Genomic DNA, 288,358 nt, shown 5'->3' with positions numbered 1-288,358 from the left:
CAGAAATAATCAAAACACAAAATGGGATTCAAACATAGACTAGAGATGTGATCCGGGAACCGGATTACAACAATATACACTTAAAGACATAAAGTTGTGTTTTAGGTGATTAAGTATATTATTTTTTGATTTGATTGGGCGGTTTAGCTCGGTTGGTAGAGCGGCTGTGCCAGCAACTTGAGGGTTGCAGGTTCGATTCCCGCTTCCGCCATCCTAGTCACTGCCGTTGTGTCCTTGGGCAAGACACTTTACCCACCTGCTCCCAGTGCCACCCACACTGGTTTGAATGTAACTTAGATATTGGGTTTCACTATGTAAAGCGCTTTGAGTCACTAGAGAAAAAGCGCTATATAAATATGATTCACTTCACTTGATTTGATGTATTTTTATTTCAAATATGCAAAAAAACAAGAGCAAGCCTGATCCAATACAGCAATTATAACAAAATGAAAACAATGGAGAACAAAAAAAAGAAGAAAAAAACCCCCACAAAATGAGCAATTCTTTTATTTTTATTTTTTCCATATTTGATAAGGAGAAGTTTATGGTGCTTTAATCCCACTCCTTTTCTTTAAATCATAAATTACTCTGAGCTAGAACTACCTGTTCACTCTATGTACAAACTTATTAACTAGTATATACATAAATTATAAATATATACATACCTCATACTTGCCAACCCTCCCGATTTTCCCGGGAGACTCCTGAATTTTAGTGCTACTCCCGTGGCAACCTTTCTCCCGAATTTCTCCCGATTTCCACCCGGACAACAATATTGGGTGCGTACCTTAAAGGCACAGCCTTTAGTGTCCTGTCTCATCTAAAAAGGAGACTATTATATATATCTCCGTTATCCATAGGTTGATCTATAACCCATAAAGTAGGCAGGCATGGAGCTATTTCTTAGCGTGTGTTTATTCCAGCAATTACGTTAATACACTGACACACAACATCCGGATTCCCATAATGCATTGCTTCAAAACTACGGCAAGTAGTAATGTCCAAAAACATAACAGAGACGAAGCAGAAGAACGAAGAAGAGACATGGCGACGACGAGAAAGAAATAAGAAGTACGCTTGCAAGTTCCAAAATGATTGGAAAAAATAATTTCAGTTCATCCAGGACTGCTCGAAGGGGAAGTGGTATGCTCCCTGCAGATTTTTTAGATCAGACTTCAGTGAACACAGTGGCCGAACAGGTATACTCATCCATGAACGGACTATATATATATATATATATATATATATATATATATATATATACATATATATATATATATATATATATATATATATATATTAGGGCTGGGCAACGATTAAAAATGTTAATCGAAGTTAATCGCACTATTTCTCCGATTAATCGCGATTAACTGCATTGTATACGCAAAGCCCAATAATGAATTCAAAAGTAGTGTGTAGTGCACCTTTATTGGAATATTCTCCCACATGAACAAAAGCGCCAAAACATTTGTTGTGCAAACACAATTTAAATCAGTCCTTGTTAAACAGTAGCAGTTAAATAGCATATTTTATGAAAATCAACTCCAAAAATGTAAATACAAACATTTAAGCTTATTGCCACTGCCAGGGTATTTAAGTTATCCTGTTTGTTATGGAAAATAAATATAATCTACATACAAATCTCTGAGCCACAATCATAACATCTGAACAGGCAATTTCTGAGGTAACAGCAGGAACATTTTTTTTATCAGGGATCTTATGTTTAAAACACCTATATTATAGGTAGTGGGCTGTTTTAGGGAATTTTTGATCAAATTATCCGTAGTAGCAATATTAATAATGTTGTGTTTATTCTGCGTAGTGCACTTAAAATAATTATGACCATAACTAGGAATTGATATGATGGGAATTTTGCTGGGTGCTTTGATAAACTGAACGCATCATATACATGGTACTATATTGTGATGTTATGAGCCTGGGAAAAAAAGAACTACCCTACCCAGCATGCAACAGGAGTGACGAGCATGCGCGGTAGCCCGGTATAGGTTGTGGCGCCATGACGGCATCTTGTATGTTGTGATATGCACGCTCTGAAAGGAAACGTTAAGAACTCAGCCAACACTCCTGGTCTGCATTATTCATAAATAGAAAGACAACACAAATACTCCGCTGCTTCACAGGCCGCTGGATGTAGCCGGCAAGTATTCCCATTCTAGCTAGCCGGTCTAGCAAGCACGCCTCATTCAGTCCAAAACGGCCCGATCCATCCACATCCAGAATTGTCTGGCGGTCGTAAGTGATCCCGGAGTGACCACGCTGTAAGCCAGCCATGAAATTTGCAGAATTGTCCGGTATTTTTGCCAAATGTTCCATCTTTACCAAGAGCCCCTCGACACCGAAGCCCATCCGGGCGACGTCATTTTGTTAAGAAAAGGCGTTAACAAAATAAAAGCATGTAAACAACATACGCAAATGTGCGATAAAATAATTGTCGGCGTTAATAGATTGATGAGTTAACTCGTAATTAACGCATTGATTTGCCCACCCCTAATATATATATATATATATATATATATATATATATATATATATATATATATATATATATATATATATACATATATATATTAGGGCTGTGAATCTTTTGGTGTCCCACGATTCGATTCAATATCGATTCTTGGGGTCACGATTCGATAATATATCGATTTTTTCGATTCGATTCGATTATCAATTCAAAAACGATATTTTTCCGATTCATAACGATTCTGTATTCATTCAATACATAGGATTTCAGCAGGATCTACCCCAGTCTGCTGACATGCTAGCAGATTAGTTGATTTTAAAAAAAAAAGCTTTTATAATTGTAAAGGACAATGTTTTATCAACTGATTGCAATAATGTAAATTTGTTTTAACTATTAAACGAACCAAAAATATGACTTATTTTATCTTTGTGAAAACATTGGACACAGTGTGTTGTCAAGCTTATGAGATGCGATGCAAGTGTAAGCCACTGTGACACTATTGTTCTTTTTTATTATTTTTATAAATGTCTAATGATAATGTCAGTGAGGGATTTTTAATCACTGCTATGCTGAAATTCTAATTAATATTGATACTGTTGTTGATAATATTCATTTTTGTTTCATTACTTTTGGTTTGTTCTGTGTCGTGTTTGTGTCTCCTCTCAATTGCTCTGTTTATTGCAGTTCTGAGTGTTGCTGGGTCAGGTTTGGTTTTGGAATTGGATTGCATTGTTATGTTATTGCTGTATAGTGGTTTGTTGGATTGATTAAAAAAAATAGAATTAAATAAAAAAAAATCGACTTTTTAAAAGTGAGAATCGATTCCGAATCGCACAACGTAAACGATTCGATTTGTATTCGAATCGATTTTCCCCACACCCCTAATATATATATTTATGTATATACACACACACACACACACACACACACATCTCCCGAGTTCGGAGGTCTCAAGGTTGGCAAGTATGACATATATATATATGCACACTACACACATACAACCACACCATTTCCGCTAGTGATCATGCTTTTTCTCAATACATTTCGATTTTTGCCTCTTTTTTCCGACATGTTTACTGTTGTTTTTTTTAAGATAGAAATGTCCTGACATAAACATGTGGACAATGCTGAAGAAACAAGTCCATGTCAGAAAACCAACAGATTTAGCTGAACTGCACCAATTTTGTCAAGAGGAGTGGTCAAAAATTCAAGCAGAAACGTGTGGATGGCAACCAAAAGCGCCTTATTGCAGTGAAACTTGCCAAGGGACATGTAACCAAATATTAACATTGCTGTATGTATACTTTTGACCCAGCAGATTTGGTCACATTCTCAGTAGACCCATAATAAATTCCTAAAAGAACCAAACTTCATGAATATTTTTTGTGACAAACAAGTATGTGCTTAAATAACTCTATCACAAAAAAAAAGGGTTGTATAAATTATTGGAAACTCAAGACAGCCATGACATTATGTTCTTTACAAGTGTGTGTAAAGTTTTGACCATGACTGTACGTCTAACATGTTTGGTATTTCCTTAAAATACAGTTATCCAGGTGTTTGGAATGCAATTCAACACATAATAATGTGCATGTTTCTTTTGCTAAACTCACTTTTTAATTTAATAAACACAGAAAAGTGAAAGAAACAGGCAAAATGGAAACAATAAAATAGACTTTAAAATAGGGCAGTGGTTCTCAAATGGGGGTACGCGTACCCCTGGAGGTACGTGAAGGTATGCCAAGGGGTACGTGACATTTTTTTTAAATATTCTAAAAATAGCAACAATTCAAAAATCCTTTATAAATATATTTATTGGCTAATACTTCAACAAAATATGAAAGTAAGTTCATAAACTGTGAAAAGAAATGCCACAATGCAATATTCAGTGTTGACAGCTAGATTTTTTGTGGACATGTTCCATAAATATTGATGTTAAAAGTTTCTTTTTTTGTCAAGAAATGTTTAGAATGAAGTTCATGAATCCAGATGTATCTCTATTACAATCCCTAAAGAGGGCACTTTAAGTTGATGATTACTTCTATGTGTAGAAATCTTCATTTATAACTGAATCACTTGTTTATTTATCCACAATTTTTTTGTTATTTTTTATATATTTTTTTCCAAATAGTTCAAGAAAGACCACTACAAATGAGCAATATTTTGCACTGTTATACAATTTAATAAATCAGAAACTGATGACAAAGTGCTGGATTTTACTTCTTTATCCATTTTTTCCAACCAAAAATGCTTTGCTCTGATTAGGGGGTACTTGAATTTAAAAAAAATGTTCACAGGGGGTACATCACTGAAAAAAGGTTGAGAACCACTGAAATAGGGCATTGAATACATAAACGAATCACTGGATAAATACGTGAGTGTTAGTGCGTTTTAAAAACTAACAAATACATGATTTACAAAACTGTACGCACATCTGTTCCCATTTGTCTCCCTGCATCATATCCCACCCTCAGTGTGCCCACAAACGGTCATGAAAAACCCCGCCAAAATGCTCTGGTACTCGTAAACTGAGACTGTTGTAAGTCCTGTAGATTGGGCGACACAGCCATATTTTTGTGGTGATAATGCTTGGATATTCTATTACTGTCGATTGTCCGACAGGGCAGAAACTGATCTTTTCAAAAATGTGGTTACTTTTAAAAGGTGGAGGTGAAATAATAGGAACACCAGCGTGTGTCTTCTAATGGTTTTTCGAGGGCATGAACTGTCACGCAGCAGGAATCCCGAACAGCCTTCACTCTCTTAAACTTGGATATAAGGGATCTTGTATGCTCCTTAGAAGTCTGTCCTTTTTACTGCAGAAATATTGAGCACTATGCAATGAAGGTGACCCCAAAGAGCAGAGACATAGGTTGGAATGCAAGTAAAAAAGGTATATTTAATAACTGAACATGAAAAGCTAGTGCAGCTAGAGAGTGCACAAAAACATAACACTTGTGAGGTAGCAACAGACACAAAACAACACAGTGAAAATCTACGGAACTTATACAGCTCCTAAGTGCACCACAAAGAACAGGATAATGGCATCTTCACTGGCAACCAGGACCAGGTGTGTCCTGATAGCCAATCAGGGACAGGTGAGAGAAATGGCAGGAAATACAAGACAAACAGGCAGTGGAAACAAGAAAATAAATCCTGGAAGGTAAATAACCCCAAAAACTATCATAGAACATCATGACTAAGGACGGGTGTTGTAACTGGAACTCGATACCAGTACCAACGTATTGTCCTTTTGTGTGTGTTAACACATTTTATGTGTGTTAACAAATGTTAATTGTTAGATTTTTTTCATGTAACACTTAAAAATGAGCTAATTATGACAACTGTGTTTTCCAGTTGTATCTGGTTTGAGTTTCATTTGCAATGCAGTAAGATGGCAGTACTGTATAGGCCAGGATTCTAGCGGGAACTCTCATTCAACCCTTCTTCGATTACGCTTGCACCTCCTGGTACCCCAGCACCTCCAAAACCCTCAAATCTAGACTCCAAACATCCCAGAATAAGCTAATCCGGTTACTTTTAGACCTCCACCCCAGATCACACCTCAATCCAACCCACTTTTCCAAAGTGGGCTGGCTCAGGGTGGAGGACAGAGTAAAACAACTTGCACTGAGCCTAGTCTATAAAATCCGCTACACCTCCTTGATACCGAATTACATGTCAAACTACTTCCTTAACGTAAATGACCGCCATAACCACAACACCAGGGGGAGCTCCACAAACCACGTTAAACCCAGATTTCGATCCAACAAAGGTCTTAACTCATTCTCTTTCTATGTCACATCAATGTGGAATGCACTCCCAACAGGTGTAAAAGTAAGTGCATCTCTATATTCCTTCAAAACCGCTCTAAAACAACACCTCCAGGCAACTTCAACACTTTACTAACACCCTCCTCCATTCACATCCCATCTCCCCGGATTATAAACAACTCAAATGTACTTCTAATGTATATACTTGTTCTTATGCTATGTGAACTCACTATGTTCTCTGCTGGCTGTACATATCCTACTAAATAAGACCTACACTGCTTCAATGTCCACATTTCTCTGTTGATGCAATTGTTGATGACTGAAGTTCTGATATCAACCAAAGCTCCTCATCCCACCCCCCGGATTGTAAATAATGTAAATAATTCAATGTACATACTATGATGATTAACTTGTGTGATGACTGTATTATGTTGATAGTATATATTTGTACCATGAATTGATTAACGTGGACCCCGACTTAAACAAGTTGAAAAACTTATTCGGGTGTTACCATTTAGTGGTCAATTGTGCGGAATATGTACTGTACTGTGCAATCTACTAATAAAAGTATCAATCAATCAATCAAAGGGGTGCCCATTTCGTCGATCGCGAGCTACCAATCGACCGCGGGGGGGTGTGTCAGTCGATGTCCAGCCACGCTTTTAAAAAAAATAGACCTAAAAATTAGGGATCATCAATCTTCACCAAGACGTCACTTAAATGACATTCACGGTACCGGAGGGTCTTGTGAGATGACGCTGGCTGCTGCAAGATAATTATTATGAAAAATGACCGAGAGGAAGGCGAGAAACACTTTTTATTTCAACAGACTTTCGCGCCGTCCCTTCCGTCAAAACTCTAAAGGCCGACTGCACATTTCCTATCTTCACAATAAAAGCCCTGCTTCATGCTGCCTGCGCTAACTAAATACAGAGTCTCGGAAAACTGGCGTGCACAAGCGATCCCTCAGAAAGCTGGCGTGTACATCGCTTGTGCACGCCAGTTTTCCGAGACTCTGTATTTAGTTAGCGCAGGCAGCATGAAGCAGGGCTTTTATTGTGAAGATAGGAAATGTGCAGTCGGCCTTTAGAGTTTTGACGGAAGGGACGGCGCGAAAGTCTGTTGAAATAAAGTGTTTCTCGCCTTCCTCTCTGTCATTTTTTCATAATAATGAACTGGCAGCAGCCAGCGTCATCTCACAAGACCCTCGGGTGCCGTGAATGTCAATCAAGCAAGCTACGGAATTTGCCGCCAATGTTTTTCTTGTAAAGTGTATGGAAGCTGGATGAATAAGATGCCAAAAACCAACCACTTTCATGTGGTATTGTACAGAAAGGACACCTTTTTTCTTCCTCCATTTGAAAATGTGGGCGTTATCATCATTACTGTCTGATTCCAATCAATGCAAGTCATCAGAATCAGGTAATACACCAACTTATATTCTTGTCTTCGTGAAAGAAAGACATCTATATGTGTTACACATGCTTTTATTATCATTAAACACATTTAACTTGTTTACAAAAATGTCTCTTTCATAAATATCCATCCATCCATCCATCCATCCATCCATCCATCATCTTCCGCTTATCCGAGGTCGGGTCGCGGGGGCAGCAGCCTAAGCAGGGAAGCCCAGACTTCCCTATCTCCAGCCACTTCGTCTAGCTCTTCCCGGGGGATCCCGAGGCGTTCCCTGGCCAGCCGGGAGACATAGTCTTCCCAACGTGTCCTGGGTCTTCCCCGTGGCCTCCTACCAGCTGGACATGCCCTAAACACATCCCTAGGGAGGCGTTCGGGTGGCATCCTGACCAGATGCCCGAACCACTTCATCTGGCTCCTCTCGATGTGGAGGAGCAGCGGCTTTACGTTGAGCTCCTCCCGGATGGCAGAGCTTCTCACCCTATCTCTAAGGGAGAGCCCCGCCACCCGGCGGAGGAAACTCATTTCGGCCGCTTGTACCCGTGATCTTATCCTTTCGGTCATGACCCAAAGCTCATGACCATAGGTGAGGATGGGAACGTAGATCGACCGGTAAATTGAGAGCTTTGCCTTCCGGCTCAGCTCCTTCTTCACCACAACGGATCGGTACAACGTCCGCATTACTGAAGACGCCGCACCGATCCGCCTGTCGATCTCACGATCCACTCTTCCCCCACTCGTGAACAAGACTCCTAGGTACTTGAACTCCTCCACTTGGGGCAGGGTCTCCTCCCCAACCCGGAGATGGCACTCCACCTCTTTCATAAATAAATAAATAAATATAAATGATATATATAAATGAGGTAGATCCCCTTGAGTTGGTCAATTGAAAAGTAGCTCGCCTGCAGAAAAAGTGTGGGCACCCCTGGTATAGGCTATTCATGGTAGCTTTTTCCAAGAAGCTGGATGTGTAATGTTGTGCCCTACAATGTGTTTGTACTGTAAGTATAGAGCTTATTACACACCAGCTTTTTTTTATTGTTTAATTCATCATAGTTGTAGTTTTCATTACCAAATTTGAAGGCATTAAAATCGTAAACTTGCCACTGCTAAAAGTATGCCTGTCTATAGAAAATCCAATGTAAATTAGCATCAAACTAGCACAAGTGGAGCCTTACTTACGTGCAAGTGTTTTCCATCAAGCATAGTTGCTTTGTTGGTGTTGAAAAGTGCAACATTACTTGGAGGCAGTTTGATTGAGTCCATTCCAAGTTGTGCTTGAGTGATTGTTTCTATGAGCCGGTGTTTAGTCTGCAACTGGACGTGACGCCACGGGCAACAAGACGTATCACAATATGGAACATTTCAGATGATTATTACCACGTTAATTATATATCAGTACCATAAAATGTTAATAACTTTAAAACTGTAACGACACAAACAAAAATGATTGATTAACGTGGACCCCGACTTCAACAAGTTGAAAAACTTATTGGGGTGTTACCATTTAGTGGTCAATTGTACGGAATATGTACTGAACTGTGCAATCTACTAATAAAAGTATCAATCAATCAATCAATGCTGCACAAACGGGACAAGTTTGGGGAGATTTAGACAAGGTGAGGGGGCCAACTTCACACAGATCACTGTTACAACTCCACTTATGTGGCCCACCAGTACCTGTAACACAATCCATACAGTACCATGTGGTACAAAATGCAATGAAACATGTTAGATATGTAATTATGCACATAATCGCAACTTTTGAGTTATATTTGAACTATACTTTACATCTGCCCACATATCTCCACCATGCCATCTGTGTCTCCAGACTATTTGCATGAAATGAGTCAGTTTCTTTTTCTCCGTGCACATTTTCTGCCATTATATTCAAATTGCAAACATCCAAAAACTCTGAAAAAAATTGTCTAAGCCTTATTCTGATGTGTGTTTGTGAGTATCTGGCAGTTATAAATTAGGCCCCAGGAGAGCAAAAATTCTGAGAATAAATCTATGTATATTTTAAATGAACTATGAAGACCGCAGGGCAAGACCTCAGGATAAAGGTGGGGGAAACCACACATTTACGGACACAATTAAGCATATCCTCTTTTAAAATGTAAGTATTGAGCAAGATTATACTCAGACTCTAATGTTTCCTCTACCAGTGCCTTAGGGACGCATCCCACATAATCCATGATATGTATATTTCTTTATTAATGCCTCAAATGGCATTAATATTTAGTTTTTATTTTAAGATGAATAATTATTTGTATACCTCTCAAAAGGGTCTTACTATGATTTTTTTTTTCCAACATTTAAAAGAATAGAATAGAATAAAACAGAATGGACTTTATTGTCATTATATTTGCATTTAACAAGATTAAATGCTCCAATTTAAGGTGCGGTAGTGGGAACAAATATGGGGTAAAATAAAAAACGCAAGACGTAATAAAGGCAATAACTAACAATTGAAATAAACAGACTACTATCCAATAAAAATAATAATCAATATTGTACAATATACAAAACACTATAGAAATACAAAATACTGTACAATATACAGAACAAGACAAACATTTTCTTGTGGTGTTTCTACGCTGCTGATCCGCCTCCGCTTGAGATGGTTTCCTGTGGACGGGACTCTCGCTGCTGTCTTGGATCCGCTTGAACTGAACTCTCGCGGTTAATAAGATCTGAATCGCTCTGTGGAGAGGCGGAGCCAACGGGCCGACGGCAGGGCAGGGCACACTGCCCTGCCCAAGATTGCGGCAAGGAGGTGGAGGAAGCGGTGGAGCGGAGAGGCGGGGCTTGCTGGGAGCAGTGCCTCCACAATCTAAATCAGGTGCGTGGCACACACACCTGCACACAATTAACCCATCTCCTCCTGCTGTATAAAAGGAGAGAAGGAGGAGAGATCGGAGAAGGAGTTGGAGTGTCCGCAGCAGATGCAGTGCGTGTAGAGCAAGAGCGACAGAGAGCAGACGACGACGGCGGCGGCTGAAAAGTGACCGGCAAACGAGCAGTGGAGGAAGGAGCTGAAAAGCGATCCAAACTGCAGCCAAGCTTTATTGCAAAATAAAGAAGTCAAACCTGCTAAAGAGATGTCCTTCCTTGGTTGTCTGCTGAACCCAAGCGACGACAGTAAGAGACTGTCACATCCTCCCACTGTTGTCACCTTTTTTTTTAATTCTAGTGCTTCACTCTAAATTTCCTCATCCACGAATCTTTCATCCTCACTCAAATTAATGGGAAAATTGTCGCTTTCTCAGTCTGAATCGCTCTTGCTGCTGGTTGCTTTGATTGTAAACAATGTGAGGATGTGAGGAGCCCTACAACCCGTGACGTCACGCGCACATCGTCTGCTACTTCCGGTACAGGCAAGGCTTTTTTATTAGCGACCAAAAGTTGCGAACTTTATCGTGGATGTTGTCTACTAAATCCTTTCAGCAATATGGCAATATCGCGAAATGATCAAGTATGACACATAAAATGGACCTGCTATCCCCATTTGAATAAAAAAATCTAATTTCAGTAGATCTTTTAAGGAAGAATTCTGAAAAGCCATGGAAGCAATTCTAGAGTAAATCAGACCAGTTTCCAGTGAAGGTTGCACTTTGCTAGGGGAGCCTTTTGTGACGGGTTCTGTTCATAACTTTTATCTACAACATTTCTAGGAGCAGTCATAGTTTTGAGGAGATCTGGTTAGCTGGCTGCAGGATTAGGTCTCTGCTTGTTGCAGATAATGTGGTCCTGCGGGCTTCATTTGGCCAAGATCTTCAGCTCTCACTGGATCGGTTTGCAGCCGGGTGTTAAGCGACTGAGATGAGAATCAAGGCCGAGTCCATGCTTTTCACCCGTAAAATGGTGGAGTGCCATCTCCAGGTTTGGGAGGAGAACCAAGTGGAGACATTCAAGTACCTCCTGTCATTTCCCCTGTCCAAAGGCAAAACCTAGTAACTCACTTCTAGCTGATTTTGCGAAAACAAAGGAAAACCAATCTATCTTGATGCTGTCTTACAAAGATTTACAAAGTCATCAAACGTATAGATGTTTTCTTGAGCTTTCATTTTCTTGCCGATTGAGCCGTGGATTGAATCTGCTCTCATGAACGTGTGCCCTTTCTCCAGATATTTTATCACAATCTCGGGCGGGCCCCGTTCTGCGTTTGCACATTGGGCAAAAGCCATGTACAGCGTCCAGTTTTTATTTAGATTTTTTGGCAGTTATCTACCCAAAAGTGTATGCAAGGGGAAGAATCAAGAACAAAACATTTAATGAAGGTTCTTGCAACGTCCTGGGCCAATCTTCCAAATATCCCCTTGTGCCAAAATATCACATAATCAGGTTGAGCGTCGGCCCCCATTCGTGCAAATGTCTCATTAAAGACAATAAGGCGACTGACAAAGAAGCTTCAATTGGTCCCTTGAGATACTAGGTTTTTCTGTTGTATCTACGCAGTTATGTGGTAGTTGCTAGGTCCTGCCATGCGCGTAACAGCTTACTTACGGAACAAATTACAATATCGCATACACTAATGTAAAGCATATCACCTAGGAACTCCAAAATTATTATCAGCTCAGTTTTGACCAACGTTGAGTTACTGGGTTTTGCCTTTGGACGGGAGATTTGTCCTGTCCAGCTACTCAGGCAAATCATATAGTTAATGTAGATACCAATATTGTCTGTACAGATTTACTTTACAAAAGAGAAGTGTGGGATACTTCCCTTGTTGCCTTATTTGTATTTGACATTATTAAATGGATTTGTATTATTATTTGGTGCAGCCGGACCACAGCAGGAGGGGATGGAAAGAGAAAAAAAAGGAAGACTGACGGGAAAATTGTGGGCACAAGAGGGGGGTAAGACAGAGAGACAGGAATTATACGACATGTACCAATATGATACAAAAAGTGATACCAAAGAAGCAGTTAGTGAAGTAAATATTAATAACACAGAAATGACAATGAACATTATTACACAACACATGGAGTGTTGTTCACAAGTGAGGGAAAGTGGATCGTAAGATGGACAGGTGGTTTGGTGCGGCATCTGCAGTAATGCGGACCCTGTATTGGTCTGTCCTGGTGAAGAAGGAGCTGAGCCGGAAAGCCAAGCTCATAATTTACCGATCGATCTACGTTCCTACTGTGAGCTTTGTCATTCGGGAGAAGCTCAGGGTAAAACCGCTGCTCCTCAAAATCGAAAGGAGCCACATGAAGCGATTTGAGCAGCTAGTCAGGATGGCCCCTGAACGCCTCCCTAGGGAGGTGTTTAGGGCACGTCCGACCAGTAAGAGGCCAAGTGGAAGACCCAGGACACGTTGGGGAGACTATGTCTCCCAGTTGGCCTGGGAACGCCTCAGGATCCACCGGGAGGAGCTGGACGAAGTGGCTGGGGAGAGGGAAGTCTGGCCTTCTCTGCTTAGAAAATGGATGGAATACATTGTATATATATTATATATAAACTGGGCTTTTTGGAAACTTTTAAGAACATATTAAACATCTTCGATCATAGTTGGCTTGTATCCTTCCTATATTTCTTCGAAACTTTTTCCAAGATGACACTGCTGTAGTGGCTGCTGTAGGCAGGAGCTCTGTGCTCTTGTGTCATCCTTTTGTGTTTCCCTCTTGTTTTTCACGTGTTACTATATTTTCTTGCCTTTTGGTCCCTTTGGGACTGTGTGACAAGGGGTGGCACTTTCGTGACCTTTGTGGTGATTTTTTTGTGGACTTCTGGATCTGCCTCCTGGGAGCCTTTTGGCCATGGAGACCAGCTGCTGGGTGTCTGCCACACCGGAGTCGGTTTGGAGGGACTGGAGGAGATGCGGATGAGGGGACAGGGCTGTGGAGCTAGCACTGAGCGCTGGGACAGAGAGACTTTGCGGTGTCTTGGCTGGGTGAGCAGGTGTCGGACACCTCAGTCACCTTGGACGTATCCTCGCTCATCCATGCGGACTGGACACTGGCCGAGAGTGGAGTCGGCTGTCTTGGTTGCTTTGTTGGGTCTGCTCCTGTCTCTGGCCATGCTCCCTCCTCCCCAGCGGACGATGGCGTGGAACACCGCAGAGGCCACCACAGTGGATATGTTTATTTTACTTTTTAGTCATAGCTGTATGTAGAAGTGTCTGCTTGTATCTGCTGCTTTAATGTCTTTAATGTCCTCTGTGTTCTTTGATGTTTCCCTCTTACACACATGGAAGAGGGATGTGTTCTATGGCTATGAGTTTTTTTTTTCCCTTGGCCTCAGTCTGCACCCCTTCTCCAGGGCCCAGGCTAAGACCGATTTTTAAATTTTATTTTAATCAATCAATCAATCAATCAATGTTTATTTATATAGCCCCAAATCACAAATGTCTCAAAGGACTGCACAAATCATTACGACTTCAACATCCTCGGAAGAACCCACAAAAGGGCAAGGAAAACTCACACCCAGTGGGCAGGGAGAATTCACATCCAGTGGGACGCCAGTGACAATGCTGACTATGAGAAACCTTGGAGAGGACCTCAGATGTGGGCAACCCCCCCCTCTAGGGGACCGAAAGCAATGGATGTCGAGCGGGTCTAACATGATACTGTGAAAGTTCAATCCATAGTGGCTCCAAGACAGCAGCTGTTGATTGATTAAAATAATCTTCTATTCCCCCGCCCCCTCCTTGTTTACCTGTATCTCATCTTTTTTGTAAGGGGCGCTGGAAGCCGGCAGACCCGTTAGCGATCCTGTTCTGTCTCCCTGTAATGTTTGTCTGATCTTGAATGGGATTGTGCTGAAAATGTTAATTTTGCTGAAGGAACTCTCCTGACGGAATAAATAAAGTACTATCTATTCTAATCTAATCTAATGGGTGAACTAGGAAAAACTACTACTTTGCCCCACTCCAATCTAAGATCTTGGCATATTTCAGTCATGCCAAATGGGGATTATTCATCATTAATTATTTGTAAACTGTAATTAATCAGATTATTTTTTTAAACACTAACAGCTGTAATTATCACATGTCATCTGAGAAGTGATTTTGTGTCTCACTGTAAGATTCAGAGCAGTTTTATAATGATAATAATAAAAATAAGTTATGCAAACTGATTAGGGTCAACGAGTGTATATTTACCTGAATCTGCCAGGATGTTAAGTTATGCTACTGGTGTAATAATATTATTGGAGCTAATTATAGTCCATTAAAAACAAGGGTATTTGCTTAACAGTTGATCAGCGGAGTCCCTAAAGCACATTGTACTTACATCCTACATCTATTCAGCCCCTCCTGGATATTTTAGTAAGCATATATATTTTTTATCATCTAATATGTACTGTATATTTTATGCAGTTTAAGTAATTATTGGATACCTAATCCTCTTTATAGCTCAACATTAAATATGATTCACAAACACATATGTTGCAGCTAATTAAGTCATGCATACAATTAAAACATGCAGTGAAATGAATCATTAGAATGCTGGTACATTGTTCATCTAGTCAAAGACAAAATAACAGGGACCATGAAAGTAGAGGACTGGGGGAGATGAAAGTAGACTGGCTTGTCTTCATAGGTATTAACTTTTATTTTTTACTGTTATGCCTACTGAACTGTGCATTGTAAATGTCTTTTGGGATAATTGAATGCATGGTCATTGAACAAGAAGGTTCATTGTCTGAATGATGTCTAAATCTACTTTGGGAATTCTGAATACGCAACACCCACAACAATGTCGCTATTGTCACCAGGTTTTCAAACCCTTCTCGGGTGTGTAGCCCAGGGGTCGGGAACATTTTTGGCTGAGAGAGCCAAGAAGCCAAATATTTTAAAATGTATTTCTGTACGAGCCATACAATATTTTTTTTAACACTGACCACAACTGCATTTTTAAGTAAGATCAACATTTCTAGAGTATAATAGGTCTATTTTTCTTTGTAATAACATTGTTATTCTGACGCTAACTTTGGAGGGGGAGTGGCCCGCGGGCCTGTAGCGAAGCGGGGTGTTGCCAGGACTGGCCTCGAAATCAGCGACCGGTGCGTAGATGGCCCACCTGGGCCTTGTTAGCTAATCACCTGTCGCTCTGTTATAAGCAGCAGCCTCGAGGAGAGATGGGGTTGGAGCTGGAGCCAGAGCGCGAGCAAGAAAGAAAGAGAAAAAGATAATTGCTGGAAAGCAACTGAAAAACGTATTGAAAAATAAAATAATATTGTAACCCTGAAACAGGCTCTTATGTCGGTGCTTGGTGGGCTAAAGAAGCCCCACACTAACCAATAATAAATAAATAACCTCTCACCATTAACGCAACTTCTTGAACATAAAAAAACATGAGCATGTTTTATATTTTGAACGTTATGTTTAACACTGTGATTACAAGTGGAATTATTCATTACTTATCGTGTTAAGCAATATCAGCTCAGATTTATCCGAGAGCCAGATGCAGTCATCAAAAGAGCCACATCTGGCTCGTGAGCCATAGGTAGCCTACCCCTGGTTTAGCCACTTCATTCCATATCGGGCTCACTGGCAGGGATCCTAAGCGGATTTATTGAGCAGTATCAATATTATGTGTACCGTTAGTAAAGGATATCGGGGGTTAATGTCGATAGTCGCATTAAGAAGGGAAATGCTGACATAGAACCAGAAAATAGGGCTAATATGACAGCCGGATTAATTCAGGACATTATCCTTCTAGAAAAATAGAGGGAGCGTCTCGAGATTAGAAAATATGTTAATGAGTTTAGTCTCTGAGCCAAGGCACTACACCGATAAATTATGTGTGTATGTACCACTTTGATGAACCATTTGTGATCTTTTCAATGTAATTATTTCCGATAGGTTGCACTTTATCTCATTAGTCTGTTTAAAAAAAAGGACAAGAAGAACCAGATGTACATGGAGAGATGTTCTTTCCACTGCTGGGATTTAAGCATAGAGAAAGGCTTTGGAGTTGTAGTTAATTGACCAGTAATCTCTCATAACTGGCAAGGGTGCAGGTAGGGAGGCGTTTTAAGCTGGGACTAATCATGAAGTAAGTGAACTGGAGTAAGAATGACACTTTTTTTCCCCAATAATTAACATTTTTTAGGCCAAAATGGCAATAAAAGTAATTTGGGGCAATTAAGTCGATTGGTATGAAATGAACTGCGATGAGGTGGCGACCCGAATGCAGCTGAGATAGGCTCCAGCACCCCCCGCAACCCCAAAAGGGAGTAGCGGTAGATAATGGATGGATGGAGTATGAAATTAAAAGAAATGAGTTTATTTCGGTCGTATAATCAACCATTTGTGTGATCAATTTAACAGCACAGATCATACATATTAGCAATCATACACATACACACACAAACAGAAAAAGAATGACCAAAAAAAAATAATAGGCTGAAGCCAAGGTTTATATTTGCCTATCCTATAAGTTCACTGAAAATTATATTGCCTGGAACATCAACGTTTAAAAAATCAATGGAATGAAAATAATCGTTGCTATATTTTATAATTTTCCGTTATTTCACCCCTTAAGGCTTTCTTAAACCTCAACAAAGAACTACATGTCTTCAACTCATCACCGAGGTTGTTCTACCATTTAACTCCTAAAATTGAAATGTATTTGTATTTTACATTCCTTCTTATTTTACATATTTCAAAATCAATATCCCTCGTAAATTATAGTTTTTTCCTCTTAATTGAAATAACCTAAGAATACAAGCTGAAAGGCTGTTGTTCTTTACACGAAACACGATTTCCATTGTTTTTAAAAACACCATTTCTTAACATTTTAACACATTAGAGCAAGGGTCGGGAACCTTTTTGGCTGAGAGAGCCAAGAAGCCAAATATTTTAAAATGTATTTCCGTACGAGCTATACAATCTTTTTTTAACACTGAACACAACTGCATTTTTAAGTAAGACCAACATTTCTAGAGTATAATAGGTCTCTTATTCTTTGTAATACCATTGTTATTCTGAAGCTAACTGTGGAGGGGGAGTGGCCTGCGGGCCTGCAGCGAAGCTGGGCGTTGCCAGGACTGGCCTCGAAATCAGCGACGGGTGCGTAGACGGCCCACCTGGGCCTTGTTAACTAATCACCTGTCGCTCTGTTATAAGCAGCAGCCGGGAGGAGAGACGGAGTTGGAGCTGGAGCCAGAGCGCGAGCGAGAACGAAGAGAAAAAGACAATTGCTGGAAAGCAACTGAGAGACTTATTGAAAAATAAAACAATATTTTAGCCCTGAAATAGATTCTCATGTCGGTGCTTTGTGGGCTGAAGAAGCCCCACACTAACCAATAATTAATAAATAACCTCTCAACATTAACGCAACTTGTTGAACATAAAAAAACATGAGAATGTTTTATATTTTGAACGTGATTACAAGTGGAAATACTCATTACTTATCGTGTTAAGCAATGTCAGCTCAGATTTATCCGAGAGCCAGATGCAGTCATCAAAAGAGCCACATCTGGCTCGCGAGCCATAGCTTCCCTACCCCTGCATTAGAGCTTATGAATAATGGATTGGTACTAGCATGCTTTGTGTCTTATTCTAATTACCCTGTTTTGAAGTTGAATTATATGTCTATGTTTGTTTTATAAACATTTCCCATAACATCAACACAATGTTAAATATGGAAAAATGTAATAATCATATAACATATGCAGACCTTTCTTATTCGGCATGCGTCTTATTTTATAAAGAATAGCAATGGATTTGGATATTTTTCCCTTTATATATTCAATCTGTGGTTTCCGACATAATTAATGATCAATTATTATTCCCAAGAACGTAGTTTCATATACTCTATCAATTTCCACCTTATTTACTTTTGCTTCACAATTCGTCCTTCCACCACTAAACAACATCAATTTAGTTTTATGGTCATTTAATGATAACTTATTAATATCAAACCATTTTTTTAGCTGATGCAACTCAAACCTCTATTATCCTCAACACTTTCTTCAAGTCTCCTGAACAATAAACATTGATAGACGTATCTTATCATTATTGATGCCTTTTTGTTCATGTTCTCGTTTTTAATGTTTAGCAACAAAAATTACCGGATAAGTTCCGGTTTCTGTTAGTATGGTCAAGCGTAAACACCGTCACATACTGTATGCCAAACAAAGGACTGAGACCAAACTCTAGCGCTGTTTGGTCATATCAATACTGAATAATGTACAAAGCAATTACCTCAACAGGATTTTAGAAACCAAACATATTAAAGTGAATAATCAGCTCATATGTCTGAACTACTTCTGCCTTTCTGTGGCTTGCCTCTGGGTAAGTTGCCGTGGGTTGCATGTAATGGTGCTTTTTAAAATACAATTTAGAAGCTTTTCATGACATAATAACTGTTATTTGCACCGCAGCAGTCAGCATTGTTCGACAATGCGAATACACAAGAAAATGGGCTCATGACAACCTGGTGTGACAATTTCCTGCAGTTCTGATTTGTTTACTTTCCAGTGCTCTTGTTTTGCATGTTCACTTCCCGTTTTGCCATGCTTTTAGTGTTAACTTTACCTCTGCTCTAAACGCTGGTTTCTCAGCTGTTCGTGATTGGCAATCAAGAGGCACACCTGGCTCTGATTGCCAATCAGGAGGTTACTTAAACCAGTGGCATCGGTTTGCCGGTGCATTTTACTTTGAGTAAGCACAATGAGCTGTGAACATGTGGCAGGTTTTTATGGTGCCACAAAAACCATCAAAAATAGAGCAAAAAGCATCATCTAATGAGAACAAGATGAAATGTTTAAAATAATCAACAAGATTATTTAATTACATACTATTTAATTGACTATTTAATTACAAATGACAAGATGATGTCTCATTCACGCGCCACGCACTAACCCCTCCCTGCACCCCATTACCGCTAGTAAATAGCCAAAACTATCTTTTACCAAACCTAATAAATAATCGTGATTTCAATAGCGTTAAAAATATTTATCATTATTATTATTTTCGCCAAAGTTGCGCCGCCCTGTGTGAACGTGAAAGTGAAGCTGTGCTAGCATCACATTCATTTCGTACCCTGTATTTCACATGCTTCACACTAGACCTGGGCGATGTGTCGATTTAATCTACAATCCCCGTTTCCATATGAGTTGGGAAATTGTGTTAGATGTAAATATAAACGGAATACAATGATTTGCAAATCCTTTTCAACTTATATTCAATTGAATGCACTACAAAGACAACATATTTGATGTTCAAACTCATAAACTTTATTTTTTTTTGCAAATGATAATCAACTTAGAATGTCATGGCTGCAACACGTGCCAAAGTAGTTGGGAAAGGGCATGTTCACCACTGTGTTATATCACATTTTATTTTAATAACACTCAATAAATGTTTGGGAACTGAGGAAACTAATTGTTGAAGCTTTGAAAATGGAATTCTTTACCATTCTTGCTTGATGTACAGCTTAAGTTGTTCAACAGTCCGGGGTCTTGTTGTCATATTTTACGCTTCATAATGCGCCACACATTTTTGATGGGAGACATGTCTGGACTGCAGGCAGGCCAGGAAAGTACCCGGACTCTTTTACTACGAAGCCACGCTGTTGTAACACGTGGCTTGACATTGTCTTGCTGAAATAAACAGGGGCGGGCGTCCATGATAACGTTGCTTGGGTGACAACATATGTTGCTCCAAAACCTGTATGGACCATTCAGCATTAATGGTGCCTTCACAGATGTGTAAGTTACCCATGCCTTGGGCACTAATACACCCCCATATCATCACAGATGCTGGCTTTTCAACTTTGCGCTTATAGCAATCCGGATGGTTATTTTCCTCTTTGATCTGGAGGACACGACTCCCACAGTTTCCAAAAACAGTTTGAAATGTGGACTCATCAGACCACAGAACACTTTTCCACTTTGCATCCGTCCATCTTAGATGAGCTCGGGCCCAGCGAAGCCGCCGGCGTTCCTGGGTGTTGTTGATAAATGGCTTTTACTTTGCATAGTAGAGTTTTAACTTGCACTTACAGATGTAGCGACCAACTGTAGTTACTGACAATGGTTTTATGAAGTGTTCCTGAGCCCATGTGGTGATATCCTTTACACACTGATGTCGGTTTTTCATGCAGTACCGCCTGAGGGCTCAAAGGTCCGTAATATCATCGCTTAAGTGCAGTGATTTCTCCAGATTCTCTGACCCTTTTGATGATTTTACGGACCGTAGATGGTAAAATCCCTAAATTCCTTGCAATAGCTTGTTGAGAAATGTTGTTCTTACAAATTGGTGACCCTCGCCCCATTTTTGTTTGTGAATTACTTAGCATTTTATGGAAGCTGCATTTGTACCAAATCGTGGCACCCACCTGTTCCCAATTAGCCTCCACACCTGTGGGATGTTCCAAATAAGTGTATGATGAGCATTCCTCAACTTAATTAGTATTTATTCCCACCTTTCCCAACTTCTTTGTCACATGTTGCTGGCATCAAATTCTAAAGTTAATTAATATTTGCCAAATTATTATTATTACATTTTTTTTTTTCTTATCTTGCACCTTCCCCGTTACTTTCCAGCAAAACATGGCTAATGCTATCGCTAAAGAGAGTGAGAAGTCTGTTCCAAAGAAAAGAAAAGAGTTTTCAATACTTTGGTTTTGCTCCAACATACGTGGAACAAAAGACTGGGCAGGGAAAAGTATTTTAAAAAGGCAGCAGAACAACAAAGTTATTCTTGCATTTGAAATCAAAACCTCAAATACAACTCTTTACGAGGCGAACAACACCGTAATGGAATCAATTACACCAGGTATGTTGATGATCAGTGTTCAGATGTAACGTTGCAAGCTACTTTCGATGTGGTTTTATGTAGACATGACAGCGTCATGCGTATATTTACTGTCCAGCAAGTTCAGTGCAGGAAATATCCTTTTATTAATTACAGCAACAACTAGCATTAAACATGAAGATTAACTTAATATTAAATACAAAAAGGCAACATCACAGACAACAAACACACTACTACCAACTGCGAGGGTACAAATCGATGAGTGAAGAGATGGATGGATACATGGATGATACAGCAGAGGATTGGGAAAATGTCATGTGGTCATCCATCCATCCATTTTCTACCGCTTATTCCCTTTTGGGGTCGCGGGGGGCGCTGGCGCCTATCTCAGCTACAATCGGGCGGAAGGCAGGGTACACCCTGGACAAGTCGCCACCTCATCGCAGGGCCAACACAGATAGACAGACAACATTCACACTCACATTCACACACTAGGGCCAATTTAGTGTTGCCAATCAACCTATCCCCAGGTGCATGTCTTTGGAAGTGGGAGGAAGCCGGAGTACCCGGAGGGAACCCACGCATTCACGGGGAGAACATGCAAACTCCACACAGAAAGATCCCGAGCCTGGATTTGAACCCAGGACTGCAGGACCTTCGTATTGTGAGGCAGACGCACTAACCCCTCTGCCACCGTGAAGCCCCGTCATGTGGTCAGATTAAACCAAAATACAACTTTTTGGTATAAACTCAACTTGTCGTGTTTGGAGGAAGAAGAATACTGAGTTGCATCCCAAGAACACCAAACCTACTGTGAAGCATGGGGGTGGAAACTTCATGTTTTGGGGCTGTTTTTCTGCTAAGGGGACAGGACGATTGATCCGTGTTAAGGAAAGAATGAATGGGGCCATGTATCCTGGGATTTTGAGCCAAAACCTCCTTCCATCAGTGAGAGCTTTGAATGATTGACCAAATACTTATTTTCCACCATAATTTACAAATAAATTCTTTAAAATTCCTACAATGTGAATTCCTGGATTTTTTTTTCACATTCTGTCTCTCACAGTTGAAGTGTACCTATGATGAACATTACAGACCTCTGTCATCATTTTAAGTGGGAGAACTTGCACAATCGCTGGCTGACTAAATCCTGTTTTGCCCCACTGTAAGTAAAACACTGGACTCTACATCCACATAAGTTATGAGCATAGCATGTGTCAGAAAAGGTAAGCAAAAAAACATCCAGTTACAGAAGGACGATAACTGAACGTGAACCTTGCCACTGGGAAAGCTGACTTTCTCAGAGGAGAAGGAGACCGACTGAAGAGGTTATTTATTTTTCATCTTACGGTGGAAAGTGAGCACTGATGGAGGGAGCCCCAGTGGAATTACTGACTGGAGATATGTTCTCCTGGGGCTACTGTCTCTTTCTCCCCTCACTTTTTTTTCCATATCCCCTACCTTTTCTGATCTTCAACAAGTGAACTGCCTCTGTGAGAGAAGGGAGTCGAGAAGAAGACGGAAGACTCCTTCACAATGCCATCTTTCCCCGCGTTTCAGTCGTGCGCCATCCACCTCACACATCAGTGGTCTGCAGAGTCCTCCTCGGTTCTTCTTACACTTATGAAGAGGCCAAGCAGTTATTTGGGCTCCTCCAAGGCTTGTCTCTACACGGGAAGTATACTGTAGCTTCTTATCCCAGACCTCCTCATTAACAGGATTCCCACCACACTCCAGAGTCATTAAAAAAAAAAGCCACTTGTCTCCCCCGTCCCCCTCTGGCATTTTCCTTTCATCATTCCGTTTCTCGCGCTGTAGATGAACCGGCTGTGTAATGTCTTGTCTGACACCTTTTTCTCCACTAGGACCGGAGTGAAATATTAGGCGGCCTAGAACGATGCTACATAAGCTCGGCGAAACTAGCGCTGTGTGGTATGTTCACGGCACACTCGTGTCGTCATGGGAGCCCAAGAAAACCCGCCTTTCCGCTCCCAATTTCTCTTAATGAACACGGGTGTCACTTGCATCCTCGCATTCGGGTCATTTGGGAGGTTCCCCTCGAGCTGCAAAAAGTCAAGATTCTAAAAATAAAGAGCGATGTTCAAAGTATGCCGCAAGCCTTGTACTTTCAGGCTAGATTGTTTTCCCGTTCCTGGCATCTAGGGAGCAATCCGAGCCTGTGTCGGTGCAGGCTTTTCTGCAAGACCACAATTAAGATGACAGCGTTGCTGCAGTGACTCACTTATAAGCAACAATGCGCTCCTGTTGAAAATCTCACCTGGCAACACAGTGCTGTCTACCAGTTTGCATGTGGCTTTTTTTCTAGAGCAGAGGTGTCAGAGTTATTTGGTGACGAACCCCAAGATGCAGAGATGGAGGCAGGCATGGAATGTGAAAACATGATTTAATTAAATACTAAGACAAAAACAAAACCAAAAGGGTACAAACACAAAGCGCGCACGAGGCAGATAATCAAACAAAAGGAGCTAGCCTGGGAGCTAGAAAATAACGAACGTGGAAGCTAGCGGGTAGCGAACAGGCAAACAGAAGTCGTACTTGTATAATGAAGAACAAAAAAAAAAAAGGAAGCAGGGAACAAAAAACAGTAAGTTACAAACATCAACTGAATATAGCTTACCGCTACGCTGCAAAAACAAGGTACGACACGACAGGAGCGATAACACATCACAAGAGCGACTAGACGTGACATCGACAAGACAATACAATGATCCAGCAACTGACACAAGACAAAGCAGGTACAAATAGGAGCAGGCTGATTGGCAACAGGTGTGGCCAGGTGCCAATCAGCCGCAGCTGAGGAGGAACTCTCGCGACTGTGTTGGATCCATTGTGGATTGAACTTTCACAGTATCATGTTAGGCCCGCTCGACATCCATTGCTTTCCTCCTCTCCAAGGTTCTCATAGTCATCATTATCACCGACGTCCCACTGGGTGTGAGTTTTCCTTGCCCTTATGTGGGCCTACCGAGGATGTCGTGGTGGTTTGTGCAGCCCTTTGAGACATTAGTGATTTAGGGCTATATAAGTAAACATTGATTGATTGATTGATTGAACACAGCACATAGGGAACAAGACAGGAAGCTGACAAAATAAGAGCACTAGACAGGAACTAAAGACAGCAGATACTAACCACAGAGGAAAGACAAATGCAGAGGAAAAAACTAAAACATAGACAAACTGTCAGGGGAAAGCCTGACAAGTGGTGTCAAACTCATTTTAGATCAGGAGCCGCATGGAGAAAAATGTACTCCCAAGTGGGCCGGACTGGTAAAATCAAAGCACGATAACTTAAAAATAAAGACAACTTCGGATTGTTTTCTTTGTTTAAAAATAGGAGAAGCACATTCTGAAAATGTACAAGTCGTAATGTTGTTAGGTTTTTTATCCCACACTTACATGTTGCGGTTAATATTGTCCCATCTTTATTTGTCGTTATTTATTCTTTCTGAATAAATTATGTGATAATTTTCATCAGTCAACTTGGTGTTACTTTTCAATCCATCACAGGGGTAGGGAACCTATGGCTCTGGAGCCAGATGTGGCTCTTTTGATGACCACATCTGGCTCTCAGTTAAATCTTAGCTGATATTGCTTAACAGGATAAGTAATGAATAATTCCACTGGTAATCACAGTGTTAAAAATAACGTTAAAAAAATATAAAACTTTCTCATGCATTTCAATCCATCCATCCGTTTCTACCACACCTGTTCAAGAAGTCACATTGATGGTAAGAAGTATTTTATTTATTATTGGTAAGTTTCCGAATAACAATGTTATTAAAATGTATTAGTGAAGTGAATTATATTTATATAGCGCTTTTCTCGAGTGACTCAAGGCTATTTACATATCCATCCATCCATTTTCTACCGTTTATTCCCTTCGGGGTCACGGGGGATGTTTCTCAGCTACAATCGGGCGGTATGCGTTTAGACCCTGGACAAGTCGCCACCTCATCACAGGCCCTTTACATAGAGAAACCCAATATCTAAGTTATATTTGAACCAGAATTTCTAGGCGCAGTCAAGGCGTTGAGGGGTTCCGGTTTGGTGACCGCAGGATTAGGTCTCTGCTTTTTGCAGATGATGTGGTCCTCATGGCTTCATCTGACCGGGATCTTCAGCTCTCGCTGGATCGGTTCGCAGCCGAGTGTGAAGCGACCGGAATGAGAATCAGCACCTCCAAGTCCGAGTCCATGGTTCTCGCCCGGAAAAGGGTGGAATGCCATCTCCGGGTTGGGGAGGAGACCCTGCCCCAAGTGGAGGAGTTCAAGTACCTAGGAGTCTTGTTCACGAGTGGGGGAAGAGTGGATCGTGAGATCGACAGGCGGATCGGTGCGGCGTCTTCAGTAATGCGGACGTTGTATCGATCCGTTGTGGTGAAGAAGGAGCTGAGCCGGAAGGCAAAGCTCTCAATTTACCGGTCGATCTACGTTCCCATCCTCACCTATGGTCATGAGCTTTGGGTCATGACCGAAAGGATAAGATCACGGGTACAAGCGGCCGAAATGAGTTTCCTCCGCCGTGTGGCGGGTCTCTCCCTTAGAGATAGGGTGAGAAGCTCTGCCATCCGGGAGGAACTCAAAGTAAAGCCGCTGCTCCTTCACATGGAGAGGAGCCAGATGAGGTGGCTCGGGCATCTGGTCAGGATGCCACCCGAACGCCTCCCTAGGGAGGTGTTTAGGGCACATCCAACCGGTAGGAGGCCACGGGGAAGACCCAGGACACGTTGGGAAGACTACGTCTCCCGGCTGGCCTGGGAACGCCTCGGGATCCCCCGGGAAGAGCTAGACGAAGTGGCTGGGGAGAGGGAAGTCTGGGTTTCCCTGCTTAGGCTGTTGCCCCCGCGACCCGACCTCGGATAAGCGGAAGATGATGGATGGAAGGATGGATATTTGAACCAGTGCGGGTGGCACTGGGAGGTAAAGCGTCTTGCCCAAGGACACAACGGTAGTGAGTAGGTGGCGGAAGCGGGGATCGAACCTGGAACCCTCAAGTTGCTGGCATGGCCACTCTACCAACCGAGCTATACCATACCTACATAAGAGGCTTAATATACTCAAAAAATGTTGGTCTTACTTAAAAATGCTCGCATTTAGTTGTATTCAGTGTTGAAAAATGGCTCCCATGGAAATACATTTTCAAATATTTGGCTTTCATGGCTCTCTCAGCCAAAAAGGTTCCTGAAGCCCGGATCTATCAAGACAAAAAAACAATATCAAAATCAAATTACAGGATGTTATGGTAACACTTTAGTATGGGGAACATATTCACCAGTAATTAGTTTCTTATTAAAGTAACAAACACTTAATTTAGAGTTAGGCACTAAGGGAACATATTAGGGTTATGGTTCGGGTTGGGTTTAGGGTTGGGGTTAGGGTTACTGATAAGCAATAAGGGTTAGGGTTGGTTAACTCTTAGTTAATGGCTTACTGGTTGTATGATAAAGCCATGCAGAATAAGGCATTAATAAGTACCTAATAAAGACTAATTAAGAGCCAATATGTTACTAATTTGTATGTTAATAAGCAACTAATTAATGGTGAATATGTGTTCCCAATACTAAAGTGATACCGATGTTTTTTATGTAGTTTGCTCATTTTCCTCGACTGGTGCACTAACATCATGAGGTTTATTTTATTTTTTACACATTGAGCATCATCTACAACAGGGGTCGGGAACATTTTTGGCTGAGAAAGCCATGAAAGCCAAATATTTTACTATGTATTTCCGTGAGAGCCATATAATATTTTTTAACACTGAATACAACTTGGGCGATATAGCTCGGTTGGTAGAGCGGCCGTGCCAGCAACTTGAGGGTTGCAGGTTCAATCCCCGCTTGTGCCATCCTAGTCACTGCCGTTGTGTCCTTGGGCAAGACACTTTACCCACCTGCTCCCAGTGCCACCCACACTGGTTTAAAAATGTAACTTAGATATTGGTTTTCACTATGTAAAAACGCTTAAATCATTAGAGAAAAGCGCTATATAAATATAATTCACTTCACTTCACAACTAAATGTGTGCATTTTTAAGTAAAGCCAACATACATATATAATAAGTATCTTCTTCTTTTTAATAACATTGTGATTCTGAAGCTAACCAATAATAAATGAAATAGTTCTTACCATTGATGCGACTTCTTGAACGAGTGCGGTAGAAACGGATGGATAGATTAGAATGTATGAGAATGTTTTATATTTAACCAAAAATAAACAAAAGGCGAGTGCCGCTTAGTAAAGGCATTGAAGCAAAATTAAACTAAAACTGAACTAGCTGCAAAGTAAACAAAAACAGAATGCTGGACTTAAAGCGTGCGGAGCAGATGGCGTCCACAAAGTACATCCGTACATGGCATGACAATCAACAATGTCCACACCAAGAAGGAGTGCGTCCGCACAACTTAAATAGTCTTGATTGTAAAAACAAAAGCAGGTGCGATGAATAGCCTTCAAGGAAGACATGAAACTGCGACAGGAAAATACCACCAAAAGAGGAAAAGCCACCAAAAAACGAAGCGCAAAACATACAGGAAAACACCAATAAAACTCAAAATAAGTCACGGCGTGATGTGACAGGTCGTGACACTACACCTACAATGAGACAAAGAGCTATTGCGAAAACAACTTTTTATCGTCAATAACGGCGACTGAGTTTCATTTTTTTATGTTTTCCGCTGGTGGAGTGCCTCAAAATCTTTTCAATGAAAAAAAGGTGCCTTGGCTCAAAAAATGGTGAAAAACACTGACTTATCGTGTTAAGCAATGCCAGCTAAGATTTATCTGAGAGCCAGATGCGGTCATCAAAAGAGCCACATCTGGCTCTAGAGCCATAGGTTCCCTACCCCTAATCTACAAAGATACAAATAATTGCTATTGCGACATCTAGTGGACACATTTAAAACAGCAGTCTCCTTCATTCAAAAATTTCGGCTCATTTTTATAATCAGCAAACTCATCCCGCGGGCCGGATAAAATCTGTTCGCGGCCGGATCCGGACCGCGGGGCGCACGTTTGACGCCCCTGTTCTTCAGTCTCTCATCTCCGAATTCACAAAAAGACAGGAACGGCAATAATGAACCGACATATGATTTACATTTTTATGGAAAAAGAGAGAGAATGCGAGAGAGAGGGGAAGAGACTATTTGCAGCATTAGTTGAGTAGGGTTTATATGGAGGCACTCTTCATTATTCTTCAAATAGAAACAAGCCCGGTCTGCTGATCTCTGTCACAAGACAATTGATTCTACATTTGCAGCCTCTGAAAGTCATGGACCAACAACGCATGTCAAACAAGATCCCATTTTCACTCCCTCGCACGTAACCTCCTTCGAGTTTTCTAAGCTTTTGCCTGTTTTTTTTTTCCTCTCTGCACTTTCCTCCCTCACCTCGACAGTATATCTTCCGCCTGCACGCCATCGGCTGAAGAGGGAGACTGCTGAGGATGCAGAACTACAGCCACACCAGCATCAATTAGACTCTAAAGTGCACTTTATTTTCGTTCCGCTATGCCAAATTAAATTACACGATAAATAAATAAAAATTGCAATTGAGAACCAATGAACTTTAATTACAAATTAATCAAAGCAGCACCAATACACACTCGGTCCCAATACTTAAATATTGTACACATGCTGGTTGGATGCCAACACTTCACCAAACACGTATACTGAAATGACTCCGTAGGAAAATATAGTGTAAGGAACATTGCGACTTGCTAATCTTTTATTCTTGGTTTAGTCTTGTTAGTTAATTTTCACATTCAATTTTGCATTGGGCAGCTTAGTGTATGTGCCTCACAATACGAAGGTCCTGGGTTCGATCCTGGGCTCGGGATCTTTATGTGTGGAGTTTGCATGTTCTCCCTGTGACTGCGTGGGTTCCCTCCGGGTACTCCGGCTTCCTCCCACTTCCAAAGACATGCACCTGGGGATAGGTTGATTGGCAACACTAAATCAGCCCTAGTGTGTGAATGTGATTGTGAATGTTGTCTGTCGATCTGCGTTGGCCCTGTGATGAGGAGGCGACTTGTCCAGGGTGTACACGAATGCAGCTGACATCGGCTCCAGCACACCCCCACGGCTCCGAAAGGAACAAGCGGTGGGAAATGGATGGATGAAGGGAATTTTGCATTGCTGCGATGAATACAATAAGTTGAATGTGGGCTCTGAACCGAGGATGTGGTTGTGGCTTGTGCAGCCCTTTGAGACACTTGTGATTTAGGGCTATATAAATAAACATTGATTGATTGATTAATTGACTCATTTTATTTGTATGATTGAAGTAGGGCTGGTCCATATTGCCTTTTTTTAATATCGCGATATTTTTAGGCCATATTCCGATATCAATCAATCAATCAATGTTTACTTATATAGCCCTAAATCACTAGTGTCTCAAAGGGCTGCACAAACCACCACGACATCCTCGGTAGGCCCACATAAGGGCAAGGAAAACTCACACCCAGTGGGACGTCGGTGACAATGATGACTATGAGAACCTTAGAGAGGAGGAAAGCAATGGATGTCGAGCGGATCTAACATGATACTGTGAAAGTTCAATCCACAATGGATCCAACACAGTCGCGAGAGTCCAGTCCAAAGAGGATCCAACACAGCAGCGAGAGTCCCGTTCACAGCGGAGCCAGCAGGAAACCATCCCAAGCGTAGGCGGATCAGCAGCGCAGAGATGTCCCCAGCCGATACACAGGCAAGCAGTACATGGCCACCGGATCGGACCGGACCCCCTCCACACGGGAGAGTGGGACATAGAAGAAAAAGAAAAGAAACGGCAGATCAACTGGTCTAAAAAGGGAGTCTATTTAAAGGCTAGAGCATACAAATGAGTTTTAAGGTGAGACTTAAATGCTTCTACTGAGGGTATTCCAGAGTACTGGAGCCCGAACGGAAAATGCTCTATAGCCCGCAGACTTTTTTTGGGCTTTGGGAATCACTAATAAGCCGGAATCCTTTGAACGCAGATTTCTTGCCGGGACATATGGTACAATACAATCGAACACTTGAAGCATATAATCACAGCAGTATGATGCTTCTATGTGTCTACATTCAAACATTCTTCTTCATACTGCATTCACATATGCTACTTTTAAACTTGCATGCAGAGAGGGAAATCACAACTAAGTCAATTGACCATAAGTGTATTTATTAAAGTTATTAAGCAATGGCACAAACATTCAAGTCATTTCCAAAACATACATTGCAAGATTGTCAGAGACATTTTAAGTGTCAAATAAAAATGAGCTGCATTATTTGGAAATCAAATAGTATTTGTCCTTCACTATGTGGTATGTTACTAAAGGTATGAAATTCTCTTCATTCTCTAGCGAGTGACTTTTCAAATGATGCTACATATTAGCAGTAACGCAACACTTCCCCCCCTCCACACTTGACAAATTACGGTTGTCTGTTCGACATGTAGCTGAGATAGTCGCCAGCGCCCCCCGCGACCCCAAAAGGCAATAACCGGTAGGAAATGGATGGATGTTCGACATATTCCCACTTGAAGCCGAACCACAGCCAGACGATGGGAACCCTGCTGTTTTTCTTGGGAATTAATTCTTCTTTCATTTGTTACCAGGTCCGCAGTATCTTTCTCTCGTACGGCTACGTTAGCAGCTAACGTTAGCCATGCCGCTACGTCTCTGCTCTGCGAGGGCGTGTTTGTGACGTATGACGTGACCGTTTGTGACGTATGTGAGCCTGCTTGTCTGTGAGAAGGAGAGCCTGAAGTGTACGCCCGCAGCTTAAAGTCCTGCGTGAGAACGTATACTCGAATATTGCGATATAGTCATTTTCTATATCGCACAGAGACAAACTCGCGTACATATCGATATATCAGCCAGCCCTAGATTGAAGTATTTAAAATACAGTGGTACCTCAATGCAAGAGTTCCTCACGGGCCGTACATCAACATGTGGATGTTTCGCCAGAAAGTGCCTCCGCAGGTTATATTTCTTTCAGACTGTGTTTACTTAATTGCAAAGTAAACACATCGGCTTTCACACTGCACTGTCAATAAATTAATTATTCTGCCCTCTTTATTTTTTAACAGTATGAAGATAAAGAAGCTCCAGTTTTTTGTTGAGGATTGATGTTCCTTCTTTTGAATTATTTTCCTTTCTTGGTTTTATTTCTTCTTCTTCTTTCTTTTTTTCTTAGTTTATTTCGAACATAAGCACATTTTCAACACAATACATCAGACAATTCATATCACCTTACATTGCATCATGTCCGAAAAGGAGTAGGAAGAAGCAAAGTTTATGTAATCCTACTCCTTTCCCACGTCAGAGCGCCCACAAGTATATACATTCATTTACTGACTCTTTTTACAGCAAAATAGCAACACGACGTCTGTGAATGAGTAATACAACAGTTCTGTAACATGTAATTAATTAATTCAGTCATTACCAACATACTAAGATGAAAAATATCTTATTTTCAATAAGGTTGAAAGTGTCTCTCATAATTCTTCTTCTTTGTACTTTGTAAGCATTATTAATTTGAACATCCTCTTAAACTGGATCATATCAGTACAATGTTGAATTTCTTTACTTAGTCCATTCCATAATTTAATTCCACATACTGATATGCTAAAGGTTTTAAGTGTTGTACGTGCATACAAATGTTTTAAATTACATTTTCCTCTAAGGTTATATTTCTCCTCTTTAGTTGAAAATAATTGTTGCACATTCTTATAATTTGCTTTACACATAATTTTAGCTGTTTGCAATTTTATCTAATCATGGAGCTTTAATATTTTTGACTCAATTAATAAAGGGTTCGTATGTTCTCTATATCCAACATTATTTCTTTACTCGTCTTCTTTCTTTCAGGTTTGAAAATTGAAAATATAAACATAAGAAAACATAACAAAAGTATACTGTTCATTGTGTATTTTACATAAATAAAATAAAAGGGGGCAGCACGGTGGTAGAGGGTTTAGTGCGTCTGCCTCACAATTTGAAGGTCCTGAGTAGTCCTGGGTTCAATACCGGGCTCGGGATTTTTCTGAGTGGAGTTTAAATGTTCTCCCCGTGAAAGCGTGGGTTCCCTCCGCGTATTCCAGCTTCCTCCCACTTCCAAAGACATGCACCTGGGGATAGATTAATTGGCAACACTAAATTGGCCCTAGTGTGTGAATGTGAGTGTGTCTATCTGTGTTGGCCCTTCGATGAGGTGGTGACTTGTCTAGGGCGTACCCCGCCTTCCGCCCGGATGTAGCTGTGATAGGCACCAGTGCCCCCCGCGACCCCAAAGGGAATACGCGGTACAGATTGAAGGATGGATAAAATAAAAAGTTTAGTGTTACTATAATATGATAACAATAAACTACAAATGCCTACACATATAAAAATTACACAATATTCACACACTCAACCTATAACTATTAGCTGTGTCGCCCTCTACTGGTCAAATTTACCACTACATGTATTAAACCAGGTTTGAGCATTACTCTCTTACAAAAAAAAACATGACCACAAATACAAAAGACATCAAAAAGTCAGCAATTTCAATACAAACCAAACTAAATACCTTTATGCACTAATTATATTTACTTACAAATGTTTGACCAAGTTTCGAGATGAAGTTGACATTCTGGGATTTCTACCATTGTTGCTGCTTGTCCGGATCAATGTGTCCGTCGCTTAAAAGGTCCGCAAGAAAACACCGACTCGAGCACTTGCTCAGGGTAGAACATTCATACTTTGTTGTCCGTCCAGTCCTTGTTAATAGTCGGATTTTTGCAATTCATTTAGATTTCTTTTCCCCGAGGTTGAATGAGTTGTCTTCTACTCACCCCACTGCTACCATGAATTGATTAACGTGGACCCCGACTTAAACACGTTGAAAAACTTATTGGGGTGTTACCATTTAGTGTTCAATTGTACGAAATATGTACTGTACTGTGCAATCTACTAATAAAGGTTTAAATCAATCAATCAATGCTTCACTGTGTACTGCAACGTTGTTGCTAGTAGTACATTCAATTTTATTGTTTTAATACACTATTTCCTATCTCAAAGTTACTTTTTCTTCTTAAAAGGTACTATTTCTTTACTAGTAAAGGCACTATTTCCTTAACATTAGTATTTGACACTATTTCCACATTCACCCATTCACACACTGATGGGAGCTGCCATGCAAGGCCCGAACAACCACCCATCAAATCAAATCAAATCAAATCAAATCAACTTTATTTATAAAGCACATTAAAAATGTACCACAGGGGTAGTAGCCAAAGTGCTGTACAATGGGCAGGTTAAAAGATAATACGAGGACCGAGCAAACAACACAACACAAACAGAACATGATAAAAAATAAATAAATAAAACATAAAAACAGGTTCACAGCAGGTGTATAATGGGCCGCCATTGCAGGATGGATATGACTTAGTGTTAAAAGCCAAGGAGTAAAAGTATGTTTTTAAGAGAGATTTAAAAACAGGAAGAGAGGAGGTTTGTCTAACACTCAGAGGTAGGTGGTTCCAGAGCTAGGAGCTCTGGAAGCATCAGGAGCAAGGGTGGACCCTCAGGTTGCTGGCGCGGCCGCCCTAACAACCGAGCCCCAGCATCTTAAAAGGCATGCTGCATGTAAAAGTGGTGCTGTTGGGGTTGGGTGGAGCACATATTAAATAGATTTTAATGGGAGACAATGGTTTGAGATACATAGTGTTTTGGGTTAAAAGCTCCGTCACAGAACCCATCCATCCATCCATTTTCTACCGCTTATTCCCTTTCAGAGTCGCGGGGGGCGCTGGCGCCTATCTCAGCTACAATCGGGCGGAAGGCAGGGTACACCCTGGACAAGTCGCCACCTCATCGCAGGGCCAACACAGATAGACAGACAACATTCACACACTAGGGCCAATTTAGTGTTGCCAATCAACCTATCCCCAGGTGCATGTCTTTGGAGGTGGGAGGAAGCCGGAGTACCCGGAGGGAACCCACGCATTCACGGGGAGAACATGCAAACTCCACACAGAAAGATCCCGAGCCTGGATTTGAACCCAGGACTGCAGGACCTTCGTATTGTGAGGCAGACGCACTAACCTCTCTGCCACCGTGAAGCCGTCACAGAACCAAAGCTCGTAAATTGAGGTACAATCATCAATCTTTACTGCAGACCTTAAGATCCGTTAAACATATAAAAACACAACACAAAACATTAAAAAACTAAACACTAAAACTTTAAAAAAACAAAACAATAAAACAACTGTACTATATTGTTTGACATGCATTTCATGTAAAATGAATACAATTATTTAAAAAAGAAAAACATGATGCAAACACGCATTTTTGTATTTTGGATGATGCAAACGTGTGCATTTTTCATTTTTAAACCATCTTTTAGCCATGGATTGATGAATATTTAGTTGACTTCCTCCTAAATTATGATACTCACCAATTAATCCGTCCAGTAGGTTTGCATGCACATCCCAGATTGTTAGTTGCTGAATACTACAGATGGCTTTGGAACCAAATTAAACCATGCAATTGAGGGTGTGTTTACATCATGTGGGTTTTATAGTCGTGTGTCTTGAAGCCATGCAACAAGCGGGAAAAGGAATGGAAAAAACAGCGGCTCTTATTGCTCTATATTTTCTTTCTCAGGGAGGATTGGCATGACAGCGTTTTTCCAGAAAAAAAATGCTAGTTTCATTCAATCTCTTCAAAACGAAGAGATTACATTTTGACTGCGAGCGACAAATATGCGGCTACCGTGTAAAAAGAATGCCAAGAAGCACTTTTTACTTGAATCCACTTACAATATTTGCCCAATTACCTTTTCTATCATAGTGAGTTTTAAATTAGAACAGAGGAAAGGCACAATTGCCTAAAGCATGTTTTGACACGAAAATGCACTCGAACTTTTGTGTAAGATTAAGATTAAATATTCACACTATTCTTGGGACCCGGAACGGACATGCTCATAAACAAAATTATATATATAATATAAAATTATGAAAGTGTTTTTAATTATTAAATATGGCCTTTTTATAATGGAAAAATACAAAATATGCATACTTGCCAACCCTCCCAATTTTCCAGGAAAACTCCCGAATTTCAGTGCCCCTCCCGAAAATCTCCCGGGGCAACCATTCTCACGAATTTCTCCCGATTTCCACCCGGACAACAATATTGTGGGCGTGCTAAAGGCACTGCCTTTAGCGTCCTCTCTCACCTGAAAAGGAGACTATTATATATACATCTCCGTTATCCATATGTTTATCTGTAACCCATAAAGTATGCAGGCACGGAGCTATTTCTCAGCGTGTGTTTATTCCAGTCGGCACGTTAATACACTGACACACAACATCTGGATTCCCATAATGCATTGCTTCAAAACTACGGCAAGTAGTAATGTCCAAAAACATAACAGAGACGAAGCAGAAAAATGAAGAAGAGACATGGCGCTGACGAGTGAAAAGAAGAAGTATGCTTACAAGTTCCAAAATGATTGGAAAAAATAATTTCAGTTCATCCAGGACAGGTCGAAGGGCATCATTCATGAACGGATTATTTATATATATATATATATATATATATATATATATATATATATATATATATATATATATATATATATATATATATATGCAAATCTTTGGGTGTACCACGATTGGATTCAATATCGATTCTTGGGGTCACGATTCGATAATATATCGATTTTTCCGATTCGATTCGATTCTCAATTCATAAACGATATTTTTCCGATTCAAAACGATTCTGTATTCATCGAATACGTAGGATTTCATCAGGATCTACCCCAGTCTGCTGACATGCAAGGAGAGTAATAGATTTTTTTTCAAAAAGCTCTTATAATTGTAAAGGACAATGTTTTATCAACTGATTGCAATAATGTAAATGTGTTTTAACTAGTAAACTAACCAAAAATATGACCTATTTTATATTTGTGAAAACATTGGACACAGTGTGTTGTCCAGCTTATGAGATGCAATGCAAGTGTAAGCCACTGTGACACTATTGTTCTTTTTGTTTTTATTTTTATAAATGTCTAATGATAATGTCAATGAGGGATTTATAATCACTGCTATGCTGAAATTATAACTAAAATTGTTACTGTTGTTGATAATATTCGCTTTTGTTTCACTACTTTTGGTTTGTTCTGTGTCGTGTTTGTGTCTCCTCAATTGCTCTGTTTATTGCAGTTCTGAGTGTTGCTGTTTCAGGTTTGGTTTTGGAATTGGATTGCATTGTTATGGTATTGCTGTGTATTGGTTTGTTGGATTGATAAAAAAAAAATAAAATAAAAATTGATTTAAAAAAAAATGAGAATCGATTCTGAATCGCACAACGTATTCGATTAATCAATTTTTTCACACACCCCTAATATATGTATATATATATATATATATATACATATATATATATATATATATATATATATATATATATATATATATAGACACTGTATATATATAGACACTGTATTAGGAGGTCTCAAGGTAGGCAAGTATGAAAATATGCAATACTTCTAAAAATAACTTGCAAAGTGTAATATTTGAGGTTGGGTAATTAATAGGTCAATAATTCATTCAACATTGATTTTGATGCAGTGGATAAAAAAATCTAACTATTATCATGCCTACTGAGCTAGAATGAGAGAGAAAGCAGGCAGGACTTGGTTGATTCGGAGTTCACACAAGTTTTTTATTTACCGTATTTTCCGGATCATTGGGCGCACCCGATTATTAGGCGCACCGCCGATGAATGGTTTATTTTCGAGCATTTTACCCCCCACCTGTTAATAGGGCGTATTAGAGGAGTCATATTATTATATATATTTTTCTAAATGTAAAACACTTCCTTGTGGTCTACATAGCATTGAATGGTGGTTCTTTGGTCAAAATGTTGCATGGATTATGTTTTACAGATCATCTTCAAGCCGCTTTCTGACAGTCGCTTCCGGATGCGTCGTTTTGTGAGCGGTTTTATTCACGTGGCTCACCTTCGGCAGCGTCTTCTCCCCGTCATTTTGTTGTAGCGGTGTAGCGTGCAAGGACGGGAGTGGAAGAAATGTCTAAAAATGGAGCTAACTGTTTTAATGACATTCATTCTATTGTACTTTTTTAAAAAGTGTCATTAAATAGTTGTCCAACTTTTGTTTCAGAAATAATGTCCCAAAATGAGTTTTTTGATTTGCATTTGAGAATTCGAAATAGAATGAACGGAAGGTACACTGACCTAAAATACTGTTCCGGTTCAATTTGTCGTCACAAAGATAACCAGGCATGTTTGCATTTTGGATGAACGTATGCTCAATGTTTGATGGAAAAATAAAAGTCCATAAAAGGAAAACAGCACAAAATGAAATGAAAACAGAAAAAATGGCCTGAAATGTGTTTTTTGATTTGCATTTAAGAATTTGAAATAGAATGAACGGAAGTTACACGGACCAAACGGACCCCAAGGCACAGGAAACTTTGACTTTACTTTGCTGAAACAGTTGTATGAAATAACAAGAGAATAATGAATTAGTTTAAATCAGGGGCGCTCACACTTTTTCTGCAGGCGAGCTACTTTTCAATTGACCAAGTCGAGGAGATCTACCTTATTCCTATTTATAATTTATGTTTATTTATTTATGAAAGAGACATTTTTGTTAACAAGTTAATGGTGTTTAATGATAATACAAGCATGTTTAACACACATAGATTCCTTTCTTTCATGAAGACAAGAATATAAGTTGGTGTATTACCTGATTCTGATGACTTGCATTGATTGGAATTAGACAGTGGTGCTGATAACGTCCGCATTTTCAAATGGAGGAGAAAAAAAGTCCTCCTTTCTGTCCAATACCACATGAAAGTGGTTGGATTTGGCATCTCATTTGTCCAACTTGCATACTCCTTTTTAAACACTTTGTTATGAGAGTAGCATATGTGTGTGGCCCTTTAATGTCTGGCAGCAGGTGAGTGACGTCAGTGACTGTGCGGGTGGGCAAGCAAGTGAGAAAGCGGTCGCTGAGGGCGGGGGAGAAATACATTGGCATCAAACTCCGTAGCTTGCTAGCTTTCTGAGACTCTTATTTTGTTAGCACAGGCAGGATGAAACAGGTCTTTTATGGTAAAGACAGGAACTGTGCAGTCGCTCTTTAGAGTTTTGACAGTAGGTACGGAGTCTCTAGAAATAAAATGTGTTTCTCTGCGTCCGCCCTGTTAGTGATTTTTTTCTTAAATATGAGCTCACAGCAGCCAGCGTCATCTCACAAGATCCTCGGGTGCCGAGAATGTCAAACAACTGACGAAAGTGAAGTCTTGGTATGATTGATGATTGCTCATTTTTATGTCTATTTTTTAATGCCTGGCTTGAGATCGACTGACACACCCTTCGAGATCGACGTAATGGGCACCCCTGGTTTAAATAATGTGAATCAAAATTTAAAAACTAATTGTGACGGTCTGTCACATTCACATCTTATGTTTCCTTAGTTTGCGTTTATTTCCTGCCAGCGCTCTTATTTTTGTTCCACATGTTTCCCTGAGCGCTCGTTTCCCTCACCTGTCTTTAATTGGCAGCCTGGCACACCTGGCTGCAATTGCCAATCAAGCTGCTATTCTTGCCTGCCCACCTGTTTGTCAGGGCTGGAGGATTGTTTCTTTGTTGAATTGGTACCGACTCAGTGCTGTAGGCTGCTATAATTTGGTGAACTTCCCTGCTGCACCTTTAATGTTTTATAAAATTAAAAGACTCTTACCTGTATGTCATCCTCCAGTTTCCTGCATCTTGGGGTCACAACTACCGCAGCCATGCGAGTTCCTGACAAAAATCATTTACGGGTCTTAAATATTTAAAATAAAATGTATTGGTATCAGTACCATTACTGGGTCACATTCCATAAAGTAATGTGATTTTACGGATCCTTTTTTTTTAAATCTTATAGTCAGTATTTTTCACCATAAATAATTACATTTACAGTTAATACAATTAATCATATAGGCGGATCTCACTTAGGGAGAATTGGTCTTGGCATTGGCGTCCGAAACTCCTGATCAGAATACCCTTAGATGCCACTGTAGAAAATAAGCCTTTTAAAATACTCTGTCGACTGCAAATAATCAATCAATCAATCAATCAATGTTTACTTATATAGCCCTAAATCACTAGTGTCTCAAAGGGCTGCACAAACCACTACGACATCCTCGGTAGGCCCACATAAGGGCAAGGAAAACTCACACCCAGTGGGACGTCGGTGACAATGATGACTATGAGAACATGATACTGTGATACTGATGATACTGATGACTATGAGAACATATGAGAACATGATACTGTGAAAGATCAATCCATAATGGATCCAACACAGTCGTGAGAGTCCAGTCCAAAGCGGATCCAACACAGCAGCGAGAGTCCCGTCCACAGCGGAGCCAGCAGGAAACCATCCCAAGCGGAGGCTGATCAGCAGCGCAGAGATCTCCCCAGCCGATACACAGGCGAGCAGTACATGGCCACCGGATTGGATCGGACCCCCTCCACAAGGGAGAGTGAGACATAGAAGAAAAAGAAAAGAAACGGCAGATCAACTGGTCTAAAAGGGGAGTCTATTTAAAGGCTAGAGTATACAGATGAGTTTTAAGGTGAGACTTAAATGCTTCTACTGCGGTAGCATCTCAAACTGTTACCGGGAGGGCATTCCAGAGTACTGGAGCCCGAAATGAAAAAGCTCTATAGCCCGCAGACTTTTTTTGGGCTTTGGGAATCACTAATAAGCTGGAGTCCTTTGAACGCAGATTTCTCGGAGCCTTAAGAAATAGCTATTCACAGCAGAACTCTGTAAAGCACGAGCACTTAAAAATGCATACAGGGTGATTCTCCAGAATGGCGGAGGAAGTAAATAGACCCCCTTTTTAGAACAGTTGATCTGCCGTTTCTTTTTTTTTCTCCTCGGTCCCCCTCTCCCTTGTGCAGGTCCGGTGGCTGTCCAGAGTCAGGACCCGGGGTGGACCGCTCGCCTGTGCATCGGTTGGAGACATCTCTTGCACTGCTGACCCGTCTCCGCTCGGGATGTACTCCTGCTGGCCCCACTTTGGACTGGACTCTCACTATTATGTGAGATCCACTATGGACTGGACTTTCTCAATATTATGCTGGACCCATTGCATCCGGTCTCCCCTGAAGGGAGGGGGGGGCACCCACATCTGCGGACCTCTCCAAGGTTTCTCATAGTCATTCACATTGACATCCCACTGGGTTGTGAGTTTTTCCTTGCCCTTATGTGGGCTCTGAACCGAGGATGTCGTGGCTAGTGCAGTCCTTTGAGACACTTGTGATTTAGGGCTATATAAATAAACATTGACTGATTGTCCATGCTCTCTGCACTTGGGCACGGTCATGCTGAAGTGGAAAACAACTTGCCTTTAACTGTACTCACCAACTACACCAAAGAGTAAATGGTCAAGGAGGTATTGAAAAACATTCGATGTACCGTATTTCCTTGAATTGCAGCCGGGGCGCTAATTAACCTAAAACCTCTTCTCACTCCTGCGCTTCATAAAGGCATGCGGTAAAAGTAAGCATGCGCTAATTATTTTAAAACCTCGTCTCACTCCGGCACTTACCAAATGCTTGCAGTAAAAATTTGAGTGTGATGTAAGCTTGGACCTTAAATCCTACTGAATAGCTCTTAATATTCTTACCTTTATGCGATTTCAAATTATCGGTATTAAAATCAGCCTCCCCCATTTTGAAAATGATGACAGGGGAAGTGTCACTCCTGATGTCACGAGTTTGACCAGGCGGTAATACTAAGTATGCGCTAATTATTTTGGGAAGCCAGGCAGGCGCATACTATATTCTAGGGGTGTGGGAAAAAAATCGATTCGAGTACTAATCGAATGGTTTACGCTGTGCGATTCAGAATCGATTCTCTTTTTCTTTTTTTTTTTTAGCAATCCAACAAACCACTACACAGCAATACCATAACAACGCAATCCAATTCCAAAACCAAACCTGACCCAACCAATAAACAGAGCAATTGAGAAAAGACAAACACAACACAGAACAAACCAAAAGTAATGAAACAAAAACAAATATTATCAACAACAGTATCAATATTAGTTATCATTTCAGCATAGCAGTGAGCTCACTGGTTTAAATGTAAAAATTAGATATTGGGTTTCACTATGTAAAGCGCTTTGAGTCACTTTGAGAAAAGCGCTATATAAATATAATTCACTTCACTTCACAGTGATTAAAAATCCCTCATTGACATTATCATTAGACATTTATAAAAATAATAAAAGAACACTTTTGCATGGCATCTCATAAGCTTGACAACACACTGTGTCCAATGTTTTCACAAAGATAAAATAAGTCATATTTTTGGTTCGTTTAATAGTTAAAACAAATTTACATTATTGCAATCAGTTGATAAAACATTGTCCTTTACAATTATAAAAGTTTTTTTTTTTTTTTAAATCTACTACTCTGCTAGCATGTCAGCAGACTGGGGTAGATCCTGCTGAAATCTATGTATTGAATGAATACAGAATCGTTTTGAATCGGAAAAATATCGTTTTTGAATCGAGAATCGAATCGAATCGAAAAAAATCGATATATTATCGAATCGTGACCCCAAGAATCGATATGGAATCGAATCGTGGGACACCCAAAGATTCACAGCCCTACTATATTCCCTGCGGAAATTCAAGGAAATACGCTATTTGTGTATTTCCCTGCATAAGGTCGATTGGTGGTTATCAAGGTTTTCTGTTAATTTTGTCGTCTTATATCCATCACCTCATTTCCTTGACGAAATAGGCCTGTTATGCAACATGGTTGTAGTGAATCATTACTCGTTGGTGTTTTGTCTCCTGGCGGTTTATATAATAAGGATTTATAAATAGAGCACGTACGTGAATGCTCTCCTTAAAATAATGCCTCGCTTCCTGACCAAGAGTTGGCACTAAGGGTTTGCGGTCTGCATTCGAGAATAAATTCAGGACCGCAAAAGGAAGCAGGAGAGTGAGAGACATAGCGGGGATGAAATGAACCAAGAAAAAGCATGTCCCCTGCCACATGCCTGCCGTTCACCCCGCAAAGTCACAGATGTCTTGGCCTCGACTGTGTTACAGATGCAGAAATGTCTCAGGGGCTGGTGCATATAATTTGGCGAGCAGGAGCATGAATCACAACGTCGGAACACACACGCGCTCATGAATCTTTGTTTCGGATTTGCTCGAGAGACGGGATGTTGTTTTGGTTTGATCTGGAACACTTATCCTACAACAGATGATGCTAAAGCGTTCAGTGCTACAAGCTGTCCATGCCAATCAAAGCTGTGTCGGCACCAAGGGACAAAAAAAAAGTGCAATGTGTGACTCCAGACGGCAACGCTTTCGTACAGCATGTGTGCAGCATCTCAGTCTTGCAATCTGGCCATGGCCACAAGAAGACTGACATTTTTTTAAACTAATATTAGGCATTTCGTCCACTCTTCAGAAAACCCAAGCCGGGCTCTAGAATAGATTTTGCGTCTTATAAATAAATGGGTTGTACTTGTATAGCGCTTTTCTACCTTCAAGGTACTCAAAGCCCTTTGACACTACTTCCACATTTACCCATTCACACACTGATGGAGGGAGCTGCCATGCAAGGCGCTAACCAGCACCCATCAGGAGCAAGGGTGAAGTGTCTTGCTCAACGGACGTGACGAGGTTGGTACCAGTGTTAATTTTGACAGCAAAATTTGATTTAGTTTTAGTCATAGTCTTTTGACTAAAATGCAATTTAGTTTTTGTCATGATTTAGTTATTTAAATTGTTTTAGTTTTAGTCTAGTTTTAGTTGACGAAATATCATAAGATTATAGCCGACGAAAACTACGGTTCCTTTTCGGTACAGTAAGAAAACAACAAAATATAAATGTTTTGGTTATTTATTTACCAAATATGTAAACAATGGCTTGATCCTTTTAACATTGGGAACACTATAATAATTCTGCCCACGTTAATAAACATTAAACTGCCTCAAGTTGTTGCTTGGATTAAATAAAATCACACAACTTTTCTTCTACGTATAAAAAGTGCAACATTGAACAGTTTCTAGTCAACTCATCATGCTTAATTTATTACAGCATTGAGGAAGCCTGTAGTAGATTTTTTATTATGTAAATGTTATATTTTTATCAACATGTGATAGCAGGGACCCTGCCATTCAAAACCAGGGTGCTACATTATTAATGATTAATGTAACTATAGCTGAAAAAAAGTACAACAGCAATAGGAGAGACTATTCATCCCTGAACACCATGGAGTTCATGTAGGCTTTATGATGCACTTACATTATTATATACACTATCAGAGACAGAAATTCTTCATTTAACAACAAGTCCTTTTTTGCTGCTTCAACACACCTCATTCAACACTGTCCGTAACACTCACACACACATGCACAAACACACGCACACACACACACTGCAAAATGAGCTAACGTTACGCTAAAAGCTAACTAGCCTTCCCCTAAAGCCAGGACTGCGACTGAGCTGAGCTGCAGTTTGTTTCTAGAAGGTCAACGGGCTCATAGTGATGCTTAGAAAGTAGTTGACTTGGAAGTGTTGAGTATAACTTGGGGAGAGTCCGTTGCTCCCCTGCTAAACGCCTATCTGCTTGACGCTGAAGCGCTGACTAGATGCGCTCTGAATACCCACTGCTGACTGGCTTGTTATCGCTACGGTTGTAACCAATCTGATGGTTGTGTGGGAGGGACAATGCAGGGTGCTGTGCAGGAGACAGAGGCAGAACGAAGCGGAGCAGCTTGTTAAGACTTTAGGATATGTTCGTGTTGAACTCGTTTGATACTCCTCCGCACCGAACCGAAACCCCCGTACTGAACGGTTCAATACAAATACACGTACCGTTACACCCCTAATGTTCACTATTTCATTTAAGGACATATTTGCAATAGGAAACAAATGTTTAATGTATCTTAAATTTTGTTATTAAAATAAAGCAAATAATGCAATTTCTGGCAGTCCCCTTTTATTTAAGAATGTACCGTAAAGTGGTGGCAGAGGGTTTAGTGCGTCTGCCTCACAATACGAAGGTCCTGAGTAGTCCTGGGTTCAATATCTGGCTCGGGATCTTTCTGTGTGGAGTTTGCATGTTCTCCCCGTGAGTGCGTGGGTTCCCTCCGGGTACTCCGGCTTCCTCCCACTTCCAAAGACATGCACCTGGGGATAGGTTGATTGGCAACACTAAATGGTCCCTAGTGTGTGAATGTGAGTGTGAATGTTGTCAGTCTATCTGTGTTGGCCCTGCGATGAGGTGGCGACTTGTCCAGAGTGTACATTGCCTTCCGCCCGATTGTAGCTGAGATAGGCACCAGCGCCCTCCGCGACCCCAAAGGGAAATGGATGGATGTACGTAAAGAATTGAATAATTTTGGTACCGGTACCAAAATATTGGTATCGGGACAACACGAGTTGGAGTAAACAAAAACAAAAATCTACAAAAATAAGCAAAGGTTTAGGAGCAGCTCCATCAGTTCTTATGTTTGTAAGTATCAGTTTTACTGTCAGTCATGGTGTCAATAGTATCACGTACTGTATGTGTGCGCCCTGATTAACTAACCACTACAAGGTGTGATTAACTAACCACTACAAGGTGTGATTAACTAACCACTACAAGGTGTGATTAACTAACCACTACAAGGTGTGATTAACTAACCACTACAAGGTGTGATTAACTAACCACTACAAGGTGTGATTAACTAACCACTACAAGGTGTGATTAACTAACCACTACAAGGTGTGATTAACTAACCACTACAAGGTGTGATTAACTAACCACTACAAGGTGTGCGCCGCCTTTCCTCGCAAGTGAGCTGGGTCCCTGAACAAAAAAAAAGTATAAAAGGATTCTGATGATTCTATACATGTAGTATAAACTAAGGGTGGGTTAGGACAGTCGACTATTCGAAGAACATTGATCATAAGGATGGCTAGTTTGCTACCCGAAGGTATTTTCGCAGAATGTTCCGAGATGGGTGGACACAGGGCCGGTGGGGATGCACCGCCGTAGGACACGGGGCCCGCCACTCTATTGCATGCCTCCAGCTGACGGGATTCTACTGTCGGCCATGGTGGGACTTGTAAATCATACGGGGCACAAACCCCACTGCTGGTGTAGCTTAGACCAGTGATTCTCAACCATTTTACAGTGGTGTACCCCCTGTGGATATTTTTTTTGATTCAAGTACCCCCTAATCACAGCCAAGCATTTTTGGTTGGAAAAAAAAACAGATAAAGAAATAAAATACAGCACAATGTCATCATTTTCTGATTTATTCAATTGTATAACAGTGCAAAATATTGCTCATTTATAGTGGTCTTTCTTGAACTATTTGGAAAAAAAGATATAAAAATAACTAAAAACTTGTTGAAAAATAAAACAAGTGATTCAATTATAAATAAAGATTTCTACACATAGAAGTAATCAACTTAAAGTGCCCTCTTTGGGGATTTTAATAGAGATCCATCTGGATTTATGAACTTAATTCTAAAAATTTCTTCACAAAAACAGAAATCCTTAACATCAATATTTATGGAACATGTCCACAAAAAATCCATCTGTCAACACTGAATATTGCATTGTTGCATTTATTTTCACAGTTTATGAACTTCCATTCATATTTTGTTGAACTATTATTCAATAAATATATTTATGAAGGATTTTTGAATTGCTGCTATATTTATAATATTTTTAAAAAAATCTCACGTACCCCTTGGCATACCTTCAAGTACCACCAGGGGTACGCGTACCCCCGTTTAGCTCGGGCAGAAGGCCTCCCTCTCTTTCCTTCTGGCAACGGTGAAGTGAAGTGAAGTGAATTATATTTATATAGCGCTTTTTCTCTAGGGACTCAAAGCGCTTTACATAGTGAAACCCAATATCTAAGTTACATTTAAAGCAGTGTGGGTGGCACTGGGAGCAGGTGGGTAAAGTGTCTTGCCCAAGGACACGACGGCACTGACTAGGATGGCGGAAGCGGGAATCGAACCTGCAACCCTCAAGTTGCTGACACGGCCGCTCTACCAACCGAGCTACGCCGCCCCTTAGACCGGTTCACCTACGGAAAACGTGTTACAACTTCTACTCCTCCTAGGTAGTCAAGTTCGATAGTTTCCTCTGCGCTCTGCCAGTTGGCGATTTTCCAACTCTTCATTTTTCTTCAAAAGAGTGTGAATTGTGAATTATATTTATATAGCGCTTTTCTCTAGTGACTCAAAGCGCTTTACATAGTGAAACCCAATATCTAAGTTACATTTAAACCAGTGTGGGTGGCACTGGGAGCAGTTGGGTAAAGTGTCTTGCCCAAGGACACAACGGCAGTAACTAGGATGGCACAAGTGGGAATCGAACCTGCAACCCTCAAGTTGCTGGCACGGCCACTCTACCAACCGAGCTATGCCGCCCCGAGACTAACGACAATTCAGGGACTTTTTTTTGCATGTTTTGAAGACTGTGTTGGCCCTGCGATGAGGTGGCGACTTGTCCAGGCTGTACCCCGCCTTCCGCCCGATTGTAGCTGAGATAGGCGCCAGCGCCCCCCGCGACCCCGAAAGGGAATAAGCGGTAGAAAATGGATGGATGGATGGATGGAAGACATGAAGGCACTTCTCACTTTCCAGTCAATGTCCTAAACTAGCAATGGATACTGCTATAAGCACCTCTTCCCAGACAGTCAGGTTGACAGTAGCCTCACGCAGCAGTCCCAGCTGCAGTCAAAGCAGGGAGGAGATCCACACCCCTTCGTGTCCAGACTGAAAATGTGCAAAACTGTTGCTATTTCCGCTTTGGTTTACATAGCGAGACGTAAAAGGGTGTTTTTTTTATGCTAAAAATCAATCAATCATCCATCCATCCATCCATTTCCTACCGCTTATTCCCTTTTGGGGTCGCGGGGGGCGCTGGCGCCTATCTCGGCTACAATCGGTCAATCAATGTTTATTTATATAGCCCCAAATCAAAAATGTCTCAAAGGACTGCACAAATCATTACGACTACAACATCCTCGGAAGAACCCACAAAAGGGCAAGGAAAACTCACACCCAGTGGGCAGGGAGAATTCACATCCAGTGGGACGCCAGTGACAATGCTGACTATGAGAAACCTTGGAGAGGACCTCAGATGTGGGCAACCCCCCCCCCGTCTAGGGGACCGAAAGCAATGGATGTCGAGCGGGTTTAACATGATACTGTGAAAGTTCAATCCATAGTGGCTCCAACAAAGCCGCGAGAGTTCAGTTCAAGCGGATCCAAGACAGCAGCGAGAGTCCCGTCCACAGGAAACCATCTCAAGCGGATCAGCAGCGTAGAGATGTCCCCAACCGATACACAGGCGAGCGGTCCATCCTGGGTCCTGATGAGCGGTCCATCCTGGGTCTCGATTCTGGACAGCCAGTACTTCATCCATGGTCATCGGACCGGACCCCCTCCACAAGGGAGGGGGGGCATAGGAGAAAAATAAATTGCTGCAACGTCCCACTCCCATGGTTAATGTTAATGAGCCAGTCAATAGATTTGATTCATTTGAAAATGTCACAACCCTTCAGTCTTTTGATCAAATTTGATACATTTTGTTCTGCATTATTAAATATTGAAGTATCTAGATTTGAAAGAAAACAAACTGAAAATCAAGGGCAGAAAGTTAATTTAAAGTTGTAATCATGCATCCAATCTCTGCTGTGTTTGTTTATTGCAATGTTTTAGCTTTGGTCTTTGAGGTGGAAAAATACATAAAGGAGATACATTTAATTATAAGCAACCCCATTAAATGTCCTCTTAAAAACTAAATATTCTACAATCAGTGGACAATGGGGCCAAATCCAACCCATTCAATTCGACTATGAAAATCCTTAGTCAATAGCCTTTGAATTAACATTAACAGAGTTGTACTATATTCCGGTATTAGTATAGTACCGCGATACTAATGAATCATACACGGTACTATACCGCCTCTGATTAGTACCGGTCCGCCACACCCCCACGTCGTGTCATTTCAGGTTTACGAGCAGAGGAGCGTGTTCGGCAGCGCACAATCACAGAGTACTTACAAGCAGACACAGTGTGTAGACAGAAAAAGGAGAACGGGCGCATTCTGACTTAAAAACAAACAACAAAGCTGAAGTTATAACACTGAAACGCCCTCAAGAAGAGGTGCTTTAAGATATGGTTAGCTAGCTAGCGGCTAAAGTCCAGCCCCAGTCTGCAGAGTTTTAGCTACTTCTAAATCACTAATCCTGGTCTCCATGGCGACAAATAAAGTAAGGTTCTTACAAGTATCAACCCTGTAGGAGGAGGAATAGTTAAAGATGCTTCACTACACACCGACATCAAAATGTAAACAAACGGGGATCTACACCTAACATTTACTGTAATGATACCAAGTATAGTAGTGTAGCTAGTTGATACTACTATGATTATGTCTATTTGTTGGCTTCATAACATCTTCTTTTTTTTATTTATATTTTTATGAACTCAGGAAATATGTCCCTGACACATGAACATTTTGAATATGACCAACGTACGATCCTGTAACGACTTGGTATCGGATTGATACCCAAATTTGTGGTATCATCCAAAACTAATGTAAAGTATAAAACAACAGAAGAATAAGTGATTATTACATTTTAACAGAAGTTTGGATAGAACATGTTAAAAGAGAAAGGAACTAATTAATAACAGTAAATGAACAAGTACATTAATAATTCACTTTCTACCACTTGTCCTTAATATTGTTGGCAAAATAAAAGAATGGAAAATGACACAAAATGTTACTGCATATGTCAGCAGACTAAATTAGGAGCCTTCGTTTGCTTACTTACTAATAAACGACAAGTTGTCTTGTATGTTCACTATTTTATTTACAGACAAACTTGCAATCAGAAACATATGTTTAATGCAACGTAAGATTTTTTGTTAATATAAAGCCAATAATGCAATTTTTTGTGGTCCCCTTTATTTGGAAAAGTACCGAAAAGTATTGAAGTGAATTATATTCATATAGCGCTTTTCTCTAGTGACTCAAAGCGCTTTACATAGTGAAACCCAATATCTAAGTTACATTTAAACCAGTGTACCGAAAAGTATTGAAGTGAATTATATTCATATAGCGCTTTTCTCTAGTGACTCAAAGCGCTTTACATAGTGAAACCCAATATCTAAGTTACATTTAAACCAGTGTACCGAAAAGTATTGAAGTGAATTATATTCATATAGCGCTTTTCTCTAGTGACTCAAAGTGCTTTACATAGTGAAACCCAATATCTAAGTTACATTTAAACCAGTGTGGGTGGCACTGGGAGCAGGTGGGTAAAGTGTCTTGCCCAAGGACACAACGGCTGTAACTAGGATGGCGGAAGCGGGAATCAAACCTGCAACTCTACCAACCGAGCTATGCCAAAATAATTTTGGTACCGGTACCAAAATATTGGTATCGTGACAACACTACATTAACATTTAAAACTCATTTGTATACTCTAGCCTTTAAATAGACTCCCTTTTTGGACCAGTTGATCTGCCGTTTCTTTTCTTTTTCTTCTATGTCCCACTCTCCCTTGTGGAGGGGGTCCGGTCCGATCCGTGGCCATGTACTGCTTGCCTGTGTATCGGCTGGGGACATCTCTGCGATGCTGATCCGCCTCCGCTTGTGATGGTTTCCTGCTGGCTCCGCTGTGAACGGGACTCTCGCTGCTGTGTTGGATCCGCTTTGGACTGGACTCTCGCGACTGTGTTGGATCCATTATGGATTGAACTTTCACAGTATCATGTTAGACCCGCTCGACATCCATTGCTTTCCTCCTCTCCAAGGTTCTCATAGTCATTATTGTCACCGATGTCCCACAGGGTGTGAGTTTTCCTTGCCCTTATGTGGGCCTACCGAGGATGTCGTGGTGGTTTGTGCAGCCCTTTGAGACACTTGTGATTTAGGGCTATATAAGTAAACATTGATTGATTGATTGATTTATTTAAATAACAGTGTCATCTGATGTGTTTTATAGGTACATGACAACAAATTGTTTCTTTATGCTAAAGGAGGAGACTCGCGATTTTTATCAAACTTTGAAAAGATAAAATACGAGCAAATTCACCTCATCCGCAAGTTACTCAAAAAGCAAGGTTTTATATAATCAATGCTGATGAGCGCTTAACAAGCTGGGACGCCGTCAGCCACTTCTGACCAACCACCGGCGGACAAATTACAGAGCTTCAGCTGGAAAGGAACAAGAGTCTTACTGAAAAACATCTTCAGCTGGCAGACATTTCCTTTTTTTTTTTTTTTTTGGGCTAGAAACCTCCGAAGCGTGCACGTGAGTGTGCATGTGAACGTTGGCCAGAACAGTGCAACTGAGAGAGTGGCTGCATGTTAGAAGTCATGGTTTTTATATCCAATAAAGACCCATGATGCGGACTAATTTGGACACAAAACAAACGATGCAATTACTGAATTGTGCGTGAGGACATCTGAATACTTTATTTTGATTTTTTTACACAAACAAACTCAGTCTTTCCACTGCGGCTTCAATCGCTGTATTATGTGTTGAGGCCCACTGTGCACGTACGTAGATCTGTGTCGGGCGACTTAAACGCATGTGACGACAAGAGAAGAGAAATTACAATAGTGTGCAATGCATTCTGTTTGTTTGCGGGGGCGTTTTATTTATGTCTTTATTTGAAGATGCGGTCCTTTGAGAGACTCCAAGCAAATTCCATTGTAAACTGCGGGTTACATAGTGAGCGTGCGAGCCAAAGCCATCCATCAGAGGTGGACATTTTCCGTGTATGCAAACAAATGAATTAGAGCACCCGCCTCCCACAGGGCTCATGACTCAATAGAGCAAAATGGGGAGCAGGGATGTTGGCAAAGGTGAAGAAATGTTTTATAATAGTATGAAAAATGAAGCACCCGGTTCATTCATAGCAAAGTGAAAGAAACGCACAAATAGAGGGTAAATGAAGAACAAGGTCAAGTAAATTGATTTCAGGGGACATTCAGATTTCTTCACGAGATTTGAGGTTTAAAGGCCGCGTGATACAGCTTGAAGGGGAACATTGTCACAATTTCAGAAGGGTTAAAACCAATAAAAATCAGTTCCCAGTGGCTTATTTTATTTTTCGAAGTTTTTGGGAAAATTTTACCTATCATGGAATATCCCGAAAAAGTGCCTGATTTTCGCTATCTGTAAATCCACCTGTGACGTCACATAGTGACGCCAATACAAACAAACATGGCGGATAGCACAGCAAGATATAGCGACGTTAGCTCGGATTCAGACTCGGATTTTAACGGCTTAAGCGATTCAACAGATTACGCATGTATTGAAACGGATGGTTGGAGTGTGGAGGCAGATAGCAAATATGAAATTGAAGAAGAAACTGAAGCTATTGAGCAAATAGCTATTGAAGCTATTCGGCGATTGCCTTCTAACCAACGATTGCATCTTTTGACCACTGGAGCAACGACAAAGGTGAAGTTATAACACTGAAACACCCTCAGGAAGAGGTGCTTTAAGATATGGTTAGCTAGCTAGTGGCTAAAGTCCAGCCCTAGTCTGCAGTGTTTTAGCTACTTCTAAATCACTAATTCTGGTCTCCATGGCAACAAATAAAGTACGTTTCTAACAAGTATCAACCCTGCAGGACGAGGAATAGCTAAAGATGCTTCACTACACACCGTAGCTCACCGGCGTCAAAATGTAAACAAACGGGGATCTACACCTAAAATTTACTGTAATGATACCAAGTATAGTAGTGTAGCTAGTTGATACTACTAGGATTATGTCTATTGTTTGGCTTCATAACATCTTCTTTCATTGTTTTATTTATATTTTTATGAACTCAGGAAATATGTCCCTGACACATAAAAATTTTGAATATGACCAACGTATGATCCTGTAACGACTTGGTATCGGATTGATACCAAAATTTGTGGTATCATCCAAAACTAATGTAAAGTATAAAAAAACAGAAGAATAAGTGATTGTTACATTTTAACCAAAGTGTGGATAGAAAATGTTAAAAGAGAAAGTAAACTGTTATTAACAGTAAATGAACAAGTACATTAATAATTCACTTTCTACAACTTGTCCTTAATATTGTTGACAAAATAAAAGAATGGAAAATGACAATATGTTACTGCATATGTCAGCAGACTAAATTAGGACCACTGGAGCAACCTAAATCCGTCGATTGGTAAGTGTTTGTTTGACATTAAATGTGGGTGGAGGGAAAGTTGGATGCAAATATACCTACAAATGTACATATAGCTAGCCAAAATAGCATTTTAGCATCGATTAGCTGGCAGTCATGCCGTGACCAAAAATGTCTGATTAGCACATAAGTCAATAACATCAACAAAACTCACCTTTGTGATTTTGTTGACTTTATCGTTGGAAATTCATCTACTTTGAGTGTCGCAGGATATCCACACATTCTTGCCATTTCTGCCATGTTAGCATCGATTAGCATGCCGTGCTAATGGATGCACACTCCACGTAAGACAACTTGAATCCGTCCTTGATCATGTTGTTACACCCTCCGACAACACACCGACGAGGCATGATGTCTCCAAGGTACGGAAAACAGTCGAAAAAACGGAAAATAACAGAGCTGATTTGACTTCCACACAATCTTGCCATCTCTGTTGTCACATAGCTGTCGTCGGTAAAGTGTGCGGAACAAACCAGGGACTTTCGCATCTTTTGGCCAGTGGTGCAACTTGAATCCGTCTCTGTTCGTGTTGTTACACCCTCCGACAACACACCGACGAGGCATGATGTCTCCAAGGTACGGGAAAACAGTCGAAAAAACTGAAAATAACGGAGCTGATTTGACTTGGTGTGTGTAATGTGTTTGAGAAAATGGTGGATCGCTTCCCGTTGTAACGTCACGGGTGAAAGGTCATCGCTAAGACAGCGAACAATTGAAAGGCGTTTAAATCGGCAAATTCACCCTTTTAGAGTTCGGAAATCAGTTAAAAATCATGTTGTCTTTTTTCTGCAACATCAAGGTATTTTATTGACACTTACATACAGTAGGTCTGGTGATGATGTTCCCCTTTAAGCCAGGGGTGTCCACTGTACGGCTCGAGGGCCGGATCAGGCCCGCGAGCAGGTTTTATCCGGCCTGTAGGATGAGTTTTGCTAAGTATAGAAATTAAGCCGAAATTTTTGAATGAAAAGAAACAACAGTTCTGAATGTGTTCACTGGATGTCGAAATACCTATTATTTGTATCTTTGTAGCTGATGCTACATATGTGCAAAATACACCACAGGATGAGTCAGGATCTGGGGTGGACCGCTTGCCTGTGCATCGGTTGGGGACATCCCTGTGGTGCTGATCTCTCTCCGCTCGGGATGGTCACTTGCTGGCCCCACTATGGACTGGACTCTCACTATTATGTTAGATCCACTATGGACTGGACTCTCACAATATTATGCTAGATCCACTCCACGTCCATTGCACCAGTCGCCCTAGAAGGGGGGTTTTACCCACATTTTTGGTCCTCTCCAAGGTTTCTCATTGTCATACTACTGTGTTGAATTTTTCCTTGCCCTGATGTGGGCAAGGATGTCGTTGTGGCTTGTGCAGCCCTTTGAGACACTTGTGACTTAGGGCTATATAAATAAACATTGAGTGATTGATTGATTGATGTTAGTAAATCAGTCAAGGAAAATGATCAAACTACATAATTAACATTCTGTAATTTATCTTGATATTTATTCAGAAAATATAAATAACGACAAATAAAGGTGGAATACTATTAAACCACAACGTGTAAGTGTAAAATAAACAACAATCTTATTAATGTGTTTGTTCTATTTTTAAACAAAGAAAACAATCTTAATTTGTCTTTATTTCTAAGTTATCAGGCGGTGATTTTACCAGTCCGGCCCACTTGGGAGTACATTTTTCTCCATGTGGCCGCCCATTTAAATTTATTTTGACACTTTTAGTTTAAGCGGTCTGTGATGTTTAGAAGTGGTTACAAAAAAAAAGGATGTGTGTCATTTTTTTCCTGTACTGGCGTCCTCTAGGAATGATTAACCCAGAAGATCCTAATATAGACAGAGAGGAAGATTGCAGAGGAGGATGAGAGGGGACGAAAGAGGGAAGGGCGAAGAGGACGTGGTTTTGTTCTGTGGAGTCTTGTATTTATCGCTGCACATCAAGTCGTGATCGGTACCATTTAGCCGTCTGTCTGCTAATTATTCATGCATCTGTAATCAGTCGGGGACATTTTGACTCATCTTGGGTAGTCGATTAGTAGCATTGTTAAATATGTGCCCACCTCTCATGCAGAAAGTCAATTTAACTGAAAGCTCAATGACAAAACATCCATACTTTTGAATTACTCATTTTGACATTTGTACAAAAAAGGTCGCCACATCCTGCTTTTATTGTATGTGCTTTTTACATCAATAGCCATAAATTACCTTTTACGGATGACTCACTCTGGGATGCTTTTGTGAACTTGCTGGCCACATAATTTAGAGCAAAGAACCATGGGCCCCATTCAACAATAAGTTTCTAACGTTTCCTCTTTTCTTTCTTCCTAAGTGATTTAATAGGAGGAGTCCATTCAAATTCATGACGTGTTCTTAAACGACCAAACTGCTGTTCTTCAGTTTCTGAATGCCAAACGGTTAGCGCGTGCGTGTCCATCATAATTTTGCATATAAACACGCCCTTATTTCCCCAATATGCATATGTAAATACCCTTAATTCCGTAATTTGCATAGGTAAACGCCCTTAATTCCCCATATATAAGGGAACAATTCCGACGCAAAAGCCAAACATCAAACACACGGAGAAAACACAAGCAGATTACAGAAGAGAAATTCGTATTATCCCACTGGGGAAATACATAATGTCAAAATGTAAGTTTAAGAAAGGCGGGGACAGTCCTCGGTAGCTTAAAGCATTCAAATAAATATTTGTCACTTCGTACATGGTCGTGAAATATGCGCTCCCTCTCCAGGGCACGATTTGCGGCATCAAGCCATCTTGCCATGCGTGTTTGTGTGTGTGTGTGTGCATGTGTGTGTGTGCGTATGTGTGTGTGTGTGTGTGCGTGTGTGGGCGCCTGCACGCACATGGTATTTTGAAATGTCTATATATGGCTCCATCCATCCATTTTCTACTTCTTGTCCCGTTCATTTTGCTATCTTTCTATCTATCTATCTATCTATCTATCTATCTATCTATCTATCTATCTATCTATCTATCTATCTATCTATCTATCTATCTATCTATCCATCTATCGTCTTTTTGGGAGTATAAATCACAGTTTTTTTCATAGTTCACATTACCGTAAAATATTAAATAACATTATTTATCTCATTCGCGGAAGAGACGAAGAAAATGTCAGCAATCGTCACACACACGCCAACCAATAAGAATTCGGCGGAGGAGGGTCATGGCAGAAGTGCATTGTGGGTTGTCACACCAAATTTCTTCTCCCTACAAAAACCTCTCCCCACCCCCATTTACTTCCGGGGTCAAGATTAATACAGACGTTTTGTTAACTATATTATAAAAATATAACACTATATTATAAAAATACAGACGTTTTGTTAACGCTATATTATAAAAATATAAGACCATATTATAAAAATATAACAATATGTTATAAAAATACAGACGTTTTGTTAACGTTATATTATAAAAAAAATTTAAAAAACAATTTACAAACACAAGCTATGGGATGACATAAGAGGAAACGTGACCCCGGAAGTAAATGCGTCATCCCATAGCTTGTGTTTGTAAATTGTTTTTTAATTTTTTTCATAATATAGCGTTAACAAAACGTCTGTATTAATCATGACCCCGGCAGTAAATGGGGGGGAAGGTTTTTGTAGGGGGGAAGAAATTTGGCGTGACAGGGTCATGGGATGCTAACTGCTATATGCTACTGTCGTAGCTATTAAAATGGATCATTTCAACGTTTGAGTTTGAGTTTGAGTTTGAGTTTGAGTTTATTTCGAACATGCAAGCATACAACATGATACATCACAATTTCCAGTTTCTCTTTCCAACATGTTCGAAAAGGAGGAAGAAGCAGAGCTTATTTAATCCTACCCCTTTTCTTTACATAACAGTTGCTAAAACTTTTGTTCACTTCCTGTTCTCAATGTATTCACAATATACTCCATAAGTAATCACAATAAAAATAAATAAATAAATAAATAATTGCTTAAATTTTAATCCATACGATGAGATAAATCAGATTATTTCGAAAATGAATGTGTGAGTAAAATCAGAATGTTTATCATGGTTCTTCATTTTTGTACTTTGTTAACACTTCCAGTTTGAAGAGTTTCTTGAAATGGATGATATTAGTACATTGTTTGATTGCTTTGCTTAATCCATTCCATAATTTAATTCCACATACTGATATACTGAAGGTTTTAAGTGTTGTACGTGCATACAAATGTTTTAAATTACATTTTTCTCTAAGATTATATTTCTCTTCTTTTGTTGAGAAGAATTGTTGTATATTCTTGGGAAGCAGGTTATAGTTTGCTTTGTGTATAATCTTAGCTGTTTGCAATTCCACTATGTCATGGAATTTCAGTATCTTTGATTCAATAAATAAAGGGTTTGTATGTTCTCTATATCCAACATTATGTATTATTCTAACTGATCTTTTGGCGGTAACTTATAAAAACTGAGAAGGGCTGAACAAAAAAGGCACCGAAAAGGAAATCATGTACTGCAGATTACAAACTGGACGTAGTGAAATATGCAGCAGAAAACGACAAGAGGAAGCGGCGCATACCTTTGGAGTTGGCAGAGTTGTTTAGAAGCGACATCGAGGATGAAGATTTCATGGGATTTATCGATTAGAAGTGACATATTGTTTGGTAAACATATAGAATGTTCTATATGTTATAGTTATTTGTATGACTCTTACCATAATATGTTACGTCAACATACCAGACACGTTCTCCGTTGGTTATTTATGCCTCATATAACGTACACTTATTCAGCCTGTTGTTCACTATTCTTTATTTACTTTAAATTGCCTTTCAAATGTCTATTCTTGGTGTTGGATTATATCAAATACATTTCCCCCCAAAATGCGACTTATACTCCAGTGCGACGTATATATGTTTTTTTCCTTCTTTATTATGCATTTTCGGTCGGTGCGACGTATACTCCGAAGCGATTTATAATCCGAAAAATATGGTATATAAGGTATAATCAAATAAACTTGTCACACTTAAGAACAAATAGGCCACACTCAGAATGCTCTGTTCTAACCTATGAACAAATCCCAGCGAAGAAAACATTGGTGAATACAAAAATCTCCTTAAAAACTTCGTAAGTGGGCCTAAGAACTAAATGTGTTTTTAAGAACGGTTGCTAAATGGGGCCCATTGAAGGTTGCAATTCTAGATTTTGGCAAAGAATATTATTGCAAAGTAAAATCAGGTGTGGTGTTCATCATGCTGGAAACGATCTCTAGGGTGGTGATATCTGTGTGATTGGAGAAGGGTTGAGTGTATTTGCCACCAGGGCAGGCAATCATGCCCGTAGCTATTCTGGCTAATTGCGACATGGCACCAGTGACAGCAGGGGTGGGCCGGGTTAGCATCCGACACAGAACACCAGCCAAGCCTGCGAGCTCGCGTACAGCCATCAAAACTAATCTCCCCCCGTGTGATAACAATAGCACTGCTGTGCTTGCTTTCTCCAGAAGCTTTGCTCCCAAGCCTGCCTTGTTTATGTGCTGCCCAAGCAGCATGTTGTTTTAGCATCCCCCCTTAACACAGTTAAGTATCTACTGGACTGTGTGATTGAAGGCACACAAGTTAGCAACTTCCAGTACCCGGAATTTGGGGATTTTCAAGTTTGTAAAGCAGGATAAAGTGAACAATTCTTTGATGCATCACGATTAGAATCAATCAATCAATCAATGTTTATTTATATAGCCCCAAATCACAAATGTCTCAAAGGACTGCACAAATCATTACGACTACAACATCCTCGGAAGAACCCACAAAAGGGCAAGGAAAACTCACACCCAGTGGGCAGGGAGAATTCACATTCAGTGGGATGCCAGTGACAATGCTGACTATGAGAAACCTTGGAGAGGACCTCAGATGTGGGCAACCCCCCCCCTCTAGGGGACCGAAAGCAATGGATATCGAGCGGGTCTAACATGATACTGTGAAAGTTCAATCCATAGTGGCTCCAAGACAGCAGTGAGAGTCCCGTCCACAGGAAACCATCTCAAGCGGATCAGCAGCGTAGAGATGTCCCCAACCGATACAGGCGAGCGGTCCATCCTGGGTCCCGACGAGCGGTCCATCCTGGGTCTCGACTCTGGACAGTCAGTACTTCATCCATGGTCATCGGACCGGACCCCCTCCACAAGGGAGGGGGGGACATAGGAGAAAGAAAAGAAGCGGCAGATCAACTGGTCTAAAAAGGAGGTCTATTTAAAGGCTAGAGTATACAGATGAGTTTTAAGATGAGACTTAAATGCTTCTACTGAGGTAGCATCTCGAACTGTTACCGGGAGGGCATTCCAGAGTACTGGAGCCCGAACGGATTAGAAGGTAGGCGATTCGTGAATCTAATGACACATGTTCAAACATTGATTATATACGTATGGTAAATACAGTAATAGAGGCGGTTCTAAAATGTGGCTTAATGCTAATGTTCTCTAAACGTTAGTTCTAGGTAGGGTTGTACTGTATACCGGTATTAATGTAGCACAGCGATACTAATGAATCCTATTCGGTACTATACCGCCTCTAAAAAGAACAGGTCTCCCTCCCTTCTGTCGTTGTCACGTGGTGTGATTGTTGGTTTACGTTCAGCAGCACAAAATCACGGAGTACTTACAACATACTTGCCAACCATCCCGGATTTTCCGGGAGACCCCCGAAATTCAGCGCCTCTCCCGAAAACCTCCCGGGACAAATTTTCTCCCGAAAATCTCCCGAAATTCAGGCGGAACTGGAGGCCACGCCCCCTCCAGCTCCATGAGGACCTGAGTGACGTGTCTGAGAGTGTGTCTGCCCAATGACGTTATAACTGTAGAATGATTGAGGGCGAGTTTTTGGTTTCTTATGTGGGTTTATTGTTAGGCGGTTTCATTAACGTCCTTTCAGCGCAGAAACAACACACAACAACAGCAGTCACGTTTACGTCTACAACTCTACTGTAAGCCAGTTTGTCTGTTGTAAACAACATGTGACACTCTTAAACAGGACAATACTGCCATTTACTGTACATGCACCAGCACAACACCTGGGTGGGGATTGGTGGTAGCGGGGGTTGTATATTGTAGTGTCCCGGAACAGTTAGTGCTGTAAGGGGTTCTGGGTTTTTGTTCTGTTGTGTTTGTGTTGTGTTACGGTGCAGATGTTCTCCCTAAATGTGTTTGTCTTTCTTGTTTGGTGTGGGTTCCCAGTGTGGCACATATTTGTAACAGTGTTAAAGTTGTTTTTACGGCCACCCTCAGTGTGACCTGTATGGCTGTTGATCAAGTATGCCTTGCATTCACTTGTGTGTATAAAAGCTGCATATATTATGTGACTGGGCCGGCACGCTGTTTGAATGGAGGAAAAGCGGACGTGACGACAGGTCGTTGAGGACGCTAAAGGCAGTGCCTTTAAGGCACGCCCCCAATATTGTTGTCCAGGTGGAAATCGGGAGAAACTCGGGAGAACGGTTGCCCCAGGAGATTTTCGGGAGGGCCACTGAAATTCGGGATTTTCTCAGGTAAATCGGGAGTGTTGGCAAGTATGCACACACCGTAGCTCACTGGCTTCAAAATGTTAACAAATGCCATTGGTTGATCTACACCTAACATCCATTGTAATGATACCAAACACAGGATATTTTTTTGGAATCACAACATCATCAGTAGAAGCATTTTCTCACCTTAAAACTCATTTGTATACTCTAGCCTTTAAATAGACTCCCTTTTTAGATCAGTTGATCTGCCGTTTCTTTTCTTTTTCTTCTATGTCCCACTCTCCCTTGTGGAGGGGGTCCGGTCCGATCCGGTGGCCATGTACTGCTTGCCTGTGTATCGGCTGGGGACATCTCTGCGCTGCTGATCCGCCTCCGCTTGGGATGGTTTCCTGCTGGCTCCGCTGTGAACGGGACTCTCGCTGCTGTGTTGGATCCGCTTTGGACTGGACTCTCGCGACTGTGTTGGATCCATTGTGGATTGAACTTTCACAGTATCATGTTAGACCCGCTCGACATCCATTGCTTTCCTCCTCTCCAAGGTTCTCATAGTCATTATTGTCACCGACGTCCCACTGGGTGTGAGTTTTCCTTGCCCTTATGTGGGCCTACCGAGGATGTCGTGGTGGTTTGTGCAGCCCTTTGAGACACTAGTGATTTAGGGCTATATAAGTAAACATTGATATATTGATTGATTGATCTTCTTTAATTTTTCTTTTTCCATTCATAATATGTTTATAAACTGAGGAAATATTTCCCTGGATAAATGAGGACTTTGAATATGATCAATGTATGATCCTGTAACGACTTGCTATCGGATTGATACCCAAATATCTATTCAGATACCTACTCAGTGGCATAGTGGTTAGAGTGTCCGCCCTGAGATCGGTAGGTGGGGAGTTCAAACCCCGGCCGAGTCATACCAAAGACTATAAAAAAATGGGACCCATTACCTCCCTGCTTGGCACTCAGCATCAAGGGTTGGAATTGGGGGTTAAACCCCATTAAATGATTCCCGGGCGCGGCACCGCTGCTGCCCACTGCTCCCCTCACTTTCCAGGGGGTGATCAAGGGGATGGGTCAAATGCAAAGGACACATTTCACCACACCTAGTGTGTGTGTGACAATCATTGGTACTTTAACTTGAACTTAAATTTGTGGTATCATCCAAAACTAATCACTTAGGAGGAGAGTATAAACTATGCTAGCCACAGCGCTAAGCTACCTTGAATGTGAAGTACAGAAACACGAAAATAATAAATACTTTGTGCATTTCAACAAAATACTAATAGGAACCACAATGCAGTAGAGAGTAACCCGGCTCTGAAGAGGAATAGCAAGTAGGTTAATAAGCCAGGAGAGACAATGATAACCACACAGTATCAGCCATAGATATGAAGCATGTCGACCACACAAGACAGACCAAAAGTTATATAAATAATATTAACAGTTTTTTATTTAAAACACTTAAATAAGGGATGCCTGCTCGCCATGTAGGGACTCTTAACAGGCCACAGCAGTTCTCATGTATATTGTCTGTATATATATATATATATATATATATATATATATATAAATATATATATATATATATATATATATATATATTAGGGGTGTGGGAAAAAATCGAATCGAATACGAATCGTGATTTTCACGTTGTGCGATTCAGGATGAATTTTCACTTTTTTTTTAAATAATTTTTTAAATTTTTTAAAATCTTTTAGAAAAAAAAAATATCAATCCAACAAAAAATACACGGCAATACCACAACAATGCAATCAAATTCCAAAACCAAACCTGGCCCAGTAACACTTACCAGAGTAATTGTGAGTTGACACAAACAAGACACAAAACAAACCAAAAGTAGTGAAGCAAAAACGAATATCATCAATAACAGTATTAATATTGGTTATAATTTCAGCATTGCAGTGATTAAAAAATCCTCATTGACATTATCATTAGACATTTATAAAAATTTAAATAAAAGAACAGTAGTGTCACAGTGGCTTACACTTGCATCACATCTCATAAGCTTGACAACACACTGTGTCCAATGTTTTTACAAAGATAAAATAAGTTATATATTTGGTTCGTTTAATAGTTAAAACAAATTTACATTATTGCAATCAGTTGATAAAACATTGTCCTTTACAATTATAAAAGCTTTTAAAAAAAAAAATCTACTACTCTGCTAGCATGTCAGCAGACTGGGGTAGATCCTGCTGAAATTGTATGTATTGAATGAATACAGAATCGTTTTGGAATCGGAAACATATCGTTTTTGAATCGAGAATCGCGTTGAATCGAAAAAAATCGATATATGATCGAACCGCGACCCCAAGAATCGATATTGAATCGAATCGTGGGACACCCAAAGATTTGCAGCCCTAATATATATATATATATATATATATATATATATATATATATATATATATATATATATATATATTATATATATATACAGTATATATATATCTTAGGGCTGCCAAAAGTAACCCATTAACTATACGTTTTTTTAACAGAGCCAATATTTTTAACGCGCAATTAACATTTTTGACCCTTGGCTCGTTCTGTAGATTGGGGAAATGTGTAATGGCGTCCAGTTACTGTTGAGCCCCAAGCAGGAAAAAGCCAACAGAACTGGAAAAATAAAGGGGGACCTTATAGAAATCTCAGGTCCAAAGCAGTGGCAAGTCGTTCTCTGCAGAGGGCAAGACAATTTGACCTTAACTCGCCATGTGACGACATCATTAGAGAGAACGCTGAGCGTGCATTGCTACTTGGAGTGAGGAGAAGCCTCACGTCCGTGTTTGGATTACCGTTAAGTGCATTGAAAACATAAAATGTCGATTGTTACTCGAACTTCTTTAGTACGATGGAATACAAGCTCAGCAGAAAGAAAGAGAGTAGAGAGAAAGTTTGATTTCCAAACTCTAAAAGGGTGAATTTGGCGATTTAAACACCTTTCAATTGATAGCCTGTCGAGCGACGACCTTTCACCCATGATGTCACAACATGAAGCAATCCGCCATTTGCTCAATCTTATTACACTCACCAAGTCAAATCATCTCCGTTATTTTCCGTTTTTTCGACTGTTTTCCCGTACCTTGGAGACATCATACCTCGTGGATATCCTGCGACACTCAAAACAGTTGCATTTCCGACGATAAAGTCAACAAAATCTGCAATATCGGAAAATAGACCAACCACTGAATCTGCCCGAGTACGAGCTATTCAGGGACGACAGCAGTCTCTTCCCGCAGCCGAGCGAGGTAAACCCCCTGGATATGATTTATGCCACTTCTTTTTCTGTCTCATTTTGTCCACCAAACTTATAAGGTTTTGTATGAATGCACAAAATTAAGTTTTGTTGATGTTATTGACTTATGTGGAGTGCGCTAATCAGACATATTTGGTCAGGGCATGACTGCAAGCTAATCGATGCTAACATGCTATTTAGACTAGCAGTATGTACATATTGCATCATTATGCCTCATTTGTAGCTATATTTGCATCCAGCCTTTCCTTCCATCCACATTTAATGCCAAACAAACACATACCAATCGTTGGTTAGAAGGCTATCGCCAAATTCGTCCTCGCTTCCTCCGGTGCCACTGTCTGTCGTGATATGGCTCAATAGCTTCAGTTTCTTCTTCAATTTCGTTTTCACTACCTGCCTCCACACTGTAACCATCCGTTTCAATACATGCGTAATCTGTTGAATCGCTAACGCCGCTGAAATCCGAGTCTGAATCCGAGCTAATATCGCTATACCTTTCTGTGCTATCCGCCATGTTTGTTTATGTGTGATCACGCTGTGACGTCACAGGATAATGGACGGGTGGATATAGCGACGGTTAAAATCAGGCACGTTGAAGCCGTTTTTCAGGATATTGCCTGATGGGAAAAATATAAGAAAAATTTCGAAAAATAAAATAAGCCACTAGGAACTCCTTTTTATTGGTTGTGATAATGTTCCCCTTTAATAAATGTTTTCTAGCAGAATGAAATTAAGTGTATTGTAATGGCAGCGGCGATACGAAGGATGAAGACTCATAGAACAAACTTGTAGATTTCTTCGCTGCCAGTGAGGCGAGGTTTAATACTGCAGGCATGCCTGCCACTGCCCTCTGCAGCCCACATCGGGTAATTACAGTTCACTACACAATATTACCATCGCTATGGTATATTTTTGTATAACCTGTTCTGATTGAGAGTTCGCAATCGCAGAATATTACATTTTATTAATAAATAGGCAGAGAAGGTTAAAACATTGTCAAGCAGAGATATGAATGCCATTACCTTGAACTACTGTGCAGAAGTTTGGGGCAATAATCACATTAGCACACTATATCCACTCATCATCCTGCAGAAGAAAGCAATAAGAGTAATTAGTAACGCAGGATATAGGGATCACACGAATACGTTTTTTTTTACATTCAAAACTATTGAATTGAAAGATCTTGCGGAACTACACACAGTACAAACTAAGCAAAATGAGTGTAAAGTGAGTAAAAGATTGATAATACATTTTATTAAGACCTGTACATTTTTCATTGTATGTAATGATGATAAGAAAGCTAGTTATTTATAAAGTAAAGGATGGAAGTAAATAAGTTTCTCTTCTTCTCACTCCTTTTTGCATATGAAAAAACCTACCCGTTATGTATTGTTTTTATTTTTTTTATGTGTTTTCATTGTGAAATATTTGTTTCTATTTCCGTACCTTACGGTAATGATATCAAGATTATTTCATTTGTTGCATTAATTGTAAATTTGCTTTGTTATTAACATGTGCAAAATAAATTATTAATACAACTACGGCTCTCTTGGTTGCTTTGTTGGGTCTGCTCCTGTCTCTGGCCATGCTCCCTCCACCTCAGCGGACGGTGGCGTGGAATATGTTTCTTTTAGTTGTTATTCATAGCTGTATGTAGAAGTGGCTGTGTGTTCTTTGATGTTTGATGTTTCCCTCTTACACACATGTGAGAGGTATGTGTACTATGGCGATGAGTTTTGTTTTGTTTTTTTTCCCCTTGGCCTCAGTCTGGACCCCCTCTCCAGGGCCCAAGCTTAGACCAGTTTTTTTATGTTATTTTATTTTATTTTAATCTTCTATTTTTTCTCCCATTCCCCCTTGTTTACCTGTATCTCATCTTTTTTGTAAGGGGTGCTGGAAGCCGGCAGACCCGTCAGCGATCCTGTTCTGTCTCCCTGTAATGTTTGTCTGATCTTGAAAGGGATTGTGCTGAAAATTTGTATTTTCCTGAAGGAATAAATTAAGTACTATCTAATCTAAATAACTTGTACAATATGTGATGTACAGAATATCAGAAACATTTAATCGTGTATGAAAAATATCACCTAGTATCTTTGCCGATCAAAGCATGATGGTAGCAATTCACATATTTTGTTATTAATGCATTGAACTGGTATCTAAACATGGAAGTGTAGATTATTTCCTCGAAACGAAATCACAATGCATCCATAAAAAGTGCTGTAAATACATTTCAGAAATGCTAATATTTTGTGATAAAAGTAGATTACATTAAATAATTGCCAAATTGCACTTCAAATTCATAATAATATTCTGGTGCACAACATTGTTGCAAATGCTTGCTTCACATCAACAATGACATCATAAAATACTTGACTTTTTATTTTGCAAAGGAAAAGCCAGACACAATGTTGAAATGCAGACATTATACAACTAAATTCTTGTCCAGCAACTTATCTTGCTGATAAGGCACCAGACATTCAAGAGGAAAATTGGTGTGCTAATGTCAGTTCAGAGGCTGTTTAGCTAATTACCCTCTTAGGCTTGCACATTAAACAGCAGGTACCGTAAAATGTAATTTCAGACCCTTTAAATGCCGATGAGGTCAAAAAGTCTTCTTCTTGTTTCCTTAAAACCAAACGTTGTAATGATTTGCATATGTGTAGAATAAAATTGTTGGCACCCTTCTGTGAAAGAAAGTTTGTCATTTTTGACAAAAGAAATTTGGCCAATATTCCAAAAACAAGCAATAGAGCTTTTGGAAGAGAAATCTTAAGATGTTTGTCAAGTCACATATCTATATGTTCATTATTTTAAAAAAAAGCGTAACAAGATAAGAATACACCAAATCTGGTTATGTTCTAAGGATGCTTTATTCTCTCATCACCCACAGGATGATTTTAATCAGTGCAGGTTGGTATTTCAAAGGTATACAACTATAGATGTCCGATAATATCGGCCGATAAATGCTTTAAAATGTAATATCTGAAATTATCGGTATCGGTTTCAAAAAGTAAAATTAATGACTTTTTAAAACGCCACTGTACGGATATATCCAGTAAAACACGGATTTAGGGAGAAGTAGTTAGCGGCCCCTCCCCCGCACACAACTCAGGAGTTGACGACTGCAGCTAGAGAGGTTTACTGGCGACGCTTGATTACCTCATCAAACCGCCGCAAGCATAGCATAACAACAAGAGTGTGTTGTTGCCGGTGCTGTAGCCGTGGCTAACAAGCCAGCTCGCTCGGTGACTGACCAACATCACCATGTCTATGGTTTGGGATTATTTTAAGTGTCTCTGACGGACAAAAAAACTGGCAATTTGCAAAGACTGCAAAAAGTTATGCGAGGAGGAACGAAGAACGTCTTCCTTTTAATATGAGAAATTTGATCTCCCACCTCTTCAAGAATCATAAGAAGATATACAATTAATACAAGCGGAAGATGGATGAAAAGCAAACACCAAAAATAAGAAGTACCACACAGTTGTGGCTTAAAGACACCGCCGAGAAAAAGCAAAAATACAGCAAAAACCACCCCAAGGCGAAAGTCCACGTTGTGGTCAGGTGCCTTATCTCAACGCAGCATTTCAGAACCTCTGGCTGACTGCAAGGCCACTTCAAGCACTCACCACTAGCTTGCAGCACATTTCTGTTACTCATACAAATATGTTAGAGCAGGGCAGATTGAGCCCAGTTTATAATTTCCTGTTAAACAGTATACCACGCAGTCTTGCATTAAAGGAGGACTATGTTATTGTTTACTTTATTACTCTAGTATACTCTGGACTGAAGCTATGTGCCTTCATTGTTTTTGTAGCTGTTTTGAGGCATGTTGAATAAAAATAATAATGATGCACTTTGTGAAAGTCAAAGTATAGTATTTCCTATAATTGTAGTAGGTATCAGGATTATCTCAGGGAGAGCATGTCCCGAATTCCAAGCTGCTGTTTTGAGGCATGTTAAAAAAAAATAATGCACTTTGTGACTTCAATAATAAACATGGCAGTGCCATGTTGGCACTTTTTTCCATAACTTGAGTTGAAGTTGTTCTCTTATGTTGGACAACCTTGTCACATTGTTTAATGCAGTGGTTCTCAACCTTTTTTCAGTGATGTGAACACCTGTGAACATTTTTTTAATTCAAGTACCCTCAAAACATAGCAAAGCAATTTTGGTTGAAAAAAAAGAGATAAAGAAGTAAAATACAGCACTATGTCATCAGTTTCTAATTTAATAAAATGTGTAACACTGCAAAATATAGCTCATTTTTAGTGGTCTTTCTTGAACTATTTGGAAAAAAAGATATAAAAATTACTAAAAACTTGTTGAAAAATAAACAAGTGGTTCAATTATAAATAAAGATTTCTACACAGAAGTAATCATCAACTTAAAGTGCCCTCTTTGGGGATTGCAATAGAGATCCATCAGGATTCATCAACTTAATTCTAAACATTTCTTTAAAAAAATAATATTTTAAACATAAACAATATTTATGGAACATGTCCACAAAAATCTAGCTGTCAACACTGAATATTGCATGTTCCATTTTTTTTCACAATTTATGAACTTACATTCATATTTTGTTGAAGTATTATTCAATAAATATATTTATAAAGGATTTTTTTGAATTGTTGCTGTTTTTAGAAAATACAAATAAAAATATCACATACCCCTTGGGATACCTTCAAGTACCCCCAGGGGTACGCGTACCCCCATTTGAGAACCACTGGTTTAATGCATCCAGCGGGGCATCACAAGAAAATTAGGTATAACGATGTGTTAATTCCAGGACTGTATATATCGGTATCGGTTGATATCGGAATCTGTTGGACAATATCGGAATATTGGATATCAGCAAAAAAGCCATTATCGCACATCTCTATATACTAGGGGTGTAACGGTACAAAAAAATTTCGGTTCGGTACGTACCTCGGTTTAGAGGTCACGGTTCGGTTCATTTTCGGTACAGTAAGAAAACAACAAAATATAAATGTTTTGGTTATTTGTTTACCAAATTTGTAAACATTGGCTTTATCCTTTTAACATTGGGAACACTATAATAATTCTGCCCACGTTAATCCACATTAAACTGCCTCAAGTTGTTGCTTTGATGAAATAAAATGACAAAACTTTTCTTCTGCATATAAAAAGTGCAACATTAAACAGTTTCAAGTCAACTCATCATGCTTCATTTATTACAGCATTTTGGAAGCCTGTAGTTGACTTTTATTATACACACACACACATGCACACCCACACACACACACACACACACACACGCACGCACACACATACAGCAAAATGAGCTAACGTAACGCTAAAAGCTAATTAGCCCTCACCTCAAATATGAGCGAGCTGAGCTGCAGTTTAAGTTTCTAGAAGGTCAACGGGCTCATAGTGATGTTTGTAATAGTTGCGACTGGGAAGCGTTTTTTATAATTTGGGGAGTGTACGATGTCCGCTGCTCACCTGCTAAACACATATCTGTTCATCTCGACGCCGGACCACTGACTCCATGCTTTCTGAATACGCACTGCTGATTGGCTTTGTATGTAACCAATCAGATGGTTGTGTGGACGGGACAATGCTGGGTGCTCACTGCTCAGACAGAGGCAGAAAGCAGAGCAGCTTGTTAAGACTTTAGTTTACAAACTTGTTCGATACACCCTCGTACCAAACCGATACCCCCGTACCGAAACGGTTCAATACAAATACACGTACCGTTACACCCCTACTATATACAATGGTATTTCAAGTCGGATCATGGCTTCCTGGAGCGAAAAGTTTTGTCTAGTGTCAGAAAACTTTGTCTCAGTCTCACTCAACCCAAGGCACTAAAGAATGGCAAAGGGTGAATGAATGGGCTATTTTGAAGTGGCCTTCTATACAGTAAGCACTGATTTAAATCAAATTGATATAAATCCAATCTGTGTAAAGAGCTGAGACATGCAGTTTAAGAAGCCCATCAAAGCTGACTGCTGCAGCAGTTTGCCCAGGAGGAGTGAGCCAAAATACCCATCAATAGAGTTGACCATTGAGCATCAGTAAGAACCGGGTCTTTATCAGAACCGTCCATTTTTTTAAACATCAAATCTTATTTTCAGTATACAAACTGAAAGCAATAGTTGCCACAGAGGCGGCTAGCAGCTAACTGGATCTCCAAACATCGTGTGGAGCTACTCCCTTAAGTCAATAATCCTCCATGGCGGCAAAGTAACTACATTTCCTACAAGTATTATTATCACTTGAAGACTGTAGCACGAGGCTAACTAAACCATGCTGTTACACACAGAGGAAACACTAGCAGGAGTAGGCAAGTTATTAGCTAAGCTACTCACTAAACTAGCTTGAAACAAAACAAAGAATAGTGTTACGTAGTGGTCGGATGTTCCCAACGATGCACCCGGAACTCCGGCATTTAGGAGAATAATTTATTCGTTTATATCAAAGAAAAAGACAGGAACATAACGGGACGCGTGAATCGCAGAAATTTCAAGGGCGGAGTGGAAAAATGTATTCAGACAAAAAATACTGAAAAGACTGGGAACTGTCACTTACCTGATCCAAGAGGGAGAGAGAGAGCGCACAGTGCATGTGGATCACATGTTACCATGGCAAGAAAACATGGAGAGTTCCAGTTATCGCGTCTCCACCAGTTGCAGAAAATGTGCCATCAGTACACCTGGACAGTGCTGTTACAGTTCCATCACCAGGACCATCAGTGAGTCAGACACAAACCACTCTAATCACTGAACCAGACTCAAGGGCTGCTGAGTTGCCATCATCAGAACCCAGATCACCCACAGTAAAAACTTCACCAGTGATCCGCAGGTACCCAGAAATGTTTCTAGCACCACCAAAAAAACAAAATCTCTGAAGACCCTATGTAATAGTGTGATGTTGTTACGCTATATTATGAACAAAACAGGGTGTTATGTTTTATTTTCAAGTATTGGTTTTATTTTGAAGAACCGGATGTCCAGTGCAGGAAGTGACTTTGTGTTTTTTTCTGTTGTTTATTTCCTGTTCTATCGGACCTTTGAATGAAAAGGTAATAGTTTTTCTCTGCTCCGTGTTTCTTAGTGTAAATATTATTTCTTAACGTTCCTAGTACTATAAAAGTTAAAACATTAATGTTGTGGGTATAAGTGATGTGTTGTTTGAATTTTTTTTTTTAATGCACAATTTTGTTAATAAAGGAATAGAGTGTTTGAATTGTTTGGTCGTAGTTACGCATGGTATTTACACCACACAGGAGCAGATATCAGTCCGCCAGAAAGTAGAGACCCGTGTATGTGTTTCGTGTTTCCAACACAGGTATGTGGATTTGTGTATAATTATTATTATTTTTTTTGTGATAAAACATTTTTGTTAATGTACCGTATTTCCTTGAGTTGCCGCCGGGGCGCTAATTAATTTTATACCTCTTCTCACTCCTGCACTTACCAAAGGCATGCGGTAAAAGTAAGCATGCGCTAATTATTTTAAAACCTCTTCTCACTCTGGCACTTACCGAAAGTATGCAGTAAAAATTTGAGTGTGATGTAAGCTTGGACCTTAAGTCCTACTGAATAGCTCTGAATCTTCTTCCCTTTATGCGATTTCAAATTACATGTATTGAAATCAGCCTCCTCCATTTTGAAAATGATGACAGGGGAAGTGTCATTCGTGACGTCACGAGTTTGACCAGGCGGTAATTCGAGGCAGGCGCGTACTATATGCCCTGCGGCAAGTCAAGGAAATATGGTAATTAAAATTATTATTTTTATATGAATGAATGTTGTTTATTTTCTCTTCTTTCCGACATTTGGATGAGAAGGAGCAGATATTAGTTTGCCACAAAGTAGAGACCTGTGTATGTGTTTCGTGTTTCCAACACAGTTTGCCAATAAATAATGAAACGACGGAATGGTGGAGTGTCTTTTATTTAAAAAACTACACAACGCACAATAAGACTCACTACACTTACAAACTCCGTTTCCATATGAGTTGGGAAATTGTGTTAGATGTAAATATAAACAGAATACAATGATTTGCAAATCATTTTCAACCCATATTCAGTTGAATATGCTAAAAAGAAAACATATTTGATGTTAAAACTGATAAACATTTTTTTTTTTTGCAAATAATCATTAACTCTAGAATTTGCTGACAGCAACACGTGACAAAGAAGTTGGGAAAGGTGGCAATAAATACTAATTAAGTTGAGGAATGCTCATCAAACACTTATTTGGAACATCCTACAGGTGTGCAGGCTAATTGGGAACAGGTGGGTGCCATGATTGGGTATAAAAGCGGCTTCCATGAAATGCTAAGTAATTCACAAACAAGGACGAGGCAAGGGTCACCAATCTGTAAGCAAATTGTTGAATAGTTTTGGAACATTTCTCAACGAGCTATTGCAAAGAATTTAGGGATTTTACCATCTACGGTCCGTAAAATCATCAAAAGGTTCAGAGAATCTGGAGAAATCACTGCACGTAAGCGATGATATTACGGACCTTTGATCTCTCAGGCGGTACTGCATCAAAAACCGACATCAGTGTGTAAAGGATATCACCACATGTGCTCAGGAACACTTCATAAAACCACTGTCAGTAACTACAGTTGGTCGCTTTGCATAGTAAGTTAAAAACTCTACTATGCAAAGCGAAAGCCACTCATCAACAACACCCAGGAACGCCGCCGGCTTCGCTGGGCCCGAGCTCATCTAAGATGGACTGATGCAAAGTGGAAAAGTGTTCTGTGGTCTGACGAGTCCACATTTCAAGTTATATTTGGAAACTGTGGACGTGGTGTCCTCCGGAACAAAGAGGTAAATAACCATCAAGATTGTTATAGGCGCAAAGTTCAAAATCCAGCATCTGTGATGGTATGGGGGGTGTATTAGTGCCCAAGACATGGGTAACTTACACATCTGTGAAGGCACCATTAATGCTGAATGGTCCATACAGGTTTTGGAGCAACATATGTTGTCATCCAAGCAACGTTATCATGGACGCCCCTGCTTATTTCAGCAAAACGATGCCAAGCCATGTGTTACAACAGCGTGGCTTCGTAGTAAAAGAGTGCGGGTACTTTCCTGGCCCGCTTGCAGTCCAGACATGTCTCCCATCAAAAATGTGCGGCGGATTATGAAGCGTAAAATACGACAGCGGAGACCCCGGACTGTTGAAAAACTTAAGCTGTACATCAAGCAAGAATGGGAACGAATTCCACTTTCAAAGCTTCAACAATTAGTTTCCTCAGTACCCAAACGTTTATTGAGTGTTGTTAAAAGAAAAGGTGATGTAACACAGTGGTGAACATGCCCTTTCCCAACTACTTTGGCACAAGTTGCAGCCATGAAATTCTAAGGTAATTATTATTTGCAAAAAAAAATAAAGTTTATGAGTTTGAACATCAAATATCTTGTCTTTGTAGTGCATACAATTGAATATGGGTTGAAAAGGATTTGCAAATCATTGTATTCTGTTTATATTTACATCTAACACAATTCCCCAACTCATATGGAAACGGGGTTTGTATATGCTGTGTTAAAGTTGTACCAATAATGTTTGTATAATATGTATGTTGTTTTTTACAAATGAGGGTTAAGAGTTTAGTACTGAAAAAAGAATATGGCTAAAGTACAGTTTTTTTTAAGTGAGCCTGCAGCATTTTTTGGTTGGGTGTTTTTTTCTTTTGAGTAACTTCTACATTATTCTATCAGGGGAGGAATGTAATAGAGTGATCTAAGTTGATTGTTGCCATCTCCTGGTAAATGTTGGATATAGTGTTCTGTGGTTACTTTTTGGTTGACCAAAAAGATTGATTGCGCACCCTGACGGCAAGTTCTGAAGTCTGAAGTAAAAAAACGTAACGTCATCACCTCGTCTGGTTATTGACTCCAACCTACAATATTACACAGGGAGCTAAGGCGTAACATAACGCAGGAATCAAAAACATGTTGTAGGAAGGCAAAGAAAAAGAACAGACTGAGTGAGGCGAAAAAGGCAGGACTAAATAGCTCTCTGATTAGTGCCAGGGAACAGGTGAGCATGCAGAACACTAATAAGAGGCAGGTGAAAACAATTGAGCACCCATGACAACCAAGAGACACAAAACAGGGGCGCTGAAACAGAACTCAACCAACAAGTGAATCAAAACCTAAATAAACAAACACAAACTTTGATCTGGGCAACGAATCATAGCAAATAAATGCACAATAAACTTTAAGAAATATCTGCAAGAGAGTAAGCAGATATTTAAAGGAAACTAACAAGTACAACTAGAATTTGCAAATCCGGTAGGAATTGCGTGTGACTGCCCTATGTGCCGCTGAACCGCCGATACGCCTGAGCGGAACTGAAAAGCTTGAATGCATAGCGGGGATGTGACACTCGTTTCATTGAGGGCCACATCGCAGTTATGGCTGCCATCAGAGGGCCGTTTGCAACAGCAAATAATGTATGAATTTGCCTCCGGATTTCGTCGTTAATTATATAAATTGTTTTAAGTAGACTGTCAGATATTACAGTAAAACATTTACAACATTTTGCTGTAAACAATACTGTTTTGTTTTTGTTTTTTACAACATTTTACAATAAATGGAAAAACAGTAGAGGTGTAACGGTACATGTATTTGTATTGAACCGTTTCGGGACGGGGGTTTCGGTTCGGTTCGGAGGTGTACCGAACGAGTCTTCACACGGGCATATTAAGTAGCGTACCGCACGTTGTGTAAAGAATGCACACCGAAGCACAACACAAGGCATGCTAGCAGCGACCGGGCTACCATAGACTGACCATACCTCCTCTTTTCACCGGACATGTCCTCTTTTGTGGGGCTGTCCGGGTGGAGTTTCTTAAATGCCTCAAATGTCCGGCATTTTAAGTTAGGGTTGCGTGTATTTTCAATGTACTTTCAGGTTTAAGAAGGGGATAAAAAAAAAAAAAAATGTGCACAAAGTAGCATTTGTGAGGAAGGGGCAGAGACAGAGAGAGCGAGAGAGTTATGATAAACGCGCATGCGTCGCCTGGCTCAGCTTTTTACCCATAGATTTCCATCCATCCATCCATTTTCTACCGGTTATTCCCTTTTGGGGTTGCGTGGGGCGCTGGCGCCTATCTGAGCTACAGTCGGGCGGAAGGCGGGGTACACCCTGGACAAGTCGCCACCTCATCGCAGGGCCAACACAGATAGACAGACAACATTCACACTCACATTCACACACTAGGGACCATTTAGTGTTGCCAATCAACCTATCCCCAGGTGCATGTCTTTGGAAGTGGGAGGAAGCCGGAGTACCCGGAGGGAACCCACGCATTCACGGGGAGAACATGCAAACTCCACACAGAAAGTTCCCGAGCCTGGATTCGAACCCAGGACTGCTGGACCTTCGTATTGTGAGGCAGACGCACTAACCCTCTGCCCACCGTGAAGCCCACCCATAGATTTGCAACCCACAGCTAATGTTTTAAAGGCCCACGGCACATTCTAAAAATACCATTCAAATAAACAAAAACATACACAAAATTGAAATAAAAAAGCTTAAAGGCTAAATGTAATTTAGAAAAAGTTGCAATGTTGACTAATAAAGCAAAGCTGTTTTTTTTTCTTTCAAACTGTCATTGCTCAAAACAGAATATTGAATCAAAATCAATGTTATTATGAATTATTGACCTATCGAAGGCTCTGATTACTTCACCAAATGATTTAAATTTGTATTAGTATAATAATTTGTATTAGTATAATAATAGTATTTTTCGTTTTTGTTTGTTCAGTCATGGTGTACTATTGACTACAAGGAACCCATTTAAACATTGTCGTGATGCGGTTTTTTATGTGCTACAAATAGGGATGTGCTGATCAGGACTGTATGCTGCCGATTCCGATCATCCATAAGTGGAATAAGCCAATACCGATCACATGTCAAACTTTATACATTGATAATTGATGGATGGATAACGGTATGCTGAGTCAAGGTTTGAACATGGAGCTAAAGCAATGGTTCTCAAACTTTTTTCACCAAGTAGCAGCTCAGAAAACACTCAGCTCTCCAAGTACCACCATAATGACAAACTTTAAAATACAGTATTTTAGTAGGCCTACATCAGGGGTATCAAACGTACGCCCTGCGGACAGGTTTTATTCGGCCCGCGGGATGAGTTTGCTACGTATAAAAATGTGTCAACATTTTTGAATGAAAAAAAACAGTTGTTCTAAATGTGTCCACTAGATGTCGCAATTGCAATTATTTGTATCTCTGTAGATAATGCTGCATATGTAAAATACATAAACCACATGATGTTAGTGCACCAGTTATGGAAAATTAACAAACTACATAAATAACATACTGTAATTTGATTTTGATATTATTTTTATTATATTTTTATCTTGATAGATTAAAAATGAACGCCAATGAGTTGACCGATGAACATTATCACATAATGTATTGGGAAAGTATAAATAATGACAAATAAGGATAGGATACTATTAACCACAACATGTAAGTGTAAAAAAAACCAATACACTCATGATTTCTACATTTTCAGAATGTGCTTGTTCTATTTTTATACAAACAAAACAATCTGAAGTTGTCTTTATTTTTAAGTTATCGTGCCATGATTTTACCAGTCCCACCCACTTGGGAGTAGATTTTTCTCCATGTGGCCCCAGATCTAAAATGAGTTTGACACCCCTGGCCTAAATATTCATTAGAAACAAGGTGGAGGTTTTATTCAACAAGTAGATTTAATAGTTTTTGCCACTATAACACTACACACAGTTTCAATCAATCAGTCAATACATTTTTATTTATATAGCCCTAAATCACAAGTGTCTCAAAGGGCTGCACAAGCCACAAGTACATCCCCAGTTCAGAACCCACATAAGGGAAAAGAAAAACTCACAACCCAGTGGAATGACTATGAGAAACCTTGGAGAGGACCGCCCCCTTTCCCTCTAGGAGAGACCGGATGCAATGGATGTTGAGTGGGTCTAACATAATATTAGTCCAGTCCATTGAACAGTAACACTGTGTTTGAATATTTAGTTAAGATTTTCTTGGGTGAAACGCTGCATGGAGCGCATACCAGTATTTGAAAATCACTGAACAAGAGCATTAACCCGCAATTTAAATCATTTTGATCCTTTGAGATCTTTGTTACCGACACTAATAAATAATACTTTCCATCCATCCATCCATCCATCATGTTCCGCTTATCCGAGGTCGGGTCGCGGGGGCAACAGCCTAAGCAGGGAAACCCAGACTTCCCTCTCCCCAGCCACTTCGTCTAGCTCTTCCCGTGGGATCCCGAGGCGTTCCCAGGCCAGCCGGGAGACATAGTCTTCCCAACGTGTCCTGGGTCTTCCCCGTGGCCTCCTACCGGTTGGACGTGCGGCTTTACTTTGAGCTCCTCCCGGATGGCAGAGCTTCTCACCCTATCTCTAAGGGAGAGCCCCGCCACACGGCGGAGGAAACTCATTTCCGCCGCTTGTACCCGTGATCTTATCCTTTCGGTCATGACCCAAAGCTCATGACCATAGGTGAGGATGGGAACGTAGATCGACCGGTAAATTGAGAGCTTTGCCTTCCGGCTCAGCTCCTTCTTCACCACAACGGATCGATACAACGTCCGCATTACTGAAGACGCCGCACCGATCCGCCTGTCGATCTCACGATCCACTCTTCCCTCACTCGTGAACAAGACTCCTAGGTACTTGAACTCTTCCACTTGGGGCAGGGTCTCCTCCCCAACCCGGAGATGGCATTCCACCCTTTTCCGGGCGAGAATCATGGACTCGGACTTGGAGGTGCTGATTCTCATTCCGGTCGCTTCACACTCGGCTGCGAACCGATCCAGCGAGAGCTGAAGATCTCGGCCAGATGAAGCCATCAGGACCACATCATCTGCAAAAAGCAGAGACCTAATCCTGCGGTCACCAAACCGGAACCCCTCAACGCCTTGACTGCGCCTAGAAATTCTGTCCATAAAAGTTATGAACAGAATCGGTGACAAAGGACAGCCTTGGCGGAGTCCAACCCTCACTGGAAATGTGTTCGACTTACTGCCGGCAATGCGGACCAAGCTCTGGCACTGATCATACAGGTTTGTCTTCCAAGACAAACCAAGTTGAAAAACTTATTGGGGTGTTACCAGTTAGTGGTCAATTGTACGGAATATGTACTGAACTGTGCAATTTACTAATAAAAGCATCAATCAATCAAGAAAGATTAATTTGAATCCATCTATTTTATGTATGCAAGTCAGAAGACGAGCCTCACACCTTGTACTTTCTGCTGCATTTATAAACATATGCGGTCTATCACATTTCATAGGATTTTAAATCCTGTAACACCTCCAGGGCTTTGGGCTTAAAACATGGCAAATTGCATTGCATGGAGAAGGGGGGACTGGGGGGGAGGGGTCCCCCCTACGGTGTGTCAAAGTGTAATCCTGTATTTAAACGCTCTCCCCAAGGCTTTCTGCATTCGTCCATCTGTGTTTTCGCCCCCCCCCTACACCCAGGGGATGTTAAAAGAAATAAACTGCATGTTGTTCAAGATGAGTTGGTTTTTGAATATCACATATTTTATGGCTTCTAAGTTACCTTCCCCCAAATTCTTGTTTACTGTAACGTCTAGAGGCATGCACACGATTAAACCAGACACTCCCCTGATTGGGCGGAGAGTGGATGGGTCCTAATCTCTCTCAACTGAATGGATGCCAACTATAATGTTGGAAAAAGTGGCACTGCAACGTCACACTGCAGCAGGTTAGTTGGCAACTGCTAAATGTACTTTTACTCGCTGCCTGTCTGACACTGAAAAGCCACAGTGGCCTCAAACTCACTGCTGATTTTTGGCCATGCAGAACGTTTCATTCCTAAAAATATATAGCTGTAAAATAGCAAAAAAAAAACAGGCGAAACACTTTGCAGTGACAAGAAATGTTCAATCAATCGATCAATGTTTATTTATATAGCCCCAAATCACAAATGTCTCAAAGGACTGCACAAATCATTACGACTACAACATCCTCGGAAGAACCCACAAAAGGGCAAGGAAAACTCACACCCAGTGGGCAGGGAGAATTCACATCCAGTGGGACGCCAGTGACAATGCTGACTATGAGAAACCTTGGAGAGGACCTCAAATGTGGGCAACCCCCCTCCCCCTCTAGGGGAGCGAAAGCAATGGATGTCGAGCGAGTCTAACATGATACTGTGAAAGTTCAATCCATAGTGGCTCCAACACAGCCGCGAGAGTTCAGTTCAAGCGGATCCAAGACAGCAGCGAGAGTCCCGTCCACAGGAGACCATCTCAAGCGGAGGCGGATCAGCAGCGTAGAGATGTCCCCAACCGATACAGGCGAGCGGTCCATCCTGGGTCTCGACTCTGGAGAGCCAGTACTTCATCCATGGTCATCGGACCGGACCCCCTCCACAAGGGAGGGGGGGACATAGGACAAAGAAAAGAAGCGGCAGATCAACTGGTCTAAAAAGGAGGTCTATTTAAAGGCTAGAGTATACAGATGAGTTTTAAGGTGAGACTTAAATGCTTCTACTGAGGTAGCATCTCGAACTGTTACCGGGAGGGCATTCCAGAGTACTGGAGCCCGAACGGAAAACGCTCTGTAGCCCGCAGACTTTTTTTGGGCTCTAGGAATCACTAATAAGCCGGAGTCTTTTGAACGCAGATTTCTTGCCGGGACATATGGTACAATACAATCGGCAAGATAGGATGGAGCTAGACCGTGTAGTATTTTATACGTAAGTAGTAAAACCTTAAAGTCACATTTTAAGTGCACAGGAAGCCAGTGCAGGTGAGCCAGTACAGGCGTAATGTGATCAAACTTTCTTGTTCTTGTCAAAAGTCTAGCAGCCGCATTTTGTACCAACTGTAATCTTTTAATGCTAGACATGGGGAGACCCGAAAATAATACGTTACAGTAATCGAGACGAGACGTAACAAACGCATGGATAATGATCTCAGCGTCTTTGGTGGACAAAATGGAGCGAATTTTAGCGATATTACGGAGATGAAAGAAGGCCGTTTTAGTAACGCTTTTAATGTGTGACTCAAAGGAGAGAGTTGGGTCGAAGATAATACCCAGATTTTCTACCGAGTCATCTTGTTTTATTATTTGGTTGTCAAATGTTAAAGTTGTATTATTAAATAGAGGTCGGTGTCTAGCAGGACCGATAATCAGCATTTCTGTTTTTTTGGCGTTAAGTTGCAAAAAGTTAGCGGACATCCATTGTTTAATTTAATTAAGACACGCCTCCAACTGACTACAGTCCGGCGTGTTGGTCAGCTTTAGGGGCATGTAGAGTTGGGTGTCATAAGCATAACAGTGAAAGCTAATACCGTATTTGCGTATGACGTCACCCAGCGGCAGCATGTAGATGCTGAAGAGTGCAGGGCCAAAGACCGAACCCTGGGAAACTCCACACGTTACCTTAACATAGTCCGAGGTCACATTGTTATGGGAGACACACTGCATCCTATCAGTAAGATAAGAGTTAAACCAAGACAGGGCTGAGTCTGACATACCAATTCGTGTTTTGATACGCTCTAATAAAATAGTATGATCGACGGTATCGAAAGCAGCGCTAAGATCGAGGAGCAGCAACATAGATGACGCATCAGAATCCATCGTTAGCAATAGATCATTAGTCAATTTTGCGAGGGCTGTCTCAGTCGAGTGATTTGCCCTGAAACCGGATTGAAAGGTTTCACATAGATTGTTAATGTGATTAAAGGGAAGCTGCACTTAGAAAAATAAATAAAAATAATTTCCAATCCTTTTGCAAGACGAGCACACAGATGGTTTCTTTTATATGCATTCATACTCATAGATTGGAGTGTTTTAAGTCTCGTCTTAAGACCCACTTTTATTCTTTGGCTTTTAACACTATGTGAGTTGTGTGGTCCTCTGTCCTCTGTTGTCCTCTGTGTTTTTTATACACTTTGATTTCTATTTTACTGTTTTAATTGATTTTACCCTTTGAAATAGTTTTTAATCATATTTGTTTTTATATTGTTTTTTTTATATTTGTTTTATATTTATTTATTTTTTGTTTTTATTCAGTCATTGGTGGAGCATAATATTGTTTTTTAATATTGTTTTTAACATGGTTGTGCAGCACTTTGGAAACGTTATTGTTGTTTAAATGTGCTATATAAATAAAGTGGATTGGATTGGATAGATAAACAAAAGTAAAAGTCAGCAAACAATGGAGCCAATTAGAGTCGCTCTAATCTGCCTATAAAGTACTGTTAAAAGCATCCAAACATCTCCATTATATGTTTTATATACATGCTGTAAGGATATATGTAATTTAGTAACAGGCATATTCAAAAAAACATCTAATATTTACGTATTTTCATTTTAAGCATAAAGCGGCACATTATTTCATAGACTCAGGGCCCAGGCTTGGACCGATTTATTTTATTTTATTTTAATCTTTTATTTTTTTTTCTCCCATTCCCCCCCACTTGTTTAAGTGTATCTCACATTTCTTGTAAGGGGCGCCGGAAGTTGGCAGACCAGTCAGCGATCCTGTTCTGTCTCCCTGTAATGTTTGTCTGACCTTGAAAGGGATTGTGCTGAAAATGTTAATTTCCCTTCGGGGATTAATAAAGTATGTCTGATTCTGATTCTGATTCTGATCACTATATGTTCTCACTGGGATGCCGACTGATTAGATGTTCATATAAACCGTATTTTCCGGACCATAGGGTGCACCGGATTATAAGGCGCACTGCGGATGAGTGGTCTATTTTTGATCTTTTTTCATATATTAGGCACATCGGATTTTGGGGCACATTAAAGGAGTCATATTTTTTTTCTAAATGTAAAACACTTCCTTGTGGTCTACATAACATGTAATGGTGGTTGGTTGGTGAAAATGTTGCATTGATTATGTTTTACAGATCAGCTTCAAGCCGCTTTCTGACAGTCGTTTCTCGAGGCGCCATTTTGTGGGTGGTCTTATTCACGTACCTTACCTACGGCAGTGTCTTCTCCCCGTCATCTTTGTTGAAGCGGTGTAGCGTGCAAGGACGGGAGTTGAAGACATTTCAAAAGATGGAGCTAACTGTTTAAATGATATTCAGACTTTACTTAAATCAATAACGGAGTAGCATCTTCTCATTTGGATACAACAACAAGGCCAAAAATGTGTCCCGTGAAAAAACGTCCGACCAGAACTCTCTAATAACTAAAGTTCCTTGGGTGAATAATGTCAACTCACTACACCGGTATGTTTTAGCACGTTCATGGTGAGTTTAGTGACGGATATAAGTATGAACTTTACACTACTTTATATTAGAAATGGCAACGGCGGAGGATGAATGTCACATAACAAAATGATAGAGGAAAAAGAAGAAGCTTATTGACAGGACATTTGCAGATCTCAAATATAGATCAGCACGTACCAGAAAGTAAGAAAAATTTATTTTGCATAATATCGCGAAACAAAATGCCAGAAAATGTCTTACCTTATACACACATCATAATAATACTTGTATGTTAAATATGCTGACAATTATTCAAGGGGTGCGGCTTCATAGCTTACCAAAGTCGTAAAATATTTTGATATATTTTTGAGCGCTGTGTGTAATGTTCTATATTTTCAATGGAACATTTAAAATGCTGGTGTTTACTTCAGACATATTACAGTCATGGTGATTCCTACACTTATCGCTTATGTTTGACTGCCATCTACTGGTCACATTAATCATTACACCATGTACCAAATAAAATAGCTTCGAGGAGAGTAAGCCCAACCCAACGTATTCCTTACATTAGGTGCACCGGATTATTGGGGGGTGGCAAGGTACAGCTGGGAGAGTGGCTGTGCCAGCAAGCTGAGGGTTCCTGGTTCAATCCCCACTCTCTACCATTATTGGTAAATTATTCTCTGCATTTGACCATAGTGCACACTGTCAGGTTTTGAGGAAAAAAAAGGATTTTAAGTGCGCTTTATAGTCCGGAAAACATGGTACCCATTTCGCCCAAAAAATAAAACTTAGTCCTTGCAAACGATTATAAAAAGGTTGGGGCAAAACCGTTTTTTGTTTTTTTTGTCTCAGGGGATTCAATCAATGGCAACTGGACTGCTTGGTTTGTCTTGGAAGACGTTTCGCCACTCATCCGAGTAGGCTTAATCAGTCAATGCTCATAGACCTAGATTGGTCAATTAGTCCAGCGGTTTGAGTATGAATTTTTGGGGATTTGGCGCCAGCCACTGGACAAGATCTGACTAATTTAGGTCCATGTCTATGTCTATGTCTATGCATTGACTGATGAAGCATACTGGGATGAGCGGCGAAATGTCTTCCAAGACAAACCAAGACAAGTCCAGTTGTGATCCATTGAATGCACTGAGATGACAATGACCTGGATGAATGAGATCATTCCTCGAAATATTTTTTCTCGTCCAAGTTTACCAACTTCTGAGTTTATGTCCATATCATACTACTATCCAGGTGAAAATTTTTATATATAATCTAGAATTAACTTTCACCAGAGAAAAGGTGATGCATCAGCTCACCGGCTGATGATGTCAATATCAATCAATCAATCAATCAATCAATGTTTACTTATATGGCCCTAAATCACAAGTGTCTCAAAGGGCTGCAATATAGCCGCATAAGCGAGTTACAGCTCTGTGATCAATGTGCCGCTATAAGTAGGTGCTTAACGTTAGCGCTTATGTTAATAATACAACTAATACTTGGTTAAAATTCAGGTCACAAAGTGTATTTGGAGTATTATTGGCACTGTTTGGATATTCTTTTAGTGGGTTTTATGGACACAATGAGGTTATCCCATTAGCTTCCCCTTTAAAGTTTTCCCCATGCAAACTAAAATATGCTGACCTGGTTGTTTATGGCAAATTAGGTTGTGGTGTAGTGCATCAGTGCTTTTGTTGAAATTAATGCAGCTTCCTTTTTCACACTAACCCTCGTCAGCCCACAACTACTTTTATAAATTGACTTAGTGTGAATAATTTCACAGTCATTCATTTACAAGGATAACTGTAATTCCATACAATACTTTGTTATTGTCAGAGTTGCCACTTACAGTTTGTTTGTGTTTTAGTTTCTCCTCTGTGTGTTTTGTATTTCCTGTCCTTAGTTCCTGTCTAGTGCTCTTATTTTGGTTCAGCTTCCTGTTTGTCTCCCTGTGTCCTGTTTTCACTCAGCTGCGGCTGATTGGCATCTGATCACACCTGATGTCAATCAGCCAGCTCCTACTTTACCTGCTTTGTTCCTCCAGTCAGGGGTGGATCATTGTATTGTCTTGTCGATGTCACATCTAGTCGCTCTTGTGATGTTTTATCGCTCCTGTCGCGTCATACCTTGTCTTTGCAGCGTAGCGGTAAGCTATATTCAGTTGATGTTTGTAGCTTACTGTTTTTTGTTCCCTGCTTCAGTTTTATTTTTCATTATACAAGTACAACTTCTGTTTGCCTGTTCGCTACCCGCTAGCTTCCCTGCTAAGCTCCTGTTCGTTATTTTCTAGCTTCCAGTGCTAGCTCCCTTAGTTTGCTATTCCGCCCACGTGCGTGCTTTTTGTTTGTTCTTGTTTAGTTTTAATTAAATCATGTTTTCAAATTCTATGCATCTTGGGGTTCAACAACAAATACCTCTGACAGTTATAATACAAGCGAATATCATTTCACAAGAAATTAGGAGGCTAATCACACAAACCACTTGTCAGCACTGCGAAGTAATATCTCAACTTATGAGCTTATTTGGATCTGTGACAAATTTCTTAACTTAAAACACTCAAATTTAATAAATTAACTTCGATTGAATTGATGCTCGCTCCTCCTCAGCCACCCCAAAAAAAACAACACAGATTTAACATGAAGCTTGCCTTTTTAAAAAGAAAAAACGATCTTTACATGAGAGATATTAAATAAACAGTACAGTAGAATGTACTACAAACAACTAGAGTAGTTTTATGAAGTAATGTAACCGGTTACTCTGGCTACCTCCCACCTCCAAAGACATGCACCTGGGGATAGGTTGATTGGCAACACTAAATGGTCCGTAGTGTGTGAATGTGAGTGTGAATGTTGTCTGTCTATCTGTGTTGGTCCTGCGATGAAGTGGCGACTTGTCCAGGGTGTATGCCGCCTTCCGCCCAAATGCAGCTGAGATAGGCTCTAGCACCCCAAAAGGGACAAGCGGTAGAAAATGGATGGATGGATGGATGTATTAATAATGTGCAGCAATGACCTTGTTAAGGCGGACCTCTAAGTAATTTCCTTCCAAGCTGTTTCTCTGTCAAAAGCACCCAATGCAGCTTCTTCATATTTTTATGCATAAATGTTTGCCGTTAAGATGCTATTTTAACATTCTTGGTTGGCAGACTAATTCTGCTTCCGTATGGTGCGGACTAGCAGTGGCACATTCTTCATTCTCATGGTTGGAAACCAGTTACTGTATGTCAATTCCTAGCTATAAACTAACGCTAGCGAAAAAGACCAGGTGAGTATGGACCATGCGGGTTACACGTGTATGCAGTTCAGAATATTTTTAAATAATGTACAAACCCTGTTTCCATGTGAGTTGGGAAATTGTGTTAGATGTAAATATAAACGGAACACGATAATTTGCAAATCATTTTCAACCCATATTCAGTTGAATATGCTACGAAAACAACATATTTGATGTTCAAACTGATAAAAAATTGTTTTTGCAAATAATCATTAACTTTAGAATTTGATGCCAGCAACACGTGACAAAGAAGTTGGGAACGATGGCAATAAATACTGATCAAGTCTAGGAATGCTCATCAAACACTTATATGGAACATCCCAGAGGTGTGCAGGCTAATTGGGAACAGTTGGGTGCCATGATTGGGTATAAAAGCAGCTTCCATGAAATGTTAAGTAATTCACAAACAAGGATGGGGCGAGGGTCACCACTTAGTAAGCAAATTGTCAAACAGTTTTAAGAACAACATTTCTCAACGAGTTATTGCAAGGAATTTAGGGATTTTACCATCTAGGGTCCGTTAAATCATCAAAAGGTTCAGAGAATCTGGAGAAATGAATGCACGTAAGCGATGATATTACAAACTTTTGATCCCTCAAGCGGTACTACATTGAAAACCGACATTAGTATGTAAAGGATGTCACCACATGGGTTCAGGAACACTTCATAAAACCACTGTCAGTAACTACAGTTGGTTGCTACATCTGTAAGTGCAAGTTAAAACTCTGCTATGTGCAAAGCAAAACCCATTTATCAACAACACCCAGGAACGCCTCTGGCTTCGCTGGGCCAGAGCTCATCTAAGATGAACTGATGCAAAGTGGGAAAATGTTCTGTGGTCTGATGAGTCCACATCTCAAATTATATTTGGAAACTGTGGACATGGTGTCCTCCGGAACAAAGAGGAAAATAACCATTCGGATTGTTCTAGGCGCAAAGTTCAAAAGCCAGCATCTGTGATGGTATGGGGGTGTATTAGTGCCCAAGGCATGGGTAACTTACACATCTGTGAAGGCACCATTAATGCTGAATGGTCCATACAGGTTTTGGAGCAACATATGTTGTCATCCAAGAAACGTTATTATGGACGCCCCTGCTTATTTCAGCAAAACAATGCCAAGCCACGTGTTACAACAGCGTGGCTTCATAGTAAAAGAGTGCGGGTACTTTCCTGGCCCGCCTGCAGTCCAGACATGTCTCCCATCGAAAATGTGTGGCGCATTATGAAGCGTAAAATACAACAAGACCCCGGACTGTTGAACAACTTAAGCGCTCCGTAAAACAAGAATGGGAAAGAATTCCACTTTCAAAGCTTTAACAATTAGTTTTCTCAGTTCCCAAACGTTTATTGAGTGTTGTTAAAAGAAAATGTGATGTAACACAGTGGTGAACATGCCCTTTCCCAACTACTTTGGCACGTGTTGCAGCCATGAAATTGTAAGTTAATTATTATTTGCAAAAGACAAGTTTATGAGTTTGAACAACAAATATGTTGTCTTTGTAGTGCATTCAATTGAATATGGGTCGAAAAGGATTTTCAAATCATTGTATTCCGTTTATAGTTACACCTAACACAATTTCACAACTCATATGGAAACGGGGTTTGTAAAAAATAATCAGCTGAACTACTCACGTTTAAACATTTTATTAGAAAGTGTATTTTTCTTTTGTCAAGACACTGTGCAAAAGAAAAACAATTCACAAACGTCTTCTCAAATGAATGCGTATTACATTTCTTTGTCATTTTTATAGGACTAATAAATAAAATGACAAAGGGAGGGAAGTAAAAGAAACTTGCTTTACAATTCTTACACTATGTCCAATTGACTACATTTCAGCAGTGCACCAATTAATTCGGTTTATGGTGGAAGGGCTACGATTGCACAGCAGCTGATCCTTTTGATGTAACAAATGAGCACAAAAATGGGAAAGCTTTCCTGTGACAAATTGTTCCCCCTTTTCCTAGGCGGATCGCATGAACTCGCCAGTAAGTTCCTGAGTCTATTTTCTCCATCGTGACCAAATCCTCCTTTGTCATTTGAAAATCGGAGGATCATTGGATCTTTTAGGAGAAAAAAAGAACCCCTGCGCCTCACAATACATTAAATTGACACACTTTCTGCTATGTTTTCTGCACGTTCAATGCCATTCTTATGACTTATACAGTTCTAAGATGAATACCCCATCCCTGCAAAACTAATTTATTTGGGAAACTTGCATGGTTTCGCAAACATAATTTTTCTACGTACAAGAAAACCCCCAATAACCAGCAAGGTTCAATCAATCAATGTTTATTTATATAGCCCTAAATCACAAATGTCTCAAAGGACTGTACAAACCATTACGACTACAACATCCTCGGAAGAATTAGCATTAAAAGATTACAGTTGGTACAAAATGCGGCTGCTAGACTTTTGACAAGAACAAGAAAGTTTGATCACATTACGCCTGTACTGGCTCACCTGCACTGGCTTCCTGTGCACTTAAGATGTGACTTTAAGGTTTTACTACTTACGTATAAAATACTACACGGTCTAGCTCCAGCCTATCTTGCCGATTGTATTGTACCATATGTCCCGGCAAGAAATCTGCGTTCAAAGGACTCCGGCTTGTTAGTGATTCCCAAAGCCCAAAAAAAGTCTGCGGGCTATAGAGCGTTTTCCGTTCGGGCTCCAGTACTCTGGAATGCCCTCCCAGTAACAGTTCGAGATGCCACCTCAGTAGAAACATTTAAGTCTCACCTTAAAACTCATTTGTATACTCTAGCCTTTAAATAGACTCCCTTTTTAGACCAGTTGATCTGCCGCTTCTTTTCTTTTTCTTCTATGTCCCACTCTCCCTTGTGGAGGGGGTCCGGTCCGATCCGGTGGCCATGTACTGCTTGCCTGTGTATTGGCTGGGGACATCTCTGCGCTGCTGATCCGCCTCCGCTTGGGATGGTCTCCTGCTGGCTCCGCTGTGAACGGGACTCTCGCTGCTGTGTTGGATCCGCTTTGGACTGGACTCTCGCGACTGTGTTGGATCCATTGTGGATTGAACTTTCACAGTATCATGTTAGACCCGCTCGACATCCATTGCTTTCCTCCTCTCTAAGGTTCTCATAGTCATTATTGTCACCAATGTCCCACTGGGTGTGAGTTTTCCTTGCCCTTATGTGGGCCTACCGAGGATGTCGTGGTGGTTTGTGCAGCCCTTTGAGACACTAGTGATTTAGGGCTATATAAGTAAACATTGATTGATTGAAGAACCCACAAAAGGGCAAGGAAAACTCACACCCAGGTTGATCTGAAAGTCATTAAAAAAATGGATTAAACTTGAATTGTGCTTTTCTGACTTCAAGATACTCAAAGCACGTTGACTCTATTTCCACCCATTCATACACACGTTCACATACATGACCCATCAGGATAAAGGATGGCGGAAGCCGAGGATAAAAAAAAACAAGAGTTGCAGAAATTATTGGAAACCCAAGACAGCCACGACATTTTGTTCTTTATAAGTGTGTGTAAACTTTTGACCACAACTGTACGTCACAGGGGCTATGACAGCAAACACTCTACCCACTTATCTGAAACACAGCAGCATAAAATGAAAAAGACCTGCATGCAGTGATTATCCTTTGTACCACCCTCACACACACAAACTCACACACACATGCATACACATCACATGCAATTGCTCAACACACAGTAACACTTACGGACCTCTGTACTATGCAGGCTCACAGAGAAAAAGGCAATGCGGCGCACATCATGAATATTACCAAGAGCTAGATCTGGGTCATTAATGACACAGCCGTTGCACTGGAGCCCAATTAGCAGAGACTAGAATGTTCCCCTTTTGCAATATATAACCACTGTATGACTGCAACAGACTCGGGACATGATCAAACGGCACAGATACAGTAGAGGAACCAATTATCAGGCCGCATTATTCTGTTATGTGATTAGAGGAACACGCCGAATGTCACCTTTTGTATTTGAGATTTTTTTTCATTTTTTATTTTACGAGCCTACATTTTCAGTTAAATGGCTGCAGGTTTGACACATCCCTCGCACGTGTGCATTTTATGCTGTTATGCTCCGCCCTACCCAAATGTCACATCTTGTTTTACTGAGCATGATGGTGCCCTATGGACTTAATCATGCTGTCGGGTCTGACAGGTACTGTAAGAGTTTGGGGCTATGCCGTGTTTGTTTGTTTGTCTTTGTGCTCCTGACAGCATCAGGCTCGTGGTGCATTCGGGGTAGTGCAGTCATGACTGATTTTCCGTGACCATTTTATTTTTATTGCCTATTCAGGAAGTCACATCGGGTCTAGATCTTATTTGCATGTGAGACATGAGAACAGTATATATCAATACAACAACAACATAATAAAATTCTCTTGCTAAAGGGCACCACAGTGCTAGTGCTGGAGGGACAGTGAGACGTCCTCGCTGTCATCACTATTCTAACCACTGGCTACTGTCTCCTCTTTTACATTTATGCAATCATGACAGATCTTACGCAAGGATGTAGACCAGTGGTCCCCAACCACCGGTCCCGGTACCGGTCCGTGAAGCATTTGCTACCAGGCCGGAGAGAAACATTAAATCATTTATAAAGGACTGCATTTTCTCCGACTTAACTTTGGCCTGTCCCACTAGACCAGGGGTGGCGAACTTGTTTTCATTGAGGGCCACACCGCAGTCATGGCTGCCAATAGAGGGTCGCTTGTAACAGTAAATAATTAACAAATATGCGACAGCAGCTGCACTCAATCATCTGCAATCAACGCACCTGTCGCTGATGAGAAGCCCTGCCTTCATAAGCCAGCAAAACCTGCTATCCTGCCCCAGAACATAGCGACCTGTCATGTAAAGTTAGCCGAATCTATCTAGCTCTATGTACTCTCTGTGTTGTCCTTGTCATCCAGTAAATAATTAACAGTAAACAATTAACCAATTTGCCTATGACTTTAAATATTTAAAATTTTTTTACGTAAAAATTTAAATCTGTGGATTTGACGACTGTGTTTTACAGAAAAAAACTGGCAAGCTTAGTTACCGGACTATTACTCTAAAACATAAGGCGTTACTTTATTATTATTATTTTTACAACATGTTACTGTAAATAGAAATACAGTATCACTGTTAATTTTTTTTACCACAATAACATTTATTTGTTCACTGTTATTTTACAGAGAACAAGGAAATAGGACAAAATTGCTATGGTATGAAAAGGGGTAGGATGTCACGGCCCGGGCGCACACGGCTGTGCTGGGCGCACCTCTACTTGCAGCTGCACTCAATCATCTGCAATCAACGCACCTGTCGCTGATGAGAAGCCCTGCCTTCATAAGCCAGCAAAACCTGCTATCCTGCCCCAGAACATAGCGACCTGTCATGTACAGTAAGCCGAATCTATCTAGCTCTATGTACTCTCTGTGTTGTCCTTGTCATCCAGTAAATAATTAACAGTAAACAATTAACCAATTTGCCTATGACTTTAAATATTTTAAATTTTTTTACGTAAAAATTTAAATCTGTGGATTTGACTGCTGTGTTTTACAGAAAAAAAAACTGGCAAGCTTAGTTGCCGGACTATTACTGTAAAACGTATGGTGTTATTTTATTATTATTATGTTTACAACATGTTACTGTAAATAGAAATACGGTATCACTGTTCATTTTTTTTACCACAATAACATTTCTTTGTTCACTGTTATGTTACAGAGAACAAGTAAATAGGACAAAATTGCTATGGTATGAAAAGGGGTAGGATGTCACGGCCCGGGCGCACACCGCTGTGCTGGGCGCACCTCTAAGAGCACGCCAGGCGACAGCAGCTGCACACAATCATCTGCAATCAACGCACCTGTGCTGATGAGAAGCCCTACCTTCATAAGCCAGCACAACCTGCTATCCTGCGCCAGAACATAGCGAACTGTCATGTACAGTAAGCTTAATCTATCCAGCTCTATGTACTCTCTCTGTGTTGTCCTTGTCATCCAGTAAATAATTAACTGTAAAAAATTAACAAATTTGCCCATGACATTAAATATTTTACATTTTTTTACGTAAAAATTAAAATCTGTGGATTTGACTACTGTGTTTTTACAGAAAAAAACTGGCAAGCTTAGTTGCCAGACTTTTACTGTAAAACATATGATGTTATTTTATTATTATTATTTTTTACAACATGTTACTGTAAATAGAAATACAGTATCACTGTTTAATTTTTTTTTACCATGATAACATTTATTTGTTCACTGTTAAGTTACAGACAACAAGGAAATACGACAAAATTGCTATGGTATGAAAAGGGGTAGGATGTCACGGCCCGGGCGCACACGGCTGTGCTGGGCGCACCTCTACTTGCAGCTGCACTCAATCATCTGCAATCAACGCACCTGTCGCTGATGAGAAGCCCTGCCTTCATAAGCCAGAAAAACCTGCTATCCTGCGCCAGAACATAGCGACCTGTCATGTACAGTAAGCCGAATCTATCTACGTCTATCTACTTTCTGTGTTTTCCTTGTCATCCAGTAAATAATTAACAGTAAATAATTAACAACTTTGCCTATGACTTTAAATATTTAAAAAAAAGAAAATATGTAAAAATTTAAATCTGTGTATTTGACCACTGTGTTTTTACAGAAAAAAAACTGTCAAGCTTAGTCGCCAGAATTTTACTGTAAAATATATGGTGTTATTTCATTATTATTTTTACAAAATGTTACTATAAATAGAAATACAGTATGACTGTTTAATAATTGTTTTACCATAATAAAATGTGGTACTATTAAAATCATCAACTGTGGATTAAAAAAAAATGTTACTGTAAAAAAACCAATATTTGTCGTTTTTCTTTCATCTTACAGTAATATGCTGTAAAGCATTTTTACAGTATAATCTTTTGGCCATTTTTATAATGTACAATTTGACGGATAGCTTGCTTCGAAATCATAAGTTAAGCAGATATTTAAGTTTTTGTTCGGATTTTGACGAACAAAGTTAGATAATATAATATTTGTTGCAATTTTGGACACCTTTTTTTTCCCTATCAAACTAGAAAAAAAACTAATACCTTTAGTTAGAGAATAAGAAAGTAAGGAAAGAAAATAAGGTATTTTATTGACACATTATTTGCTTTTGCGGGCCATATAAAATGACGTGGAGGGCCAGATCTGGCTAGTGGGGCCCTTGAGTTTGACGCCTGTGCACTAGACAAACAGATAAGCTTGTTTATAGATGTACAATAAAACTCCTCATTGGAAGTTGCCATTTGTTATAACTTTGTGACATGATACAATTCACACGAATGAACATATCAAATAAAAATGTGACAGATTGTAGCCACAAGCTGATTTCCATCAGCATTTCATTGCAAAGAAACAAGCCCAGGGCTCTTACTAATTCAACGTTATAGTGAGTTTTATTTTTTCACAAGTGGGAAGCCGGTCCCTGAAGGTAATGCCTACATTAAACGGGTCTGTGGTGCAAAAAAAGGTTGGGGACCACTGATGTAGACAATGTTCTTGGCATAGGTATAAAAAGGAAAAATGACAATAATACAATTTTATTTTCTATATAGCTTGAACTTATTAGGGTCAAGGTGAGCAGGACTTTTGGGCAAAAGGCAGGATAAACCAAACAGTGGTCACCAGCCAATCACAGGGTATGTAAGGAAACATTCACACTCAAAATTTCACACCTACAGACAAGAGTTTCCAATTTGTCATGCATGGTTGTCAGCTTGATCCCTGGAAGCAGAAAATGTAGGGGTGCAGGCTAATTATCAGACCGATTATTACCGGGGGGGATATTGTGAAGTATAACATCCTGCAATAATCCATGGGAAAAAAAAAAACCTCCAAGGCGGGAAGATCCCATACTGTTCTGTAAGTGGGTTGGGGTGAACAAATCAAGTGCTCCTACTGTACCTCATAGGATGTTACAAACTTCCCTTAAGACTACGTTAGCACTGCAGGACAAAGTGACCCAAATCATGGTACGAATATATAGTTTTAGCATAATTCAGTCATCACACAGGTTAATCATCATAGTATATACATTGAATTATTTACATTATTTACAATCCGGGGGGTGGGATGAGGAGCTTTGGTTGATATCAGTACTTCAGTCATCAACAGAGAAATGGACATTGAAACAGTGTAGGTCTTATTTAGTAGGATATGTACAGCCAGCAGAGAACATAGTGAGTTCACATAGCATAAGAACAAGTATATACATTAGAAGTACATTTGAGTTGTTTATAATCCAGGGAGATGGGATGTGAATGGAGGAGCGTATTAGGAAAGGGTTGAAGTTGCCTGGAGGTGTTATTTTAGAGCGGTTTTGAAGGAATATAAAGATGCACTTACTTTTATACCTGTTGGGAGTGCATTCCACATTGATGTGGCATAGAAAGAGAATGAGTTAAGACCTTTGTTAGATCGGAATCTGGGTTTAACGTGGTTTGTGGAGCTCCCCCTGGTGTTGTGGTTATGGCGGCCACGTTAAGGAAGTAGTTTGACATGTACTTCGGTATTAGGGAGGTGTAGCGGATTTTATAGACCAGGCTCAGTGCAAGTTGTTTTACTCTGTCCTCCACTCTGAGCCAGCCCACTTTGGAGAAGTAGGTTTGAGTGAGGTGTGATCTGGGGTGGAGGTCTAAAAGTAACAGGACTAGCTTATTCTGGGATGTTTGGAGTCTAGATTTGAGGGTTTTGGAGGTGCTGGGGTACCAGGAGGTGCAAGCGTAATCGAAAAAGGGTTGTATGAAAGTTCCCGTTAGAATCTTCAAGGTGCTTTTGTTGACCAATTAGAACAATACATCATTTTGGATTTAGAGGACATACAAACCCTTTATTTATTAAATCACAAATATTGAAATTTAACAATTTGGTGCATTAGCTAACAGCTAAAATGATGTACGAAGCAAACTATAACCTGCTTCCAAGAATGTACAACAGATCTTCTCATCAAAAGAAGAGAAATATAACCTTAGAAGAACATGTAACTTAAAATATTTGTATACTCGTACGACACTTAAAACCTTTAGCGTATCAGTATGTGGAATTAAATTATGGAATGGATTAACCAAATAAATCAAACAAAGAACTAATATGATTCAGTTCAAGAGACTGTTCAAACTACAAGTGTTCACAAAGTACACAGAACAACAATTATGATCCAGAACCCTTTTCATTCTTTTCCTTTTTATTGAGACAAATATTATTTATGTATTTAATATTTGTTTACTTACTATGGTATATTATTTATTTGTTCACTGTTGTGTTACAGAGAACAAGGAAATAGGATAAAATGGCTATGGTATGAAAAGGGGTAGAATGTCACGGCCCGGGCGCACACGGCTGGGCTAGGCGCAACTCTAAGAGCGCGCCAGTCCGGCTGTAGCCAGCAGCTGCACTCAATCATCTGCAATCAATGCACCTGTCGCTGATGAGAGGCCCTGCCTTCATAAGCCAGCACAACATGCTATCCTGCGCCAGAACATAGCGACCTGTCATGTACAGTAAGCCGAATCTATCTAGGTCTATCTACTTTCTGTGTTTTCCTTGTCATCCAACAGCAATTCCCCTGTTCCCGCGTAACGAACGAGCAATGTGTCTCGTTTCCCCATATTCCCTCTGGTTCTCCGGCTGCTTCTTGGATATCAACCTCCCGTCTGGACACGGACCTTCGACGCCTCTCTATTGCCCCCGACTTCCTGCCTGTTCTCTGGACCTCAGAGCCTGTGTTGCCCTTATTGGACTTCTGCCTCTTGCTTAACACTCCTGGTAACAGTCAGCAGTTAATTCCTACACATAGTCGCACACCATACACTTTTGGATACGTCACACTGCATTCCGTTGTTTATTATATTATTTCTTATTCATATACTGTATATTGTTTATACATATAAATAAACTTAGAGTTAAACGACGTCCCTGTGGTCCGTGCTGTCTTCTTCCCCTGTACAAACCGTTACATAGAATTAAATAGGCTCAGCTTCTTCCTACTCCTTTTCGGACATGCTGTAATGAAACAACTGGCAATATGTAATGGATTACATTGTATTGTATGCATGTTCGAAATAAACTGAAACTGAAACCGAACTGAACTGAAGTCGCTACTACTACAAAATTGTTGAATTTTTTTTTTTACCTCAATCAGGGTCAGCTTGAATAAGAACATATCATGCATCCATAAGAGAAGGTAAGTTATGTGCAGGTTTGGTATTTTAAAAGTGGTGGAGGGACTCCTACGCTGGCATTCAAAAAACGCACACAATGAACTAGCAGCTGTGTTTGGGCTGAGGTTAGCTATAAACCTGACTAATTGCTCCTACTGACAGATGAATGTAATCACCAAGGTGTGCGGAATCAGCGCTCCGTCAGGGAATAATGAACACTGACACAGAAAAGAACATTAAAAGTCTACTGAAATGAGATTTTCTTATTTAAACGTGGATAGCAGGTCCGTTCCATGTGTCATACTTGATCATTTTGCGATATTGCCATATTTTTGCTGAACGGATTTAGTAGAGAACATCGACAATAAAGTTCCCAACTTTTGGTGCTGATAAAAAAGCCTTGCCTTTACTGGAAGTGGCAGACGATGATGTCACAAGGGTGAGGGCTCCTCACGTCCTCACATTGTTTATAATGGGAGCCTCCAGCAGCAAGAGCTATTCGGACCGAGAAAACGACAATTTCCCCATTAATTTGAGCGAGGATGAAAGATTCGTGGATGATGATATTGATAGCGAAGGACTAGAAAAAATAAATAAATAAATAAAGTAAAAAAAAAAAGGCGATTGCATTGGGACAGATTCAGATGTTTTTAGACACATTTACTAGGATCATTCTGGGAAATCCCTTATCTTTCTATTGTGTTGCTAGTGTTTTAGTGAGATTAAATAGTACCTGATAGTCGGAGGGGTGTGTCCACGGGTGTCTTGAGGCCAGTCTCTGAGGGAAGTCGACGGCAGCTGCATGGACGGCGCAAGCTCAGCTGATCTTCGGTAAGAGGCGACTTTTTACCACAATTTTCTCACCGAAACCTGCCGGTTGACAAGTGGTCGGGATCCATGTTTGCTTGACCGCTCTGATCCATAGTAAAGCTTCACCTCCGGGAATTTTAAACAAGGAAACACTGTGTGTTTGTGCGGCTAAAGGCTAAAGCTTCTCACCTCCATTTTTGTACTTTGACTTCTCCAAAATTAATTTAACAAATTGCAAAAGATTCAGCAACACAGATGTCCAGAATACTGTTTAGTTGCGCGATGAAAAGAGACAACTTTTAGCTGCAAATGGTGCTGCGCTAATATGTCCCCGTCATCATTCCGCGACGTTTTCAACAAGAACCTCCGCGGGAAATTTAAAATTGTAATTTGGTAAACTAAACCGGGCGTATTGGCATGTGTTGCAATGTTAGTATTTCATCATTGATATATAAACTATCAGACTGCGTGGTCGCTAGTTGTGGGTTTCAGTAGGCCTTTAAACAGAAACAACGTCCAACGTCCATTCCATTTTCTACCGCTTATTCCCTTTCGGGCTGGCGGGGGGCGCTGGCGCCTATCTCAGCTACAATCGGGCGGAAGGCAGGGTACACCCTGGACAAGTCGCCACCTCATCGCAGGGCCAACACAGATAGACAGACAACATTGATAAATAAATAAATGATGAATGGGTTGTACTTGTATAGCGCTTTTCTACCTACAAAGTACTCAAAGCGCTTTGACACTACTTCCACATTTACCCATTCACACACACATTCACACACTGATGGAGGGAGCTGCCATGCAAGGCGCCAACCAGCTCCCATCAGGAGCAAGGGTGAAGTGTCTTGCTCAGGACACAACGGACGTGACGAGGTTGGTTCTAGGTGGGATTTGAACCAGGGACGCTCGGGTTCCGAACGGCCACTCTCCCACTGCGTCACGCCGTCCCTCATTCACACTCACATTCACACACTGGGGCCAATTTAGTGTTGCCAATCAACCTATCCCCAGGTGCATGTCTTTGGAAGTGGGAGGAAGCCGGAGTACCCGGAGGGAACCCACGCAGTCACGGGGAGAACATGCAAACTCCACACAGAAAGATCCCGAGCCTGGATTTGAACCCAGGACTGCAGGAACTTCGCATTGTGATGCAGACGCACTAACCCCTCTGCCACCGTGAAGCCAACGTGTCATGAAATAATTACAATAACATTGAATATTTTGGGAATGTAGCTGCAGAAAACCCCCACACCTCCATCCATCCATCCATTTTCTACCGCTTATTCCCTTTCGGGGTCACGGGGGGCGCTGGCGCCTATCTCAGCTACAATCGGGCGGAAGGCAGGGTACACCCTGGACAAGTCGCCACCTCATCGCAGGGCCAACACAGATAGACAGACAACATTCACGCTCACATTCACACACTAGGGCCAATTTAGTGTTGCCAATCAACCTATCCCCAGGTGCATGTCTTTGGAAGTGGGAGGAAGCCGGAGTACCCGGAGGGAACCCACGCATTCACGGGGAGAACATGCAAACTCCACACAGAAAGATCCCAAGCCTGGATTTGAACCCAGGACTGCAGGAACTTCGCATTGTGATGCAGACGCACTAACCCCTCTGCCACCGTGAAGCCAACGTGTCATGAAATAATTACAATAACATTGAATATTTTGGGAATGTAGCTGCAGAAAACCCCCACACCTACAAAGATAAAATACAACCATGCCCTCCAGAGATCAGCAAACCTAATTCAAATCCAGATCCTGACAGTGTGACCTACAAGCAAATTATTGGACCCCAGTGCTATTCACTAAATAAAATGTCGCCTGCAATGCCTAATGATCAAACTGGATAATTGGAGTTCAGATCTAGCTTTGGATGGATTCCTTCCTCTGCAGGATCAATCATTTAGTCCAGACAACAGTCATTATTGGGAGAATCCTACCGTAAAGAAAGCTTTGAAGGAGAAGAAGGGCAATCTCAACTTTACATAGGGGACACAATGATGGCTGCCAGGAATACATCCATGTCTGACCCATGATAGACAACGAATAAAATCCCTACAATCCAACGTAAACATCAAGGTGCTTTCCATGCCTCTCTCCTGGGGGGTGCTGTCACCATTTGCACGGCCTCTCGCTCTGACATATCTCCTTCCAGTATGCCTTGAGAGTGTGTTCCCTGTGCGGTGGGCGACACGAATGCACGCCTGTCAACATTTGCATTTGAAAATAAGTGGCATTTTCCGGGCGAAAATTCCATAAAAATTGAAACAGCCGCCTGCACACTGCTAATGTGCTGCGCCATTGTCCTCCCAGATTGCTGTTGACTCAAGCGTGGTTACAAGCACCATTGTCACCAGCGGTGCTGGAGAGGGCTTTTTTTTTTGTTTGTTTTATTTTGTCACCAGTGGAACGAATGTCTATTTAAAGGGCAAAACCATGTTGTTTCCCCGGAATACAGTAGGGTAAGATTAGGATTAATGTGAAAACAATTACAAAAGGTAACAACAAGAGAGTATCACTGACCCACTGAGTCACTACGGATGCTGACTATCTCAGGTTGCCAAATGTCCCTTAAAAAACAGAATGTCCCGTTTTTAGAGACAAAAGTACACGTTCTGTATTAATCTGTCAAGGGACGCACTTTGTCCTGTATTTTTATTACTGTGATGATTAAAAAAAAAGTCTGTAAAATAGCAATAAATTCTGGCGAACAATGTTTGCCAACCTTTTGTCGCAGGTTAATGCTAAAAGTTAAAGTACCACTGATACCCAAACACGACGAGTTGAGTTTATACCAAAGTGGATACATGGATGATACAGCAGAGGATTGGGAGAATGTCATGTGGTCAGATGAAACCAAAATAGAACTTTTTGGTATAAACTCAACTCGTCATGTTTGGAGGAAGAAGAATACTGTGGTGTCCCCCAAGGATCTATTTTAGGCCCCATCCTGTTCGCTCTTTATCTCCTCCCTCTTGGAGATATTTTTAAGAAACATGGAGTGTTTTATCACTTTTATGCAGACGACTGCCAAATTTATATGCCGATTTCAAAAAGCCACGGCCCCCTGACACCCCTTCTTAACTGTCTATGTGACGTCAAGGCTTGGTTAGCCCAGAATTTTTTAATAATGAATGAGGGAAAAACGGAAATTTTAGTTTTTGGTCCGGCCCTCACTGACTTGGGACCATTGCAAAATGATGTGCGTCCCAAGGTCACCAGCCTTGGCGTCACTATAGACAGCCATTTTAAACTAGACAAACAAGTCAATGGCGTTTTAAAATCGTGTTTTTATCACCTTCGTCTTTTAGTAAAGGTTAAACCGTTTTTATCTTTTAACCTTTTTGAACAAGTCGTGCATGCTTTTATTTCAAGTGGCCTGGACTACTGCAATGCACTTTATGCTGGCATTAGCCAAAAAGCTCTCTCCCGGTTGCAGTTAGTCCAGAACGCGGCAGCACGACTTTTAACAGGGGCCAGGAAACGCCAGCATATAACCCCAATTCTTCAAAGTTTGCACTGGCTCCCTGTTCATTTTAGAATTGATTTTAAAACATTGCTGTTTGTTTTTAAATCTTTACATGGACTGGCACCTCAATATATCTCGGACCTCATCCAAATTTACATCCCTGCACGCGCTCTGAGGTCCGAAAGCCAGTTCCAGCTCGTGGTGCCCAAGACCAGACTTAAGACCAGGGGAGACAGGGCCTTCTCTGTGGTCTGGAACACTCTGCCCCTCCATGTTCAAACTGCTTCCACAGTGGAGTGCTTTAAGTCTCGTCTTAAGACCCACTTTTATTCTTTGGCTTTTAACACTACGTGAGTTGTGTGGTCCTCTGTTGTCCTCTGTGTTTTTTATACACTTTGATTTTTATTTTACTGTTTTAATTGATTTTACCCTTTAAAATAGTTTTTAATCATATTTGTTTTTATATTGTTTTTATTGGTTTTATTTTTATTCATTTTTTGTTTTGTTCAGTCATTGGTGGAGCATAATATTGTTTTTAACATGGCTGTGCAGCACTTTGGAAACGTTATTGTTGTTTAAATGTGCTATATAAATAAAGTGGATTGGATTGGATTGGATTGAGTTGCATCCCAAGAACACCATACCTACTGTGAAGCATGGGGATGGAAACATCATGCTTTGGGGCTGTTTTTCTGCTAAAGGGACAGGACGATTGATCCGTGTTAACGAAAGAATGAATGAGGCCATGTATCGTGAGATTTTGAGCCAAAACCTCCTTCCATCAGTGGGAGCTTTGAATGGTTGACCAAATACTTATTTTCCACCATAATTTACAAATAAATTATTTAAAATTCCTACAATGTGAATTTTTTGATTTTTTTTTCACATTCTGCCTCTCACAGTTGAAGTGTACCTATGATGAAAATGACAGACCTCTGTCATCATTTTAAGTGGGAGAACTTGCACAATCGGTGGCTGACTAAATACTTTTTTGCCCCACTATAAATGACAAAAACTAGCAATTCCACACTACTGTCATTATGAATGTTAGTTTTTAACAGCTGAAATAAAGTTGTCAGTTTGAACCGTCAGGTAAGCCTCCAGCATGTTTGTGTGCCCGAGTCGTCTCACAAGCTTTTCTCTTCTCCCTCACTTCCCTCTGCCCAAACACGCTCTGATTTTTGTTGCTATGATTACGTTTACATGTCTTTAAAATAGCATGCAGATACAACATTAAAAACTAATATAAAGTGCATGAGATTTTTAACTCACCGTACCGCTAAATCAATGGGAGCCCTGAGCTTGTTTCTCTGCAACGAGAAGGTCCCAACTGGGGGTAACGGGGGACAAAGAAGCCAGACGTATGTTGCTCATGTCCAGTTGTTTTGTTTTGGTGGCTGTCACTGCAGAAAATCCCGCTCCACACAAATAGGATGTTGGAAATGGCAACGGTGCTTTCAGTGCTGTTGTGGCGATCTCAGGTTATTCTGCCATGACTTGAATCCAGAAAACAGGCAGTGGTTTTGTCTGAAATCCACTTTTAAGGCTGCCGTCATTTGCGATCTCCAGCATTTGATCTTCTTCTTGCACAGACATGCTGGATTCATCTGCTTTGTTGACAAATGGGTCGCAGTTCGTGGGTCTTTTGAAGTTGGGAAGTAGCGCTCAAACTCTTTTAAAAGGACAGACAGGTGATCGTGCAGCAGCTTGGTGAATGAAGGTGCAGGCTCAGTCTCACGCAAATGTTTGAAACATGTCTCTGTTCACACGCAAAGCTTAGTTTTTTTTCAATTTTGGCAACTCCTTATTACACTGGATCAAGAGGCTATATAATAAAACTAGCTGTAGAATGATCAATAATGGATACATCTCAGGGACAATACCTCTATTAAGAGGTCTAAAACAAAGGTGCCCTTTGGCTCCATCCATCCATCCATCCATTTTCTACCGCTTATTCCCTTTCGGGGTCACAGGGGGCGCTGGCGCCTATCTCAGCTACAATCGGGCGGAAGGCGGGGTACACCCTGGACAAGTCACCCCCTCATCGCAGGGCCAACACAGATAGACAGACAACATTCACACTCACATTCACACACTAGGGCCAATTTAGTGTTGCCAATCAACCTATCCCCAGGTGCATGTCTTTGGAAGTGGGAGGAAGCCGGAGTACCCGGAGGGAACCCACGCATTCACGGGGAGAACATGCAAACTCCACACAGAAAGATCCAGAGCCTGGATTTGAACCCAGGACTGCAGGACCTTTGTATTGTGAGGCAGACGCACTAACCCCTCTGCCACCGTGAAGCCCCCCTTTGGCTCCATGCTTACTTATTATTGCTATGGAAATATTGCCGATTAAAGTTAGATTGAGAGGACCAGCAGCAAGCAATGTAATGTGTGTTTACGGACTGTATCCCTGCAGACTGTATTGATCTATATTGATATGTGAATGAGTGTACATGGGGGAGGGAGGTTTTTTGGGTCGGTGCAGTAATTGTAAGTGTATCTTGAGTTTTTTATGTTGATTTAATACAAGAAATGTAAATTAAAAATTACAAAAAATGTATACAAAATTCCAAATCAAGCCGCGGCTCGGTGGTTTGGGACCACTGCTCTAAGTCATAACTTAAATGTTGGCATTGAGCTGAACATGTAGTCTCTTCTCAAGGATAGGGCTATCACTTTTGCTTTCCAAAGTCCCAATTAGGGCCTTTTTCCTGCGAGAAGTGATCCAACCCACCTGGGAACATCAAACGAAGGGATTTTATCTTATGTGCTCAAACTGAAATACCACTATTTAATCAAACTCAGTGGTTTGGTTTCGCCAAAACGAATATGACACTTCACCAAATGCAAAACATATTATGAGTTAATTAATTTGCTTCATTGGCAACCCTGCAACTATCACAAAAAATTTGTGGTGGACTCTCCTATTTCTGGGGCTGAGGTTGCCGAGGTAGTTAAAAAGCTCCCCGGTGGCAAGGCCCCGGGGGTGGATGTGATCCGCCCGGAGTTCCCTTAGGCTCTGGATGCTGTGGGGCTGTCTTGGTTGACAAAACTCAGCAGCATCGCGTGGACATCGGGGGCGGTACCTCTGGATTGGCAGACGAGTGTGGTGGTCCCTCTCTTTAAGAATGGGAACCGGAGGGTGTGTTCCAACTATCGTGGGATCACACTCATCAGCCTTCCCGGTAAGGTCTATTCAGGTGTACTGGAGAGGAGGCTACGTGGGATCACACTCATCAGCCTTCCCGGTAAGGTCTATTCAGGTGTACTGGAGAGGAGGCTACACCGGATAGTTGAAACTTGGATTCAGGAGGAACAGTGTGGTTTTCGTCCTGGTCGTGGAACTGTGGAACAGCTCTATACTCTCGGCAGGGTCCTTGAGGGTGCATGGGAGTTTGCCCAACCAGTCTACATGTGCTTTGTGGACTTGGAGAAGGCATTCGACCGTGTCCCTCGGCAAGTCCTGTGAGGAGTGCTCAGAGAGTATGGGTCCTCCCCGTGGCCTCCCACCGGTCGGACATGCCCTAAACACCCCCCTAGGGAGGCGTTCGGGTGGCATCCTGACCAGATGTCCGAACCACCTCATCTGGCTCCTCTCGATGTGGAGGAGCAGCAGCTGTAATTTGAGCACCCCCTGGATGGCAGAGTTTCTCACCCTATCTCTAAGGGAGAGCCCCACCACCCGGCAGAGGAAACTAATTTTGGCCGCTTGTACCCGTGATGTTGTCCTTTCGGTCATAACCCAAAGCTCATGACCATACGTGAGGATGGGAACGTAGATCGACTGGTATATTGAGAACTTTTCTTTCCGGCTCAGCTCCTTCTTCACCACCACGGATCGATACAGCGTCTGGATTACTGAAGACGTCGCACCGATCCGCCTGTCGATCTCACGATCCACTCTTCCCTCACTCGTGAACAAGACTCCTAGGTACTTGAACTCCTCCACTTGGGGCAGGGTCTCCTCCCCAACCCGGAGATGGCACTCCACCCTTTTTACGGGCAAGAACCATGGACTCAGACGTGGAGGTACTAATTCTCATTCCGGTCGCTTCACACTCGGCTGCGAACCGGTCTAGTGAGAGCTGAAGATTCTGGCCAGATGAAGCCATCAGGACCACGTCATCTGCAAAAAGCAGAGACCTAATGCTGCAGCCACCAAACCAGATCCCTTCAACGCCTTGACTGCGCCTAGAAATTCTGTCCATAAAAGTTATGAACGGAACCGGTGACAAAGGACAGCCTTTGCGGAGTCCAACCCTCACTGGAAAATGTGTTCGACTTACTGCCGCCAATGGGGACCAAGCTCTGACACTGATCATACAGGGAGCGGACCGCCACAATCCGACAGTCCGATATCCCATACTCTCTGAGCACTCCCCACAGGACTTCCCAATGCCTTCTCCAAGTCCACAAAGCACATGTAGACTGGTTGGGCAAACTCCCATGCAGCCTCAAGAACCCTGCCGAGAGTATAGAGCTAGTCCACAGTTCCACGACTAGGAAGAAAACTACACTGTTCCTCCTGAATCCATAACTGAAAACAGATTGTCATTAAACTTTCCGGAAATTTCCGGAATGGGATAAAGAAACTGATTAGATTTGATATGAATAACTGTATTGTAAATACATTTTTCAATGCATATATATTTTTGTGCATAATAACACAATTTAACGTATACTAGCATATTTTCAGTCGGGATTTGATGCCACTATGGTTATTTCCCAGCCTTGCACTAAAACTGCACGCCAGGAGAGACAATGAAGTAAGTAGCACAGCTGAATAGGGCTTTGAAACCTCCCGTCATTCATTTATTGACATTTTAAATGCACTTCTTCACACAACGGGGCTGATTTAGAGGGGTGGCACTGTGTGTGCATGTGTGTGACTGTACGTGTGTGTCTGTAAAAGACACACACTTACATAAAAGACCATTTTGTGTTGGGCTTTCAACAAAAACATTTGCTTAAACCAAACAAATTGTTTAGTCCCATGTTAGGTGTGCATTTTAAAGGACCCGCTTATTCCATCCATCCCTTTTCTACAGCTTATTCCCATTGGGGTCGCGGGGGGCGCTGGTGCCTACCTCAGCTACAATCAGGTGGAAGGCGGTGTACACCCTGGACAAGTCACTACCACAGGGCCAACACAGATAGACAGACAACATTCACACTCACATTCACACACTAGGGACAATTTAGTGTTGCCAATCAACCTATCCCCAGGTGCATGTTTTTGGAAGTGGGAGGAAGCCGGAGTACCCGGAGGGAACCCACGCAGTCACGGGGAGAACATGCAAACTTCACGAAGAAAGATCCGAGGCCGGGATTGAACCCAGGACTACTCAGAACCTTCGTATTGTGAGGCAGACGCACTAACCCCTCTGCCCACCGTGCTGCTGGACGCGTTTATTAAGAAAAAAAAAAAACTTCTTGCAATTAATCGTGATTATTTATGAGTTAACTATGGACAAAATGCAAAAATGTGCAACTATACATTGGAATCGTTTGACAGCCTTATTGTGAATATATTCATACAGCTCCCCCTGGTGGTGTTATGGTACGTGCTAACAGTTGCATCAGGAAGGGCAAAAACTAAGCCAAACCCATTCATGTGATTGTCTTGTTTGGGCGACTCCCTAAGGCAGGGGTGTCAAACTCAAATACAGAGTGGGCCAAAATTTAAAACTGAACAAAGCCGCGGGTCAAGTTTGAACAAATTAACCCTTTAATAGGGACCCAAACAAGTTTTGCATTGAACATTGAACAAGCAGGGCTTATATACAGTAACTTTATAGTGACATGCAAAATCGAGTTTCAAATAATAATAATAATGATTAAAAAAATATCAATGGCATATCAAATACAATTTAAATACAAATATAATGCCTCTTTTCTATTTGCAGCCTTCTGAGGTAAATATCAAAGTATATTTAGAGTTAGTGCTGCAAAGGATTATGGGTAATTTTTCTGTTGTGTTTATGTTATGTTACAGTGCAGATGTTCTCCCGAAATGTGTTTGTCATTCTTGTTTGGTGTGAGTTCACAGCGTGGCGCATTTTTGTAACAGTGTTAAAGTTGTTTATACGGCCACCCTCAGTGTGACCTGTATGGCTGTTGACCAAGTATGCCTTGCATTCACTTATGTGTGTAATAGCCACATATATTATGCGAGTGGGCCTGCACGCTGTTTGTATGGAGGAAATGCGGACGTGACGACAGGTTGTAGAGAATGCTAAAGGCCCTCAATATTGTTGTCCGGGTAAAAATCGGGAGAATACTTGCCCCGGGAGATTTTCGGGAGGGGCACTGAACTTCGGGACGATTGGCAAGTGTGAGAAATTGAGGTGTTACAGCGGCACCGCTGTTACAGCTGTAATGTTATTTTGATATTGCCTCAAGGGCCAAATCAAATTACACAGCGGGCCAAATTTGGGCCAGAGTTTGACACTCATGCCTTAAAGGGAAAAGACAGACAAGAACATAATATTGATCCTTCTATCCAGAAATGTGTTACATCTGATTTGTTTAAGACCGTATAACTGGCATATTAGGCCTGAATATTTCTGGCAAAAGTTTAAAATGATTTTAATGCATTCACTAAAGGGAGCCCGAATGTGACAAATGTGACTAGGTCTCAAATGTTGTGTGATTATTTAGTTATTTTCTCCTCAGTGACAGACGGGAAGCGGCCAAATGCTGAAGAGTCTGGCACAGGCTGCACGGGGCTAGCCACAGGCCTACACTGCACACACACACACACACACACACACACACACACACACGCACATACACACACACAGTCTGTGAACAACGGGCAAAGGTTTTGTTTTATGAAATTTCATGAAATGTTACTATAGTGCTATGTCCACACATAAGGATGATAATTAAAAAAATATTTCTTGATCCACTCATTATGTCAGACACATGCCAAAGCAAAGGGTGGCCATTTTAGACAATTTGAAACAGATAGGGACAGGGCTTGCGATGCATACCGAAACGGTTTCCGTTGTCAGCGTACTAAAAAATAAATAAATATATATATATATGTGGAAATAGGTCCTAAATGTATTTAGCCTTAGGCGGAGTCGACAGTCACGACGTGTTTAGGGTTGGGTATCGTTTGAATTCGAACAATTCCGATTCTGATTCCTGACGATTCTCGATTCCGATTCTTTCTTTAAAAAAAAAAAAAAAAAAAGGCAGGGTCAAAAAAAAAGTTTAGGATATTTTAAATTAGCTAGCTAACCTACAGTCTTTCTGAATGAAATAGTCCGACATTTTCCATCAATTTTAATTCCATTAACTTTTTATGAACTAAACTATACATTCCTAACAGGGCTATTTTCAGCTAAAATATAAATATCAAATCTATGAACTTGAATATAAATACTATAAATTATGAATACATTTTCACAGGGGTACACTTTCATCAAGAGAGGTTTATTTTTGAAAACCTCATGAAAAGACATTTACACATAAGTGTATGTTGCTGCAGGACACCTCATGAAAACACATTTACACATAAGTGTATGATGCTGCAGGAAACCTCATGAAAACACATTTACACACACAAGTGTATGATGCTGCAGGAAACCTCATGAAAACACATTTACACACATAAGTGTATGATGCTGCAGGAAACCTCATGAAAACACATTTACACACATAAGTGTATGATGCTGCAGGAAACCTCATGAAAAGACATTTGCACATAAGTGTATAATGCTGCAGGAAACTTCATGAAAACACATTTACACATAAGTGTATGATGCTGCAGGAAACCTCATGAAAACACATTTACACACACAAGTGTATGATGCTGCAGGAAACCTCATGAAAACACATTTACACATAAGTGTATGATGCTGCAGGAAACCTCATGAAAACACATTTACACACATAAGTGTATGATGCTGCAGGAAACCTCATGAAAACACATTTACACACACAAGTGTATGATGCTGCAGGAAACCTCATGAAAACACATTTACACACATAAGTGTATGATGCTGCAGGAAACCTCATGAAAAGACATTTGCACATAAGTGTATGATGCTGCAGGAAACCTCATGAAAACACATTTACACACATAAGTGTATGATGCTGCAGGAAACCTCATGAAAACACATTTACACACACAAGTGTATGATGCTGCAGGAAACCTTATGAAAAGACATTTACACACACAAGTGTATGTTGCTGCAGGAAACCTCATGAAAACACATTTACACATAAGTGTATGACGCTGCAGGAAACCTCATGAAAACACATTTACACACAAGTGTATGATGCTGCAGGAAACCTCATGAAAACACATTTACACACACAAGTGTATGATGCTGCAGGAAACCTCATGAAAACACATTTACACACATAAGTGTATGATGCTGCAGGAAACCTCATGAAAAGACATTTGCACATAAGTGTATGATGCTGCAGGAAACCTCATGAAAAGACATTTACACATAAGTGTATGATGCTGCAGGAAACCTCATGAAAAGACATTTACACATAAGTGTATGATGCTGCAGGAAACCTCATGAAAACACATTTACACACACAAGTGTATGATGCTGCAGGAAACCTCATGAAAACACATTTACACACATAAGTGTATGATGCTGCAGGAAACCTCATGAAAAGACATTTGCACATAAGTGTATGATGCTGCAGGAAACCTCATGAAAAGACATTTACACATAAGTGTATGATGCTGCAGGAAACCTCATGAAAACACATTTACACACACAAGTGTATGATGCTGCAGGAAACCTCATGAAAACACATTTACACACACAAGTGTATGATCCTGCAGGAAACCTCATGAAAACATATTTACACATAAGTGTATGATGCTGCAGGAAACCTCATGAAAACACATTTACACACAACTGTATGATGCTGCAGGAAACCTCATGAACACACATTTACACATGAAAGGGAATAAGCGGTAGAAAATGGATGGATGTATGATGCTGCAGGAAACCTCATGAAAACACATTTACACACACAAGTGTATGATGCTGCAGGAAACCTCATGAACACAAATTTACACATAAGTGTATGATGCTGCAGGAAACCTCATGAAAAGACATTTACACATAAGTGTATGATGCTGCAGGAAACCTCATGAAAAGACATTTACACATAAGTGTATGATGCTGCAGGAAACCTCATGAAAACACATTTACACACACAAGTGTATGATGCTGCAGGAAACCTCATGAAAACACATTTACACACACAAGTGTATGATCCTGCAGGAAACCTCATGAAAACATATTTACACATAAGTGTATGATGCTGCAGGAAACCTCATGAAAACACATTTACACATAACTGTATGATGCTGCAGGAAACCTCATGAAAACACATTTACACATAAGTGTATGATGCTGCAGGAAACCTCATGAAAACACATTTACACATAAGTGTATGATGCTGCAGGAAACCTCATGAAAACACATTTACACATAAGTGTATGATGCTGCAGGAAACCTCATGAAAACACATTTACACACATAAGTGTATGATGCTGCAGGAAACCTCATGAAAACACATTTACACACACAAGTGTATGATGCTGCAGGAAACCTCATGAAAACACATTTACACACACAAGTGTATGATGCTGCAGGAAACCTCATGAAAACACATTTACACATAAGTGTATGATGCTGCAGGAAACCTCATGAAAACACATTTACACACATAAGTGTATGATGCTGCAGGAAACCTCATGAAAACACATTTACACATAAGTGTATGATGCTGCAGGAAACCTCATGAAAACACATTTACACATAAGTGTATGATGCTGCAGGAAACCTCATGAAAACACATTTACACAGACAAGTGTATGATGCTGCAGGAAACCTCATGAAAACACATTTACACATAAGTGTATGATGCTGCAGGAAACCTCATGAAAACACATTTACACATAAGTGTATGATGCTGCAGGAAACCTCATGAAAAGACATTTACAAATAAGTGTATGATGCTGCAGGAAACCTCATGAAAACACATTTACACATAAGTGTATGATGCTGCAGGAAACCTCATGACAACACATTTACACACATAAGTGTATGATGCTGCAGGAAACCTCATGAAAACACATTTACACACACAAGTGTATGATGCTGCAGGAAACCTCATGAAAACACATTTACACACACAAGTGTATGATGCTGCAGGTACTTAAACATGTTACCGTGCTCCCACTGGTGGGCTAACCTGGTGCAGAAAAGCAAATAAACAATAAGAAACAACTTGCAAAACCCAGTCCAACTTAGCAGCAGGTACAGTATAAAATCAGACAGTTCTTGTTTAGGAAAATGACCATATCTGCCTTCTCAGGCAGGATGTGTGAGCGTCAAAGACGGGACACGTATTTATTTGTACTCCATGAACTCGGAGGTGATTCATCATGTTCGACGTGCACCCTCCTAAGCACGAAACAGTGCTGTCGCACGTGTTACATTTCACCGATATTTCATTTTTTTTTTGTAAAATAAAGCCACACTTTCGACCGTCGACGCCCACTATCCATGCTTGACTGACTCGCTCGGCTACATAGGCTTGGCTATGCTAACACTTCCGGCGGTGGGCGCTTCTTCGTTGGTGTCTGCGGACTTATTATTTTTTTCCGGTCCGCGGACTGGGTATCGAAACTAGGAATCGAAATTTAAACTTTTGAACGATTCCGGGAGAATCGGAAAGTTAGTCCCGGTTCCAATCGATAGTCGATACCCAACCCTAGTTGTGTTGCGCTTGTTTTAGTGTTAGTTGTTTTTTTTACCACACATCTAGCTGCAGCAAAATTTTTAAGCCTAAAGGAAAACACCTCATGACCTGTAAATGAACCTGTGGTTCATTTACAGTTTGAAATCACAAATGAGAATCAGCACCTCCAAGTCCGAGTCCATGGTTCTCGCCCGGAAAAGGGTGGAGTGCCATCTCCGGGTTGGGGAGGAGACCCTGCCCCAAGTGGAGGAGTTCAAGTACCTAGGAGTCTTGTTCACGAGTGAGGGAAGAGTGGATCGTGAGATCGACAGGCGGATTGGTGCGGCGTCTTCAGTAATGCGGACGTTGTACCGATCCGTTGTGGTGAAGAAGGAGCTGAGCCGGAAGGCAAAGCTCTCAATTTACCGGTCGTCATGAGCTTTGGGTCATGACCGAAAGGATAAGATCACGGGTACAAGCGGCCGAAATGAGTTTCCTCCGCCGTGTGGCGGGGCTCTCCCTTAGAGATAGGGTGAGAAGCTCTGCCATCCGGGAGGAACTCAAAGTAAAGCCTCTGCTCCTTCACATCGAGAGGAGCCAGATGAGGTGGTTCGGGCATCTGGTCAGGATGCCCCACGAACGCCCCCTTAGGGAGGTGTTTAGGGCACGTCCAACCGGTAGGAGGCCACGGGGAAGACCCAGGACACGTTGGGAAGACTATGTCTCCCGGCTGGCCTGGGAACGCCTCGGGATCCCCCGGGAAGAGCTAGACGAAGTGGCTGGGGAGAGGGAAGTCTGGGTTTCCCTGCTTAGGCTGTTGCCCCCGCGACCCAACCTCGGATAAGCGGAAGATGATGGATGAATGGATGGATGGATGGAAAACACCAAAGTTTTGCAGACACCTGCAACAAGTCCTTAAACTGGTGATTATGTGCAAGTAACTTTGTGTAAGTAAATTCATTTTGCACAACACATGATTTGTGCATGTAGAAATAACTAGAAAATCGCCTCAATTTTGTCTCAAATTCCGCTCGAACTGGGTGTAATTTATGCACTGAAAGCATTGTAATGTCGGCGAAATAAGAAAGGTAGAATAACGCAAGACAGTTCATCCCCTGAAAATATATGTTTCTTTTTTTTAAGTTGTGAAGTGAATTATATTTATATAGCGCTTTTTCTCTAGTGACTCAAAGCGCTTTACATAGTGAAACCCAATATCTAAGTTACATTCAAACCAGTGTGGGTGGCACTGGGAGCAGGTGGGTAAAGTGTCTTGCCCAAGGACACAACGGCATTGACTAGGTTGGCAGAAGCGGGAATTGAACCTGCAACCCTCAAGTTGCTGGCACGGCCACTCTACCAACCGAGCTAAACCACCCCACAGTAACGGTTAGGACAAAGTACAGTGGAACTTCAATTTACAAACTTAATCTGTTCTTGAACAGGATTCGTAAATAGAATAATTTGCATAGAGAAGCACATTTTTCCATTAGAAACAATGTAAATATGAATATTTTAGTAAATTACATATTTTAGTAAAACTTTGAACACAAAATAAAAATCTGTACAGTAAAGTATATCAAACAAAGAAAACAAGGGTGTTATTGATCGACTTTCAATTGAATAACAAAGCCAAAACAGCAACTAGCTTAACTGTCCTCCTATGCAACCGCCCTGCCGACACACACACATACACAAACACACGAGCCCTGTGGTTCATTTACAGTTTGAAATCACAAAATGTTTTAACTTTAACAGCCAGGTTGCTACAATGATTAGCAATAATTATTAAAAAGCATTTAGCTTGTCGGTTTATCTTCTTTATGTGAAGCAACAGAAAGAGGACGTTGTCGACAACGCTGTGCATTCTTCCTGAATGTTTCAAACCCCACATTGCCTGGACATTGCTTTTTTGAACCAATATTGAGCGAGCACAACTAGCAACATGTTGAAAAAGGCTAAAAAAACAAACTCCAAAGGCACACAAATGGCACAATAATTAACAGTAGCGCTGTGTTCTGCTGATTGAATGAGCACCAATATTAGCGCATTTGGAATTTGATGCCTGCGACATGTTTCAAGTGGCAAAAAAGACTGTGGAAAGTTGAAGAATGCTCATCAAACACGTATTTGGAAAATCCCACAGGTGAACAGGCTAATTGGGAACAGGTGGTTGCCATGATTGGGTATGAAAGCAGCTTCCATGAAATGCTCAGTCATTCACAATCGAGGATGGGCCGATGGTCACCCCTTTGTGAACAAATACCTGAGCAAATTGTTTAAGAACATTTCTCAACCAGCTATTGCAAAGAATTTAGGGATTTTACTATTTATGGTCCATGATATCATCAAAAGGTTCAAAGAATCCGGATGAATCACTGCAAAGTGGAAAACCAACATTGAATGCCTGTGACCTTCGATCCCTCAGCAATACTGCATCAAAAAAACAAAATCAGTGTGTAAAGAATATCACCACATGGGCTCAGAAACACTTCAGAAAACCACTGTCAGTAACAACAGTTTGTCACTACATCTGTAAGTGCAAGTTAAAACTCTACTATGAAAAGCGAAAGCCATTTATCAACAACACCCAGAAACGCCGAGCTCATCCAAGATAGACTGATGCAAAGTGTAAAAGTGTTCTGTGGTCTGACGAATCCACATTTCAAATTGTTTTTGGAAACTGTGGATGTTTTGTGAACAAAAAGAAAAACAGCCATCCGGTTTGTTATAGGCGCAAAGTTCAAAAGCCAGCATCTGTGATGGTATGGGGGTGTATTAGTGCCCAAGGCATGGGTAACTTACACATCTGTGAAGGCACCATTAATGCTGAAAGGTACATAAAGGTTTTGGAGCAAAAATATGTTGCCATCCATCCATCCATTTTCTCCCGCTTATTCCCTTTTTGGGGTCGCGGGGGAAACTGGCGCCTATCTCAGCTACAATCGGGCGGAAGGCGGGGTATACCCTGGACAAGTCGCCACTCATCGCAGGGCCAACACAGATAGACAGACAACATTCACACTCACATTCACACACTAGGGCCAATTTAGTGTTGCCAATCAACCTATCCCCAGGTGCATGTCTTTGGAAGTGGGAGGAAGCCGGAGTACCCGGAGGGAACCCACGCATTCACGGGGAGAACATGCAAACTCCACACAGAAAGATCCCGAGCCTGGATTTGAACCCAAGACTGCAGGACCTTCGTATTGTGAGGCAGACGCACTAACCCCTCTGCCACCGTGAAGCCCATGTTGCCATCCAAACAACGTTATCACGGACGCCCCTGCTTATTTCAGCAAGACAATGCCAAGCCACGTGTTACAACAGCATGGCTTCATAGTAAAAGGGTGCAGGTACTAGACTGGCCTGCCTGTAGTCCGGACTTGTCTCCCATTGAAAATGTGTAGCCCAATATGAAGCATAATATACTACATGGGAGACTGTTGAACAACTCAAGCTGTACATAAAGCAAGAGTGGGAAAGAATTCCATCTTAAAAGCTTCAAAGATTGGTCTCCAGGGTTCCCAAACGTTTACTGAGGGTTGTTAAGAGGAAAGGCCATGTAACACAGTGGTAAAAATACGCTTGTGCCAACTTTTTTTGCAATGTTTTGCTGCCATTAAATGCTAAGTTAATAATTATTTGCAAAAACATGTTAAGTTTCTCAGTTCGAACATTAAATATATTGTCTTTGTAGTCTATTCCATTGAATATAAGTTGAAAATTATTTGCAAATTATTTCATTCTGTTTTTATTTATAAATTACACAACGTGCCAACTTCACTGGTTTTGGGTTTTGGACAATGAGGGGCTCGTTAATCGAGGATTCACTGTACCTATGAAAATACAACCCTTGTGTGTTGTGTTTTCAATATTTAAGTATATATAAATCCATCTGCAGTGTGAAAAAGACCCATTTGTACGTCAAGGCGGACTGCACTTAACTTTACAACAGCCTGCATTTATTTATTCTCTCTCCACCAAGCAATGTAGGAGCAGACTGACAGCGCCTGTCACAGGGCCTTGACCTGAGTGGTGAAAACAGACTGGTACCATAAAGACAAGTTGGATTAAATCACGTGAAAGTCGATCCATGTCAGATCAAAAGTATCTTACTAGGGCAGTCTTGCCGACATGCAGGTGCCAGGAAGACTGACACATTAAGGTCATAAGCTAACGAGGTGAGTGGATAGCGAGAGAGATCCATCAAGACATTGCCAATCGCACAGATACACACTCCGATAAACACGTGTGTATATATATATATATATATATATATATATATATATATATATACAGTGGGGCTAAAAAAGTATTTAGTCAGCCACCGATTGTGCAAGTTCTCCCACTTAAAATGATGACAGAGGTCTGTCATTTTCATCATAGGTACACTTCAACTGTGAGAGACAGAATGTGAAAAAAAAAATCCAGGAATTCACATTGTAGGAATTCTAAAGATTTGTAAATTCCGGTGGAAAATAAGTATTTGGTCAACCATTCAAAGCTCTCACTGATGGAAGGAGGTTTTGTCTCAAAATCTCACGATACATGGCCCCATTCATTCTTTCCTTAACACGGATCAATTGTCCTGTCCCCTTAGCCCCAAAGCATGATGTTTCCACCCCCATGCTTCACAGTAGGTGTGGTGTTCTTGGGATGCAACTCAGTATTCTTCTTCCTCCAAACACGACGAGTTGAGTTTATACCAAAATGGATACATGAATGATACAGCAGAGGATTGGGAGAATGTCATGTGGTCAGATGAAACCAAAATAGAACTTTTTGGTATAAACTCAACTCGTCATGTTTGGAGGAAGAAGAATACTGAGTTGCATCCCAAGAACACCACACCTACTGTGAAGCATGGGGGTGGAAACATCATGCTTTGGGGCTGTTTTTTCTGCTAAGGGGACAGGACGATTGATCCGTGTTAAGGAAAGAATGAATGGGGCCATGTATCGTGAGATTTGGAGCCAAAACCTCCTTCCATCAGTGAGAGCTTTGAATGGTTGACCAAATACTTATTTTCCACCATAATTTACAAATAAATTCTTTAAAATTCCTACAATATGAATTCTTGGATTTTTTTTTCACATTCTGTCTCTCACAGTTGAAGTGTACCTATGATGAAAATGACAGACCTCTGTCATCATTTTAAGTGGGAGAACTTGCACAATCGGCGGCTGAATAAATACTTTTTTTCCCCCACTGTATATATTTAAATATCAGTTTTCTCAGAGTGGCGTGGAAAGTGTTTATCCCTAAATCACAAATACTAATTAGGGATTATTAATATATCTCCCATATGAAAGAAACTATCTTCTATGAAAAAACCTCTTGCAACATGCCTTTTCATGGATTCTTGCACACATTTGTGGATCCACTAATATCCACTATTTTATAGTTAGTACACACTATTTAGTATCTTATTTAGATCCCAGTTGATCATGTTCATAGTGTGCTACTACTTGCTGAGCTCTTGCTGAGTTGTCATTGGTGTGCATTTTTCAACTGAGGCTACGTTGTGTGCTGTAAATTAGCTTCTACTCTGATGACTACTCTGGTGACAGACTGCACAGCTCGACCCAGATGTCCAGATCTCACACACTTATTCTTCACCCACGGGTCTGCAGAAGGCACCACTTTAGAAGTGCAAACATACGCCAGGCTTGCACACACGCGCGTACTGGACTGTGGCAAACCATCAAAACCAGAAAATAATTTTTTAAGAGCTTGAGCTTACATAAGCTTACACGCTTGTGCTAAAACAATTTGAACTCCACATTGTGGTGTTTAAACATTCCATTTTTATGCCATTTCCTAAATATTCTATTTCGCTAATCCAGGGGTGTCAAACGTAAGGTTTTATCTGGACCGAGGGATGTGTTTGCTAAGTATAAAAATGAGCCAACATTTTTTAAATGAAAGAAACTGTAACGATGTGTCACTTCATTTCTGTTAGTTTTTTGTGTTTTTGTATTTACTTCCGGTTCAGTGCTCTTATTTTGTTGTATTTCCTGTTTTTATTCACGGAGCACTATTTTTCTCTTTTCGTTGATTGGCAGCGGTTCACACCTGCTGTCAATCACACTAGTGTCTATTTATGTTTCACTCGAGCACTCCTCAGTGCTCGATGATAATATTATGTTGAGAACGTTTATCTGCACGACTGCTTTATGTTTGCTTTTGTTATTTTCTTTTGTGTATTAAATTCATCTTACCTCCACGCAACTCTCCTGGATTCTTGCATACTCGGGGACACACAACTGCAGCCATGCGACATCCCAACAGTATCATCGAGCCAGAAGAAAGTGTCCTCGCGAGAATCCCTGTCGGCAATCCTCAGCCGACGTTCTGGACCGCACAATTCCTGGAGGACTTGAAGGCCAGGTTTGTGCGGTCCCAGCCAACAGATGCGGACCCTCTCCCCGCGGCAACGCCACCGGCTTCGGCTCTCCGACCGGCGCGTCCCCCGCCGCCATCTTTCCTCTCGGCTCGACGGCTGACTACGGCTCTCCGACCAGCACGTCCGCCACTTCCTGCATGCCTCGCGGCTCCCGCGGCAACGCTACCGGCTACGGCTCACCGACCGGCGCGTCCTCCGCCGCCATCCTTCCTCTCGGCAACGCTGCCGGCTACGTCTCACCGACCGGCGCCCCCACCTCCTCCTTCACGTCTCGCGGCTCCTGCGGCTCCGTCGCCTACTGCGGCTCTCCGACCGGCACGTCCGCCGCCGCCATCCTTCCCGTCGTCTGCTGAGCTGCTTCTCCCTGCTCCTACGCAGCTTCCAGCGGCTGCTCCCCGGCTGCTCTTTCTGCCAGCTCCCGCTCTCTTTTTTGGATCGCCGAGAGCTCCAGTGGAGCCCACAGTGAGGTCACTTTTGTCCTCCTGCTGGGACTCGGCGCGGGACGTGTCTTCGTCCCTCTTCCTGGCCTCCTCCCGCCCGTCCCTGGTTTTCGCACCGGGGGACGCCGACGAGCAGGCATGTCTTCCCGCAAGTGTGGACGGTTTCTGGCAGCCGCCTAGTGGAGGGGGGCCCACAATACACTGCGGTGCAGCCAGGCACACACCGCTGTCATCTTCGCAAGCGTCTCCTTCCACGGAGACATCTACGTGCCTGGCGGGCTTTCGCACAGCCCCAACGCCGGCTCCACGCCTAGCCCCTACGCCGGCTCCACGCCTAGCCCCTACGCCGGCTCCACGCCTAGCCCCTACGCCGGCTCCACGCCTAGCCCCTACGCCGGCTCCACGCCTAGCCCCTACGCCGGCTCCACGCCTAGCCCCTACGCCGGCTCCACGCCTAGCCCCTACGCCGGCTCCACGCCTAGCCCCTACGCCGGCTCCACGCCTAGCCCCACGCCTAGCCCCTACGCCGGCTCCACGCCTAGCCCCTACGCCGGCTCCACGCCTAGCCCCTACGCCGGCTCCACGCCTAGCCCCTACGCCGGCTCCACGCCTAGCCCCTACGCCGGCTCCACGCCTAGCCCCTACGCCGGCTCCACGCCTAGCCCCTACGCCGGCTCCACGCCGAGTTCCAACGCCGGCTCCACGCACAGCTGCAACGCTGACATCAGCAGCACTACGCACGGCTCCACCGCCAAGAGCAGCACCACGCCGGGCTTCGTCACCGCCGGCATCCGCTACTCCTCGGCCGGCATTTGCTGCTCCTCGCCCGGCGTCATCATCTGCCGCTTTCACGCCGCCGATGACATCTGCCGCTTTCACGCCGCCGATGACATCCGCCGCTTTCACGCCGCCGATGACATCCGGCGCTTTCACGCCGCCGATGACATCCGCCGCTTTCACGCCGCCGATGACATCCGCCGCTTTCACGCCGCCGATGACATCTGCCGCTTCCACGCCGTTGATGACGCCTGCGGTTTCCACGCCGCCGGTTACGTCTTCTGCTTCCCGGCCTGCTTCAGCGCGCCCGCTTCTACGTCGGCCGTGGATGTGGCCGTGCCCTGCGCACTCTCCTCTTTTTCGGCCAGTGATTTGGCCGTTCCCTGGCCGCCCGCCTCGCCAGTTCCAGCGGCGCTCTACGCGGCGCCGCCACCTGACTTTCCCTCGCTGGCTGCGGGGACACGAGGTTTGGCAACCCTCCACCAAATCCTCCCTCCACCCTCCCTTACATTTTGGACTTTTTTCCATTTTTTTTTCTTTCCCAGGGAACATCTGGTATCTGTTCCTTGAGGGGGAGGTCCTGTAACGATGTGTCACTTCATTTCTGTTAGTTTTTTGTGTTTTTGTATTTACTTCCGGTTCAGTGCTCTTATTTTGTTGTATTTCCTGTTTTTATTCACGGAGCACTATTTTTCTCTTTTCGTTGATTGGCAGCGGTTCACACCTGCTGTCAATCACACTAGTGTCTATTTATGTTTCACTCGAGCACTCCTCAGTGCTCGATGATAATATTATGTTGAGAACGTTTATCTGCACGACTGCTTTATGTTTGCTTTTGTTATTTTCTTTTGTGTATTAAATTCATCTTACCTCCACGCAACTCTCCTGGATTCTTGCATACTCGGGGACACACAACTGCAGCCATGCGACATCCCAACAGAAACTGTTGTTGTAAAAGTGTCCAGTAGATGTCGCAATAGCAATTATTTGTATCTATGTAGATTAGGGTTGTCCAAAGTGCGGCCCGCAGCTAATCAAGTACCGGCCTGCCAAACATTCTGCAAAAATTGCAAAATTGATAGTATTGCAAAAATAACAATAAAAACATTAAAAAAAAGTGGAATGAGGTGAAATCTAATGAGGAAAAAGTGGCAATGTTGACACAAAGCTGCCATGCAGGCAGTTTTTTTTCCCTTTTGTCTTTATTTTCTTTTTTTTTTTCCATTGCTCAAAAAAAAGGAAAAAAAAATCTATGTTATAATAAATCATTACTTAAAAATTATCACTTTAAAATGTTTGATGTGGAAAAAATATTGCATATGTTGTGTGGTTGCCAGATAAAAACATCAAAGTTTTGACAAAAGAGCATAAAACAAACAAAATAATAGTTCAAACTTAAAATCGACAGATATATCGGAAGTTGATCTTGAAATTTAAGTGTTGAAAGTAAAAAAAATAAGAATAAAAATGTATCACTTTATGAGTGGGGAACCTTTTGGATCTCAAATATATTAAGTAGGATTTGATTTAACTTTTCACTGTGATTACTCAAAATTATTAAATAATTCAAATCAAATGTGTCCTGCATTATTGATCTTTGAGGGCTTTAATTGCTAAATAAAGGAACTTTTCTGAAGGAATCAAAGTACTATCTATCTATCCATCTATCTATCTATCTATCTATCTATCTATCTATCTATCTATCTATCTATCTATCTATCTATCTATCTATCTATCTATCTATCTATCTATCTATCTATCTATCTATTTATCTATCTATCTATCTATCTATCTATCCATCTATCTTTCTATCTATCTATCTATCTATCTATCTATCTATCTATCTATCTATCTATCTATCTATCTATCTATCCATCTATCTATCTATCTATCTATCTATCTATCTATCTATTTATCTATCTATCTATCTATCTATCTATCTATCTATCTATCTATCTATCTATCTATCTATCTATCTATCTATCTATCTATCTATCTATCTATCTATCTATCTATTTAAATACTGCATATTTCAGTTTTACTAAAAAAAAACAAAGTTGTCTTTGACAGAAAGGGCATAAAACCTTTTGTTCCCAAACTCTTCGCTTTTCTTATAATAAAGCCAACAGTTGACCTGGGAATATTTAGGAGCGAGGACATTTTACGACGGTATTTGTTGCACAGGTAGTAGCATCCTATGACAGTTCCACGCCGGAAATCACTGAAATCAACATTCTTTTACAAATGTTTGTAGAAATAGTCTCCAATCCTAAATGCTTAATATTATAATGTCTAGCATTAAAAGATTACAGTTGGTACAAAATGCGGCTGCTAGACTTTTGACAAGAACAAGAAAGTTTGATCACATTACGCCTGTACTGTATATACCTTTATATACATATATACATACATATATACCTATACTGGCTCACCTGCACTGGCTTCCTGTGCACTTAAGATGTGACTTTAAGGTTTTACTACTTACGTATAAAATACTATACGGTCTAGCTCCAACTTATCTTGCTGATTGTATTGTACCATATGTCCCGGCAAGAAATCTGCGTTCACAGGACTCCGGCTTATTAGTGATTCCCAAAGCCCAAAAAAAGTCTGCGGGCTATAGAGCGTTTTCATTTCGGGCTCCAGTACTCTGGAATGCCCTCCCGGTAACAGTTCGAGATGCCACCTCAGTAGAAGCATTTAAGTATCTCCTTAAAACTCATTTGTATACTCTAGCCTTTAAATAGACTCCCTTTTTAGACCAGTTGATCTGCCGTTTCTTTTCTTTTTCTCCTATGTCCCACTCTCCCTTGTGGAGGGGGTCCGGTCCGATCCGGTGGCCATGGATGACGTACCGCTCGTCCAGAGTCGGGACCCAGGATGGACCGCTTGCCTGTGTATCGGCTTGGGACATCCCTGCGCTGGTGATCCGCTTCCGCTTGGGATGGTTTCCTGCTGGCTCCGCTCTGAACGGGACTCTCGCTGCTGTGTTGGATCCGCTTTGGACTGGACTCTCGCGGCTGTGTTGGATCCATTATGGATTGAACTTTCACAGTATCATGTTAGACCCGCTCATCCATTGCTTTCCTCCTCTCCAAGGTTCTCATAGTCATCATTGTCACCGACGTCCCACTGGGTGTGAGTTTTCCTTGCCCTTATGTGGGCCTACCGAGGATGTCGTAGTGGTTTGTGCAGCCCTTTGAGACACTAGTGATTCAGGGCTATATAGTAAGTAAACATTGATTGATTGATTGATTTCTTTCATTGAGAAACAGCACAGAGCGTTTGCTACTTCAGAGTAAATTACTCACTTTCTTACCCCGGGGCAGCACGTGGAGACCAGATCAGGTTAAAAAAAAACCACGAATAAACGTCCATCCATCCATCCATTTCTACCGCTTATTCCCTTTCGGGGTCGCGGGGGGCGCTGGCGCCTATCACAGCTACAATCGGGCGGAAGGCGGGGTACACCCTGGACAAGTCGCCACCTCATCGCAGGGCCAACACAGATAGACAGACAACATTCACACTCACATTCACACACTAGGGCCAATTTAGTGTTGCCAATCAACCTATCCCCAGGTGCATGTCTTTGGAAGTGGGAGGAAGCCGGAGTACCCGGAGGGAACCCACGCAGTCACGGGGAGAACATACAAACTCCACACAGAAAGATCCCGAGCCTGGGATTGAACCCAGGACTGCAGGACCTTCGGATTGTGAGGCAGACGCACTAACCCCTCTGCCACCGTGAAGCCCACGAATAAACGTATACATGGTAAATAAACACAGATGTTTTGTGGTTTTGTTGCCAATAGCTGGTGTTTTCCTGACAAGCTCTATTTTAAATAGCAACGTAGGGATTAGCGGGTTTATAAAATACTAAATCTGGTTCGAGGGAATCTTTAGCATGTATGTTTGGTCGTTGAGTACCTGATAACTCTAAATTCCACTGCAGAAAACAAAAGAGCATAAAAATACCCCTTTTCATACTTATCCTTCGTCTTTTTTTTTTTAACCCTGTGGGAAACTAAATGTCTCGGTTTCATAAATCTAGTGAATTTAGAGGAACCGGCAAGAGCCGGCTCTCGACCATTTCACATACCATTTAACCTTTTAAATAAGCAGCAGGAATTAATGGAAGGGCCTGGGCGAGTACCGGTTTGAACTCTGTGCACCCAATTGCTTTAAAGGCAGGAAGAAGGCCTCTTGCATGGTGCATATGTGCCTTCATTAGGGCTGTCAAAATGAACGAGTTAACTCATGTGATTAATCACCCAAAAAAAAATTGCGATAATCATGAACACACTCGTGATTATCATTAATCATGAGATACATTTTGACCATACAAGCTCCTTTACGTTAACCAATAGACCAGAGTTTGCAAACCACTGTGCCGCGGCACACTAATGTACGGTCAGATACAGTCTGGTGTGCCGTGGGAGATTATTTAATTTCACCTAATTGGGTTAAAAATATTTTTTTGCAAACCAGTATTTACAATCCGCATTGCTGGCAGTAAGTCGGACACGTTTCCAGTGAGGGTTGGACTCCGCCAAGGCTGTCCTTTGTCACCCATTCTGTTCATAACTTTTATGGACAGAATTTCTAGGCGCAGTCAAGGCGTTGAGGGGTTCCGGTTTGGTGGCCACGGGATTAGGTCTCTGCTTTTTGCAGATGATGTGGTCCTGATGGCTTCATCTGACCGGGATCTTCAGCTCTCACTGGATCGGTTCGCAGTCGAGTGTGAAGCGACCGGAATGAGAATCAGCACCTCCAAGTCCGAGTCCATGGTTCTCGCCCGGAAAAGGGTGGAGTGCCATCTCCGGGTTGGGGGGGAGACCCCTTCCCCAAGTGGAGGAGTTCAAGTACCTAGGAGTCTTGTTCACGAGTGAGGGAAGAGTGGATCGTGAGATCAACAGGCGGATCGGTGTGGCGTCTTCAGTAATGCGGACGTTGTATCGATCCGTTGTGGTGAAGAAGGCGCTGAGCCGGAAGGCAAAGCTCTCAATTTACCGGTCGATCTACATTCCCATCTTCACCTATGGTCATGAGCTTTGGGTCATGACCGAAAGGATAAGATCACGGGTACAAGCGGCCGAAATGAGTTTCCTCCACCGGGTGGTAGGGCTCTTCCTTAGGGATAGGGTGAGAAGCTCTGCCATCCGGGAGGAGCTCAAAGTAAAGCCACTGCTCCTCTACATCGAGAGGAGCCAGATGAGGTGGCTCGGGCATCTGGTCAGGATGCCACCCAAACGCCTCCCTATGTAGGTGTTTAGGGCACGTCCAACCGGTAGGAGGCCACAGGGAAGACCCAGGACACGTTAGGAGAACTATGTCTCCCGGCTGGCCTGGGAACGCCTCGGGATCCCCCGGGAAGAGCTAGAAAAAGTGGTTGGGGGGCTGGAAGTCCGGGCTTCCCTGCTTAGGCTGCTGCCCCCGCGACCCAACCTCGGATAAGCGGAAGAAAATGGATGGATGGATGGATGGATGGATGGATAATTATAATCCGAAAATGTGCCGCAGTTGAGTGTCTGTGCTGGTTAGAGCTTGGCGGGGTAACTGTGTAATACTCTTCCATATCAGTAGGTGGCAGCGGGTAGCTAATTGCTTTGTAGATGTCGGTAACATGCTGTGTCGTGATCACAATATGCAGACGACAGCAGGAGGTAGATTGCAGGTAAAAAGGTATCTAATGCTTGAACCAAAAATAAACAAAAGACACTGAAGCTTAGGGATGGCTATGCAAAATTAATCCAAAACTGAACTGGCTGCAAAGTAAACAAAAACAGAATGCTGGCCGTAGGGCTGGGCGATATATCGATATAAACGATATATCGCGATTATATCGTAATATTCGATTATATGTTCTCACACAGTTGCTTTTAGCTGCGGCCATTACATTAGTGGCGTTTCTCACTCCTCCTCATCTCTCCTTCTCACAGAGACGGAAAACAATCCCGCCTTCTTACATACGTCACATACTCTCGCGCGTCTAGCGTCATACGCTCTCGCCGGGCAGAAAGGTAGCAGCATGGCTAACGTTAGCTGACGCAGGTCGTACAAGCAGAGCGGAGCAGAGCTTGTGACAATACCAGAGAGAGAAGGTGCGAAACTGATCACAAATGGAGGAAGAATAATTAATGCCCAAAATAAAGAGCAGGGGGTCCATCATCTGACGGTGGTTTGGCTTCAAGCGGGAAGATGTTCAGCAGACAACAGCAATATGCAAAGTATGCAGCAGAAGTGTTGCTACAAAAAGGTAGCAACACTATTAATTTGTTCTTTCATTTAAAAAGTCACCCGTGAGAGAATGAAGAGTATTTAATAAATACGGTTATGGTCAATTGATTTAGTTGTGATTTCCCTCTCTGCATGAAAGTTTAAAAGTAGCATATATTAAAGCAGTATGAAGAAAAATGTTGTAATGTAGACACATAGAATCATCATAGTGCTGTGATTATATGCATCAAGTGTTAATTCAAGGCTAAGGCCAAATATCGTAATATATATCGTAAATCGCAATATGGCATAACAATATCGCGATGTTAATATAAAAGCCAATACCGCCCAGCCCTAGCTGGACAACAGCAAAGACTTACAGCATGTGGAGCAGACGGCGTCCATAAAGTACATCCGTACACAACATGAAAATCAACACCAAAATAGAAGTGCTAGACAAGAACTAAAATACTACACACAGGAGAACAACAAAAACCTCAAAATAAGTCACGGCGTAATGTGACGGGTCGTGACAGTACACCTACTTTGTGACAAGAGCTATAGTGATGCTTGCTTGGTCATGGTTTGAATTTACAGTATATACAACAATTGCAAGAACGACTTTTTACTGTCAATATCGGCTGCTGAGTTACATTTTTTTAATGTTTTGGTGGTGTGCCTCAGGATTTTTTCAATGAAAAAAAAAGTGCCTCGGCTCAGAGTCGAGACCAAGGATGGACCGCTCGCCTGTATCGGTTGGGGACATCTCTACGCTGCTGATCCGCTTGAGATGGTTTCCTGTGGACGGGACTCTCGCTGCTGTCTTGGAGCCACTATGGATTGAACTTTCACAGTATCATGTTAGACCCGCTCGACATCCATTGCTTTCGGTCCCCTAGAGGGGGGGGGTTGCCCACATCTGAGGTCCTCTCCAAGGTTTCTCATAGTCAGCATTGTCACTGGCGTCCCACTGGATGTGAATTCTCCCTGCCCACTGGGTGTGAGTTTTCCTTGCCCTTTTGTGGGTTCTTCCGAGGATGTTGTAGTCGTAATGATTTGTGCAGTCCTTTGAGACATTTGTGATTTGGGGCTATATAAATAAACATTGATTGATAAACATTGAGAAAAGGTTGAAAATCACTGCATTAGACAGGCAGTGATCAGATTATTGCATTTGTCTGTAGAAAATTGAGTGGGGAGAGTGACTGGCAACATTCATTGCAAAAAAAAAAAAGCCTAAAATAAGTTAAGATAGAACTTTTACCGAGTTTTGGGCAAACAAATGATGAGCAATGAAGTAAAATGTTTAAACATATTAAAGGATGACATTCTGACGTTGAAATTGCATTTGTGTACAAATATTGGGGTCTTTTTTTCAGCAAATTGTAATTATGCTTGCAAGTAATCACCTGTGGTAAATCATGATTAACCCAAATTCCAAAAGGTGATTAATCTGATTTTTTTTTTTTTTTAATCTGTTGACAGTCCTTCTCCTAATGTGTGTGCGCCCACATGGAAAAATACGCTTTGGAGTATTTATGGTGAACTCCTGCAAGCTGTTATTATCAGAACCATCGCATTAGTCCTACCTCGGGTGCTGTCACTCCCCATATTAGCAGAGAGTGACATTGCTGTGAGGCCAAAAAAGAAAAACCCCGGCATGACAGAGAATGTATGTATTAGTAAGTGGAAAATAAAACAGTGGGGCAAAAAAGTATTTAGTCAGCCAGCGATTGTGCAAGTTCTCCCACTTAAAATGATGACAGAGGTCTGTAATTTTCATCATAGGTACACTTCAACTGTGAGAGACAGAATGTGGAAAAAAAATCCAGGAATTCACATTGTAGGAATTTTAAAGAATTTAAATGTGTAAATTAAGGTGGAAAAAAAGTATTTGGTCAACCATTCAAAGCTCTCACTGATGGAAGGAGCTTTTGGCTCAAAATCTCACGATACATGGCCCCATTCATTCTTTCCTTAACACGGATCAATCGTCCTGTCCCCTTAGCAGAAAAACAGCCCCAAAGCATGATGTTTCCACCCCCATGCTCCACAGTAGGTGTGGTGTTCTTGGGATGCAACTCAGTATTCTTCTTCCTCCAAACACGACGAGTTGAGTTTATACCAAAAAGTTCTATTTTGGTTTCATCTGACCACATGACGTTCTCCCAATCCTCTGCTGTATCGTCCATGTATCCATTTTGGTATAAACTCAACTCAATGAGAGCTTTGAATGGTTGACCGAATACTTATTTTTCACCATAATTTACAAATAAATTCTGTAAAATTCCTACAATGTGAATTCCTGGATTTTTTTTCACATTCTGTCTCTCACAGTTGAAGTGTACCTATGATGAAAATTACAGACCTCTGTCATCATTTTAAGTGGGAGAACTTGCACAATCGGTGGCTGAATAAATACTTTTTTGCCCCACTGTATAACCATGACTGGTTTAGGGAAAAATCAAAGGAAAACTTTTTGAGAAGTTATGGCCCTGATCTACTAAGATCCAAATAACATGCACTAGTGTTGTCCCGATACCAATATATTGGTACCAATACCAAAATCTATTTTGATACTTTTCGGTACTTTTTGATACTTTCCTAAATAAAGAGCACCACAAAAAATGGCATTATTGGCTTTATTTTAACAACAAATCTTAAAGTACATTAAGCATATGTTTCTTAATGCAAGTTTGTCCTTAAATACAATAGTGAACATACAAGACAACTTGTCTTTTATTAGCAGGCAAACACACAAAGGCTCCTAATTTAGCTGTTGACATTAGCAGCAACATATTGTGTCATTCATTTAATTTGTCAAAATGATTAAGGACACGTGGTAGAAAATAAATTGTTAATCTACTTGTTCATTTACTGTTAATATCTGCTCACTTTCTCTTTTGATATGTTCTATCTAAACTTCTGTTAAAATGTAATAATCACTTATTCTTCTGTTGTTTGGATGCTTTACATTAGTTTTGGATGATACCACAAAATTAGGTATCAATCCGATATCAAGTAGTTACAGGATCATACATTGGTCATACTCAAACTCATCATGTATCCAGGGACATGTTTCCTGAGTTTATAAACATAATATACATTTAAAATAAACAAAAGAAGATGTTGTGATGCCAAAAAATATAGATGTAATCATAATAATATCGACTAGATGCACTACTGTACTTGGTATCATTACAGTGGATGTCAGGTGTAGATCCACCAATGAGGTTTGTTTACATTTTGACACTGGTGAGCTACGGTGTATAGTGAAACATGTTTAGCTATTGTTTGTCCTGCAGGGATGATACTTGTAAGAAACTTACTTTATTTGTCGCCATGGAGGTGAGGATTAGTGATTTAGAAGTAGCTAAAACACTGCCGACTGCGGATGGACTTTAGCTGGTGGTTTAGCCGGTGGTAGCCATGTCTTAAAGCACCTCTTCCTGAGGGTGTTTCAGTGTTATAACTTCACCTTCATCGTTAGTTTTTGAGCCAAAATGCAACCGTTTTCCCTTTCCTGTCTACATTAGTATCGCGGTACTATACTAATACCGGTATACCGTACAACTCTAACATGCGCTGAACAGTGTGTGCAACCTATACAATTTTATGTACTATTTGTGGGCGTGTTGTGTGCGATCCACTAAGACGATTGATAAAAATATTGAACGGGTTTGTGCTGAAAGCAAAGTTTCGTTGTACTTGTGCAATTACAATAAAGGCCTACCTACCCATAAAGTCTGCAGTGAGTATTAATTAGTGATGAAGAAAATAAAAAAAGCAAACATAATGATGTGTTTTTAAAAGGCTTAAAATTACATACATACATTTCTACCGCTTGTCCCTTTTGTGGTCGCAGGAGCCTATCTCAGCTGCATTCGGGTGGAAGTCAGTGTACACCCCGGACAAGTCACCACCTTATCACAGAGCCAACACAGATAGACAGACAACATTCACACTCACATTCACACACTAGGGCCAATTTAGTGTTGCCAATCAACCTATCCCCAGGTGCATGTCTTTGAAGGTGGGAGGAAGCCGGAGTACCTGCAGGGAACCCACGCAGTCACGGGGAAAACATGCAACCTCCACACAGAAAGATCCGGAGCCTGGGATTGAACCCAAGACTTCTCAGGACCTTCATATTGTGAGGCAGATGCACTAACCCCTTTACCACCGTGCTGCCCAAAATTACGTACATGTTAAAGGTTATTGAACATGAGCCTGTTACCACTCTACATACAGTATATATTTACATCATGTATTTTAAACCCTAATGGAGGTGTTTGGATGTTTTGTAAGGACTTTGTAGGCAGAATTGAGCAGTTCCTATAGGCTCCATTGTAAGCAGACTTTTGATCGCATTTATTTAATATTTAGTATGTAAAAAATATGTATCCATGACATCCATCGCCATGTCTTTCATAATGACTGGGAATGTTAGGCAAAATTCCCCAAAAAAGTTCAGTTCCCCTTTAAATTGAAAAAAATACAATGCAAGCAAGAAGTTCCGTTTTCACAACATGCTGAACTCATATTTATATCCCTTTGAATCCACTTACAGTTGTGAGGAAACCGCATGACTGCCGTTTTGCTACCCCGAGATGCAAGAACCAGGAGAGCTGAGAGCAGGTAAGATGACTTTAATTATCATCAAAACAAAGAAAACACAAAGCAGTCTTGCCAACAAAACTTCCAAACATTGAATTATCTTCAAGCCCTGAGGAGTGCTCGAGTGAAAACATAAATAGACATTTGTTGATTGGCAGCAGCTGTGGACCGACCGGCTGCCAATCAACGGCAAGTGAGAAGAGAAACAGTGCTCCGCGGAACAAACAGGAAATTTACCCAAATAACAGCACTGACGGGAATTAAATACAAAAGCAAGGGGAAAAAAAAGAAATGAAGTGACAGATCGTCACAGGATCCCCCCCTCACGGAACAGATTTGAGATGTTCCCTGGAAACACGTACGGAAAAAAGTTCAAAAGTCAAGGGAGGGCGGAGGGAGAATTCGGCGGAGGGTCGCCAAACCAAGTGTCCCCGCAGCCAGCGAGGGAGAGTCAGGTGGCGGCGACGCGTTGAACGCCGCTACAACTGGCAGGGCGGGCGACCACAGAACGGCTGCATTAGTGACCGACAAGGAGGCGGAAACGCGTGGTCCACACCCAGGTCTTGCAAATCGCTGGCGAGAGCGCGGAGGAAGTCCATAACATGGCCGTATCTTCGGCCGACGATGAGGAAGTTGCGCAGCCGGCGGCGACGATGAAGACAGCGTCGTGGGAGGAGCCGTCGACCATGATAAATGATAAATGGGTTGTACTTGTATAGCGCTTTTCTACCTTCAAGGTACTCAAAGCGCTTTGACACTACTTCCACATTTACCCATTCACACACACATTCACACACTGATGGAGGGAGCTGCCATGCAAGGTGCCAACCAGCACCCATCAGGAGCAAGGGTGAAGTGTCTTGCTCAGGACACAACGGACGTGACGAGGTTGGTACTAGGTGGGATTTGAACCAGGGACCCTCGGGTTGCGCACGGCCACTCTCCCACTGCGCCACGCCGTCCCCTGATGACGACAATAAAGATGGCGGTGTTGCGCGGAGGCCCACCGGTGATGAGGGAGATGGCTGCGCCGTGCGAAAGCCCGCTAGAGACGATGATGTCTCGTGGAAGGAGACGATAGTGGGGATGACAGCGGCGTGTGCTTGGCAGCACCGCTGCGGGTAGTATCCCCTGCTCCACCAGGCGGATGCCAGATGCCGTCCACCACTGGGCAAAGGAGTTCCTGTCTGCCGATGTCCCCCGGTGCGAAAACCAGGGACGGGCGGAAGGGGGCCAGGAGGAGAGAAAAGGACACGTCCCTCACAGAGTCCCAGCAGGAGGACAGAAGGGACATCCCCGTGGGCTCCACTGGAGCCTTCGCCGGACTGCCAAGGATGAGCGGGTGCTGGCAGGAAGAGCAGCCGTGGTGCAGCTGCTGGAAGCTGTCTAGGAGCAGGAACAGGTGCTGGGGGTCGAGCCGGTGTTGGGCGTTGTGGCGCCGTAACCGGCGTAAGACGCAGGGCTGTGACCGGCGTGCGACGCTGTGTGGGAACTGGTGGTCGATGCGCCGGCACAGCCGATTGCCGTGGAGCCGGGACAGAAAGCACAGCAGGCGACAGGGAAGATGGTGGCGGTGGACGCGCCGGCCGGAGAGCCGGAACCGGTGGTCGAGGCGGAGGGAGAAGGTCCGAGCCTGCTGTGGATTGGGACCGCACAAACCCGGCTTTCAAGTCCTCGATAAATTGTGCGGTCCAGAACGTCCGCTGTGGATCGCCGACAGGGGTTCTCGCGAGGTAGCATTCTGGCTCGAAGATACTGTCAGGAAACCGCATGATTGCCGTTTTGTTACCCCAAGATGCAAGAACCAGGAGAGCTGAGAGCAGGTAAGATGACTTTAATTATCATCAAAACAAAGAAAATACGAAGCAGTCTTGCCAACAAAACTTCCAAACATTGAATTATCTTCAAGCCCTGAGGAGTGCTCGAGTAAAAACATAAATAGACATATGTTGATTGGCAGCAGCTGTGGACCAGCTGCCAATCAACGGCCAGTGAGAAGAGAAACAATGCTCCGCGGAACAAACAGGACATTTACCAAAATAAGAGCACTGACGGGAAGTAAATGCAAAAACAAGGAAAACCAACAGAAATGAAGTGACGGGTCGTCACAACAGTACATTCTCAAGATAAACGTGGCCCTGGGAAAGGAGGTAAGAAAAAACAGACAACTGATCCTTGGCCTTTAGAATGACGGACTAGCACATTTATGATGTTCACCAAATTATTCTCAAAGATGGATGGGTTGAGCTGGAATACCAATTGATTAATCCATCGACAAGTGGAATGTGCTGCGGCTGTCCCCTGCTCAGCTGTGCTTCCCTTGGACAGACAAGCTGGAGTGGATGACTAACGAGCAGGGGCAACCACAGATACCCAACATCCCCATCTGGGTAAAGGTGCTACATACAAGATGCCGGCTCGTGATGGAGAATTTATAAATACACGTTAACATCATCCGGTCACTTCCACAGGTGTGCAGCGTGACCCCTTATTCAGTAATACGGCCCACTGCTGGGACAGTTCTGTGTTCTGTGAACAAAATGGCGATCAAATTCACAAAAAATAGGAATTAGTTTTGCTTTCTCTTCCATAGTGAGAGAAGGGTGCTTTTGTGTTTGTGGCTTTGCATAAGGGCTGGGCGATATGGCCTTTTTTTTAATATCTCAATATTTTTAGGCCATTCTGCAATACACAATATATATCTCGGTATTTTGCCTTAGCCTTGAATGAACACTTGATACATATAATAACAGCAGTATGATGATTGTATGTGTCTACATTCAATCAATCAATGTTTATTTATACAGCCCCAAATAACAAATGTCTCAAAGGACTGCACAAATCATTACGACTACAACATCCTTGGAAGAACCCACAAAAGGGCAAGGAAAACTCACACCCAGTGGGCAGGGAGAATTCACATCCGGTGGGACGCCAGTGACAATGCTGACTATGAGAAACCTTGGAGAGGACCTCAGATGTGGGCAACCCCCCCCCTCTAGGGGACCGAAAGCAATGGATGTCGAGCGGGTCTAACATGATACTGTGAAAGTTAAATCCATAGTGGCTCCAACACAGCTGCGAGAGTTCAGTTCAAGCGGATCCAAGACAGCAGCGAGAGTCCCGTCCACAGGAGACCATCTCAAGCGGAGGCGGATCAGCAGCGTAGAGATGTCCCTAACCGATACACAGGCGAGCGGTCCATCCTGGGTCCCGACTCTGGACAGCCAGTACTTCATCCATGGTCATCGGACCGGACCCCCTCCACAAGGGAGGGGGGGACATAGGAGAAAGAAAAGAAGCAGCAGATCAACTGGTCTAAAAAGGAGGTCTATTTAAAGGCTAGAGTATACAAATGAGTTTTAAGGTGAGACTTAAATGCTTCTACTGAGGTAGCATCTTGAACTGTTACCGGGAGGGCATTCCAGAGTACTGGAGCCCGAACGGAAAACGCTCTATAGCCCGCAGACTTTTTTTGGGCTCTAGGAATCACTAATAAGCCGGAGTCTTTTGAACGCAGATTTCTTGCCGGGACATATGGTACAATACAATCGGCAAGATAGGCTGGAGCTAGACCGTGTAGTATTTTATACGTAAGTAGTAAAACCTTAAAGTCACATCTTAAGTGCACAGGAAGCCAGTGCTGGTGAGCCAGTACAGGCGTAATGTGATCAAACTTTCTTGTTCTTGTCAAAAGTCTAGCAGCCGCATTTTGTACCAACTGTAATCTTTTAATGCTAGACATGGGGAGACCCGAAAATAATACGTTACAGTAATCGAGACGAGACGTAACAAACGCATGGAGAATGATCTCGGCGTCTTTAGTGGACAAAATGGAGCGAATTTTACGGAGATGAAAGAAGGCCGTTTTAGTCACGCTTTTAATGTGTGACTCAAAGGAGAGAGTTGGGTCAAAGATAATACCCACATTTTTTTACCGAGTCACCTTGTTTTATTATTTGGTTGTCAAATGTTAAAGTTGTATTATTACATTAAAACATTCTTCATCATACTGCATTAATGGAGGCCCTTAAGGATATTTTTTTTCACTTTTGTCTAAAAGCGCCAAATTTGGCACAGGTGTAGATCAGGGCATAGTTAAATGATTTAGCTAGGGCGCCCGCGCCGGTGACCTTAGAGGTCGCTACATCGGCCAATCAAATGTGGCTGCCACATGTAAGAGGATGTGTCTCTAACATTTGAAACAGATGAGCTACACATGTAAACTTGGTGTCTGTTTCATGTGTTTTTACAATCAAAATGTGTTGAAATTATCATTTTTATTTTTGGGTGTGTTTCGACCCCTAATTTGCATATTTCCAAGTAGGGTTTTGCTATTCTGAAGACGTTGGATGTAACTTGGGCATTGTCATGAGTAAAACCCGGTGCAACATGCATGATTCCTTTACAATGTTTACATTAAATATCGGGGGAGTAGGGGAGGGGGTAACACTGACTTTCTCTACTTTTACTATTGTTACAATAAAATATATCCGTAGCTTTACATTCTATCTGTGTTGAAATATAGGTGCAATACAGTGTTTAATTTGATGTATAATTTGCTTTTCAAATCCTAAGTCACACAGACATTTAAATATTTATTTTTTATTATAACAAAACATGCAAATATATGATAATATATTAGTTGCGTTGTATACATTATACATTCCAATGCTTTATTCAATTAGTTGCAATATTAGATAATATTACAGTTTAAAATATATGTAATTGCAGTATAAATGTATTCTTTTAAAATGGAAAAATAAATGCATTCAGTAAGTAAAGAAAGTAATGTATTAATGCATATTATTTCCAGACTTACGCCGAAAATATAAAATGATGTGGCGTGCCATTTCTGCCCCCTGGCCATTGAGTTAGACACCTGTGTATTAAAACGTGACGTTGATGTTGTTGTGCTAGTTGATTCGAACATGGAGTCACCGCTCTACGGTACAGTGGTCAAGAGACATGAATACGTCGTTGTAAGTTACCCCAAAATATGTGAAAGTGACACATGCACTCGTATTGATAGACATGGGAGTTGCTGATGTGCAACACAGCATGTGGTTTCATTTCTTGGGGAGTGGAAGGCAATTTTCCTCGATGCCCTGTGGATCTATGTGCTACATGACTATTAATTACAAAAATAAGCACAATTAATCAATCATTTTTTAATTTGCTTATCAAAAGGAAACATAATTGGATAAATAATTAGGATAATTGTTCACCAAAGTAGGTTTAGAAAACAGTTTGGTTTTAAAAGTAACACCTTCAAATGTGCAAGAAAAAGGCCGATAAAGAAAAAATCTCCTAAAGTTAACATGATTATATGGTTTGTGTGTTTTGCCTCGTGGTCATAAATGTAAAACTTGTTGCATTAAAAAAAAATTACAAACATAAGTCTAATGTGGAACATGTTGGTATTATATTGATACGTCCATCCACCACTGTCATCAGTTTGAGGAACCTGCATTTACGACCTATCCTGTAACGTCAATGGGCCCCATTCAGAAAATAAGTTCCTAACTTTTCCTCTTATCTTTCTTCCTAAGTGATTTCCTAAGGAGTCCATTCAAATTCATGACGTGTTTTTAAACGTGCAATTGTTCCCACCTGCTGTTCTCAAGTTGCTGAATGCCAAATAGTTAGTGCTTTCGTGTCTATCATAATTTGCATGTAAACACGCCCTCATTTCCCCAATATGCATATGGGAACACCATTAATTCTGTAATTTGCATAGGTAAATGCTCTTAATTTTTCATATTAGGGCACATCAAACACACGGAGAAAACACAAACAGATTACAGAAAATAAATTCGTATTATCCCGCATGGGAAATACATAATGTCAAAACGTAGGTTTAAGAAAGGGGGGACAGCTGAGGTAGCCTAAAGCGTTTAAATAAACGTTTGTCACTTCGGGCAAATAGGTCTACATGGTTGTGAAATATGCGCTCCCTCGGTCAGCGGAATCTTGCAGTAGCAGCAAAAGCATTGTTATTGTGTGAGTTGAGTCTTTTAAAGAGTCACCAATCACTTAATCAACGCCCCAGTAGTTGATGTGTGTGTGTGTGTGTGTGTGCGTGAAATGTCTATATATTTTGCTATATGTCAGTCTGTGTATATGTCTTATCTATCTTTATTCATCTATCTATCTATCTATGATATTCATTTAACATTAGACAATAGAAGTAAGGGAACTTGTCACACTTGAGAACAAATAGGCCACCCTAATAGTGCTCTGGAGCACTCGTAGGTTTTGTTCTTACCGACGAACAAATCCCAGAAAAGAAAACATTGTTGAATACAAAATATCCTTAAAAACTTTGTAACTGGGCTTGCGAACAAATGTTGTTCTTAAGAACGGTTGTTGAACGTTTTTCACATTATGTATGTCAGGTTTTAGATTCTCCTTCACAGTCAGACATGCCGGATTGATCCGCTTGTCCCCGAGACAAGAAAATGGTGAGCATAAAAATGGATCTATTTAACTGCTCTATTTCTTACAAACTTCTGAGAGATTCCGTATCCATGGACCAACGCAATGACCAGTTCAATGAAAGAAATGAATACTAATGACGTTATAAGTAGACCTTTTCAGATATTAATCCGATTTGAGAAATTATCACTTCATTATTTGGCACAGAGTGCTGACCTTGATATGAACCGGACCACAGGCTGAAGTGGGAAGTAAATGACAAAAGAGCGTAGGAAGCCAACGTCTTATACGGTATGTCACTCTGGAAGACCCACGACCCCTAATTTATGTGTCCTTTTTCTGTCTGACAACTTCATTAATTTTCTGACATGGCTGCTTGGAACGATTTTCAATAGATGCATCAGACAGAAGCGACTGAATAAATTGGACATGAAACAGATGTCTGAGGGAGCAATGTCATCATGTAAAGACCGTCTTTGTGTGAACAGCAGGAAGTCGCCTTTGGTCTGCAAAATGCACCTGCTCAAAGGCGATTGCCAACTACTATAGTGCAAATAGCTCTAACATGGTAAAAGCCACAAATAAGGTTGAGATAATAAGGTTTGGTTGTGAATTGATCATTTTGCAGCACTTTATCAGCTACAAACTTAGTAGTGTATTACGGCAATCAAATGGTGACATTATTAATCAGGTTACACAAAGTCAAATGTCAAACAAACAAACAAAAAAAAAAAACATCCAATCAGCATTTGAACATTTCCCGAGGTGATGTCACTCCAGCAAGGAATGCTTTTCTTTGAAAAGATGAATGATGCTCGCCAATGCTTGCCATATTTCTCCCTTTCACAGGAGAATAATGTGATTCATTCTTTATGTGAAAAGTGACAGCTACATCTATTTATGTGTTTACCACCGTGGTTTCTGGTTGATGACTGACATTCCAGAATTACCTTGCACAAAATTGAAAGGAAAATAAATTAAAATCTAAATGAATGACACAACGCCTTTTCCGTTCGGGCTCCAGTACTCTGGAATGCCCTCCCGGTAACAGTTCGAGATGCCACCTCAGTAGAAGCATTTAAGTCTCACCTTAAAACTCATTTGTACACTCTAGCCTTTAAATAGACCTCCTTTTTAGACCAGTTGATCTGCCGCTTCTTTTCTTTCTCCTATGTCCCCCCCTCCCTTGTGGAGGGGGTCCGGTCCGATGACCATGGATGAAGTACTGACTGTCCAGAGTCGAGACCCAGGATGGACCGCTCGTCGGGACCCAGGATGGACCGCTCACCTGTATCGGTTGGGGACATCTCTACGCTGCTGATCCGCTTGAGATGGTTTCCTGTGGACGGGACTCTCACTGCTGTCTTGGAGCCACTATGGATTGAACTTTCACAGTATCATGTTAGACCCGCTCGACATCCATTGCTTTCGGTCCCCTAGAGGGGGGGGGTTGCCCACATCTGAGGTCCTCTCCAAGGTTTCTCATAGTCAGCATTGTCACTGGCGTCCCACTGAATGTGAATTCTCCCTGCCCACTGGGTGTGAGTTTTCCTTGCCCTTTTGTGGGTTCTTCCGAGGATGTTGTAGTCGTAATGATTTGTGCAGTCCTTTGAGACATTTGTGATTTGGGGCTATATAAATAAACATTGATTGATTGATTGATTGATTTTTAATGCTCAAGATTCTGATTAGATTGTTTTTTCTTCTTCTTCTTCTTCTTTTCAGTGGATATGGAGCAGATCCTGTTGTTTTAAGTCTGTCTATTTCACAAAAAGCCGGCTGATGTGTAATCTGTTGTGTTGGTTGCATATATGTGAACGACTATGACAAGAAAATGTGTATTTGTTGGATATGGACAATCGCCCACAATGTCTTGGTACTAATTTGGATTCACGGGTAGACTAATAATTGATAAAACAATCGATGAAGAGACACCCTTCGATGCATAGGCCATCTGTTTTGTGTTGCAGCTCTCATTTCAGCACCACAGCAAAGGGACAGCTCCCTCTCAGCTCTGGAACAAGTGCCTTCTGTGTAGGCCGAGCAACGTCTGACAAAATACGCAACCAGTCATTGCGATACTATGCTGCTGCTCTTGAAATAGAAAAACAATCTCAAATACTATTTAAGTCTCACAAAGTAGTCACTCGCAAACCGCATGCCGCAATGTACCGGTACAGATTGTTAGTGACTTAAAGAAAAAAAAAAAGAGCTGTTGCCTACTTGGTATTCAGCAAGTGTTTGACATGGTGCAGTGTGTAACTCCATGCTGGTGACTAATACGCCTCATAGTGCACTCTTTCTTGCCCATAAACAGGAGGCACACACTTCCCTTTGCACGTCAGCTCAAATCCGACGCTCTACATCTATCCAAATTAGTGTTTGCGTTTAATGTATGGTCCGGATTTGACACATGCACACATACCGTGAATAATACCTCGCTGCAGAAAAGGCTGTATCTCTGCACTATATTTCCTGTTAGAACTGTGCTTTACTTTAGAACAGGGGTGTTCTTACTTTTTACATCAACAACTGTATAGTAAAAGAAATTTAGATTTCTATATTATATTTGAAAAAAAAAATGGTAACCCTTCAGTATGGGGAACATATTCACCAGTAATTAGTTGCTTATTAAAGTAACAAAGACTTAATTTAGAGTTATTTGGACACTAGGGGAACATACAAAGGTTAGAGTTACTAATAATCAATCTCCGAGATGCTACCTCAGTAGAAGCATTTAAGTCTCACCTTAAAACTCATTTGTATACTCTAGCCTTTAAATAGACCTCCTTTTTGGACCAGTTGATCTGCCGCTTCTTTTCTTTTTCTCCTCTGTCCCCCCCTCCCTTGTGGAGGCGGTCCGGTCCGATGACCATGGATGAAGTACTGGCTGTCCAGAGTCGAGACCCAGGATGGACCGCTCGCCTGTGTATCGGTTGGGGACATCTCTACGCTGCTGATCCGCCTCCGCTTGGGATGGTTTCCTGTGGACGGGTCTCTTGCTGCTGTCTTGGATCCGCTTTGAACTGAACTCTCGTGGCTGTGTTGGAGCCACTATGGATTGAACTTTCACAGTATCATGTTAGACCCGCTCGACATTCATTGCTTTCGGTCCCCCAGAGGGGGGGGTTGCCCACATTTGAGGTCCTCTCCAAGGTTTCTCATAGTCATCATTGTCACTGACGTCCCACTGGGTGTGAATTTTCCTTGCCCTTATGTGGGTTCTTCCGAGGATGTCGTAGTCGTAGTGGTTTGTACAGTCCTTTGAGACATTTGTGATTTGGGGCTATATAAATAAACATTGATTGATTGATACTAATAAGCAATCATTCTGAGGTTATTGAGGGAAGATAGGTTGATTGGCAACACTAAATTGGCCCTAGTGTGTGAATGTGAGTGTGAATGTTGTCTGTCTATCTGTGTTGGCCCTGCGATGAGGTGGCGACTTGTCCAGGGTGTACCCCGCCTTCCGCCCGATTGTAGCTGAGATAGGCGCCAGCGCCCCCCGCGACCCCGAAAGGGAATAAGCGGTAGAAAATGGATGGATGGATGGACTCATAGTTAATGGCTTACTGGTTATATAATAAGGCCATGCGGAATAAGGCATTAATAAGTACTTAATAATGACTAATTAAGAGCCGATATGTTACTAATTTGCGTGTTAATAAGCAACTAATTAATGGCGAATATGTGTCCCCCATACTAAAGTGTTACCATACACTTTATAAAATAACTATGTTTAAATACAAAAAAAAATGTTCATCAATTTGTGTATTATATTGTATTTTTACAACGTGCCACACATGTCACCGGAACCCCAGTTTGGACACCCCTGCTTCAGGAGATGTGTGGCTTTATACCGAGGGTCGGGAACCTGTTTGGCTGAGGGAGCCATGAAAGCCAACTATTTTAAAATGTACGTCTGTGCGAGCCATATTATATTTTGATAAAACTTTAATATAAGGAACATATGAACATTTAATTAGATGCTTATTAACATGCAAACTAGTAACATATTAGCTGTTAATAAGTCATTATTAAGTACTTATTAATGCCTTAGTCAGCATGGTCTTATTATACAACCCGTAAGTCATTAACTAAGAGTCTCCCCTAACCCTGACCCTGACCCTATGTTAATAAGCAACCAATTAATGGTTCATATGTTGGTTTGTGTTGTGGTTTGTGCAGCCCTTTGAGACACTAGTGATTTAGGGCTATATAAATGAACATTGATTGATTGATTGATACGTTCCCCATACTAAAGTGTTACCAATATTTTTTCAACACTGAACACAACAAAATGTGTGCATTTTTTTAAGTAAAACCAACATTCTTAAACTACAATAATTACATTTTTCTATTCAATAACCTTGTTATTCTGAAGTTAACCAATAATAATAAAAAAAAAAAAAAATTCATACCTATTAATGCGACTTCTTGAACAGGTGCGGTAGAAAAACGGATGGATGGGTTACATTTTTAACGTTATTTTCAACGTACCCTGAGTTTTTTCCTTGCCCTGTTGTGAGCTGAGGATGTGTTTGTGGCTTGTGCAGCCCTTTGAGACACTGGCGATTTAGGGCAATGTAAATGAACTACGAGCGATTGATTGAACACTTTGATTGCCAGCGGAATTATTCATTACCTATCGTGTTAAGCAACGTCAGCTAAGATGTATCTGAGAGCCAGATGCAGTCGTCGAAAGAGCCACATCTCGATGGAACCTTAGGGGTTCGGTGAGTCGGCCTCAGGGGTTTGGCGGAAGTCAAGACACACCCGACTCATGGTGTAAATAAAAACTCTTCCCTATCGCCGTATTATGGATACCCCCAAACAATGTTCCCTCTATTTTTCCATCTGATTCCCAGGTGTGTAATTTGTTGTCAGTTCATGCACTGTGTTGGTTTTGTTCTTAGAACAAGATGATGTCCGTGCACAGTTCATTTTGTGCACCAGTAAAAAAAAAAAGATACAAACGTATGACTTTGCTTTGAATTTGAGAAAAAAAAACATTTTATTTTTCACTAAAGATGGGTTCGGTAGATGCGCATATGAAACTGGTGGGGTTCAGTACCTCCAACAAGGTTAAGAAGCAGTGGTTCTTAAATGGGGGTGTGCGTACCCCTGGGGGTGCTTGAAGGTATGCCAAGGGGCACATGAGATTTTTCAAAAATATTCTAAAGTTAGTAACAATTCAAAATCCTTTATAAATATATTTATTGATAAATACTTCAACAAAATATGAATGTAAATTCATAAACGGTGAAAAGAAATGCAACAATGCAATATTCAGTGTTGACAGCTAGATTTTTTGTGGACATGTTCCATAAATATTGATGTTAAAGACTTTTTTTTTTGTGATAAAATGTTTAGAATGAAGTTCATGAATCCAGATGGATCTCTATTACAATCCCCAAAGAGGGCACTTTAAGTTGATGATCACTTCTATGTGTAGAACTCTTTATTTATAATTGAATCACTTGTTTATTTTTCAAAAAGTATTCAGTTATGTTTATATCTTTTTTTTCCAAATAGTTGAAGAAAGACCACTACAAATGAGCAATATTTTGCACTGTTATACAATTGAATAAATCAGAAACTGATGACATAGTGCTGTATTTTACTTCTTTATCTCTTCTTTTCAACCAAAAATGTTTTGCTCTGATTAGGGGGTACTTGAATTAAAAAAAAATGTTCACAGGGGGTACATCACTGAAAAAAGGTTGAGAACCACTGCTGTAGAGCCATAGGTTCCCTACCCCCTTGCTTCACACACACAACCATGAACTTACTTCTTGATGAGTCTTCCTACTCGACAACGATGCCGCAAATCTCAGGCGATCCCGCACAATCCGAGGCTATTTAGTCTCAACCAGCAACCCATCCATTAGTCCGGCTGTAGGGGAATAAATCTCAAAATGACGGGGATATATCCTTTTCCCGTGACGGACCCACAAGTGCCATAGCCCAAGAAAGTGAGAAACCCCACTGATGCCCCCACCAATGCGTGAATTTTCTTCCTGGGTGAGGGCAAGGTGGACGTTATTTCCACATATAAGATGAGACAAAATGGTGCACACCAGCAATCATGACATGCATCCTTAAAAAAAAAAAAAAAAAATCAAAAAATCTTGAAAAAAAAAATCAAAACCTTTTGCAGAGAGGATGTAGATGATGAACTTCCACCAAGTCTATGACTTCAGGTTGGATAGTCTAAATGGCGCAAAGCTCTTCAGAATTTGCAATGTATATATTTTTTTCCACGCGTGGGTCTTTCTCCTTCTCCCCAACCTGGAAAATCCTGCAGGTATCCTTAAATTTAGTAAAGGGTAAATCGCCGTGTTCAAAGTCTCATGCGTCTTCACTTCTGCGCAAGTCCCCCACGCGTCAAGTCTCGCCTATTCACGGAGAAGACGTGCCCACGGGTGGGTGGGTGAGGGGGGGCAAGATGACGCCGAGGGCTGCTTATCAAAGTGTCCCTCGTCCTCACCTCCGGGCTTGCAGTCGGCGTTCGTGAGACGGAATCCACTTTTTTTTTTTCTCCCCTCCGTGCGCGGTCCGAACGGACAGCCGTGGAATTGATAAGCAGTGGCGTGGGTTGACAAAAGTTCTCCCTCAGCCGCTGAGGAAGAGCCGCGGACGTTTCTCCTCTCCTCCCAAAGTCGGCATCCCAGTCACCTTGTGTTTCCAGTCCCACGTCAAATGTGTTCATGAACGGCTTCTTTAATGTTGCATCCACCAGGCGGAGATGGAGAAGTGGAAAAAAAAAGGAAAAAAAAGAGAAAAAGAAGGGGTTTAGATGTTCTGAATACGACCGCAAATAGGACACGACTGCCACCTACCGGGCCCTCTCGTCGGACAGCTGCAATGGAATTGTGGCCCCCGGGCTCTTTGTGCAGAGGATTGACGATATTAAACTTCAACTTGATCCGTCTGCATTTGGAAATGTTGCAGCAGACAATATAGTATGTATTGGTGTCAGGGGCGTCACGAGGCCTATTTTAGGGGGGCCGGATACTTAAACATATATAAACACCTGAAAGTCTTAATAATCTGCTAAAACCACCAATCTGTTTCACTGGATTCAGAATAAAACCAAAGTCTGTTTTACCCAACAAAGTTAGTATTTGAATATTGTTACTTGAAGATTTATACTGTTAAAGGGGAACATTATCACAATTTCAAAAGGGTTAAAAACTATAAAAATCAGTTCCCAGTGGCTTGTTGTATTTTTTCAATTTTTTTTCAAAATTTTACCGGTCTCGGAATATCCCTAAATAAAGCTTTAAAGTGCCTTATTTTCGGCTCTCTGCGAAGACACTGGCCATTTCCCGGTGACGTCATACCGTGCTGCCAATGTAAACAAACAATGGGAATACCACAGCAAGATATAGTGACATTAGCTCGGATTCAAACTCGGATTTCAGCGACTTAAGCGATTCAACAGATTACGCATGTATTAAAACAGATGGTTGGAGTATGAAAATATTGAAAAAGAAACTGAAGCTATTGAGCGAATAAGCTATTGACGCTATTCATAGCCATAGCATGGCCGAATAGCTGCATTAGCATCGCCGGTAAAATGTGACGATCAGGACTTTCGCATCTTTTGACACTGGATCCACTTAAATCTGTCGATTGGTAAGTGTTTGTTTCGCATTAAATGTGGGTGGAAGGAAATGCTGGATGTAAATATAGTTTCATATGTACATACAGGTAGCCTAAATAGCATGTTAGCATCGATTAGCTGGCAGTCATGCCGCCACCAAATATGTCTGATTAGCACATAAGTCAATAACATCAACAACACTCACCTTTGTGATTTCGTTGACTTTATCGTTGGGAATGCATTTGCTTTGAATGTCGCAGGATATCCAGACATTCTTGTCATCTCTGTGCCATCTCTGTCGTAGCATCGCCGGTAAAAACCAAATGAGGGACTTTTGCATCTCTTGACACTGGAGCAACTTGAACCCGTCGATTGCTAAGTGTTTGTTTGGCATTAAATGTGGGTGGAGGGAAAGGCTGGATGCAAATATAGCTACAAATGAGGCATAATGCTGCAATATGTACATACAGCTAGCCTAAATACCATGTTAGCATCAATTAGCATGCCGTGCTAATCTATGCACATTCTACGTAAATTAACTTGAATCCGTCCCTGATCGTGTTGTTACACCCGCCGACAACACACCGACGAGGCATGATGTCACCAAGGTACCGGTAAACAGTCAAAAAAACGGAAAATAACAGAGCTGATTTGACTTGCTGCGCGGAATGTGGTGGAGAAAATGGCGTTGACTACCTAGGTGACATCAAGTTCTGACGTTGTCGCTCCTAGAGCGATACATTGAAAGGCGTCTAATTCGCCAAAATTCACTCATTTAGAGTTCGGAAATCGGTTAAAAAAGACATGGTCTTTTTTCTGCAACATCAAGGTATATATTGACGCTTACATAGGTCTGGTGATAATGTTCCCCTTTAAGCTGTACATCAAGCAAAAATGGGAAAGAATTTCTCCTGAAAAGCTTCAAAAACTGGTCTCCTCAGTTCCCAAACGTTTACTGAGTGTTGTTAAAAAGAAAGGCCATGTAACACAGCGGTAAAAATGCCCCTGTGCCAACTTTTTTGCAATGTGTTGCTGCCATTAAATTCTAAGTTAATGATTATCTGCAAAAAAAAAGTTTCTCAGTTCGAACATTAAATATCTTGCCTATTTTCAATTTAATATAAGTTGAGAAGGATTTGCAAATCATTGTATTCTGTTTTAATTTACGATTTACTCAACGTGCCAACTTCACTGGTTTTGGGTTTTGTAAGACATTTTTCTTTTTGATGTGGTTAACTGGATGTATAGCATAGTGCTTTTATTTTGAAGCTGGAAAAGTGATTGGTTGAAGACAGTGTCTTAACATGTTTTGATGTCGGACCTGACTGTTTGCAATAAAAAAAATGTTCCCTTTCGACTGACTGCTTACCGTGTTTCATGTATTTTGAGTTTGTATGCCATCTCACTAAATATGTCACAGTAGCAATCTAAATGTTATGTTATCAATGCCACTTAACTGTAATCCAAACAGAAACATCACCCACCTCAGAATGACACAAGGAGCAGGTATTTGCTGCCATGCGGTTTTTCTCCCGACGAAAAATAATCCTTTCTTGCCGGGTGAACAGCTTGCCATGGCTTTGAACCTGATACTTCCTAAAGAACTCTTTTCTTTGTCCATCTGTGCTCGATATTTTCCCGCTTGCAAATCATCAGTAACAAGTGAACGCAGCCTTGGATCAAGGGTCAGCAAAAATGTAACAAACAAGGCAAGGCAAGGCAACGTTTGCAATACCAGCTAAGAAAAGGTAGGCTAAAAACACAAATTGACACAAGAAATGTGACCCTGGCGGATAATGAATGACAATCTTGGACAGGTAAGCCTCCGAATTGCTTAGAACAGCACTCAGAAGCAGTAGTAAAGCCAACGCAAGACTGACCAATAACCCATTTTGGAACCAAAACAGGAAAAAACACAAAAAAAGAACTCATGATTGATGATAAATTGAACTGGAAATCTCATGTAAAAAATATACAACATAAAGTAGCAAGAAATACGTCAATAATGAATAAAGCCAAATATGTCCTAGACCAAAAATCACTTTATATTCTCTACTGCTCACTAGTGTTACCATATCTCAGTTACTGTGTAGAAATATTGGGAAATAATTACAAAAGTACACTTCATTCACCAACAGTGTTACAAAAAAGATCAGTTAGAATAATACATAATGTTGGGTATAGAGAACATACAAACCCTTTATTTATTGAATCAAAGATACTGAAATTCCACGACATAATGAAATTGCAAACAGCTAAAATGATACTGTTGCGTTTTGACCCGTTCTTCCTTTGGTCAACACCCCCAGATTGTTTGATGACACATAAGCTGGTTTTAAATCAATCAGAGACAGAGGTTACTCATTTTGATATTTTATAACCAAAGCGCCTTGGGAGATCAATCTAGATACAACATTTCAAAGCTCGGTCCAAATTGAACTAATCCTAAAATGGCAGTTTCTCCCTCCTCACTCACTCTCACCCGCCCCTCTTCTTCTCCTCCCTACCTTGGACAGTTGAGATAAAAGATTGTTATGTCTTCATTCACACATTCCAAATTCAAGGTCTATGTAAAAGGCTACACTTTAGCTTTTCTAAAATCTGACTAGGAAATAAAAAGACAACCAAATCCAACAATAAACAAAGCAAACTATAGCCTGATTCCCCCAAATATACAACAATTCTTCTCAACAAAAGAGGAGAAATATAAGCTTAAAGAAAAATGTAATTTAAAACATTTGTACACAAGTACAACACTTAAGATCTTCAGTGTATCAGTATGTGGAATTTAAATTATGGAATGGATTAAGCAAAGCAATCAAACAATGTACTAATACGATCCACTTCAAGAAACTCTTCAAACTTAAAGTGTTTACAAAGTACAAAAAAGAAGAACCATGATAAACATTCTGAATTTATTCATCTATTCATTCTCAAAATAATCGTACTTATCTCATCGGATCCGTTGTGGTGAAGAAGGAGCTGAGCCGGAAGGCAAAGCTCTCAATTTACCGGTCGATCCACGTTCCCATCCTCACCTATGGTCATGAGCTTTGGGTCATGACCGAAAGGATAAGATCACGGGTACAAGCGGCCCAAATTAGTTTCCTCCGCCGGGTGGCGGGGCTCTCCCTCAGAGATAGGGTGAGAAGCTCTGCCATCCGGGAGGAACTCAAAGTAAAGCCATTGCTCCTCCACATGGAGAGGAGCTAGATGAGGTGGTTCGGGCATCTGGTTAGGATGCCACCCGAACGCCTCCCGAGGGAGGTGTTTAGGGCACGTCCAACCGGTAGGAGGGCACGGGGAAGACCCAGGACACGTTGGGAAGACTATGTCTCCCGGCTGGCCTGGGAACGCCTCGGGATCCCCCGGGAAGAACTAGACGAAGTGGCTGGGGAGAGGGAAATCTGGGGTTCCCTGCTTAGGCTACTACCCCCGCGACCCGACCTCGGATAAGCGGAAGATGATGGATGGGATGCATGGATCTCATCGTATGGAATAAAACTTACTTCACCAATTATTAATTAATTTATTTTTATTGTGATTACTTATGGAGTATATTGTGAATACATTGAGGACAGGAAGTGAACAAAAGTTTTAGCAACTGTTATGTAAAAGAAAAGGGGTAGGATTAAATAAGCTCTGCTTCTTCCTACTCCTTTTCCAACATGTTGAAAAGAGAAACTGGAAATTGTGATGTATCATGTTGTATGCTTGCATGTTCCAAATAAACTCAAACTCAAACTCAAAAGTCCAAAAGTTCAATGATAGATCATGACACTGTCTTTAATTTTCTTATGGGATTTTAATCAGAATGCAACGATTTTGAAACATCCTTTAATGAATACAAATATTTAAAAAATCCATTAGCACTGTTTGGGCGGCACCACGCAGAATATTTAAATGCAATGATCTCAGCAGAGGCCAAACAATGCTAATTTGGCTCAGCATCAAATAAAAATACAGGCTCCTGAATGTTACTGAATTTTGCATCATTCACTCAAGGTTGAAAAATGCTTTCTCAAAAAAAAAAAAAAAAAACCCTGGATCTGCAACAATATTTAATGGCTTCTTGCTTGGCCTATGACTCACCACTCCTCGACTTCTCAACAACAAACACAAAGCGATGGAAATGTTCTTCCTCGGTGGAGATAATGACGATGTTCAGGTTGGAGGAAGCTCTTGTTCTTTTGTATCTAAGCACATGGCTGCAATCATCACCTGCCCATCCTGTTGTATTAAAGCACAGGCTAAACCGTGTTCACATTTTATTGCTTACACCTCGCCTGACACTGTGCAGGGTACATGCACACGCACACACACAAATACACACACACATACCCTGTACATCAACAGACATTATGCCAGAAGATGTGGGGAAACCATTTGAATGCCAGTGCAGCGATACGTCCATCGAGCTGTCAGCATCTGATATCATTTCCCTCCATGCTGAAAGGTGTTGCGTCATTCATCTGTCTTCATAACTGTCCTCCTGCCAGCCTCCCTGTCCCCGGCATATAAAGAGCACCACCCTCTTGCTTTGCAGCTGAAGGAGACATTATTAAATACTCTGACTTCCCTGCTGTTTCTTTTTCACCTTTTGTTGGTTTCTGAGCACGCTCCCTTATCGGATGCCTTTAATACACAAACTCTCCAAACTGTTGGATATTTTCTTACGCCAGTGTTTATGTCGTCATTCTTAATGACAGACTAATTTGCCTTTTACTTTCCATGTGGATTTCTGGTGATCACGTCTTGTAGCTGGTCTTATCTGTGTCATGGGAGCCATCACTTAGAGCTACACACTTAATCTTAATTGATGTGCCTTTTAAGACCACAACATCTTTACTGGTGGAAACACTTACATATTTAAAGTGATGCTTCAGGATGCTCAATTATCGTTGCAAGAATCCATTAACTAATCACATTAGGTCCATATTTACAGTATTATAAACACACACTGTCACATGTACTTTTAGTGTACGGGTATTGTGCGTTGGTTTGCAAATTAATTAGGGGGCTTTGTTTGCTTACTTACGGTTAAAAGAAACGTCTTGTATGTTCACTATTTTATTTAAGGACAAAATTGCAATAAGAAACATACACTATATTGCCAAAAGTAATTAGTCACCCATCCAAATGATCAGAATCAGTTGTCCTAATCACTTGGCACAGGTGTATAAGTGTAACCGGTGGTCTTTTCCTCTGCGTTGTGTGTTTTTTATGTAAGACGACCGACACCAGGGGTTTCTCCACTGCACTTTACTGATAACACAGAATACAATCGTCATCAAAACTTTGTGCCATCGTCGAGCCCCTACACAAATATATAATAATGAACAAGAAATGAATTAAAGTCCTTAACAAGACATTTTCTGTCATCGCATGAACGCCTAACTCTCCCGCTATCGTAGACAAAAAGGGAAGTTGGAGGGCGTGTCTAACGCATATAAAAAGACAGGTGTCACAGTAATTATTGCAGTAGGAGGGACAACGAGACAATGGTTCCACATTGACAAAACATCAAACAATATTCAGGTATTTACATGTAACTTACATATTTTGTGTAATTATAACAATTATAAAACATTAGAAAATAAATTATTTACAAGACGTAATTGACCCTGTTACACTAAATCAAGCACTAAGGCATGGAGACTGTTTCCACAAACATTTGTGAAAGAATGTTTCGCTCAGTGATTTCCAGTGTGGAACTGTCATAGGATGCCACCTGTGCAACAAAACCAGTTGTGAAATTTCCTCGCTCCAAATATTCCAAAGTCAACTTTATCATAAGAAAATGGAAGAGTTTGGGAACAACAGCAACTCAGCCACAAAGTAGTAGCCCACGTAAACTGACAGAGAGGGGTCAGCGGATGCTGTAGCGCATCGTGCAAAGACTTTCTGCACAGTCAGTTGCTACAGACGTCATGTAACCTTCCAATTAGCCCACGTACAGTACGCAGAGAGCTTCATAGAATGGGTTTCCATGGCCGATCACCTGCAGCTAAGCCATACATCAACAAGTCCAATGCAAAGCGTCGGATGCAGTGGTGTAAAGCACGTCATCACTGGACTCTAGAGCGGTTAAGACGAGTTCTCTGGAGTGTTGAATCATGTTTTTCCATCTGGCATTCTGATGGACGAGTCTGGGTTTGAACGGTACATTTCAGACTGCATTGTGCCGAGTGTAACATTTGGTGGTGGAGGAATTATGGTGTGGGGTTGTCTTTCGGGAGTTGGGCTGGGCCCCTTAGTTCCAGTGAAAGGAACTTTGAATGCTTCAGGATACCAAAACATTTTGGACAATTCCATGCTCCCAACCTTGTGGGAACAGTTTGGATCAAGCCGCTATTTCGTCCAGAATGACTGTGCGACAGTGCACAAAGCAAGACCCATAAAGACATGGATGACAGAGTCTGGTGTGGATGAACTTGACTGGCCCGATAGAACACCTTTGGGATGAATTATAAGGGAGACTGAGAGCCAGGTCTTCTCGACCTCACCAATGAGCTTTTGGAAGAATGGTCCACAATTGCCATAAACACACTCCACCAACCTTGTGTAATAGCCGCAAAAATTGGACCGACGTCATATTGAACCCTATGGGTTAGGAATGGGATGGCACTTCAAGTTTGTATGTGAGTCAAAGCAGGTGGCCAAATACTTTTGGAAATATAGTGTAATGTAGCGGTTGATTTACGGACATAATTCACCAAACTTGTTACTTGACTTTGTTATCATTATTCACTGTACTGTTCGATTGTGCACATGACAATGTTGTCCGGTTGAGCATACATATATGCATTTAAAAGCGGGTAATTTGGTGCGGCCCTTTTAAGTGGCCGTCCGAAGATTCTCCCAAAGGTGGGGGTTTGTTTTTCCCGCCATTTTTGAGTGTGTAAGTGTTCATTCTCGGTGGTGCTGGATGAATAATTGACGCACACGATTTTGTGTGTCAACGATACTTCAAGTTGTTGTGGCACATGCACAGTCTGCGTCTCCCTCCGCTACGGCACCACCCAGAGGACCCGCTAACGGCACACCCGGACAAGCCCCCGCCCAAAGTGATCGCAGTACGCCCACGCAACTTCAAGCCTGCAGACGATCAGTCAACCTGCACACCTGTGACTGATGACGATGAGCTGCTTAAAAGACCAGTGGACCCAGGAACTTAGTTCTCATATGGTGAAACTACTCCTCGTAAGCTGCGTGTCTCCGACTTCCTCCTTGCTCGTTGTCTATTTCCTTGTGTTTTCCCTGATCCCTGTTTCTCCTGCTCTTCCCACAGCGTCGTGTCACCACCGCTGCTTCCCTCCTGGCCCCCATTTTGCCATCCTGGATCCCCGACCTCGCTTTTGGGCTTTGGACTCCCTCTCCTGCTTTTGACCCCGCTTCCGCCTTGGACTTCCCTGCCTACCTCGCCCTTGTCTGACAGCACCGCGTCTCCAACACGTTGGTAACACACACTCCAATTAAATAATTCGCATAGTCTTACACCATACACACTCTTGGGTTTTTGACACACACACCATTCTATAGTTTGTTAGTATTGTTTATTATTATTAGTAGTAGTATTATATATATATATAATTATATATATATATATATATATATATATATATATATATATATATATATATATATATATATATATATATATATATATATATTGACCATATATAACTTATTTCCTTGAATTGCCGCAGGGCATATAGTATGCGCCTGCCTTGAATTACTGCCGGGTCAAACTCGCTTCCCAAAATAATAAGTGCATGCTTAGTATTACCCCCTGGTCAAACTCGTGACGTCACGAGTGACACTTCCCCTGTCACCATTTTCAAAAAGGAGGAGGCTGATTTCAATACCGGTAATTTGAAATCGCATAAAGGGAAGAAGGTTAAGAGCTATTCAGTAGGACTTAAGGTTCAAGCTTACATCACACTCAAATTTTTACTGCATACCTTAGGTAAGTGCCGGAGTGAGAAGAGGTTTTAAATTAATTAGCGCCCCCGCGGCAATTCAAATAAATACGGTATATTAAATCTCTGTACATTACTGCCACCTGGTGTCCGTTTGCCGTCACCTCCATTTAGTAAACACAAGAGTTGTCTTTCTTTCATGCTACAAGCATAAACAGTATGTTTAATGTACCGTAAGATTTTTTGTTAAATTAAAGCCAAAAATTCAACTTTTTGTGGTTCCCTTTATTTAGAAAAGTATCTAAAAGTATTGAAATACATTTTGGTACCCGGACCAAAATATTGGTATCGGGCCAACCGTAGTTCTAACTTATATCTGTCCATAGACTCCATATTGAGGCGCTAAAATCTACAACATGGCTGACGAGGAGAAGATGCAGTCAAGTGGAGGCACGTAAATAAGACCCCCACAAAAGGGCGGATCTTGAAGTGCACTATTCTTTGCACGGACATATGCATTGACCTGATCACTGACCATAAAGCAACCACCTGCGGTTGAGGGAACGGAACAGGGGACGTCCAAATAAATTGTGCGAGTAATCGGATTTTGATGATTAATCGCATGGGTTAACGCGATAAACTTAAAAATAACACTAATCCAGTGAGCATATTCGTGCCCATTTCCATGTGTTTTTGTTTTCATCTATACATTGTGCAATCATTTACTGCGCAATATGTATAATTTTTTGTTTATTACTAATTATTAGTTTTTAATTATGCTTTAGATTTTTGCACTGCAACCACATCATTTCCACATTGTGTGATGAATAGATCCTAATCTACCTTAACTCATTCAGAACACCCTGATGTTGATACTGTATGTCCTGTTTGCCCTTTGAGACCAGTATAAGATGCACTGCAAACCATGTAACCTTGTTCTTTGAAAGGGCAAGACATACAAGTCTCTTGGGGGCAGTTATTCCTGCGGTGGCAAGGGCAAAGAGCCGTGTTTAAGGTCATACCGCAGCATATATTATTGGTTATGCGTTTAGCACCCTTATAAAAACGGATATTTCTGAGTTTTAACAACGGTATTTCTCAATTCAACTTTCAAATGATACTCTGCAGTAATCTGATGGTGACAACCTTGAAAAATTGATGTTTTGACAGTTTATGCCCAAAAAAAAGCCGTTACGTGCCTTTCAGAGTTGACTTGAGGCACGCAGATCTCTTCCTTTCCTCGTGAGTAATATGTTGTCAGGGACTGAATAATACATGTGCCGGGATGGAATTAGATAATGTAATAATCGTGTTGGGTACGCCATGTGGGTTTTATCCAGCAGAAGGTATACTGTGTGTTCCCCACTCAACTCTATTTACTTGGCCAAGATGGAGGTTTTGCTGGAAGAAAGAAAGAAAGTTGAACAAAACAAACAAAAAAACATAATTTACCACAACACTTTTCAAGGGAACTTCTAAAATTAAATGTCCCAACATGTACTTTGGAGTTCAACTACAACGTTCAGGAAAAACAAAGAGCATAAAGGTGACTCGGTAAAAAAATCTGGGTATTTTCTTCAACCCAACTCTTTCCTTTGAGTCACACATTAAAAGCGTTACTAAAACGGCCTTCTTTCATCTCCGTAATATCGCTAAAATTCGCTCCATTTTGTCCACTAAAGACGCTGAGATCATTATCCATGCGTTTGTTACGTCTCGTCTCGATTACTGTAACGTATTATTTTTGGGTCTCCCCATGTCTAGCATTAAAAGATTACAGTTGGTACAAAATGCGGCTGCTAGACTTTTGACAAGAACAAGAAAGTTTGATCACATTACGCCTGTACTGTATATACCTTTATATACATATATACATACATATATACCTATACTGGCTCACCTGCACTGGCTTCCTGTGCACTTAAGATGTGACTTTAAGGTTTTACTACTTACGTATAAAATACTACACGGTCTAGCTCCATCCTATCTTGCCGATTGTATTGTACCATATGTCCCGGCAAGAAATCTGCGTTCAAAAGACTCCGGCTTATTAGTGATTCCTAAAGTCCCAAAAAAGTCTGCGGGCTATAGAGCGTTTTCCGTTCGGGCTCCAGTACTCTGGAATGCCCTCCCGGTAACAGTTCGAGATGCTACCTCAGTAGAAGCATTTAAGTCTCATCTTAAAACGTATTTGTATACTCAAGCCTTTAAATAGACCTCCTTTTTAGACCAGTTGATCTGCCGTTTCTTTTCTTTTTCTCCTATGTCCCCCCCCTTCATCCATGGTCCGGCGGCCATGGATGAAGTACTGGCTATCCAGGGTCAGGACCCAGGATGGACCGCTCGCCTGTGTATCGGTTGGGGACATCTCTGCACTGCCTATCCGCCCCCGCTTGGGATGGTTTCCTGCTGGCTCCACCTTGCATGGGACTCTCGCTACTACATTGGATCCACTTTGGACTTGATTCTCACGGTTACGTTAGATCCACTATGGATTGGACTTTCATAATATCATGTTAGATCCGCTCGACATTCATTGCTTTCGGTCCCCTGGGGGGGTTGGGTTGCCCCCATATGCGGTCCTCTCCAAGGTTTCTCATAGTCATCATTTTCTCATAGTCATCATTGCAGTGGGGAAAGTGGCCGTGCGCAACCCGAGGGGCACGGGTTCAAATCCCACCTAGAACCAACCTCGTCACGTCCGTTGTGTCCTGAGCAAGACACTTCACCCTTGCTCCTGATGGGTGCTGGTTGGCGCCTTGCATGGCAGCTCCCTCCATCAGTGTGTGAATGTGTGTGTGAATGGGTAAATGTGGAAGTAGTGTCAAAGCGCTTTGAGTACCTTGAAGTTAGAAAAGCGCTATACAAGTACAACCCATTTATCATCATTGTCGACGTCCCACTGGGGTGAGTTTTTCCTTGCCCTTATTTGGGCCCTACCGAGGATGTGGTTGTGGTTTGTGCAGCCCTTTGAGGCACTTGTGATTTAGGGCTATATAAATAAACATTGATTGATTGATTGACTTGCATTGAGTCAGACTGCCAAGAAATATGATGAACATTTCCAAAGATTTACAAGCACTTCACCCAAAACTCTAACATTTTTCAAACCTTGAAAACACAACATTAAAATATAAGCATTTTCAAGTTTTTTAAGTCTCATCTTAAAACTCATCTGTATACTCTAGCCTTTAAATAGACCTCCTTTTTAGACCAGTTGATCTGCCGCTTCTTTTCTTTCTCCTATGTCCCCCCCTCCCTTGTGGAGGGGGTCCGGTCCGATGACAATGGATGAAGTACTGACTGTCCAGAGTCGAGACCCAGGATGGACCGCTCGTCGGGACCCAGGATGGACCGCTCGCCTGTATCGGTTGGGGACATCTCTACGCTGCTGATCCGCTTGAGATGGTTTCCTGTGGACGGGACTCTCACTGCTGTGCTGGAGCCACTATGGATTGAACTTTCACAGTATCATGTTAGACCCGCTCGACATCCATTGCTTTCGGTCCCCTAGAGGGGGGGGGGGGTTGCCCACATCTGAGGTCCTCTCCAAGGTTTCTCATAGTCAGCATTGTCACTGGCGTCCCACTGGATGTGAATTCTCCCTGCCCACTGGGTGTGAGTTTTCCTTGCCCTTTTGTGGGTTCTTCCGAGGATGTTGTAGTCGTAATGATTTGTGCAGTCCTTTGAGACATTTGTGATTTGGGGCTATATAAATAAACATTGATTGATTGATACGCACCCGTACAAACCCTGGTTTGTTTATTTAATGACAACAAAGGCTTCGCTACACATTTCGTGGCCTGTCCCCAGACCATGGCACAATAAGACACATGGGATAAAATCATTGCTTGCATGTAAACTTGTGCAGCTTGAACAGATAAACACGGTCTAATGAGCCTGAGACAGTTTATATTTATTTTAATGGTCTTAGTCATTTTTATAATACGGCCATCAAATTTTAGCTTAGGGTCCAAAATAGCACCCAAATATTTAAATTCCTTTACCTGCTATATTTTATTTAGATTCATGTTGACCTGAATTTCATTCAATGATTTTTTCTTCAAAAACAAACGCATTGAGAATGTTTTGTTATAATTTAGGATTGAACAGTTATTTTGAAGCCATGTTGATATTTTTACAAATGGTCTGTTAACATTGTAAGCTTAATAATATTAAAGGAAACAACACACCGGTCTGTCTTTGTCTCCCACCCTGGCTACAGTGAAGTCAAATGCGAGATAAGCTTCATCGGCAAAAAAGGCATGTTACCCAAGGTCACCCCCCCCACCCCCCACCCCCCTCCCCAGGGGGGGCCTGCCCCACTATTTGACAGGCCCACCCCACTAACTGAGAAGGACTGAGTTAATGATAACTTGACAGCTTCAAATACTATAGTTAGACCAACAGTGTTGAAATGATAACTGATACGTCTTTGTGTGTGCTTTCTTTTACATGAAATAATGCAAACTCAAATGTATTGGTACATAGTTTTTTTGCGCTTTTTTTAATTGAATTTGTTAAAAATGTAAAACTGATCTCTGGTTTATTATTCTACTTTTAGTAAAGATGCTTTTCAACAGGCAGGTTAAAGGGGAACATTATCACCAGATCTATGTAAGCGTCAATATATACCTTGATGGTGCAGAAAAAAGACCTTATATTTTTTTAACCGATAACCGAACTCTAAATGGGTGAATTTTGGCAAATTAAACGCCTTTCTGTTTATGCCTCTCTGAGCGACGACGTCAGAACGTCAGAACGTGACGTCACATCGGTACGGCTATAGAGCCTTTTCCGTTCGGGCTCCAGTACTCTGGAATGCCCTCCCGGTAACAGTTCGAGATGCTACCTCAGTAGAAGCATTTAAGTCTCACCTTAAACTCATCTGTATACTCTAGCCTTTAAATAGACCTCCTTTTTAGACCAGTTGATCTGCCGCTTCTTTTCTTTCTCCTATGTCCCCCCCTCCCTTGTGGAGGGGGTCCGGTCCGATGACCATGGATGAAGTACTGGCTGTCCAGAATCGAGACCCAGGATGGACGGCTCGTCGGGACCCAGGATGGACCGCTCGCCTGTATCGGTTGGGGACATCTCTACGCTGCTGATCCGCTTGAGATGGTTTCCTGTGGACGGGACTCTCGCTGCTGTCTTGGATCCGCTTGAACTGAACTCTCGCGGCTGTGTTGGAGCCACTATGGATTGAACTTTCACAGTATCATGTTAGACCCGCTCGACATCCATTGCTTTCGGTCCCCTAGAGTGAGGGGGTTGCCCACATCTGAGGTCCTCTCCAAGGTTTCTCATAGTCAGCATTGTCACTGGCGTCCCACTGGATGTGAATTCTCCCTGCCCACTGGGTGTGAGTTTTCCTTGCCCTTTTGTGGGTTCTTCCGAGGATGTTGTAGTTGTAATGATTTGTGCAGTCCTTTGAGACATTTGTGATTTGGGGCTATATAAATAAACATTGATTGATTGATTGATACTCAACGCCATTTTTCCCTACACATCACACGCATCGAGTCAAATCAGCTCTGTTATTTTCCGTTTTTTCGACTGTTTTCCGATACCTCGGAGACATCATGCCTCGTCTGTGTGTTGTCGGAGGGTGTAACAACACGATCAGGTACGGTTTCAAGTTGATTTACGTAGAATGTGCATCGATTAGCACGGCATGCTAATCGATGCTAACATGCTATTTAGGCTAGCTGTGTGTACATATTGCAGCATTATGTCTCATTTGTAGCTATATTTACATTTAGCCTTTCCGTCCATCAACATTTAATGCCAAACAAACACTTAGCAATCGACGGAATTAAGTTGCTCCAGTGTCAAGAGATGCAAAAGTCCCCCGTTTGGTTTTTACCGGCTATGCTACGACAGAGATGCCACAGAGATGACAAGAATGTCTGGATATCCTGTGACACTCAAAGCAGATGCATTCCCAACGATAAAGTCAACGAAATCACAAAGGTGAGTGTTGTGGTTGTTATTGACTTATGTGCTAATCGGACATATTTGGTCGCGGCATGACTGCCAGCTAATCGATGCTAACATGCTATTTAGGCTACCTGTATGTACATATGAAACTATATTTACATCCAGCATTTCCTTCCACCCACATTTAATGCGAAACAAACACTTACCAATCGACAGATTTAAGTGGATCCAGTGTCAATGCAAAAGTCCTGATCGGTTGGTCTGCACATTTTACCGGCGATGCTAACGCAAAGATGGCCGAATAGTGCCAATAGCTTTTCGCTCAATAGCTTCAGTTTCTTCTTCAATTTCGTTTTCGCTATCTGCCTCCATACTACAACCATCTGTTTCAATACATGCGTAATCTGCTGAATCGCTTAAACCGCTGAAATCCAAATCTGAATCCGAGCTAATGTCGCTATATCTGGCTGTGCTATTCGCCATTTTTTATATTGGAATCGCTAAGTGACGTCCCAGGGAAATGGACAGTGGCTTAAGCAAATAGCGAAAATCAAGCACTTTAAAGCTTTTTTTAGGGATATTCCGGGACGGGTAAAATTTTGAAAAAAAATTCCAAAAATAAAATAAGCCACTGGGAACTGATCTTTATTGGTTTTAACCCTTCTGAAATTGTGATAATGTTCCCCTTTAAAAACAATGTAGAAGAATTTTCATTTGCCAAATCGACCAGCCCTACTTTCTGACGACAGTCAGCATGGAATGATCACAAATAAGGAAGCAATCATAATAAAATAATAATTTTGATTAATAACAATATTTAATTCAAGCAATGCTTTATGTTTTATATAATATTTGTGTTTTATGATTATGTTGAGAGAATTTTAAAATAACCCAAAAGATATGTCGGTCTTCCACAAACTGCTTTACTTTTAATTTTTTGTTTATTTTTGTTTATTGAGTATGTCAAAAGAAAATGTAATTAAGAAAATAAAATTGTATTTAATTAAATGTTCAATGAATGAATGACAGGGCGCTTCATGTGAAATTTCACCACTAATGTATTCCTAGCCCTTTCCTTATTGGGGTGTTACCATTTAGTGATCAATTGCACGGAATATGTACTGAACTGTGCAATCTACTAATAAAAGTTTCAATCAATCAAAACACTTTAAAGACCTGCAACTGTACGTTTTGTGACGATCTGTCACTTCACTTCTGTTGGTGGTTCCTTTGTTTGGTGTTTGTTTCCTGTGGGCGCTCTTATTTTTGGTCCCCCTCCTGCTTTTCTCCTAGAGCGTTCGTTTCCCTCACCTGTCCCTGATTGGCAACCTGGCACACCTGCAGTTGCCAATCAGGCGGTTGTTTATGCCTGCCTCGCCTGTTCTGCAGCGCTGGAGGATTGATTATTGTTTGAGAACCTCTGTTGTATGCATGACTGCTTCTCCTCTGTTAAATATATTAAAATCCTATTACCTGCTCATTGTTGTCATGGTTCCTGCATCTTGGAGTCACAAATACCACAGCCATGCGAGTTCCTAACATGTTTTGTTTTTTTAATATGCTTTAAAGGCCTACTGAATTGAGATGTTCTTATTTAAACGGGGATAGCAGGTCCATTCTATGTGTCATACTTGATTATTTTGCGATATTGCCATATTTTTGCTGAAAGGATTTAGTAGAGAACTTCAACGACAAAGTTTTGGTCACTAATAAAAAAGCCTTGCCTTTACCGGAAGTGTGCTGTGATTCTGCTTGGCTTTGTGATTTTAGGATATAAACTCAGGCTATACATTGTACCAATGGACTTTGTCTTATGTGGTGACTTCAATACTGACTTATTGAATCCTAAAAAGGAAAATTATTTTTTGAAAAGTGTCCATAAAATTTGGCTTGATCCAGTCTTCCAACATTTCAATACTTGACTAAGGTGATCTATATACACAACTGATAAATATGGTTTTGCTTTTTTCATGACATATTTCGATGGTTATGCATTCTAAGATATTATCAATAGCAAACTAAATGTTTTTTTTATCACTTTATAGTTCAGGTTCTTCATCAGGTACAAAGCCACGCCTCTTCTGTTTTTTTGGTTCTGTTGATGTAATTTAGTTCATATCCTTCCAGATCAAAGTCAATTCCTTTTTTATTCATAAATCTATGTTTCTGTGACAGCGATTACTTTGAAAGGTCCGTTGAATTGTTCGAAAAAGGGCTTATGTTGTTGTAATTTGCATACAAAGTTCTGCTGTTGAAATGAATAATTGATCATTTGTTATCACATTTAATGTTGCTATTATCTTACTGATAGGATGCAGTGTGTCTCCCAAAACAATGTGACCTCGGACTACGTTAAGGTAACGTGTGGAGTTCCCCAGGGTTCGGTCCTTGGCCCTGCACTCTTCAGCATCTACATGCTGCCGCTAGGTGACATCATACGCACATACGATGTTAGCTTTCACTGTTATGCTGATGACACCCAACTCTACATGCCCCTAAAGCTGACCAACACGCCGGATTGTAGTCAGCTGGAGGCGTGTCTTAATGAAATTAAACAATGGATGTCCGCTAACTTTTTGCAACTTAATGCCAAAAAAACGGAAATGCTGATTATCGGTCCTGCTAGACACCGACCTCTATTCAATAATACAACTTTAACATTTGACAACCAAATAATAAAACAAGGTGACTCTGTAAAAAATCTGGGTATTATCTTCGACCCAACTCTCTCCTTTGAGGCACACATTAAAAGCGTTACTAAAACGGCCTTCTTTCATCTCCGTAATATCGCTAAAATTCGCTCCATTCTGTCCAGTAAAGACGCTGAGATCATTATCCATGCGTTTGTTACGTCTCACCTCGACTACTGTAACGTATTATTTTTGGGTCTCCCCATGTCCAGCATTAAAAGATTACAGTTGGTACAAAATGCGGCTGCTAGACTTTTGACAAGAACAAGAAAGTTTGATCACATTACACCTGTACTGGCTCACCTGCACTGGCTTCCTGTGCACTTAAGATGTGACTTTAAGGTTTTACTACTATACGTATAAAATACTACACGGTCTAGCTCCATCCTATCTTGCCGATTGTATTGTACCATATGTCCCGGCAAGAAATCTGCGTTCAAAGGACTCCGGCTTGTTAGTGATTCCCAAAGCCCAAAAAAAGTCTGCGGGCTATAGAGCGTTTTCCGTTCGGGCTCCAGTACTCTGGAATGCCCTCCCGGTAACAGTTCGAGATGCCACCTCAGTAGAAGCATTTAAGTCTCACCTTAAAACTCATTTGTATACTCTAGCCTTTAAAGAGACTCCCTTTTTAGACCAGTTGATCTGCCGTTTCTTTTCTTTTTCTTCTATGTCCCACTCTCCCCTGTGGAGGGGGTCCGGTCCGATCCGGTGGCCATGTACTGCTTGCCTGTGTATCGGCTGGGGACATCTCTGCGCTGCTGATCCGCCTCCGCTTGGGATGGTTTCCTGCTGGCTCCGCTGTGAACGGGACTCTCGCTGCTGTGTTGGATCCGCTTTGGACTGGACTCTCGCGACTGTGTTGGATCCATTGTGGATTGAACTTTCACAGTATCATGTTAGACCCGCTCGACATCCATTGCTTTCCTCCTCTCCAAGGTTCTCATAGTCATCATTGTCACCGACGTCCCACTGGGTTATTATTGTCACCGATGTCCCACTGGGTGTGAGTTTTCCTTGCCCTTATGTGGGCCTACCGAGGATGTCGTGGTGGTTTGTGCAGCCCTTTGAGACACTAGTGATTTAGGGCTATATAAGTAAACATTGATTGATTGATTGATATTATATGGTTCATCCGTATAATAAAAACAATTATTGCTGATGTGGGGGAAAAAATGTGTATCTGGATCTGTATCATTGTCCAAATCATGGTAATTATGGTTTCTGTTGCAGAAGTTTTTCATTTCCATACTTTCTTGTTCAACAATCTTGGACACTGTTTTGATAATGTGTATTGAATGATTGATTGAAACTTTTATTAGTAGATTGCACAGTTCAGTACATATTCCGTACAATTGACCACTAAACTTGTTTAAGTTGTGGTCCACGTTAATCAATTCATGGTGTAGATTGATGCGCTCCTGAATCTAGGTCTTCTTGTTTCGCGGTCCCTTGGAACATAGTAGTGTTGGTGTTAAATTTGGTTGTTTGATTTCCGTCAGACTCCATTATCATCGTCATTGTTGAGACAGTGTCAATTTTAATATTTGTCCAGGTCCTTGATGTCTTTGACAACAAGTACTCTTGCTTCTGGACTTTTATTCAGCTTGATGTAGATTTTACAGTTTTCCCCCCACGTTCCCGAATTTTTCCCTGTTTTCTCAAGTCGCTTGCTTTCTTGCCAATTGGAACATTATATTTTGTGAAGTGAAAGTAATTTCTTATGTTATTATTCTGAGGTTGCAGACTTTCTATATTTTCCTGCAGACTTATCAGACCTTCTTTTTTTTCTGTGTTTTCCTTTCTCAGATCTTCTTGAAGTTCTCTTATAACTCTTTCTAGGTCAAAGTTTGGGTTCAAATATTGCATTTTCTATGTCGTGGACTATTTTTTTCAGCGTCGTGTCCTGTGTCCAACATCACATCTGGCTTCACCTCGTGTCCTATGTCCAGAGAATCATTTGATCCAGATGACACCAGAGGTTTTGTTTTTTTCTTTTCGATTTTATTTTGATATCACAACAGCTCGCTGACGTCAGTGCTTTTTGCATCAGCTCGCTAACTTCAAATTGTGGCACTTTTAACTTGCTTATTTCAACAATTTTGCACCTTGTGCCGTTCAGGCATCAACTCGAAGTGTCAGCCTGTCAACTTGTATCACTCTGTGTCGTCGGAAGCACGGCTTCAATCTCTCGTCGTAACTTCTGGTTGCTAGGCAACCGCTTTGAATTGCAGAGAAGGCCGTCAGTTTGAGGCTAACAACTCTTCCAACTTGCCTTCAGCCAATCAACGCATCTCACTGGACCAAAATCGGTTGGAAGATGCCAGGTATCGCTCCAAAAATCTTCAAATTTATCAAAAGCCCCAGTAGCAAAAGCTGAGCCTTTTTCTCCCATTGACAGGAACTGACAATCCGTCTTTGATAGTATCAATCGATAAATTAATCAACGTGCGTCGGTTGAGGTGGGCGGGGTTTGGTGCTAGCGAGGGTGTATAAAGTAGACCGGAATAGTTAGGGATGCATGGGATTCTGGGTATTTCTTCTGTCGTGTTTATGTTGTGTTACAATGCGGATGTTCTCCCGAAATGTGTTTGTCATTTCTGTTTGGTGTGGGTTCACAGTGTGGCGCATATTAGTAACAGTGTTAAAGTTGTTTATATCACAACTCTCAGTGTAACCTGTATGGCTGTTGAGCAAGTATGCATTGCAGTCACTCTTGTGTATTAGCAGAGGCTGCATACTACATGTGACTGGGCTGGCACGTAGATAGCATTGTGTAAAAGCGGGCGCGACGATAAGTTTTAGAGGACTGTAAAAGCTTTGAGTTCAGGGCACGCCCTCATAATTGGCCCTGGGTGATTCCTGGGAGAGGCATTATACTCCGAAAGTCTCTCGGGATAATCGGGGGTCCGGCAGTTGAGCAACTGAGCCACAGTATAGTGACCAAAGAGCCGCGGGTTGCCGACCCCTGATGTAGTGTATTTAATTTAATTTCAGATTGATAGTTTTAAACAAATAAAAAACAACTTGTTTTGAATTATCTGCATCCTTTGTATTTTTTGGTTTCTTTAAAAAGTAGGGGAAAATAATTTGTGAACAAATGGGAGATTTTATTTTTAGGCCATATAGCCCAGGCCTCTTAATGTACTTACAGTTTAACAGGATAAACCTTGTCAAATGATATGAAACTATGTGTTAATCACAGTGCTTATTATTCTATAAATGATCAAACTTAGGTCAGGCTGATTACAAAATAAAAAGTAATCAAATGTCCTGTCAAAGGGCAAATTATGCAGTTTTAAAGATATACATTTTAGCTAAATTAATAATAAATCATAATGATGAATATATTTCTTAAATAAACTGTCAATAAAATTAAAGTGCCAATGAAAATACAGCTTACCATTTTAATAATATTTTTTGCGCTGGAGAAACTTCTTTTGACTTTAGTTTGTTTGATATTGTTAGTACTGCCAAAAGTAGTGGAAAACTGTATAACAAATACGGACCGCATCTGAGAAACATAAATTTTTTGTCAGTCCTTTATGTGGCATTCGCGCCCCAACAACAGCCCCCCCACCCAACAACGGGCACCCGGCCATATGGTTAAAAAACACTAACGTAGTGGACCATTCAAATAAGGCAGTTTTTTAAATTTTAAAATTAGCTTTTATTGCCATGCAGCTCTAAAAAACATTTCAACATCACAAGTAAATAATATAACACAAGATTTGAACACCAAACCAAGAATGCATGGTTCTATAATGAAATACTGTATTTAAAAGCATATATACTGACAAGGCCCACATTCACTCATGGGTACTTGATCAATAGCCTGAATCAGTATTTTATCACATCATGGAGAATGCGATGTGCTTTGACATGTGAACTGGAATTAGCAATAGCACATTAAACACACGGGCAGTCGAAATATAAGTACATAAATGCTGTTATTTCCAGCCGGCTGCTTATTCTGCTCCGGTACACCTATTACAGATTTTTTTTTTTTTTTTCAAGACCAAAAATCCATTTTTAAATTATGCGACAAGCACTTCTAATGGTTTCTCTGTTTTGAAAGACACTGAGCATCACAGGGGCCATCTTGCTGGTGCATTCAAGCATACATCCGATGAGCAAGGTAGAGCGCTCGCCTCCGTGCCACTGATGTTCAGAAGTGAATTTAAGACCACAGACAGGCATGCTGTACTACATTACACGACCTTCTAAAAGACACGCAATTTTGCCATTCCCTACCCATGACCACAAGGACATAAATAAACCATACCGTATACTTTATATATAAAAAAAAAAAAGGATATTCGAGAACATTTTGTCAACATCGCTTATTTCACCATTCACACCAACAGCAGATTTAAAGGAGTCTTCACTCAACTTAATACACGGACATGTTTTTCAACTATGCGAGGAAGAGACCCACCGGAGTGCAGTACAAATTTGCTAAAACAATTAGATGTTTTTGTTATGAGAACACCCAGTGTTTTTCAACCACAATTTTTTATTGAAAGGCACACCACCAGAAGACATCATTGTGTGTGAGTGAGTGAATTATATTTATATAGCACTTTTCTCTAGTGACTCAAAGCGCTTTACATAGTGAAACCCAATATCTAAGTTACATTTAAACCAGTGTGGGTGGCACTGGGAGCAGGTGGGTAAAGTGTCTTGCCCAAGGACACAACGGCAGTGACTAGGTTGGCGGAAGCGGGAATCGAACCTGCAACCCTCAAGTTGCTGGCACGGCCGCTCTACCAACCGAGCTAAACCGAAAAATGAAACTCAGTAAAAAGTCGCGATGAAACTCAGTAAAAAGTCGCAATTGTTGGATATGAATTTAAAGGCCTACTGAAATGAGATGTTCTTATTTAACGGGGATAGCAGGTCCATTCTATGAGTCATACTTGATCATTTCGCGATATTGCCATATTTTTGCTGAAAGGATTTAGTAGAGAACATCCACGATAAAGTCGCTAACAGAAAAGCCCTGCCTTTACCGGAAGTCGCAGACAATGACATCACCCGTTGATGGCTCCTCGCATCCTCACATAGTTTTTAATGGGAGCCTCCAACAAAAAGAACTATTTGGACTGAGAAAACGACAATTTCCCCATTAATTTGAGCGACGATGAAATATTTGTGTTCAAAGATATTGATAGCGACGGACTGGAAAAAAAAAAAACGCAATTGCATTGGGACGGATTCAGATGTTTTTGGACACATTTACTAGGATAATTCTGGGAATTCCCTTATCTTTCTATTGTGTTGCTAGTGTTTTAGTGAGTTTAATAGTACCTTATATTCGGAAAGGTGTATCCACGGGTGTCTTGAGGCCAGTGTCTGATGGAAGTCGACGGCAGCTGTACGGACGGCACAGGCTCAGCTGATCTCCGGTAAGTGGCGACTTTTTACCACAATTTTCTCACCGAAAACTGCTGGTTGACATTCGGTCGGGATCCATGTTCGCTTGACCGCTCTGATCCATTGTAAAGTTTCACCTCCGGGAATTTTAAACAAGGAATCACTATGTGTTTGTGTGGCTAAAGGCTAAAGCTTCCCACCTCCATCTTTCTACTTTGACTTCTCCAATTTTAATTGAACAAATTTCAAAAGATTCAGCAACACAGATGTGTAATTATGTGGTTAAAGCAGACGACTTTTAGCTGTGTGCGTCCGTGACGTCACACGTACACGTCAGCATTCCGTGACGTTTTCAACAGGACACTTCGCGGGAAATTTTAAATTGCAATTTAGTAAACTAAAAAGGCCGTATTGGCATGTGTTGCAATGTTAATATTTCATCATTGATATATAAACTATCAGACTGCGTGGTGGGTAGTAGTGGGTCTCAGTAGGCCTTTAAAGCATAACCAATCATGCATCAGTATAGCTCAGGGGTGGGGAACCAATGGCTCTAGAGCCAAATTATTTTCAGGTCTCCCCATGTCTAGCATTAAAAGATTACAGTTGGTACAAAATGCGGCTGCTAGACTTTTGACAAGAACAAGAAAGTTCGATCACATTACGCCTGTACTGTATATACCTTTATATACATATATACATACATATATACCTGTACTGGCTCACCTGCACTGGCTTCCTGTGCACTTAAGATGTGACTTTAAGGTTTTACTACTTACGTATAAAATACTACACGGTCTAGCTCCATCCTTTCTTGCCGATTGTATTGTACCATATGTCCGGGCAAGAAATCTGCGTTCAAAGGACTCCGGCTTGTTAGTGATTCCCAAAGCCCAAAAAAAGTCTGCGGGCTATAGAGCGTTTTCCGTTCGGGCTCCAGAACTCTGGAATGCCCTCCCGGTAACAGTTCGAGATGCCACCTCAGTAGAAGCATTTAAGTCTCACCTTAAAACTCATTTGTATACTCTAGCCTTTAAATAGTCTCCCTTTTTAGATCGGTTGATCTGCCGTTTCTTTTCTTTTTCTTCTATGTCCCACTCTCCCTTGTGGAGGGGGTCCGGTCCGATCCGGTGGCTATGTACTGCTTGCCTGTGTATCGACTGGGGACATCTCTGCGCTGCTGATCCGCCTCCGCTTGGGATGGTTTCCTGCTGGCTCCGCTATGAACGGGACTCTCGCTGCTGTGTTGGATCCGCTTTGGACTGGACTCTCGTGACTGTGTTGGATCCATTATGGTTTGAACTTTCACAGTATCATGTTAGACCCGCTCGACATCCATTGCTTTCCTCCTCTCCAAGGTTCTCATAGTCATCATTGTCACCGACGTCCCACTGGGTGTGAGTTTTCCTTGCCCTTATGTGGGCCTACCGAGGATGTCGTAGTGGTTTGTGCAGCCCTTTGAGACACTAGTGATTTAGGGCTATATAAGTAAACATTGATTGATTGATTGATTGAAATGTGGCTCTTTTGATGACTGCATCTGGCTCTCAGATAAATCTTCGCTGACATTGCTTAACACGATAAGTAATTAATAATTCCGCTGGTGATCACAGTGTTAAAAATAACGTTCATAAATATATAACATTCTCATGCATTTTAGTCCATCCATCCGTTTTCTACCTGTTCAAGAAGTCGCATTAATGGTCAGAAGTATCTTATTTATTATTGGTTAGCTTCAGAAAAACATCCATCTATTCATCCTTTTTCTACCGCCTGACCCTTTTGGGGTCGTTAGAGCCTATCTCAGCTGCATTCTGCTGGACAATGTTATTAAAAATAATAAGAGACTTATTATACTCTAACAATGTTGGTCATACTTAAAAATGCACACAATTAGTTGTATTCAGTGCGAAAAAATATTATATGGCTCTTACGGAAATACATTTTGAAATATTTAGCTTTCATGGCTCTCTTAGCCAAAAAGGTTCCCGACCCCTGCTATAGCTCTTGTCTTAAAGTAGGTGTACTGTCACAACCTGTCACATTACGCCGTGACATATTTAAAGTTTTTTGCGATTTTCCTGTGTTTAGTGTTTTAGTTCTTGTCTTGCGCTCCTATTTTGGTGGCGTTTCCTTTTTTTGTTGGTGTTTTCCTGTAGCATTTTCATGTTTTCCTTAAATCAATCAATCAATGTTTACTTATATAGCCCTAAATCACTAGTGTCTCAAAGGCCTACTGAAAGCCACCACTAGCGACTGATAGTTTATATATCAATGATGAAATATTAACATTGCAACACATGCCAATACGGCCTTTTTAGTTTACTAAATTACAATTTTAAATTTCCCGCAGAGTTTCCTGTTGAAAACGTCGACGAATGATGATGCATATGATGACGCCTGTTTGTGACGTTATTAGATTAGATTAGATTAGATAGTACTTTATTCATTCCGTCAGGAGAGTTCCTTCAGGAAAATTAAAAATTTCAGCACAATCCCATTCAAGTTTAGACAAACATTACAGGGAGACAGAACAGGATCGCTGACGGGTCTGCCGGCTTCCAGCGCCCCTTACAAAAAAAGATGAGATAAAGGTAAACAAAGAGGGGGGGTGGGGGGGATGGGAGGAAAAAATATATATATATATATGTGTTTGGAGGGGACATATCAGCCCAGCACCACTTGCAGTCAAAAGTCGTCTCTTTTCATCGCGCAATTACACAGTATTTTGGACTACTGAAATACTCTCATACATCTCAAACGTTGTGGTGCGTTTTTTTTTTTTAAATTGATGTGCCACGTATGCTTAAAATGATCAAAATGTAATGTTATTATACATGTACTCGTCACTACATTAAATATGTACTTGCATCACGTATATAAAACCTAATGAAGGTTTTTGGATGTTTTTTTTAAGAGCTTTCATCAGGAGAATAGAGCGACTCCCATAGTCTGCATTGTAAGTGGACTTTAAATCACATTTATTTTAATATTTAGAATCCATTAAAAAAAAAAAGACATATGTGTTCTTGTCTTACATAAGGTTTGTTAATGATGAGCAAAAAACAAAAAAGTGCAGTTCCCCTTTAAAACAGAACCATTAGCTGAGAGACGGGGCTTCACGGTGGCAGAGGGGTTAGTGCGTCTGCCTCACAATACGAAGGTCCTGCAGTCCTGGGTTCAAATCCAGGCTCGGGATCTTTCTGTGTGGAGTTTGCATGTTCTCCCCGTGACTGCGTGGGTTCCCTCCGGGTACTCCGGCTTCCTCCCACCTCCAAAGACATGCACCTGGGGATAGGTTGATTGGCAACACTAAATGGTCCCTAGTGTGTGAATGTGAGTGTGAATGTTGTCTGTCTATCTGTGTTGGCCCTGCGATGAGGTGGCGACTTGTCCAGGGTGTACCCTGCCTTCCGCCCGATTGTAGCTGAGATAGGCGCCAGCGCCCCCCGCGACCCTGAAAGGGAATAAGCGGTAGAAAATGGATGGATGGATGGATAGCTGAGAGACAGCTCATATTTCAAAACACTCTTAAAGTTGAGGTACCACTGTATAGTAAAATGGTTATATTGTTGTTTGTATAAATAGAGCCACTGAAATATCCTATATTCATTGACTTGAAATGTAATTTCATTTTAAAGAGAAACGATTCACTTCTAGATTTCAAAACCACTAGTTTAAAGAGCGCATCTCAGGAAAGCTTTCAAATTGAAAGGTTGAAAGGAAACCCCATGAAGTTCACTTCTGATTAATTGCCTTTGTTCTTTTCCCTCTCTGGTTAAGTGGAAACAATAAGAATCAATGACTGTTAAATGATGACATCCATAAGAGATAATGTCTCATGGGTACGTTTAACAGCCTTCCCCCAATAGATTAAGATTAATAGGAAATGATTACAGAGAAATGAAAGTCTCATTAAAATCACTGCATGTTCAATATTTTACTGAAATGTAATTGTGCAAAGTGTGAAGCGACCGGAATGAGAATCAGCACCTCCAAGTCCGAGTCCATGGTTCTCGCCCGGAAAAGGGTGGAGTGCCATCTCCGGGTTGGGGAGGAGACCCTGCCCCAAGTGGAGGAGTTCAAGTACCTAGGAGTCTTGTTCACGAGTGAGGGAAGAGTGGATCGTGAGATCGACAGGCGGATCGGTGCGGCGTCTTCAGTAATGCGGACGTTGTATCGATCCGTTGTGGTGAAGAAGGAGCCGAGCCGGAAGGCAAAGCTCTCAATTTACCGGTCGATCTACGTTCCCATCGTCACCTATGGTCATGAGCTTTGGGTCATGACCGAAAGGATAAGATCACGGGTACAAGCGGCCGAAATGAGTTTCCTCCGCCGTGTGGCGGGTCTCTCCCTTAGAGATAGGGTGAGAAGCTCTGCCATCCGGGAGGAACTCAAAGTAAAGCCGCTGCTCCTCCACATTGAGAGGAACCAGATGAGGTGGCTCGGGCATCTGGTCAGGATGCCACCTGAACGCCTCCCTAGGGCACGTCCAACTGGTAGGAGGTCACGGGGAAGACCCAGGACACGTTGGGAAGACTATGTCTCCCGGCCGGCCTGGGAACGCCTCGGGATCCCCCGGGAAGAGCTAGACAAAGTGGCTGGGGAGAGGGAAGTCTGGGCTTCCCTGCTTAGGCTGCTGCTCCCGCGACCCGACCTCAGATAGGCGGAGGATGATGGATGGATGGATGGTAATTGTGCACACCAACTGCTTTATTTAAAGTTGATATAAAATAAATGTACTGCAGTGAGATCATGAACCTCCCAGCACGTCACTCCCAAAGTCAACTGGGCGACCTTCTGGTGTTTTAAGACATTTCACCCAAAAGTCTTCTTCGTGACTAAAAAAATGCATGGTTGGGGAAGACAAACTTGCAGTGCTGAATTGTTTACGAAACTTCTTAAATGATAAATAAATAAATGGGTTGTACTTGTATAGCACTTTTCTACCTTCAAGGTACTCAAAGCGCTTTGACACTACTTCCACATTTACCCATTCACACACACATTCACACACTGATGGAGGGAGCTGCCATGCAAGGCGCCAACCAGCACCCATCAGGAGCAAGGGTGAAGTGTCTTGCTCAGGACACAACGGACGTGACGAGGTTGGTACTAGGAGGGAATTGAACCAGGGACGCTCGGGTTGCGCACGGCCACTCTCCCACTGCGCCACGCTGTCTTAACAACAAAGGTTCTAAAACGATACTTTAAATCTCCTTATTTACTTTATTACACAGGTGGTTGTAGCCAAACTGAATGGCAGGGCATCTGGTACCCCATACTCATGGAGCAGCCAGGCAAGACTCGCCTAGGGAACAAGTTTGAATTCCTTATACAAGTGCACAAAGGACATTGGTTGGGCACATTCCCAAGCACCATCCACGACCTTGTCAAGGGTGTACATCTGCACTGCTCCTCCTGAATATGAGGATGAACTAATGATCCTCTCCCTTCGGACTAACATACCTACAGCTGATGTTGATTCTTTGTCAGATATAAAAACTAGGACTGTCAAACGATTACTAGCGATGAATTGCATCGTTATTAGTGAACTAAAAATTAATCGTAGATTGATAAAAAATGTTCTTTATTAATAATGGTACCATCAACACATCATTTTAAGGTTTTTGAAGGGGAACTGCACTTTTTTATTTTATTTGATTTTGCTTATCATTCACTATGAAGGACAAAAGCAGAAATATGTTTTTTTTTTAGGATTTTAATGACAAAAAAAAACATTTGGAATAAGCGGTTAATGGGAGTCACTATTGAAGCTTTCAAAGCACTCTAAAACACCTCCATTAACATTCTAAATCATGGGTGTCAAACTCTGGCCCGCGGGCAGAATTTGGCCCGCCGTACAATTTCATTTGGCCCATAGGGTAATATCAAATTAACATTAGAGCTGGCCTGCCAGTACTATAAAGGCACTGCCTTTTGCGTTGTCGACAATATGTTGTCACGTGCCGGCCAAGTCACATGATATATGCGACTTGTACACACACTTATATGAATGCCATGCATGCTTGCTCAACAGCCATACAGGTCACACTGAGGGTGGCCGTATAAACAACTTTAACACTGTTACAAATATGCGCCGCACTGTGAACCCACACCATACAAGAATGACTAACACATTTCGGGAGAACATCCACACCGTAACACAACATAAACACAACAGAACAAATACCCAGAACCCCTTGCAGCACTGACTACCCCACCACCAACCCCACCCAACTCCTTATTATTTTATTTTAAGATTTATTAGCCTGTGGAAAAATGTAATGGTGATATTTACCTCAGAAGGCTGCAAATAGAAAAGAGGCATTAAATATTTTATTTAAATTGTATTTATTTGACCTTTTTTTTTTTCGTTTGTTTTTTGAATGTGGATTTTGCACTATTAAGTTATATAATTATAACTTGTTCCATATTCATTGTTCAAGCAAATCAGTGTAGCAAACTGAGCAATAATTAACAATTTATTCATGCACTTTCTCTTGTTACTTCAAGGGTTGAATGTTTGATTGATTCATTATTGTTATTTTATTTTCAAATGTATTATTAGCCTGTGGACAAAGTTTATTTTGATTATCACCTCAGAAGGCTGCAAATAGAAAACAGGCACTCAATTTTTATTTAAATTGTATTTGATATGCCATTGATATTTTTTATTATTATTATTTGAAACTCGATTTTGCATGTCACTATAAAGTTATATAAGCCTTGCTTGTTCAATATTCAATGCAAAACTCGTTTGGGTCCCTATTAAAAGGTTCAGTTGTTCAACCCTTGGCCCGCGGCTTTGATCAGTTTAAAATTTTGGCCCACTCTGTATTTGACTTTGAGACACCTGTTCTAAATGCTCGCTTCAAAAGTTGAATGTGGTAACAGACACTTTCATAACAAAACATTATATGGACACTTTTTACCGTATTTCGGTCATATTAAGTATTACCAGAACATATTTCCTCGGCGCAATCATTTCTCTGCACATAGCAGTACTACCTGCTTCTAATGGCAAAATACTACCTACTTCCGGCAACACTAGCCTGTGTTTGTTAATCAAGGTAGTTTTTGTAATGGAAGATAAAGGCAAATATTTTGGAGTAAAAAATGAGGGTTCACAATCTTATTTTTTTGAAGCTGAACATACGGAGGATGAACTACTGGTTATAAAATCTGAGAGAGAACGAAGAGAGGCTGAAATGTTGGAGGAGAAAGTGATGACACTAAAGTGTAGTGCTGTTGGTCAAAGATATCTTTTTATCATTCTGCATCAATGACACACTGGCTATTTTGAAGCTGCACATTTCTCACACCAGACTTAAGTTCTAGTAATTAAGGACAACTTTGAGACAAACAATAATTGCATAACGTAGCCTGGCTAATAATTGTATTAATTCAAGAAACGGAATTCATCAGCCGAGTTAAGCTTTGATTTATGTAAATTTGTGTTATTGCATAATGCTTGTTTATGAGAACACCTTTGATGACACAACATGCAGAAAAAGTAACAATGGCAAATAAGTACGCCAGTCGCATCCAGCTATTATTAAATATTTTTGTGAACAAAGTCTAAGTAGGATAGTGATTATTTTAGGACTAAGCATCATTGCAGAACCTAAAACAATACATAACAACAAACTGGGGAAACAAATCTGAGTACTTAGTAGATGGTTAAAGTGAAAAGAGATCCATAATAACTAGACACACATACTATACCCATGGCTACACAACACTGTAACTACTTTTGAAGGAGTGTGTATGCTATATTCAATCAATCAATCAATCAATCAATGTTTATTTATATAGCCCCAAATCACAAATGTCTCAAAGGACTGCACAAATCATTACGACTACAACATCCTCGGAAGAACCCACAAAAGGGCAAGGAAAACTCACACCCAGTGGGCAGGGAGAATTCACATCCAGTGGGACGCCAGCGACAATGCTGACTATGAGAAACCTTGGAGAGGACCTCAGATGTGGGCAACCCCCCCCCTCTAGGGGACCGAAAGCAATGGATGTCGAGCGGGTCTAACATGATACTGTGAAAGTTCAATCCATAGTGGCTCCAAGACAGCAGTGAGAGTCCCGTCCACAGGAAACCATCTCAAGCGGATCAGCAGCGTAGAGATGTCCCCAACCGATACAGGCGAGCGGTCCATCCTGGGTCCCGACGAGCGGTCCATCCTGGGTCTCGACTCTGGACAGTCAGTACTTCATCCCTGGTCATCGGACCGGACCCCCTCCACAAGGGAGGGGGGGACATAGGAGAAAGAAAAGAAGCGGCAGATCAACTGGTCTAAAAAGGAGGTCTATTTAAAGGCTAGAGTATACAGATGAGTTTTAAGATGAGACTTAAATGCTTCTACTGAGGTAGCATCTCGAACTGTTCCCGGGAGGGCATTCCAGAGTACTGGAGCCCGAACGGAAAACGCTCTATAGCCCGCAGACTTTTTTTGAGCTCTAGGAATCACTAATAAGCCGGAGTCTTTTGAACGCAGATTTCTTGCCGGGACATATGGTACAATACAACCGGCAAGATAGGATGGAGCTAGACCGTGTAGTATTTTATACGTAAGTAGTAAAACCTTAAAGTCACATCTTAAGTGCACAGGAAGCCAGTGCAGGTGAGCCAGTATAGGTATATATGTATGTATATATGTATATAAAGGTATATACAGTATAGGTATATATGTATGTATATATGTATATAAAGGTATATACAGTACAGGCGTAATGTGATCAAACTTTCTTGTTCTTGTCAAAAGTCTAGCAGCCGCATTTTGTACCAACTGTAATCTTTTAATGCTAGACATGGGGAGACCCGAAAATAATACGTTACAGTAATCGAGACGAGACGTAACAAACGCATGGATAATGATCTCGGCGTCTTTAGTGGACAAAATGGAGCGAATTTTAGCGATATTACGGATATTGTGTCACACGGTTGTTGTTAAATGTAACAAATAATGGAATCCATGTCTGGAGTTGGTTTCTGAGGGCACTATTTATTGACATTTTTTACAATAAATAAATAAAGTTGACCCTTTGGACCTTGGCATGTGTGCACTTACTGCATCCTCTTTGCTGGCTTTTGGCATTGGAGACATGTTAGCAGGCAGAATACGGACTTCTACATGACATGAGTGGTCTTTGGACTGCGGGATACCAAAGTCTCAGTTTCACCTGCTCAATCAGTTCAGCTCGGAATCTTTCTGTCATCTTCTGTTAAACTGGCAGGGCCATCCATTCATCCATCTGCTTCTCACTGACGAGGCTTGAAACCATAGAGGCATAACAGAGCGATAGCAATTTGTTCTGTTACTGTATGTTGTAATGTATGTGATGGCGAGAACAACGCGAAAAGACGCTAGGTTGAAGTTGAAGGCCTTGTTTGTAGCCCCTGTACTGGCCTGATGTAGTCACCTGTGGTCACCCTTCACTAAATCTTTTGGGATCTAACAGCCATCAGTCTGCTTGATAAACAACAGATTAATGTAGATCAACATACAGCATACCGTATTTTTGGGAGTATAAATCACTCCGGAGTATAAGTCGCACCTTCCGAAAAAGCTTAATAAAGAAAGAAAAACCATATATAAGTCGCACTGGACTATAATCAATCAATCAATCAATCAATGTTTATTTATATAGCCCCAAATCACAAATGTCTCAAAGGACTGCACAAATCATTACGACTACAACATCCTCGGAAGAACCCACAAAGTCACATTTTTGGGGGAAATCTATTTGATAAAACCCAACACCAAGAATAGACATTTGAAAGGCAATATAAAATAAATAAAGAATAGTGAACAACAGGCTGAATAAGTGTACCTTATATGACGCATAAATAACCAACTGAGAAGGTGCCTGGTATGTTAACGTAACATATTATGGTAAGAGTCATTCAAATAACTATAAACTATAACATATAGAACATGCTATATGTTCTATATGTTCAATTTGTCACTCCTAATCGATAAATCCCATGAAATCTTATACGTCTAGTCTCTTACGTGAATGAGATAAATAATATTATTTGATATTTTACGGTAATGTGTTAATAATTCCACATACAATTCGCTCCTGAGTATAAGTCGCACGTATGAAAAAAACTGCGACTTATAGTCCGAAAAATACGGTATATAAGGGTAATGTTTTTTTTTGTTTTACAAATTAATTCATAAATGATGATTCAATAACCCTAAGCATTTTAATGACATATACAAATAATTAGAACATATTGCCAAACAGGACATTAAAGGACAGATTAGGGTATCAGGTAAATATTAGTTGTACATTGTGACGAATATTTAATTTAAATTTAAGTCACTGCATAACATTGTGTTCACCTTCTCTATTCCAGGGTGTACGCCGCCTTCCGCCCAATCGTAGCTGAGATAGGCACCAGCAACCCCATAAGGGAATAAGCGGTAAAAAATGGATGGATGGATGGATGGGTTTTGTTAAGAAACCATTCTGAGCCTTATCCTATTTAGTTTTTATTTTATATATGTTGACCACATTAACCCTGGCAATGGACCCTGTGTGTATATGTATGTTATGCCATCGTTTACAAATTTGGTAAATAAATACCCAACACATTTATATTTTGTTGTTTTCTTACTGTACCGAAAATGAACCGAACCGTGACCTCTAAATCGAGGTACGTACCGAACTGAAATTTTTGTGTACCGTTACACCCCTACTCATAAAGATTCATTTCTATTGTGTAGATTATTGTCTATTGTCATTAATTGTTGTGATGTGGAGAAATTTGCTTGTTGGGTATGTTTACAATTCAATCAATCAATCAATGTTTACTTATATAGCCCTAAATCACTAGTGTCTCAAAGGGCTGCACAAACCACAACACAAACCACTAGACATCCTCGCTAGGCCCACATAAGGGCAAGGAAAACTCACACCCAGTGGGACGTCGGTGATAATGATGACTATGAGAACCTTGGAGAGGAGCAAAGCAATGGATGTCGAGCGGGTCTAGATAGATAGATAGATAGATAATACTTTATTGATTCCTTCAGGAGAGTTCCTTCAGGAAAATTAAAATTCCAGCAGCAGTGTACAGAGTTGAGATCAATTTAAAGAAAAAAGTAAAAAGTAAATAATGGGGGTTTAAATGGAAACAAAATAGAGAATTATTACAAAAGAATAAAAACAATGGGAATAACAATATAACAGTAAAATAAGAATATAACAAGACAAAGTAGACAGTAGTGACCATGTTATGAAAACGTATTGCACTGTTATTGTTTTGCATCCCCTGTCATCCTAGTACCCCCCGTCCCCCGTCCCAGAGAGGAGTTGTACAGTCTAATGGCGTGTGGGACAAAGGAGTTCTTGAGTCTATTAGTCCTGCACTTGGGATGAAGCAGTCTAGCACTGAACAGGCTCCTCTGGCTACTGATAACACTATGCAGAGGGTGACTGGCATCATCCAGGATGCTCACTAGTTTGTCCACAGTCCTCTTCTCTGCCACCGTCACCAGTGAGTCCAGTTAACATGATACTGTGAAAGTTCAATCCATAATGGATCCACACAGTCGCGAGAGTCCAGTCCAAAGCGGATCCGACACAGCAGCGAGAGTCCCGTTCACAGCGGAGCCAGCAGGAAAATATCCCAAGCGGAGGCGGATCAGCAGCGCAGAGATGTCCCCAGCCGATACACAGGCAAGCAGTACATGGCCACCGGATTGGACCGGACCCCCTCCACAAGGGAGAGTGGGACATAGGAGAAAAAGAAAAGAAACGGCAGATCAACTGGTCTAAAAAGGGAGTTTATTAAAAGGCTAGAGTATACAAATGAGTTTTAAGGTGAGACTTAAATGCTTCTACTGAGGTGGCATCTCGAACTTTTACCGGGAGGGCATTCCAGAGTACTGGAGCCCGAAATGAAAATGCTCTACAGCCCCACAGACTTTTTTTGGGCTTTGGGAATCACTAATAAGCCGGAGTCCTTTGAACGCAGATTTCTTGCCGGGACATATGGTACAATACAATCGGCAAGATAGGATGGAGCTAGACCGTGTAGTATTTTATACATAAGTAGTAAAACCTTAAAGTCACATCTTAAGTGCACAGGAAGCCAGTGCAGGTGAGCCAGTACAGGCGTAATGTGATCAAACTTTCTTGTTCTTGTCAAAAGTCTAGCAGCCGCATTTTGTACCAACTGTAATCTTTTAATGCTAGACATGGGGAGACCCGAAAATAGTACGTTACAGTAGTCGAGGCGAGACGTAACAAACGCATGGATAATGATCTCAGCGTCTTTAGTGGACAGAATGGAGCGAATTTTAGCGATATTACGGAGATGAAAGAAGGCCGTTTTAGTAACGCTTTTAATGTGTGACTCAAAGGAGAGAGTTGGGTCGAAGATAATACCCAGATTCTTTACCGTGTCGCCTTGTTTAATTGTTTGGTTGTCAAATGTTAGAGTTGTATCATTAAATAGAGTTCGGTGTCTAGCAGGACCGATAATCAGCATTTCCGTTTTTTTGGCGTTGAGTTGCAAAAATTAGCGGACATACATTGTTTAATTTCATTAAGACACGCCTCCAGCTGACTACAATCCGGTGTGTTGGTCAGCTTTAGGGGCATGTAGAGTTGGGTGTCATCAGCATAGCAGTGAAAGCTAATACCGTATTTGCGTATGATGTCACCTAGCGGCAGCATGTAGATGCTGAAGAGTGCAGGGCCAAGGACCGAACCCTGGGGAACTCCACACGTTACCTTAACGTAGTCCGAGGTCACACTGTTATGGGAGACACACTGCATCCTATCAGTAAGATAAGAGTTAAACCAAGACAGGGCTAAGTCTGACATACCAATTCGTGTTTTGATACGTTCTAATAAAATATTATGATCGATTCTGATGCGTCATCTATGTTGCTGCTCCTCGATCTTAGCGCTGCTTTCGATACCGTCTGTTCTGTTCCATTTTTTGTAAAATTGCTCAGCATGTTCAGTCTTAAATAAACTATGATTAATAAATTAACCAATGCGTCTTTTAAATGTGCCTTTTCTTTGTTGACATTGCCTAAATAGTTCAAAAATTAATAATTAAAAGACTGTTCAGTGCCCAGCTTGGGATGGCTCAGTGAGCATTGCCACACGCTCTACTGTGCGACAGAGGCTAGTGCTTTTCAAGTGTTTGGTACATTAAGTATTATCTTAGCATACATCCTGTTTATCTCAGCATTGCAATTTTTCCTGTCGAAACTCGAATTTGGTATTCTACAAAGTGCTTACTTTGGGAGAAAAAAAAAAAATGACAAGAAACCGCATCCTGTGACATTTAAGGCAGGAACTTATATGATTTTACACCCACAAAATCAGACATATTTGCTGTGAAGCAGCAAACATCAACACAATTTAAATTTGTCACAGCTTGTAGTCTAGCAACCTCATGAACCACAGGAAAATGGAAAACATGGTAGTTGTTTGGTTTAGGTGGTTATTTTGTATGTGCAGCATAAAGGGGTAGTGGTTAGTAGCCATTTTCTCCCTCATTCCAAGAGCATGCATGCTGGGTTAATTGGAGACTCTTAGTTGTCCATAAGTGTACATCTGAGTATGAATGGTTGGTTCGACCCTGCGCTCGGGATCTTTCTGTGTGGAGTTTGCATGTGTGGGTTCCCTTCTGGTTCTTAGGCTTCTTCCCACCTCCAGAGACATGCACCTGGGGATATGTTGATTGGTAACACTAAATGTTCCTTAGTGTGTGAATGTGAGTGTGAATGTTGTCTGTCTACTGTGTTGGCCCTGTGACGAGGTGGCGACTTGTCCAGGGTGTACGCCGCCTTCCGCCCGAATGCAACAACCCCCGCTACGCCGAAAAGGATAAGCGGTAGAAAATGGATGGGATGAATGGTTATTTGTCTCTTTGTTTTTGTGATTGACTGGTGCTGGGGACCAAGGTGTGCCCCCTAGGGGTTGTAAGCAGAATAGGAAATCCATTTGAACTGACATTACTAACGAGTGTGTTCTAACCATGGCAGACTTCGTAGTAAATAACGAAGACTACTATTTTTGGATATATGAGTATTCACAACATCATCTTTTTGAAGCTGAAAATACGGAGGATGAACCAATGGTTATAGAAGCGAGCACAAAGAGAGGGTGAAATGTTGGAGTGGACAGAAGCCAAGAGAGAGACGTGGGCGTGATTTGCCGGTGTACATATGGAACTTGAAGTCAACGTATACTGACATAAATGTCGTGCTTACCCAAAAGTACATTTTAAAAAACTTCCCCAGCCAGCTGGACCAAACAGACGAGTGAGTCACCATATTGTTGATCATAATACACGCAGCACATCATGCTTGTCATTACAACTACAGTACCAACGCCGTCAAAGTAGCTGTATACAAACAAAACATGAAATGTGAGTTAAAACTTTAAAGATACTGTAATATGATTGTTCATGTTTTTCAGTCAGTACAGATTGGTGCAAGCTAACCTCTTGCCATAGCTATCTCACTATCATCACAAGACGATATATTACTATGCTAGATAAACAATTTGTCAGTGTTCGCACTTACGGATACATTGTAGCTACAGCATGGTTACGATACAGGTTATGGAACGTAAAAGAAGTATTGTTGACGGTTTGTGAGTGCAATTTTTTAATTGATTGAGGGTAAAATTAATTGCTCCCTTTAGCTGCATTGCTAGCCATCTAAAACGAGACAATGTTTATATTAGAAAGCGGAAAAAAAACAACACTTTTGTCTTTTTGTCTCTCAAAATGATTGTGAACAATAGGCAAAATAACAATAAAAAAGTGCGGTTAACCTTCAAATGAATAGAATTGCATAGGTTTGATGCAATTTATAAATGATAAATGGGTTGTACTTGTATAGCGCTTTTCTACCTTCACGGTACTCAAAGCGCTTTGACACCACTTCCACATTTACCCATTCACACACACATTCACACACTGATGGAGGGAGCTGCCATGCAAGGTGCTAACCAGCACCCATCAGGAGCAAGGGTGAAGTGTCTTGCTCAGGACACAACGGACGTGACGAGGTTGGTACTCGGTGGGAATTGAACCAGGGACCCTCGGGTTGCACACGGCCACTCTCCCACTGCGCCACGCCGTCCCTTTTATCAGATAACATAATAATTTATCAGATAACATAATAATTTTTATCAGATAACATAATAATTTATCAGATAACACTGTTTCACAATCTAATTTTAAAACATTAACAATTACTACATTGACAACTATTATTTATTGAGTTTGGATTGTTACCTGGCGATAGGTTGATTGGTAATACACTAAATGGTCCCTAGTGTGTGAATGTAAGTGTGAATGTTGGTTGTCCATCTGTGTTGGCCCTTCGATGAGGTGGGGACTTGTCTAGGGTGTACGGCGCCTTCCGCCCCATTGTAGCTGAGATAGGCCCCAGCTCCCCCCGCGACACCGAATGCACTACAGACACAAGATATTTGATGTTCAAACTCATAAACTTTGTTTATTTTTTGCAAATAATAATTAACTTAGAATTTCATGGCTGCAACACGTGCCAAAGTAGTTGGGAAAGGGCATGTTCACCACTGTGTTACATCACTCAATAACCGTTTGGGAACTGAGGAAAGTAATTGTTGAAGCTTTGAAAGTGGAATTTTTTTCCATTCTTGTTTTTATGTAGCGCTTCAGTTGTTCAAGAGTCCGGGCTCTCTGCTGTCGTATTTGACGCTTCATAATGCGCCACACATTTTCGAGGGGAGACGGGTCTGGACTGCAGACGGGCCAGGAAAGTATCCGCACTCTTTTTTTTTATGAAGCCATGCTGTTGTAACACGTGCTGAATGTGGCTTGGCATTGTCTTGCTGAAATAAGCAGGGGCGTCCATGAAAAAGACTGCGCTTATATGGCACCATTTGTTGTTCCAAAACCTGCAAGTACCTTTCAGCATTAATGGTGCCTTCACATATGTGTAAGTTAACCATGCCTTGGGCACTAATGCACCCCCATACTATCACAGATGCTGGCTTTTGAACTTTGAGTAGATAACAGTCTGGATGATTCGCTTCCCTTTTGGTCCAGATGACACAATGTCGAATATTTCCAAAAACAATTTGAAATGTGGACTCGTCAGAACCCAGAACACTTTTCCACTTTGCATCAGTCCATTTTTGATGATCTCAGGCCCAGAGAAACCGGCGGCGTTTAAGGATGTTGTTGATAAATGCCTTTCGCTTTGCATAGTAGAGCTTTAACTTGTACTTACAGATGTAGCGACCAACTGTATTTAGTGATAGTGGTTTTCTGAAGTGTTCCTGAGCCCAGGTGGTGATATCCTTTAGAGATTGAAGTTGGTTTTTGATACAGTGCCGTCTGAGGGATCGAAGGTCACGGTCATTCAATGTTGGTTTCCGGCAATGCCGCTTACGTGGAGTGATTCCGCCAGATTTTCCGAACCTTTTAAAGATTTTATGGAGCGCAGATGTTAAAAACCCTATATTTCTTGCAATTGCATTTTGAGAATTGTTATTCTTAAACTGTTTGACTATTTGCTCACGCAGTCGTAGACACAGGGGTGTACCTCGCCCCATTCTTTCTTGTGAAAGAGTGAGCACTTTTTGGGAAGCTGTTTTTACACCCAATCATGGCACCCACCTGTTCCCAATTAGCCTGCACACCTGTAGGATGTTCCAAATAAGTGTTTGATGAGCATTCCTCAACTTTATCAGTATTTATTGCCACCTTTCCCACCTTCTCTGTCACTGTTGCTGGCATCCAATGCTTCTGTCCACTCTGTGATGAAAGAAGCCAAAAGATATGAAGTCTCACCTTACGATACATTTGTTGAGACATTAATTTCATTTTTGGTCTTATTTCTATGTTCCTACCTGAAACACATGTGCACATAGGGGGAGGCTGCGTCAAGTTTTTCAAGGTTTCCCGAAAGTTCCGCTGAAGGCGACCATCAAAATCAATCTCAATGCAGTTTGCAGCCTTTTGTCAAAATCCGCATACATTACATGCAGTCTTGTATTATGAGGTAACAATGGCACGTCTGTCATGCTTCACCCAGCACTAAACAATGTACATTGTGAATAATAAAGATGACTGAGACTGAAGTAAAACCTTGTGGAATGTCTGATTAATGATGCATAAACCTATAATTACATAACCACATTCCTTGACCTATGGTTTACATAATCTGGCAAATGTATATTTTATTTTCATTTATTATCTGCGTCAATGCATTGTGTCATATCAGTTATTTGCTACCAATAACAACAATGATTGTGCTGAATTTATTATGGTTGTTTAAATATGCACATGTATATATTTTCCAAAATAAATTTATCGTCACAGTCAAAATGACAATTTTGGATAATTTTCCTGATTTAAATTTTTAGCATTTAAATAATAATAAATCATTATGCACTTGCTCCGCTTAATACACAAAAAATGCATACTTCAAAAGTTTCTTTTAATATCAGAGATGTTTTGATATATACCCTATGTGGAAAAAAATCGAACATCATTAAAAAAATAATAATAATCAAAACTTGTTAACTGAATTTGTTTTAAGTCATCTTCCAGCTGTTTAATAATTAAATTATGTTGTTAAATATATTCTACAAAGCCCGTTTCCATATGAGTTGGGAATATAAACGGAATACAGTGATTTGCAAATCCTTTCCAACCCATATTCAATTGAATGCACTACAAAGACAAGATATTTAATGTTCAAACTCAAAACCTTTGTTTTTTTTTGCAAATAATAATTAACTTAGAATTTCATGGCTGCAACATGTGCCAAAGTAGTTGGGAAAGGGCATGTTCACCACTGTGTTACATCAACTTTTCTTTTAACAACACTCAATAAACGTTTGGGAACTGAGGAAACTAATTGTTGAAGCTTTGAAAGTGAAATTCTTTCCCATTCTTGTTTTATGTACAGCTTCAGTTGTTCAACAGTCCGGGGTCGCCGCTGTCGTATTTCACGCTTCATAATGCGCCAAACAATTTCGATGGGAGACAGGTCTGGACTGCAGGTGGGCCAGGAAAGTACCCGCACTGTTTTTTTACGAAGCCACGCTGTTGTAACACTTGTCTTGCTGAAATAAGCAGGGGCGTCCATGATAACGTTGCTTGGATGACAACATATGTTGCTCCAAAACCTGTATGGACCATTCAGCATTAATGGTGCCTTCACAGATGTGTAAGTTACCCATGCCTTGGGCACTAATACACCCCCATACCATCACAGATGCTGGCTTTTAAACTTTGCGCCTATAACAATCCGAATGGCTATTTTTCTGTTTGTTCCGAAGGACACCACGTCCTCTGTTTCCAAATATAATTCGAAATGTGAATTTGTCAGACCACAGAACACCTTTCCACTTTGCATCAGTCCATCTTAGGTGAGGCTGGGCCCAGCTAAACCGGCGGCTTCTCAGGATATTATTGATGAATGGGTTTGGCTTTGCATAGTTGAGTTTTAACTTGCACTTACAGATGTAGCGACAAACTGTAGTTACTGACAGTGGTTTTATGAAGTGTTCCTGAGCCATTGTGGTGATATCCTTTACACACTGATGTCAGTTTTTGATGCAGTACCACCTGAGGGATCAAGTCCGTAATATCATCGCTTACGTGCAGTGATTTCTCCAGATTCTCTGAACTTTTTGATGAAATTACGGACCGTAGATGGTAAAATCCCTAAATTCCTTGCAATAGCTCGTTGAGAAATGTTGTTCTAAAACTGTTCGACAATTTGCTTACAAACTGGTGACCCTCACCCCATCCTTGTTTGTGAATTATTAAGCATTTCATGGAAGCTGCTTTTATACCCAATCATGGCACCCACCTGTTCCCAATTAGCCTGCACACCTGTGGGATGTTCCATTTAAGTGTTTGATGAGCATTCCTCATCTTTATCAGTATTTATTGCCACCTTTCCCAACTTCTTTGTCACGTGTTGCTGGCATCAAATTCTAGAGTTAATGATTATTTGCAAAAAAAAGAAAACGTTTATCAGTTTGAACATCAAATATGTTGTCTTTGTAGCATTCTCAACTGAATGTGGGTTGAAAATGATTTGCAAATCATTTTATTCCCTTTATATTTACATCTAACACAATTTCCCAACTCATATAGAAACGGGGTTTGTATGTCTAATATTTGTTGTTGTTGGCTGTCCAAAATGTTGATGCAAATTCTCATCCGTCCAACGTCTGTCTGTGCAGCTCCCTGAGAGAGCATGAGGAGGTTGAAGGGGTACGGGGGTGTATAGTAGCATAACGGAATAGTTAGTACTGCTAGCGGTTCTGGGTATTTGTTCTGCTGTGTTTATGTTTTGTTACGGTACGGATGTTCTCCCGAAATGTGTTTGTCATTCTTGTTTGGTGTGGGTTCACAGTGTGGCTCATATTTGTAACAATGTTAAAGTTGTTTATACGGCCACTCTCAGTGTGACCTGCATGGCTGTTGACCAAGTATGACTTGCATTCACTTGTGTGTGTGATAAGCTGTAGATTGTATGTGATTGGGCCGGCAGCAAAGGCAGTGCCTTTAAAGCACGCCTTCAATATTGTTTTCTGGGTGGAAAACGGGAGAAATTCGGGAAAATGGTTGCCCCAATGGTTGCACTGAAATTCGGGAGTCTCCCGGGAAAATCGGGAGTGTTGTTGGCAAGTATGACTGGGAGACGCAACTGCTCTGTACTTCTCCCGACGTCCATGTAGCACTCCGTACAGCAAGGTTTTAAAAAGTCATACATTTTATTCTTTGAAACCGATACCGATAATTTCCGATATTACATTTTAAAGCATTTATCGTTCGTCCGATAATAGCCGACATCTCTAGTGATAAGTATTAAAAAATCGCAAGAAATCTGCGTTCAAAGGACTCCGGCTTGTTAGTGATTCCCAAAGCCCAAAAAAAGTCTGCGGGTTATAGAGCGTTTTCCGTTCGGGCTCCAGTACTCTGGAATGCCCTCCCGGTAACAGTTCGAGATGCCACCTCAGTAGAAGCGTTTAAGTCTCACCTTAAAACTCATTTGTATACTCTAGCCTTTAAATAGACTCCCTTTTTAGACCAGTTGATCTGCCGTTTCTTTTCTTTTTCTTCTATGTCCCACTCTCCCTTGTGGAGGGGGTCCGGTCCGATCCGGTGGCCATGTACTGCTTGCCTGTGTATCGGATGGGGACATCTCTGCGCTGCTGATCCGCCTCCGCTTGGGATGGTTTCCTGCTGGCTCCGCTGTGAACGGGACTCTCGCTGCTGTGTTGGATACGCTTTGGACTGGACTCTCGCGACTGTGTTGGATCCATTGTGGATTGAACTTTCACAGTATCATGTTAGACCCGCTCGACATCCATTGCTTTCCTCCTCTCCAAGGTTCTCATAGTCATCATTGTCACCGACGTCCCACTGGGTGTGAGTTTTCCTTGCCCTTATGTGGGCCTACCGAGGATGTCGTGGTGGTTTGTGCAGCCCTTTGAGACACTAGTGATTTAGGGCTATATAAGTAAACATTGATTGATTGATTGACATTGCACATACTAAAAATGATAATTGCATCTTCTCGTCCCAGTATTGTGGCTGTTTTGAAGATTAGCATATATTTTGCATACTAATGAAGACGGAGTCAAAATGGACTGCACGCCTTATGTTGCTCACTTAATAGACACAACTCACTTTGCACACGTTTAGTAGATCGGCTTCGCGCGTGCCATCAATTTTTGTACACAAACCTTTAGTAAATTTGTGTTTAGTGTGTTGGATCATTTTATTTTTTAGTGCACAACTGTGTGCATGTTTTTGCCTACTCTTGCTAAATTTAAGACAATTTAATTACCTTTTTTTTCCCGCAAGCCGCCTCCTGTCTCTGCCTCTTGAGATCACATTTACCGCAATGATGTGAGTTTCTGACATTTCAATTAGGGCTGTCAGATTTAACACGTTACCGCAGGCATTTAATCACCCCAAAAAAATATTGCATTAATCATGTATCAAAACAGATTAATCACCCAATTTATTTTGACGGCAGATGCTCCTTTACCTTAACCATAGATAATTACCAGAAAGGCGGCACGGGCTGTTTAATGGTCAGTGATCAGGTCAATGCATAGGCCAGTGCAAAAATGAGATTCAGACAGGTTTGCTGGTTGTGAAAATTTACATTGAAATACACACTTATGTGGCCACCTCTAAAAACATGCACCTGGGGATAGGTTGATTGGCAACACTAAATTGGCCCTAGTGTGTGAATGTGAGTGTGAATGTTGTCTGTCTATCTGTGTTGGCCCTGTGATGAGGTGGCGACTTGTCCAGGGTGTACGCCGCCTTCCGCCGATTGTAAATGAGATAGGCGCCAGCGCCCCCTGCGACCCCAAAAGGGAATAAGCGGTAGAAAATGGATGGATGGATGTTACATAAAACTGTTACCAAGTTTTAAGTGAATTAATGACGTGTGGTCATGACCTAACATGACAGTTTTGGACTTGTGATTGTTTCCCTGTTTTTTTAGTTTTTCTGAATCAGTACTTTTCTGGTTTTACACTTCCTGTTAGACTGCTGATTAGACCAGTTTATTTGAACCTTTTTCCTGCCAAGGCACATTTTTTTCATTGAAAAAATCCAGAGGAACACCACCAGCAGAAAACATTAAAAAATCAATCAATCAATCAATGTTTACTTATATAGCCCTAAATCACTAGTGTCTCAAAGGGCTGCACAAACCACCACGACATCCTCGGTAGGCCCACATAAGGGCAAGGAAAACTCACACCCAGTGGGACGTCGGTGACAATGATGACTATGAGAACCTTGGAGAGGACGAAAGCAATGGATGTCGAGCGGGTCTAACATGATACTGTGAAAGTTCAATCCATAATGGATCCAACACAGTCGCGAGAGTCCAGTCCAAAGCGGATCCAACACAGCAGCGAGAGTCCCGTTCACAGCGGAGCCAGCAGGAAACCATCCCAAGCGGAGGCGGATCAGCAGCGCAGAGATGTCCCCAGCCGATACACAGGCAAGCAGTACATGGCCACCGGATCGGACCGGACCCCCTCCACAAGGGAGAGTGGGACATAGAAGAAAAAGAAAAGAAACGGCAGATCAACTGGTCTAAAAAGGGAGTCTATTTAAAGGCTAGAGTATACAAATGAGTTTTAAGGTGAGACTTAAATGCTTCTACTGAGGTGGCATCTCGAACTGTTACCGGGAGGGCATTCCAGGGTACTGGAGCCCGAATGGAAAACGCTCTATAGCCCGCAGACTTTTTTTGGGCTTTGGGAATCACTAATAAGCCGCAGTCCTTTGAACGCAGATTTCTTGCCGGGACATATGGTACAATACAATCGGCAAGATAGGATGGAGCTAGACCGTGTAGTATTTTATACGTAAGTAGTAAAACCTTAAAGTCACATCTTAAGTGCACAGGAAGCCAGTGCAGGTGAGCCAGTACAGGTATATATGTATGTATATATGTATATAAAGGTATATACAGTACAGGCGTAATGTGATCAAACTTTCTTGTTCTTGTCAAAAGTCTAGCAGCCGCATTTTGTACCAACTGTAATCTTTTAATGCTAGACATGGGGAGACCCGAAAATAATACGTTACAGTAATCGAGACGAGACGTAACAAACGCATGGATAATGATCTCAGCGTCTTTAGTGGACAGAATGGAGCGAATTTTAGCGATGTTACGGAGATGAAAGAAGGCCGTTTTAGTAACGCTTTTAATGTGTGACTCAAAGGAGAGAGTTGGGTGGAAGATAATACCCAAATTCTTTACCATATAATGGGATGGTTATAAAAATGAAGCCGATATTGACAATAGAAAGTCATTCTCACAATCGTTGGAAATAAATTCAAACCATAACCAACCATGCATCAATATGGCTCTTGTCTCAAAGTAGGTGTAGCGTCACGACCTGTCACATCACACCGTGACTTATTTGGATTTTTTTGCTGTTTTCCTGTGTCTAGTGTTTTAATTCTTGACAAACACTCCTATTATAGTGTTTTTTTCCTGCTTTGTTGGTATTTTCCTGTAGCACAGGGGTCGGGAACCTTTATGGCTGAGAGAGCCAAGAAGCCAAATATTTTAAAATGTATTTCCGTAAGAGCCATATAATATTTTTAACACTGAACACAACTAAACACGTGCATTTTTAAGTAAGACCAACATTTCTATTGTATAAAAGGTCTTTTATTCTTTGTAATAACATTGTTATTCTGAAGCTAAATGTGGAGGGGGAGTGGCCTGTGGGCCTGCAGCGAAGCAGGGTGTTGCCAGGATCGACCTCGAAATCAGCGACAGGTGCGTAGAAGGCCCACCTGGGCCTTGTTATCTAATCACCTGTCGCTCTGTTATAAGCAGCGGCCGGGAGGAGAGACGGGGTTGGGGCTGGAGGCAGAGCGCGAGCGAGAACGAAAAAGAAAAAGATAATTGCTGGAAAGCAACTGAGAGACTTATTGAAAAATAAAATAATAATGTAACCCTGAAACAGGCTCTCATGTCGGTGCTTGGTGGTCTGAAAAACCCCTAGGAGCGCAAGCCCCACACTAACCAATAATAAATAAATAACTTCTTACCATTAACGCAACTTCTTGAACAGGTGTGGTGGTAAACGGATGGATGGATTAAAAATGCATAAGAATGTTTTATATTTGGAACGTTATTTTTAACACTGTGATTACAAGTGGAAGGACTGGCAGAAATTGCGATCTAATGAAATTTTTTTTTTATAAAACTCAAAATTGCGCTCTAGCGTAATTTTTCAATAAAACACAGAAAAAACTGCTTCCAGGAAGAAAACACAGACAAAACTGCTTGTAACTTCCGGTAGGAATGCCGGAAAGACATGAAACAAAAACTTCTATGTAGGTCTCCCTTAGACCTACATTTCGATAACTGGTTCAAATCCCACCTAGAACCAACCTCGTCACGTCCGTTGTGTCCTGAGCAAGACACTTCACCCTTGCTCCTGATGGGTGCTGGTTGGCGCCTTGCATGGCAGCTCCCTCCATCAGTGTGTGAATGTGTGTGTGAATGGGTAAATGTGGAAGTAGTGTCAAAGCGCTTTGAGTACCTTGAAGGTAGAAAAGCGCTATACAAGTACAACCCATTTATCATTTATATATAGTAGCCTGGGTGTTTATTTCACAAAATCATTATCATTAATTATTCATTACTTATCGTGTTAAGCAATGTCCGCTCAGATTTATCCGAGAGCCAGATGCAGTCATCAAAAGAGCCACATCTGGCTCGCGAGCTATAGGTTCCCTACCCCTGCTGTAGCAGTTTCATGTCTTCCCTTGAGCGCTATTCCCCGGACCTGCTTTGTTTTAACAGTCAAGACTACTTAAGTTGTGCGGATGTTATCCTTCTTTGTGGGGACATTGTTGACTCTGATACCATGTACGGCTGTACTTTGTGGACGCCATCCCTGCTCCACACGCTGTAAGTCTTTGCTGTCGTCCAACGATCTGTTTTTGTTAACTTTGCAGCTGGTTCAGTTTTAGTTTAATTTTGCATAGAAATCCCTAAGCCTTTTTTTTAGCAGCACTCACCTTTTGTTTATTTTTGGTTTAATCTTTAGATACCTTTTTACCTTCACGCTGCCTCCCTCTGTCGTCTGCATATTGTGATCACGACAAACCATCGTGGTCATTACCGATATTTACAACGCAATTAGCTACCTGCTGCCACCTACTGATAGGGACAAGTATTGCACGGTTACTGTAGACAGTCCAGACACTCAACAACGGCACCTTATTTGCAGATTATATCTACTGGTTTGCAACAAACATTTTTGAACCAAGTTAGGGGAAATTACAGAATTTCCCACTGCACACCAGACTATATGCTGTTGCACAGTGGTTGAAAAACACTGGATTAGACTCGTTTGCACTTGCACTTGCATGGCTTAATCTTTGAGACAAGCATATGCTACTGGCAGGATCAACCAGGTAGACCCGCTAGCGTGTTTACTGTTGGTAATTAGGACACACCTGTCTCCATTTGCCAATCAAAGTTTTGCGAGGGGCAAGGTGCCAATTTCACGCTGGTTCAGGATGCTGCCTATGCCAGCCCTGTCTTCTGGACTTATTTTTACAGGTTCTTGAAAGTACTATAATTTTACCTGGGGTCCACGCCTGCTTTTGCTGCTTCTAAAGAGACACGCCAACTACCGCGTAACATTTTCATGTCAAGAACATTTTTTTAATTGTTATGTATGATATTCCCGTAGTGGAGGAGTTCAAGTACCTAGGAGTCTTGTTCACGAGTGGGGGAAGAGTGGATCGTGAGATCGACTGGCGGATCGGTGCGGCGTCTTCAGTAATGCGGACGTTGTATCGATCCGTTGTGGTGAAGAAGGAGCTGAGCCGGAAGGCAAAGCTCTCAATTTACCGGTCGATCTACGTTCCCATCCTCACCTATGGTCATGAGCTTTGGGTCATGACCGAAAGGATAAGATCACGGGTACAAGCGGCCGAAATGAGTTTCCTCTCCCTTAGAGATAGGGTGAGAAGCTCTGCCATCCGGGAGGGACTCAAAGTAAAGCCGCTGCTCCTCCACATCGAGAAGAGCCAGATGAGGTGATTCGGGCATCTGGTCAGGATGCCACCCGAACGCCTCCCTAGGGAGGTGTTTAGGGCACGTCCAACCGGTAGGAGGCCACGGGGAAGACCCAGGACACGTTGGGAAGACTATGTCTCCCGGCTGGCCTGAGAACGCCTCGGGATCCCCCGGGAAAAGCTAGACGAAGTGGCTGGGGAGAGGGAAGTCTGAGTTTTCCTGCTTAGGCTGTTGCCCCCGCGACCCGACCTCGGATAAGCGGAAGAAGATGGATGGATGGATGGATATTCCCGTAAGGGACAAGCGGTAGAAAATGGATGGATGTTCTGACAGTTTAGCTGCATGTGTACCAACATATTGGTTATTTTTTATTCTTTAATTACATTATGCAGGCAATTACTTTGATAGTATCTCATAAAAAAGTGTGATTATTCAATTTTTTTAATAAAATGAATCATTTGACAGCACACATGTATGTGTATATAACCTGGATGTCTACAGTGGTGCGTCCGATTGGAATGAGTCGTGCACTAACCTGGAGTCAGGTGATGTTGACAATTTAAAAATGTTTAAATAAAAAAAAATTAATTGCATTGATTCTGTCCATAATTTAAAATGAACCTACGTGGATTTGAATTTACATTTAAAACACTTCCATGTAGTCTAGATACATACTGGATATGCTCAGGTGTAAATATGGCTCCACAGTCACTGTTGAGATCCACTTTTTGGATCCTCCTGATATTGTTGTTTATTGTTCCATTTTTATTTTCACTCTCCATCTGATCCTATTATTTCCTGTTTAAGTCGGTCACCATGGTTACTCATCGTTTCACCTGCTGCTCACGGCCCGAACACCTGCTACAGATAATCACCGTCACTTTATAAGCCGTCCTCTTTTGTCTGTTCAGCCTGGGTTCATGATTTGCTTTTCACACAACAAGTTACGCCTGCAATACTCTCAAGTATGTATATTCTCGCTAAGCTTTTCACGCTAGCCATTCATTGTTCATTCCAGTTCTCATGCTGAAGTTTTTGTTTTACTGTTTTATGTGCCTACGTGCCAGTTTATTTCTCATTGTTGTATATCCTAGCTTTTATGCTAGCGTCCTTTGTTTGTTTTATTCTACTAGCTCTAGCATTTTTGTTATACAGCTCTTTTTGTTATTTAAATAAATTGTGTATATCATACCTTTGCTGTGTTCACTTGACGCATCCTCGAGGGAATCGAACCCGGCATCACAATGCCGAACAGACGTAACAGTCACATTTATAACCTGGTTTTAGTCCGTCTGCAAAATGTTAATTTGTAGAGGCGTTCCCAGATAGCAAATAAAAACCACGCCGCGCTCTTTCCAAAATCTTTGGAAAATGTACACTACTTAAAAATAGATATCCTGAGGTCGTCACTGCTATTTGTTTTCCAGGAAATAAATTTAGGATACACTTGTACACTCTCCAGTTGGTTCACAGCTGCATAAAAAAGCCATTTTTATCAAAATGTCGCAATTCAATGTTTTGCACGTAACGGTTTGAATAAAATAATACTTAGTCCAAACTTCTCTTGTGTTTTTCATAGCATGAATCTGGCTGAGAGCTTAACTTAATCTCTAAATAAGTATGTCCACCTTGCTTTGCCATCACACATTAGCCCGACTGCAGAAACACAAAAACAGAGGCATCCAAAATGCATTAACCTTATGATTTGATGCATTGGAATTGTTTAAAGGCCTACTGAAAGCCACTACTAGCGACCACGCAGTCTGATAGTTTATATATCAATGATGAAATATTAACATTGCAACACATGCCAATACGGCCGCTTTAGTTTACTAAATTGCAATTTTAAATTTCCCGCGGAGTTTCTTGTTGAAAACATCGCGGAATGATGACGCGTGCGCTGTCATGAGGACAGTTCTCCTGCTTTTTTTTTTCCTCTTGTCTGCAAGTCTCTCCCTGGTCGTCAGTTGCAGGTGTGCTGCCAGCCATCCAAGCCCACCTGCACCTAATCAACAACCTGACTTAAACCCTGGATCTCCACCCAGCCAGTGCCAGTTTGTTCGTTGCCTGTGGTACATTCTAACCTGAACACTATCATTCTGACCTTTGCCCTGAAACCTTTTTTGAACCCTGTTTTTGTATTTCCTCAGATGCTGAACAGACTTTTTGACCCCGTCTTCCTGGAGCTGACTTTTGTTACTCTTAAATTATTTTCTCCAGTGATTTTTGTTATTAAAAATACTTTTTACTGATCCGCAATTGGATTAAATTTTTTGAAACCGTAACATGCGCATGACGTCACGGACTGTAGAGGACATATTAGCGCAGCACCATTTGCGGCTAAAAGTCGTCTTTTTTCATCGCGCAATTAAACAGTATCCTGGACATCTGTGTTGCTGAATCTTTTGCAATTTGTTCAATTAATAATGGAGAAGTCACAGTAGAAAGATGGAGTTGGGAAGCTTTAGCCTTTAGCCACACAAACACACAGTGATTCCTTGTTTAAAATTCTCAGAGGTGAAGCTTTACTATGGATCAGAGCGGTCAAGCGCACATGGATCCCGACCACCTGTCAACCGGCAAGTTTCGGTGAGAAAATTGTGTTAAAAAGTTGCCTCTTATTGGAGATCAGCTCCATGCAGCTGCCGTTGACATCCCTCAGAGACTGGCGTCAAGACACCCGTGGACATACTCCTCCGACTATCAGGTACTATTTAATCTCACTAAAACACTAGCAACACAATAGAAATATAAGGGATTTCCCAGAATTATCCTAGTAAATGTGTCTAAAAACATCTGAATCCGTCCCAATGCAATCGCCTTTTTTTTTCTTTTTCTTTTTTTTTCTAGTCCTTCGCTATCAACATCATCATCCACGAATCTTTCATCCTCGCTCAAATTAATGGGGAAATCGTCGTTTTCTCGGTCCGAATAGCTCTTGCTGCTGGAGGCTCCCATTATAAACAATGTGAGGACGTGAGTAGCCGTCACCCTTGTGATGTCATCATCTACGACTTCCGGTAAAGGCAAGGCTTTTTTTATCAGCACCAAAAGTTGCGAACTTTATCGTGGATGTTCTCTACTAAATCCTTTACGCAAAAATATGGCAATATCACAAAATGATCAAGTATGACACATAGAATGGACCAGCTATCCCCGTTTAAATAAGAAAATCTCATTTTAGTAGGCCTTCAACACGAGTATCCAACATTGCAACATTTATAAGTCAAAACAAACTACATTCAACATAGGTCCCATTTAGGCACAGTTGTTGCATTTAATATAACTATTTGGAATATTATGCAAACCAGGGTTGAACTGTATACTGGTATTAGCATAGTACTGCGATACTAATTAACAATTTTCTGTAATATACCTCCTACATCAGCAGCTAAATTAGGAACCTTTGTTTGTTTACTTACTACTAAAAGTTGTCTTGTATGTTCACTCTTTTATTTAAGAACAAACTTGCAATAAGAAACATATGTTTAGTGTACCGTAAGATTTTTTTGTTAAAATAAAGCCAAAAAATGCAATTTTTTTGTAGTCCCCTTTATTTAGAAAAGTACTGAAAAGTATCGAAATAATTTCAGTACCGGTAGCAAAATACTGGTATGGGGACAACACTAATGCAAACTATGAACACAGCATAGGCAGTATGTGAACACATCCTCTTTCTCTACAGTGGGACATATTTTACATTGCATCATTTTATTGTCTGCTTTTTAAAATGCTTTACTGAATATTGAAACTGGAATGGTGCTTTAATCCCTGGCTGTTCCTAAGGTATTGGCTTTCAGGGGTTCTGTTGCTGGTGACCCTGATCTTCCTCTGGTTCACATTAACATACAAACTGAGGCTTTTTTTTATTAGCCTTCCAATGCAGCAATCTCCCCCGTCATTCCTTATTTGGGGGATGAAATCCCATTTCCCCGAACAAGGCTAGATTTGATTGGAATGACATGTAATGATGTAAGACATGTAATCATGTGAAATTGATGTAAGCATCTGAATGCTTGCCAAGGGGTCACTGAGATCAATACAATCATATAAGTAACATTCACATTACTATGCATAGGAGCCAATATCAAGCGTGTTTATTCCAACACTGTATTTGTATTTGTATGTTCCGGTGACATTTAACTCTTCATATTTATGGAATTTTGGCCACGTTCAGGAAATGGTATTGACGACACATAGTAACGCATTTCTCCAAAGGGCGACAACCGTAAGACTTTGATTAATCAGTCTCATTGGAATCATGTTCTTTGTTTGCTTATTCAGTGTGCAAGCAGAACAGATGGTTTCTGGAAGTAACATATTCTCATTAGGGGGTCCAGAATCTGCATATCTGAAAGAGAAAATGACGGAAAGGAGGAAGGAGGGGTAAAACACAGATTTGGCACCGATCATATCGCTGACCTTCTGTCCATTCTGTTGGCTGACAGACATGAATACGAGGATGGAGCATGGAAAGCTATCCAAATTTACCCTCATGGACGAGAGCTCCATGTCTGACCAGAAGTCAGTGGCATGGTGCTTTCATGTTTTTTCGCATCAATGATTTGTGTATAAAGGTCAGCAAAGTAAAATGACTATGCATGTCAGTGTTAGGTATTAGAATATGAGCATTTCCCCATACTAGATCCCACGTTTTTTTTTGTTTTTTTGTTATTGTGACAGGTATCTCCAATAGTGGGATATTTTCTTTGACACCAACTGGGTGGAAAAAGGGAGAAATTCGGGAGAATGGTTGCCCCGGGAGATTTTCATTTCGGGAGTCTCCCAGGAAAATCTGGAGAGTTGTTGGCAAATATGACTGGGAGACGCAACTGCTCTGTACTTCGCCCTACGTCCGTGTACCTACTTCGCACAGCAACGTTTTAAAAAGTCATACATTTTACTTTTTAAAGCTGATTCTGTCACGCTTTGCGGCGCACTTGCTGCGCGGAGTTGCCACTTCGTGGATGCACACGACCAGTCAGGCAGGAGTGCAGGTAAGACTTGTTTTTAATATCCATCCATCCATCATCTTCCGCTTATCCGAGGTCGGGTCGCGGGGGCAACAGCCTAAGCAGGGAAACCCAGACCTCCCTCTCCCCAGCCACTTCGTCTAGCTCTTCCCGGGGGATCCCGAGGCGTTCCCAGGCCAGCCGGGAGACATAGTCTTCCCAACGTGTCCTGGGTCTTCCCCGTGGCCTCCTACCGGTTGGACGTGCCCTAAACACCTCCCTAGGGAGGCGTTCGGGTGGCATCCTGACCAGATGTCCGAACCACCTCATCTGGCTCCTCTCGATGTGAAGGAGCAGCGGCTTTACTTTGAGTTCCTCCCGGATGGCAGAGCTTCTCACCCTATCTCTAAGGGAGAGACCCAAACTCATTTCGGCCGCTTGTACCCGTGATCTTATCCTTTCGGTCATGACCCAAAGCTCATGACCATAGGTGAGGATGGGAACGTAGATCGACCGGTAAATTGAGAGCTTTGCCTTCCGGCTCAGCTCTTTCACCACAACGGATCGGTACAACGTCCGCATTACTGAAGACGCCGCACCGATCCGCCTGTCGATCTCACGATCCACTCTTCCCTCACTCGTGAACAAGACTCCAAGGTACTTGAACTCCTCCACTTGGGGCAGGGTCTCTTCCCCTTGTTTTTAATATAATAAAACAAAAGAACACTGATACAAAAGGACAAAATAAAGCGCGTGCCTATGCACGGAAGCTAACGCTAAACTTAGCAGGAGACAAAAGTACAAAAAGGTGACGTGCCAAACGCACGCAAAGCTAAGACGAAACTTAGCACAACAGCGGACAATGGCGTGGAACACCGCAGAGGCCACCACAGTGGATATGTTTCTTTTACTTTTTATTCATAGCTGTATGTAGAAGTGTCTGCTTGTATCTGCTGCTTTAATGTCTTTAATGTCCTTTGTGTTCTTTGATGTTTGATGTTTCCCTCTTACACACATGGAAGAGGGATGTGTACTATGGCTATGAGTTGTTGTTTTTTTCCCTTGGCCTCAGTCTGCACCCCCACTCCAGGGCCCAGGCTAAGACCGATTTTTTATTTTATTTTAATCTTCTATTTTTTTTTCTCTCCCCCCCCCTTGTTTACCTGTATGTCATCTTTTTTGTAAGGGGCGCTGGAAGCCGGCAGACCCGTCAGCGATCCTGTTCTGTCTCCCTGTAATGTTTGTCTGATCTTGAATGGGATTGTGCTGAAAATTGTAATTTTCCTGAAGAAACTCTCCTGACGGAATAAATAAAGTACTATCTAATCTAATCTATCTAACAAAAGCAGGGACAGCGTGGCGCAGTGGAAGAGTGGCCGTGCGCAACCCGAGGGTCCCTGGTTCAAATCCCACCTAGTACCAACCTCGTCACGTCCGTTGTGTCCTGAGCATGACACTTCACCCTTGCTCCTGATGGGTGCTGGTTGGCGCCTTGCATGGCAGCTCCCTCCATCAGTGTGTGAATGTGTGTGTGAATGGGTAAATGTGGAAGTAGTGTCAAAGCGCTTTGAGTACCTTGAAGGTAGAAAAGCGCTATACAAGTACAACCCATTTATCATTTATAAGCAGAGAATACATACGTGACTTGTTGCAAAAGTAAACAATGGACCAAGGACAAAATAAGGAATCAGGTGGGCTTGAATACACAAATAATAATCAGAAACAGGTGTGTGACAGGAGCCCGTGAGGAGGAGGAGCACACGCGTTGCCATGGTGACTAAAACAAACAAGGAAGTGCTCAAACACAAGGATCGGCAGAGTCCCGTAACAAACATGATGAAAAACATATCAAAAGGCAAAACCATAAACGATCCGAGTCGCGGATCGTGACAGATACCGATAATTTCCGATATTACATTTTAAAGCATTTATCGGCCATCCGATATCATCGGACATCTCTCGTGATGAGTGTTGATAAATGACATTGCACATGCTAAAAATGCTATTTGCATCTTCTCGTCCCAGTATTCTGGCTGTTTTAAAGATTAGCATGTATTTTGCATACTAATAAAGACAGACAAAATGGACTGCACGCCTTATGTTAAATGATAAATGATCAATGGGTTGTACTTGTATAGCGCTTTTCTACCTTCAAGGTACCCAAAGCGCTTTGACACTACTTCCACATTCACCCATTCACACGCACATTCACACACTGATGGTGGGAGCTGCCATGCAAGGCGCCAACCAGCACCCATCAGGAGCAAGGGTGAAGTGTCTTGCTCAGGACACAACGGACGTGACGAGGTTGGTGCTAGGTGGGATTTGAACCAGGGACCCTCGGGTTGCGCACGGCCACTCTTCCACTGCGCCACGCCGTCCCTAATAGACGCACTTCACTTTGCACACGTTTAGTAGATCAGCTTTGCGTTAGGGGTGGGCGATATCGCAAATTTGGGTATCGATACCGATCCGATACCGGCCAGTATCGCCGATACCAATACCGGAAGTGTCGTCATCTGATGGGGGGGGGGGGACTTCGGGGTATCGATACTTTTGAAAAACAAATTTGTACTTTTGCCTTTATTAATTGATTATGATAATAATACAACACAGTACAACGATTTAAGTCAAAAAATAAAATATTTATTACAAAAGTAACAGCAATAGCAATAAAGTAATGCAAATAAGGTGCAAACAACTACTGAGCCTGGCTTGTCGCCTCAAAACACACAAACACTTAAGGTACATAACAAAACTCTCGTTATTGAAGAAAGTTGTAAACATGAACACAAAACAAAAGAACTGATAAATTCAAATAAAAAAGTAATAATATCAATTACAATAAAGTAAGTAGTGCAAATAAGGTGAAAACAAATACTGAACTTGGCTAGTCGCCTCACAACACACAAGAACTTAAGTAAAAAATAAAACACTAGTTATAAAACTGTTGTAAAAATGAACACAAAACAAAAGAACTGAGAAATTCTTGTCGTTATTTTAGTGCAATAAAATACTTTACAACCAAGACATTAAGTCGCATTGGAAACGCAGGCGGCTTCACGGTGGCAGAGGGGTTAGTGCGTCTGCCTCACAATACGAAGTTCCTGCAGTCCTGGGTTCAAATCCAGGCTCGGGATCTTTCTGTGTGGAGTTTGCATGTTCTCCCCGTGAATGCGTGGGTTCCCTCCGGGTACTCCGGCTTCCTCCCACTTCCAAAGACATGCACCTGGGGATAGGTTGATTGGCAACACTAAATGGTCCCTAGTGTGTGAATGTTGTCTGTCTATCTGTGTTGGCCCTGCCATGAGGTGGCGACTTGTCCAGGGTGTACCCTGCCTTCCGCCCGATTGTAGCTGAGATAGGCGCCAGAGCCCCCCGCGACCCCGAAAGGGAATAAGCGGTAGAAAATGGATGGATGGATGGAAACGCAGGCGTGTGTGTGTGTGTGTCCAAGTGAACCTCGGAGCGAATTATACTGATGTGTGTGCGCGAACGCACCAAGCGTCATGTTAATTGTATTTATTTTATTTTATTTTGGGTTGAAGATGAATTTTTAAAGTGTTTTTAAATCTCGTTCGCGACCCATCACTAGGGAGGAGGGTGGAGTGGTGAGGAGCCCTGCGCTCACAATTTTTTTTTTAAATCGGAGTGCTTCGCTTGATTAGGTGACGTATCGATACCATCACACCAAGTATCGAAACTATCGGTACTTGGTATCGATACACCCAGCCCTACTTTGCGTGTGCCATCAATTTTTGTACACAAACATTTAGTAAATTTGTGTTTAGTGTGCTGGATCATTTGATTGTTTAGTGCACAATTGTGTGCATGTATTTGAGTGAGAGTGTTAGGTATTAGAATAGGAGCATTTCCCCATACTACTGTAGATCCCAAGTTATATTTTTGTTATTGTGACAGGTATTTCCAATAGTGGGATGTTTTCTTTGACACCAACTCAGGAATTGACTCCCAAGGTTTCTTTTATCGCCTATTTTCTTTTTGACCTCCATGGGCAATGTTTCATGTGTCAGTCAAACAAGTTGAGTTGGACGTTTGGCAGACTGCGTCAAGGCCTTTTCTTTTATGTTTGCCGCCTTCTGGAAAATATTTTGCAGTAACTTTGCTAGGAAGGCCGTGTCTGTGGCTGTGAAATATAGTAGTAACTCAAATTGTGAACTCCATTGGTCGTAGAACTCCAGCTTATAGCTCAAAACCCATGTATCCGTTCTTGCCCCCCTAGAATACCACACTTTTATTACTAACAAGGCTTTTAAAAAGAAAAAAAACATCGCTACAAAATATTGTTTGAAAATGAATACTCGACGCTATAAACAACAACAGTAGTTATATGAAAAAACCTTGGTGGACCAGACTAATGTGGTGTCTCGTTTGGGCTGCCGGTGCTGCCAAGTCTGCTTATTTTAAGCGTTTGTGTTTCTGTTCATAGAGCAGGTTGCTTTTTTTCTCCTGTGAGATCTGGCAATACTGTCTCCGTCGTATAACGAGGAACTAGGAAATCATTATGTTGCATGTGGATCTCTTTGAATGACCAGCCGAGGAAGTCAGAGTTGACAGCAAAAGACATGTATGTCTGCATAAGACCCAGTGAGCAAGGGTAATGTTTGCGCGCCCAGTTTATAGAGTCAGGAGAAAAAAATAATTGAAATACATCGGTCACCCATCTTCAGCGGCTTCTCTTTATTTTCATGGATTAATGTCTGCTGTGTGGGTGTGCTTTTTGTACAGAAGCTGAATTCTGTTCAGGAAGGGCGGTGACTGACGGCTCTGCGGTTGGACTGTTTTGTCGAGTCTGTTACATAGTGGGCCATGTTTTCAATTATTTGTTCTTTTGAGTCTGTGGGTGTCGTCTTTTGCAATCTCTTCCAGTGGTTGGAGGGCAGGATTTTGTTGCCCTCTGGCTGTGTGCTGTGGAAAATTACTCATTCGACCTGTCTTACAAAAGCTCGTAGCTCAAATAACGCTCGCAACTTAAAGCATAATAATAAGCTTAGTGAGTTTGTATCGCAAATTACTCGTTAGTTAAAGTATAGGATTTTTCCGGACCATAGGGTGCACTGCCGATGAACGGGTCTATTCAGGTCTTTTCTCATACAAATGGCACACCGGATTATAAGGAGCATTAAACGGGTCACATTATGATTTTTTTTCTTAATTTAAAACACTATCTTGTGGTCTACATAACATGTTGTGGAGGCAGGTGTGGCGGGCGCCCCTGCAGAAGCAAATGTCACCGCCTCTGTCTATGGTGCTGAGGACGAGCACCATCCGGATGGGCTAACGGTGAGACACAGCTGGCAGGTGATTAGATTTCTAAGGTGGTTCGTGTTAATCTAATCATCTGTTGTCTTTAATAGTAAGCGGCTGGGAGCAGGAGGAGAGAAAACGTGTGACACATTTTATGTACATTCAAACTTTCTTCAACTTGGCACGCCTGGCTCCTGCGAAGCGTATGCCGGTGGAACCGCTAGGAAGCGACTTCCACGCGTGATGGTAGTTCTTGGTGAAAGTGTTGCACAGGTTATGTTTTACAGATCATCTTGAAGTCGCTTTCTGAGCATCTCTTCAGCCTGCGCCGTTTTGTGGGCGGTCTTAATTAAGTGGCTCACCTTCATCTTTGTTGTAGCGGTGTAGCGTGCAAGGACGGTAGTCAAAGTTTTGTGGGCGGTCTTAATTAAGTGGCTCACCTTCAGCAGCGTCTTCTCTCCGTCATCTTTGTTGTAGCGGTGTAGCGTGCAAGGACGGGAGTCAAAGAAGGGTCAAAAGATGGAGCTAACTGTTTAAATGACATTCAGACCTAATTTAAATCAGTAACGGAGCAGCATCTCCTCATCCGTGGCTCAATAATGCAACATCTACTTCGGAAATGTGTGAAAAACCGTCTGACCGGAACCCTCTAATAACTAAAGTTCCGTGAGTGAATTATGTAAACCCACTACAGTTTTTAGCGCTTTGATAGCTAGTTTACTGACAAATATATGAGAGAACTTTAGGCTACTTTAGATTGGAAATAGCAACAGCAGAAGATGAATGCCACATAAAAAAATTGAGAAAAAGAAGAAGCTTGTGACTATGGTGTCGGCACGGACTACAACTGTGGAAGCGCGCATATTTTCAGAACTTATGCAGATCCCAAATGTCAGCAGTTACCAGACGGTAAGAAAAGTTGGTTTTGCATAATATTGCGAAACAAAAAAACTGGTAACATTTCTGCTAATAGGTGCCATTTTGCGGGCCTTATCAATCAATCAATCAATCAATGTTTATTTATATAGCCCTGAATCACAAATGTCTCAAAGGACTGTACAAACCACTACGACTACGACATCCTCGGAAGAACGCACATAAGGGCAAGGAAAACTCACATCCAGTGGGACGCCAGTGACAATGATGACTATGAGAAACCTTGGAGAGGACCTCAAATTTGGGCAACCCCCCCCTCTAGTGGACCGAAAGCAATGGATGTCGAGCGGGTCTAACATGATACTGTGAAAGTTCAATCCATAGTGGCTCCAACATAGCCGCGAAAGTTCAGTTCAAAGCGGATCCAAGACAGGAGCGAGAGTCCCGTCCACAGGAAACCATCCCAAGCGCAGGCGGATCAGCATCGTAGAGATGTCCCCAACCGATACAGGCGAGCGGTCCATCCTGGGTCCCGACGAGCGGTCCATACTGGGTCTCGACTCTGGACAGCCAGTACTTCATCTATGGTCATCGGATCGGACCCCCTCCACAAGGGAGGGCGGAACAGAGGAGAAAAAGAAAAGAAGCGGCAGATCAACTGGTCTAAAAAGGAGGTCTATTTAAAGGCTAGAGTATACAAATGAGTTTTAAGGTGAGACTTAAATGCTTCTACTGAGGTAGCATCTCGAACTGTTACCGGGAGGGCATTCCAGAGTACTGGAGCCCGAACGGAAAACGCTCTATAGCCCGCAGACTTTTTTGGGACTTTAGGAATCACTAATAAGACGGAGTATTTTGATTATACACGCACTATAATAATACTCGTATGTTTATTGTGCCGACAATCCATCGAGCGGTGCGGCTTAATCGCCTACCAAAGTCGTACTAAAACATTTTGACAGATTGTTCTATATTCTCGATAGAACACTTAAAGTTTTGGTAAAGTTTACTGCCATCATGTAGCAGTCTACACGTATCTCTCATCACACCATGTACCAAATAAAATGGCACCTCCCGATGAAAAATAAAAAAATAAAAGGGATGGATGAAGGAGGCTTTGGAAATTTGGATGCAAGGAGCCAACACCATCAACAGGGATGAGGAAGCCGGGGCGGAGAACAGGTACTGTATGGCCTACTTTCAAAATATTTGTTTCTGTATATATATATTTTTTTTAATTGCTTGAATGTTGAAAATTGTGTGCAGAAAAGGGTTTTTCTTTTTTTAATTCAACCTAAAGTTGGTTGTGCTTTATTCAAATAAGATGTGAATGCATTAATTGTTGTTTACTTACTTGTTTGTATCCATAATTAATTGGTACCTAATTCATGAATATAAGCAACTTCACCTGCAGTTTTCAGTATCACTATTTATTTCACAGTGACACAGAGTGACAGTATCAGTATCACTATTTATTTCACAGTGACACTAGTGAAATGGTACGTTAACACTTAGGCAGCACGGTGGACCAGGGGTTAGTGCATGTGCCTCACAATACTAAGGTCCTGAGTAGTCCTGGGTTCAATCCCGGGCTCGGGATCTTTCTGTGTGGAGTTTGCATGTTCTCCCCGTGACTGTGTGGGTACTCCGGCTTCCTCCCACCTCCAAAGACATGCACCTGGGGATAGGTTGATTGGCAACACTAAATTGGCCCTAGTGTGTGAATGTGAGTGTGAATGTTGTCTGTCTAACCGTGTTGGCCCTGCGATGAGGTGGCGACTTGTGTACACCGCCTCCCGCCCAAATGCAGCTTAGACAGGCTCTAGTGCGCCCCGCGACCCCGAACGGGACGAGCGGTAGAAAATGGATGGATGGATGGTAACGTACCTTGCAAAACCGAACGAGTCCATATTGCAGAACAGAATTGACTATGTGACTTTTTTGTCTATACCTTATTCTGATGACTTGCAGTGGATGGAATCCGTCAGGGATGCATAGTTCGGACAGTAGCTGCTGAGAGCCATCCTCAAGCACACTTCCAAATGTTCATCAGTCTTGGTTGAACGATACTTGGATTTAATGATCTTCATGTGGAAAAAAGGCTGACTCACATAAATTAGTGGAGCCGAAAAAGGCAGTCAAGGAGGTAGCACATTTCCTCATGTTGGGGTGCGTTTCCACTGTGAGTAAGTCCCAGAACTGTCTATGAACTCTGGACTTCAGCTGAATGTCAGCTTGAAGTGTCAGAATCTCATCTCCCACTCCAGAAGAGTTCATGTGAAACAGTGTTGCAATTTTTGATGCAAGTGAATCAACCTCAGCACCTTCCTGAAAACGATAGCACATGAATGTAGCGACCGGATCCATCAAGGAAAAGTCTTGAAAGCGTCAGTCAAACTCCGACAGACAATTGTCAATCTGATCTGTGTAGCGTACACTGTCAAGTTTCACACTACCTTCCCTTGCATCTCCAGCTCTGATGTCAGGTTCAGGAAGTTTGGCAAATCACGGCGCATCAGCTTTGAAGAGAGATGTTGCATTTTTTTGTGTAAAAGCATTAACAGAGCTAATCATGTTGATCACCGCTGTCTTTTCCCTGCAGCTCTAGATTAAGGTCATTCAACATGTTTGTCAGATCGGTTAAACATTCTAAGTCTAACAGCCACTGACCGTCATTTAGATGTTTGTATTCCGTAAATCAAGCTGCATGGAAAATCTCCTTAATCTCTGGACAAAGCTCTGGTAATCTTTGCAGGAATTTCCCTCGACTAAGCCGCCTCACGTCAGTGTGTAGCAACAACTCAGAGTGGTCACTGTCAGCTTTCTCCAGGTGTGCCTGGGATAGCCGTCTTTGAAGAGCTCTCAGCACACCTTTCACTGATGAGCTCCCTGTGCTTCTTAAGCCAGAGCAAACCCGGCCAGAACGTAGTTCCTGTTCCGAACAGTAAGCCTAAACGTCTGTGCACGCTCTCTCTCTCTCCGTATTTCCACACCTCTGTGCTCATTGCGTGTTGTCCTGCGTCGTGTTCCCGCAGTCCCTCTTCGCTCCCCGGATTCAAGATGTGTGTCTTGTCTCCCTGGATCCCCCCTTGTCTCCTTGTTGCCTTCCTGGATCTCGACCTTTCGCCTGGACATGGACTCTGACGCCTCACTCCTGCCTTTGACCTCAAGCTTGCTCATGGACCTCCGAGCTTGCCTTGTCCCTCCTGGACTTCCGCCTCTCACTCAACACGCACCTTCAACAACTCCTGGGTAAAACTCAACATTTACTCACTTCACATAACTGCACACCATACACATTTTGGATTAGTTACACGCCTCATTTCCTATTATATCTTATATATCTGGGTGACGTCATACGCAAATACGGTATTAGCTTTCACTGTTATGCTGATGACACCCAACTCTACATGCCCCTAAAGCTGACCAACACGCCGGACTGTAGTCAGTTGGAAGCGTGTCTTAATGAAATTAAACAATGGATGTCCGCTAACTTTTTGCAACTTAATGCCAAAAAAACGGAAATGCTGATTATCGGTCCTGCTAGACACCGACCTCTATTTAATAATACAACTTTAACATTTGACAACCAAATAATAAAACAAGGTGACTCTGTAAAAAATCTGGGTATTATCTTCGACCCAACTCTCTCCTTTGAGTCACACATTAAAAGCGTTACTAAAACGGCCTTCTTTCATCTCCGTAATATCGCTAAAATTCGCTCCATTCTGTCCACTAAAGACGCCGAGATCATTATCCATGCGTTTGTTACGTCTCGTCTCGATTACTGTAACGTATTATTTTCGGGTCTCCCCATGTTTAGCATTAAAAGATTACAGTTGGTACAAAATGCGGCTGCTAGACTTTTGACAAGAACAAGAAAGTTTGATCACATTACGCCTGTACTGGCTCACCTGCACTGGCTTCCTGTGCACTTAAGATGTGACTTTAAGGTTTTACTACTTACGTATAAAATACTACACGGTCTAGCTCCAGCCTATCTTGCCGATTGTATTGTACCGTATGTCCCGGCAAGAAATCTGCGTTCAAAAGAGTCCGGCTTATTAGTGACTCCTAGAGCTCAAAAAAAGTCTGCGGGCTATAGAGCGTTTTCCGTTCGGGCTCCAGTACTCCCGGTAACAGTTCGAGATGCTACCTCGGTAGAAGCATGTAAGTCTCACCTTAAAACTCATCTGTATACTCTAGCCTTTAAATGGACCTCCTTTTTAGACCAGTTGATCTGCCGCTTCTTTTCTTTCTCCTATGTCCCCCCCTCCCTTGTGGAGGGGGTCCGGTCCGATGACCATGGATGAAGTACTGGCTGTCCAGAGTCGAGACCCAGGATGGACCGCTCGTCGGGACCCAGGATGGACCGCTCGCCTGTATCGGTTGGGGACATCTCTACGCTGCTGATCCGCTTGAGATGGTTTCCTGTGGACGGGACTCTCGCTGCTGTCTTGGAGCCACTATGGATTGAACTTTCACAGTATCATGTTAGACCCGCTCGACATCCATTGCTTTCGGTCCCCTGGAGGGGGGGGGGGGGGGGGTTGCCCACATCTGAGGTCCTGTCCAAGGTTTCTCATAGTCATCATTGTCACTGGCGTCCCACTGGATGTGAATTCTCCCTGCCCACTGGGTGTGAGTTTTCCTTGCCCTTTTGTGGGTTCTTCCGAGGATGTTGTAGTCGTAATGATTTGTGCAGTCCTTTGAGACATTTGTGATTTGGGGCTATATAAATAAACATTGATTGATTGATTGATTGATTGATAATAAATAGAGCTAAACGAGTACTGTAACACTAGGGCTGTCAACACAACTATGTCATCATTCTAAAATCACATTCAACACTTAACAATAGCCTCGTAAAATGTAAGTGCAAAAAATAAGTAATATGTAAGTCATGGTTAATAACGTGTAACAAAATAGTGGTAAGTGTGATAATTGAAACAAAGCGATACCCGAGAAGAACTATTCCAAGGGTGAGCGCAGCTAAGGTGGCACGGCATTACTGATTCCGAGCGCCTTGGTCTGACAACGATCCATTTTCAAAAATCTGCCAAACTGTTGCGGTGACTTTTCCTGTTTTATGTACATTTTTTTCGCTCTCTGCAACACTGTAAGAATTAACCTGCTAGACAACAAGATGGTGGAGCCAAACATAAGGGTTCATATTTGTGAGGGGGCGTGGCCTGTGGATCTGCAGCGAGGCAGGGTGTGCAGGGGCCGGCTCCGAGATTGGCGACAGATGCGTAGATGGCCCACCTGGGCAGGTTTGTCTGATCACCTGTCACTCTGTAAAAGGGCAGCAGCCGGGAAGGAGGCTGTTAGGAGTGGTTGATGGTGGAGAGAAAACCCCAGCACGAGTGAGAGGGAGATGGAGACCAGAGCGGATGGCTGAAAAGCAACCAGAAGAACGAGACTGTCACAAGAGGCGATTTATGGAAAGCCGAGCGATCGGTTTATTGCAAAATAAACAAAATCACAAAACCGTCAAGCCTGTCATGTCTCTTCTGGGTGGTCCGAAGAACCCAGAGATGCAAGACCTTCACAATATTGTTACCTGATTGGCTGTTAGCAAGTCACTCCCACTGGTTAGTGACAACTTCCTGTGTTGCTCTTTCAGCGAGTGCCTTTTCTTCATGCAACCAACATTGTTCCGCAACTTCCTGTTTCTTCCGGCGAAAAAAAGAAAATATCCAACACATTGTTTATTGATATTGATTGCATGTCTATCGCGAGACATATTAATATCATTTTATCACTTCTGCACATGTTAAAGGCCTTCTGAAATGAGATTTTCTTATTTAGACGGGGATAGCAGGTACATTTTATTTGTCATACTTGATCATTTCGCGATATTGCCATATTTTTGCTGAAAGGCTTTAGTAGAGAACATCCACGATAAAGTTCTCAACTTTTGGTCGCTAATAAAAAAGCCTTGCCTGTACTGGAAGTAGCAGACGATGTGCGCGTGACGTCACGGGTTGTGGAGCTCTTCACATTCTCACATTAATTACAATAATGGCCACCAGCAGCGATAGCGATTCGGACCGAGAAAGCGACGATTTCCCCATTAATCTGAGCGAGGATGAACAATTTGTGGATGAGGAAAGTGACAGTGAAGGACTAGAAAAAAGAAAAAAAAGACAAGGGCATTGGGTGCGATTCAGATGTTATTTTACTAGAATGATTCTGGAAAATCCCTTATCTGCTTATTGTGTTACTAGTGTTTTAGTGAGATTATATGGTCGTACCTGAAAGTCGGAGGGGTGTGGCCACGGGTGTGGTGACCGCCAGTGTCATCGATGGAAGCCACGTTTCTCGACCAGGCAAGGCAGCCGGGCTGAGATTTTTTTTTCTTTCCCCTCCTCCACGGTGGAAGCATCCGACGGTCGGGGGCGGCCGTTGGGAGGAGGCAAGAGAGTCCGCAGCTGCAGGAGGCGAGGATTGACGCGAGCCCTCCGTTCATAACTACGGTAAGAGCCGACTTAATACCACCATTTTCTCACCGAAACCTGCCGGTTGACATGTGGTAGGGAACCATGTTCGCTTGACCGCTCTGTGTGAATGTGAGTGTAAAGTAAAGCTTCACCATCAGCTTTCGGGAATGTAAACTAGGATACAAAGAAAAACACCGGCTGTGTTTGTATGGCTAAAGGCGGCCGCAATACCCCGCTTCACCCCTACATCTTTCTTCTTTGACGTCTCCATTTTTAATTGAACAAATTGCAAAAGATTCAGCAACGCAGACGTCCAGAATAGTGTGTAATTATGTGATTAAAGAAGACGACTTATAGCTGGGATCGGTGCGGGATCAAAATGTCCGTGACGTCACGCGCACGTGTCATCATACCGCGACGTTTTCGACAGGATACTTCGCGGGAAATTAAAAATTACAATTTAGTAAATTAAACCGGCCGTATTGGCATGTGTTGCAATGTTAATATTTCATCATTGATATATAAGCTCTCAGACTTCGTGGTCGGTAGTAGTGGCTTTCAGTAGGCCTTTAAAACACAACTACAAAAAAAACATATTTTAATTCCTACCTCTTCAGAAAAACGTAATTTTTTCTACTTTCACATAGCATGAAGGCAGGCAGTATTTTTTTCCATCCATTATGTTTTGTGGATTGATGATACATGTATAGAGGAAAAACCTATTAGAGTTTGGTGCACATTTAAAGAAATATGTCAATGGGGAAATGTATTTTCCCTCACTGCTTGATGCCGTCAATTGTTTGATCCTTAAACCACATTTTCAACGTAATTTCATATGGCCATGAACTCTTGCCTGGGCGACTTTCTATAATGTTGAAACATAGGCACAGTCTAAATGCAATTGCATCAGGTTGTAATTATAGTGATACAAGATTGTATTTTTACACACCTTTCACTTAAATACAAAGTTCTAAGTGTGATTGCTAGAGGTGGGAATCTTTGAGCGTCTCAGGATTACGATTCAGGAGCTACGATTCGATTAAAAATCGAGTATTAATGCATCTTTACCTGCTCGGGGGCCTTTGTGGTTAGAGTGTCCGCCCTGAGATTGGTAAGTCGTCATACCAAAGACTATAAAAATAAATCAATCAATCAATGTTTACTTATATAGCCCTAAATCACTAGTGTCTCAAATGGCTGCACAAACCACTACGACATCCTCGGTAGGCCCACATAAGGGCAAGGAAAACTCACACCCAGTGGGACATCGGTGACAATAATGACTATGAGAACCTTGGAGAGGAGGAAAGCAATGGATGTCGAGCAGGTCTAACATGATACTGTGAAAGTCCAGTCCAAAGCGGATCCAACACAGCAGCGAGAGGCCCGTTCACAGCAAAGCCAATAGGAAACCATCCCAAGCGGAGGCGGATCAGCAGCGCAGAGATGTCCCCAGCCGATACACAGGCAAGCAGTACATGGCCACCGGATCGGACCGGACCCCTTCCACAAGGGAGAGTGGGACATAGAAGAAAAAGAAAAGAAACGGCAGATCAACTGGTCTAAAAAGGGAGTCTATTTAAAGGCTAGAGTATACAAATGAGTTTTAAGGTGAGACTTAAATGCTTCTACTGAGGTGGCATCTCAAACTTTTACCGGGAGGGCATTCCAGAGTACTGGAGCCCGAACGGAAAACGCTCTATAGCCCGCAGACTTTTTTTGGGCTTTGGGAATCACTAATAAGCCGGAGTCCTTTGAAGGCAGATTTCTTGCCGGGACATATGGTACAATACAATCGGCAAGATAGGATGGAGCTAGACCGTGTAGTATTTCATATGTAAGTAGTAAAACCTTGAAGTCACATCTTAAGTGCACAGGAAGCCAGTGCAGGTGAGCCAGTACAGGTGTAATGTGATCAAACTTTCTTGTTCTTGTCAAAAGTCTAGCAGCTGCATTTTGTACCAACTGTAATCTTTTAATGCTAGACATGGGGAGACCCGAAAATAATACGTTACAGTAGTCGAGGCGAGACGTAACAAACGCATGGATAATCTCAGCGTCTTTAGTGGACAGAATGGAGCGAATTTTAGCGATATTACGGAGATGAAAGAAGGCCGTTTTGGTAACGCTTTTAATGTGTGACTCAAAGGAGAGAGTTGGGTGGAAGATAATACCCAGATTCTTTACCGTGTCGCCTTGTTTAATTGTTTGGTTGTCAAATGTTAGAGTTGTATTATTAAATAGAGTTCGGTGTCTAGCAGGACCGATAATCAGCATTTCCGTTTTTTTGGCGTTGAGTTGCAAAAAGTTAGCGGACATCCATTGTTTAATTTCATTAAGACACGCCTCCAGCTGACTACGGGACCCATTACCTTCCCTGCTTGGCGCTCAGCATCAAAAGTTGGAATTGGGGGTTAAATCACCATAATGATTCCCGATCGCGACCACCGCTGCTGCTCACTGCTCCCCTCGCCTCCCAGGGGGTGAACAAGGGGATGGGTCAAATGCAGAGGACAAATTTCACCACACCTAGTGTGTGTGTGACAATCATTTATATTTTAACTTTACTTTAACTTGTATCTTTAATTTATGTATATTGATGTGGTTTTGCATTTGTATTTGTTTCACTATATAAGCGTTTATCATTTGCAACCTTAAAAAACAGTGCATCTGTAATAAGAAATTATTAAGTTCATTCCCACATTTACTAAATAATAAAAATGTGCGACCTGAAATAAAAAGTTGCAATTTGTCGGAGAGGTGGCTCGCTGCAGTCGAGGTATTGTGCACCCCAGCTCTAGCTTATCACTCCCAACTGCTTCGCTTTTATGAATGCATAAAAAAATCAATCTTGAAGTGTTTAAGATTTCAGAAAGCAGGAGCTTTTACGCCCTCGATGCACCACGGCTCTGAACTACATACACTTCAGTGGTTTGTGTACTTCGTATTCATGACTTTTATATGTCTACCCCCTCCATGGATCCAGAAGATGAAATGTTTATAGTTTGGTTTGTTTTAATGGCAAAGTTTTATTCTCTGGTTATTTCATGTAATGCCCCATGTTTTCCCTTCAAAAGATGAGTAAATTAGTACATTATAGTTAGTTGACAGTATCGAGAGCATGAATTATAAAGATACATTAAATCTCTTCATCTCGTCAACAAGCAAATTGTGCCAGCCGGGATGAAAGCCAAAGACATGTTTAACGCATCCTCAAATTGAGTCAATGTTTTAAACTGGCATTGAATGTTGATTTTGCATGGTGTGCTTTCCAAAAAGTACACCACGGTCGAGAAAAAATAAATAAATAGCGCAATTAATTGGAAAACCACAAAAATTATGTGTTAAAAGCAACAGGATTTCTCAATGTGAATTATGATTTTGGCAATCTGTGTTTATATATATATATATATATATATATATATATATATATATATATTATCCATGCGTTTGTTACGTCTCGTCTCGATTACTGTAACGTATTATTTTATGGTCTCCCCATGTCTAGCATTAAAAGATTACAGTTGGTACAAAATGCGGCTGCTAGACTTTTGACAAGAACAAGAAAGTTTGATCACATTACGCCTGTACTGGCTCACCTGCACTGGCTTCCTGTGCACTTAATATGTGACTTTAAGGTTTTACTACTTACGTAGAAAATACTACACGGTCTAGCTCCAGCCTATCTTGCCGATTGTATTGTACCATATGTCCCGGCAAGAAATCTGCGTTCAAAAGACTCCGGCTTATTAATGATTCCTAGAATCCAAATAAAGTCTGCGGGCTGTAGAGCATTTTCCGTTCGGGCTCCAGTACTCTGGAATGCCCTCCCGGTAACAGTTCGAGATGCTACCTCAGTAGAAGCATTTAAGTCTCACCTTAAAACTCATCTGTATACTCTAGCCTTTAAATAGACCTCCTTTTTAGACCAGTTGATCTGCCGCTTCTTTTCTTTCACCTATGTCCCCCCCTCCACAAGGGAGGGGGACACACACACATATATATATATATATATATATATATATATATATATATATATATATATATATATATATATATATATATATATATATATATCTTGAGAGAATAGTGCTCGATACCGTGGTAGAGCGCAATATGTAGGTGTGGGAAAAAAATCACAAGACTACTACATCTCTACAGATCTGTTTCATGAGGGGTTCCCTCAATCATCAGGAGATTTTAATGGAAGCATTCACATACAATGGTTTATATAGGGCACAGAGTGGGTGGGTACAGGCAGGCGTAGGGTGTGGTGATTGGCTCATGTGTTACCTAGGAGGTGTTTCCGTCTGTGGCGGCATGTTGAAATGATTTCACTGCGCTTGTTGAGGGATGATAGATCTGGATGATATATAATAAACAGTTTCTCTTTTAAGCATAGGTTGCATCTTTTATTACCACTGTTGTAAGGTGTGCTGGATGCAAGAATTTGCCATGTTATTGAATATTCAACATTATTGTCTTTGAGGTTCCAAATGTGTTTGCTGAGTTCTGTAGAATTCTGCAAAGTCTGGTTTCTAAAGGAGGCGATGTGATTATTCCATCTTGTTTTGAACGCTCCTTCGGTTAATCCTACGTACGTGTCGGATTGTATGTGAATGCTTCCATTAAAATCTCCTGATGATTGAGGGAACCCCTCATGAAACAGATCTGTAGAGATGAAGTAGTCTTGTGATTTTTTTCCCACACCTACATATATACATATACATATATATATCAATCAATCAATCAATTAATGTTTATTTATATAGCCCCAAATCACAAATGTCTCAAAGGACTGCACAAATCATTACGACTACAACATCCTCGGAAGAACCCACAAAAGGGCAAGGAAAACTCACACCCAGTGGGCAGGGAGAATTCACATTCAGTGGGACGCCAGTGACAATCCTGACTATGAGAAACCTTGGAGAGGACCTCAGATGTGGGCAACCCCCCCCCTCTAGGGGACCGAAAGCAATGGATGTCGAGCGGGTCTAACATGATACTGTGAAAGTTCAATCCATAGTGGCTCCAAGACAGCAGTGAGAGTCCCGTCCACAGGAAACCATCTCAAGCGGATCAGCAGCGTAGAGATGTCCCCAACCGATACAGGCAAGCGGTCCATCCTGGGTCCCGACGAGCGGTCCATCCTGGGTCTCGACTCTGGACAGTCAGTACTTCATCCATGGTCATCGGACCGGACCCCCTCCACAAGGGAGGGGGGGACATAGGAGAAAGAAAAGAAGCGGCAGATCAACTGGTCTAAAAAGGAGGTCTATTTAAAGGCTAGAGTATACAGATGAGTTTTAAGATGAGACTTAAATGCTTCTACTGAGGTTTATATATATATATATATATATATATATATATATATAAACACATATATATACATTTATATACACACACACAGCCTGTATATGGATGACCTGTCAAGGCAGTTGAGAGACAGGGTGCATAAATGGGAACCTCTTAATGAACAACTTTATGTATGCTGATGATTTGGCCATTATATCGCCCGGTAGTGCAAAAGTTCCAATAGCTTCTAAACATATGCACTGACTATAGAGTCAAGTTTGACATCAAGTATAATAGCATAAAAAGTATGGTAATGATATGTAGGACCAAGGAGGATCAGCATCTTAATTTCTGAGGTTTCTACTTGTCGGGCCAAACCCTGTCTGTGTGCAGCAATGTAAAAATACTTAAGTCACGTCATCGAAGACAAGATGGAGGATGATGCTGACATGCTGAGACAGAGAATAGTGCTGTATGTCCAAGACAATACGTTGGTGAGAAAATTGCTCTGATGAAGCAAAGGTGTACTTGTTTAGAGCTTACTGCACCCCTGTGTACACGGCACCCCTCTGGGTGATGTTTAAGAAAGAGAGCTTGGGCAAACTCCAGGTTGCATATAATGACTGTCTCAGAATCCTGCAGTGCCCGCAAGCCTTTTTGTGATTAAGGGATAAACACCTTCCATGCCACCCTGAGAAAAAAAAACAACTGATGTTTAAGTGTATTTGTAAGCTTCAGGGGCCCGGGAATGGTTTTATTATACAGTTAACTAATTCCAGATGTAGTTCTGTTTGGTCCACTGGTATATGTGCCTTTTATTGAATGTGTAGAAACATTTTTTAAACTACAACTTTTTAATGCTGCTTTTACTTATTAGATGCCTTATTCTGCACAACTGTTTTGATATTATGTGATATAATGTATTTTATACTGTATTTTTTATTTTACGTACTGTATGTGTTTGCATGTCTACTTGGATGTCGGAGTCTGCAATACAGCTTGATGACAGTGCATCTTGAAAGTATTCACAGCCCTTCGCTTTTTCCACATTTTAGTTAAAGTTAAGTTAAAGTGAAGTGAAGTGAATTATATTTATATAGCGCTTTTCTCTAGTGACTCAAAGCGCTTTACATAGTGAAACCCATTACCTAAGTTACATTTAAACCAGTGTGGGTGGCACTGGGAGCAGGTGGGTAAAGTGTCTTGCCCAAGGACACAACGGAAGTGACTAGGATGGCGGAAGCGGGAATCGAACCTGCAACCCTCAAATTGCTGGAACGGCCGCTCTACCAACCGAGCTATGCCGGCCCAAGTACCAATGACTGTCATACACACACTAAGTGTGGTGAAATGTGTCCTCTGCATTTGACCTATCACCCTTGATTACCCCCCTGGGAAGTGAGGGGAGCAGTGAGCAGCAGCGGTGCCGCGCCCGGGAATCATTTATGGTGATTTAACCCCCAATTTCAACCCTTGATGCTGAGTGCCAAGCAAGGAGGCAATGGGTCCCATTTTTTTTATAGTCTTTGGTATGACTCGGCTGGGGTTTGAACTCACAACCTACCGATCTCAGGGCGGACACTCTAACCACTAGGCCAGTGGTCCCCAACCACCGGGCCGCAGAATAATTTTTTATTAAAAAAAAAAAATAATAATAATAATAATTTATTTTGTATTTTTTTATTAAATCAACATAAAAAACACAATATACACTTCCAATTAGTGCACCAACCACAAAAACCTTCCTTTTTCATGACAAAAACCTCCCTTTTTCATGACAAAGAATTAAAAAAAACATTTTAAAAAAAGGACACCTTTCCCAACTTCTTTGTCACGTGTTGCTGGCATCAAATTCTATAGTAAATGATTATTTGCACAAAAAAAAAACGTTTATCAGTTTGAACATCAAATATGTTGTCTCTGTAGCATATTCAACTGAATATGGGTTGAAAATGATTTGCAAATCATTGTATTCTGTTTATATTTACATCTAACACAATTTCCCAACTCATATAGAAATGCCACCGCTTATTCCCTGTTGGGGTCGCGGGGGGTGCTGGCGCCTATCTCAGCTACAATCGGGCGGAAGGCGGGGTACACCCTGGACAAGTCGCCACCTCATCGCAGGGCCAACACAGATAGACAGACAACATTCACACTCACATTCACACACTAGGGACCATTTAGTGTTGCCAATCAACCTATCCCCAGGTGCATGTCTTTGGAAGTGGGAGGAAGCCGGAGTACCCGGAGGGAACCCACGCATTCACGGGGAGGACATGCAAACTCCACACAGAAAGTTCCCGAGCCTGGATTTGAACCCAGGACTGCAGGAACTTCGTATTGTGAGGCAGACGCACTTACCCCTCTGCCACCGTGAAGCCCCATATAGAAATGGGGTTTGTAAATATTTTAATCATTTGACAGCCCTAATATATGTTTGTATATATATATATATATATATATATATATATATATATGAAATACAACAATATCATGTCACATACTGCTCACATAAACCTCAACCTGCCAGCCTGCTCTACCTGTATGTGTCACCCACTTTGAGGAAACCAAATGACAACCCAATCAAGAAACACAAGCCTGGCATTGCTGAGTCATATGCATGCAACCACTTTTTAATGATGTTCTAGAATGAGTGGTAGCATGCTGACTACAAGCTGTTTATCATTTATGTAAATTTTTGGCCCACTCAGTTATATAATAATAGCTACTTAGATCAATCTCCAGCATGTCCAGCATCATTCTAATGGCTCTGGGGATCAGTTAGGAAAGTGCCAGGTTTCAGTGTTACTAAAGTTAAATGTGCTTTCAGAATACAGAATGTGACACATTTGGGGTTTGAAAACATCATATTATTGGTTTTTAAGTGCCGACAATCGTCAACACACTCCTTATTTTGCCAGAAGAACCACTCGCTGAGTTAATCTGAATTTGTGAGCAATAATGAGATCCATAATAGGGACTGCTCACAACATAAATCTACACTGATGGTGTCAGTTTGTGTGTGTGTGTGTGTAGCAGTAAAAAATGGGAATTGCCGCACAATTATTTATGTATTTTTGACTCGTGAAGGCTACCAGATGGGGTTTTTTTATGCAGTTATCCAGTGTTTTTTTTTTCTTATATAAATAGAATGACTTTTAATGTTGCTTTTAATGATGTCCAATGTGTCCAATCTGTTTTATTTTTGTTGAATCTGATGCCGCTTGGTTGGTTGATCCGTAGTTTAAAAAAATGTTTCTTATCATTTCTATGCAGATCATATTCAACTAAAATGCTCCTTCAATGATTCAGTTTCACTTTTTATCTGAGTTCTTGGAGTGCGTAGCCTGTATTAAACACTGGTTGTCCTCAAATTTCCTCCAGATGAATTCAAACAAAACGGAATCTCTGATAATTTCTCCCGATAAAAAGATCACTCTGATCAAGAACTCTCTTGGTGCTCTTGGCGCATCTGTTAAAAACAGCCTCAGAAACCTTTGGGTTGTGTTTGATCTGTGAATGTCTTTGGAGGGTCACTTTCATCAACTGACCAAAAACGTTTTTTTCATCAATCAATCAATGAATGTTTATTTATATAGCCCCAAATCACAAATGTCTCAAAGGACTGCACAAATCATTACGACTACAACATCCTCGGAAGAACCCACATAAGGGCAAGGAAAACTCACACCCAGTGGGCACGGAGAATTCACATCCAGTGGGACGCCAGTGACAATGCTGACTATGAGAAACCTTGGAGAGGACCTCAGATGTGGGCAACCCCCCCGCCCCCCTCTAGGGGACCGAAAGCAATGGATGTCGAGCGGGTCTAACATGATGCTGCGAAAGTTCAATCCATAGTGGCTCCAACACAGCCGCGAGAGTTCAGTTCAAAGCGGATCCAAGACAGCAGCAAGAGTCCCGTCGACAGGAGACCATCTCAAGCGGAGGCGGATCAGCAGTGTAGAGATGTCCCCAATCGATACAGGCGAGCGGTCCATCCTGGGTCTCGACTCTGGACAGCCAGTACTTCATCCATGGTCATCGGACCGGACCCCCTCCTCAAGGGAGGGGGGGCATAGGAGAAAGAAAAGAAGAGGCAGATCAACTGGTCTAAAAAGGAGGTCTATTTAAAGGCTAGAGTATACAGAAATATTTCTAAAATGAGAAATTTGTTGTCAGAATTGGATCTCGAAATGATCATTCACGTGTTCATTTCGTCTCGTATTGACCATTGCAATTCTCTTCTCACTCTCTTCAACAAGTCAACGCTAAAGAGACCTCAGACGGTACAAAATGAGGCTGCCAGACTTTTGACTGGAGCACCCAGAACAGCCCACATTTCCCCCACTTTATTCAGTCTTCATTTGCTTCCAGTCATATTCCGCATTGAGTTTAAGATTTTAGTCCTGACATTCCGTGCGTTGCATGGTGGGGCCCTTCAGTACATCATTGACTTGTTATGACCCTACTCCTCAGGGCGCAGCCTTCGGTTTTCAGACCAGGGTCTTCTAGAGATCCAAAAACTTGTTCAAACCCCGCGGAGACCTGGCATTCCAGGCTATAGCTCCCAGACTCTGGAACAATTTGCACCAGACCCTCCGTGATATTGACTGTGATGAAACTTATAAGAAAACTTCTACTTTTTAGTAAAGCCTTTAGTTAATGCAGCTTTTAATTATCATTTTTAATCCACTTTGTATCATTTTTATGATGTTGCCCCTGTTGTTTGAAATGTAATTGTTGTTTTATTTGACCTGTGTTTTGTATAGAGCTTTAGGATTTTTATCTGTGAAAAGTGCCTTATAAATAAAATGTACTTACTTACAAATTTGGTACTTTTTTAGGTAGGTTGGCCAACCGAATTCCTTTGGTATTACTGTGCACCAATTTATGTAAAATAAAACCGTCCCATAGTTTAATATATTTTTGTTACAAGTGAACTCACGTCAGATTGCAACAAGATTTTTTTGTTAAAATGTTAAAAGTGTTTAATGCATGTAGAGCATGGGTGTCAAACTCTGGCCCGCGGGCCAAATCTGGCCTGCCCTGTAATTTATTTTGGCTCTTGAGGCAATATCAATTTAGCATTAGAGCTGGCCTGCCGGTTTTCTACAGCGTCGGTGCCGCTGTAACCAACCCTCCTAATTTTCCCGGTAGACTCCCAAAGTTCAGTGTCCCTCCTGAAAATCTCCCGGGGCAACCATTCTCCCGAATTTCTACCGATTTCCACCTGGACAACTATATAGGGGGCCTGCATTTAAGGCACTGCCTTTAGCGTTCTCTACAACCTGTCGTCACGTCTGCTTTTCCTCCATACTAACAGCGTGTCACATAATATTTGTGGCTTTTACACACACACACAGAGACACACACGTGAATGCAAGGCATACTTGGTCAACAGCCATACAGGTCACACTGAGGGTGGCCGTATAAACAACTTCATCACTGTTACAAATATGCGCCACACTGTGAACCCACACCAAACAAGAATGACAAACACATTTCAGGTGAACATCCGCACTGTAACACAACAGAAAAAATACCCAGAACCCCTTGCAGCACTAACTCCTCCGGGAAACTTCCAGCAAACTGATCAATAATTAACGTTTTATTCATGCATTTTCTCTTGCTACTTCAAGGCTTGAATGTTTGGTTCATTCATGATTGTTATTTTATTTTCAAATGTATTATTAGCCTGTGGAAAGAATTTGATATTTACCTTAGAAGATTGCAAATAGAAAAAAAGGCTGTGACACTTCTATGCCGTGGAGGTGCGGGGTCGTCCCCAGAGAGCACAGACAGGCTGCTTCCAAGTGTAACAGAATTTTAATTTTTTCCAACACAAATCTCCTTTCTTGCTTTACAAAAAGTCTTTCCCCAAATTTGTTTCTGCTTTTCAGCAGTGCAGGTTTTCCACAGCCCCCTGGACCGCGTCTCTCTCTCTGAGCCTCCTCCCATGGTCTCCAGCGCTCCTGATAAAGAGACAGGTGATTAGATAACTCGTCCCAGCTGAGAAATCTCCTCACCTGTCATTTATTCACAGCCGGCTCCTGCACATGCCCCGCCCGCAGGGGACACGTGGACCCCGCCCTTCCACAAAGGCATTACATTTTTATTTAAATTTCATTTAATATGCCATTGATATTTTTTTTAATTATTATTATTATAATTTTAAACTGGATTTTGCATGTCACTAAAGTTATATAAGCCTTGCTCGTTCAATATTTAATGCAAAACTTGTTTGGGTCCCTATTAAAAGGTTCATTTGTTCAACCTTGGCCCGCGGCTTTGTTCCGTTTAGAAGTTTGGCCCACTCTGTATTTGAGTTTGACACCCCTGATGTAGAGTATAGAGAATATATGTTTGTGTGTCTTGCATTACTTTATTCTGGTGACTTGCATTGTTTCGAATCAGACAGGAGATACAGTAGTTGCTGAAAAGTTCCACGACTTTAGATGTTCATTGCGGAGGGGACAAAAAATGTCACATGAAAGTGGTTGGTTTTTAGCTTCTTATTTGGTCATATTCCATACTCGTGTATAACTTTTTGTACTATTTGACACTATTTCCACATTCACCCATTCACACAGATTTACACACTGATGGCCAAAAAAAGAGGGTTAATTCCATTATAAAATAAACATGCTTGGGTGCACAAAGTAAGACGTCTTTCTTCCTGTTTGAAGTGAGAAACAAAAAAAAACTTAGCGTTTTGCGTTCATTTGACGCAATAATTGAAACCTCAATGTCATTTCAATTTTGATTCATTGTGTAGCCCTTCTTCACGGTGGCAGAGGGGTTAGTGCGTCTGCCTCACAATACGAAGGTCCTGCTGTCCTGGGTTCAAATCCAGGCTCGGGATCTTTCTGTGTGGAGTTTGCATGTTCTCCCCGTGAATGCGTGGGTTCCCTCCGGGTACTCCGGCTTCCTCCCACTTCCAAAGACATGCACCTGGGGATAGGTTGATTGGCAACACTAAATTGGCCCTAGTGTGTGAATGTGAGTGTGAATGTTGTCTGTCTATCTGTGTTGGCCCTGCGATGAGGTGGCGACTTGTCCAGGGTGTACCCCGCCTTCCGCCCGATTGTAGCTGAGATAGGCGCCAGCGCCCCCCGCGACCCCAAAAGGGAATAAGCGGTAGAAAATGGATGGATGGAGGGTGTAGCCCTTCTTCACGGTGGAAGAGGGGTTAGTGCGTCTGCCTCACAATACGAAGGTCCTGCTGTCCTGGGTTCAAATCCAGGCTCGGGATCTTTCTGTGTGGAGTTTGCATGTTCTCCCCGTGAATGCGTGGGTTCCCTCCGGGTACTCCGGCTTCCTCCCACTTCCAAAGACATGCACCTGGGGATAGGTTGATTGGCAACACTAAATTGGCCCTAGTGTGTGAATGTGAGTGTGAATGTTGTCTGTCTATCTGTGTTGGCCCTGTGATGAGGTGGTGACTTGTCCAGGGTGTACCCCGCCTTCCGCCCGATTGTAGCTGAGATAGGCGCCAGCGCCCCCCGCGACCCCAAAAAGGGAATAAGCGGTAGAAAATGGATGGATGGATGTGTAGCCCTTGTTGGTGTCTTGCCAGATTTTGTATTTTGTAGGAATACACAGTATTCCTGCTGTGGGAGCACTTGCATTCAGAGGGAGAGCTATACCTTGTTTAGATGCCGCCTTCACACATTTTGCTTTTAAACATCTAAACAATGGGTGTCAAACTCGGGCCCGCGGGCCAAATTTGGCCCGCCGTGTAATTTCATTTGGCCCTTGAGGCAATAATAAATTAACATTAGAGCTGGCCCGCCGGTATTGTACAGTGGCGGTGCCGCTGTATCACCGTATTCAACGCTAATTTTCATACTTTCCAACCCTCCAGATTTTTCCAGGAGAATCCCGGGGCAACCATTCTCCCGAATTTCCACCCGGACAACAATAATGGGGGCGTGCCTTAAAGGTACTGCTTTTAGCATCCTCTACAACCTGTCGTTACGTCCGCTTTTCCTCCATACAAACAGCGTGCCGGCCCAGTTATGTAATAAATGCGGCTTCTACACACACACAAGTGAATGCATTGCACACTTGATCAACAGCCATTCAGGTCACACTGAGGGTGGCCGTATAAACAACTTTAACACTGTTACACCAAACTGTGAACCCACACCAAACAAGAATGACAAACACATTTCGGGAGAACATTCGCACCGTAACACAACATAAACACAACAGAACAAATACCCAGAACCCCTTTCAGCACTAACTCTTCCGGGACGCTACAATATACACCCCCGCTACCAACAAAACTTGATTTTGCATGTCACTATAAAGTTATATAAGCCTTGCTTGTTCAATATTCAAGGTAAAACTTGTTTGGGTTCCTATTAAAATGTTAAGTTGTTTAACTTTGGCCTGCGGCTTTGTTCAGTTTAGAATGTTGGCCCACTCTGTATTTGAGTTTGACACCCCTGGTCTAAACAACCTTGCGCCAACACATCTCTCCGACCTCCTTCTGCCTTTCTGCCCCACTCAATTACTAAGATCAGCCGATCAGCTGCTACTGACGGTCCCTGACACCAGGCTGAAGCTTAGAGGTGACAGACCTTTTGCCGCTGCTGCTCCCAAGCTCTGGAACGACCTATCCCTGAGTGTTAGACAAGCCTCCTCTTTTCCTGTTTTTAAATCTCTCTTAAAAACATACTTTTATTCCTTGGCTTTTAACACTAAGTCATATCCATCCTGCAATGACGCCCCATCATACACCTGCTGTGAACCTGTTTTTATGTTTCATTTGTTTTTTTTTATCATGTTCTGTTTGTGTTGTGTTGTTTGCTCGGTCCTCGTATTATCGTTTAACCTGCCCATTGTACAGCACTTTGGCTACCCCTGTGGTACATTTTAAATGTGCTTTATAAATAAGCATGTTCAATTTTAGACGATTTCTCTTCTTAGTTATTATTCCTCCGGCTGTAGAAAAGACCCGCTCACAGGGCACAGAGGAGGCGCGAGTTCAGAGGAAATTAAGTCCTATTCTGGTCTGTTTTGTTCTGTTCTGTTGGCAGCAGCATCTCGTTTCATGGAAGGATAAAATATAATAGAATTAAGGACACTTCACCCTTGCTCCTGATGGGTGCTGGTTGGCGCCTTGCATGGCAGCTCCCTCCATCAGTGTGTGAATGTGTGTGTGAATGGGTAAATGTGGAAGTAGTGTCAAAGCGCTTTGAGTACCTTGAAGGTAGAAAAGCGCTATACAAGTACAACCCATTTATCATTTATAAACACAGTTTGGCGCCCTTGGGGCCGGTTCGACACAATTCGCGTATCAGTCACGTGATTTTCTAAAAGCGGTACGCGCACCGACACAGGGTTTTGCTCTAAGAGCTCGACGAACGCGCCGATGCATCGGTGTTGCCGGACCCATCATTAGTGTTCAGAGTCCTGTTCTGGTCGTGACAGTCGACAATTAGACTTGTCCACAAAATTCGTGACATCATCACTCGGGTTTTTCCGGGTGGAATCGTGTCCGCGCCACCTCAAGCTAAGACATCACGAGTTAAAATATTTAAAGTGTGAGAACATTTCCACCTGTTCTTGTTAAAGACACGAATACCGTGCTCATTTTGCAAGAGGACCTTGTTTTTTTAATGGCAGATCATTTGTGCGAGCTAGGTACCAAGTGTAAGTCATTGTTTTCTTGTTGTCAAGATACAGTGTTCCCTCCATTAAGGCTGGGGTTACGTTCCAAAAAATACTTGCTTCGAGTGAAATCCGTGCAGTAGTTTTATAAAAAATGTCCATGTCAATCAATGTTTATTTGTATAGACCTAAATCACAAAAGTCACAAAGGGCCGCACAAGCCACAACGGCATCCCCTGTTCAGATCCCACATCAGGGCAAGGAAAAACTCAAAATAAAAAAAAATTAAGTGTTTTCATTTATTATGTAATATTTTTGTTTACACTATTTTCATTTATAGGATGTTTTTTTTGTATACATATATATATATATATATATATATATTATAGGATGTTTTTTTTGTATATATATATATATATATATACAAAAAAAACATCCTATAAATGAAAATAGTGTAAACAAAAATATTACAGAATAAACGAAAACACTTAATTTTTTTTTATTTTGAGTTTTTCCTTGCCCTGATGTGGGATCTGAACAGGGGATGTCATTGTGGCCTGTGCGGCCCTTTGTGACTTTTGTGATTTAGGTCTATACAAATAAACATTGATTGACATGGACATTTTTTATAAAACTACTGCACGGATTTCACTTGAAGCAAGTATTTTTTGGAACATAACCCCAGCCTTAATCGAGGGAACACTGTATCTTGACAAAAAGAAAACAATGACTTACACCTGGTATATATATATATATATATATATATATATATATATATATATATATATATATATATATATATATATATATACTGTGCATGTTTTTTCTTTTACAAGTTTTAATGTTTTTAATCTACAGTGCTGTTTTTAGTTTCTTGATTTTTAAGTCTGTAAAATGCCAACCACACACTTTTCTCAGACAGATATTATTATTTCCTCACATTTCTCTCGTTTAAACACTAAGTTCAAACCTGTGTGGTATTAAGAAAAAAGTAAGTACAGTACCCTACTGTGTTAAATAAGGAAACCAAAAGACCAAAGACCTGTTTTTTAGGGCCGGAGGATTCTTTGACCTATAAATAAGCCCGGGTTTTATCACAAAGCCCGCAGCATTTCCACACATAACTAAAGTCACACCATCTTTTTGGGCCTTGAATCCTTCGCTTTTGCCGTCATCCTGCATTATAAAGGTGCGGGAGGGTATTCGTTTCCAAAATAAGCCTGTCTCATCTTTATTAAAAACTTGTTCAGGATTATATCCCCCTCACATTACGGATGATGTAATGTACAGGTCACATGGCATGAAGAAGAATGATTGACAATGGCATACAGTCCCCAGAACACAGTGCAAATTCAGACATGGTTAAAAAATTACTCACACAAAAAAATTGTGTTACAGCGAGGCCGCGTAAAGTGAATCGTGTTGTTGTAGTGAGGGAACACTGTATAGACAAATGTTTTTTTTTTTACTGTAGGGTGAGCAAATGAATACCATTTATAAGAGTGTGCCAAAGAAAAGGCAAACTAAATAAATAAAAACAATGGAGTGTGGGGACCCCTAAAGGTCAATCGATCAATCAATCAATGTTTATTTATATAGCCCTTAATCACAAATGTCTCAAAGGACTGTACAAACCACTACGACTACGACATCCTCGGAAGAACCCACATAAGGACAAGGAAAACTGACACCGAGGGGGCAAGGAGAACTCACTCCCAGTGGGACGCCAGTGACAATGATGACTATGAGAACCTTGGAGAGGACCTCAAATGTCCCCTCCAGGGGACCGAAAGCAATGGATGTGGAGCGGGTCTAACATGATCCTGTGAAAGTTCAATCCATAGTGGCTCCAACACAGCCGTGAGAGTTCAGTTCAAAGTGGATCCAAGACAGCAGCGAGAGTCCCGTCCGTAGGAAACCATCCCAAGCGGAGTCGGATCAGCATCGTAGAGATGTCCCCAACAGATACACAGGCGAGCGGTCCATCCTGGGTCCCGACGAGCGGTCCATCCTGGGTCCCGACTCTGGACAGCCAGTACTTCATCCATTGTCATCGGACCGGACCCCTCCACAAGGGAGGGGGGGACAGAGGAGAAAAAGAAAAGAAACGGCAGATCAACTGGTCTAAAAAGGAGGTCTATTTAAAGGCTAGAGTATACAAATGAGTTTTGAGGTGAGACTTAAATGCTTCTACTGAGGTAGCATCTCAAACTGTTACCGGGAGGGCATTCCAGAGTACTGGAGCCCGAACAGAAAACGCTCTACAGCCCGCAGACTTTTTTTGAGCTTTAGGAATCACTAATAAGCCGGAGTCCTTTGAACGCAGATTTCTTGCCGGGACATATGGTACAATACAATCGCCAAGATAGGATGGAGCTAGACCGTGTAGTATTTTATACGTAAGTAGTAAAACCTTAAAGTCACATCTTAAGTGCACAGGAAGCCAGTGCAGGTGAGCCAGTACAGGCGTAATGTGATCAAACTTTCTTGTTCTTGTCAAAAGTCTAGCAGCCGCATTTTGTACCAACTGTAATCTTTTAATGCTAGACATGGGGAGACCCGAAAATAATACTCTACAGTAATCGAGACGAGACGTAACAAACGCATGGATAATGATCTCAGCGTCGTTAGTGGACAAAATGGAGCGAATTTTAGCGATATTACGGAGATGAAAGGTAGTTAAAGGTAGTTATTGAGTGTCCCCAGCTAAATGACAGTTAATAGTAATGGACCCTTCTTAGGTCCATTTGTACAGTCCAAGGTATATTAACATTGATATTATACACGTGGGCCCACATATTTAAATGTAGCTTTGATGGAGCAAGCTACTTTAGCCGTGTAGGTCATAGTGTAGCTTGCTACAATTCTCCGGTGATAACTTCCACTATTTTCAGGGGTCCAAAGCTTACTCATCTCCAAGAGCGCACTTCCAGAAGTGCGCCAAGCGTGTGTCAGTCCGGTGGCAGCAACCGATTGCAATCAATCTCCAGCAATCAGCGCACATGCTGCTAATCAGAGGACCGCCTTCTTAAGCCTGCACAACCTGCTATCCGGTGCCAGAACGTAGCCATCTGTTCGAGTACCGTAAGCGATCATCTAGCTCTATGCAACCTTGCTCTCTCTCTCTGTGTTTTCCACCGTCGTGTTGGATTGGTCTCGTGTCTTGTCGTCCTTCCTGCAGTCTGCCTTTGTTCCACGTGATGAGCGGTGAGTCTTGTCTCCCCTGTGTTTCCCCTCTGGTTCTCTGGCTGCCCCTTGGATCTCGACCTCCCGCCTGGAGACGGACCTTTTGACGGATCTTTTGACGCCTCACTATACCCTTGCATACCTGCCTGTCTCACGGATATTGGAGCATGCCTTTCCCCTGCGGGGCTTCTATCTCTCGCTCAACAAACAACAGGTAATTCACACATAGTCGTGCCCCATACACACTCTTGGAATTAGTCACACTCCATACCCTTGTTTATTAATATTATTATTTGTTATTTATATATATATATATATATATATATATATATATATATATATATATATATATATATATATATAAATCATTAAACTTTATACGACTCCCTTGTTATGTAAGCCGTCTACTCCCCCTTGTACGTAACACCTATACCTTAGGTAATCGAAAGTAACTTAGCTTACTACATTTGGCAAACAGTTTGCCCATCACTGACTAGATGGCTATCAAAATAACCGTTAGGTGCAGCGCCAGCCAGCAACGTCCTTTTCTCTTTTAAGTAATGTTTGATTCTTAAGTGTTGCGAGACTTCAACGCAAAGGATCAAGGTTTTTCAAAAATGCAGTTCCCTGCAATGAACCAGGACAAAGAGGAATACTGATGCTGAGAAAATTGTCAGCGCAAATTGGAAAATTACTATTTGAGGATTCAGTTCAGATTCTCACAAGGGGACGAGTAGTTCACTACACTTTAAATGGGAACATTATCACCAGACCTATGTAAGCGTCAATATATACCTTGATGTTGCAGAAAAAAGACCATATATTTTTTCAACCGATTTCCGAACTCTAAATGGGTGAATTTTGGCTAATTAAACAACTTTCTGTTTATCCCTCTCTGAGCGATGACGTCAGAACGTGACGTCACATCAGTACTCAACGCCATATTTCCCTACCACATCACACGCATCGAGTCAAATCAGCTCTGTTATTTTCCCGTTTTTTCGACTGTTTTCCGGTACCTTGGAGACATCATGCCTCGTCGCTGTCTTGTCGGAGGGTGTAACAACACGATCAGCGACGGATTCAAATTGATTTACGTAGAATGTGCATCGATTAGCACGGCATGCTAATCGATGCTAACATACTATTTAGGCTAGCTGTGTACATATTGCAGCATTATGCCTCATTTGTAGCTATACATACATCCAGTCTTTCCCTCCATCCACATTTAATGCCAAACAAACACTTAGCAATCGACGGATTTAAGCTGCTCCAATGTCAAGAGATGCGAAAGTCCCTCGTTTAGTTTTTACCGGCGATGCTACGACAGAGATGGCACAGAGATGACAAGAATGTCTGGATATCCATCCATCATCTTCCGCTTATCCGAGGTCGGGTCGCGGGGGCAATAGCCTAAGCAGGGAAACCCAGACTTCCCTCTCCCCAGCCACTTCGTTTAGCTCTTCCCGGGGGATCCCGAGGCGTTCCCAGGCCAGCCGGGAGACATAGTCTTCCCAACGTGTCCTGGGTCTTCCCCGTGGCCTCCTACCGGTTGGACGTGCCCTAAACACCTCCCTAGGGAGGCGTTCGGGTGGCATCCTGACCAGATGCCTGAACCACCTCATCTGGCTCCTCTCGATGTGGAGGAGCAGCGGCTTTACTTTGAGTCCCTCCCGGATGGCAGAGCTTCTCACCCTATCTCTAAGGGAGAGCCCCGCCACACGGCGGAGGAAACTCATTTCGGCCGCTTGTACCCGTGATCTTATCCTTTCGGTCATGACCCAAAGCTCATGACCATAGGTGAGGGTGGGAACGTAGATCGACCGGTAAATTGAGAGCTTTGCCTTCCGGCTCAGCTCCTTCTTCACCACAACGGATCGGTACAACGTCCGCATTACTGAAGACGCTGGATATCCTGTGACACTCAAAGCAGATGCATTCCCAACAATAAAGTCAAAGAAATCACAAAGGTGAGTGTTGTTGATGTTACTGACTTATGTGCTAATCAGACATTATTAGTCGCGGCATGACTGCCAGCTAATCGATGCTAACATGCTATTTAGGCTACCTGTATGTACATGTGAAACTATATTTACATCCAGCGTTTCCTTCCACCCACATTTAATGCGAAACAAACTCTTACCAATCGACGGATTTAAGTTGTTCCAGTGTCAATGCGAAAGTCCTGATCGGTTGGTCTGCACATTTTACCGGCGATGCTAACGCAGACATGCATGGCCGAATAGCATCAATAGCTATTCGCTCAATAGTTTCAGTTTCTTCTTCAATTTAGTTTTCGCTATCTGCCTCCATACTCCAACCATCTGTTTCAATACATGCGTAATCTGTTGAATCACTTAAGCTGCTGAAATCCGAGTCTGAATCCGAGCTAATGTCGCTATATCTTGCTGTGGTATTCGTCATTGTTTGTATTGGAATCGCTAAGTGACGTCACAGAGAAATGAAGTGAAGTGTGAAGTGAATTATATTTATATAGCGCTTTTCTCAAGTGACTCAAAGCGCTTTACATAGTGACACCCAATATCTAAGTTACATTTAAACCAGTGTGGGTGGCACTGGGAGCAGGTGGGTAAAGTTTCTTGCCCAAGGACACAACGGCAGTAACTAGGATGGCACAAGCGGGAATCGAACCTGCAACCCTCAAGTTGCTGGCACGGCCACTCTACCAAACGAGCTATGCCGCCCCAGTGGCATAGCAAATAGCGAATAGCGAAAATAGCGAAAATCAAGCTCTTTAAAGCTTTTGTAAGGGATATTCCTGGACGGGTAAAATTTTGAAAAAAAAATCAAAAAATAAAATAAGCCACTGGGAACTGATTTTTATTGGTTTTAACCCTTCTGAAATTGTGATAATGTTCCCCTTTAAACAGGTGTTAAGTAGTCCTATAGTTAATTAGAGTCACTTCAAGACTCATTCATCACCTTATCAACTAAAAGTACAAGCATGTGATAAAGTATTGTGTGTGTTTATTTGTCTTTCTCTACAAGTGACCTTATCAGTTGACTTAATGAACAAAGTGATAACGTTAATTAAATGGATTCTGTTCAGGATCATGGTTGAGCTGGAGCAAATCCCACTTTAACCTCAACTGGTTGCCAGACAGTCACAATGCTTCTACAAGTTGTATGGAAATAACTTTTTTTTTTAAACTCACATTTACACTTTCGGACCATTTACAGTTGGTCAATTTAACCTAATATGCATGTTTGGAAACCATTGAAAGCATGGTAGGGCAAATAAACTCCACACAGAAAGCATCCTTGTTTTGAGGCAGAACAGCAAACCAAAGCTGCTGCAATTTAAACCTACTTTGCCCCCAAAGCGCAATCTCCCATGTTCATATTACTTTTTGGTAAAAGAAGACTGGATTGTGGGGTAATTAATAACTTCAAGCAAATGGGTGCAATGGATTTGTAAGTAATGGGAAAAGTAAATACACAAAGGTGAAAGGGAAACGTCACTCTTTTTGGAGTTTTGCTCCAAAAAGTAAATAAACGCAAGCAAAAGTCAACAATGGAGGTATCTGGATTACATTAATTATGCATATAAAGCACTTTAAAACGCATTCAAAAACCTCTGTTTTGAATACATGCTACCTCAGTAGAAGCATTTAAGTCTCATCTTAAAACTCATCTGTATACTCTAGCCTTTAAATAGACCTCCTTTTTAGACCAGTTGATCTGCCGCTTCTTTTCTTTCTCCTATGTCCCCCCCTCCCTTGTGGAGGGGGTCCGGTCCGATGACCATGGATGAAGTACTGACTGTCCAGAGTCGCAGACCCAGGATGGACCGCTCGTCGGGACCCAGGATGGACCGCTCGCCTGTATCGGTTGGGGACATCTCTACGCTGCTGATCCGCTTGAGATGGTTTCCTGTGGACGGGACTCTCACTGCTGTCTTGGAGCCACTATGGATTGAACTTTCACAGTATCATGTTAGACCCGCTCGACATCCATTGCTTTCGGTCCCCTAGAGGGGGGGGGTTGCCCACATCTGAGGTCCTCTCCAAGGTTTCTCATAGTCAGCATTGTCACTGGCGTCCCACTGAATGTGAATTCTCCCTGCCCACTGGGTGTGAGTTTTCCTTGCCCTTTTGTGGGTTCTTCCGAGGATGTTGTAGTCGTAATGATTTGTGCAGTCCTTTGAGACATTTGTGATTTGGGGCTATATAAATAAACATTGATTGATTGATTGATGTAATGTAGTAACAGGCATATTTACGGTATGAAATATTTACCGTAATTTGGTCATTTTAAGCATATAGCAGCGCATTATTTTCACAGACAGGTCGCAACTTTGGTTATTTCCTTCAACAGTAATAACTACGTATTTTTCGGACTATAGAGAGCATGGGTTTATACAAGCTGCACCCACAAAATTTTGAAAGAAAAAATATTTTCCATTCATTAGCCAAACTGGACTCTGAGCTGCATATATATGCATTGTGAAATTAGTTATATACACAGAAAGATTTTGTAAATTTTCATGTACATACCCTTGATTGTTTTCAAAAAGTGACTTGAGACACGGCAGTAAAACAGCTGATCAAACAAAACAGACGTCACAGTCCTGGACCAACTTCACACCTCATGGGCTGGTTCGATTGTTTCAGTCTTAATTTATCGAACGTAGGTATTGGGTTTTGAAGCAACAATTTTCTGCACTGAATTTTTAATCATGCATTTTGCCACCAATTTTATTTTACCCACGATTGGATGTAAAAAAAAAAATCAGTTCACAAAATTCAAACGCAACACATTCGCTGTCAAAAAAAGCTTTCCTAATAAAGACACATTAACCTCCATACGGAGCCTCACTTGTCTTGATAGCAGGAAAAAAATATATAATAAAAGCATGAAATAAATAATTTGTTTAATAAACTGTCAGAAATGTAATTTCTTCCATCCATCTATCCGTCTTCTTCCGCTTATCGAAAGTCGGGTCGCTGGGGCAGTGAGAACTGAAGATCTTGGCCAGAAGAAGCCAGGAGGACCACATAATTTGCAAAAGGAAGAGACTTAATCCTGCAGCCACCAAACTAGGTCCCCTCAACCCCCAGACTGCGCTGAGAAACTCTGTCCATAAAAGTTGTACACAGAAATAGTGACAAAGGGCAGCCCTGGTGGAGTCCAACCCTCACTGGAAACGGGTCCAACTTACTGCCGGCAATGCGGACCAAGCTCTGACAATGATCATACTGGGAGCGGGCCGCCACAATCAGGCAGTCCGATACCCCATAATCTCTAAGCACTCTACACAGTACTTTTACTCCCATGCTCCTTGAAGAATCCTCCCGAGAGTATAGAGTTGCCCCCGCCTCCGTTTCCCTTTTCAAATAGAGGAACCTTTGCGTGTCCCATGAGCCAAAATGACTTTTGATTGATTGATTGATACTTTTGATAGTAGATTGCACAGTACAGTACATATTCCGTACAATTGACCACTAAATGGTAACATCCAAATACGTTTTTCAACTTGTTTAAGTCGGGGTCCAAGTTAATCAATGGTACAAATAAATACTATCAGCATAATACAGTCATCATACAGGTTAATCATCATAGTATAAAAATTGAATTATTTATAATCCGGGGGTGGGATGAGGAGCTTTGGTTGATATCAGTACTTCAGTCATCAACAATTGCATCAACAGAGAAATGGACATTGAAACATTGTAGGTCTTACTTAGTAGGATATGTACAGCGAGCAGAGAACATAGTGAGTTCAGATAGCATAAGAACAGTCCTATAGTCTATACCCTAGACCCTATACCAAACCCAAACCTGACCCAATATCAGACCCAACCCTTTTTCCACTTGATGGCATCCCTCATCGATGATGTCCATCAGCGGGTTCTGGGATTACCACCACGGCAGGCACCGGTCACCCTGCGGCCACAGCTCCGATCGGCTGCCTCGACGATAGAGGCACGGAAGATGGTCCACTCGGGCTCAATGTCCAGCGCCTCCCTCGTAACATGTTTGAAGCTCTTCTGGAGGTGGGAATTGAAACTCTCTGATGGGAGACTCTGCCAGACGTTCCCAGCAGACCCTAACTATGCGTTTGGGCCTGCCAGGTCTGTCCGGCATCCTCCCCAACTATTGGAGCGGACTCACTACCAGGTAAGACCGCAAATCCGATGATACAACCACAAAGTCGATCATTGAACTGCAGGCTAGGGTGTCCATATGTGCACTGGGCACCAGAATCCGTATGCTTGAACATGGTGTTATGGACAATCTGTGACAAACACAAAAGTCCAACAGCGAAACACCACTTTGTTTCAGATCAGGGCAGCCGTTTCTCCCAATCACGCCTCTCCAGGTCTCAATGTCATTGCCAACGTGAGCGTTGAAGTCCCCCAGTAGAACAAGGGAATTACCTGATGGAGCACTCAGGGCAAGTAGTCTGAACTGCTGTTTGGTGACCCGTCCCCTCGCCTGGAAGCGGAGGGAAACTACCCTCTCGTCCAACGGGTTAAACTCCATCATACAGGTTCTGAGCTGGGTGGCAACCAGTGTAGCCACCCCCGCCTGTCGCCAGAGTGGAAAAGAGTACAGCCCCTCTCGAGAACACTGGTTCTCAAGCCTTTGCTGTGCGTCGAGGTGACACCGACTAGATCTAGCCAGAAGTTCTCTATCTCGTGCACAAGCTTAAGCTCCTTTCCCCAGCAAGGTGACATTCCACATCCTAAGAGCGAGTTTATGCAGCCGAGGATCAGACCGCCAAGGGCCCTTCCATCGGATGCTGCCCAGCTCAAAAAGCACCCAAGTTCTATGACCCTTCCTATGGGTGGTAAGCCCATTGGAGGGACCCATGTTGCCTCTTTAGACTGTGCCCAGCCACCAGGCGCTCGCCATCGAGCCCCACCTCCAGGCCTGGTTCCAGAGGGAGGCCGCGGTGACCGGGGTCCGGGCGAGAGAAACCTCAAACCTTTATTATGTCTCTGCATAGTAGTCTTTGAGCCTCTTTGTCTGGCCCCTTACCAAGGACCTGTTTGTCATGGGAGACCCTACTAGTGGCATAGAAACGCAAAAGCCACTTAAACGTTGGCCAGGTCTGAAAATAAACTGCATCAATGAGAATCCTCTGAGCAGCGTGGAACGCCATAAGCAGGAAAAGAGGTGTGTTCACAGTGGATGAGAGGAATTGTTGTATTGGACATTTCCTGAAAAAATAATCTATCTTCCTAAAACTGAGTTATGTTCCTAACAAACAAACTCTGGCAAAAACATAACCTCTTTGGTGGAGGTAAGAAAATCCATTATATATATATATATATATATATATATATATATATATATATATATATATATATATATATATATATATGTGTGTGTGTGTGTGTAAGTAACAATAATTTATCTTTCCGGCCACAATACCAATAGAAAAGGTGACGCCTGTAATCCAAGGAACACCATCCCACTATCAAGCATGGTGTTGGTAGTATTATGCTCTGGGCCTGTTTTGCTGCCAATGGAACTGGTGCTTGACAGAGAGTAAATGGGACAATGAAAAAGGAGGATTACCTCCAAATTCTTCAGGACAACCTTAAATCATCAGCCCGGAGGTTGGTTCTTGGGCGCAGTTTTGGATATTCCAACAGGACAATGACCCCAAACACACGTCAAAAGTGGTAAAGGAATGGCTAAATCAGGGTAGAATTAAGGTTTTAGAATGGTCTTCCCAAAGTCCTGACTTAAACGTTTGGACAATGTTAAAGAAACAAGTCCATGTCAGAAAACCAAAACATTTAGCCGAACTGCACCAATTTTGTCAAGAGTAGTGGTCACAAGTTCAACCAGAAGCTTCCCAGAACATTGTTGATGGCTACCAAAAGCGCCTTTTTGCAGTGAAACTTGCCAAAGGACATGTAACCAAATATCAACATTGCTGTATGTATACTTTTGACCCAGCAGATTTGGTCACATGTTCAGTAGACCCATAATAAATTCGTAAAAGAACCAAACTTCATAAATGTATTTTGTGACCAACAAGTATGTGCTCCAATCACGCTATCACAAAAAAATAAGAGTTGTAGAAATTATTGGAAACTCAAGACAGCCATGACAGGTGTATGTAAACTTTTGACCACGACTGTATTTCATCTTTTAATTTTACACATTCCCACTCACTATCAATCATCAATCAATCAATGTTTACTTATATAGCCCTAAATCACTAGTGTTTCAAAGGGCTGCACAAACCACTACGACATCCTCGGTAGGCCCACATAAGGGCAAGGAAAACTCACACCCAGTGGGACATCGGTGACAATAATGATCCAGTGGGACGTCTGTGACAATAATGATTATGAGAACCTTAGAGAGGAGGAAAGCAATGGATGTCGAGCGGGTCTAACATGATACTGTGAAAGTTCAATCCACAATGGATCCAACTCAGCAGCGAGAGTCCCGTTCACAGCGGAGCCAGCAGGAAACCATCCCACGCGGAGGCGGATCAGCAGCGCAGAGATGTCGAGGCGGATCAGCAGCGCAGAGATGTCCCCAGCCGATACACAGGCAAGCAGTACATGGCCACCGGATCGGACCGGACCCCCTCCACAGGGGAGAGTGGGACATAGAAGAAAAAGAAAAGAAACGGCAGATCAACTGGTCTAAAAAGGGAGTCTATTTAAAGGCTACAGTATACAAATGAGTTTTAAGGTGAGACTTAAATGCTTCTACTGAGGTGGCATCTCGAACTGTTACCGGGAGGGCATTCCAGAGTACTGGAGCCCGAACGGAAAACGCTCTATAGCCCGCAGACTTTTTTTGGGCTTTGGGAATCACTAACAAGCCGGAGTCCTTTGAACGCAGATTTCTTGCCGGGACATATGGTACAATACAATCGGCAAGATAGGATGGAGCTAGACCGTGTAGTATTTTATACGTAAGTAGTAAAACCTTAAAGTCACATCTTAAGTGCACAGGAAGCCAGTGCAGGTGAGCCAGTACAGGCGTAATGTGATCAAACTTTCTTGTTCTTGTCAAAAGTCTAGCAGCCGCATTTTGTACCAACTGTAATCTTTTAATGCTAGACATGGGGAGACCCGAAAATAATACGTTACAGTAGTCGAGGCGAGACGTAACAAACGCATGGATAATGATCTCAGCGTCTTTAGTGGACAGAATGGAGCGAATTTTAGCGATATTACGGAGATGAAAGAAGGCCGTTTTAGTAACGCTTTTAATGTGTGCCTCAAAGGAGAGAGTTGGGTCGAAGATAATACCCAGATTCTTTACCGCGTCGCCTTGTTTAATTGTTTGGTTGTCAAATGTTAGAGTTGTATTATTAAATAGAGTTCGGTGTCTAGCAGGACCGATAATCAGCATTTCCGTTTTTTTGGCGTTGAGTTGCAAAAAGTTAGCGGACATCCATTGTTTAATTTCATTAAGACACGCCTCCAGCTGACTACAATCCGGCGTGTTGGTCAGCTTTAGGGGCATGTAGAGTTGGGTGTCATCAGCATAACAGTGAAAGCTAACACCGTATTTGCGTATGATGTCACCTTGCGGCAGCATGTAGATGCTGAAGAGTGCAGGGCCAAGGACCGAACCCTGGGGAACTCCACACGTTACCTTAACGTAGTCCGAGGTCACATTGTTATGGGAGACACTATCCATACCAGTCACTTCTGGGCATTTCATATTTTCAAATGTAGACCCTGTGCCAATAACTATGTAACAAATGCTCACCCGTTGCACTCGATGCATGCAAAATATGCTTGATAAATTCATTCTTTTTTTTTCAACAATGGCATGAACTTTACCTCAAGTTTCTAAAGAGGACAAAGATGAAGAAGCCTTGACCGAGTCTGCAACCACCTCAATAAGGCAGCTTAAATCCACACCACTTAGCAGTGCTGATGCAAGCTTGGAAGTATGTAGAAATAGGCTTTACTTACTTTACCTACAAACCCTGTATCCATATGAGTTGGGAAATTGTGTTAGATGTAAATATAAATGGAAAACAATGATTTGCAAACAATTTTCAACCCATATTCAGTTGAATATGCTACAAAGACAACATATTTGATGTTCAAACTGATAAACTTTTTTTTTTTTTGCAAATAATCATTATCTTTAGAATTTGAAAGGTACATACAGGTTTTGGAACAACACATGCCGCCATCTAAGCGCCGTCTTTTTCATGGACACCCCTGCTTATTTCAGCAAGACAATGCCAAGCCACATTCAGCACGTGTTACAACAGCGTGGCTTTGTAAAGAAAAGAGTGCGGGTACTTTCCTGGCCCGCCGTCAGTCCAGAGCTGTCTACCATAAAACATGTGTGGCCCATTATGAAGCGTAAAATACGACAGCGGAGACCCCGGACTGTTGAACGACTGAAGCTCTCCATAAAACCAGAATGGGAAAAAAATTCCACTTTCAAAGCTTCAACATTTAGTTTCCTCAGTTCCCAAACGTTTATTGAGTGTTGTTAAAAGAAAAGGTGATGTAACACAGTGGCGAACACGCCCTTTCCCAACTACTTTGGCACGTTTTGCAGCCATGAAATTAAATTCTAAGTTAATTACTATTTGCAAAAAAAATTAAAAAACAGTTTATGAATTTGAACATCAAATATCTTGTCTTTGTAGTGCATTCAATTGAATATAGGTTGAGAAGGATTTGCAAATCATTGTATTCCGTTTATATTTACATCTAACACAATTTCCCAACTCATATGGAAATGGGGTTTGTATTTAAGAAACCAAAATTATTTTCAATGTAAATTGTGAATGTTTAGTATATTATGAATGATTTGTACATTGTATATTATACTTGTATGCATATTTAGGCTAAAGTTCTGTTTTGTGGTAATGTAATGACACATTTGATAGGTTGCATACATTCGTGTAAATATGTCATAATTTTCATATATTCTATTCCTGTTTTAATAACAAATGTTTAGTGCTGGAAAAAATGAGTGTGATGTGCTTCAATCAGTATTTTTTTTTTTTGAAGAGGGTGGGGAATTTGCCTAGGACCCCTAATACCTTGTAATGGGCCTGTCTCCTGATATATTACATCATAAATTGACATGTACATACTAAATGGGGGTGGCTTTACATATCCCGCATTGTCTCGTATTTATTCTCTGCAATTTCTACATCCCGTTGCTTCCTCTTCACTGCAGTCCCTGATCCTGAGTGTGTCTGACTTTTAAGTCAGATCCATCTCCTCTCAAGAGTGGTACCAGCATCTGCTTGTCTATGATTTTTTTACAGTTGCATGGGAATTTTTTGGGTCCCAATCTCCACTGCCGCCAAGGTTGGCAAATCAAATCAAACTTTATGTATATAGCACTTTTCACACACAGGCAAGTGGCAAACACAAAGTGAGGTACAAAAAAAATAAATAGAAGACAAGAAAACATACACACACGCACACATACACATCGCACATAGGAACTGCAGTGAGTGAACTGGTCCAAAGGATGGCGCCATAGAACAAATAATAACACACCTTTTTAATGTCTCTGCTTGTGTTTAATGCAGGGGTCTCAAGAAAAGAAAATATTGTAGCGTCCCGGAAGAGTTAGTGTCACGTTTATGTTGTGTTACGGTGCGGATGTTCTCCCGAAATGTGTTTGTCATTTTTGTTTGGTGTGGGTTCACAGTGTGGCGCATATTTGTAACAGTGTTAAAGTTGAATTGATTAACGTGGACCCCGACTTAAACAAGTTGAAAAACTTATTGGGGTGTTACCATTTAGTGGTCAATTGTACGGAATATGTACTGTACTGTGCAATCTACTAATAAAAGTATCAATCAATCAATCAATTGTTTACACGGCCACCCTCAGTGTGACCTGTATGGCTGTTGACCAAGTATGCATTCACTTGTGTGTGTGAAAAGCCGTGGATATTACGTAACTGAGCCGGCACGCAAAGGCAGTGCCTTTAAGGTTTATCGGCGCTCTGCACTTCTCCCTACGTCCGTGTACCACTCCGTACAGCGGGGTTTTAAAAAGTCATACATTTTACTTTTTGAAACTGATACCGATAATTTTAGATATTACATTCTAAAGCATTTATTGGCTGATAATATCGGCAGTCCAATATTATCGGACATCTCTACAAATAACGGTTTGAATTGGTCGAGGTTATCGGGGACTGTTATTACTGACGGACAGGTGTTGCGGTGGTACTGCAGCCGGGCAGGTAAGAAAACCCTCGTATCCATGGCAACATCTCTGTCGCTTCCACTAATTTGCCGCTTTTCCACTAACGCAGGGGTAGGCAACCCAGAACGTTAAAAGAGCAATTTTTTTTTGCCAAATAACACAACGCTGTCAATCGCCATTCATATAAAACTTGCGGGCCACACTAACATTAGATTCTCATGTTAAGGTGGGGGCCACAAAATAACGTCTCGCGTTAAACCCCTGGTTTAATGGAAACTATTTGCATTATGGCCGTTAGTGAAGAAAATGTATAACTTGGCCACTCCATTTTATAAACCGCAGGAGTCAAAGCGTAGAATCAATTATCGACCTGTAAGGTACATTAATTTTACATTTACTTCTGTGGCTGCGGTGCTGGCGCTGAGTGTAGGGACGGACAAGCTTTGCAGTGTCTTGGCTGAATGAGCAGGTATCGGACACCTCAGTCTCCTTGGACGTGACCTCGCTCATCCATGCGTACTGGACACTGGCCGAGAGTTGGCGGGCGGTTGCGGGTGGAGTCGGCTCTCTTGGTTGCTTTGTTGGGTCTGCTCCTGTCTCTGGCCATGAGCGGCGGCGGCAGGAGTCTCAGCCATAACACGTTTGATGGCGTTAGGGTTTCTGATAACAATGTCGCTACAGATTGGGATATGCAGGTCACGGCATGTAAAAGAGTGTTTTTGGATGATTTTTTAGAGCACTATATCGTAGGTTGATCCCCATTTGCTGCAATGTTAGCCATCTTTTACTTGCCTTTTTTAACGCTTAGAATGCACGCAAGGAAAATATGTGTTCTTGTATCAAATAAGAATGGTGAATGATGGCCACAATTTTTAAAAAGTGTAGTTCCACTTTAAAGGACTATGCACAATCTTCACCTTTTGCCATATGTCTAGTAGATATACAATAACACTATTGACGATGGCAGTACATTAACTTTAGGGCTGCAAGGATTGGTCTTTACTTTGTCCTTGAGGGCAAAATTTACTCTCCATTTAGAATGACTATGGCACGATATGGCACGGCCTAAACTACGAGCTAAATGCCATACATTACTTAAAGAAGTGTCTGTGTGCTGCATCATATCACTTTCCAATCAAATACTGTTAACATTGGTGCCCCCCTCCAGAAAACTGCATTATAGGGGGATTACACAGCTATGTGCAGGTCTGATTAATGGCCACAGTAATTAATGCTGAAGGGCTCTGTCTGAGGGTCTCAGTGTAGGGAAGCGTACAGCAGAGAGCCAGCTGTAGCGTATAGGGCTTAGACTCACTCACACAAACCAAACACCTGCATCCTCTCATGACTGCATATGTTGCACACAATATGAGCCTTTTTGAATTATTATTTCTTGACACACCAGAAGTTAGACTATCAATCAATCAATCAATGTTTACTTATATAGCCCTAAATCACTAGTGTCTCAAAGGGCTGCACAAACCACTACGACATCCTCGGTAGGCCCACATAAGGGCAAGGAAAACTCACACCCAGTGGGACGTCGGTGACAATGATGACTATGAGAACCTTGGAGAGGGGGAAAGCAATGGATGTCGAGCGGGTCCAACATGATAAAAATAAGAGCCCAAGACAAGACCTAAAACACTACACACAGGAAAACAGCAAAAAAAACTCCAAATAAGTCAGGGCGTAATGTGACAGATGGTGACAGTACACCTACCTTGAGACAAGAGCTATACTGATGCATACTTGGTTATGGTTTGAAGTCATTTCCAACAATTGCGACAACTTTTTACTGTCAACTGAGTTTCTTTTTTAATGATTTCTGCTGGTGGTGTGCGTCAGGATTTTTTCAATGAAAAAAAAGTACCTTGGCTCAAAAAAGGTTGAAAAACACTGATCTGGACTGAGAAAGATACCAGGGTTTCACAGCCATGATGGAAGTTTAAAGTAGTAGTAGAGTGGAAAATCAAGACTTGTATGCCTATATTACCAGTTAGTTTTACTGTGGTTTAAAACGGTTAGTTTGTATGTTTGGCACCCAGCAATGCTGTGGATGCGAGTGTCACAATAAAGCTTTCTAAACCTCATTGCTCGTCCTCTTTGGGTTCAGACTCAAAAATATAATATCCTGGATCATATTTTTTTCCCAAAGTAATTGTTGGCTCTCACAAAGTCTGCTTGATTAGCATTGTTGTCGATGAGGAAGGGATCTTTGGTTCCTAGACTTGCTTTTTCATAATCTCTCAAAATGGCTCGGAAAATCTCCGTAAGATTGATACTATTTTGATCATATCTATTTATTTCCACACTTTGGGAGTATTTTGGTGTCATAAATCAGATACGGGCGACGGCGTGGCGCGGTTGGGAAAGTGGCCGTGCCAGCAACCTGAGGGATTCTGGTTCAATCCCCACCTTCTACCAACATCATCACGTCCGTTGTGTCCTTGAGCAAGACACGTCATCCTTGCTCCAGATGGGTGGTGGTTAGGGCCTTGCATGGCAGCTCCCGCCATCAGTGTGCGAATGTGTGTGTGAATGGGTTAATAGGAATATATCAGTGTTCAGACTTTATATAAGTCAAAATAAACACACATGTTTATCCACAAAGGGACACAATTAGTGCATGTTTCAAATAATTATTGTTATGACTATCCCTGCATCAAATGATTAAGTAACATAAGTTCTGCCTTGATTCAAGTTGGTTTTCTTCAAGTAGTCCGGCTTCCACCTGTAGGCCAAAGGCATACGTGTTAGGTGGAGACTTCATAAGTGCGAATGGTTGTTATTGTATACCAGTGTTGCCAGGCTACAACAATCATTGCATGTGTATGCTACTTGCACTCTCTGTACAATCATACTGTAATTTAAAATGTGCCATATTGCACAATGATATGATCCCTTTGATACATGGTGATAGATATGTATAGTACTGTTCTGCCAGTGAAAGTGTTTTTCCAGCAGTTGAAAGGTAAAAGTATACCACACGCAGTCTATTGTAATGTTTTGAGAAAAACATATGGTCTTCAGCAAAAGTCAGAATTGTTACGTATGTTGGATAATTTTCTTCAATTTATCGTATTTTCGGGACTTTACAGCGCACCTAAAAAGCTTTTCCCCCCCCCTTAAAACTCGACTGGTATTGCTTACCGACGTAGAATTTATTTTATTTGGTGCAATAAGTGTGACCGGTAGATGGCAGTCAGACATAAGCGATACATGTAGACTGCAATATAATGGCAGTCACACACAAGAGATACGTGTAAACTGCAATATGACTCAAGTAAACAACACCAACATTTTATATGTTCCATTGAAAATGTTAAAAAATTACACACGGCACTCAATAATCAATCAAATTAGATATAAATATATATAGATATTAGATACCAATGAGTCATATATTGGAATATGGGATCCATTATTTAAATTTATTTTAGCTATTAAATGAACCAAAAATCTGACTTATTTTTATCTTTGTGAAAATATTGGACACAGTGTATTGTCAAGCTTATGAGATGTGTTGCAAGTGTAAGCCACTGACACTATTGTTAATTTTTATTTTATTGAATTTTTTTTCAAATTTTGTATTTGTTTTTTTTTTTCTTATAAATGTCTTATGATAATGTCAATAGGGAATTTTTATACTTAGACAAACTTTAATGATCCACTCACTGCTGTGTTGAAATTGTTACTAATATTGATACTGTTGTTTATAATATTTGATTTCGTTTCACTACTTTTGGATTGTTCTGTGTCGTGTTTGTGGGTCCTCTCAATTGTTCTGTTTATTGCTGTTCTGAGTGTTACTAGGTCAGGTTTTTGTTTTGGAATTGGGTTGCATTGTTATAGTATTGATGTGTATTGTTTTGTTGGATTGAATACAAAAAAAAAATCTATCAAAATGTTTTAGTACGACTTTGGTAAGCTATGAAGCCGCACCGCTTAATGGATTGTACTGTGTTTCAATATACAGTACAAGTATTAATATGGTGTGTGTATAAGGTGATACATATCATCTGCCGTATTGTTTCGCAATATGCAAAAGCAAGTTTTTCTTACCTTCTGGTAAATGCTGATCTGTATTTCAGATTTGCATAAATCCTGAAAAAATTGTGTATGTCCGCCTTTGTAGTCCATGTCGACTCTGTAGTCGATAAGTTTCTTCCATTTCTCTATCTTCAAGTTATGGGGCATTCATCCTCTGCTGTTGCCATTTCTAATATAAAGTAGCATACAGTGCTTACTTGTATATGCCTTGAAAGCGCTACAACATGCTGGTATAGTGAGTTTACAATATTCACCCAAGAAACTTTAGTTATTAGAGAGTTCCGGTCGGACGGTTTTTCACGGGACAAATGTCCAGCTGATGAGGAGATGCTGCTCCGTCATTGATTTAAATAAAGTCTGAATGTCATTAAAACAGTTAGCGCCATCTTTTGACACTTCTTCCACTCCTGTCCTTGCACGCTACTCCGTTACAACAAAGATGACGGGGAGAAGACACTGCCAAAAGTGAGCCACATAAATAAGACCACCCACAAAACGGCGCAATCCAAAGCGACTGTTAGAAAGCGAAGATGATCTGTAAAACATAATCTATGCAACATTTTGACAAATAACCAATATTACATGTTATGTAGACCACAAGGAAATGTTTTCCATTTAGAAAAAAATTCAAATAATAATATGACTCCTTCAATGCGCCCTATAATCCAGTGCGCCTTATATATGAAAAAATATCAAAAATAGACCACTTGTTGGCAGCGCGCCTTATAATTCGGTGCGCCCTATGGTCTGGAAAATCCGATACCACAATTTTTAAATCCTGGTATAATAATTAGTCATTTCCCATCTGGCAACGTTTATGTACCCTGCGATTAACTAGCAACCAGTCCAGGCTGTGCCCAGTCTCTTGCCTGAGGTCAGCTGGGGTAGGCTTTGGATTGACTGTAGCCTCAAGGAAGTGGATGGATGGATTTAAATCATGTGTGTATGATTTATTGGTTGTTCAATCACAATTGTGGGTGTAACCAGTCAGTGCGATTCAGTGCAACTGCGTACTGACTTCCCAAACAGTACACATTTCAGGTGAGAGACAGGAAGTGTATATTGCCCATTCTTATGCACCACTAGAAGCCTGAGTAGTGTGCTTAAAAGCGGACAAAAACGATGAGCCATTCAAAGTGGAAGCATAAAAGACTGCAGCTAACAGGAGTTGTGGTTAGTTAAGTTAAGTACCAATGATAGTCACACACACCCTTGAGGGGAGCAGTGGGCAGCAGGGAATCATTCCTGTTGATTTAACCCCCAATTCCAACCCTTGATACTGAGTGCCAAGCAGGGTGGTAATGGGTCCCATTTTTATAGCCTTTGGTATGACTCAGCCGGGGTTTGAACTCACGACCTACCGATCTCAGGGCGGACACTCTATTCACAAGACCAGTGTTAATACCAAGGAGAATCAGGGGCCAAGAGACCCTCCCTACAAGCTGGAAGTATTGATACTGCACTTCAGGTGATAAGGAGCGTTTATTGAATTTACTAAAAACAAAATAATTACTCAAACTGTTATGGTTGCACTTTCCTGAATAGAAATGGTGGAAATTGTGTCCAAAGAATTGTATTTATTGGTGAATAACCGGAAAGCACATTTAATCTGTTCATACTTTTTTAAAAATATAATTGCAGTAAACACAAAAGCTAAACAGTTTTGGTTTGCGTTTTCCCCTTACTTTACTGAAAATAAATCAAACTGAGTACAGTTTTGATTGATTGATTGATTGATTGATTGAAACTTTTATTAGTGGATTGCACAATTCTATACATATTCCGTACAATTGACCACTAAATGGTAACAGGCGAATACGTTTTTCAACTTGTTTAAGTCGGGGTCCACGTTAATCAATTGATGGTACAAATATATACTATCAACATAATACAGTCATCACACAAGTTAATCATCAGAGTATATACATTGAATTATTTACATTATTTACAATCCGGGGGGTTAGGTTTGGTTAGTTGATATCAGCACTTCAGTCATCAAAAATTACATCATCAGAGAAATGGACATTGAAACAGTGTAGGTCTGACTTAGTAGGATATGTACAGCCAGCAGAGAACATAGTGAGTTCACATAGCATAAGAACAAGTATATACATTAGAAATATATTTGATTATTTACATTTGGTTATTTACAATCCGGGGAGGTGGGATGTGGTGGGGGAGGGTGTTAGTTTAGGGTTGAAGTTGCCTGGAGGTTTTGTTTTAGTGCGGTTTTGAAGGAGGATAGAGATATACTTACGTTTACACCTGTTGGGCGAGCATTCCACATTGATGTGGCATAGAGGGAGAATGAGTTAAGACCTTTGTTAGATCGGAATCTGGGTTTAACGTGGTTTGTGGAGCTCCCCCTGGTGTTGTGGTTATGGCGGTCATTTATCTTATGGAAGTAGTTTGACATGTACTTCGGTATCAGGGAAGTGTAGAGGATTTTATAGACCAGGCTCAGTGCAAGTTGTTTTACTCTGTCCTCCACCCTGAGCCAGCCCACTTTGGAGAAGTGGGTTGGAGTGAGGTGTGATCTGGGGTGGAGGTCTAAAAGTAACTTGACGAGCTTGTTCTGGGATGTTTGGAGTTTGAGTACCAAACCATGATTATAGTGTATGTTTAAACTTCACAACACATTAAGTATAACTAGTAAGTACATTTTGATCTCCAAGTAAGAGTCACTTGTTTGAAATTGCACATAAGCATTAACAGAGGACAACACACCATCGTATTTGCCAGGACTTGGAGACAGCTTAGAGTTATTCGTGACTGAAACCATATTTTGGTCCATTTTCTCCTGTCCAAAGTACTTTCCTATTTTCCCCAAGCGATATACAGCAGTTAATATGGATTAGTTAACATTAATTACCAATAACACTTTTAACATTGTGGCCCTCAGTAAGCACACACTAGGTCAAAGGTCTATCACCGAACTAGAAGGCAGCTACACCTACTTTTGGAAAGGCAAGACCAAATTTAAAGAAAGTCCATGGTCTAGGATCGGTAATCAAGAGACTTCCCCTCAAACAACTACTTTACCAACTAGCATCAAGTAGGCCACTTCTTACGCGGATGCTGTGATTTATAATATTAATAAAAACAACTTGACAATCCTAGCAGGCACAAGACAATAAAACAACGTTGAGAACTTGTTGAATTAAGTTCTGACTGAAACCAAACGTTGGAACTAAATGTTTTTGACAACATTTAATCACTGTTTGAACCTACTCAGTGGCCTAGTGGTTAGAGTGAGTTAACCCTAACCCGCCCTGTGATCGGTAGGTTGTGAGTTCAAACCCCGGCCCAGTCATACCAAAGACTATAACAAATGGGACCTATCTCCTCCCTGCTTGGCACTCAGTGTCAAGGGTTGCAATTGGGGGTTAAACCATTTAAAAATCAATTAATCAATGTTTATTTATATAGCCCTATATCACAAGTGTCTCAAAGGGCTGCACAAGCCACAACGACATCCTCGGTTCAGAGCCCACATAAGGGCAAGGAAAAACTCACACGTCAATGTTTCCTGTGGACGGGACTCTCACTGCTGTCTTGGAGCCACTATGGATTGAACTTTCACAGTATCATGTTAGACCCGCTCGACATCCATTGCTTTCGGTCCCCTAGAGGGGGGGGGTTGCCCACATCTGAGGTCCTCTCCAAGGTTTCTCATAGTCAGCATTGTCACTGGCGTCCCACTGAATGTGAATTCTCCCTGCCCACTGGGTGTGAGTTTTCCTTGCCCTTTTGTGGGTTCTTCCGAGGATGTTGTAGTCGTAATGATTTGTGCAGTCCTTTGAGACATTTGTGATTTGGGGCTATATAAATAAACATTGATTGATTGATTGATTGATTGAATGTGAATGACTGTGAGAAACCTTGGAGAGGACCGCAGATGTGAATGAACACCCCCTCTAGGGGAGACCGGATGCAATGGGCGTCAAGTGGGTCTAATATAATATTGTGAAAGTCCAGTCCATAGTGGGTCCAACATAGTGAGAGTGCATTCCATAGTGGGGCCAGCAGGAGACCATCCCGAGCGGAGACGGGGTCAAGACCACAGAGATGTCCCCAACCGATGCACAGGCGAGTGGTCCACCCCGGGTCCTGACTCTGGACAGCCAACACTTCATCCATGGCCACCGTACATGTGCCCCCCCCCCCCTCCACAAGATAAAGGGGGGAAGAGCAGAAAATAAAATTAATGGCAGATCAACTGATCTAAAAAGGGGGTCTATTTAAAGTCTACAGTATACAAATAAGTTTTGGGATGGGACTTAAATGCTTCTACTGAGGTTGCATCTCTAACTTTTACCAGGAGGGCATTCCAGAGTACTGGAGCCCGAATAGAAAACGCTCTATATCCCGCAGACTTTTTTTGGGCTCTTGGAATCACTAATAAGCCGGAGTTCTTTGAACGCAGATTTGATGTTTCCTGGGCCCCGCCACCGCTGCAGCTCACTGCTCCCCTCACCTTTTAGGGGTTCATCAAGGGTGATGGGTCAAATGCAGAGAATAATTTTGTCACACCTCGTGTGTGTGTGACAATCATTGGTATTTTAACTTTAACTTTTAACTTTTGGGTTCTGACATTGAGTTGGTCATTGAATTTTGGTCATTTACCAACCAATATTCTACAACGTTTAAAGAACATGCTTTTTAACCATGTTTATTGAATGTCAGATTGAGACGTTAATTTCATCATTGAAATTTGATCATTTCCCAACCAACACCGTGGATCCAACAATAGACAATTTGAAGGTTCCTGGTTCGATCACCAGCTTTCGCTCTCCAAATCACGTCGGTTATGTCCTTGAGCAATACACTTCACCCTTGCTTCTGATGTGTCTATTTGGGCCTTGCATGGCAGCTCCCGCCATCAGTGTGTGTGTGAATGGGTGAATGTGGAAATAGTGTCAAAGCGCTTTGAGTACCTTGAAGGTAGACAAGTATAATCCATTTACCATGACAAATATTTTTATACGTTGTTGTGGAGAAGCGGAGCCGACGGGCCGATGGCGGAGCAGGGCACGCTGCAGCCCTACCCAAGATGGCGGCAAGGAGGTGGAGAATGTGGCGGAGCGGAGAGGTGGGGTGTGCTGGTAGCGACGCCGCCGCAATTTTTTCCAAGATGGCGCTGCTGTAGTGGCTGCTGTAGGCAGGAGCTCTGTGCTCTTGTGTCATCCTTTTGTGTTTCCCTCTTGTTTTCATGTGGTATTATATTTTTTTACATTTTGGTCCGGGACCCTTTGGGACTGTGTGACAAGGGGTGGCACTTTCGTGACCTCTGTGGTGCTTTTTTTGTGGACTTCTGGATCTGCCTCCCGGGAGCCTTTTGGCCATGGAGACCAGCTGCTGGGTCTCTGCTACACCAGAGTCTGTTTGGATGTACTGGAGGAGATGCGGATGAGGGGACAGGACTGTGGAGCTAGCACTGAGCGCTGGGACGGAGAGGCTTCGCGGTGTCTTGACTGGGTGAGCAGGTGTCGGACACCTCAGTCACCTTGGACGTATCCTCGCTCATCCATGCGGACTGGACACTGGCCGAGAGTGGAGTCGGCTGTCTTGGTTGCTTTGTTGGGTCTGCTCCTGTCTCTGGCCATGCTCCCTTCTTTGTTCAGTCTGTTACCATAGTTACGCATTAGTTTCACCTGCCCTTTGCTTTTGATGCGCACCTGTTTTCTGATTGCTGTCCTTATCTAAGTCTGCCTTTTCCGTTGATTCAGCCTTGCTTCCTAGTTTGTGTTTCACAACTGTGACGATTGCGAGGCATCGTGATGCAGGTTCGTTCAACTCGTGGATGCAGTAGGTCTCGGACACAGCGTGAAGCTAAGAAACAAAAGATTCATTAACAAATAAAACAGACTTTGGCAAGAAAAAGAACAGAACTAGCATGGGAGCTAGAAAAAAACAAAAGCGCTAGTATGGGAGCTAGAGAAATAACAAATACTTAGCGTGGAAGCTAGCTGGTTGCGAACAGGAATACGGGATCGGAATCAGAGTCGTCACTGTTGTGAAATACAAACTTGGAAGCAAGGATGAATCAACGGAAAAGGCAGGCTTAAATAACGACAGCAATCAGAATACAGGGGCAGGTGAAACTAATGCGTAACTATGGTAACAGACTAAACAAGTAAGTACAACCAGGAACCAAAAGAGTCCAAAACAAACAGAAAACACAAAACGACTCAAAAATCTAAATCAAATATGATCTGGGCAGCGGATCATAACACCGTGACCCTGAAATAGACAAACAGTAGAAAGTGGATGGATGGATAAATCGTATGATAAACCATAGGTGTAAATCAAACACTTTGGAGAAAAATATAATTATTATCTATTTAAGAGTAACATACAACTCATTCTTTTCAGAATGACAGTATTTTGACTATTGCTTCTAACCGGTAATAAACTAAAGAAACTGAAAAATAAAAACTGAAGTATACCACTCCAATAAATGTATAAAGCAATCCACCTTTATCATCTGATGACACAAACAACATTTTTCGGTGCAGAATTATCACGGATGGTTAAAAGCTTTAAACCTAATCTTCTGTATGTGACATGCAAATCTAAAATCTCGTCTTTGATTCCAGTCAGTATGCCGCATCAGTTTCTATCAGCGTGGAATGTTTTATCATTCACCACCATCTCATATTTCAAAGCAGTGGTTAATATGGCATGACTGCCACTCTAAGGGAGCAAAAACACCTGCATGCTTAGCAGGCTTCGTAGCCCTTTATGTAGGATTTGGCTTCCAAGCGAAATGTGAAGATTAATCAACTATTTTGTTTAATCCTCCCTTGCCAGCCTTTTTCTTTTCTGTTGTCATTCTGTATAAAATACAACACACAAGAACACAAGTAAACATTTGCACAATGTTTGAGTTCATATTTTCATGCCAATACAATTTTGTTTATATTTTCAAATAATTCATACGTATAAAATTATACTCTAAAATTGCACAGAATCATGTTCTATATCTACATATCATATTGTCCAAATCACCCCAAATTTCTACCAATCTGCTTGTGCTTTTGTGTTGCAAAAATGTTTTCTACTACTGTTAGATTTTTTTAAGTGATTAACGTTTCAATATTCATAACCACCCCCATTACCTTATCAAAATTTCTACAAACAAGTCCCAATTATTTCTGCTATTTTTGTGGTAGTGTTGTCCCGATACCAATAATGTGGAACCAGTACCAAACGTATTTCGATACTTTTCGATACTTTTCTAAAATATCTCATTATTGGCTTTATTTTAACCAAAAATCTTATGTTACATTAAACATATGTTTCTTATTGCAAGTTTGTCCTTAAATGAAATATTGAACATACAAGACTACTTGCCTTTTAGTAGTAAGTAAACAAATAAAGGCTCCTAATTTAGCTGCAGTAATTTATTGTGTCATTTTCTATTCTATTATTATGTCAAAATTAAGGACAAGTGGTAGAAAATGTATTATTAATCAACTAGTTCATTTACTGTTAATATCTGATTACTTTCTCTTAACGTGTACTATCTACACTTCTGTTAAAATTAAATATTCACTTATTCTTCTGTTGTTTGATACTTTACAGTAGTTTTGGATGATACCACAAATGTGGGTATCAATCCAATACCAAGTCATACATTGGTCATATTCAAAGTCCTTATGTGTCTAGGGAAATATTTATTGAGTTTATAAACATATTTTTTTTACGATAAAAAGATGTTGTCATGCCAAAAAATATTGATGTAATCATAGTAGTATCGACAAAATACGCTCCTGTACTTGGTATCATTACAGTGGATGTCAGGTGTAGATCCACCCATGGCGTTTGTTTACATTTTTACACCGGTGAGCTACGGTATATAGTGAAACATGTTTAGCTATTCCTTGTCCTGCAGAGATAATACTTGTAAGAAACTTACTTTTTTGTCGCCATGGAGGCGAGGATTAGTGATTTAGAAGTAGCTAAAACACTGCACACTGCGGGGTTGGACTTTAGCCGCTAGCTATCTAGCTAGCCATGTCTTAAAGTACCTCTTCCTGAGGGCGTTTCAGTGTTATAACTTCACCTACATTGTTGGTTTTCAAGCCAAAATGCGGCCGTTTTCCCTTTTCTGTCTACACACTGTGTCTGCTTGTAAGTACTCCGCAATTGTACGCTACCGTAATGACAACAGGGCGACGGTAGGGACGGTAAAATACCGAATATGATTCATTAATATCACTCTACCATACTAAGACTATACTCAGGTGTAATGGAGAGGAGGCTACGTCGGATAGTCGAACCTCGGATTCAGGAGGAACAGTGTGGTTTTCGTCCTGGTCGTGGAACTGTGGACCAGCTCTATACTCTCGGCAGGGTTCTTGAGGGTGCATGGGAGTTTGCCCAACCAGTCTACATGTGCTTTGTGGACTTGGAGAAGGCATTCGACCGTGTCCCTCGGGAAGTCCTGTGGGGAGTGCTCAGAGAGTATGGGGTATCGGACTGTCTTATTGTGGCGGTCCGTTCCCTGTATGATCATTGCCAGCAAGTCGAACACATTTCCAGTGAGGGTTGGACTCCGCCAAGGCTGTCCTTTGTCACCCATTCTGTTCATAACTTTTATGGACAGAATTTCTAGGCGCAGTCAAGGCGTTGAGGGGTTCCGGTTTGGTAACCGCAGGATTAGGTCTCTGCTTTTTGCAGATGATGTGGTCCTGATGGCTTCATCTGACCGGAATCTTCAGCTCTCGCTGGATCGGTTCGCAGCCGAGTGTGAAGCGACCGGAATGAGAATCAGTATCTCCAAGTCCGAGTCCATGGTTCTCGCCCGGAAAAGGGTGGAGTGCCATCTCCGGGTTGGGGAGGAGACCCTGCCCCAAGTGGAGGAGTTCAAGTACCTAGGAGTCTTGTTCACGAGTGAGGGAAGAGTGGATCGTGAGATTGACAGGCGGATCGGTGCGGCGTATTCAGTAATGCGGACGTTGTACCGATCCGTTGTGGTGAAGAAGGAGCTGAGCCGGAAGGCAAAGCTCTCAATTTACCGGTCGATCTACGTTCCCATCCTCACCTATGGTCATGAGCTTTGGGTCATGACCGAAAGGATAAGATCACGGGTACAAGCGGCCGAAATGAGTTTCCTCCGCCGTGTGGCGGGGCTCTCCCTTAGAGATAGGGTGAGAAGCTCTGCCATCCGGGAGGGACTCAAAGTAAAGCCGCTGCTCCTTCACATCGAGAGGAGCCAGATGAGGTGGTTCGGGCATCTGGTCAGGATGCCACCCGAACGCCTCCCTAGGGAGGTGTTTAGGGCACGTCCAACCGGTAGGAGGCCACGGGGAAGACCCAGGACACGTTGGGAAGACTATGTCTCCCGGCTGGCCTGGGAACGCCTCGGGATCCCCCGGGAAGAGCTAGAAGAAGTGGCTGGGGAGAGGGAAGTCTGGGTTTCCCTGCTTAGGCTGTTGCCCCCGCGACCCGACCTCGGATAAGCGAAAGATGATGGATGGATGGATGGATGGATATACTTTCAAGTTTATTGTTCTTCGGTCAATGGTCAACAAAGCAAAAAAAAACAGTTGTACATTCATAGATTGAAAATAAAAAGTTGTACATTCATAGATTGAAAATGAAAAATGTTACAGACCGAAAGGGTTTAGGCTGAAGTTAAACACTTATTGCGCCTAACCCTATAAACAAATTCAAGTACAAAATAAACTTCCGAAAGTTATAAAAAGTCCTTTGCACAACATATTATAAATACACATTTTAAACAACATTATAAACAACATCATAAACAACATGAACGTAGTTCAATTTTATACACAGTACAGGCATGTGAAATATCCCTGTGTACATATAGACCTTTGCACTAATTATATATACAATATACACAAACAATTGTACTTCTATTATTATTTATATCTCATGTTTAATTTTTAATTAACATTAATCGTAGTATTAACTACAATGTTAATTCAAGAGTGATATATTTTTTCAAGACATTGGTCTTAAAGTGTTTTTTAAATGTGTGAATGGAACTGGAACATTTTAAGGAATCATCCAAGCTGTTCCACAGTTGAACTCCTCTAACAGAAACACATCTACTTTTTAAGCTTGTTCTTATTTTTTGCTTTCTGAAAGAAAGCTGAACCTCTGAGGTCATAGGGATTCTCTCTGGGTTTAAATCTCACTTGTAAACATCCAGGCAGCATGTGGTTATGAGCTTTAAAAGCCACAATAATAGTATTGAGGTCAACAAGATCGTGCAGTTTTAATGTTTTTAATTTAATGAACAGAGCATTGGTATGGTCATGATAATTCGCATAACTTACAATTCTAATCGCTTTCTTTTGAAGTAAAAATATAGAGTTGATGTTTGATTTGTAATTGTTTCCCCAGATTTCAACACAATAGTTAAGATATGGGAGTATGAAAGAATTATATAACATGATAAGAGCCTTTTGATTCACAGAGTTTTTAATTTTATGTAACATAGCAATATTTTTTGCCATCTTTGTCTTAAGTATATTTATGTACAGTTTCCAATTTAATTTATCATCTATATATATTCCCAAAAATTTTATTGAATACACCCTTTCTATCTCCATATCATCAATTCTTATATGGCGCTGTATGTTATTTTTCCTATTTCCAAAAATTATATATTTAGTTTTGTTTAGGTTGATTGATAATTTATTGGCATCAAACCATTGCTTTAGTATGTGGAGTTCAATCTCTACAGTCTCTAGGAGTTGGTCAAGGTCTTGCCCAGAACAGTACAGACTTGTATCATCAGCAAAAAGAATACAGTTGAGTTTTTTAAGTATTTTGGAAATATCATTAATATACAGTAAAAACAATTTTGGCCCCAGTACAGAACCTTGGGGTACTCCATGTGTTATGATCTTTTTGTCTGAATCTACATTGTTCATATGCACATACTGCTCTCTCCCACCAAGATAACTTTTCAACCAATCACTAAGACCGGTATACCATACAACCCTAGTTTGTGGTATAAAAAATATGTTTTAACTATTATATTTTTAGGTTAATGACGTTTTCTTATGTTATTAACATGTCATTAACATGTTGATAATCATAACTAGAGCCCCAACTGTGTCAAAATCTCTCCAAACTAGTCCTGTTTGTGATGCAAAAATGTGGTGCAACTATTGTTTTTAAGTCAATAATGTGTAATTAACATGTGAATAAGCACAACTATGTTAAAAATTTCCCCAAACATGTCCCAATTGTTTGTGCTACATTTCTACTCGTCTGTGCTGCAAAAAATGTTTTGTCTAACAATTATAGTTTTTAAGTTATTAATGCTTCAATATTCATAAACACACACTTTGTCAAAACCTCCCCAAACCAGTCCCAATAGTTTGAGCTGCTAAACATTATGTTCTATCATAGTTTTTATGGGACATATTTAACATGTAATTTCAACATGTATTTAATGTGTTAATCATAACTCAACCACGATTATGTCTCAATCTCCCCAAAGGTATCCCATTTCTTTGTGCCACACGGTCGCCAAATAAGGCAAATTCATGCTTTGACATTTTCTTTTTGTCCATTTTTAACACATAAAATCAATTGAGGATGGTTCTCGTGTATAGTGATGGCCTGGCAAAGAAGTAAAAACAAAATAGACTAGATATGAATCCATGACATCGGTTAAACCAATGAGGAAATTGAACAATGAAGAAAAGGAGCACCAAAGGCAAAACGGATGGCTAGATAGTGGAGAGTTTCCAGTCCATTAAGGACACACTTGGAGGCCTTTCTTTTTTTTTTTTTTTTTTAGATAACATCACCTTTATAAAACCTGTGTTTTATAATATTTTTTTCGCCAGAGTACGTACAGTCACGATCAAAAGTTTACATAACTTGTAAAAAAGACAGTGTCATGGCTGTCTTGAGTTTCCAATAATTTCTACAGTTCAAAAAGTGATTATAGCACATGCTTGTTGGTCACAAAAAAACATCCATGAAGTTTGGTTCTTTTAAGAATGTTGTGATCCGATATCCGGATCATTCCGTATTCATGTTTTGTTCCATTATTGTATCATATTCTGTTGTTTGACGTCCTTAGTTCCTGTTTTAGTCTGTTTCCATAGCAGCATATTGTTTCCACCTGCTACTCTCGGTTTTCACACACCTGTTTTGTTGATCACCTGCCTTATTTAAGACTGACCCTTTTGTTAGTTCCGCCTGGGATTCTAATTTGCCTTCGTGCTACAGCTGATGACTTCTTTTTCATGCTCTCACTCTACACTTCTTTTTATTCCTAGTTTTCATGCTAGTTGTTTTGTTTTACCTTTTTTGTGCCTTTGTGCCAAGCGTTTGTGTTTTGTCTGTTTTCCCTAGCTTTCCATGCTAGTGCTTTTGTTTGCCTTTCTGTTAGCACCAGTGTTTTTGTTCCTTAGCCTTTTATTAGTTTAATAAATACTTTTCATCTTACCTTACGCTGTGTTCTTGTCCGACGCATCCCTGGGAGAACATCGTCATGCCGCACAAGCTCCACAAAGAATGTATTATGGGTCTACTGAAAATGGGACTAAATCTGCTGGGTCAAAAGTATACATACAGCAATGTTAATATTTGGTTACATGTCCCTTGGCAAGATTCACTGCAATAAGGCGCTTTTGGTAGAAATCCGCAAGCTTCCGGTTGGATTTTTGACCACTCCTCTAGATAAAATTGGTACAGTTCACCTAAATGTCTTGGTTTTCTGAATGTCCGCACATTGTCCACACATTTAAGTCAGGACTATGGGAAGGCCATTCTAAAACCTTAAAGGCCTACTGAAATGAGGTTTTCTTATTTAAACGGGGATAGCAGGTCCATTCTATTTTGTCACACTTGATCATTTTGTGAAATTGCCATATTTTTGCTGAAAGGATTTAGTATTTAGCATCGACGATAAAGTTTGCAACTTTTGGTCGCTAATAAAAAAGCCTTGCCTGTACCGGAAGTAGCAGATGTGACGTCACTGGTGTGAGGGCTCCTCACATCCTCACATTGTTTATAATCATAGCCTCAAGTAGCAAGAGCTATTCGGACCGAAAAAGCGACGATTTCCCCATTAATTTGAGCGAGGATGAAAGATTTGTGGATAAGGAAAGTCAGAGTGAAGCAAAAAAAAAAAAAAGAAAAGGCGACGGCTCCGGGCGGCAGCAGTGTGAGCGTTTGAGATGTAATTAGACACACTTACTAGGATAATTCTGGAAGATCCCTTATCTGATTATTGTTTTAATAGTGTTTTAGTGAGACTGTAAAGTCATACCTCAAAGTCAGATGGCTGCGGTGAACGCCAGTGTCTTTGATGGAAGCCATGGAGGAGCCAAGCTCACAGCTGCCTTTTTTGACAGCTGCTGAAGGAGGAGGTCCAGTAATCCACTGATGTCTCCGGTAAGAGCTGACTTAATATCACAATTTTCCCATCCTAAAACATGCTGGTTGACGTAGAGAAACATGTTCGCTTGTCCGCTCTGTGTTAAAGCTTCACAACGAAAAAGAAACACCGGCTGTGTCTCGGTGCTAAAAGCAGCTGCAATCCACCGCTTTCCACCAACAGCATTCTTATTTATAGTCTCCATTGTTAATTGAAATAATTGCAATAGATTCAGCAACACAGATGTCCAAATTACTGTGTAATTATGCGATGAAAAGAGACAACTTTTAGCTGTAAGTGGTGCTGGGCTAATATGTCCCCTCCAACCAATAACGTCACAAACGCGCGTCATTTTACGCGTCATCATTCTGCGATGTTTTCAACAAGAAACGCCGTGGGAAATTTAAAATTGTAATCTAATCAACTAAACCAGCCGTATTGGCATGTGTTGCAATGTTAATATTTAATAAATAAATGGGTTGTACTTGTATAGCGCTTTTCTACCTTCAAGGTACTCAAAGCGCTTTGACACTACTTCCACATTTACCCATTCACACACACATTCACACACTGATGGAGGGAGCTGCCATGCAAGGCGCCAACCAGCACCCATCAGGAGCAAGGGTGAAGTGTCTTGCTCAGGACACAACGGACGTGACGAGGTTGGTACTAGGTGGGATTTGAACCAGGGACCCTCGGGTTGCGCACGCCCACTAGCCTGATTTAGCCCTTCCTTTACCACTTTTGACCTGTGTTCGGGGTCATTGTCTTGTTGGAACATTCAACTGCACCCAAGACCCAACATCCGGGCCGATGATTTTTGCTTGTCCTGAAGAATTTGGAGGTAATCCTCCTTTTTCAGTGTCTCATTTACTCTCTGTAAAGCACCAGTTCCATTGGCAGCAAAACAGGCCCAGATCATTCATAATAGTAATGGTAGATGTGGTGTTCCTGGGATTACAGTAAATGCCTCACCTTCAAACATATTGCTGGATGTTGTGGCCAAGCAGCTCAATTTTGAAATGTTTATAATCAAAAAAATAAGACTTTTAGAAATTATTGGAAACTCAAGACAGCTATGACATTATATACCAGGGATCCTCAACAGGCGGACCGCGGTCGTGTCCGTTCGGACCCAACAAGATTTATAGAAAACATTTTTTTTTTTTTTTTAATTATAATTATTATAAAAAATATAATAATTGTATTTATCTTAGAGTTATTGCTAGCGCAAGTCAACGTTCTTTGTTGTTTTAGTCAAATATCTCCACGTTTGTTTACACTTCTCCGTGTCTCACTCGCACGACTCTCTCACAGAGAGAGAGAGTGAGAGAGAGAGAGAGACGCAGTGAGAGCGAGAGCGCCACTCTGATTGGCTGATTCCGAGGACTGGGTTGTCATCTCTATCACAACGATGCGCTGATAGGCTGTTACCACCTGGGTCATACAGAGTTCGTGCCACAGGCGCATGGAACCTTTCGCTGCATGCACACAGTTGCCTCGTATCGCTACTTCGCTAACTTTTCACTCGTCAGTCACTGAAAGTGAATCAAATCACAATGGCATGCTCCAAGTTGGCTCAGGCTGATAAAAGAAAGGTGGACAGGGAAAACCGACGTTTCAAGGAAGAATGGACAGAGCAATGTGTTTTCATCCTACCTACTGCAAGTACCAGACCAATGTGTCTAATATGCAACAGTACTGTTGCTCTGGTGAAAAGTGAAAATCTGAAACGTCACTATCTAAAAGAGCACCGCGAATTTGAAGAGACATTTCCTCATGATTCAGAGCTGAGAAAAAAAGAAATCACAAGGCTGAAAAAGTCATATGAAACATCAAGCAAGATTTTTGTTAAATCTATGACACAACAACAAATAGCAACAGAGTGCTCACTCAGAGTGGCAAGGATGTTGGGTAAACACAAGAAGCCATTCTCTGATGCAGAAATAATTAAAGAATGCTTGACTGAAGTGCTGGGTGCCATGTTTGAAGGCAAAGAAAAGGAGGAAATGACAGCTAAAATGAATCAAATCCCACTCTCTGATGCCACAGCTACCAGACGTACTGAAATACTGGCTGGTGATTTGTCCAAGCAGCTTTGTGATGGAATAAAAAACGCGGAGTGCATATCCCTAGCAGTGGATGAGTCAACTAACACCACTGAAAATGCTCAGTTGTTGGTGTTTGTGAGGTATTATGATGAGGAAAAGGGGGAGTTTATTGAAGATGTTTTGGGCCTGGCAAACCTCAGTGGACAAGACAAACAAGGGGAGAAGACATCTATAAAGCGATATCAGAAATGCTGAATGAAAAAGGGATGGATCTGAAGAAAGTTGTGTCCATTGCTACTGATGGAGCGCCAGCCATGTTGGGGAGAGAGAAGCGACTGGTTCCGCGTCTGAGAGAACACCACCCTGGCCTGTTATCTTATCACTGCATAATCCACCAGTCTGTTCTTTGTGCAAGTCTTGGAGAAGTGTACTCTGAAATCATGACAACAATGATGAAACTCATAAACTTCTTGAGAGCATCATCTGCACTGCAGCACCGCTTGCTGCGCACATTCCTAACAGAGGTAGATGCTGCTTTTGATGATTTGCTCGCGCACAACAACGTCAGATGGCTGAGCAAAGGCAGGGTCCTGGAGCGGTTTTGGGCCATTAGAGAAGAGCTGCAAGTGTTTCTGTCCCAGCAAAATAGCGCAAAAGCAAAACTGTTCCTGGAATTTCTGCAAAATGCTGGGAAAATGGAAGCTGTGGCATTTTTGGCTAATATATATCCTCCCATCTCAATGACCTAAATCTCAAGCTACAGGGGAAGAAGAACACAGTGTGTGCGCTGATGTCAGAAGTCCGTGCCTTCCAGAGGAATCTGGAGCTTTTCAAACGTGACATACAGGTAACAAATTTGTTGTTATTATTTTCTACCACACACTATTTTCTTCCACTTGATAATTCATACCTATTTTTAAGCATTGTTCCTAATATATATTTAAACTGTGTATCTACAGGAGGAACTGCTCCACTTCCCCAAACTTCTGGAACTGACCAAAGGAGAGGGAGATCATCAGTGCCATTTGGAATTTTTGGAAAAACTCATTGCAAATTTCAAGACTCGCTTTGATGGCTTCATTTTGGGAAAACAAGTCCTGCTGTTCATCGAAAACCCATTCCTGATCAGAAATGTGAGTGCGTTCTCTGCAGAAGCAACACAAGTCTTCCCATGGGCCAAAGCTGCTTCACTGCAGACTGAGCTGATTGATCTCCAAGAAAGTGTCGCACTGAAAGAGGCTCAGTGTGACGCCATCACCTTCTGGTCAAAGCTGGTCATTTCTTCCAAGTTCCCTCTGCTGCATAAGATGGCCTGTCACATCCTCACAATGTATGGCTCAACATACAGCTGTGAGTCTGCCTTCTCTACAATGAACATTGTGAAGAACAAGTACCGCAGCAGACTGACCAATGAACACCTGGATCAGTGTCTCCGCCTGGCCATCACACCTTTTGTGCCAAAGTTCAAAGTTTTGGCTTCAACCCCAATAGCCCAATTCTCCCATTGAGCAGCTGTGTTTTACACAATGGGGATATACTGTACCATAGTTGTATTTGCACATGAATGAGATCTGTTAAGGTCATTTGTTTACCAGGGATAGGAGGGTTGTGTTTAAAAGTATTTATTTTTTGTTAAAACTGAAAGTTTTATTTAAGTTCTTATTTATTTTTGTTTCAAAGAAAATTTTTCATGTATATTATTGGATATTTATTTAATTTTTGTTCATTTTAAGAAAATGTTAAACTACTACCTTCCTCCTGCGACCATATAAGCTTGACCGATAATAAACGGACCCAGCCTGTTTCAAAATAACATTTGTGGACCTTCAACATTTGTACCTGAGGACCCCTGTTATATACTTTACAAGTGTATGTAAACATGGGAAAGAGGCCTTATATAAAATAAGGGGAATTCTGCTTTAGAAAAGAGGGAATATTGTAGCGGATTTCCAATAAACATAAAATTAAAAGTTAAATAGGTAATTGGGGCGGAAATAATGTTAGCAGCAACTATTAATAATGACAAGGATATCAAGGATAAGGATATCATGCACAAAATCCCCCCTTTATAAAAAAAGGAAGCAAATTAGAACCTGGTAACTACCGACCTGTTTCTATTCTCAGTTCCATTTCAAAAGTAATGGAGAAAATAGTTTATGAACAGGTTGATAGATACCTTGCTACTAATAAACTAATGTACAAATTCCAATCCGGCTTCAGAACTAACCACTCCACTGACACATGCCTTCTCTATCTGACCGACCACATCAAACATGAGGTGGACGCGGGAAAATACTGCGGCATGGTCATGCTGGACATTCAGAAGGCCTTTGACACCGTTAACCACGCTATACTGTTGGATAAGCTCCGAGCAATCGGATTCGACGAAACCTCATCAAGCTGGATGCAATCTTACTTGGAGGGGAGGAAACAGGTGGTAGAGGTGAACGGTACCATGTCCCCTCCCCTCTCAGTAAGCTGTGGAGTCCCCCAAGGCAGTATACTAGGACCTTTACTGTTCTTAATATACGTGAATGACATGCCATCAGCATGCCAATGTGAATTGTTCCTGTTTGCGGATGACTCGGCCCTGCTGGTATCGGGCAAGGACAAGTCACACGTGGAACAAATCCTCAGTGCTGAACTCCTCAATATTTGCACCTGGCTCGCTGACAACAAGCTATCCATACACTTAGGTAAAACGGAATCCATCCTATTTGGGTCCCATATCAAACTTAAGAAGGTCAGTGACTTCACTATAAAAGTGGGTGACATTGTGATCACCAGGAAAGATGAGATCACCTACCTAGGTTCCATTCTAGAGGCTAATCTTTCCTGTGATAAAATGGCAACCAAGGTGATCAAAAAGGTCAACCAAAGAACGAGATTCCTCTACAGAATCTCCTCTCTGGTCAACAAAAGCACCTTGAGGATTCTAGCGGGAACTCTCATTCAACCCTTCTTCGATTACGCTTGCACCTCCTGGTACCCCAGCACCTCCAAAACCCTCAAATCTAGACTCCAAACATCCCAGAATAAGCTAATCCGGTTACTTTTAGACCTCCACCCCAGATCACACCTCAATCCAACCCACTTCTCCAAAGTGGGCTGGCTCAGGGTGGAGGACAGAGTAAAACAACTTGCACTGAGCCTAGTCTATAAAATCCGCTACACCTCCTTGATACCGAAGTACATGTCAAATTACTTCCTTAACGTAAATGACCGCCATAACCACAACACCAGGGGGAGCTCCACAAACCACGTTAAACCCAGATTTCGATCTAACAAAGGTCTTAACTCATTATCTTTCTATGCCACATCAATGTGGAATGCACTCCCAACAAGTATAAAAGTAAGTGCATCTCTATATTCCTTCAAAACCGCTCTAAAACAACACCTCCAGGCAACTTCAACACTTTACTAATACCCTCCTCCATTCACATCCCATCTGCCCGGATTATAAACAACTCAAATGTACTTCTAATGTATATACTTGTTCTTATGCTATCTGAACTCACTATGTTCTCTGCTGGCTGTACATATCCTACTAAATAAGACCTACACTGTTTCAATGTCCATTTCTCTGTTGATGCAATTGTTGATGACTGAAGTTCTGATATCAACCAAAGCTCCTCATCCCACCCCCCGGATTGTAAATAATGTAAATAATTCAATGTATATACTATGATGATTAACTTGTGTGATGACTGTATTATGTTGATAGTATATATTTGTACCATGAATTGATTAACGTGGACCCCGACTTAAACAAGTTGAAAAACTTATTCGGGTGTTACCATTTAGTGGTCAATTGTACGGAATATGTACTGACCTGTGCAATCTACTAATACAAGTATCAATCAATCAATCAACAAGTGATACATTTTTCCATTGAACAGCCACAGTTACCCTAACTATATAACAGTTCTGGAGTTAGAGGACTCACAAAAGTATTTATTAATTTTCTACATCTTATAAAGTTCTGGGTCAACTGGAGCTGCAGGGGTGTGGAGGTAAACCCTGAACTGGTCAACAATCACCTGCAGACCCATAAGCACTAGCTTAAAAAGCATATTCCTGTCAGTGTGACGCCTGTGTTGCAGAAGCTCTGGTTCTGCTTTGTCTTTGTGGTCATCCCAGCTATTAAAGGGGAACATTATCACCAGACCTATGTAAGAGTCAATATATACCTTGATGTTGCAGAAAAACAACCATATGTTATTTTAACCGATTTCCGAACTCTAAAAGGGTGAATTTGGCGATTTAAACGCCATTCAATTGTTCGCCTGTCGGAGCAATGACCTTTCACCCGTGACGTTACATTGTGAAGCGACCCGCCATTTTCTCAAACACATCACACACACCAAGTCAAATCAGCTCTGTTATTTTCCGGTTTTTCGACTGTTTTCCGGTACCTTGGAAGCATCATGCCTTGTCGGTGTGTTGTCGGAGGGTGTAACAACACGATCAGAGACGGATTCAAGTTGCAACAGTGGCCAAAAGATGCGAAAGTCCCTCGTTTGTTCTGCACACTGTACCGACTACAGCTATGCTACGACAGAGGCACAGAGATGGCAAGAATGTGTGGATATCCTGCGACACTCAAAGCAGATGCATTTCCAACGATAAAGTGAACGAAATCACACATTTTATCTGTAAATTTGGCCCCCGAGTCAAAACAATTGCCCTAGCCTGGTCCATCCATCCATTTTCTACCGCTTATTCCCTTTTGGGGTTGTGGGGGGCGCTGGCGCCTATCTCAGCTACAATCGGGCGGAAGGCGGGGTACTGGACAAGTCGCCACCTCATCGCAGGGTCAACACAGATAGACAAACAACATTCACACTCACATTCACACACTAGGGCCAATTTAGTGTTGCCAATCAACCTATCCCCAGGTGCATGTCTTTGGAGATGGGAGGAAGCCGGAGTACCCGGAGGGAACCCATGCAGTCACGGGGAGAACATGCAAACTCCACACAGGAAGATCCTAAGCCTGGATTTGAACCCAGGACTGCATGAACTTCGTATTGTGAGGCAGACCTACTAACCCCTCTGCCACCGTGAAGCCCCCTTAGCCTGGTGTAAATGCTAATTCACTCACAGTTAATGTTAACTTTTGAACTCTTCAATATGATCATTGTCAGATGCTTCCCATTTTGTCTTTACAAACAAATGTGAGCTTTTACCTGTGTATAATAACTATTTGCAGTAAGATATGGGCATTGAATCCATTTTAAGTGAAATTAAAAATCATTAAATTAGACTTGTTAATACCTGCAGAAACCCTACTGTTATATACAGACATACTTTTATTTCGAAGGCCGGAATGCAGCTACAGAATGTGGCTCCGAGAAACTGCAAGGTCCATGGAACTTAAGTTAAACAAATAATGATTTGCATTGTCAAATCCAGGCTCGGGATCTTTCTGTGTGGAGTTTGCATGTTCTCCCCGTGAAAGCGTGGGTTCCCTCCGGGTACTCCGGCTTCCTCCCACTTCCAAAGACATGCACCTGGGGATAGGTTGATTGGCAACACTAAATTGGCCCTAGTGTGTGAATGTGAGTGTGAATGTTGTCTGTCTATCTGTGTTGGCCCTGCGATGAGGTGGCAACTTGTCCAGGGTGTACACCGCCTTCCGCCCGATTGTAACCCGAAAGGGAATAAGCGGTAGAAAATGGATGGATGGATTGTCCAACAATCCTTGCTGTCTTTATGAACCCACATACTGGACATACAAAATATAATAAAGGAAGAAATAAGCAATAGCCCATTTTCTAACATAATCGCTCATCAAATATTTTCTTGAGGCAGTCTTGGCTGAAATATACCATATTATTATCGAAACTATAAGTAACCTGGCTTATTAGTGTTACCAACACATAACACAAATCCCAGCAGGCAAGCAGTCCCAGAACTGAGAGTGTTAACACTGGACAGCACAATGTCGCCCACTGATGAATTATAATTGCATGTAAATACATTTTCACAGATGGGCGCGCTTGGAACCCAATAATTTAATCAAATTCACTAAAAGCCATTGCTAAAATGTTCATTAACAGGCAGCGTGGGAACAATTGCACATCTTGGATTAGAATAGGCATGTGCCGGTATGAGATTCTGATCATATGTTATTATAGATACAACTGTAACATGTGTAATGTGTATTTAAAATAGACTTCGGCCAATATGGTGTTAGCTTTCACTGTTATGCTGATGACACCCAACTCTACATGCCCCTAAAGCTGACCAACACGCCGAATTGTAGTCAGCTGGAGGCGTGTCTTAATGAAATTAAACAATGGATGTCCGCTAACTTTTTGCAACTCAACGCCAAGAAAACGGAAATGCTGATTATCGGTCCTGCTAGACACCGACAGCTAATTAATAATTCCACCTTAACGTTTGACGACCAAACAATTACACAAGGCGACTGTAAAGTATCTGGGTAATATATTTTAACCTAACTGTCTCGTTTGAGTCACATGTTAAAAGCGTTACTAAAACGGCTTTCTTTCATCTCCGTAACATCGCTAAAATTCGCTCCATTTTGTCCACTAGCGACGCTGAGATCATTATCCATGCGTTTGTTACGCCTCGTCGCGATTACTGTAACGTATTATTTTCGGGTCTCCCTATGTCTAGCATTAAAATATTACAGTTGTTACAAAATGGGGCTGCTAGACTTTTGACAAGAACAAGAAAGTTTGATCATATTACGCCTGTACTGGCTCACCTGCACTGGCTTCCTGTGCACTTAAGATGTGACTTTAAGGTTTTACTACTTACATATAAAATACTACACGGTCTAGCTCCAGCCTATCTTGCTGATTCTATTGTACCATATATGCCGGCAAGAAATCTGCGTTCAAAGAACTCCAGCTTATTAGTGATTCCCAGAGTCCAAAAAAAGTCTGCGGGCTATAGAGCATTTTCAATTCGGGCTCCAGGACTCTGGAATGCCCTCCCAGTAACAGTTTGAGATGCTAGCTCAGTAGAAGCATTTAAGTCCCATCTTAAAACGCATTTGTATACTCTAGCCTTTAAATAGACCCCCTTGTTAGACCAGTTGATCTGCCGTTTATTTTCTTTTTCTCCTCTGCCCCCCTCTCCCTTGGGGAAGGGGAGCGTGGGGCCATGGAAGAAGTGCTGGCCTACCAGAGTCGGGACCAAGGATGGACCGCTTGCCTGGTTGGGGAAATCTCTGCGCTGCTGATCCGTCTCCGCTTGGGAGGGTCTCCTGCTGGCTGCACTATATGCGGGACTCTCACTGTTATGTTGGATCCACTATGGACTGGACTTTCACAATATCATGTTAGACTCGCTCGACATCCATTGCTTTCGGTCACCCCTAGAGGGTGGGTGGGTGGTTGCCCACATTTGCGGTCCTCTCCAAGGTTTCTCATAGTCACTGTCACCGACGTCCCACTGGGTTGAGTTTTTCCTTGCCCATATGTGGGCTCTGTACCGCGGATGTCGTTGTGGCTTGTGCAGCCCTTTGAGACACTTGTGATTTAGGGCTATATAAATAAACATTGATTGATTGTTTGACTTCAAAATGTTTCTCTTTTTTTAAATAAATGATGAAATGAAGTTCTTTCATTTTAAAGAAGAACTGCACTTTTGAGGGGAATTTTGTCAATCATACACAATCCTCACACAGGACAAAAACACACGTTGTTTTTTTTTTTTTATGCTTCCTAACTGGTAAATAATCGCTAGCAAAAGTTGATTAAAGATGGAGCCTCTATTGCGCCTATAAAGTGCTCTAAAAAAACCTCCATCAATGTGTTCTATACTTGCTGTAAGCATATAATGTATGTAATGCAGTAACAGGCGCATTCATAATTACATGTAATATTTTTTATTTTTTTATTTTATGCATATGGCGACGTACTATTTTCATAGACTCATCAAAGAGTTCCATTTTCCCTTCAACAACAACAACAACAACAACACTATTCACTATTCACTATTCACGACAGACTTTATGAGAGACAACACAGACTACTCTGTACTCTGGAATGCCCTCCCGGTAACAGTTCGAGATGCCACCTCAGTAGAAGCATTTAAGTCTCACCTTAAAACTCATTTGTATACTCTAGCCTTTAAATAGACTCCCTTTTTAGACCAGTTGATCTGCCATTTCTTTTCTTTTTCTTCTATGTCCCACTCTCCCTTGTGGAGGGAGTCCGGTCCGATCCGGTGGCCATGTACTGCTTGCCTGTGTATCGACTGGGGACATCTCTGCGCTGCTGATCCGCCTCCGCTTGGGATGGTTTCCTGCTGGCTCCGCTGTGAACGGGACTCTCGCTGCTGTGTTGGATCCGCTTTGGACTGGACTCTCGCGACTGTGTTGGATCCATTATGAATCGAACTTTCACAGTATCATGTTAGACCCGCTCGACATCCATTGCTTTCCTCCTCTCCAAGGTTCTCATAGTCATTATTGTCACCGACGTCCCACTGGGTGTGAGTTTTCCTTGCCCTTATGTGGGCCTATCGAGGATGTCGTAGTGGTTTGTGCAGCCCTTTGAGACACTTGTGATTTAGGGCTATATAAGTAAACATTGATTGATTGATTGACTACTTTGGGACACATTATGATCCAGTCATGAAATTCTAAGCAAATTATTATTTGCAAAAAAAAAAAAAGTTTATGAGTTTGAACATCAAATATCCTGTCTTTTTAGGGCATTAAATTGAATATGGGTTGAAACGGGTTTGCAAATCATTGTATTCCGTTTATATTTACATCTAACATAATTTCCCAACTCATATGGAAACAAGGTTTGTAAGTTGAATGTGAGTTCTTTGGCAAACCTGATTTTCAAGATGATTTTGAGAGCGGGAGCTGTGTCAGATTTCCACAGTAAGGAGAGCTGAGCCAATAGATGAAGCTCTCAGTTGACTGGTCCAACCAAGACTGCTCCGTCACCCGGGGTCACAAGCTTTTGGGTATTAACCGCAAGGATAATATTGTTGTTACAATCAGACAATGTCAGCTTCCTTTGCAGTGTCCAGGCTCACCCTCAGAGATAGGATGACAAGCTCAGCCATCCAGGAAAAACTGGAAATAGAGCTGCCAAAAAAAAAACCTCTGGGCAGACAAAACATGTTACATTTAAGTGCCTCAAAACATCTACTGTATTTTGAACAGAAAATGCTAAAAAAAAAATGTCCATCCTAAGTCTGTTTTAAAGTGACTGATTGATTTTACACTTTCTTGTGGTCTACGGTAAATAATATGTATTGGATATGCTTTGGCGTAATGTTTGCGTAAATATTGTTCTTTTATAAACCTTTTTAAGTTCGTCTACAACAGGGAAGTCAAAAGTAAACCAGGTGTTATCCGGCTCGCGGGATGAGTTTGCTAAGTATAAAAATGAGCGGGAATTTTTGAATGAAAGAAACCGCTGTTATAAATGTGTCCACTAGATGTCCTAGTAGCAATGCTTTGTATCTATGATGCTACAAATGTAATGCAAATAAACCACATGATGTTAGTACACCAGTCGAGGAAAATGAGCAAACTACATAAATAACATCCTATAATTTGATTTTGATATTATTTTTTTATCCTGATAGATTGAAAATGAACACCAATGAGTTGACTGATGGCCATTATCACATCATTTATTCAGAAAGTATAAATAACGACAGGTAAATATAGAATACTAATAACCGCAACATGTAAGTGTAAATAAACAACATTATGATTTATACATTTTCAGAATGTGCCTTGTCTATTTTTAAACAAAGAAAACAATCTGAAGCTGCCTTTATTTTTAAGTTATCCTACCATGATTTTACTAGTTCGGCCCACTTGGGTGTAGATTTTTCTCCATGTGGCCCCCGATCTAAAATGAGTTTGACACCCTCGGTCTACAATATTTTAAAGGCGTTGCCAGTTTGCAAATGAAACCACACCCTACCCTCACCCAAATGTGTCATTATCTCTCCATCCATCCATCCATTTTCTACCGCTTATTCCCTTTCGGGGTCGCGGGGGGCGCTGGCGCCTATCTCAGCTACAATCGGGCGGAAGGTGGGGTACACCCTGGACAAGTCGCCACCTCATCGCAGGGCCAACACAGATAGACAGACAACACTCACACTCACATTCACACACTAGGGCCAATTTAGTGTTGCCAATCAACCTATTTTGTGTAAATTCAAAGTTTAAATATATATTTTGAAGGAGTCACCGCTATGTTTTTTCCAGAAACGGTGGAAAATAAACATTTTACAGATTCACCCGGTCACACCTGCACACTCTTGGATCGATTCAGATCTGCGTTTTTTAGCAGATGTTATGTCATCGCATGTAATTGGCCTGTATCATTATTTGCATGCCACAATTAAATGAAAATAATACTTTATCCTACATTTTGGTGGGTTTCTTCCTGGCCTGAAGCAACGCCCCCCCACTCGCTGTGATGTCACTACGTAGCCAGGCTCCAAAACCCTGCAAAAATCAGCATCCAAAACTGCGTGCAAGGTCACGCCAAAATGCATGAAACTCATAACGCTTTGATATTTTTTAACACAAGTATTCAGCATTGTAACAACAAGGTTGTTGTAGTTTGCCTTTGAAATATTTTTTAAATGCTACATTTACTCAGAAAGCCCTATTAATCAGCACATGAAGGTGATGGGAGGCATGGTGATAAGGGGGTGTGGGTTATTGCCTCCATTAAACTAATTTAATTGTCTTTCATTATAAACCGCATGTCCAAACCATAAAAGCCGAGCCAGCTGGCAAAGTGTTTCTACCTGGCTGTTTTTTCCTACCGCTGTCCCATCCAAAATGCTTATTGAGCTCAATGAGTTGCATTTAAGTAACAGCACTGAGGAATAATTAACCCTGTCCATTATTAGGATGACATACAGCATTTGGCACCGGATAAGGCAAGTGGGCTTGAGCCCCAAAGTGTCACTGTGAAACTAGGAATTTAAAACGTATAAAATACTACACGGCCTATCTTGCTGATAGTATTGTACCACAAGTCCCGGCAAGAAATCTGCCTTCAAAGAACTCCGGTTTATTAGTGATTCCTGGAGCCCAAAAAAGGTCTGCGGGCTATAAAGCGTTTTCTATTAGGGTTTCAGTACTCTGGAATGCCCTCCCGGTAGAGTTCGAGATGCTACCTCAGTAGAAACACTTCAATCCCATCTTAAAACTCATTTGTATACTCTAGCCTTTAAATAGACCCCCTTTTTAGACTAGTTGATCTGCCGTTTCTTTTCTTTCCTCCTCTGCCCCCCTCTCTCTTGTGGTGTCCGGTGGCCATGGATGAAGTGCTGGCTGTCCAGAGTCGGGACCCAGGATGGATTGCTCACCAGTGCATCGGTTGGGGACGTCTCTGCGCTGCGGACCCGTCTCCGCTTGGGATGGTCTCCTGCTGGCCCCACTATGGACAGGACTCTTGCTACTATATTGGAGCTACTATGGACTGTACTCTCACTATTATATTGGATCCACTTTTGACTGGAATTTCACAATATCATGTTAGACCCGCTTGACATCGGGGGGGGGGGGGGGTCAACTGGAGCTGCAGGGGTGTGGAGGTACACCCTGAACTGGTCAACAATCACCTGCAGACCCATAAGCACTAGCTTAAAATGCATATTCCTGTCAGTGTGACGCCTGTGTTGCAGAAGCTCTGGTTCTGCTTTGTCTTTGTGCTCGTCCCAGCTATTAAAGGGGACGGCGTGGCGCAGTGGGGAGAGTGGTCGTGCGCAACCCGAGCGTCCCTGGTTCAATTCCCACCTAGTACCAACCTCGTCACGTCCGTTGTGTCCTGAGCAAGACACTTCACCCTTGCTCCTGATGGGTGCTGGTTGGCACCTTGCATGGCAGCTCCCTCCATCAGTGTGTGAATGTGTGTGTGAATGGGTAAATGTGGAAGTAGTGTCAAAGCGCTTTGAGTACCTTGAAGGTAGAAAAGCGCTATATAAGTACAACCCATTTATCATTTATTTATTTAACATTATCACCAGACCTATGTAAGAGTCAATATATACCTTGATGTTGCAGAAAAACGACCATATGTTTTTTTAACCGATTTCCGAACTCTAAAAGGGTGAATTTGGCGATTTAAACGCCATTCAATTGTTCGCCTGTCGGAGCAATGACCTTTCACCCGTGACGTTACATTGTGAAGCGACCCGCCATTTTCTCAAACACATCACACACACCAAGTCAAATCAGCTCTGTTATTTTCCGTTTTTCCGACTGTTTTCCGGTACCTTGGAGGCATCATGCCTCGTCGGTGTGTTGTCGGAGGGTGTAACAACACGAACAGAGTTGGATTCAAGTTGCAACAGTGGTCAAAAGATGCGAAAGTCTCCCGTTTGTTCTGCACACTGTACCGACTACAGCTATGCTACGACAGAGGCACAGAGATGGCAAGAATGTGTGGATATCCTGCGACACTCAAAGCAGATGCATTTCCAACGATAAAGTGAACGAAATCACACATTTTATCTCTAAATGTGGCCCCCGAGTCAAAATAATTGCCCTAGCCTGGTCCATCCATCCATTTTGGGGAGGGGGTTGCCCACATCAATCAATCAATCAATGTTTACTTATATAGCCCTAAATCACTAGTGTCTCAAAGGGCTGCACAAACCACTACGACATCCTCGGTAGGCCCACATAAGGGCAAGGAAAACTCACACCCAGTGGGACACCGGTGACGATAATGACCCAGTGGGACACCGGTGACGATAATGACCCAGTGGGACGTCGGTGACAATGATGACTATGAGAACATGATACTGTGATACTGATGATACTGATGACTATGAGAACATATGAGAACATGATACTGTGAAAGATCAATCCATAATGGATCCAACACAGTCGTGAGAGTCCAGTCCAAAGCGGATCCAACACAGCAGCGAGAGTCCCGTTCACAGCGGAGCCAGCAGGAAACCATCCCAAGCGGAGGCTGATCAGCAGCGCAGAGATGTCCCCAGCCGATACACAGGCGAGCAGTACATGGCCACCGGATCGGACCGGACTCCCTCCACAAAGGAGAGTGGGACATAGAAGAAAAAGGAAAGAAACGGCAGATCAACTGGTCTAAAAAGGGAGTCTATTTAAAGGCTAGAGTATACAAATGAGTTTTAAGGTGAGACCTAAATGCTTCTACTGAGGTGGCATCTCGAACTGTTACCGGGAGGGCTCCTTTCCGAGGTTTCTCATAGTCATTGTCACCGACGTCCCACTGGGGGGAGTTTTTCCTTGCCCTTATGTGGGCTCTGGACCGTAGATGTCGTTGTGGCTTGTGCAGCCCTTTGAGACACTTGTGATCTAGGGCTATATAAATAAACATTGATTGATCGAAAAAAGTTATGGTTACGGTGTTTATTAATCAATGAAAAAAAATGTCCTTGGGTAATTAGTAACAACTCATGGGATTACAATTTAAACATCAATGAAGATATTTGTTTATTTTATAAATCACTTCAGGACAGCAGTTGTCACAAAACAGATCAGCATGCATGTTGTGATGTTTTCTAGCAGTTGAACCCTTACTTGTGTCAATGCTGTGCAGACGCATCAGATTGCCACTTCTAACATAACTGTTTTATGTTCCTTCATCATTTCTGCAATGTCTTTTCTGTCCGGTTCAGCATGTCCTACAGGACATTAGTTTGCTGTTTTCAACTTGACTTTGCTGACTATGAGCAGACTGCAAGAGTATATTTTGTTCATGGAGTGTGTGTGGCTTGGAGTGCTTAACTGGTTTGGTTCTGGGAGCCACCATCTTTTAAACCAGTGGTGTCAAACTCAAATACAGAGCGGGCCAAAATTTAAAACTGAACAAAGCCGCGGGCCCAGGTTGAACAAATTAACGCTTTAATAGGGACCCAAACAAGTTTTGCATTGAATCTTGACCAAGCAAGCCTTATATAACTTTATAGTGACATGCAAAATCCAGTAAAAAAAATAATAAAAATTAAAAAATATCAATAGCATATTAAATTAAATAAAAACACAAATTGAATGCCTTTTTTCGGCAGCGGGTTTGAGTTGGGGCGGGGTTTGGTGGTAGCGGGGGTGTATATTGTAGCGTACTGGAAGAGTTAGTGATGCAAGGGATTCTGGGTATTTGTCCGGTTGTGTTACGATGCGGATGTTTTCCCGAAATGTGTTTGTCATTCTTGTTTGCTGTGGGTTCACAGTGTGGCGCATACTTGTAGCAGTGTTAACCTTGTTTATAGGGCCACCCTCAGTGTGACCTGTTGACCAAGTATGGCTTGCATACACTTGTGTGTGTATGAGCAGCATATATTATGTGCGTGGGCTGGCACGCTGTTTTTGTGGAAGAAAAGCGGACGTGGCGACATGTAGAGATCGCCAAAAGCAGTGCTTTTATGGCCCGCCCCCAAAATTATTGTCCGGGTGGAAATCGGGAGAAATTCGGGAGGGGCACTGAACTTTGGGAGTCTCCCGGGAAAATTAGGAGGGTTGGCGAGTATGATTATTAGTGGTGAATGTGGTGTTACAGCGGCGGGCCAGCTCTAATGTTAATTTGATATTGCATCAAGGGCCAAATGAAATTACACGGCGGGCCAGAGTTTGACACCCATGTCTTAAACAGTGACTCAAATTGAACACATTTTTCGACTATATTCGAATTTATATTTCGAATATATTTTACATTCAATGAAAATAAAGTTTTTGTCAGCTCAAAAGAAGTTTAGTGAACATTTTTTGCCGACAAATAAAAGTTTCTCAAAGGGACCTATGGGAATTTTAATCTCCATATAAAACCCTTCTGCGTGTTGTAGACTAAATTTATTGAAACCAAACCCCACCCGCTCCCAAAGTATCAATTTATTTTTTTAAAGTGTACATTGTTCAAATATATATCATCGCTGTTTATAAACTTCAATAATATATAGCAGTGGTTCTCAAATGGGGGTACGCATACTCCTGGGGATACTTGAAGGTATGCCAAGGAGTACTTAAAGGTTTTTTTTAAATATTTGAATAATATTTCAACAAAATATGAATGTAAGTTCATAAACTGTTGAGATCTGGTTATTGGATCCTCCACAAATTATTGTTTGTTTTTCCATTTTTATTTTCACTCTCCGTCTGATCCTATTATTTCCTGTTTAGTCGGTCACCATGGTAGCTTATCAGTTTCACCTGTTACTCACGGCCCTGCACACCTGTCCTCACTGATTACCTTATTATATAAGCCTGCATCTTTTGTTGTTCAGTCTGGGATCCAAATGTGTTCATACACAACGGTACGTCTGCTTTGCGCTTTTGCTTACATGCAATTTTTGTATTATTCCTGGAGCTCTCACGCTGTGCAATTGTATTCATTCTTAGCTCTCATGCTAAATGTTTCTTTTTCCCCTTTGTATGCCTATGTGCCAGTTTAGTTTACTATTTGTTTAACCTAGCTTTCATGCTAGCGTCTTTTGTTTGCCTTTTCTTAGCTCCAGTATTTTATGTTCTCTAGCACCTTTTGTTAAATAAATCATTAGTTCATACCTTTTGCTGTGTTCAATTTTTGACGCATCCTCGAGGGAATCGAACCCGGCATCAAAATGCCGAACAGGCGTAACATAAACTGTGAAAAGAAATGCAACAATGCAATATTCAGTGTTGACAGCTAGATTTTTTTGTGGACATGTTCCATAAATATTGATGTTAAAGATTTATTTTTTTGTAAATAAATGTTTATAATGAAGTTGATGAATCCAGATGGATCTCTCTTACAATCCCCAAAGAGGGCACTTTAAGTTGATGATTACTTCTATATGTAGAAATCTCTTTTTATAATTAAATCACATTTTTCAACAAGATTTTAGTAATTTTATATCTTTTTTTTCCAAATAGTTCAAGAAAGAGCACTACAAATGAGCAATATTTTGCACTGTTATACAATTTAATCAATCAGAAACTGATGAGGGCTTCACGGTGGAAGAGGGGTTAGTGCGTCTGCCTCACAATACGAAGTTCCTGCAGTCCTGGGTTCAAATCCAGGCTCGGGATCTTTCTGTGTGGAGTTTGCATGTTCTCCCCGTGACTGCGTGGGTTCCCTCCGGGTACTCCGGCTTCCTCCCACTTCCAAAGACATGCACCTGGGGATAGGTTGATTGGCAACACTAAATTGGCCCTAGTGTGTGAATGTGAGTGTGAATGTTGTCTGTCTATCTGTGTTGGCCCTGTGATGAGGTGGCGACTTGTCCAGGGTGTACCCCGCCTTCCGCCCGATTGTAGCTGAGATAGGCGCCAGCGCCCCCCGCGACCCCGAAAGGGAATAAGCGGTAGAAAATGGATGGATGGATGGACCCCAAGAATCGATATTGAATCGAATCGTGGGACACCCAAATATTCGCCGCCCTAATGTCCACCAACCAAAATGAGAACCATCAAGTAAACATGAGTGTAAGTCATCTGCTCTCGCGCTTCCTCTCCCTCCATTGCCAACCAGAAAGACAGCGGAGATAAATCGGTGTGTGAGGCTCAGTGTTGCCCGTGTGGGCCGAGACAGAGATGAGGCCACTCGGTGTGGCCTCTGGTTTTAATGATGTGCAGTGAGCCAGTGGAGCCGTGTAAATCTGCGGGTGGCATCTCATTCTCTGCAGCCTCAGTTCCGACCCGACCACTGAGCCGGTGCTGTCAAACTCCTCACCTCTGCGCCCCTGTGTTAGGTTCAAGTGTAACAATCGCAGGGCAGCATTAAAGAGACGCTCCAACACTATGTCACGCTAACTAACTTAAATAGTCATAACTGGGTTTTCACGACAACGCATAAACCTCAAAACAGGGCATTATCGGCTGCAGCAAGATCTAGTAGATCGCTGGAAAGTCAAACAAAATACCGCGCTGTAGAATTGGGGGAAACAGCATTTTCAAGCCATGATTTTTATGATTCGCTGTACGGTTCATTTCATATTCTAGTTTTGATCCGTTTTGTATCACATTCTGTTGTTTGACTTCCTTAGTTCCTGTTTCGTTCTGTTACCATCCATCCATCCATCCATTTTCTACCGCTTATTCCCTTTCGGGGTCGCGGGGGGCGCTGGCGCCTATCTCAGCTACAATCGGGCGGAAGGCGGGGTACACCCTGGACAAGTCGCCACCTCATCACAGGGCCAACACAGATAGACAACATTCACACTCACATTCACACACTAGGGCCAATTTAGTGTTGCCAATCAACCTATCCCCAGGTGCATGTTTTTGGAGGTGGGAGGAAGCCGGAGTACCCGGAGGGAACCCACGCACTCACGGGGAGAACATGCAAACTCCACACAGAAAGATCCCGAGCCTGGATTTGAACCCAGGACTGCAGGAACTTCGTATTGTGAGGCAGACGCACTAACCCCTCTGCCACCGTGAAGCCCGTTCTGTTACCATGGTTTCATATTAGTTCCACCTGTTACTCGCTGTTGACGCACCCCTGTTTCTCTTGATTACTGCCAGTATGTAAACTTGCCTTCGTTGTTCATTCTTTCTCGGATCCTAGTTTGTGTTTCGCAACAGTAACGATTCCATGTTTCCATGTGTTTACTTGCTAGCTTTCACGCTAAGCCTTTTGTTCCTCTAGCTCTCATGCTAGTAGTTTTTGTTTTCCCTTTTGTGCCTCGTGTAAGTCTGTTTGTGATTTCCCTAGCTCCCATGCTAGCGCTTTTGGTTGTTTCTAGCTCCCATGCTAGTTCAGTTTGTTTTATTTGTTAAATAAATCTATAATTTCTTACCGTACGCTGTGTTTGTTGCCCGGCTGCATCCTTGAAAGAACGAGTCCGGCCTCACCATGCCCAGCAAACTTTACAATGATGAGTTAATGGATGTAATCTGGATTCTCACTGCTGACAATATAATGAAGTCATTAATCTAGCATTAAAGGGTCGCAATTTAATGATTCAAAATCTACATTTGGGCGTTTGTTTATTGAAGCTGTTGCAAAACTCTGTGACAACGTGATCAATTAAGTCACACAGCCAAATGTCAATAGTACATTTCAGCGATAAACTATGAGAGTTTTGCCTCTGGATTGGAAGGTAATTAAAAACTCAAGGCCATTGATTTGCGTTCATTAGGAGAGTCAAGACACAGGATTATTTGAAGAAAAATGTGGACCAAGAATGAATAAATCACCTTGCTCATTCTTATTTTTCTCATTCAGGGTCATGAGGCATAGAATTAACATTCCATACATTTTGCAAATGATTTTTGTTTACTGACAAAAAAATGGGCTAGCTTGTTGAAGAATTGGAAGTGTTTTAAAGTACTAGATATCTTAAAGAGAAATATAAATCATACCAAAGTTGCCTCCAAACTAACAAAACTAATATTAGAGATGTTCGATAATATCGGACCACCGATATTATCAGCCGATAAATGCTTTAAAATGTAATATCAGAAATTATCGGTATCGGTTTCAAAAAGTAAAATTTATAACTTTTTAAAACGCAGCGGTACAGAGTGGTACACAGATGTAGGGAGAAGTACAGAGCGCCAATAAACCTTAAAGGCACCGCCTTGGCGTGCCGGCCCAATCACATAATATCTACGGCTTTTCACACACACAAGTGAATTCAACGCATACATGGGCAACAGCTATACAGGTCACACTGAGTGTGGCAGTATAAACAACTTTAACACTGTTACAAGTATGCGCCACACTGTGAAACCACACCAAACAAGAATGACAAACACATTTCGGGAGAACATCCGCACCGTAACACGACATAAACACAACAGAACAAATACGCAGAAACCCTTGCAGCACTAACTCTTCCGGGACGCTACAATATACACCCCCCGCAACCTCCTACCTTAACCTCCTCGTTCTCTCTCAGGGATCGCATGTCCCAAATTCCTAGCTGCCGTTTTGAGGCACCAATCAATCTATCAATGTTTATTTATATAGCCCCAAATCACAAATGTCTCAAAGGACTGCACAAATCATTACGACTACAACATCCTCGGAAGAACCCACAAAAGGGCAAGGAAAACTCACACCCAGTGGGCAGGGAGAATTCACATCCAGTGGGACGCCAGTGACAATGCTGACTATGAGAAACCTTGGAGAGGACCTCAGATGTGGGCAACCCCCACCCCTCTAGGGGACCGAAAGCAATGGATGTCGAGCTGGTCTAACATGATACTGTGAAAGTTCAATCCATAGTGGCTCCAACACAGCCGCGAGAGTTCAGTTCAAAGCGGATCCAAGATAGCAGCGAGAGTCCCGTCCACAGGAAACCATCGCAAGCGGAGGCGGATCAGCAGCGTAGAGATGTCCCCAACCGATACAGGCGAGCGGTCCATCCTGGGTCCTGACGAGCGGGCCATCCTGGGTCTCGACTCTGGACAGCCAGTACTTCATCCATGGTCATCGGACCGGACCCCCTCCACAAGGGAGGGGGGGGACATAGGAGAAAGAAAAGAAGCGGCAGATCAACTGGTCTAAAAAGGAGGTCTATTTAAAGGCTAGAGTATACAGATGAGTTTTAAGGTGAGACTTAAATGCTTCTACTGAGGTAGCATCTCGAACTGTTACCGGGAGGGCATTCCAGAGTACTGGAGCCCGAACGGAAAACGCTCTATAGCCCGCAGACTTTTTTTGGGCTGTAGGAATCACTAATAAGCCGGAGTCTTTTGAACGCAGATTTCTTGCCGGGACATACGGTACAATACAATCGGCAAGATAGGCTGGAGCTAGACCGTGTAGTATTTTATATTTAAGTAGTAAAACCTTAAAGTCACATCTTAAGTGCACAGGAAGCCAGTGCAGGTGAGCCAGTACAGGCGTAATGTGATCAAACTTTCTTGTTCTTGTCAAAAGTCTAGCAGCCGCATTTTATACCAACTGTAATCTTTTAATGCTAGACATGGGGAGACCCGAAAATAATACGTTACAGTAATCGAGACGAGACGTAACAAATGCATGGATAATGATCTCTGCGTCTTTGGTGGACAAAATGGAGCGAATTTTTGCGATATTACGGAGATGAAAGAAGGCCGTTTTGGTAACGCTTTTAATGTGTGACTCAAAGGCACGTAAAAAAAATTATGCACTTTGTGACTTCGATAATAAATATGGCGGTGCCATGATGGCATTTTTTTTGCATAACTTGATTTGATTTATTTTGGAAAATCTTGATACATTGTTTAATGCATCCAGCAGGGCATCACAACAAATTTAGGCATAATAATATATTAATTTCATGACTGTACGTATCGGTATCGGTTCATATCGGAATTGGTAATTAAGAGTTGGACAATATCGGAATATCGGAGATTGGCAAAAAAGCCATTATTGGGCATCTCTAAATATAATCTGTTAAATATTTATTTGAATCATTTGCATACCCCTAAATGGCATACGATGATTCCAACATGAAAGGTTATGTGGGATTTTATTTCTATTTTAGCTCTTATTATGCTGCACCTATGTCTGGTATCGTTTTACAAGCTTTTGCCGTTTAAAGCAATACATAGTTAATACATTGGTACACAGTGCTGTTCTTGCCTAGTTGTTACAAAAAACAAACATCCATTCTGATTAGACAGTTGACGTCCACGTGGCGACGCTGCTCCGAAATCGACACAATCATTCTCTCAAACCACCGGCACTAAGAAAGTTAGTGAAGAAGTAGACGATCAATTCCGAGAATCAAACCACTACGAATATGTCCAACCGGTTAGCAGCTAGATCAGCCCCCATCACAAAAGCTGCAGCCACAGACATTCAAACTAACATTTATCCACTAAAATATTAAGGAGCTGCAGATACTATGTTTGACGCGTTTAAGTTTGTTCTGTCCAGTCCTGGATCGACAAATTGTCATTATCTTTGGTACATAGGCACGCATTTAGCTTGTTGCCAACTCTGGTCCGTCACTCATATTTGTCCATGTGCAACAAACAACAATGTAATGGTTCCTATTGTTACAGGACACCTACAAAAAAATTGCTCCCCTATGTAAATGCTGAACTTCCATCCACCCGTTTTCTACCGCTTGTCCCTTTCAGGGTTGTAGGTGGTGCTGGAGCCTATCCCAGCTGCACTCGGGCGGAAGGCGGGGGACAGCCTGGACAAGTCGCCACCTCATCGCAGGGCCAACACGGATAGACAGACAACATTCACATTCACATTTACACACCAGGGCCAATTTAGTGTTGCCAATCAACCTATCCCCAGGTGCATGTTTTTGGAGGTGGGAGGAAGCCGGAGTACCCGGAGGGAACCCACGCAGTCACGGGGAGAACATGCAAACTCCACACAGAAAGACCCCGACCCCAGGACCTAATTGTGAGGCACACACACTAATCCCTGTGTCACCGAGCTGCCCCTAAATGCTGAACAATATTATTAATTTTTTTCACAGAACTACTGTTATTTAGTTTGTTTATAGTAGCATGCATGCTAATACAAGTCTTTCCCAACATTATTATTCATTTAAAAGTGTGCTTTTCTTTTTAAGATGCCTTTTACATGTTAAAATTGTGGTCATTTGGCAGGGCCAAGCACAGATTAAATTGATTTCGTTTCACTTCCATACCAGGTCAAATCTGAGTGGACCTCAACAGAAAAGTAAATAAATCGATGACTATTGCTTGGACTTCAGTAACCAGACGAGGATCACAAAAACATGCCCGCATTGACCAAAATATTCCCTGTGTCAATCTCGTCACTCACAGTTTGGTTCTGTTTGGGTTTTCCTCTGTGTTTAGGTTTTATTTCCTGTCAGCGCTCTTATTTTGGTTCGAGTTCCTGCACATCCTCCCTGAGGTCTCGTACCCCTCACCTGTCCCTGATTGGCAGCCTGGCACACCTGGTGGCAATTGCCAATCAGGCTACTATTTATACCTGCCTCGCCCTCCAGTCAGTGCTGGAGGATTTTGTGTTGGCCGTTTGCAGTTTGCTGTCTCCTGGTTTCTCATATTTTGTATTCTGTTTCCTGTTTGCTGCCTGCAGTTCTCCTAGATTCCTGTATCCTGTTGTCTGTTTAATGAGTTATGTTTTCCTGCATTTCCTTTGGACATTAAAATCAATTCCTGCAACAAGCTTAACATCTCTGCATCTTGGGGTTCGTCACCAACAATTCCTGACACCCTGCCCACTATCTAGCAAGAGTATTTTATATTTTCTGTTATGCATTAAAAACATTGCCAAGTTACTTTCATTCATGAGTAACATTTTAAACCAGATAGTTACACTTTTGAATTTTGATTAATTGTATTATAGTGGGGGTCTGTACAACCCTGTCTCACATAATGTTCAGGCACTGAAAGAATGGCAGGAGTAATGTTTTTTTTTTAATGAATAATTTCACTAATCATTTAAATAATGTACGAAAATTGGCTTGTTACTTTTACAACGCAATGCTAAAATGAGCAGTATCGTTCCAGATGGCGACATGTTTATTAATTCCACACACATTCAGAGGTGCTGCTTGTGGTGGAGAAAGCTGTGTGATTGACAGCGAAGACACAACGCTCAGGATATTGTGCACACAATTTAGGGTTTGAGTGTATAAGAAGGTGGTATCTCATCTTTGAGATGAGCTTGTTGTTGCTTCTAACGTACAGTGGCGATTAAACGTTTACATACACTTGTAAAGAACATAATGGCTTGGCTGTCTTGAGTTTTCAATAATGTCTACAACTCGTATTTTTTTGTGATAAGAGTGATTGGTGCAAAAACTTGTTGGCCACAAAAAATATTCATGAACTTTGGTTTTTTAATGAATTTACGGCATAACTTTCCTCCAGAAGGTTTTATCTTTGTTCATGTGATGTCAGATGAAACAAAAATTGAGCTGTTATTTTGCCAAGAGGAGGATTTTAATCTTAGAGAAAAATGTAATTTAAAACATTTTTATGCACGTACAACACTTAAGACCTTCAGTATATCTGTATGTGGAATCAAAATATGGAATGGATTAAGCAAATAAATCAAAAAAAGAACTGATATTGTTACGTCTGTTCGGCATTGTGATGCCGGGTTCGATTCCCTCGAGGATGCGTCAAGTGAACACAGCAAAGGTAAGATATACAAAATTAATTTAAATAACAACAAGAGCTATATAACAAAAATGCTAGAGCTAGTAGGATAAAACAAACAAAGGACGCTAGCATAAAAGCTAGGATATACAACAATGAGAAATAAACTGGCACGTAGGCACATGAAACAGTAAAACAAAAACTTCAGCATGAGAACTGGAATGAACAATGAAGGGCTAGCGTGAAAAGCTTAGCGAGAATATACATACTTGAGAGTATTGCAGGCGTAACTTGTTGCGTGAAAAGCAAATCACGAACCCAGGCTGAACAAACAAAAGAGGACGGCTTATAAAGTGACGGTGATTATCTGTAGCAGGTGTGCGGGGCGTGAGCAGCAGGTGAACTGATGTGTAGCCATAGTGATGGACAAAAACAGGAAATAAACGGGTCAGACTGAGAATGAAAAAACAAAGATGTGAAGATCTGAGCAGCAGATCGCAACAGATATGATCCACTTAAGAAACTCTTCAAGCTTAAAGTGTTTACAAAGTACAAAGTAGAAGAACCATGATAAACATTCTGAATTTGTTGCATCCATCCATATTTTTCATTCTCAAAATAATCTTACTCATCTCATCATATCAGTCGGCTTTCTTGGTTGCTTTGTTGGGTCTGCTCCTGTCTCTGGCCGTGCTCCATCCACCCCAGCCTGACGATGGCGTGGAACACCGCAGAGGCCACCACAGTGGATATGTTTCTTTTAGTTTTTATTCATAACTGTATGTAGAAGTGTCTGGTTGCATCCGCTGCTTTGATGTCTTTCATGTCCTTTGTGTTCTTTGATGTTTGATGTTTCCCTCTTACACACATGGAAGAGGGATGTGTACTTTGGCTATGAGTTGTTGTTGGGGTTTTTTTCCCTTAGCCTCAGTCTGGACCCCCTCTCCAAGGGCCCAGGCTTAGACCGATTTTTTTATTTTATTTTAATCATCTATTTTTTTCTCCCATTCCCCCCCACTAGTTTACCTGTATCTCATCTTTTTTGTAAGGGGCGCTGGAAGCACCCAGACCCGTCAGCGATCCTGTTCTGTCTGATCTTGAATGGGATTGTGCTGAAAATTTTAATTTTCCTGAAGGAATAAATAAAGTACTATCTAATATAATTTAATATGAAATATAACTTACTTCATCAATTATCCATCCATTTTCTACCGCTTATTCCCTTTGGGATCGCGGGGGGTGCTGGAGCCTATCTCAGCTACAATCGGGCGGAAGGCAGGGTACACCCTGGACAAGTCGCCACCTCATCGCAGGGCCAACACAGATAGACAGACAACATTCACACTCACATTCACACACTAGGACCAATTTAGTGTTGCCAATCAACCTATCCCATCACCAATTATTATTAATTTATTTATTTTTATTGTGATTACTTATGGAGTATATTGTGAATAAATTAAGAACAGGAAGTGAACAAAAGTTTAAGCGACAGTTATATAAAAGGAAAGGGGTAGGATTAAATAAGCTCTGCTTCTTCCTACTCCTTTTCGAACAAGTTCAAAAGAGAAACTGGAAATTGTGATGTATCATGTTGTATGCTTCCATGTTCCAAATAAACTCAAGCGATACCCAGCAATATGTTTGGAGGAAAAAAGGGGAGGCCTTTAATCGCAGGAACACCATACCTACCGTCAAGTATGGTGGTGGTAGTATTATACTATGGGCCTGTTTTGTTGCCAATGGAACTGGTGCTTTAAATAGGACAATGAAAAAGGAGGAATACCTCCAAATTCTTCGGGACAACCTAAAATCATCAGCCCCAGGGTTGAGTCTTGGGCGCAGTTGGGTGTTCCAACAGGACAATGACCCCAAACACACGTCAAAAGTGTTAAAGAAATGGCTAAATCAGGCTCGAATCAAGGTTTTGGAATGGCTTTCCCAAAGTCCTGACTTAAACGTGTGGAAAATGGTGATGGAACAAGTCCATGTCAGAAAACCAACACATTTAGCTGAATTGGGAATAAGCGGTAGAAAATGGATGGATGGATGGGACGGCGTGGCGCAGTAGGGAGAGTGGCCGTGCGCAACCCGAGGGGCCCTGGTTCAAATCCCACCTAGTACCAACCTCGTCACGTCCGTTGTGTCCTGAGCAAGACACTTCACCCTTGCTCCTGATGGGTGCTGGTTGGCGCCTTGCATGGCAGCTCCCTCCATCAGTGTGTGAATGTGTGTGTGAATGGGTAAATGTGGAAGTAGTGTCAAAGCGCTTTGAGTACCTTGAAGGTAGAAAAGCGCTATACAAGTACAACCCATTTATCATTTATCATTTAACTGCACCAATTTTGTAAAGAAGAGTGGTCAAAAATTCAACCAGAAGCTTGCCAGAACCTTGTGGATGGCTACCAAAAGCGCCTTATTGCCGTGAAACTTGCCAAGGGACATGTAACCAAATATCAACATTGCTGTATGTATACTTTTGACCCAGCAGATTTGGTCACATTTTCAGTAGACCCATAATAAATTCATACAAGAACCAAACTTCATGAATGTATTTTGTGACCAAAAAAAAGGTGCTTCAATCACTCTATCACAAAAAAATAAGAGTTGTAGAAATTATTAAAAACTCAAGACAGCCATGACATTATGTTCTTTAAACAATGGATGTCCGCTAACTTTTTGCAACTTAATGCCAAAAAAACGGAAATGCTGATTATCGGTCCTGCTAGACACCGACCTCTATTTAATAATACAACTTTAACATTTGACAACCAAATAATAAAACAAGGTGACTCTGTAAAAAATCTGGGTATTATCTTCGACCCAACTCTCTCCTTTGAGTCACACATTAAAAGCGTTACTAAAACGGCCTTCTTTCATCTCCGTAATATCGCTAAAATTCGCTCCATTTTGTCCACTAAAGACGCCGAGATCATTATCCATGCGTTTGTTACGTCTCGTCTCGATTACTGTAACGTATTATTTTCGGGTCTCCCCATGTCTAGCATTAAAAGATTACAGTTGGTACAAAATGCGGCTGCTAGACTTTTGACAAGAACAAGAAAGTTTGATCACATTACGCCTGTACTGGCTCACCTGCACTGGCTTCCTGTGCACTTAAGATGTGACTTTAAGGTTTTACTACTTACGTATAAAATACTACACGGTCTAGCTCCAGCCTATCTTGCTGATTGTACTGTACCGTATGTCCCGGCAAGAAATCTGCGTTCAAAGGACTCCGGCTTATTAGTGATTCCTAAAGCCCAAAAAAAGTCTGCGGGCTATAGAGCGTTTTCCGTTCGGGCTCCAGTACTCTGGAATGCCCTCCCGGTAACAGTTCGAGTTGCTACCTCAGTAGAAGCATTTAAGTCTCATCTTAAAACTCATCTGTATACTCTAGCCTTTAAATAGACCTCCTTTTTAGACCAGTTGATCTGCCGCTTCTTTTCTTTCTCCTATGTCCCCCCCTCCCTTGTGGAGGGGGTCCGGTCCGATGACCATGGATGAAGTACTGACTGTCCAGAGTCGAGACCCAGGATGGACCGCTCGTCGGGACCCAGGATGGACCGCTCGCCTGTATCGGTTGGGGACATCTCTACGCTGCTGATCCGCTTGAGATGGTTTCCTGTGGACGGGACTCTCACTGCTGTCTTGGAGCCACTATGGATTGAACTTTCACAGTATCATGTTAGACCCGCTCGACAACCATTGCTTTCGGTCCCCTAGAGGGGGGGGGGGTTGCCCACATCTGAGGTCCTCTACAAGGTTTCTCATAGTCAGCATTGTCACTGGCGTCCCACTGGATGTGAATTCTCCCTGCCCACTGGGTGTGAGTTTTCCTTGCCCTTTTGTGGGTTCTTCCGAGGACGTTGTAGTCGTAATGATTTGTGCAGTCCTTTGAGACATTTGTGATTTGGGGCTATATAAATAAACATTGATTGATTGATTGATTGATTGATAGAAGTGACCACCACTGTACATCCTCCTCTTTTGGTCAAATGCATTGGTTTTATTGACCTGTCAAAGCAGCTTCAAATGCATGGAATATTTCATTTTGGAAACCCTATTCCTGTAGTCCTTTTCTCCTGCTGAATGCTTGTCATTGATCAATATCGGTGCATGTGGTTTTACTTGTTGGTTCACGGAGAGCCACTTCCCTGCCTGTTATTTGTTGGAGCGTCGCCTGTGCTCAGCGTTTGTCTTCATTAGGAGCTGCTGCTCTGTGTCACTGAGGTGCGTATCTGATCTGTGGTCTGTGATGCTTGCTATGCGTGACACGGTTGCCTAGTAGAAGTGTCGCTTATGGTTTCATCTTTTTTTCAGATTGTGGTGATGGACAGGTCCAGTGTGGTACAGCTCGAATCTTCATTGTCTTTGTAAAGGAGAAAAATCTATCCTACGTTTAAAATTGTTGGCTCCCTAATCAATCCTAAACCAAATATGACCATCCATGTGCAAAATGCTTTCGACCATAAGCATGGAATATAAAGTATTGAGGAATGGGTGTCGCTTTAGCCCTTTAAGTTTCCGTTCCTTTTCAAAAGTCAATAAATCTACTGTATAATCAGATTAAAAATTACAAGATTCTGAACTTGTCGCACTTAACCTACTGTACCGTATTTTCCAGACTACAAGGCGCACTTAAAATCATGTTTTTCCCCTCAAAACTCGACAGTGCGCCTGATAACCTGGTGCGCCTAATGTAAGGAATAAGTTTGGTTGTGCTTACTCACCACAAAGCTATTTTATTTGGTGTAATAAGTGTGACCAGTAGATGGCAGTCAAACATAAGAGATATGTGTGGGCTGCATTATGATTGGCAATATGTCTTAAGTAAAACAACACCAACATTTTAAATGTTCCATTGAGAGTATAGAACATGGGTGTCAAACTCTGGCCCGTGGGCCAAATTTGGCCCGCCGTTTCATTTGGCCCTTGAGGCAATATCAAATTAACATTAGAGCTGGCCCGCCGGTAACACCACATTCACCGCTAATACTCATACTTGCCAACCCTCCCGATTTTCCCAGGACACTCCGGAAGTTTAGTGCCCTTCCCGAAAATCTCCCTGGGCAACCATTCTCACGACAATATTGGGAGCGTGCCTTAAAGGCACTCCCTTTAGCGTCCTCTACAACATGCCGTCACATCTTCTTTTCCTCCATATAAACAGCGTGCTGGCCAGGTCACATGATATATGCGGCTTTCACAAACACATACTTGGTCAACAGCCATACAGGTCACACTGAGGGTGGCCGTATAAAAAACTTTAACATTGTTACAAATATACGCCACACTGTGAACCCACACCAAACAAGAATGAAAAAAAATTCGGGAGAACACCCACACCGTAACACAACATAAACACAACAGAACACATACCCAGAAACCCTTGCAGCACTAACTATTCCGGAACGCTACAATATAAAACCCCTGCTACTACCAAACCCCGCCCACCTCATTTTCATTTTATTTTTGAATTTATTAGCCTGTGGAAAAAGTTAATGTTGATATTTACCTCAGAAGGCTGCAAATAGAAAAGAGCCATTAATTGTTTTAATTGAATTTAATATACCACTGATGTTTTTTGAAAGTTGATTTTGCACTATTACGTTATATACAGTAAGCTCTGCCTGTTCCATGGGAGGAAGCCCGAGTACCCGGAGGGAACCCACGCAGTCACGGGGAGAACATGCAAACTCCACACAGAAAGATCCCGAGCCCAGGATTACTCAGGACCTTCGTATTGTGAGGCAGATGCACTAACCCCTGTTCCACCGTGCTCCCCAATTGAATATTGAACAAGTCTTGCTTGTTCAATATTTTTGCAAAACTTGTTTGGGTCCCTATTAAAAGGTTAATTCGTTCAACCTTGGCCCGCGGCTTTGTTCAGTTTTAAATGTTGGCCCACTCTGTATTTGAGTTTGACACCCCTGGTATAGAACGTTACATATGGTGCTCAAAAATCTATTAAAATGTTTTAGTACGATTTTGGTAAACTATGAAGCCGCACTGCTTGAGGGATTGTCGGCGCATTAAACATACCAGTATTATTATGGTGTGTGTATAAGATGTCAGGTTCAAACACTGATGAAATTTATTAATCAGACAAGAAGCAAGGAACCAAGCAGACACAGAGTTAAATAGTCTCGCCCTACGCTCTAAGGTCCAGTTGCCGCGTTCCCCTTTTTATTCAGAGTTCCATAGTCAACATCACTGAGGCTGCCTCTAAAAGGAGTGGTCACATATATTATGCAAAGCAGGTCCTGGACACATAGTACGTGACGGAATGTGATTTTGCCTTGTCGCCGAGTTCGTCCGCGTGTTGTCATCTTAACTTCGTTGAGATCCTTGAAGTCTCTGTCTTGTCTACGTGCTGTCATCCCATCCATGCCAAGGTCCTTGAAGTCCTTGGCTAGCAGCGGGCCAAAACAAAGAGAACATCTGTGGCTGAGGCCACCCCTTTAGAGAAGAATTTTTGTCCTTGCATAGATTAAAAAAAAAAGTCTAACTTGAGCACAATAGCTAATAACTAAAGCAACATACTTTAAGCATTCTAAAGCTAGAGTGATAATAAATACATAATTATTCTAACATAAGGTAAGACATATTATCTGGCGTTTTGTTTCGCAATATTATGTAAAAGCAACTTTTCTTACCTTTTGGTACCTGCTGATCTGCCTTTGTAGTCCGTGGCGACACCGTAGTCGATAAGCTTCTTTTTTTTTCTCTATCTTCTTGTTATGGGACGTTCACCCTCCGCTGTTGCCATTTCTAATATAAAGTAGTGGAAAGTTCTTCCTTATATCTTTCGGTAAACTCACCATGAAAGCACTAAAACACACCGGTGTAGTGAGTTTACATTATTCACCCAAGGAACTTTAGTTATTAGAGTTTCGGTCGGACGGTTTTTCACGGGACACATTTCCGGCCTTGTTGTTGTGTCCGGATGAGAAGATACAGCTTTTTGACACTTCTTTGACACTTTTTGACACTTCTTTCACTCCCGTCCTTGCACGCTACACCGCTACAACAAAGATGACGGGGAGAAGACGCTGCCAAAGGTGAGCCACGTAAATAAGGCCACCCACAAAACGGCGCATCCGTAAGCGACTTGAAGATGATCTGTAAAACATAATCTATGCAACATTTTGACCAAGAACCACCATTACATGTTATGTAGACCAAAAGGAAGTGTTTTGAATTCCGAAAAAAATTATAATACAACCACTTTTAATGCGCCTTATAATTTGGTGCGCCTTTTGTATGAAAATAGACCTGAATAGACCCACTCATATGGTATATTACCAGAGAATAAGCCAGGACAATAATGACTTAATAACTTACTGTATAGTAACTATACTACAAATTAACTACATGTTTTTTTAACATATACTTTCCACGTGGTGTTTAACACTTTTTAAACAGCAGCTTGTTTAAATGTAATGCGTACAAGCATTTATTTCTTCCCCCTCCACTTTTGTCACAGTTCCAAGAGAGAGAATACATGCGTTATGCTCAAATCGGGGAACTAATTTAGTTTCACTATGGCATGATTACAGTGAAAATAATCTATTTGTAATAGAAGGGAATTGGAAGATTATGGGTTTCCAAGACAATCCATGTGTCCAATCAGTCAGACTCCTGCAGTTCTTTATGTGGGAGGCTATTTTTACGGAAAATTTGCATATCTGGTAATCAAGTTAAAGGACCCATATTGCCTAGATGACCGAAATTAAACGTCTTTTGCTCCAGAAAATGAAACCGGCAGTCTTTTCCCATAATATTAATTAGTTTCTGAGTAATTTGTAAGTGTATTGAAACGCTCCCTTTTGGTGTGACGTCATTTAGAGAACTGGAGCCCATTTCCCTGCACACAGTGTGGATAAAGGCATGGACATCTATTA

This window comes from Nerophis ophidion, linkage group LG12, assembly GCF_033978795.1.
Source record: "Nerophis ophidion isolate RoL-2023_Sa linkage group LG12, RoL_Noph_v1.0, whole genome shotgun sequence".
In the NCBI taxonomy this organism is placed as follows: Eukaryota; Metazoa; Chordata; class Actinopteri; order Syngnathiformes; family Syngnathidae; genus Nerophis; species Nerophis ophidion.
The sequence above is the reverse complement of the archived record's forward strand: the minus strand, read 5'-3'. Positions refer to the sequence as shown.